Here is a 288,358-nt window from a genome sequence, read left to right on the forward strand (position 1 = left end):
TCAGCCATTAGATATTCCTCTGTTGAGAATTCTCTGTTTAATTCTGAGCCCCATTTCTCAATTGGGTTATTTGGTTTGGTGGCGTTTAATTTCTTGAGTTCTTTATAAAGTTTGGATATTAGACCTTTGTCAGATGCAGGGTTGGTGAAGATTATTTCCCAGTCTATAGTCTGTTGCTTTGTTCTTTTGACAGTGCCTCCCATTAAGGCATATTCTTAATTAAGCTTCCCTCTTCCCATCTATGTCTAGATTTGTGTCAAAGTTGACAAAAGTAACCAGCACAAAAAGGAAGGAGAAGAATGATGCTATTATATTTTAATTTAAAATAAAATTATTAGTAAATAATAATAGTAAATAAATAATAAAAAATAAACAAATAGAATTAAAAATAAATTGGAAACTGGTCTTCATCAATGAAGTGAGACTAGGGAAGAAATCTGAGGTAAAGAGAAGTCATTTTCCATGTGATACCTGGCCATCATAATGTCTAAATTTGTGACAGGAAGATATATAGAAAGTTCAGAACTAGGAGAGAAAGTCGGGGGCTGAGACATCTCTGTAGGAAAACATTTCTCTTCCAACAGCAAGTCTTTGCCACAGCACTCCTGAGGATTTCTTATGACGGTACTGACCGTCATCACATTTACCGTCGCTATAGATATATATGGCTCAGGCTGAAGAAAAAAGTTGTCGGTGGCTAGGCTCTCATGGGTTCTTAACAGATTTCAATAAACTGCCTCAAACTGTGATAGATGACAAACGACATATGATCCACCAGTACTTCATAGTCTCTACCATGGGATTCAAGGTAGAGAGGAAGCTCTCAAAACAGAATATGGAAAGACAACATGGGTCCTCGACAAGAGGGAAATCTGGGAAGCAGATATGAAGACCCCTGAGAGTTTCAGACCTTAGCTAATGACAGTTATACTTAAGAGTATAACTGAGTGTTAGCCATGCTGCTAATCCCATGCATCTAAAGGGGATGTTTAATTTGCCAAGGTTCATTAGGTATCTACTTACAACTTTGCAAATGATAATTTTCACTTCTTTTTGCTATGATATTTGAAAAACAAAACCATTAATCTGCTTCTCTTTGGGCAATTTCAAAGCATTTACCTCTTAGAATGCCCACAAAAGGCAGACAGACAGATGTACTAACAAAGGAAGAGGAAAATACCCCAGGGTCTCCTACAAAGAAGCCAGGTAAATGTGAGCCAACACCTGCAGCCTCCCCTTTCTCTACACCCCCCCCATGCCCCAGTCCTCTTTTGTCTGGCAAAACATAGCACAGAGAGATGGAGAACTGGCCTTTTCAGGACACTGGGTAAGATTTCTTCCCTTAGTTTTGGATGATGTTCTGCAGTTCTACTGAAAACATTTGCTAACTGAACTGTTTCAATCTGTTGTTGATCAGACTGTCTGTAGTTTGCACAGATTGTAGAACTCATCCTCAAAACACTTTCCCACGTAGAGATAGCTACTCAAGGGCAGACATGTTGTAGATAAGCTAGAGCTCATATTTATTGTGTGAATTCCCACTCCCTATCCTGAATTCCAGGTACAATAAGGGAAAAAAACCAACTGCAAACAGTCTTATTACTTGTCTTTGAAAAGAATCTCGTGAATATTTCAGCACATCAATGACATCAAGATTGTATTATACATATTTTATAGTGGCCATCATATAACATACCTCATTTAATTGACACCACTACAAAAATGTTTTAAATAAATAAGAAACTGTGAGTTATCTATTAGGCTGAATCTTGCAATGTGTTTTGTTTCAACTATTTCATTTGAAAATGTTTCAAAATACACTGACAAATTCTTTGCCTCTTAAACAGAGATCCCTGGTCACACATTTGTCTGTTTCTGTTGTTTGATATCTATGGCCAATGTTTTGGACATCTTATTTGTTACTTTGCAGAGTTATTATACAGAAATACTTTCTAACTGAGCAAGATCACTTGCCCATGCACAAAAGGACACAGGCCATTTGCTGTAATGTGTATTTGCTGCTCTTGAGTCTACATCCTGTATCATAAGATGACCATAAGCTGTGAGTTCTTATTGAACAAATGGGTTTGAAAACTTTTTTCTAATGTTTTTGTTGCCAAGGAACGTAGGGTCACTTTGATGCTTTGTTAGCTCTGTAGATAAAATAATTTAAAAACAGAAAGTGAAAGTGTGAATGTGATTATGTTGTAATCTAGAAAGAAGAAATAATTTAAAATAGTATAAGAAATTTAAAAAGAATAGAGTAAAAGAGCACTTAAAATAATCTTTAAAGAAAAAGGATCTCAAAGAAGCTAGTGAGCAGGAGATATCAGTAGCTACCAAAAGGAGAGATAAACAAGAGAGAACATTATGCTTTTTAAGGTATAGGCTGCATAGATAGGTTCAGCAAGAAGTCTGTGAAAAGCTGCATGGTGTGCATGATGGATGTGTGTGTGTGTGTGTGAGAGAGAGAGAGAGAGAGAGAGAGAGACAGAGACAGAGACAGAGACAGAGACAGAGACAGAGACAGAGACAGAGACAGACAGACAGACATAAAGACAGACAGACAGACAGAGACACATAGAGAGAGACAGAGAGACAGAGACAGACAGATAGAGATAGAGAAACATAGAGAGAGGCAGAGAGACTGACAGAGAGACAGACAGAGACAGAGACAGAGAGAGGCAGACAGGGAGATAGACCCACACACAGAGAGGCAGAGACACAGAGACAGAGAGGCACAGAGAAAGACACAAAAACAGAGACAGAGAGATAGACACAGAGAGGCAGAGCCCAATGTGTTAAGGAAATAATGCTTAGGATTTTAGCCAGCAACTTGAAAAGTGAAATATTAAGGAAGGGAGTTTTTTTTTCTGAATCAGAGCTCAGAAAGCAGATAACTTGGCAGTTAGGGGCTATAAGCAACTTCATCAGCTGAAAGGAAGGGTTTTTGAGGTACAGATCTCAGTTAGGGAATAATTCTATTTTCTTAGTGTGACTTCCAGTGAAGTTTCTGGAACCTATTGTCTTAACTTAAAAAATTGCAATAGAGTAAAATTAAAAGATTAAAGACAGTGGGTGAAGAGCGGGAACTGGGTGGAAGAGGGTATGGGGAGAGAAATGAGGGTGGGGATCAGATGTGGCAAGAGGAGGGGTGGAAGATGATAGAGCTGGGGAAGAGAAGGGAAACTGAGGAAGTGAGAAAATCTCTGAGACAAGCCAGAGATGTGTGAGAAAGCAGGCTCTGAGGAGGATACGGGGATGACTCTAGCTGAAACTCCTAGTAGCAGAGGATACAGAAACTGAAGGAGTCTCTTCTTAACCAGGTGGGACTTTCAGTAGAGGGAGAGTGACATCAATCCACCCACAAAACGTTCTAACCAAAATTTACCAGGCCTACAGGATGTGCAAGGATAAAGACAGGACAGAGAACAAGGGAATGGCCCAAACCAAGACCCACACCGTAGGAGAGAGCCAGCCCCTGATACTATTAATGATACTCTGATATACGTGCAGACAGGAACCTAGAGTGGCTGTCTTCTGAGAGCCTCCACCCAGCAGCAGATGGAAACAGACCTGATCCCCGTCCAGTAAATAAGCTGAGAAAGAAAATAGGGAAACAACACTCTTCATAATAGCCACAACTAACATAAAATATCTTGGTGTAACTATAACAACCACGTGAAAGAATTGTATGACAAGAAATTCAAGTCTTTAAAGAAGATATCAGAAGAGGGAAAACTCTCCCATGCTCATGGATCAGTAAAATTAACATAATAAAATTCGCCATATTACCAGAAGCACTCTACTGATTCCATGCAATTCTCATTAAAATTCCAACACAATTCTTTGTAGACCTTGAAAGAGCAATCCTCAACTTCATGTGGAAAACCCAAGAGACCCAGAATAGCAAAAACAATCCTGTACAATAAAAGGGCACTAATCTCAAGCTGTACTACATAGCAATAGTAATTTAAAGTGTGATGGTATTAGTATAGAGACAGACTGGTTGATCAATGACTGGAATTGAATCAAAGACCCAGAAGTAAACCCACTCACCTGTTGACACTTGATTTTTGGAAAAGGAACCAAAATCATACAATGGGGAATAAGAGCATCTTCAACAAATAGTGCTAGTCTAACTGCATGTTTGCATGTAGAAGAATGCAAATAAATCCATATCTATCACCTGCACAAAACTCAAGTCCAAGTGGATCAAAGATCTCAACATAAAAGCAGATACAGTAAATCTAGTAGAAGAAAAAGTGGGAATACTTTTGAATGCATTGGTACAGCAGACAACTTTTTGAAAAGAATACCAACAGCAAAAGTACTAAGATCAATAATTAATAAATGGGACCTCATGAAACTGAATAGATTCTGCAATGCAAAGGATACTATCAGTAGGTGCCAAGAGCCACCCTGTTAAGGGAGCTCACTAGGCATGTGGGCTGTCTAGGAGGTGATCTGGTGTTGGCAAGGTTTTATACCATGATGTACCCCAAAACTGCTTCCAGCCTCTGACATGCTTTCAGGAGCCATTGATTTGGGAAAGTCCAGTTGGCATAAGAGATCTCTGGAGGTGATCTGGTATTTGCAAGGTCTGTATCGTGATGTGCCCCAGAATTGCTTCCAACCTCTGACTATCTTGTCAATTGTGTACTGCTGCATCTCTCTGAAATCTGGCATTAGAGCCGGGCGTGGTGGTGCATGCCTTTAATCCCAGCACCCAGGGAGGCAAAGGCAGGTGAATCACTGTGAGTCTAAGGCCAGCTTGGTCTACAAAGTGAGTCCAGGACAGCCAGGACTATATTCATGGCCAGCCCAGTCTACAAAGCAAGTCCAGGATAGCCAAGATTACACAGAGAAACCCTGTCTTGAAAAATCAAAAGTAAATACATCTGGCATTGGTGTGAATTGTTATTTTCTGGGTACTGACCAGCTCTGGTTAAGGAAACTTCCTAGAGGATCTTATTGAAGATGTACTTTTTGTTATCCAGATGAATTAATCCTTGATTATGGAATTCTTGATTTGACTCAAATAGTTTTAAAAGTTAAAGTTAGCTTATGGCTGCAATAAATACCTTTGTGGACCTCCAGATGCCTCACTTAGGATAGCCTACCAGCAGATTTGTGGCTTCAGATAAGCCTCCACCACAGTAGGCACCACAAATCCTGGTATTTGACCATAAACATAGCCAAATTAGTTTAAACTCCATGTGAACCTATGTGGAATGAAGTTACCTAGAGATGTCTGAATTTACTCTGTTTCTTAGAATGAAAGACAGACAAAATTATTGTCCTGAGCGCATAATGAACTAAGAGATAGCTGGATAATGTATAGTCAGGTCCATCCTAACTGATAAGTTGTATACTCTTATAAGTATCAGACCCTATTAACCTTAGACTCTGCCAATCTTTGTCATTCTGAACTCACCATGAACTTATGTAGTGGATACATAGATAAGAAATGTTTAGATTTAAAACATGTAACCTGTTGTATTTTTAGAATTCATCTGTTTTGTGATTGTACTGTTTTGACTATGAGGTTATTCCCTTTTCTCAGAAATATAAGTATGGTCTACAATAAACATGAGCAGGAGAACAGAGGATAAAATGAAGGAGAACAGAGGAGAAAATGAAGGAGAACAAAGGAGAAACTTGAGGAGAGCAGAGGAAAAAAGATTGAGCAGCTTAATTTCAGTTGAAGTTAAAACGCCTGACTTTATCCACCTTTTCTCCTGATCCTCTTCTCTTGAACGTATGTGTGTAAGTGGTTTATGTTCTATCTATCTCTCTTACTTCTTATTTCTCTATAGATTCTCAAATAAGTTAGCAGACTCAGGGGCATCAGCCTTCTATGGCTAATAAGTCTAAGTTTATACCAACTTATTGGGGATCTCCGTAAAGAGGCCTATCTACAGATCAAAGAGCCTCCTTTTACAACCCCATGCAGTTTCTAGCCAGAAGCTGCTTTTACAGCCTCAGCCATAGGAAAAAAGGTGGTCAGTTTAAATTCTCCTCAGCTGCAGTATAGCCAGTCCCTAGAGAAGAAACCTTGGGCTCTTTTTCCCTTTCCTTTCTTTTTCTTCTTTCAATCCTGATCGGTTGCCTGAGCCATCAGCTCTGGCCACCCAAGAGATAAAGTGAACAAGAAGGGCATCTGCAATCCAACACCAGAGAAAAACTACCCTGGACCCTCTCCAGAGCACCAGCCAGGCATTAACAAGTAGGACAAAATGGCAGCCTACAGAGTGGCAAAAGGTCTTCACCAACCCTACATACAGCAGAGGGCTAATATACAAACTATATAAAGAACTCAAGAGTCCCAGTGGGATGTCCTCATATCTATGCCAATCTTCTGGTAAGTTAAGACTTTCATGGGACATGCCTTTTGGGTTAGTGCCCAATTATAAGTGAATATATACCATGTGAGTCTTTCTGCTTCTGGGTTAACTTACTCAGTATGATCATTTCTTGTTCCATCCATTTGTCCACAAATCTCTGGATTTCCTTGTTTTTTTATAAATGAGTAGTATTCCATGGAATAAATATATCAGAGTTTCTTTATCCACCCCACTGGGACGTTACACAAGACAAATATAGGAGATGGGGATAGAAGAACCCAGAGGGTCCTAGAAACCTATAAGAAGAACATCGTGATGGGTGGATCAGGACACAGAGGGGTCTGCTTAAACTTTTGCACTAACCAAGGACAACACAAGTAATAAACATCGAACCCCTACTCTGATCTAGCCAATGGACAGGACATTCTCCACAGTAATGTGGAGAGCAGGGACTGCCCCTGATATGAACTTTGGTGGCCTATATTTGACCACCTCCTCTTGGTGGGGAGGGCTGATGGCACTCAAGGAAATAATAAGCAGGCTACCAAGATGAGACTTGATAGCCTATGACCATATAGTGAGGGAGGAGGTCCCCCTCAGTCATAGAATGAGAGGAGGGGAATAGAGTGAAAGTAGGAAGGAGGAAGGAATAGGAGGATACAAGTGCTGTGGAAACAATTGAGTTGTAACCTGAATAAATTAATAAAATTAAAGAAAAGTAAAGAATTCAAGAAAGTAACATCAACAAACCAAATAATCCAATTTAAAAACAGGATACTGAGCTAAATAGAAAATTCTCAACAAAACAATCTCAAATGGTTGAGAAACACTTAAGTAAATGTTCAACATCCTTTGTCATCAGAGAAATGCAAGTCAAAACTACTCTGAGATTCCATCTTACACTTGCCAGCCAAATTTGATAAGATCAAAAACTCAAGTGACAGCACATGTTGTTCAAGATGAGGAGCAAGAGGAACACTCCTCCATTGTTGGTGGGAGTACAAACTTGTACAACCACTTTGGAAGTCATCTGGAGGTTTCTCATAAAACTGGGAATAGATCTACCTCAAGATCCAGCTATACCACTCCTGAGCATATTCCCAAAAGATGTTTCACCATACAACAAGAACACTTGCTCAACTATGTTCGTAGAAGCCTTGTCTGTAATAGCTAGAAACTGAAAACAACCTAGATGTCCCTCAATGGAAGAATGTATGAAGAAAATGTGGCATATTTGCACAATGAGATGTTATTCAGCTATTAAAAACAGAGACATCATGCAATTTACAGGCAAGTGGATGCAACTAGAAAAGATCATCCTGAGTGAGGTAACATGGACTCAGAAAGACAGACACGGTATGTACTCATTTATAAGCAGACATTAACCATAAAGGACAGGATAACCATACTACAATTCACAGATCCATAGAAGCCAAGGAAGGCCCGAGGAAGGATGCTTGAATCTCACAGAGAAGAGGAAAGAAAAAAGACATCTGAAGTACATTGTGGGAGAGAACTGGATGGGAGAGGATCACCTTCTTCCTTTTTATATGGCACTTTAAACCAATACCAAAACGCTAAGAATGTAACATTTACATAATTCCTGATTATGTCATGGTTTGTCTTGCCATAGGTAATCTATTGTGTGTGTGTGTAATAATATAAATATATATGTATAAAATAAAATAATTTTGTAAAAATTTAAAAAAGAAAAAAACAAAACAAAACAAAACAAAACATCTGAGGTAGATTGAGGGAGGGAACTGAATGGGAGAGCATCACCTTCCTCCTTTTTATATGGCACTTTAAAACCAAAGAAAGGACAGTTATGGTAGGTTCTCCCTCCTTTCAGATAGATTTTTAAATTCTAAGGACAACAAGGATATTTCCATCTCTTAAAATTAGTATGTTGTCAGGGAAGAAGGAAGTAGTGACTAAAGCTGATCATGAGAGAGGATCTATCCTCAATACCACGTGGGAGATCACAGTCTGAAGTTCATAAAAAATTGTACTAAGCAAGAATATCCAAAGTAAAGATCAGAAGATGATAAGGTAAAGCTAACACATCCATTCTGTTGTCTCTGGGCTTTATAGAGTATTTCCATCTTACTGCTTCTAACTGAACTTCAGACACAGGGGACTCCTCATGCTGATGTATGTAGCGTGGCTTGGAATCATCCTTGCGCAAGGCATAGCTCCTGCAACACCAGAGTTCTTCAGCCAGATTGTGATTTTGAGAGTGAGATAGATCCAGGAAGGGGTTCTGCATTAGTAAAAGCCCCTATACATTATTAGCTTGTCAGTTGGGGGTTCTTATTTTTGAACACAAAACTATTGCATGATTAATTTGACCACTTTTATTTGCTGCATCCAAAGACCTTGGTTTAAAAACAGACAAACAACAACAACAACAAAATAAAACAAAACGAAAATGCCTTATTAATACCATGAACCTAACAGATGCCATACATGCCCAAAGGCTAAAATCATTTTAGCCATGTCAGAGTTTGGTCTTTGTGGTCTCCGTGGGATGCTATAATCTTTGGAAGCAGAACGAGGTGCAGGAGCCCTCAGTGTCTGAACAGAACTGTCACCACTGTCATTAGAAAGATAGAAACTCGCCTAGAAATAGATCAGAAGGAGATCATTTCAAAGGCATCACAATGGAGTTTTCTAACTTCCTGCTAAGTGGATGTCTCTAAAAACAGATCTCACATTTTCTGCCAAACATCTGACACCACAGGAAACTGGAAATTGGGACAGCTGAGTATAGTTAAAGGACTCTAGGGAACTTGACACAGAGGAAGAAGCATCTTGGATTAGTTTCCCCACTTGCCTTACTAAGTAGCTAAAATGTCCATATATAAACATATATTTGATAGTGTTTAATGTTCAATACTGGAAATGCCTCTAATCAACTAAAATTAAGTTAATTCTATCCATAATTTTGAGCAAATTATTAAAACACTAAGATATCGGTCTTACCATAAACCAACTTTCAGAAGTTTGAAGGAAAAGCTAAGCCACACTCAAGCTCTCATTTAACCAACAGACTGCCATCTCTTCTGCCCATCTAATTCTGTCACTGGACCTTGGCCTACTTCCATCTTTATTTATATAAATAAGAAACAGTTGGAGAAGACTATGACAGAGCAAAGGCAGCCAGTTTATTTTATAATCATGCCCTGGAGCAAGAGATATTCCTTTGATTCTATCTGTGGTCCATCCCAATCTCAATCCTCAAGTAAGTAAGTAAGGTAAGTAAATAAGTAAGTAAGTAAGTGAGTGAGTGAGTGAGTGAGTGAGTGAGTGAGTGAGAAGCAAGTAAATAAGTAAGCAAGCAAGCAAAAGATTTAAAAGAAATAAAATAAAGGCAGTGTATATTAGGTATTTTTCCTGTTACTTTGATAAAATACTTTGACAAAGGCAACTTAAGAGGGGGATTTTGTTGTTGTTGTGTTGTTGTTTTACTGGTTGGTTGGTTGGGTAGGTGGGTGGGCGATTTTAGCTAAGAGTTTGAGTTTCCCATGATGATGGGAAAGTATTTACACTCAGAAAAGAGGGAGTGAGAAATGTTTGTGCTCAGTTAGCAGTCTCCATTTTGTGCCATCCTGGACCCAGCCCATGTAATAATACCATTCACATTAGGGTGGGTCTTCCCACATCAGTTAAGGTAATCAAGGTAATCTTTTGTAGCATTTCTAACATCTTGTTTCCTTGGTGAGTCTAGATTGGTCAAGATGATGATCAAGAGTAACTACCACACAGTGTTTGCAAGCTATCTCTTCCAGAGCGAGGAGGAGAAGCACTTTTGTGGAATAACAATGATTTAGCCACCTACTCAATTAATCAATTGTTAAGGCAGTACTGACCACCTACTGCCCACAAAGAGCATGCAAGAATTTCTGACCATGATGAGGAACAAATCAAATTTATACTTTGTATTCAAGAAGAGTGCTAAAGATCAACAAACTATGCAAGTTAAGAATTTAAATGTCATTGCAAAAATTACTTTTAAAGAGTGTTAAAGAATTCTGTAACTGGGACCTCAAATCAAACTGGAGGTCAGCAAATGTTTTCCTTAGGTTGACACATTTACATGAGTCCTGAAGGTGAAGAGAGAACAACACAACAAACAAACAAACAAAACAAAACAAAACAAAACAAAACAAAACAAAAAAGCCCCTGCGAATCCATAGTCTTATAGTCCTAGGAGGAGCTATTCAGCCATATGTCTCCTGAACAGCCATGTAGGAAACCCACACTGATTAAAAAGCACTTGTGCTTCTGAGGCTGCAATGCCTTTCCCACCTTCAATCCCACCAAACCAGGTAACATTTTACCGCCATCACTGTTCAGACTCCCCACCACCCCACCTATAAAGCTTCCATCTTAGTCTTACCTTAAACTGGTTTTTCAAATGGCTATCTTCTTTATATCATGTGTTTGGACTGGCATAACAAATGACTGTAGATTGAGTGGATTACAGCAGAAATTTATTTCTCACATTTCTGAATGTGAGGAATTTCATGCATAGGGTATCAGTGGGTAGGCTTCATTCTGAGGTCTCTTCTGTTGGCTCTTGGTTATCCCATGTCACTAAATCCCCAAAAACTTTCTTCCTGAGACATGGTTTCTCTGTGTAACAGTGTTAGCTCTCCTGGGCTCACTTTGTAGACCAGGCTGGCCTCAAACTCACGTTATGTAACCTTGGCTGGGATTAAAGGTGTGTACCCCATGCCCAGCTTCCAAAAACTTTTTTAAACAAACATAAAATGACCAAATAAAACTGTATTTTTAAGCACTGACCACCTGTGAGCTTAAATGAACACTTTTTTTATAAAATTTGAGTCAGAGAGTAACTGTAAGGAACCTTGAAGTCTGCCCAAGACAACCACAAGACCAAGTTCTCAGCACAAAGGTGATTTATTTGCCCCAGAGGGACAGAAGGCAGGGATACAGGCCAAAGTCAGGGGATAGGGGAGGAGGAAGAAAGGGAAGGTAACAGAAGGAAGCAGACAAGGGAGGCAAGGAAAAGGGGTATTTGTTCCAGAGGATTATCTCTGGATAGAGAGGAGTCAGACATGGCACAAAGGAAAATAGCAGTTTATAAAGCTAGAGGAGGAACTCTATGTCAGAATGAAGTAATTAGCATGTTAATTAGGTGAGCCAAAGGGGGATTTTGATTGCTAGACTTCAGTACAATGATAGCTGGACCTTGGTGGCCAGCCTCAGGACTAGGAAGTGGCCAAATATGGGAATAGACCTTAGGGACTAGCTTCAGCAATGTAATCTAAGGGAATTGGGGAGAAAGGCAAAGCTGACAGAGCCATGCTTTCTGCACTGGGTAAAAGCTGGCCAGAATCTCTTCAGTCACTCTCTAGAGTCTCTTCCTGTCACAGTATGGATCTCATGAGAGCCCCATCCTCTAATCCTATTTAACTCTAACCATCCCCAATTTCTTCCTAATGGCCCCAGCTTCAAATGCCATCATACATAGCCCGTGGGTAGAGCTTTGGTGCATTAATTATGGAGAATACACACTAAGCATGTGTATACATATTTGTATATGTGTTTTATCTCTACTTACTACGCCACTGGCATGTTAGAAAAAGAATCAAGTAAAATTATTCTGCCATGCCCCCAAACCTCCAGAGTTTCTTATCCATACCAAGCTCCTAAATCAAACTGCATATTTTGCATTAATTGATTTCTAATCAAGTATTTCTAGTCATATTTAATTAACTAAATATGTAGAACCTAGTAAATACATTGAGTCTTGTTTAAGTGACTCATATGAGAATAACTACAAAGTGAAATGATATATCTGACTAGAAATAGGAACTTCTCTTTGGTTTCTTTAGATATTCTCTCTCTCTCTCTCCTCTCTCTCTTCTCTCTCTCTCTCTCTCTCTCTCTCTCTCTCTCTCTCTCTCTCTTTATCTGTGTGTGTGTGTGTGCACGTGCATGTGCGCGTGCACGCGCGCACCAACATGTGAATGCCTTGGCATGTGAGTAGAAATGAAAGGGGAGCTTTCAGAAGTAGCTTTTGCCTCCCACCATGCTGAGGCAGAACCTCTCTTATTGTTTCTGCCTTGTAGTGTACTCCAGGTATTTGGCCTATAAACTACATACTCAAGAGTAATGTGGCCCATGATATTCCAGGAAATTGTCCTATCTCTAACACCTACCCTTGCTGTAGTAGTACTGAGGTGCTGGCCTCACTAGGCGTGTGTAGTTAGCCTGTACAGTACCAGTTGTAGTCATAATAAAACTCAAATGTCAATTTCTGAAACCCCACCCATATTTGGATGTAATCTTTGTTCTGAGAATCTCCTGTCTCGATGTCATATAAACACTTCTTCCCAATTGTTTCCTAATAGGCCTGTTACTGAGCAGGAAGAGAATAGGATTGGACTTTCTGCCAGCCAGGGGAGGAAGAGTTAGAAGAGGAAGTAGGGCATTCTGCCACAAGTAGAGGTTGAGGAGAAAGGAGGAAGATTCAGCTGGAGCAGAGAAAGCCACAAAGTGCAAGTATTTCAGGGATTTACTCTGGAAGGAAGCCAGAATAGTTTATAGGATTAAGAATAGAGTTAAAACTGCTCAGGATTATGTCATGAAGCTTGTTAAACAAATAATATAACAGAGTCTAATTTTTTGTATGTTATATCCAGGTTAAGAGAGAAACTGAGAAGCAAATACAATTTTATAAAAATAACCTAATAACCAGTTTTTATTTCCCTTCTGTTAATCAGGACTTGAACCCAATTCAACAGCTGTTGGTTGCTGCCTAGACACAAATGCCACTATTATATCTTTAGAGATATCTTTCCATAATGGCCATTGTTGTGGGTCACAGGCATTGCAGCTAGGTAAGATTATTGATTGCATTATTCCCCTTAGGAGCTTGCATATCATTCTTCTAGAACTATTAATGCTAGTCCTTGGTGAGGAAGAAGCTTTAGGATCAGTTCCAACTCAAATCCTCCAAGTCCTACATTCAAAGTACATGGCAATTGTGACATTCCTTTAGTTTCTGAGAGCAACCAAAGGCAATACCAGTAGCCTATATACTTTCCTTTTTTTAAAAAAATTGCATTTTGTCATGCAGCCAGTAAGCCCATCTACCAGGAGTGGGTTCATCTCTAAATTGGTCTCTGCATAACAGCTACTTCACACCATGCTCGTACCCAAAACCAAAGGCCATCTGACTTTTGGTCATTTTTCTTCTTAGATCACATATGTCTGTGACTTGGGGTCATTCTAGTAAATTCTATTCTCTGGATCCAATTTTAAGGAAAAGATCAGGTTAGAGATAGTGTTTTCTCCTGTTTTTGCAGTCATCGCTATATTTCTGATCACCAAAAGGTGTGAGGTCTCCTTACCAGCAATGGGTCTTGGTGAGCACTAACCAATGTGCATAATCCATTTCAATTCTGAACTGTCTGTCCACTTGAGGATACAGTGAGGTCCACAGAGGAAGGGCTCTCTACTCCACAAGATGCCTCTACACCTTCAGACAAACATTAACAATAGTAACTTGTCAGCTATATTTCTGGGTAACTAGATTATAAATTGGTTTATATTACTCAATTCTTCATTTCAATTAAAATCCTAGGATAGCCTAAATAGCTCAAGGAAACATATTTCCAAGTTTATTATGAAAGATATTATCTATTCATTGTTTTTGCCTTCCTGATTGTGAACACAAGGTGACCAGCTGCCTCAAGCTCCTGCCTTCTTCACTCCTCAACGTAATGGATTGTACTGTAGCCAGGATCTATGAACCCTGATAAACATTCTTCCCTGAAAAAAAAGATATTATAAGCATCACAAACATCTAGCCAGATCAAGGGACAGATTGGACAATGTAAGGAAAGGTGCTCAAGAGTCACCATGTACTCATAATAAAGATCCTGACTTTCTGCAACTATGATGTTCTCATGTAATGCCCAGAATTCCCAAAGAGATTAAAATACCTTATATTAAAGGCTTATGTGTCTCAATTGAGTACAATTATGTGTCTTAATTGAATACAGCAGCTAATATCATATCTACATAATTTTTACTGTTCTTTGTTAGAATTCTGCATCCTTGTGCTCTGCTGGCTGTATTTGCCACCTGTAGCCTTCCTGTGGTTAAAAGGAATACTGGGTGCTCTTTTTGGTGATAAAATTTTACTGGTGTTTGTAACATGAGAGTGGTGGTATGCACGTCTATTATCAGCTGTTAGGGAGACTAGAGTGGGGGAATTGCTTAGCCATAGCCTAGGCAGCATAGCAAGACCTTACTTCAGAAGTTAAATAAATAAAATTATTGAGTCATCTGAGAAATCAATGTTCTATTCTTGTTAAAATCTACTTATTTCCAAATCTGCAACAAAGCTCATTCATTGTGCCCCTACTTTCCAATATTCCCTGTCAAATCACGACTTCAGAAACTCCTTTTTATTCCTAGTTAAATGCAATTATACTTAAAGCTCTTATAACAGACATATTTCATATTCTGTTTTAAGCACTGTGTAGATATTTGCTATTATAATTCTCACAGCCACTCTGTGAAGTGGCTGGAATATTCCACTTTTCTCAAGTTGCACAAGAGCAAATAAGGCAGTAAAATGGCAGCTTTGGATGTGAGCTTGACCAGGGGTTTGTCCTGCGCTCCTTGTAAGAACACCCAGTTGCCAGTGGTGCCACCCATCATGCACAGTTAATGACACTACCACAAAAATCACTGCAGGGCTCAGAAGCATCTTCAATGGCAAATACCCTGAACTTCCTGAAGAACTTTATCACCTAGAAAGGATGTGAGAGTGGTACTGAAACCAGAGATTTGACCGTAACCTTGGACAAATGAGAATAGATATTTGGTGACTATAATCAGGGGTTTGGAGAGCTTGAATTAGGTTCATATGTTAATATAAAAACAAAAACAACCAAACAAATAAAAATCGATGTCTAAAGACCAAAGAGGCAAGAAAGGTCATTATGTCTAGAGCAGAGTGTAAAAGAGGAGAGGCCAAAGGGCCTCACCCATAAAGATCCCTTCAGTACCTTAAACACCTACTATTATGTACCATCATCTCCACCTCCCTTCACTCTGGGGACTTTCATGATAATACCATTTCTTCTTCACATGGAAGTAGAGTACAAGTTGATCACAAAATCAAAAATAGTTTAGAAAAGATCAAAAAGATTTACGTATTCACATACTGCCTTTCAGGCAATGACCCAGATACTGAGAATAAAAGACTAAGCAAGAGAAAGACTTCTGTGGTTCCTTCCTTTAGCATATTACATTTGGGGAAGGAAGAAGGAGTGGAAGATATCCTTGGGAAGGAGAACAGAAAATAAACAACTCAATTTGAAAAATGATATCAAAGAAGATAAATGATATCAGTGATTCAAACTAGACCAGACTGAGAAGATAGATTCTGATTATTTTGGATGGCCTAGCATGAGATAGCCTACCTCCCTAGCGTGGTGACATTTAAGAAAAAGCCTGAATAGAAGGAAGATTAGGATGTAATAAAAAACCACATTTATGTTAAAGTATTTGCCTATAAAGAAAAACCTTATATGGATTGTTTCAGAAATGCCAGCTTTGCTCATTCACCAAGCTCTCTTCCAACTTGATAATTACATGTTATAAATAACTAAGGACCAGGCCACTAAGAAACCGACAAGCCCTCCAGGGAAGCAGATTCGAGCTCTGTCTTTCTCTGAATGGCTGTGAGACCTAGGCAGGATAAAGGGGCTGTCTGGGCTATCAATCAGCTCTGTCTAGACAGTGTTGAGTTATGCAATACAGGGATGCTGCAGGCACCAGCTCACTCCTACTCTCATAAAACCCTTCTCTCCTTCTCTCTAACTCAGTATTATACAGTTTTCTCCTGGTGAGCCTTCAGAACTGCAGCCTGGCTACAGCACTGTGACAGTCATTTTCTCAGCCAGGGCCTCCTTAAACCCTTGGGTTTCAAAAAAAATAAATAAATAAACCTAAGCAGACTGAAGAAAGGCATGACTCTGCTTCGAAGAGGGAGCCAGTCTTTGACATGCATCAATTCCTCTGCAAATGATTCTCCATCCAAAGAACCAGATCTAAAAATTAATTTGGAAATTTCCTCAGGGAAATGCATTTCTTGGTTGTTAGTTGTGAAAACACCTGGAGCTCTGTGGGAGCACAGGCCACTAAGTTAGTTGCTTCTTCCCATCAGGCCCCAGTGAAATTCTATTACAAGAAAATTTATTCCTATTTGGTGGACTGTGGAACCGAAGAAGGGAGTTTGATTTTCTAAATTATACACTTTTATGTTGGCTTTTTTGAAAGCTATTCTATTCCTAAATTATAGCTAATTTTGTACAAGTATCTTTCTTTATTCAGTTTGTTATAACATTAGCCTCACAGTGATGCCCGCCTTGAGCATAGCTGTCTGTCTGCCTAAGTAAACTAGAGTTTCGGGAGGTAGGGATTTTTGTCCCATTTCTCGAACAACACTATTCCTCTGCAAAGTGAAACACATTTATTCCACGTTTCCTATTTAGCATGGTAGATGTTTGGCATGATGTGACATGCTGTGCATTTCCTTATAGTGTATCAAGAGCATCTGAAAAAAAAAGTTTTATTTCAATTAGATACGTCAACCCACTGGACACAATGAAGTTCAAAAGGCCCTCTCTGGAAATTTCTGGACCATATGTCTTATCAAAAGATAACTGGAAAGCAGGCAGAGGCTCAGCTTTTCACAGAGGCGGGGGACTAGTCCTAATGAGATGCAAAAACTACGGAGTCACTTATAAAAACAGGAGGACTGATGAAGGTCATGGGAGGGAGAATGCAACAGATGCCCCTCTCAAATTAGGTTAGTTTGCAGTGGATTGCAACTCCCAGGTTGCCTTAATGCAAATGAGTCTTGACATGGTCCCTGGAACTTGGAAACTCAATCAGTTATGGAACAGTTGCCATTTCGTGGCATCTGCACATTTTGGACACAGACAATGTGTAGCTCCTGCAAGTTCCTCATTAAAAGTTGACATAAGAGTTGCCATGTGTATAAGCTTCAGCCCTCTCCAGATGTTTGGGGTGACAGTAAATTGGACTCTGATGGGAATCTGACATGTCAGTAATTGTTCTGGATTGTCTCTCCCCTTAGCACATTATCAAAAAAGTAGAAGAGTGAACACTAAATGTTTTATTTTATAAAATCAGTAGTGAAATATGAGTGATATTAATGTAGTTCAGGAAGAGAAAGGAGGCCTTTGTATTCTCAGAACAGGAAATCTATGAATCATACTTCATCATCATTAAATCTGACTTTTAAAAGTAGTCTGTGTTGAGTAGATCTGACCCAAGCTGTGGTTCATTCCCCCTTCATCCTGGCAGCTGTTTAGCTCAAAGGCAGGTTTTCTAAACTTTGATATGATTGATATGTTATTCCTGATACTTTTGGGAAGGAAAGAGCTGTTCTATGCATTACAGGGTGTTTAGAAGTAGCCCTGGCTGCCAGCTACTTGATACCAGCTGCACTTTCCTTAAAACGACATCAAAGATGTCTCCAGACATTCTCAGGCATCTTCTGGAATGGGAGGACAAAATGGCACCTGTTAAATAACTACTCATAAAGGTTTTGGAAAAGTGATTCCATAGGTTCCTATGGCAAGTCACATGATGAGTCTCAAACTTTTGTATCCCATTGACAACCATCCAGATCACTAAGAAACAGTACCCAGGTTTTATTCTTGTTGCTAATGAATCTGCTAACATGACACAGTTCTCATCCATGAACAATATGTGACTATAATGTCATGAAAAACCTTCTTATTAGCAACATGGTAGAGGTGACTGTGCCATGTGCATGAGCTGAATTAAACTATCTAAAGTAAGGAGACAGATCACAGTCCTTCCAACAAAGACAGGGCACACTGTGAGCACATGATATTCACTTTCCATAATCTAGTCAATCATAGCAAAAGCAAAGCACTTCACAGGCGAATGATAAGTGATAATACTTCAATTATAAACCCTACCTGGGGATCATGGAAACGGTGAGGTCCATGAAAGAACTGGTAGAAATGCTATAACACTCAAAAGAATACAGAGGTCAGAATGACCAAGTGCTTTTGTAAACTGACTCATGAAAAAAAAAAAGGATATTCTGTGGCCAAAAGGTACTATAGTTAGCTGAATATATCAGGAGTGAAGTTTGTTAACCTCTCTTCTGCTTTCTTCTGTATATACATACACATATAAACACATGAATGCCCAATAGTTACTTAGTGACATATTTTAACCAGAATTTGCATTCCAACTTGCCCTACAAAAATTATAACCTCAGGCCCTCCTCAATGGCGTCTCTTTTCTAGAAGCTACTAGTTTGCCATTTTTATGTATCAGGAAATCCCTTCTAAAATACCGTTTTAGATTCATGAAGTATAAAACCAACTTCTCTGGCAGAGGGGAGTTCCTTTCTTACATCCTGCTGTGGCCCAGATGTGGTCCACCTATCAGAGATCTGCTGCTCATCATTGCGGGGTGGAGATGCTAAGGCCTCAAAGTGGTAGGGCTTGGTGACAGGCTTTCTTTAGTAACTGTAGCCAGTGCCTTGGAAGGGAATTCTGATTTTCTGAAGTTGAGTTCCTTTGTGATAAGCATTGTTATAAAATCTTGAGCCTGACCATGAAATCTTTCCCTCTGGCTTCCTGTCTTTCTCCAACACACTCTTCCCATGACAACCCACCATAACATAATGCAAATAAAGGCCTCTGGATTGTCAGTACCCAGATTTTATAGTCATCCTCCCTTGAATGTAGTATCATAGCAATAAAGTCCTAACTAACATACAGAGGCCTCTTAAGAGTCCATGGTACATAACACTATCAGATAATTACAGCAAGCGCCTGCGTTTTTATAGGACTACTCTGTGTAGGACTTTCCAATGTATCATATCAAATGATTCTCACAGGTACAAATGTGCTCATAGAGCACCTGGAGACCAAAGCTGAATTTGTTTTCGGGGCCATCTGGGAGGAAGATGAAACATTTCTCCCTTGATTTCCATCAGAAAACATTTCAACAACCTATCTTTTTAGCAACACATTGGTTGCTAAAACTATCCGTGCTGCCAGGTTAGATATTTTGTCTGAATGATGGAAGATGAGAGTTTTAATGAAGAAATGAAATACTGTATGACATTTGGCACTGTTTTTTTTTAAAACTTAAAGTGTTTGATGAAAAATATGCTTTAAGACTAGTGGCGTGGACAAATGGATTGAACTAGAAATGATCATAATGAGTGAGCTAACCCAGAAGCAGAAAGACTCAAATGGTATATACTCACTTATAACTGGACACTAGCTCAAGGGGCAGATCCCATGAAAGTCTGCACCTACCAGGAAAGTGGGATAGAGGTGAGGACATCCTATTGAGACTCTAGGTAAGAAAAATATAGGGTATAGGGAAGTAGGTGGATCCAGAGGGTCCTAGAAACCTACAAGAGGAACATTATGATGGGTGGATCTGAGCCCAGGGGTTCTGCTTGATCTAAGGCACCAACCAAGGACAAAACATGCAGTCATCATCAAACCCCTACCCAGATCTAGCCAAGGGACAGAACATTCTTCACAGTTAAGTGGAGACTGGGGACTGACTTTCACAGGATCTCTGGTGCCCCATATTTGGCCATGTCCTCTTGTTGAGGAGGACCAATGGCACTCGGAGGAAGGATAGTGGACTACCAATAAGAGACTTGATACTCTAGCACCATATTCAGGGGAAGAAGGTCCCCCTCAGTCACAGTCATAGGGAAGGGGGATTGGGGTGAAAGTGGGAGGGAGGGAGGAATGGGAGGATGCATGGGATGGGATAGAAAATGAGATGTAATATGAATTATTTTACTTTTCAATAAAAATGTGTTAAAAAAAAGATTAGTGGCATGAAAAAAAAAGAATAATGGCATCAGTGGTCAGGTTCCATTGAAAAGATAAACAAGCACAAAGCATACAGTGTTTTTCTACCTGCTTCTCCCATACATTTACTATAGAAAATCAGCTTAACATAAGCACTCTAAGTATTAATGAGAAATCATAGGAAGGTTAGAAAGGGAATGCCATTTGGCTAGAGAACAAAGTGGTTTCCACAGTTAGCTTTAGTGATGGTAAGGAAGTTACAGGCACATTATACTATGGAATACCTTGTTATTGTCTAGAACCAGCTCATGGAATCACTTATTTTTCTCCTTCCTAAAAAACTTTTAAAAATTTTTTCTTTTTAGCAGCAAACCCTGTCCACTGTTTATGCTTATAACCCTAGCTTCTCCCAATTGCTGGAATAGGACATACACTCTTTCCTATGGAAGTGACAGTGGCAGTCTTTCTGGGCTGCCTTAGGCAAGAGTGAACAACCGAAGTTTTGGGTCACTCATCATGTTTACAACCCATGTGCCCCAAGATACATATTTAGTGCTCAGTGATACAGGATAATTGAGACTCACAGTGTAAGCCATCTTCTCTCAGGAAATGAGGATAGGTCATAACCAAACAGTTTTAACTCACCCAACATTCAGCATGTAGTCAAAAAGAAGACCTGAATGACACAGTGTAAACCTAAAACCAAACAGATTTAGGAATTAAAGCATGCACAACCTATCAGCTACTCTTCTGCAATAATATGGGGTCTGACCAAATAGAATTGTCCAAGCTTGTCATGCCTTTGTTGTTACTGTGCATATCATCTCCCTTATCTCTGATTATAATAACGAGTCCAGATTTTTCTACAGTCCTAACTCCTAAGGCTAAAGGGGGAACATGACCTCTTTTATCTCTTTTATGTTGTTAGGGTATCATTAAGGACACAGCAATAATAACACACTAAGTGGCTCCTGGTGCCAGGAGAAAATTAATCTACCTCTTTAAGTGTCTGGCACTAGACTAGACTAGTTCAGACTAGACAATGACAGAGCCTAATACTAATGATGCTACATAAAATGGTGACAAACATTATCCTGGTCCATGCAGTGAGTTACAGTGAAAAATAATCTTGATGCTCATGGGATGCAGCTAAGATTTTATTTCCACTGTGTGGTTTTTGCAGCACCTCATCAAGCTGGAGTATAGATTTGATCTGGTGTTTGTTTCTTTGTCTGTTAAGTTAAAAAAAAAAAAGCCTAGAACTTTAAAGAGTGAAACACTCTTTAAAGACATTGGGCTTTCAAAACACCAGTCAAAAGAAATAAAGGCACTGGAATTAGAGAGTGCAGAAGAAGCTCTCAGTAAAGGTGCGGGGAATGATTTTTTTTTTTTTGTTTTAGCAAAATGTTAAATAAAACAAGTGGGAAAACATACTTGCCTTCCATGGGACCACTTGTCTTTTCTATCCACACCAGATTATTTCTCTAAACCATGGGAATTCCGAGACCTACAATATCTACCCAAACCCAGATTATGTGGCACAACCCATTGTATCTAAAATGTTTCTCGTTATGTCAACCTTTTATTTTTTAGTTTTGATTTTATTTTTTAATTTGTTCACTTTACATCTTGATTGTAGCCACATTCTTCATAGCCACCTGGTCTCATTCTCTCTCCGTCCATCACCACTCTCCTTCATTTTCAGGGTGGTGTCCTCAGAAAAGGGAGCCCCCCCTTCCCTAACACCTGACCTTAGCCTATCAAGTCTCATCTGGACTGTCTGTATTCTCTTCCTCTGTGGTCTGGCAACTCTGTCCCACCATGGATTACTTCCCCCTAGTGTGCCTACCTCTTAAACATGGGTGACAGCATTCCATTCTGCCAAAAAAAAAAAAAATTTAAAGACTATTGGTATATATATATATATATATATATATATATAGCCAGCCCTATATCTATCCAGAATAAGAATGTGTTTTAATTTTCTCCAAGATTTGATACCAATATATCAGATAAACAACTGAGAGGTTTTTCAATTTAGTTTCTGACCACACTATTAAAACAGAGAATTGTATTTTTGCTTTTTAAAATAAATAAGAGAACATAAAGAATTTATTCAACCAAGAGCTGTATCCTCCTTACTTAGACCTGAACTTATTATTGCAGTAATCTAAATTTATATATCTTTTGAGACTATCTTATATTTCAAGATGAAATGCTCACCAATCACATGTAGACATGACAATCTCTAAGGCAACTTTAATTTTGTACTTTTAAAAGATGTTTTGTTTATATAAATGACAAGGCACAGAAGATAAAATTCATTTAAAATGTGCATTCCACTATTGATTTGGCCTCTCTAGAAATAAAGGAATGCTTAATGAATGTCTGTACTTCATTATCACACAGCTTTGTTCTATTCTTCTTCAGTTTTAATCACTGTACTCTTGATACACATGAAAACAGGAACCAGAAGAGAGGAGAACACATTAAAAAAAAAAAAAGGCCTAAAAGCCGAGTGAATCATCTGAATCATCAAGGATCTTGGATTCCATCTCTTTTATCTTAAGTTATTACAGCAACTGAAATGGTGCTCTGGGAAGCCTTACACGCCTGAAGCTGCTTCTTAACAGGTTTGAGGGGTCATGAGGTTATTTGAAGAACCTTTCACAGATTTTTATGGAGAAGAAAAGGCTCTGTGATATTTCTCACAAGACTTTGAATCTAGACATCCCTGTAACTGTTAAAACTTCTATTCCAAGGTGTGCTTATGTGGACACAATAATAAATGGTGCTTTCAAAGCATTTCCCCCATCCTCACTGCCACACATAACCCCTGCCTGTATCCTGAAGAGCCTCCTTCATCCAAGCTGCCAGGTACCACACATCCTCCCAATGCTCCTTGTTGCACTTGTTCCTGTCTTCATCAATTATCTGTGAAAATTCCCATAGCCTTCTACAGGAACCATGGCATGAAAGACTGGAATTCACAGACCCATTTAAAAAATCAGATCCTCTCCTGGACCTGCACAAGAAGGTTTCCTATACATGGTTTGGTGAAAGCTAGAACTACAAGCATATACAAAGAAAAAATTAAGAAAAGCACATTTTCCACAATGAGAATAAGTTGTATGTATGTACATGAAAATATGCATAGAGATAAAGGTTAAAAACATGCCTTTTGGGCTGTGCCTTCAGACCACATTCTTACCTGAGATAAAGAGCATATAGGTTTCCATAGCCACACCTGGAACCAAGACCGTTCGGCCCTAAGGTTTTTTTCTCATCTCCTTCTTATACCTTGGGATAGCGGAGGGGCGTCAGTTGGGGGGAGGTCAGAGGGGCCAGGAAACATAGGTCATAAAGCTTTTAGTATATGTCCCTGTTGACACAGAAAATGGAAACACAAATGTAGTCAGAAAAGGATGTAAGCAGTGGATATACAAGAAAGAGAAGAGGAGGAGAACGGAGAAGGGAGGAAGGAAGGAGGGAAGAAGGGATGGAGGGAGGGAGGGAGGGAGGGAGGAGGGAAGAAGAGATGGATGGAGGGAGGGAGGAAGGAAGGAGGGAAGAAGGGAGGGAGGAAGGGAAGAAGGGAGGGAGGGAGGAGGGAAGGAAGGAAGAGAGGAAAGAAAGAAGGAAGGAAGGAGGGAAGGAGGGAGGGAGGGAAGGAAGGAGGGAAGAAGGGAGGGAGGGAGGAAGGAGGGAAGAAGGGAGGAAGGGAGGGAAGGAAAGAAGGGAGGAAGGGAGGGAGGGAGAGAAGGGAGTAAGGAAGAGAGAAAAGAAGGAAGGGAGGGAGGAAGGAAAGAAAGAACTGCTCTATTAATCTTTTTCCTCAAACTTGATACTTTCAAAAATGTCTAGAATAATAAATCATTATATTCTACTAGTCCTAAATATTTTTCTTATCTTTTCTTTGTTATGGAAATTAATAAATTCTGGAGCTCTTCATGAATTACTGCAATTTTCACAACAGTTGTGCTTGGTTGAAAAAGGTTTTCAATGTGAAACAATTCATTCTTAAATATATATATCAATATATGATATTTCTTCTGCACAACAGCTGGAAATTCATAATTGTAAATAATAAAACTATTAATCAAATTTGAATTATGCTTTAAAATATGTTAAATTTCAGCTTTGCTTTAATTAATGTGCTTTTATGGTACTCATTAGTCATCATTTCTATTAGTCTTTTAAGATTAACTAACAAGTGTAGCCATGATTATTTAAATCTATGACATAAAAACAATAGTCTTCTGCAATTTTTTAAAAAAGTGTTGTCATGGAGATAGAAATAAAAGGCATGGGAAGAAAAGGAGTTTATAAACTGGCATGGTTTATGCATGCACAGAGTGTCAGGAGCAGGGCTGTTCTTTGTCTTTGAAAGAACTCTTAGTATTGTGTTCAACTCTCCACTCCAGGTGAGAAATCTCACCAGCCCTGCTCTACATATTACTACCTCATTGTTTCCTTGGATTCAAAGACAGAAATGAATAGGTGATTTCCTTCTCTTTACCTGAGCTTTCACAATCAAAAGCATAAGGAAGTAAGCACTGTGATTCTCACCAGTATGTTTGCAAAACCCTATTAAAATCTATACCAGGGTATGTATCAAAATAACAGCAACAAAAAATATTTCCTTCTCTTCTGTAAATGATTTTTAACCCAGCTGAAAACTATCAAAGTTATTCACATTGTAGTATGCAATACAGATTCCATAAGGTATGAAAGAATTACACCTCAGAATGTCATTTCCCCCAGCGGAAAAAAATAAGGAAGAACAGGAAAAATAAAGATTACTCACACGGACAAAAACAACTTGTTGGGCATTTCTGGAATATTGCATTGTTATTTATTATGTCTTTGAACATTTCAAAATTGTATTCTTATTGCATTCCCACCATCTCTTTCCCTCACCTCCTCCCAGACCAAGCCTCACCTCCACGCTGCCCTTAACTTTAAGCCTTTTGTTTTTAATCCAACCCTTTATCTGCCCCAATTTGTGTTGCCCATAAACTTCTGAGTTTGGGGCCACCATGTGAACATGGTCAACCTACAAAGAGCCACACCATTAAATGAAACTGCCTTTCCTTCCATCAGAAGCAAACAACTGTCCACCAATCCTCAGTTATGGGTGCGGACTTTTGAGCCCCTTCTGTTACCTGCTAGAACCCTGACTGGCTTTATATTGACTTTTCAATAGCCACGTTTTTATTTCTTTGCTTTTCTGGTTTAAATCCACAAAGCTAAAGAGACCTTTGAACATTGTTTTAAGACTCTCAGGTCCTAGCTAATGGAGAAGACTCATAAACTATGTTTTAAGTCTTCAAAGATAATATTATATACACTATATATGCAAGCTATTATATAGTTATAATATTGTCCACATGACACAATCTAGAATCTAAGAGTAGGGCCTCTCAAATTAGCTTAATTACTTGAACTGATGTAAGAAGACCCACCCATATGGCAACATAATTTCTTATGCCTGGAGTTCTATGCTAAATAGAAAGGAGAGAGCTAGCTGAACCTGTGTGCATAAGGTCATCGCTCTCCACTCTTGAAATGGATGCAGAATCTTCCATTTACTGCTGCCTTGATTTCCCCACAGTGTGAGAGTGGAACCTGGAATTGTGAGCCAAATAAATCTTTTCTCCCTGTGTTGCTTTTGTTAGGATATTTTTACCACTGCAACAAGAAAAGAAACTAAGATGGTTGCTATTAATAATAATTTGTCATGATTAAGGACAGTCTTTTGACTGTCAGGTTGTTTTCCTAATGAAAAGCTGTCAAGATAATTTTATTTCACTCTGAAGTGTCTCCATCAATTAACTTTAGCTGATTACTAGAACACTAACCTTGGTTGCCTTTCAAATCTGCAATTCCCAGAATGCAATGTACATACAAATATTATATATCTTACTGTTTAAAGTTAACCTAGTAGTTTTTTCCCTTTATGCCATTTAAATAAAAGTGAATCATGAAGAACATACTAAATATTTTGTGAGATCAAATAGATATGCCAGAAAATGATTAAATAAGTCTTAAATCTTATGAAATATATAGACATTTGAGTTTTGAATACCCATTGATTTACTAAATCATGTGAGGCTGTAAAATAATTTATCCAATAAAATGATAGACTTTTTTTGTTTGGTTTGGTTTTGACTTACTACATCATAGTGACAGAACCCACAGCCTTGTGATTGTTAACGTGTGTTCTACCATTGAACTACATTCCTACACACATCTATTGTTGTTAGTGCTAGGAAGAGCAGAAATGATACTTACAATATCTCCTTGATAATGTTGTCAAGCGCACACACATACCAATAATGATCAAAAAAAAGGAAGCTATAAACTTGAGAGTGGAAGGAAAGCGGGAGGAGTCCCAGGGAGGGTGGCTAGGAGAGGACGGAGAGAAGGGAAGAGATCCAATTCTATATCAAGTGAAATCATAGTAGTTTCTTTTTAGAGAAAAACATCTGTGTATAGAAATAGAAAGATTGTGAGAACTCTAAAATAAAGAATGTGGTGAGTCTTTCTAAACGCTTGGCAGAAAATGTCAGGTCTTATGTCAAGTTTCCACTGTTGTATCAGTGGCTATATTAAGGGGGCAGGGGGATATTTTCATGGTGTCTCACCCCCAGAACAAAAATTAAAACAAAAACCAAAACAAACAAATCAACAAATGAACAACAACAACAACAAAAGACCCTTAATGACTGCAGGGAGAGGGAGATGTAGCTTCTGCTAGGGGTTAACAACTGTTGCTTCTGGGTAGCTGCGTTTGGTGCTGGTGCAGAAGCATCTATGGGTTGACGATGAGATTTTGTTATTCATTCTCTCACTGCGTTTGGTGTGGCTGTTTACCAGCTTACCTCCTCTGCCTCACTTCTCTATTCTGCAGTGTTTGTAATTAAATATAAAATCCTTCAGATGTTTTCTATTTATTTGTTTGTCTGTATATGAGTTTTATTCTTTTTAATAGTGGAAGGGGAGTTAAGAAAGTAACTTGATAATCTCTAGGAAGATGGGACTTGCTAGGGAAGGATGTTCAGAACTCATCATCTAAGCAACTGAAACTGTTAGGTGGCTGATGATAGTCCTGGGTGTTTGCTTTAGAGTCACTTTTTAAAGTCTCTACTCAATGGTACATGCTTATAATCTCTACACTCGGGAAGCTAAGGCTGAAGAACTGTAGCAAATATGAAGCCAGCGTGTACTAAAGAGCCTTTCTCAAAAATAGAAGTTTAATGAAGTCAGTGTGTGCACTTTATACACTGCTTTGTGGTTTTCATAATGAATAAAATGGAAGAAAGAAAGGGATGAAAGAAGAAAGAATTAACGGTTGGTGGTGGCAGTTGCCTTTTTCACTGAGCTCTTACCGTGGGCTCTATGCCACTATTTTAGAAGATTGTTTGACCTATTATTTCTCCTATCTCCCTTCAAATTTCTCAGAGACATGTATTTCTTAAAACAAAGTAAAAGCTGTTATTTAAAATACAACACTCATTCCTGGAAACTCATCCAAATAACTTTTAAACATCATCTGTTCCTTTGAAAAACTTATCTTCAAAGTGTCCTCTGAAGCTATGGAAATTGTTTTCTTTCTGTTTCAAAGCCAGGTCCTCTGCATAGCACCATTTTTTACTTGAAATATCTGCTTGTGCAGTTGCTGGAAGCCTCCTGCCCATTGTGTCCATGGCATGACTGCAGCTGGGGATTAGCTATTTGAGGTGTTGGTTTTAATTATTATGTCTGCAATTAAAGCCTGGTCTTCTCTCTCATTTATAAACACGCTGTGGGATAAACACGAGTGTGGTCAAATTCTACTTGTCATTTCACCAGTTATACAACATTAAGAAAAACTATTCATTTATCTAAATCTCAGCTTCACCTTGTAGAGTTGGTGGGAAATAGAAAATAAAACTAGTATCTTTGCTTCTTTGCCTTGGCTGTGAAAAATGCTCTGCCAAAAGTCACTTAAGGCAGAAAAGGTTATTTTAGCTCACAGTACCAGGAGCTGTCATGGGAGAGAAGGAGAAGCAAGAGGAGACCGAAGCAGCTGGCCACCTGCTACCACGTTGCAGAGAAGGACGAATGAAGCATGTTAGTGCTTCCCTCACTTACTTCATTTCTTCCAGTCCCGTGCAAGGGGAATGAGTCTGCCCATTGTTTTAAAATGGGTTTTCCCATTTCAATAAATACAATCAAGACAATCTCTTACTGACATCCGTAGAAGCTAACCTTAATGTAGGCAAAACTGATTTTTTTAAAAGTCAAGTATGTAAATAGAAATTCAATTCCTGCTTGTGAAAACGAGCATAAAATTATTCCTGGGTAGTGTACAGTCCTCTCCATAAGGATTTTACATAGTTCTTTGATGGCTCATGTCCTAAGATGCAAAATTTTTCAAGTTATCTACCTCGCCCCTTCCTGAGAAAAGTAATGAAAGAGAAGCAACACATTTACAAAAACCAAAACCAAACAAACAAACAAAAACCCAACCCAACCATCTAACCAAACCAGACCCCAAATACTCCCTTTTCAGACAAGGAAGAACAGGAGGCAAAGGAATCTGAGTTCCATGTCACTGCTTGCATGCCCTGGGCTGCTGCATGAGGACTGCACCAGCAGTTGATCCGTGCCTTCACTCCCCCCTGACTCTGCCCTGCAGAACTATCCCAGGGCTCTCAGGAAGTGTTTCCTTTTTTCAGTGTACTTGCAGTTTTTCATAGTTTTCAAGTGTGAAGCTTTCTCTGAGGCTTGAACATTTGTTGACTTGTTTCTTTATCATAACTATTCTTACAAAACCTTATCAGATCTGGGGTCCACCAACTCCCAGCTGCATCTCTGTATCCATTGGCATACTCACTCGAAAGGCTTTCCTGGGCTGGGTTTGTTTTATTTCTTCAGATCTTCTACTTCATTGTTGTCCACAGGTGAATCCAGACACAAATACAAAGCGATGTTGGAGTCAGAAACTTCATCCAGCACTTTAAGGGTAGATTACGGAGAAACAACAGGCATGAGCTCAGATCTCAAGAAGAAAAGGGGTTACATTCATAAAAGTACTACCAGAAACTCAGAGCACCATGTCACTACTGCATGAGAGCTACAGAGCAAAAATGGCTACAGGCTTAGTGAGTTGAGAAAGACTGCTAACCTCATATAGAGACCAGAACTCAGACTGAGAAGGTTGGAAAACACTTATAGCCATTTTAAAAGCCATTAAAAATGTGAAGTATTCCTGCCATCCTTCCTTTGAGTACCAAGAAGAAACTTGATACCCTATGAGCATATAAAGGGGAAGGAGGTCCCCTCAGTCACAGTCATGGGGGGGGGTGTAAGGGGAAAATAGGAAGGAGAGAGGAATGGGAGGATACAAGGGATGGGATAACAATTGAGATGTAATATGAATAAATTAATAAAACTATATTTTTAAAATGTGAAGTATGATTTCAGGACTGACTGCTTACTTTACTCTGTAGGTTGCATTTATATGCATATATATTTGTGAGTGTGTATGTGGTGTGTGTATGTGTGTGCGTGTGTGTGTGTGTGTGTGTGTGTGTGTGAGAGAGAGAGAGAGAGAGAGAGAGAGAGAGAGAGATGGGGGGGGAGAGAGATTAGCATAATGCTCTTGTGGACTGTGTACACTTTGCCCTTGTTCATTCAAATGCTGATTTTCTACCCTACTATCTAGTTTCAATCCAGACATTGCATTGTGATGTTTATTCTAAGTATCTCCTATCTCAAGTTTGTGTAAACATGTCATCATTGGTTCTGTTTATTGCCAATATAAGTCAACTAGCTAATGCTGAACAATAACAGAGAACAGAGTGGGACATCCTGCTCTGGTGAGAGGAGGAGAAAGAGAAGGAGGGACAGGATTGAGCCATGGGGCAGAAGACCAGGAAATATCAGAAGAAATGAATTGGGCCTACAAGATGATTTAAAAGCAAGTATAATGCGGGAAATCTGAGGAGGAAGCTATACTAGCACGGAGGTTTAGGATGGAGTAATTATTGCTCAGTATTGTGCTCTAGGCTAACTTAAAAAGTCCTGGTTTCCCGGTGTGGTTATTTGGGTATAAAGCTGATTAAGAAATAACCACTGAATTAATTGAAGTTGTTATTAATATTAAATATTAATAATCATTCAAGAGAGAGAGAATAACAATTAAAGAAAAGAAAAGATGCTAGGAATTTGGGAGGGAGCTTGTGGGGTGAGAGGGCTGGAGGTGGGAAGAGTTGGAGGAAGGAAAGAGAATAGAGAAAGGATGCAATTATATTTTAACTTTAAAAGAAAACAAAGATACTTTAGTCACTTTGTAGAGGTTCTTCTTTGTAAGAAAATTAAGTTTATTTATCCATTTACAATTTTTAAAATGACAAGAAAACTGGGAGAAATCTTATCCCAAGCCTGGACATTTGTGCTGGGCACCCGTCATATGGTTTGCTATTTCACTTTGTGGTTAAACGTTCATGACACAGGAATGTAGTCTGATGGCCACCTGAACCTGAGCCATGTAACTGCCTTCCAACCAGGTTAAACGTTATCTAACTCTTTTTGGAATTCCCCTTTCTGACTTTAAAAGGATCCTGGGAGCTCTACTGGGGTGGGGAGGTGGTGGGGTTGCCAGTTTGTAAGGTGGTGACTTCTACAAGCTGGAATTTTCTGCAGAATAAACATTCTTTGTTCTTGCATACTACTTGAGTCTGGGGTCTCCCTTCACGGATTCTTGTGTAAGCTTTAGTAGATCCAATTTAAATAATTCATGCAAAGTGTTTAGTGTGGGAGTTTTATATGGTGTTAAGCAATAGCCCCATTAAAAATTACTTTTGCAGAGCTAGGGTGACAAGAGAAGGAACAATGGCTGTCAAGGGTAAGTGGGTGGGGGGGCTGGGCACAGAGAGAGAGAAAGAGAGAGAGAGAGAGAGAGAGAGAGAGAGAGAGAGAGAGATCTATAGAACACAGATCAGATGTTTTGGGGTAGAAAAACTATTCTGTATGTAAAAATAAAATCCATGAAAAACTAAAATGTGTTAAGATCACTTGTTGCTCTTGTAGAAAACTCAGGTTTCATTCCTAGCACCCACACGGTACTTCAAAATCATCTGTAACTTCAAGTCCAGAGGATCTGAAGCCCTCTTCTGACTTCTAAGGGCACCAGGCATACACATGGTACACATGTGCGCATGAACAAAACATTCATAAAAACAAAATAAGTAAAGATAAGGAACTAAATGTAGGTTTTTCTTATAGTTACTGTTACTGGTGTTTAGTTGCAGAGTTGACTGGCTTAGGTAAGAGGCCATCAAATCGTCACACAACATCCTCAGCAGAAATGACAACATATACATACTCACAAAGGAAGGGTGAATTTTAATTTCATTTTCAGGAATGACCTCACAATTGTCCCCAGTTTGCTTGTCAGCTGTACCATCACTATAGGGATGCTTCTCCTGACTTATTTTTGAAACAATCTAAAATTGACACAATTATTTTTGAATTTGATCACATCCTCCATTCAATTTCCTGCAAAAGAAGCCCCTGTGCAGATTTCAAAAAGTGGTTTTTCTCCTCACATCCTATCCATTCTCCTGTACCAAACTAGTATTTTTTCAATAGTAATGAGAAGTGATAGAGTGTGTTTCTTTCTCAATCTCATATGGACCTCATCTAAATTTTGTTTTTGTATTGATGTCACTTCCCTGGGACTCTGCTGGATCAGATTTCTATATGAACATAGACTAGTTTCAGATTATATCATTCTGGATGAAAAATGAGTAATACTTATTAACTTAAAGGGAAATATATATTCATGAAATATTAGAAAAATTTCGATGGTTAGTGAAATAAGGGATAAACACCTGTGAGTATGGGGCAGAGGGAAGTAAGTATAAAGCTCCACCTCACTGCAGAGTTGTCCTCCTGCTGTATCTTAGGGGCAGGCAGGATTTAGTGAATGGGAGCTCATTCCAGACAGAACGGACAGAGTGAGCAAAAGCTCTTACTTGAGAACGATAAAGATCACAAGAGTGAGAAATTAAGTTCCCTGCTATCTCATTATCTCCCCAACAAGCAGTAACATAATGCATTCCTTCAAGATTTACTTAAAATGCCCAAGTCAATACATTTGGAAATTTCATTAGTGAAAGTAACAAATGCTTTTTCTTCTTCAAAGAGCTTAAAAAACCAAACCAAACCAAAAGAAAACAAAACAAACCCAACTTTTTTTTGGTTTTGGAGATTTTGTTATTGTTGTTGTTATCATTTGATTTATTGCCTGTATTGCCTAGTGAAATACAACAGATCTAATTCTCTGTGCCAGGCATTTTGGATTATCTGAGCATTTCAGTGATTGAGTCCATAATTGGCTTAGTGGGGAGCACGGCTGCACACAGGCAGTGTAGTGAGAGTTCTATGTCTGGATCTTCAGGCAGCAGGATGAGAGACTCTGAGCTCAGAACGGGTATTTTGAAACCTCAAAGCCTTCCCGCAGTGACACCCTTTCTTTAACATGGCCACACCTCCTAATTCTGTCAAATAGTGCTACTGCTGGTGACCAACAATTCAAATCTACGAGCCTTTGAGAAGTCAGTCTGGCTCCCTGGGCACCATTAATGACTACATGTGTTGTTTGCATGAAGAAGAGCTGAGACTGGACGTGATCAGTTAGTGGTTATGAAATCAGTTTTATCGAGTGGGCTCTGAAAAGGGCATTTGATAATCTTGTTTCTGCATAACTCACAATCACCGGCTACCAAAATAATCTTGGTGGATTGATTCCATAAATATGTCACATTAAATTTTACCGTGTCTCCTTAACATACTTGTATACTTATTTTCTGTTCTGATTAAAACAACAACAACAAAAATATTGGAAAACGTAAAAAAAAAAAGCCATTCTCAGTGAAACCACCACACATAAAGAACTTAATACATTGTTGCCATTGTTATCTTGAAAAATCCGTTGTCCATTAGATTGATAAAGGATGTAAATATTTTTATTCCTTTTCTTATATTCTTCCATCCTTTTTTTTTTTCCTTTTTATTTTCTAGACTCAAGTTGATGGTTTATATTAGTCTCTCTCTTTTGAATGAAATTATCCTCAGGCGGGCTTGATAATACAGAGCAGTAATATCAGTTATTTGGGAGCCCCCATCCATCCTAGGCTGGTCTAGAAACACTTGGGGGAAACTCAAACTTCCCATACTTCTGGCCTTCCAATTCTGTGAAAATAGGTGTCGATTGCCAGAGCAGACAGCATCTAGTTTTAAAGGTGATTTCACAGGGCAGTTAGTGGGGTTGCGACTTTATGTTTACTTTCTTAGAATTTTGGTCTCAGAAATTTTGTAAATTGGCAGTGCCTCAAAGGAGAGGATGCTGTTGAACAGCAACCTCAGGAGGAACCACACTGTGCTACTTTTGTGATTCAGATTAAGATGAATTGTATGGTTCCTAAGTCTTTCATTTAGTAGGACCAGGGAGGAGACTGTACCCAAGTTTTCTGGTAACTTCCTGTGTCCAGTTTTATCTGTTTTTAATCTATACCACCATTACTAGAGGTAGCAAATCCATTGCTTGCTTTTCAAAAGAGTACATCTTCCCCTTTTACCTTTAAAAGACTTACAGTCTGCTTTATAAAAATAGATGGATCTGAGTATAAACATAATTACTGATGACAGGACATAGTTTTTAAAATAACATTTTATTAAAAAGCCAGAAAAAGCTTTTCCTGAGTACTGCTGCATTTTTAAACCGATAGGTCTTCTTGGTCATAAATGAAGACCAATAGGAGTCCACCATGAAAATTTGCATATAGATACACACACACACACACACACACACACACAGAGAGAGAGAGAGAGAGAGAGAGAGAGAGAGAGAGAGAGAGAGAGAGAGAGAGAGAGTTCAACTACAAAGGGAAATCTTTAAGTGGCTACTGTGTGCCCTGATTGTAAAATATATTTTTAGTTCTTACAGCCCTCTGAGTTAAGGTATCACATCCATTTACATATCAGAAAGCCTACCCAGGTGTTATAGAAATTCATTAGGAAATAAGAAATATCAGTTAGTGGGTAGTATTCTAGGTAGAACTATTTCTTATCATTCATAAGAAAATTGAAATATTTCCTATTTATTTAACAAGAAAAGCAAAGTAAAATAAAATAGAAAGAACAAAGGATAGCCATCAAGGTTTGGATCATCTCAAAAGACAAGGTTCAGGCCGTGGTTGTGGGTCTATATTAGAGTGTTAGCCCAACATGCTAAAGGCTGTGGGCTCCACCCTCAGGACTAGAAAAGGAAAGGAGTCCAGTCACTGCACATTAGGCTGCTTTTGAGCTTTACATTTGTTAGAAGCGCTTGAGAACATGCTCTATTCCCATGTAGCTGCAGATGGAACAGCCGAGATGCCTTGGGCCCCATCTGTTTTCCTTCAAGATGATCATCTTCAGAAACTATATTTCAATCTTACAACTATGCCAAAGGCAGTTCTCCACTTTGCTCCTACTTCTCCATCTCTCTCTCTCTCTCTCTCTCTCTCTCTTTCTCTGTCGCTCTGTCTCTATCTCTGTCTCTGTCTCTCTGTCTCTATCTCTGTCTCTGTCTGTGTCTGTCTCTGTCTCTCTTTCTCTGTCTCTCACTCTCTCTCTCTGTATGTGTGTATGTGTAGAGGTCTGTTCTTTCCTCAAGCACAGGCTCACATAACTGCCATCAAAGTTAAAACATCAGAGCAGTTGCAACACAAAGACTTCTTGTGTGACTGTCATAATCACACTCACCATTTCCTAACCTCTAAAAATCACAAATTTGTTTTCTACTCCTAAAATGTTATCTTTCTAAAAATGCCATAAATTAAATAATATATGTATATATAGCATTTGTTGTTGGTCTTTTTCACTCTGTAATTTCTTGAGGATTGATCCTGGTTGTTGCATATATTAGCGATGTTATTTTTTTTTTTTTTACTGTGAAGTAACATTGCATATATAGATGTACTATTTGGTTACACATTCACACACTAAAGGACATCTGGAATTCTTCTGGTTTGGGGCTAATGCTGACATTTACTTATAAGATTTTCATAAATGAAAGCTTTCATTTTTAAAATGAAATACTGCATTTGCAGAGCCATATACCAAGTTAAATGCTAAGTTTTAGAGGAAATTGCCAAAATGTTTTTGAGTTGTTATTCGTATACCAGCATATATGTGTCTGAACTCTTTCAACATGAGGTTGTGTCAGTTTCATTTTAGTCATTCTATTGAGTGTACCATGATATCTGGTTAAATTTTATATTATTTATTTATTTATTTATTTATTTATTTATTTATTCAATATGCTTGCTGCTGCTGCTACAGAGAGTCTGTATTGAGTTTCCAGTACCAACATTGTGGCTAACAACTTTCTAAGATCCTGTTGTGGGGGAATCTAGCACCTTCCTCTGACTTCTGGGGTCACTGAGGTGGTTCAGGCCAAACACTTATATACATAAAATAGAAGCAAATAAATCTTAAAAATGATTGCAGTTCTTGAAAAGTATGATATACTTGCAGGTAAACTCTTAGAACACTTTATTGGATACATTTTGGCCTAATTATTCTCCATATGAAATAGGCAAAGGAGTTTTATACACCTGGGTAATTTCATCCTTTGTAACATGGTCTTTATACCATGGAAACTTATTTCCTTATTATTTTATGGTCATATAAAATATACATGGGCTTTCTCTAAAGACAGTTAATTACTTTGCTATCTGGTTTTTCTCTTTCACCAACAGGAAGTTCTTTTCAATTTACGACTCAGTTTGCTTTCATGAATGTGTTCAGCTCTGCCACTGGCTCAGATGTCCTTGGAACGTCTTTACTTCTCTAGGACATTACAGATGACAATGCGGTCATTCTACAACTGCTTTGTTTCCGCAAAGCACAGCTGTCTCTGTTTGACTAGTGTCATGCTCATCACTGCATTTCCTGAGTCATCAGAATATTTCAATTGATCCCTTTGGAACAGATTGTATCTATGTGGTCTCCTTCAACAATAAAACGTCCCTAAACAAATGCCCACAACAGCCGCTGGCTGGTGTGCTGCCTTATACAGACAGGGCCGGGATCACTTCATTTCAAACGCTTCCAAGAGCCCTGGTGCTTCTCTGAAGCTCTAACACTCAAACCTGTGGATGATTGAGGTCTTTGTTCTCCAGCCACTTCTGCCATTGTGGCAGAGTTCCTTCTGTGGTTCTAAGTAAATCCTCAGTTACAAATTACTCCATCTCGTTATTGTTTGTAGAGTTTTGTCTACTGAGTCACTTTACCTTTTGCTTTGTAAATATGCCTCCAGTTTTGTTGAAAAAATTGTGATATATTTAAGGATGTGATGACATGCATTAAAATATAATTTCAAGGCTTCTCATACAATCTCTTATTGTGTTTATACTCTCCCTACATAAAACAGAAAAACTCAATTCTCACATGTCATTGACTGAGTTATTTTTCTCCACTAGAAGGTTAAGCTCTTAAAGGTGATACGATCTATGCCTTCTTAGTTCAGTGTATTACACAGTAATGGTAATAGAAGGCATGTGTGCCATTAGAAATTTGTAATTTTTAGATCCAAATCTTTCCTTCTCTTCTCTAAGAAATCTAAGATGAGTACAACAAAGAGTTTTCCATTTGTTTGTTTCTGGTTTTTGTTTTGTTTATTTTGTTTTAGCCGTGTGAGTTTTGTTTGCTTTTGCTGCTATGAGGTGCTGGAGAACTCTGGAGAGGAAACGATATCTCTCCTGCCAGCATCCTGTATCAGCATCAGCCTCTCCGCCTTCCAGTATCATGCCCACACCCAGAAAGCACAGGGTGATTGGCTTTTCCAGCTCCTGGCTCTTGCAGTGTGTGACAGACAAGGAGGTCCAGCACCAAGGGGTCTCCCCTAGGAGTCCCTCAACATCTACACAGTAGAACATCTTGCTGAGACACTTCTCTGTGAACAGCTTCTTTGGTCCCTCTTTAAGTGGTTTTGTGTTGACCACTGATGTGTGACTGTTCCTCCTACTCATTCATAACAGCTTCTGCCTCTACCTCCCAATCTTCCAAAAGGTCTTGAGAGGTTGCAAACAATTCTCTGTTCTCCAATGGATCCCAGCTGTGTGAGTTACTCAGGCTCTGAATCTTGGTGATCTACTTGTTGCAAGGACTATTTTTAATCCCATGTGCCTGTCTGCTTTGCTGTGTTCTGTGTGGATAAGAATTCTCTTTACTTCAAAAGTACTCAATCCTTTTGGATTGTATTCATTGATAATTCTTTATATTCAACTTTCCTTGTCCTACCTGGTATGTAATTTTTCTCCAAAGGAGACTTTGGCTGATGAAACAATCAAGAAATACATGTTCAAAGGAATAAAAACATGAGTGGAACAAAGAGAGGAAGGTAGGAAAAGAGGAGCAATCAAAGGGAGGCAAAGGGGCAAGGGAGAGGAAAAGAAGAAAGAAGAAGGAGTGTGTGTCAGGGATAGAGAGATTATTACTGACATAGTCCCTAACCAGGTATGCATTTATGGTTATTAACTAAAATTATATATAGGGTAGGGCCCTGTGAGATTTTCCTCATTCATGTTGTATGTCAACAGGTATCTTTATTGGTCAGGTCATAGTGTTGAGATTTCATGAGTGTATCTTTGCTGTGTGACACTATTCCTGTAGAGGTGTGAACAAATATCTACCCCAGACAGGACCTGATAGCAGACCAAAGTACAGAGACCACCTGAGTCCATTTTTTTGAACTGATGAGTTTTATTGGGATTACTTACAGGAGCAAAAATACAGCACCAAAGCCCATCATCCCAGCATGGGTTTCAGTCATGAAAGCTGGGAAGCTGCAAGGCCTGCAACAGATGAGCAGGTTTAGAGGGATCTTTCTCATGTTGCTTAGTTTGTCTGAGAGGCAGTTTGATTGATCTTTGTTGTTTTTTTTTTTCTAGAGCAGTGGTTCTCAACCTCTGGGGGGTGGGGGTCACATGTCAGATATCCTGCCTGCATGTCAGTTATTTACATTATGATTCATAACAGCATCAAGAAATAATTTTATGGTTGTGGGTCATCACAACACAGAACTGTGTTAAAGGGTCACAGTTTCAGTAAGGTTTCAAACCACTGTTCTAGGCTATTTGTTTCATTGTCTTCTCCCAGGCTGCTGGCTGGTCTCAGCCTCTTCTAGGAAGTTCAGCTGGTTTAGTAGTTTCTCTTAGCAATCCTTACTTCTTACACACACTTGGAGAAGGAGGGGCCTAGCAAAAGTGGTCAGTTTCAGGGACTTCCCAAAGCTATTTTGAATTGTGTGCTTTCCCACAGGATGGAGAGTTTCATCTCCCTTTCAAACACAAATCATGTTGTTTCACCTCCTTGTAAACAGCCATTCTTAAAAGAGCCATTTGTTTCAAGTCCACTTAAATGTACTATGTCTTAACAAGTTTCCTTTCAAGATGAGGCATTTTCACCCTGGGAAAAATGCTACACAAGCTTCCCTGTCACTCTAGAAGACAGTCTTACAGTACTTTCTGGTCCTCAGGAACTTACAGTTTTCCCACCTCCTCTTCCATGATGGTCCCCAAGGCTTTGGTGTTTGAGTTGTGCTGTGTTAACCAGGGCTGGGAATTCCCCAGTGAGTTGTTCCCTGAATTTTGATCCATGTGACTTTCTGTGATGGTCTTTACATACTGCCCAAAGAGAAAGATATGCTTATCTATAGGCACAAAGGTAATTATTTAAAATGCGATTAGGAATTATACTGATTTAGGAAAGTTGTGAAATGAGTTTTCCTTTAATATCTATGACATCACCAGCCATGAGTATTTGGTCAGGTTTACTCACTCACCTTCTCTTCTGAAAATTAAATGTTCCACCACAATTCCACTTTCTCTCTAATTTCTTTCGGATTCTTCATGTCTTGAAGTTTCTCCAATAGTGAGTCCATTTATCTGATAGCATCATTCAGTCCTTAGCAGTCATGTAGGGCCTTTGATACTACTGATACCATGGGAGTTTTGTGTGTGTGTGTGTGTGTGTGTGTGTGTGTGTGTGTGTGTGTGTGTATGTGTGTGTGCATGAGTGTGTCTGTGTGTGTGTGTGTGTGCAAGTGTGTCTGTGTGTGAGGCTGTGCTCATGCCATAGTGTGCCTATAGAAATCTGAGGACAACTTTTTATGAAGTAGGTTCTTTGTTTCCATCTTTATATGGATTCCAAAGGTCAAACAAATGCCCTCACCTTCTAAGGCACTGGATCTCAACCTGTGGATTGCCATCCTTTTGGAGGTTGCATGTCAGATATTTGCTACTAATAACAGTAGCAAAATTACAATTATGAAGTAGCAACAAAATAATTTGTGGTAAGAGGTCACCACAACATAACGAACTGTATTAAAGGGTTGAAGCACTAGGAAAGTTGAGAACCACTGCTCTAAGGGATCTTGCTAGGCCTCTCTTAAATATAACTGTTGTTGTTTGTGTCTGTCTCTGTGGTGTGTGTGTGTGTGTGTGTGTGTGTGTGTGATGTTGTGGGGTGTGTGATTGCAACAATGAATATGTAATGGAAGTCATGCAGAAGACAGACTAAGTCAATTCATTAATTGCTCACATTTAATGTATGTGAAAATAAGATGAATCATACAACTGATTGCACCCTACAGCTGAGGGCTCTCAGCTTCTTGTTGCCCTATAGCTCCACAGGAGAAACTGAGACAGGTATTTATACATACCAATATGACCATGTCCTTTTAACTACTGGTCATGAAGAAGCCCCTACGTGGAAAAAGAGCAGATTTTAAGATAGGCGTTTTCCTTGGGCCATTAAGTGCCTAGGATTCCTATCAGCCACACAAACCATTCATCACTGACCCTTTAACAACAGGAAGGAAACACTTGGTGAATCCACCTGGGATTGGCAAGAAATTAAAAAATTCTTACTATGTAGACAATACAATTTCTCCCTGATAAGACAGTAAACAAAAGCATGCTGTGTTTTATAATTGGCAGTGCCTTGCATTCCAGGAAATGTGGTAGTGATGCTTGAATCTCCTCACTTACGTGTGCATTGCTGAGCAGGCATCCTCCTGCATCCCAGCACCCAGCACCTTGGGTTCCTTTGCCCTAGCCCTCTCTCCATGTTACCTTTCCCTTTGTGGGAGGAATGGCTCTAGGCTTCAGCATCCCTATGTGACACAATCAGCCTTCTTTCAGGGAGCTCATCTGAGTCGGTCTGATGTACAACTCTAATTTCAGTCACAAGGACAGGATAGCACCCAGGAAGCAGAATTTCAGAATGATTTCCACCTGTCCCTCCTTTCTGCTAGTGTCATGTGAGCATTTCTACCCCTGGTTGCCTAAGAAAAGCCTTTCAAGGGAACATATCTGGATTAATTAGACATCTTCCACAGGAAAATTATCAGTTTTGCCTTAAGAACTACCCATTTTACTATAAACTAGGTTATGCACAGGAGTACTGTGGACAGAAGGTACAAAATTAGAATATTTGCCCCATTGAGTTTGAAGGGTGTGGACTTCATTTTACAGTTTAACCAGGAAGCAACAAATCTAGTTCTATTTGAGGAATTTAATTCACATCTCAGTAACTATCCTGGCAAAATCCAACAGTAGCTCAGAAAGGCTCATTTGATTAAAGAATGAGTGGACATTACTTCTCACAGGCTAATCAAGTTAATTTTGATGGCAATATTAATGTCTGCCTGGCAAGCTACAGCGAAAATCAAATAAACTACCTCACATATTCTGGGTGATTTGTAAATTATAAAGTGTTTAAATAAATATGGATATTTCAGGACTGTTTATTCCTTTGTGGCAGCCTCCAGGTTTCATTTGGGTTTTGTCCTCCCACGTATTCTTAAGAGATCTTATGTCATTATTTAACCAAGGCTACCCTCTAAGCCTAACTTACTATTAACCATGTTTCAATTGGTAGGAGGAGGCCTGCTCAGCAATGCACATGTACGTGAGGAGATTCAAGTATCACTACCACATTTCCTGGAATGCAAGGCACTGCCAATTATAAACATATTCTGAAAATTATCATAGGCCAGGGATGGACAATCATCAAGAGCACAGTGTACACACACACACACACACACACACACACACACACACACACACACACACTCAATCATATTTTGACACATATGCCTGAGAGCCAGCATAACCCTTGAACTCTTGTCTATATTGGATGCATACAAAGGCTTGGAGTTGGAGACAATATCTGAGAGGGTATAAAGGCATCTCAACTTCATTTAAAAAAAAAAAAGGAAAGGGCTACTTCCTCTTCCTAAATGAAAAAAAAGAGGTTCCAAGGGAAACAGAATACATATATGAGCTTCTGGACTCACTTCCCTCCTGAACAAAATACAGGGCAACAGATCAAATGCACCATTGCAAGGCAGTAAGCCTGTCACAAAATGGGCCGTCTTGGCACCAGGATCCCACAGTTCATCAGCTGAGATTCTGATGACTCAGCCATGCTACAAGGGAGCCAGGATACAGTTGTCTAAGATCCCTTCCAAGAAGGCACTCCACTAAAGATCACAGTGACCATGGTCAAGCCTATTTAGCTTCCACAATGATGCATGGTTGCAGAAAGGAGTCTTCAGTTCAGTTAGATGTCTAAGGATCTCAGGGATGCTGGGTGATTCACAAAGTATCTCTGGAAGATTTCATATATAGACATGTCTAACTTTTTAGATGGAAGGGACATCAAATGTGTCTCACAGATATACCTGCAGTTATTACCATTATTGTTATTTATGCTTAACATGCTACTTGATATTAATATGGCCTCCAATAGGCAGGCAGTATAGACACTGAAAATAGATAATCCAAATGTATGCTTAAGAAATACTAGATGATAGCCTATAAAAAGGGAATGTTAGTGTCAAAGAACCCTACTCACTGGCTAAATATCTGCTGAATTCCACTGGTATACAGCATGTCTTTACAGTGTATGACTGTAAGAGGAAGATCTTTCACCTTCAAACTACTACCCACTGGTAGCACCCTCTGGACTCAGTGTACAGGCTGTTTCTCTCACGTTATGTAAATTTGTACCAGGCCAGACCCCACACAAAATTCAAGAAGCCCCCAAAATAAGTTAATAAACATTGTGGTTGAAGGTGACAAACAACATGGAAGATTTGAAAGCTGGCTTATAGATAAGATGGAGGGAAACTGGCTTAGGTACAACCAGAGTCTTGTGCCCACATACAACCAGAATATTCCTTCCACACATGTTCCCTGTGTGCCAGCATCTTTCATTGTAAATATAGCATAGAAGTGCATTGCGTGTGTGCATACGTGTGTGTGTGTGTGTGTGAGTGCACGCATGCATGCATATATGTGTGTGTGCGCACGCGTTGGAGACAGGTTTGTATGTTATGTAGCAGTGTGTGTGTGTGTGTGTGTGTGTGTGTGTGTGTGTGTGTGTGTTTGAGGTAGGTTTTCATGTTGTGTAGCAGAGGACTGGGTGCCAATGCTAGATCATGTTCTTCCAGCTTCTTCATGGACAGAAGAGGAAGAACACTCTTTTTATCACTACATTTTAATATAGGAGAAACAGCCTGACTGGTGCATCCTATGTCATGTGACAACTCCTGTATATAGCTAGAATCGACAGAGGGGAGCCATCAAGAATGACATAGCTTAGAACCTGTCCCCAACCCCAGGATTCTGTCCAGGAAAAAAAGAGTGTTATTAGAGTGTCAGTGGGTACTGCAGAGACTACAAGAAGACATTTAAGACTGCAATAAGACTCAACATGCCATTGGAATATTGATTAATGAAAATACGCCATCAAGGAAATGCCATTTAAAATTAACAAATGGAGGCTTGATAGTCAATCTTCACAGATGACTGGCTTTGACAGGGTGCAAGGGACAGGAGAATTCATTCAGGCCTTTTTTATTTCTAGGAAAGAAATATATCTATTTGGCAAGGTAAAAAGAAAAGGTAATGGCAGGCATGGTGGCTCACACCTTTAATCCCAGCACTCAGGAAGCAGAGGCATCTTTATCTCTGTGAGTTCAAGGCCAGCCTGTCTACAATGTGAGTCCTAGGACAGCCAGAATTACATAGAGAGGTCCTTGTCTCAACACTCAACAAACCCGCAAAAAAGCAAGAGAAAGTAACAATTCGATTAGAAGTAAAAGCGCGATGACGTAAGGTTTGGCCATCCTAACAATCTTTGTTGTGTTTCTGCATGTGGAACCACATCGTTCCTGAGTGAGAAAAGAGGACAAACACGTTCTTCACTGTCAGGTTGCAAATTTTATTGTATCACTTAACACTTCTGAAAAAAATATCATGGCACTCTTTGAACCTTAAGTTGTCGATTCAGGCTGTGACAATGTTTACAACATTCTTAGAATCCCCTTGTCTCAATGTAACAGACTGGAATGATAAGCAAGTGCATCCGAAGACATATCAATATCAACAATAATAACATTGCTCAAATGTTTACTCTCACACAGACGTATGTACTCTCACGGACCCTGTTCCTTCTAAGAAGGGTTCTCCTCACTAATGCCAGGCAGAGTGTGCTTTCAAGCATGCAGCCAGCCAGAAAAGCAACTCTGCATAGGGAGTGTACTATGGAGAAAAAACTTGTCTTCCCTTCCCACATGCACGGATCAGCTGTGGCTATATATGAGAAGAAATGAGGTTCCATGACAACCACCACCCAAGACGTGCATCAGTTCCTATCGTTAGTACCAGAAGAATGACATGTTTCACTGTGCACACCCTAGCTTTCTGCCTGGCTTCAGGATGCCTAAGCTTTCTGACATCTGATACCAAGGTTTCTGAAGCGATGCCTCCTGGCCACTGTGTGTATTGAGGCTACTTCTAGGGAAGCATCCCTTGTAAGGGCAAGCCACTGTATTCACTCCCCAACACAAAGACTCTGCTAACTACTCAGATCTGAGACTTTCCCATATTTCCCCAACACAGATAAGGCTAAAGTAATAGCACTTTGTTAAGAGAACTTAACCTATACAGAAGAAATACTGCTTTTTTGTAGAAAAAGTCATTCAGTGTTTAGAACTTTTGATGATCAGAGTGGAGAGCCTACAAGGATGGTATCTTTGAATATCATTATTTTCCAAACACTGTTGCCATTGCGATTCAGGACTCATGATCAATAGCCCATAGTTCTTTTCGGCTTAGGAGATGTTGTATAGGTAAGCATGGGGACTCAGTACAGATGCAGAGTCTTCTGAATACAAATGTATAGCACACTGTCGTAAAACAGGAGAACTAGTAGGTCTCTAGTCCTATTTCTATACTCAGCCTCACCTTTTAGCACCCATCAGTTGATAGCTCGATATCTATAAAGGCAACATCTGGTGGGATGTCAGCACTGGCAGATCCTATGCCTTGTCCATTCTTCTGCTTCCTTTCCCCAGAGACATTCCTGTTTGCCTTCTTGGGGATCTACTTAACTTAAGAAGTGTGGTGGGAAGGAGGATGTTCAAAGAGGCAAGCATAGTCATCAAATCAGAGCACTCTCTCAAAAAAGAGGAAGGTAAAAGAAACATAGTCATCAAAAAAAGTATTCTCCCTAATCACAAATTCACATGAAAAATTTCTTTCAGGACTGCTCAGTCATGGTTTAGTATATATAGCATAAAAAGTGAACATACATCCAATGTGAGCACCAATGGCAAAGACAACCTTCTTAGCACTTATGCAAAAAAGATCACAACGAAATGTCTTCCTTTTGTTTTTCATGGAAACGTTGTACCACACCTTGACAGAACAAAGTCTATGGCTGCACAAATCCAGAAATACTAAAAGAAAACTAATCGAAACTTCTTGATAAATATGTAATTTTGATTACTGACATCCTTTCAATTAAATCCTATGTGTTCAAAATGAAATCTTAGCATCCTAGAACAAATGCTGAATCAACATTTCAAGTTTAAATCTGCTGCATTGGCATGAGGTTTGGCGAAACCTGGTGAAAGAAAGAGGAAAAAAATTAAAGTTTACTACAAGAAAGTTCAAATACTGCTTCAATTTATTTAATACTTTAATTTTTTAATTAAAGAATAAAAACCAAAGGAAATATCAAGCTTCAAAAGTGAACAAAAATATAGAGTGAGAGTGATGAAATTCTATTTTATATAACATAAGTGTTCATCAGAAAGGAAATAACTAAATAACCAATTTAACTAAATAGGTACTACAAAAGACATTTCAGAGACGATGGAATTTAAGTAGTAGAAAATCACTCAATGATCCCCAGTTTGGCCTACCAAGCCCACATGACTAATACAAGTATAGACAAAATTAAAAGCTATCAGTTTCTTTATCCATTCTTCTAGTGAGGGACACTTAGGCTGTTTCCATGTTCTGGCTATTATGAATAAGGCTGCTATGAACATGGTTGAGCAAATGTTCTTGTTGTGTGCTGGAGCATCTTCTGGGTATATTCAAAGGAGTGGAATAGTTGGGTCTTGAGGAAGTCTTATTCCCAGTTTTCTGATATAGCGCCAGATAGATTTCCAACATGGCTGTACTAGTTTGCATTCCCACCAGCAATGAAGGAGTGTTCATAGGGGAGGAGAGTAAGGGGAAAATGGGAAGGAGGAAGGAATGGGAGGATACAAGGGATGAGATAACAATTGAGGTGTAATATGAATAAATTAATAAAATATATTTTTAAAAAAGCTATCAGTGCAGGAAGTCAAGTCCAGCAACAGTCCCTCAGGGCTGGGAGAGGGACTCACGAAAATGCACATCTAGCTGAAAAATCACAGGCAATTGATAGTTGCTAGGGGAAGGGAAGTATTTTTCTTTGGGAGTGTGACTTTTGGTGAGGAGTCTATATTCTAGTAGGCCCCCCACCCATGTGCATGCAGGGCAGTACAAAGTTGAATCAGTAGGTTATGAAGAAGAAGAAGAAGAAGAAGAAGAAGAAGAAGAAGAAGAAGAAGAAGAGGAGGAGGAGGAGGAGGAGGAGGAGGAGGAGGAGGAGGAGGAGGAGGAGGAGAAGAAGAAGAAGAAGAAGAGGATCTGACCATAGGAGGGAGACTTGTTAAGGAAAACTGGGGCATGAGGAGAGAAGATGAAGGTAGATGTGATGAAGATACACTGGAATAAATGTATCAAATTGTCAAAGAATAAATAAAAAGTATTCTTTAGAGAGAATCTGAGATTCTCATTGGCAAGTCAAAGATTTAGTATAAGGAAATATACAGCACTTCATTTTTTGAAAATACATTATTATTTGATAAATCTTTGAGAAGAGCTTTCTTTCAAATTATGAGCACAAGAGGAGAAAAGTAAACAAGACTCCTTAATTGTGAAAATATTGTGTCACAGTGTCATAAAGGTAAGCCACATAGGATTGACTATCCAACTTATAAACTTCTGTATGTTAAAAAAAAAAAAACCCAAAAATCAAAAATCAAAACCAACCAACCAACCAAACAATCAACTAAGTCGTGTATCTAAAAAGGGGGTCAATGTCTGGAATATATAAGGTCAATTTATAAGTCAACAAAGAACAATAACTTGATTAAAGAGTAAGCAGTTGAACAGATAATTCTTCAATGAAGACACTTAGTTGGCCAATACATAAACGATCCTGTAAGCCTTCTGTAAGAGAAATGCAAATGAAGAGTCCTGAGAACTCATAGCTAGAATACAAGGAGGTACAGTCACTGTGCAAAATAGTATGGAAGTTCCTCAAAAACACTAAAAATAAGAGTTAACATATGGCCCAGCAATCCTACTTCTCGGGACATGTCCAGAACATTTTAGAACAGGATCTCAAAGACATACTGTATACTGGTGTCCATATCATCAGTATTCAAAGTAGTGAACAGGTAGAGGTAACCTGAAGGTGCAGGCAGAGATGAACACTACGGTGCCCTAAAGAAACTGAAGATGGTACCAAAAATTCGAAAGGCTATGTATCTCATGTCATGGGCTGGAAGAACAAATACGGTGAAAATGTACACACTATTCAATGTGACCTATAGATAAAATGCAATTCGTTACAAAAATATGCATGCGTGTTTTGCCTGCATGGACATGGACCATGTGTGTGTGTGTCTAATGACTTTGCAGGCCTAAAGAGTGGATGGATGCCTGGGACTGGAGTTACAGACAGCTGTTAGCCACCATTTACGTGTGTGCTAACTGCTGTCAGGGTCATCTTCAAGAGCAGCAAGTGTTCTCAAGCACGGAGCCATTTCTCTAGCTCCTGAGTTCTTATTCAAAATCCCAACCCCTTTCCTCAAAGAACCAGAAGAAGCAATGTTATAATTTCTATGGAACCACGAAACCCTTGAATAGTCAAGGCCATTTTGAGCCATGGGGGCAGAATAGGGATCATTACACTGTTGGAGTTTAAAATATACTGCAGACCTATGGCAACTGAAACAGCATGGCATTTTTATGAAAACAGATATAGACCAGTAGAAAGGAACAAAAGGCTCTAAAACCAAGTCCAACCATCTATGCTTTTGACAAAGGCACTAAAAATATTGAAACCCTTAAAGCATGAGGAAAGGCCAGGCTTCTCAATACATAGTATGGTAAGACCTGGATACTCATGTGCGAAACCAAACCAGATCCCTTGTCTGTTGTTCACTAATTACAAACTACATCCACCTTGGATAAAAGACATACAACCAAGACTGTTAAACTTTAAAACTGCCAGAAGAAAACAGGGCAAAAGCTTCAGGACTTTGAAATTGGCAAGGTTTGATTTTTTTTTTTTTTAAAGAAAAGACACTAAGCTTGCTATGGTGGCACATGCCTTTAGCACCAGCACTTGGGAGGAAGAAGCAAGCAGATCACTGAATTCAAGGCCAGCCTAGTCTACAGAGTGAGTTTCCGGACAGCCATGGCTACACATAGAAACTCTGTCACAAAACAGACAAACAGTGGACAGTATATCTAATTAGAAATGAAAGGGAGACACATAAAAGGCCAAAGGAGACATATAAAAGGTACAAAAGGGTACACCATCATTAAGCAGTAAAGAAATGAAAATCAGAGACCAACCCAATTAGATTAGCTATTCTAAGAGAAACAAAGACAACTGCTCTTGGTCTTTCTGCTATCACCAAGTATAAAATCACAAAGGAACAAGTGCTGGCAAGGATATAACAGGAACACTTAATAGGAACAGAATGGTAAAGCCACTGTGAACATCAGTGTGAGATTTCCTCAAAAATTAAGAATAGAATCACCATATGATCCAGCAATCTCACTACAAAAGAGATAGGATCATTGCACCATCAATACAACTGTATTCCCAATCCATAAGAACCAAGAAGCAGAAACAACCTGAATGCCTACCGTCTAATGAATGGATACAGAAAAAGGCACTCAGGCACAAATAATGCTACCGATTGATCTTTAAAAATGAATTCTTGCATTTCTGTGCCAACATCCGTGTAACTGGAAGTCATTATTTTAAATGAAATAAGAAAGTAAGCACATAATAACACGAGTGTGGCATGATCTCACTTCCATGTAGAGTAGGAGAAAGGTATGATGTCATAGAAAGTGCGAGTAGAATGGTGGTTCCCAGAGGGTGGGAGCAGTCAGGGCAGAGGGAGGAGCTAGATCCATCAGCGTGTACTGAATTGTTATTAGGAGGGAGAACATGTGGTGCTGCTGCACACTGATGGACTGCCTGTGTTTATAGTGGTGATGTGTTATATGTTACTTACGTCCTAATGTCAGTAGAGATTTTAAACATTTTGACCACAGAGAAATGCTTGAGTACATAGGAATGTTTACCCTGACTTGCATATGATGCATACACATGTTGAAACATCAAAGTATACCTCTTAAGTAAACCAATTTTCATATCAGTTTAATAATGGTAAAAGGAGGGGATGATACTGGGATACAGAAGGGCCAGGAAGACAGTTCCAAATCTAGGAAGACACGACACCTAGCAGGGCTTCCACACTCGCCCCTCCCGTCCCACGTGTGCATTAAAAAAAAAAAAGCAGAGATTTCTGAATTATCCACATGGATAACACGGATAGCTAGAAAATGAGGCTCTAATGTATTCTTTTGCAGTAGAAACTGAAATTTCTGTGAATCTCTGAAGTTGTTACCTGACAGAGGCCTCTGAGTCCACACAGAAAATATAACAAACAAACAAAAAACAAACAAACAAACAAAAACCCAGCTAAAACTATTTGCTTGTTTCACTGGAGTAAGAAATTCTAAATAGTTCAAATATAAGTAAATCTCACTTTTTTTTTCATCGAGGTTATGAGAACGCTAATTTAAAATGTGCTTTTCAAGCAAGGTATTGTTGGGAGATGGCTTTTTCTCCAAAGGGAAATTCAGAAAAGGTTAATAAACAAAAGACCTTGGTATAGTACCAGGATTGGTGACTGGGTACATAATGAATTATACAACAAAGTTGTTTCTAGGAAATGTGTTATGCATTTGTAGGCACAAGCCAGTCACTGTGCTCAGGAAGTTAAGCATGAAATCTACTGATGGTGTATCAAGTAATTTCTGTTGAATGAGGTTCTCTAATTTCTTCTCAATGTATTTCACTGTAATTAGTAAATGGGTATGCCCTTGTTTGTTTCAAAGACATATATTTTCCTTTTACCTTTGGTTAACCTTATGTTAATTGACATCTGTCAACTCTAACAGGGAGGTGAGTGATGATTTACAATAAGCACTTTTATATACACAATAAATAAATAAAACTTTCGAAGTATAAATAAATAAATAAAAGTATAAATAAATAAATAGAACCCCTCCCCTCCCTATATATTTACTGGGTTTCCAAGTCTGAGTTTTTCGCTTCAAGTAGGATGCAACTAGTTTGCTATTGTTACCTCTAACGGGTGGAATAAAGGACACAGAAGTGACTCAAGGACTGAATTAGTTCACAAAGAACAGAGAACTCTCAGGACGTCACACAAAGTAGATTAGCTTGTCCTCTGTCCCTTGTAGCTCCTTGGTGTGCCCTCTTGCTCCTGTCTCACTCCTGACAGCCCTAGCCTTCTTGTTCTTCTACCAGCTCTCCTAGGAGGCACCCTTTCCCACTCCTGCTCAGATCAGCTCCTTAAATGCTAACTGACTGGATGGAGGCTGACCATCCCTTGTCTCCTGTGTGTCCTCGCACCATTTATCCACCCAGCCTGCAGCCCAAGGCAAGAGGCTCGTCCTGCTCACAGAAACACTTACAGCAAAGTCACAGCCAGTGCTCTTCTTTATGTCATCAACAGTCAGGCCTTCCCAGAGCTCGATCAGTGTCAGCCCATTTTTCTTGTCCACGTCAAACACACCCTGCGGGAAGTCAAGAAAATGACAACAACCATTTCTATCATGAAAATTGTCACATAAAATAGATAGGGTTTCATGTTCCTAGAAGAAAGATAAAATATAGGACCAAAGAATGAAAAACCAGCAACAACAAAAAAAAAATGTTCCTTATAACTAGAACTAACTCCTTAACAGCCATTATTTGTTAACTAAAGTTGGCATCTTCTAGCACCATAATCAGGTTTTTGTTGTTGTTTTTTTACATGTCTTCCATTTTTTAAGTCTAACACACTGACACACTGGGTGAAAGGCCAGAGGTAACCAATGATTTGAGGAGAGAAATGGATGAACAAAGTGGGAACGAGGCAGGGTAGTTGGAAGAGAAAGGGTAGGGGTGATGGGGTGATGGGGAAAAGGCTGCAACCGAAGACACTCAATGGTAATTATGAACTAAAAGCTGCCGGGGCCTTGAAAGCCCAGCCAACTCATCTAAGTAGCTGTTAACATACTTCATGGTAAAGTGCTCCCACCTTTAAATTCCCATGAAAACACAAGGGTCCCAGGAGGGCAAGGGAGTTCACAGCCTTTGGTGAGCAAATCGAATGGCAGTGCTGGTGTCGAAGGCAGACAGGAATGTTAGGCCCAGGCTGACGACCTACCCAACATCATGGCCACAGTACCAACTTGCAATATTACCACCATAGTATCGCTTGACTTTAGTTATGGGGTATAGGGTCAATTATCTTGGGGCAGACTGTCTACTGGTAAGCCAACAACAACAACAACCCCTGTAACTGAGACCCAACTGTTTCTCTGGTGTTTCAAACCCTTGTTCTACAGGCGTCCGGTAGCAATATGGCTGCCTGTGTCAGTTTTCATAGGGAGGAGTTTCCTCTCTCAGACTTAAAAGTTACATCTCCTAGGTTTTCTAGCTCGGATTTAACTTAATTTTAACTATTATATCTAGCCTTCAATCTTTATTTCCAACTACTTTTAATGTCAAACCCTAAACTATCATGTTTAAATACACTGTTAGTGAGAAGCAACACACAGAGAAAAGAGCGCTGGCTTTTGAGCTGGCCTGCTGTCACACAGCTCTGCTGCAGAGCACCTGAGCAATTTGGAGAGCCCAGCAACCGCTCCCTGGGGCTGCAGTACAGGGCACATGTAGGGACGAGAATGCGCCTCTGGACCATGCCTGGGCCGAGTGTGATACAGGACACATGTAGGACGAGAATGCGCCTATGGACCATGCCTGGGCCGAGTGTGATACAGCACACATGTAGGATGAGAATGCGCCTCTGGACCATGCCTGGGCCGAGTGTGATACAGGACACATGTAGGATGAGAATGCGCCTATGGACCATGCCTGGGCCGAGTGTGATACAGCACACATGTAGGATGAGAATGCGCCTCTGGACCATACCTGTGCCGAGTGTGATACAGGACACATGTAGGATAAGAATGCGCCTATGGACCATGCCTGGGCCGAGTGTGATACAGCACACATGTAGGATGAAAATGCGCCTCTGGACCATACCTGTGCCGAGTGTGATACAGGACACATGTAGGACGAGAATGCGCCTATGGACCACGCCTGGGCCGTGTGTGACACAGGGCATATACAGGACGAGAATGCGCCTATGGACCATGCCTGGGCTGAGTGTGATACTATTTCTTAGCAAATGGACTAAGCCAAGTGAAAAGGTTGAAATAATTACTGCCTCCAGTTAGTTTATATTTTTCTCCCAGAAGGAACATCACAGGATAAGTGAGGGATGTTTCTTTCCCTCGTTTGATAGCCTAGTTGGTCCTACTGAAACAATGATTGGAATTTTAAGAGTAAATACTACAGCAAACTTCTCTTATTTGCACATTTTTATGTTTCTATAAACAAAAATTAAAACTTTTCATTTTTTTCCAAGCAGGAATTTGTGTTCCATGAGGGGAAAATGTTAATTTGGAACTGGTTATATAATCTATTACCTGACTTTACTCTGATATGAAAATTTTTAATGGGTATTTTTCTTTTGCAGAAAGACTGTCAAGAGCACCAAATTGATCTGCTTTTTCATCCACTATGAACAAGTATAAATTTCTAAAAATTGAGAAAATAAGCCCCAAATACCCTGGATTATGTTATTAAGAACACATGTAGATATGGTTTTAGAAAAAGATAGTTGCAGTGTCATTAATATGGGGCTTCGGGAATCAGGGAGGTAAGACTGCAAATTGGCTAAATAACTTTTAAAAAACAATCCTTTTATTAACATCATCATGAGGCTCCAGTTAACTCCCAGACTGTACAGAAGGCCAACCATCTATATAGATTTTTAAAAGATGGAAATTTGCTATTGAACTATTTAGAGTTTCATTTTGTAGTGTAAGAGTTAAAAAAAAAAAAGGATTGATAAAGAAAGAGAGAGTAAAACCTAAAAGCTAAGTTGTTACCTGCTAATCAGAAATGGTAGGAAAACTACCTTGTCTTACAGGTAAGTAACTAGTTACTTTATTACCACCATAAAGGCTCCATTATGGATCAGACGGTTAGTTGCAGCCAGGTGCTGATGGAAAAGCTATCTATAATAACCTGATCCATACAACAGGAAACAACTATAATCGTGTTCAAAGGGCAACCTAGTGGAATGCTCCTTGGAGCTGATTATAGAATTCTGCTTCCTTAATGACATTTCCCTTAATGGCATTGCATCCTTTCATTCAGCAGCATCTATGGGGCACCTGCTTTGCATGACTCATGGAGGTAAACATGCAACCCTTGACCTGGATGCTGAAAGCTGGCCGCCTTGCTTTCTTTTGCTTTCTCCTGGTGCCACTGACAGCTCATGCTGACTGTGGCCATGTGTTAAGGACTCTCCCAAGCTTATTTCAGTCCTGACTTCTCTTTTGAATCCTAGATCCAAATCTCCGATTCTTTTTCTCAAAATCTTGGGACTATAAAATTGAAGATGTCAAACTAAACCTCTCTTTTTTTTCTTGATATCTTATCTTCCTGCTACCCTGAGCTTTGCCAGGATACAGCAGGCCAGACATTCTCTCTTGCTAGAAAATGTAGGAATCATCTGTCTCACCAGCTGTGCCCTGTGCGTCAAATTAGGCTGAGTCTAATCTCCTAAATTTCTTTAAATTATCTCTCTGGCTTACGATTTGAGATCTTTTGTTTCTTGCCTACACTATTGATGGGCCCTTTCAATGAGATTTGCCTCTTCTGCTCCTTTGTCTATTAGGGAAAAAAGTTATAGCGCTTTCATTTATGCAAAATGGTTCCCTAACTAAACAAAGAATTGCTGAAGGACTCCCTATTTCCCTCCTAGTAAGAAACATATTCTTCAGAGCACATCCGCATCTTTCCTTGATGTGATCCCTCATTATATTTTCTGTTTTAGTCCAGAATGCAGCTGCATTTTTGCTCTAAGCTGCCCCACATGCAGGTTCTTGAACAGGCTGGACTTTCATTACTCCTCTGAGACTTTGCATGATTTCTTCCTTTTGCCTGTGATGTCTTCGTGGTTTTCTTTTCAATCATAAAACTCCCATTTATCTTTCAAGACTCACAGTTCAATCTATCCATTTTCTAAGCAGGATAAATATGGCACCTTTATTTCACCACATGAGTGAGTCCGAGTTAGGTACCACCATGTGGATTGTAGGAGCAGCGGGACACAGGCAGAGGCTAAGGGTTATTTCAGTACAGCTGTCAGTGCTAAAACAGGTTAAGATTCTAATATTTGGACTTTTAAGATGTCAAGATGGGCCAAGAGTACAGCACACTGTGACAACTACCCAGGATAAGAGTTCCACTGTGCCTGTGTGAGTCCAGGGAGCTGTACATGAACAATTCTACATTTATAAACACTAATTTTCCCATCCCCTCCTTCCACGGACTAAGGTAATCTTACAGCCATTGATGTAAAATAATTTCAGACAGTAGTTTTAAAAAGCCTCATATGGGTCTCTAAATAAAACAAGGAAGGTGGCAGTAGGTGTGGGTGGAGTCAAGAAGGAGAGAGTTTACCTTTTCTGTAATAATGCGGTTGACACACTGCTTCCCGGTCAGAGGTAATGTGCACTTCTCCATGATTTTATGTGCATTTCCCTGTTTTAATGAACAATGAGAAAACATCAACAATAGTATTTAGGGGAGCAATTCCTACAAAGAATTACTGTGACTGTAGGAAAACCAGAATCTATCAGAGCCATCAAGTTTGAAGAATAGGCTGTTTCCAAGCCTTTGTACACTCAAGCTCTCCTCTCTTCTTGGGCAGCTATTGTCCCTGGTACAACTTAGGGAGGACCCGTACAAGCAACCAAATGCTTAAGAGACTTACCAGGAAAACCCCATCCCACACGTGTGTACTCCCAACCCTCAATTCCTGAACCACCTGATATGCAGTTCTAATAATATCCTCCTCATTATTCTCTTCCAAAGAATGGCCCTCTTTAAAAAATCTGTAGTTATTTGCCCAGATCAGAGTGTATCCATGGAAAATAAACATGCAACCCAACCTTCTCCTCCTTTTTTTTTGTTAAAAAAAAACAAAACAACAAAGCAAAACAAAACAAAACAAAAAACAGATGCACAGAAAACAGCAATGCCTTGCTTCCCTTTTCAGCAGAAAAACACATCAGTTCTATGTTCGAACGCATTTTCTCCTACGTCTAAGGCATTGTAGTTATTTATTCCTTGCTGTCAAGTCTAGAGATTATCTACTGTTTTCTTGTTGCAGTACATAAGTGCTTAATTCTCTTAAGCTTCCGCTTGCAGCTCCAAAGTCCCCAGCATCATTTTCAGTCCTCCCAGTGAAGGCCTGTCACAATTTGTTGTCATTTTCAACCATCAGAATTGATTCTACTCTTACCTAATGACCACGCAAACCAGACCGCTGCTGGATCAGGTGACTCCGTATATTGTATTCACTTTCTCTTGTGACTATTTGTTTTTCCTTGAAATTGTCTAAGTTCTAGATTGCTCATTAATAAGATACATGACCTGGCTTAAATGAACATTTTCTTTCCAATGTTTCTTTTAGTCACAGTTCTTTTCTTCAAACATAAAGTGAAAGAGGGATCATGAGCAGAAACAAGGTTTTATGAACTCCCTTCCCCAGCCCCATCCTGACTCCAGCATAAAAGTGGCTTCCTAGATATTTCTGTGGAACCCAGCTGTGACATCAGTTCGGATCTCTTCCAGTTATGATTAAACTCCTTTTTAACTACAGAGAACTAGGAGCATAAATGAACACTTCCTTTGAGGCCAAAGCCTGGCCTAGCACATTGTGGGTCTTGTCTTAGAGACAGTAAAATGCTTCTGCTTTCTTTTGCATCTAAACACACCAAATACAACGGGTGTCGCCACCGCCTGTTCTCCTGCTAACACATCCATCTTTGAATTAATTTAGATTGCTCCCCAGACTGGTGTCAAAAGCAATGTATTTCAGATAACAGGATCTAATTATGATTTTACTCCTTATAGTTACTTGTCAACTTTGTAATATACCTATGGTTAAGAAGGCTTTGGTATGTGTAAGTCAGTGCAAGGCATGAACGGCATTCTGAAGTTTCTGAATGGAAGGATTGATAGATGTATAAAGGAATGAGAATAGAAATAAAAATGGAAGACTTATAAATCTTGGATGGGTTGTTTTTTAAAAGACAAACTCTACTTAGTCAGAACTAGTGCTCACTACGTACTACGCCTTCAAGACAAGCTGTTCCTAGATCTTACTATATGTAAAAGTTAGATACAGAATGAGAACCTCATCCTCACTTCTCTTCCGCTATCTCCTTCCTTGTGAGATTTGAAATTCTGTATGACACAGAAGCTATATGTAACAGATGAAATTAATGATGAGCATTGGACTTCTACAGTTGTCAGGTTTTCTTACATTTAACATAGCTCAAGTAAGACATGACAAATGAATTCCAAGTCTGACTTCAAACGAAGTAAATAGTTTGTAAGTCTCTGAAGATCACTTCCTGCAGGGAGCTCTCACTTTGTTCTCATGATTTGAAAATGAGCCGCTCTTGCTGTGAAGGCAGCTGTGTAGATTTTAATGAACAAGCAACCCTGTTTTAGGAGGAAAGATGAATTCAACTGACAATATTAATGGTACCCTATCAACAGAGATTGTTTATAAACCATTTTGCATAAATAAAAATAGATAAATAATAAAACAGATAGGAAAGGTGTCGACTTCTCACCAAAAAACATTTGTATAAAACCTGGCGCTTCTCACACTATCTGTGTGAGATCAGTATGTTCATACTTTCTTGCCTGCCTTACTTTATAGTATTATTAGATTTAAATTAAATGCAGCATCCGACACTTAGTAAGAATAAATGTTAACTACTGTTTTCTATACAACCTATAATTAAAATTCATACAACCTCTCAATAAATTCTTTACAAGCTAGTTAAGACCTTACATGAAGTCTGATATAGAAATATGCAAAAGGGGAGCTAACTTAATATCCTGAGACCCACAGAACTAATGAAAATAGATTACATATTTGGAGATAAGCCATAAGGCTCACATAGGAAAGCAGCTCATGGTGTTTTTGTGCAGTTAGAACAACATAGTTAGATGATTCCATTCCCATTTAGCTCCAAGACATAGCAGGGATCATAGAGAGAGTGAAAATAAGATGCACAAAGATGAAAAATGTCACTAGTGCAATGCAATCACAGGTTAGCTCTCAAGACAAAGCATGGCTGGTGCCCACTCTAGCACTCTGTCCTAAGCACGCTGAGCTGAGCATTGCAGGATGGTATGACAGCTGTATACATCAGTGGTCCACTGACGCCCACTTTAGCACTCTGTCCTAAGCATGCCAAGCTGAGCATTGCAGGATGGTGTGACCGCTGTATACAAGGCAGGAACAATGACTGATTTGGAAAGGCTGAAAACCAACTCTAATGAAGACTGTCTATAGTACGGCAGCGTGTCCGTTCTTATCATTGTGCTTCTCCTTCACCTTCTCCAAAAGACAAGTCAGAAAAGGCAGAAGGTGGATACAAAGTGTAGGAGTTACAACGCTTTGAGCTGAGTTAGTGGTGCACGCCTGCCGACCCAACACCTTGGAAACTGAATCAAGAGGACCATGCGAACAAGGTGCTCAGTGCTCGCCTGAGCAATCCATCGAGACTCAAAAAAAAAAAAGTCTTCACTAAGAGCTCTTGATATCATTACACTCCATCATAACTTTAATTCCTAAACTCCACTGCTTCCATCTATTTCTCTGATTTCTTTCTCCCCTTCGATACCTTAGGTAGTTCACAATTTGTTTGTCAACGACTTGTGGCCTCAGAATTTTCTAGTGTTTGCTTTCTTGAGATCTCTTTAATTTTTTAGATCTCTACATGAAATCCTAGAACACTATTTTGCATTAATGAACATCTCTGGTTAAATGATGACATCTCTTCCATCATAATGGAACATTTCAGGGCATCGGAGTGCGTTCAATCTCATGTGAGCAGCTCATTTTTTCTCACACAACAGAATGTTCTAGGAATTGGGTCATTCCCACGGCACCAGCTACTGGGAAAATGCACCAACTTACAAGCGTCACCTCAGATTCAAATGGCCATGCCCTTTCTAGTTTTTCAGAGCAGCCTCTCCAATATTCCTTACATTGTGTCCACTCTGGTGTCCCAAGGCCATCTCCAGTATGATGGCCCTCTTTGGTGCTCCGTGTTTCTTCCTTCCCTCCACTATCCATTACAAGGGAGAAATAGATGGGCAGAAACATGAAAACATGCCTACACTCTTAGTTTTATTTTTTGATGGTACTAAGACCTTGTGTGTGCCAGGTGTACATTTTACTTCAAAGCTATACCTCAATCCCATCAGAGTTTTGACTTTTTTTTTCAAGGTAGACTTTTTTCCTTTCAAACTATAGTCTAATTAACACTCAGTCTAGAAAAAAATGATAAGCTTCTCAGGATGGTAAAAAACACAAGCAGAAACTACCATTAATTATGAATTAATCCAAACAAATGTATACTTTATTTAATTGGGAGTACTTTTCAGTGTTGCCAAACTATCTCAAAAATCTTTCACATTTGTTGACTTTAGTAACACATTTGGTCTCACATAAAAGAGATTAATGAGTTTCAGTCCATTTTTATAATCTCTTAGAAAAAAAGTAAGGAGAAGATACAATAGTCATCAAAATATCTACATGAGAACTGTGCTACCAGATTAGAGTAAATCAGAAAAATAATTCCTAAAGATTCATTATCAAATTCATAACAATACAATTATGATTCTTCTTACTCTTTTCCAAATCTATCACTGTAAAAAAGAAAGAAAGAAAGAAAGCATAACCCTTCCTCAGAACAGAGCTCTCTTTTGTGTTCTAGGCCTTTGCTTGCTTACAGTAAATGCTAAGTGCAACCTGAGTGCTTTGCCTCCTGGTGCGGCCCTGAGGATAGATCTTAGCCTTTGGTGCTGAGAATGAAGCACTAGCCTCATGCTGTGAGCAGTGATGGTATTGTCAGAAAAGCTTCCCAAAAGCAAGGGAGGTTTGGAGCTTAGAATACACCTAGACTCTGGGCAGAAGTCGAACTTTCTGTTTATATTTGATTTTTACTGGGGTATTTAATTTCCGTGGAATCTGGTTTGTCTGTCTATGTTGGGGGAAATAATAAGATCTACAGCGATGAAACGGAAGCACTAAGCATCCACAACTGGGAAGGGTTAAAAGTGCTCTGTGTGCTCAAACACGGTCTGAAGAACCAATTCAACAAGAATGTGTGGAGCCTGACTGATATTTCTGCTTTCTAGCAGAATGCACCATGGTGCCCCATGCTTGAAACACACAAAGTCCACACTCTTATGGAGTTTCTCACATTCTAGGGAAGAGGTGTAGAAAAAAAGGGCTGTTGAGAAGGCAGGGAGAGAAAGTGTGCCTGGACCCTTGAGCCTGAGTGACGTGGGGGACTGAGGCATGCAGGTTATCTAGGGGGAAGCATCCGAAGCTTGGAGAATAGCAAGTGCAAAGGCCCTGAGGCAGGATTCTGCTTGAGATGTTCCAAACTTTCAGGAAGGGAGTACAGCAGAAGAAAAGTGAGAGAGAGAGTGTAGCAGTGGTAGTGGCATAGAGTCAAACCATGTACCATGGATACTTTAGAATCAACAGTAAGGAACTTAGGCTTGAATCTAAGTGAGATGGGAAGTGTGGGAGGGTTTCTAGACTGAGAAAGAGGTGTCATGACTGTGTGCTTGTGTGTTCATGTATGCATGTGTGTAAATAAGCATGTGTAAAATATTTAAAGTCTGCTCACACCTAACCCTTTCAATTTTGCCCTCTGACCAGGACATACCTAATCCCTCAGAAACCACTGTCCTAGTCTCATACTGCCCTAATGTACATTCCCTTGTCTACTACTGAAGTCCCTGTGAAGCTCAGCCCTAGCCATCAGCTATCCCTGAACAGGCTCCATGCATCCTATGAGAACTTTGTTGCCTTTCAAAATGAGCTGTCTACTCAGCTGCGCAACCTGTCGTACAGCCTTCTATCATAAATACATAAGCAGCCTGAGCCATCTGAAGGAAGAACTACACTCTTCATTTTTATTTCCTCGGTCATTATGGTGACTACCACATAGTAGTTCTTGATAAACATTTGATCCCTGCATAAACAGGTGACCCAACAAATCCACATAAGAATTACCTACCAAATTTCAAAGTAAAACATCAAAGATCATTCCTTTGGCTGCTCATAGAAGGTAGTAAGCACTCCACCTGTAGACCCATCAAGTGTTACCCCATTGGCCTATAACTCTGTACAGGTGGTAGTAAGCCAAAAGTAAGAGCAAAAGGATGAGATGGGGCGAGTAGGACGACCCAAGGACAGAAGCCATACCATGGAGCAGAACTGAAGTCCTGGAAACAAAGATGAGACAGGGGCGTGGGGCAGGGAACATGATCACAAAAGGCTAAGTTAACCAAAGGAGTGTTGACTGTATCAAGATTTTAAAGAGGAACTCCTTGGTTCATGTACTTGATTCCAAGGAAGGTATTAAACAATTGGAAGCCCTTTAGGACACTGCAACAGGGACCTAAATATGAGTGAGAGAAGGAAAAGTGGAGCAAGGAGAAAACTACAGAGCACTACAGATCCATGTTTATGGCAATGGGGTGCAAGCAGAATGGCACCACGGTGATGGCTTAGATAGGGGTGTGGACCATGATGATAGTTCAGGTAGGGGTGAAGCCCATGGTGACTGTTCAGATAGGAGTGGGGAGATCAGCATTGCTCTAGCTGGACCAGAAAGAGGATGAGAATATTGGGGTGAAAAGGAGATACTTTCATTTGGGAGCGTGTGGTAGTTGCGGTTTCTCTGGAACATCCAGGTAGAGTCCTTTAACAGGAATTAGAAATTGTAATTCTAGAGTTCACCAGGGACTTACAGTTAGAGACAACTGCTTTCGGGAACCACCAAGTGAAATAAAATGGTTGGTACAAAAACAATGTTATAAAATAGTGCCCTAAAATGGAGTAGAAGTTGTAAGGCCCCAAGGACCAGAGATGGAGAACTAGACATCTGTGGATCCAAATTGGCTGAGCAGCCAAGTAACTCAGCCCAGTTGTTAAGGCCTTTAGCAAACAGAATGAAGACAAGAAGAGTGTACTATAACTGGATTTATCTTTAAAATTATAACTCAAACATTCTAGGCATCACAAATGTTCAAGTGGCACTGATCCCACCCTAGTGGCTCAGAGGAGAGGTTCAAAAATGCCGTCTGCCATTGTTACTAAACATCCAGGGAAAACGATTGTAATAAAACCTGAGGAAATACAAATCAAGAGCGGGAACACATTCTCAGATTGTTTTCCCTCAAGCCTTTGTTGATGGCTTTCTCACCAAAGCTTCTGGAGCTATGGCTAGGGAAAAAGTATGCAAAGGACTTTCTCTGAAACTTAAGGTTTCTGAGAGAACACATCTGGGTAAGACAAGGGGCAGACACAGGTCTGTGTGCCTGTCACCTTCAAGGGTAAGGAAAACACAGGCTGGCACGGGTGGGATCAAACTCTTGAGTCCAGCCTCTTTCCTACAGGGGCTTGCCGGCATTCCGAACTTATTCAGATGGTCTCCAAGAAAGTGGCACTAAGTCTTTGCAATGTAAGGCATAGCTCTAGCTGGCAAGGACAGAAACTCTTTCTTATTTCCTTTCCAGTTCTAAGAAGGGTGCATGTAAGGAATTTGCCAATAGTTATTTAAAAAAAAAAAAACTATACTTTCAAAAAATGAAGAAAGATAGAAGGATAACAGGAAAGCACTATCTATACAATTCTGCCTTGGTTCTATTATGTCTCAACCTCAGTAAAAACAGCAGTCCATTCTGATGCTTGCACTTGCTCTTGGCCCTAGATGTGGCCAGAGAGTAAGGAGTCACTCAGGAGCAGCAACAACAGGCAGCCAGTTTTGCAAAGTTTCCTTTGTTCTTATTGAAATAATAAAAACAAATTTTGAAGGTCAGCCACGCACCTGTAACTTCTACAAGTGAATAAGGAAGCAAAAAGAAAGCCACACCTGAAAAACTGGTGGGTGGGTAGGTCCAGACCCTCGTGGAAACAAAAGCATCACTCAGGATTTCAAGATTACATTCCAACTTGAGTTTGAATCCCTTTGTGAGCTTTGTGCTCTGAGTTTACAAACCTGTGGGGGCTGCTTGTGTGTTTTAAGACATTAGCAGTTGCCAGGCTGACCTGAGGGGACATGTAGTTGACCAGAGAGGTTATCAGGAATGGAAAACTTTCCACTTGTCCTTTTTTCAGCCTTTTCAAAATAAACAACGCCGGGAGGAAGTGGCAAGGTTCACACAGTGCCATTAGCCACTGTCCAGAGTCCAGAGTCCAGAGTCCAGAGGAGCCCCACCCAAGTAGCATCACACACCCTAGGACCAGAGGTGAGGTGTGAGGACAAACACTCCATTGGTTAGTATTTGGCCGTTATCTAACTGCTATGTGTGAATACTCTTTTATGATTGTTTTAATCATAGCTATGAATGGTGGCTCATGCCTGTAGTCTCAGTACTCTGAGGCAGGAGGATCACCATGAGTTTGAGGCCAGCTTTGGCTACAAGGTGAGTTCCAGACAAGCCTGGACTATAGAATGAAACTATCTAACAAAACAACTCTTCCCTCTAAATTTTTTGGAGGACAATTAATCATAAGTAGATTTTCTGTTGTTTTGTTCAAATGAAAATATCTGTGGAAAACACTTCAATTCTGTTATGAAACAATCCAATTTCTCACTGAGAAGAGAAGAAAAGAGGAAGGTAAAACATGCGATCTTGCATCTGCGGCAAGCTTTAACAGGAATGCAGTCAGCTACAAGTTTCAAGTACCATTTATTTTCACCAGAAATTCCAGATGAGAAGAAAAGACTTCGGTGAGGAAAAAAGAGTAAATGTGCTAAATACAGGCCTAATGTTTTGAAAATCAATGTACAAAAATAATCCAAAATAAATCAGACTCCATCGCCTATGCGCCAACATTAAAGTCACAACCAAAGGGAAGTTGGACAGAGTTCCCTCCAAACAGACACTATGTTCCAGAGAAGACTTAGATTTGATTTGCAGCTTAGAGTTCTTCTGCCTCTGAAATGAGCATATTGGATGCTGCGCAAGGCATCTCGCAGAAGTCACCTGCGTTGGCTCCATTTCTATTATCCCACGTTCGTGCCCCACTGCTCACTTCCCACTGTTTACTAAACAACCTATGCTAATTCATACTTAGGGCACTTAGCACTAGGCACAGAACTCCCTCAGCTGGCAAGTGAAGTGTAAATCTAGTCCCACGCTCCTTCACAGCAGTGGTGCATCACTAAATAAAGCCAGGCAGGCACACCATCATTCCATTTGGCTTAGTGAGCCACATGAGATTAATAAAGGAGAAACTGAGGAAGTGAGGAACAGACCACCCAGTACTGACTTCACAAATCATCAGAAATCAATGGATCCTGACAGGAAAGACATTAAGAAGGAATCAGGTATAATAACAGCTCCATGTGTCAGAAGGGAGGAAGGGAGGAAGGTGGGGATGGGGAATGGAAGAAAAACCATTGCTAGAGGCCAGTGAGATGGCTCAGTGGGCAAAGATGCTTTCTTTGAAGGCTCACAGCCTGAGCTTCTGCAAGTTGTCCTCCGACCTCCACACACATGCTGTGGCAAGTGGATGCAGGTATGCATACCTATATGAACAGACACTCAAGGAAGTAAACAAATATATAAATAAATGCAGTAACAAATAAGAGAACTATTATCATCTTCATGGGCATGTACACAGAAACACAGAAATAACTGACATGCAGTAAAAGCCCCATAAATGTTAGCTATTTTTATTATAGGATGAAAGAAGGAAGAATGTTGAAAATGGCCAGGTGGTGATGGTGCACACCTGTAATCCCAGCACTCAAGATGGCAAAGGCAGGCGGGTCTCTTAAGTTCAAGGTCAGCCTGGTCTACAAAGCAAGTCTAGGACAGCCAAGGCTATACAGAGAAACTCTGTCTCGAAAAGCTGAGAGAGAGAGAGAGAGAGAGAGAGAGAGAGAGAGAGAGAGAGAGAGAGAGAGAGAAAGAAAGAAAGAGAGAGAAAAGAAGAAGAAGAAGGAGGAGGAGGAGGAGAAAGGAGAGGAGGGGGAGGGGAGGAGAGGAGAAGAGAGGGGAGGGAAGGGGAGGAGAGGGAGGAGAGGGGAGGGGAAGGGACGAGGGGAGAGGAGGGGAGAGGAGAGAGAAAGTGTAGAAATGAATGCCATTAGATCAATGATTTCTGCTTACACAAATCCTAGCTGAGGTCACCTAGCATCTGGGAGGCAGCCCATACCTATTTGACAACTTGGCAAAAATGTGCTTTTCAGAATGAGGATGTATGCCATCACCATCGCCATTGTTTTCTACTATGTTGTGCAAAGGACACCACAGGCTTGGGTTAGAGGCCATATTGTCCACCTGAACACAACTGCTGTTAAAAACCGATACTCTGTTGCGCTTTTCATTTGAACACAGTGAACATCGACTATAATCATCTTAAATCAGGCATCGATACATCCGCCCCAACATAGTTCCACCGACTTCAGAGACAGTGAGAGGCTGTTACTTTGGATGCGCACACAAGAAAACCATTTAAAGAACACCTGGTACCTGGCTTCCCTCAAAGGTGAACAAGCATCTGGCCAGGCAATAAACTACTACCTTTATGTATTTTTCCGTCTAAAACATAAGTGCCATCAACTTCAATAAGCCAGGGAAAAGTAAAAACCACAGTCTGTGACACAGTATAAAGAGACTCAATGGACTGTGAAGTTTTAAAATTGTGAGGGAGCGTAGCGTGTGCGCATGTGTGTTACCTTTGCAGAGTGCTCCATGGTGACCACCACTTTGGTTTTGGAACTGGACACTAAATCCATAGCTCCTCCCATTCCTTTCACCATCTTCCCCTGTAAAACAGAAGCAGAAGATGAGTCGTCACGTGTCATTTACTTCTGTCATAGAAGACGGTATACTGTTAACTTGCCACCACCTCAGGAAACGTTTATTGATCATCAGTTCTCAGTACTTGAAGCTCTGTAACCTAAAGTCTTGTTTTTCTGTTAGCCTATGCTTAAAGGAAAAAGTTCAGGATAAATTTTCAACATATTTAAAATTGTTATTATCATACTAGTATTGTGTATATTGTTAATGCCCGGCTGCAGCTGTGAAGAGGTCCAGAGTGGGGTCCCTGGGGCTGGATGCGGATGCCCTTCCAGTTTGGTTTATCTCTTGGGCCACCAGAGCTGATGGCTCAGGCCACTGATCAGGATCAAAAGAAGAAAGAGGAAAGGGAAGGGAGCCCAGGGTTTCTTTTCTGGGGACTGGCTGTAGGAAAACTAAAACAGACCACAATTTTCCTATGGCTGAGGCTTTAGCCAGAAACTGCATGGGAGTTGTAAAAGGAGGCTCTTTGATCTGGAGAGATGACTCTTTGTGGGCATCTACAGTAAGCTAATGCAAACTTAGGCTCCAGTAAAAAAGCCCTGAGTCTGCCAACTTATTTGCGAATCTACAGGGAAATAGGAAATAAGAGAGAAATAGAAAATAGACCACTCACACACACATACATTCAAGAGAAAAGGTGGATGAAGTTAAGCCTCTTAACTCCAACTGAAGTTAAGCTTCCCAATTTCAACACCATTTATTGTTGGTGACCATATTTATACTTCTGAGAAAGGGGATTTACCTCATAGTTTTAAAAAAAAAAAGGCAATCACAAAAACAGATAAGTTCTAAAATATAACAGGTTACATGTTTTAAATCTAAACATTTCTTATCTAAGTATCCATTACATAAGTTCACAGTGAATTCAGAGTGACAAAAGTTGACAAGGCCTAAAGGTTAACAGGGTCTAAAATTTAGAAGAATATCCAATTTATCAGTTAAGACTGACCTAACTATACATTATCTAGCTATCTCTTAGTTTATTATGAGTTCAGGACAATAATTTTATCTGTCTTTCATTCTAAGAAACAGTAAATTCAGGCATCTCTAGGTAGCCCCATTCCATCTTGGGTTCATGAGAAGTTTAAACCAACTCATCTATATTTATGGTGAAATACCAGGATTCATGGTACTGTCTGGAATGGAGGCTTATCTGAGGTCATAAATCTACTTCCAGGCTATCCTTAGTGAGGCATCTGGAGGCCCATAAAAGTGTTTATTGCAGCCATAAACTAACTTTAACCTTTAAAACTATTTGAATCAAATCAGGAATTCCATAGTAAGGGATTAATTCATCTGAATAACAAAAAGTACATCTTCAACAAGATCCTATAGGAAGTGTGATCAATCAAAGCTCGTCAATACCCAGAAAGTAACAGTTCAAACGAATGCCAGATGTTTTTCCTTTTTGGTTTTTCGAGACAGGGTTTCTTTGTGTAACCTTGGCTGTCCTGGACTTGCTTTGTAAACCAAGCTGGCCTTAGACTCACAGTGATCCACCTGCCTCTGCCTCCCTGGTTGCTGAGATTAAAGGCATGTGCCACCATGCCAGATTTTAGAGAGATTCAACAAAGCACAATTGGCAGGGCAGTCAGAGGTTGGAAGCAATTCTGGGGGTGCATCACAGTACAGATCTTGTAAATACCAGATCACCTCCTAGACAGACCACATGCCTAGTGAGCTCCCTTAACAGAGTGGCTCTTGGCAGTATACGACGTGATGACACAGTGTGTGTGTGATTTACAGGTCAACTCTGTAGATCTGGTTCCCTCCTTCTACCTTTCCATAGGTTCTCAGGATCAAACTCGGCTCATTAGGTTTGTGCTGTAGGCCCTTAACCTGCTAAGGCATGTCGTCAGCCCCCAGGATATATCTTGTTATCTTATTTTACTAGGCATCACTTTTGTTGACAACTAATTAGTAATAATACAATTGAAAAAAATCTACTATGAGAACTTTTGTAGAATTCTTACCAAAAAAAATCATCAGATTGAAATCTTGACACCCATGATGTCCATCTCCCACTTTTAAAGATGTAGTTATTATTACCAATTTGTCAGTTACACACCCTTTCCCACAGATTCACATCAGTAGGCTGAGGCACTAAAGGCATTCATTCTCCAGTAGAGACTAATAATGAGGGTGGTTCTGTCTGTCTATCTTTCTAGTTCTGAAAATCTTGCACTTGGAAAAGAGAGGGAGAGAATGAATGGCAAAACAAAACAAAAACAAAAACAAACAAACAAACACGGCCCAGTCAAGCAAAAACAGAAACCAGAAAGTGCATTCAGAACTGTCTTGCCATCGTTGACCAATTCCTACCCAACCCTTCATCTTCATTCATTATTCATTTATCAACCACCTTCTATGAGCCATGCACACACAAAGATGCCCACTGCCTGCTCTGCCTCCTGGATACAGAGTTTTGGAAAACACAGGTGTTTCCAAAGATGATGAAAGAAATCTTCCTACGGCACCATGAAAAAATATGACTTCTAATGTTGAGACTTCCTGATAGCACTTCGTTTATTTTTTAAGCTCAATCCTCTTGCTCATTTGGCAGTAAATTCTCTCTAATCATCTCAGAGATCTAAGGGGATTAAGAAGGGCACCTGGATTTAAAACAGGACCTCAAATCTATGATCTCAGAGACATCTAGGAGGTAAACAGCACATAGTCCCATGCAGGCTTCATTTAAATGAGCAACATGAAGGAAAGGAGGAAGTGGCTAGATGCCTTGTGGCCTTCCGCCTGCCACCCAGGAGAAGGGCAGCAGCTGGCAACAGTACAGGGGAGAGGTGTGTGGAGGATACAGGACCAGTTAAAATCAATGAGAAAATGTACAATTTTAACTTCTCCAATCAATGCTGTGACTCTTACAGATTGGTCATCGAGTCATCATATTTCTGAATAAAACATCAATATCTTTTATCTTTATGGCTCAGTAAGCATGGAAAGACATAGACAGTAACAGGAAACCAGAAATCAAGTTAATGTGCTATAAATTCCTTGGATTAGTGGGAAAAAAATCTTTGGTTGGAATACACCACACGCATATTTAGAAACACTATGATCACAAAGGTTTAAAAAAACGTATGACAGCCTCTAACAGGGAGCTAGCTCAATTTAACTAAATATGATGTACATATTCGAAATCACTTCAATTAGTTCAATGGTTAGTTAGAGAACCTCCTGGGTACAAAACCCTGAGCTAGCAGAAACACGGCACCTTCAACAATTGCAGGAAAGCCACCTGTTTGCTTCAGTTAATAAAGAATTCTTTCACTGTCCCATAGCTCAGTCAAGTGGGCTGATGCTCTCTAGTCCCCAAAGCACAGGCTACAAATGTCACAGCATTGTCTTAACAACGAAATGCCTGCTTCCAGAAGTGGAAACTGCGCAAGATTGAAACAGAATGCCTGCATCCCTTCTGTTTATTGGCTAAATGTCAAACACTCTGATTTTGAGTTAACCATTTATAAACCTAAAATAAGACTGTCCATCTTTGCCACAAAGCTGTGGTAAGCCCCGTGTAAGCCAATGTCTGGAAGCATGTGGTAAGTAAAATTTACAGAGATATTTGTGTACATCTTCAGCCAGCCAACACAACTTGTTGGGTCCCTACACTAGAAATCTTCAAACACAGCACCCTTTACTTTGAAATGTTCCCTGTTTAGACAATGGAGAGTAGCCATGAGTCATTTACTTAAAAAAAACAAAAAAACAAAAAAAAAAACACAAAACTTTAGACCAAGCAAGCTTTCTTGCTCTGAAAGTGGCATTCCTCACTTCTCCTTATCTCCAAGATACAGCTAAGTGGCTGACCTTTCCTTGTGTCCTTTCAGTATGTAATTCTATTAATATAGGGCTTCTCAGCATGGTCTTTCCCTCCCTTCTGGTCCTTTTCCCCTACACCATATTAACTGGATGAGGGAAGTAACTGGCAAAGGCATATGCAAGCGGCAGCAGAACACTGACTCTGCACATAACTGTGCCTGGAGACGGGATGGGAGGAAGGGGAGACAGTCTTTCCAAGAGAGGATTTTGGTAAACTCCTTCCCCAGCTGGGGAAAGTAACACTGAAAAACAGTACAGCAGTGCTCCTAAATCAATGTGTTTCTAGTAGTAACAGTGAAATCTGAAGGTATCTGCTTTTCTTACTCTTTTAGTATGCTCAAGGCACTGGAAAAAGAAAATAGAATGCTGCCTACCATCTGAACTCCCAAAAGCCTGCTGAAACAGAATCAATTATGGAAGGAAGAAGACAAGCGAGTCTATCTAGACTGGCAAGAAAGAAAGAAAAAGAAAAATGAACAGTTGTCTAAAGCACACTCCCTACAGTCCTTCACCTTGGTTTTTCAGCATTCATTTGCACTCGCACTCCCCAGCTCTGCTGCAGTTATGAGCAGCAATGACCCTGAATTCCAGTCAGTGGGAAAACGGGAGGTCACAGCTATGGCTTGTAGGGATTGGCCCATAACAACTCTTGGATGAGTCCTTTGTGGTCTTCCACCTTCTACTGTATGGATGTGGAAAAGCAAAGTGATGGAATGTGCATGCGTGTAACAGGGCCCACTTACTCAGAACCACATTCCACTGTTCGGCACCAATGGAAAGTAACTGTTTATGCTGCCAAATCACTGGGACTGGAAGATAGAGCAGTTAGTATAACCAATCCAATGAACAAATGTATTAATGGGTAGCAGAAATCTCATTGTAGAAACAAGCATATAATGGGACAAATAGAGGGAGTTTGCAAGGCTTTTCAAAGGTAAGAGGCAGATGACTGTTCCAGACACTGCTCTATCCTAATGTCCAGTACAGCACTTGACATGTACAAAGGCACAATATTCTTTCTCTATGAGTGAGTGTGTGAGCGAATTGAATGGCTTTGTTAAGGGAACGCCTGAAAAGGGATACAAATTCCACTTCCACACTCATCTTCCTCCACCAAACCTAATATCCCACTCAGTAAACAAAACAAAAAGATACAAAAAAAAAAAAAAAAGGGAGGGGGAATGGAGGTACTAAAATTATACCTTTAAATAAATCATGAGAGGAAGATGACCCTTGCAGAAAAATAAGCCTGTAATGAAGAAGAGGTTTTGCGCATGAGTGAGCACTGACTGGGCAGGGTGACACTAAGCATACCCTCTTTAAAATCCTCATCAGCAAACACATATTTCTTGAATGGTGTAACTTTAGATCTGTGCTGTTTCTCATCTAGCATAATGGGGAGATGATTGCCGGGTGCTCAGCTTATGGCCATCTCATCATTTTTCATTTAAGGGACTGACCCTGATATCAAGCACGAAAAGAATGCAATAAAATGAGCTAGATATGGTATTCTCTATTACCACAGGATCACACAACACTTCTAAACTGAAAACACTCCCACTATGAGTCCAATCCGTAACTATTAACTCAGGGTCTGTTATACATTTACCAAGACAGAAATCAGAATTAAAAGACCATTAGAATTTTCAATAAAAGTCTAGAAGATAGACTTTAATTAAAAAACAGTGTTTTTGATGCGTTTCATTTGCTTCATTTCTATTTGCTAATGCTAGAATTTTTAAAAAAGTAAAACTAGTGAGGTACTACCATTAAAAATGTCAATGTATCAAAGTACAAATATTAGATTATATGCCAAAAGAAATAGTAAATAAGGCTCTGAACATGATAATGTAATTCTTGATGATTTTACAAGGAGCTTGAATATTTGGGGGAGTACTGCAAAATATGCTTTAAATAAAATACAAAACATATTGAAAATTATTCATGATACCATCTCTTTTGCCATAAATAGCAATGATCATTTCTAGATTTGTTATTGCTTAGTACTCTAGTATAAAGTGAGAAACCATTTAATCACACAGGGAAACAGTTTTATAGCATTTTTAAGTGTTGGCACATACCACAGTAGGAGATGTGAACTCAGTGGAACTGACAGGAAGGACAGCTGTGGGGCGACTTATTAATAAACTGGCACTTGCTGCTCAGTATTAAATGCCAGAACATCAAGTACCCACCTCAACCCAAACAAAAGCCTCTTTATTTCTGTCTTGCCCATTAATAAGCAATGCTCAAGGGAAAAAAAGCTCTCCTTAGCAATGAAAGATGGTTACCTCATAACAATTGTTGAAACACAAAAAAATACAGGTTCTAACTGTTTCTCTTTAGGGACAGTGAAGACTTTCAACTTGCCTTAGTTTATAGCAAACTTGCAGCAGAATGTTTCCTTTTTGCATTATACTTAGTTTTCAAACCCTAAAAAGTCCAGCAACTTTCCTTTCATATGTTTAATTCTATTTCCCAAGACAGGTGAATTGATCATGTAAATGAACTCCTATGGGACTGAAAATATAATTGTATTCTGCATTGTTCGGTAGGTAAGATTGCTTATGCATCCTAAATATCAGTTATCCATCATGAAATGGCCTTTCCAAAAGCAAAATGCAATGCGCTTGACATTTCATTTAATAAGCATTTTTATTTGTGTTCTCATAAGGGCCTGGTTCATCCATTAGAACCCACCCTGGGCTCCTCTGGATTTGGTCCTCGGAGTTTGAACTTGGTTCCTTCCTTTGTAGTGAAATCGGTATTCAGTGAGCTCTCCGGCAGTTGTCTGATCCGGAGGCCCCTTTAGAATTTACACCACGAGGCATTTTACGGTGTTCCACTGCCTGCTTGAAACTACGCACTCTCAACTTTCCACAGCACAAGTCGGGCCTGATTCCTCAAGCCCCTTCAGGGGCTCTTAGGACCTTTCCCACCTTCCTTTCCCCCAAACCATCTTAGTAAGGTTGTCAAATTAAGAGTTCTGTCTTTGGCCTCAGCTCTTGACTCTAATTCTCCTCTGCTTTCCAAACACAAATCCCATTTGCCTCCTCTAGTATTTTCAGCTGAGCTCTTCCTCTGAGTTTCAGACTTCAGTGTCTAAAAGCTTCACCGGCCCTTTGTGCCAGCCTGATTTTCACCTCTAATTCCTTGGCCAGTGGAAAGTAAGTGAAAGTGATGTATGATATTCCAGGGATGAGCCATGAAACTTCCCGAGGACAAATGATCCATGTTGCTGCGCCTTCTACAAAGTACAAGTCTTAAATCTATATGTGTGAGCAATGTAGCATGATCTCTAGAGTGGGTTAATTAATATATGCCTCAGCCCAGTGTGTTCCTAAGATTTGCCAAGGCATATCTTATTTACTCATTACCTTCTTGGCTTAGTTCATTACCCACCAATCACCTACCCCATGATCCAAATCAAAAACCTTATCTCCTACCACTCCTTTATACCCCAATGAAATCAGTCATTCCATCACTAAAAACTCCAGTTTTCCCAATACTTCTTCAACTCGACCTTTTTTTCCCTGCAAATCAATGTTCTTCCTGTAAGCTTCCTGTAAGCTGTGTCCAGCCTTGTTCCTCCCAAACCTCTCTAGCCAACAATAACAGGAATGGTTCTAAGTAGCTGGTTATACTCTCTCTCTGCCTTAATCCTCTACATTGTAGCTTGGTATATCTGGGTAAAGTAAAGCAACTTAGCCTGGAATGCAAGCTGATGATACCCTGACCCCTGCCCTCTTCAATGGTGAATCCAAACATCGTATTTGGCTTAATGGGGACTTTCCTGACTCCCCCATCTCCGTGGCAGGGACCACAAAGTGAGCAGTCATTGTACATGGCTGGCTCTTCAGCATGCTTTCGGAGCCGATGCTCATTCAGTCAAGTGTGTCCAGCATGCCTTATATGATCAACCATAATTATTCCTCCAGGCCGTGTCCCTTCCCCCCCCTTCAATGTCACCTTATTAAGAAGAAGAGAAGAGGGGCTGACCACTCATTCTGCTCTCATAAAATCCACAAATATTGCTATATTAGACTTCATCATATTGTCTGCATTAATATGGGATTGGTGGTCCCTGGCAGGTCGTGGCAAGGCCATAGAGGCACTTACAATTTAACTCTTTCCTGTGAGAGGGGTGCTGTCTGGTCAGGAGCCATACTCCTACCCTCCAGCAACCTAAATGGGGAGCCTCCAAGTCCCCATTTAGCTGATACCATGTTTGAATTGATCGGTGTCAGGGCCCTAACACTTCTGAAGGAGACAGGTCTGTCTGCCTTACACTGTTAACTAGAACATAAGCCCTTCACCTGCTGTTCAGCTCCAGTCCAACAGGTGACTGATACATAATGGGTTTTCATGCTATGCAGTTAAGTAAAATTGAATTTGTTTTTTAAAGTAAGTACTGTTTGTAAAATATAGAACTTGAAAAAAAAAAAGCCAAAGTACAGCGACTTAAGAGAAAAGATCAGCAATGACGAAAAATAAAATCTCAAACCAGGCATGGTAGCTTAGGCCTGCAATCCCAGCACTGGGGAGATTGGGGCAGGCAGATTACTGTAGTTCAAGGCCAGTCTAAAAATATAGTCAGTTCTCCACCAACAAGGACTACAGAAGAGACCCTAGCTCAAAGAAATAAAACCGGCTAATAAAAAGTCCAAAGAATAAAAGAGATGACAGGAGGAGCTAGAGAAAAGACAGGAGAGGATGGGTACCTGAAAGGCAGAGCACAGAAGGCCAGCTCAATGCTACGGTCCTGGACGCTCCCTACTTCCTACTCAGAGCAAGGTTCTACAGCAAAGATGAAAGGGGAATGTGTGCTCAAGAACAACTGACAATAAGAACACCTCAGAATGTATGCTCCTTAATGTAGTACAAGGTGATTCAAATCACACTCTCTCACACACACACACACACACACACACACACACACACACACCAATCCATCTGATGACCTGAATTCACAGAACTGCTATCCATGCACAGCCACAGTAGCTGGAGCTGATGGTGTCATCCAGGGCATCTCTAATTGCTCTTTCAAGCCTGGAGAGTGATCCGTTACCACATTCAACCTAAGGGAAAGAACTGGACCCACAAGAGGTGACTAATGTAAGATATGAAATTAAAACCTCATTACGGGCACAAAGACTGTTCAACAATTTCTTCAGTGAAGACAGAGGCAGAGACCAAGGCAAAGAGACTGGCTCTCAAATTGACTTCTATAAGAAACCAATAACTCTTATATGATAATTCCTACATCCTCCTCAGGACTGAGTGCTAAGTAGGTGCTATTTCATAAACATCTGAAATAGACTGAATTTGTTGTTTATTTTTTCAAGGGAGGAAAATATTATTTACAAGTTAACCAAGAAAAAGGAGCTTAAGAAACTCAAGCTGTGGCCATGAATTAAGCCTATACTTTACACTTATCGGGCATTCTCTCCCATTTCTGGGCATACAGAATTCTTTGCTTGCACCTCCAGGGTTCCTGAATGCCCTTCTTTGTTCCTGGGATGGAATGAGATCAATAATGCAAATTCTAAAGCCTTAACCGTACCACTATTTCCTTTTAAATATTCACAAAGAATAAACTTTATTTCCTCTAGAAGTACAAGGAATAAATTCTATTATAATTGATAGAATTACATAGACAAGAACCATGTATCAACTTTAAAATATTCTTCATAGTTACACAGAATAATTTACAACCATGGATATTTTCTAGTTTCAGGCCAAATTTCTGAAAGTGAAAATTTAGTCTCTACAGAAAATGCTTATATCACCTGATAACATAAACCACAGCGTCAAAAACACATTTTTAAAGATGCTGTTTACTTCAAGTAAGCCTGAGAAAGAACAAAATTCCTTCTGTAAATAAAAGATGCTTTTTAAAACCATGACCAGGATCTTCATTCATTTATTATGAGGCAATCCATCACAACACAATACATTGGCTAGAACATGTCAAAGTTGTAATAGCCTTGATTCCTAAAGAAATCAATTAACTTCAAACATGAAAAGTGGCTTTTGTTCCTGCTATTAACCACAATGAATCTCTCATTTCATAAAAGTGTAAATACTACTCAAGAGCATTTCTATGGTGTTCTTAGGAAACATCACTCCCAATGAACCGAAGTCCCTATACATCTAACATTGGCTGCTGTTAACTATATCAAGGCCATTGAACACACCTGAGTATAGGAACTTAGTAGGTGAACTACAAAACAATGCGTTTTCTTTTTTCTAAGGTACAATGCATGTGTGACCAAGTTCCTTTTGCTGTTGCCATTACAAAGGAAGCACATTACGGAGGTTAACTTCTGTGTCACAACGTTACAGGTAGTCTGTCTGATCTATTTCCAGGACTAATAAAATGGGCAGTCAGAGGGAAAACTGTTATTTCTAGCTCTGCCTAAAGCTGTAGCTTCGGTTTTTGTTGAGTTTAGTCATAACACAGTGGAGATGAAAATAAACCTCACTTCAGCTGCCTTCTGTTCACCTTCTTTGCTTGGCCGCCTTCAAAGGCATCGGTGGGAGGAACACGAGCATGGGTTTCAGAACAGGTATATGGGGCGTTTCTGCTTGAAATGATTAGGCACCATGATAATGTAAATTAAGCTCTGGAGCCATTCATTACACAGAAGCAAAGCTAGGTGCCAGAACCATATTCAAAAGCGCAAAGATAGCAGCTTTCTTCCCATTGGGTCACCAAGGGGAACGTGCTAGAATCATTTGAAATCAGCCACATATGACCAGCTATGACCTACAAATACATAAATTCTGTGTGCTGGATTCCACTGTACATTCTAATTGCTTGAGGGTGTAGGAGGTAACAGACCTCATTCACCACCACAGAGCTGTTTTAAAGGCTTGTGTTACTTTTAGGAGGTTCCTGGGTGATCCTTACAAAACAACAGCTGAAACACAAACAACCATGCTTATAGGCATGCATGTATGAAAACGTATGGTATGGAATATTAGTTGTGACAATGTCTTTTGCAATATGAAATAGCCAGTCTCAGACATTTGCTTTTGTGATTCCTCAAAGAGGGTATGAAATCCTGAACTACGGCAGAGGCACACTTTCCTCCCCATCATCCCCTACCATCTGCAAAGCTCTGAAAAGCACATTACAGAATTATTGTAATTACACTGCCATTTCTGACAGCTGGATGGGACATTTACAGTGAGAGGCACGGGGACTGAAAGAACATTACCGAGGAATACATAGAAGCAGGCAAGGGCATTTTTTCCACAGCAGAAAAGGGGGGCGAGGGAAGGTAGAAGACAATTTTAAAGTTTTTTTAAAGCCCACTAAGAACAAGTATGAAAGAGCATGTTGTAGACACTATATGTGGGTTCTCTATTAAGCAAGTGAAGGCTTGGATGAAGGAGAACGAAATCATTGAGTCTATGTAAATTATAAGTACAATATGTCCATCCCTCAGCTGGGGCCTCATCTGAGGCCAGCGAAGAACCAGCTGGGAGTGGTTGGTTATGAACATTCATGGCAAACTGGTCTCACTTAGCCTACTGTTTTTTATTTCAGGCTCAAGTCTCTTTTTTAAAATTTTTTATTATGTTTCCTTTTAACATATACATTTATATTATTACACATGAGTAAAATAAACTACATACAGCAGGAAGAACCACAAGACAATCAGGAATTATACAAATGTTACACTCATAGTGTTTTGGCCATTTGTATTTGGCAAACTGGAAGTGAAGTAAACATCTTTCCTACCTTGTTGGGTCTAAATTTCTGAATGGAGATTAATATCTATCATATCTCATCTCTATCAACTTAAAACATCTATCTTGATCTAAAAACATCTTAACCCCTAACCTACTAAGCTTCACTGAAAGACCAAAATATCTAATCTTCAAACCCATCAGAGACTTGAGAAGGGATAAAACTTAAATAGCTGAGTGAACCTGGAGTGTGGGTTAGCAGCTTCCAAAATAAAAAAATGACTGATACAGTTTACTACCTGAAAAGTCACCCAACACTTTCTATAACGTTGGAGCATCTTCAGCCTTCTGGCCCAGTATATCTGACAGACATATTTGTGAGGCAGGAACTTTTGAGGACTTGCTTACTCTGTCTTGGCAGTTTGGCTGTCGACTCTGTCTGCATCTAAACTTGCCCATTTTTAGACAGAATTCTGTCTATGGAGAAATGAGGACATTTTGCCTAGTGGCTGGTTTGCCATATTTGAAGCCATCTCCATAAGGAGGTTCTTTGATGGTCATCTTCTTAGGGCAGGCTGGGTGTTGCCAGGAGTTAACATGTATTGTTGTCAATGAATCTTTGGCAGGCCTAACAACAGTGACTGAGAAAGACTTGTTTCTGGGACTCAGGGAACCACAGGCCCCCTGAGCACCACAGCGTATAGACTCATAGTGTGAGGTCTGAGTTCCCAGAGCTTCAGAGAAGGATCATGGCCATGAAAACCCAAGAATATGGAAGACTTGAATTGATGTAGCAAAGTCTAGGGGTCCTGACGTCACAGGCAATGGCCACTTTTAGAAATCAAAAGTCCTCTCTCTTGTCTGTAGACGTCGGAACCATGAGCGCTGCCATAAACTAAAAATGTCCCTTCTTCAAATTAGACAAAATGAGGTGCAAACAAAGATCTTTTCAAATACCAAGACTGGTTCAAAGGATTATTTTGGGAAATTTGAAAAGAAACAGATATTCAGAAAGAATCTGTTTTTGTTTTTGTTTTTTTCTGTTTTTCCCCTCAGTGACTAGGTTGAAAATGGAACACTGTTTTCCTTCTTCAAAACTCTTCACGTGAGTCAGTAGGGATCCATACAGACTGTGAACTGAAAAGCCTAGGAACAATGAAAGCCTTGAGCAGCAACACAGCTAGCAAGCACCCTTGCCTTGGTTCCTTAATACCTCTTTTTCAATAAGAGAAGAAACCAGACCACTTGAAGAAATGACTGTTCAATAAGACAAACATCTTTTGTAGTACCAGAATGTGAGGAAGCATTCAACGAAAAATGATAAAAATGGGAGTGTTCCAAAGAGACCTAAGCACAAACCAAACTGAAAGAGCCACCAGTGAGGAAAGCTTGAACAGGTAGAGCAAGAAAGAAAGTAAAGTACTGCATCACAAACCAGACTGTATCAGAACATACTGATACCGATCAATTAATCAAATGATGAATAAATAGAAAAGAACAAACATTTTCTGTATAACAATTTATATATTATATAAATATATATATGCTTATAGAGAGTGTACCTCCAGTTTATACTCAAATCTTCTGACAACAAATGTGTAAAATTTTCTTCACAGCAAAACCCCTCCGATTCTCCTAATACCTGCTGTGTGCTCACCAATTCAGTACACTTCTGACTTTAAACATCTGGTGTTAGTGTAAACCCACAGGGAAGGGATATAGCTCTACCAGAATGACCTTCTCATTCATCAAAAGACAATCATTGCATATAGTAACTTCCAACATTTCTGATGACCCAGCCAGGACATCAGCAGCTCCCACAACCCCTTCTGGGATTTAGTCATTGGCTAGAGTAGGCCACAGAATCCTAGAAAATGTCTGACCTACTGCTGCTTGTTATAAAGGGTTCACCCAAAGATTAGCAGACAGTAAGGCATCACAAATGGAGTGCAGAGCTTCTGTGCGCCACCTTCTTGTCTGTGTTTTACATCCCTAAACCTTAGACCCCATCATTTAGAGCTTTTGTGAAAAGTCTCACTAGGTAGGTGTGACTGATTAAATCACTAGCATCGGTAATTGAGCTGGATCTCCAGCCCCAGTTTTCACTCCAGACATAGTGACATCATTATTTTTTAAATATATTTTATTAATTTATTCATTTTACATCTCAATGGTTATCCCATCCCTTGTATCCTCCCATTCCTGCCTCCCTCCCACATTCCCCCTACTCCCCTATGACTGTGACTGAGGGGGACCTCCTCCCCTGTATATGCTCATAGGGTATCAAGTCTCTTCTCGGTAGCCTGCTATCCTTCCTTTGAATGCCGCCAGGCCTCCCCACCCAGGGGACGTGGTCAAATATGGGGTACTAGAGTTTGTGTGCAAGTCAGTCCCCACTCTCCACTCAACTGTGGAGAATGCCTGTCCATTGGCTAGATCTGGGTAGGGGTTCGAAGTTTACTGCATGTATTGTCCTCTGGGCCCAGATCCGCCCATTATAATGTTCTTCTTGTAGGCCTCTAGATCTCTGGATCCTTCTATTTCCCCATCCTTCCTTGCTTCTCTCACCTAGCGTCCCAGTAAGAAGTTCATTCCCCTCTGTCCCACTTTCCTGGTAAGTGAAGACTTTCATGGGGCATGTTTACCTGGTGTCCATCTAGTCATGACACAGTCTGTGGAAAGCCCGAGTTCTCTAACCTTAGGTATAGATAGAAGGGACTTGCAACCAACAAGTAATGTTCCTATCAGGAAGTTCCAAGCAAGTTAGAGAGTTGGATACTTTCTTCTTACGATTATACCTTCCCTTCGAAAGGCAGTATTTACTCTCCTTTGACCTCTGACAGGGGCTAGATACATGGAACTGTTTTCAGAGAACAAAGCAGGAAGAAAGAAAAACAACCTAGAAAACCAACCTAGAAAAGCAAGTGACAAAGAATACAGTGTACCATGTGATGCTGTTTACATTTTCCTATCTGGTATTGTCTCTTTTACTAGCTAAACTTATTTTTAACTGGGCAGTAATCCCAGAGGTTGGGAGACAGGTAGAGAACGGATGCGAGTTTGAGGTCAGCCTCAACTACAATGAATTCCACACAAGTGGGGGCTGTGCAGCAAGACCCTGCCACCAAACAAAACTAGACACAATAAAGTTAAACATATCAATGGAGAAACATGGTATTTAAAAACATGTACACATCCTATAGTGTCTAAGTCACTTTAAGCATATCTGTGTTCTCAAACACTTATCTTCTTTTAGGACAAAAACTTTCAAAATCCTCCCTAGCAACTATAGAGTAATATTGCTGTATACAGCCATGGTTCTGTGACTGGCCAAAGAACTTCTCACTCATGTCTAACTGTAATTTAGCACTCGTTAATCAAGCTTTCTATATTCCACCCCTTACTTTGGTAACTACTAATTCTGCTCTGAGACCAATTGTGAGAAAAATATCAGACAAACCCTTACTAGGGGACATTTTACAGGACACCTAGTCAGTACTTCTCAAGATAGGCAAAATTGTGAAAAATGAGGAATAACAGAAACAGAAACACTACAGGAAAATCAATGAATATTCTAGGACACTTATGTCTTATAATTAGTTTATCAAAATCATATATGAAGAAAATACAATATAATACACTGAACTGGATCTTGACCAGAAAGAGGACATTAATTGGGGGGAGGGGGCATGGCACCCACACATAGACGATGTTTATGTAACATAAATGTGTCAACATGTGCTTCTCAGTGCTGACAAATTCAAAACAAGACATGATAGAACAGAAGGAAATAATGGGAGGAAACCCCATACTGTCTCTGATGCTTTTCTACAAATCTAGAATTATTCTAATTTTTAAAAATTTCTTAAAAAAAATAAAATTCCATGTTCCTGTGGCTCTGTTTGTTATTCCCTCAAACTGAAAACAAAACAGAGATTTGATGCTCAACTTCCCCTTCTAGGGGAATTCTTCTGATGGTTTTAGATAATCTGGCTTGATGAATGAGTAAAAATCTGTAATAATTAAATCAATCTATGTTTCTATTATGATAAGATCTGTTCTGTGGCAATGGTTAGACTTTATTCCTTGGCAAAAGCCAGTACTTAAGAATAGAGTGGCTACTGGCATGTATGGGATAGTTCCTAAAGAAAAATAAACAGATAATTCTGAGAACTGCTCTGGGTATGGGTTTTTCTTTTTTCTTTTTTCTTTTTTCTGTAAAAATAAATGTTGCCGTCCAAATAACTGTCCTTTTGATCACTTTCCTCAATGCTAGACATCTTAATTTTCTGAAAAAGCTTTTGTTTAATCAAATAGTTATCAAGATCTTCTAAAACATACCACATTATTGTGGGTATTAATAAAAATATGTGAATGCATCTGGATCTTCGTTGTACAACAAGCAATGAGTGGTTTCTCTCTTGTTATCCTGATGTCTTTTTACGGTTATGATTAATCTTGTTCATATCGAACAGCATTCAATAAATTTCATTTTATGAAAGTAGTTCCATATCAGAGATGGAAATGTTATAATTGTAATCACGAAAAAATGAGTAGTACTTGGAGTACTAATATTCTTTTATTAAAAAAGAAAACATATGGGAAAGTTAACTAAGTTACCTATAAAGTTCTACAACAAGTCAGAGAAGAAAGAATGGGATGAAACCTCTTTTCCACTTCCCAGAGAGAAGTGACTGAATGCCCAGAGAAGATGCTTCCTATTTTAAAATACCCTTTATGTTGAGCTTATTATATTATTTTTCTTTCTTATTGTTTTTAACCTGTTGGTGTTAATTAATTTAGTTATGAGGCAGTCAGTAAGCCTGGAAACATCCTACACAGTTTCAGTTTGCACAATTTCTAAAAAATAAAGTTAGATTCCTCAGGGGACAAATTATAAGACTTTCCAGGGTCCTTCTAAACAAACCAAGCATCTCCCAGCAACCCAGAGGCTATGACTTAGGAAACTTAAGTCTCCTCTAAAGCAACACTCAGCAGCAGCCATTATGTTCACGGCAGGAACTATCTGTCAGCACCAGAGTCCACTCCTCATCACGTTTTGGCAAAAATAAAAATAATAAAATAAAAAATAAATAAAAAGGATGAATGTCTTTTGAAGGTAGCTACTTCTGTCTTATTTATGGACTAAGTTTTCAGTTTCTGATCATTTAGAAATGCACTACACTAAACTAGACACACAGTGAGAGCTAAAACATGTCAAAACTGATGGATGGAACCAAAGTTTATGCTCTATGCATGTACAACCTTAATAAAATTAGGAATTGGGTGTATCAACCAAAACTATATTTGGAAATTGGTGCTCACACACCTATATTTGGATAATCTAAATATGTATGCTCTTATTCATTAAAAGTTCTCTGTAGTACCAGTCATGGTAGTACACGACTTTAATCACAACTCTCAGGAGGTAGAGGCAGGCACATCTCTGTGAGTTCAAGGCCAGCCTGGTCTATGGAGCGAGTTCCGGGACAGCTAGGGCTACACAGAGAAACCCTGTCTCAAAAGCCAAAGTGGGGGCGGGGGCGGGGGAAGAAGGACTACCAAGTAATAATATAAACAATATTGAGCTTATTGGATATAACAATGTTTATAAATAAATAAATAAAACCTCAAAACCTCTGTATTCAGAAAATCTCTACCATATTGATTTAGGGAGACAAACAGAGAACGATACATAAAACCTGGCAGTTTTGCAGGATTGTAAAAGATCTGGAGAGAGCACAAATGGGAAGTGTTTTGACAACCCTGTCCACTCTCCTTGCCTTACTCACGTATAACAAAATCATCAAGAAAATGTGATGTGAGCATAGCATATGCTCAGAGGAACTAAATGACTCTCTCTGATCCTAAACAGCAGCTGTGAGCTGACCAGCACAGCTCCTGGGGGCCCTGCTGAGCCACACTGTAGTGTGTGTGTGTGTGTGTGTGTGTGTGTGTGCGCGCGCGCGTGTACATGTGTGCCTGTGTATGTTTGTGTGTATGTGAGTGTATGTGTGTGTGTATGTGTGCCTGTGTGTGTGCGTGTGTGTTGTGTATGTGTATGTGAGTGTATGTGTGTATGTGCCTGTGTGTGCGTGTGTGTTGTGTATATGTGTGTATATGAGTGTATATGTATGTACGTGTGTGTATGTGTGCATGTGTGTGCATTTGAGTGTGTATGTGCATGTGTGCGTGTGTGCACGTGTTTGTGTGTATGTGTGCCTGTGTGTGTGCATGTGTGTGTATGTGTGCATGTGTGTGCATTCGAGTGTGTATGTGCATGTGTGCGTGTGTGCACGTGTTTGTGTGTATGTGCGTGCATGTGTTTTATTTTGGAGGAAAGGTTGCAATGGTGAAGGGTAGATATGAAGGGACAGGGAGGTGAGCAGGACTAGGGTGCATGTTGTGAAAACCTCCCCCCAAAAAAACAATTAAAGTTTTTCTAAAAAATCTAAAATGTAAAAGATTCAGGCACACTAAATCTGATAGAAGAGAAAGTAGGGCTAAGTTTGAACTCACTGTTACAGGAAAGGACTTTCAGAACACGACACTAAGAGTGAAGGCATTAAGACTAATAATTAATAATACTTGAGTAGCTAAGAACCAGATTTGTAACATGGGTTCAGTCCCTTCATTTCTCCACATTAATTTTCTGTCCTTCTGTAGCTGAATATTAGAGAATTAATTCCTTAAAACCTTCCTGGCCGGTGGGATAGCAGGATTGTGATCTATAAAACAATCCTTATATTAAAACACAATCTGAATGGAATATTTCAGAGGCAGTGTGGAAATCCAAGAGCTTGATGTTTGCACATATAAATGTCACTGTATAAAAATGCAAAGTGTGGATCAAGATGATCTCCACACCAAAAGAACAAAGTGGGAAGCGGCAACTTCACTCAGTGGAAATGTAAAAATTCAGAGAGTTAAAATTTAGCATTCAAGAACCATTAGCTTTCCACTGCAGGCTCGCACTGCCATCGGCCCTGTGGTCTCATTCCTTACTAAGTCGGCAGCACCATTAGTTGTCATATTACTAATAATGGCATCCGGGGAGGTCTTGTCTATCATTTCTAATGTTCTTCTCCTTTTAAGTTGGCCATTTAATGAGAAGGGGCTGCTACAGTCATGGCAATGCATCATTAGCCAAACATATTACTGCGAACACCACATTCATCACTCAGTTCCTGTATGTAAAAATAACAGGGAGAGGGAGAAGGAGTGGGAGAGGCAAACGGAAGAAAGGAGAGGGGAGAGAACAGACTCCCCTGTATGCTAGGAAGTGTGCCTTCTAACACCAAAGAGACATAGAGCATTCGATCAAATTCTTAACAGTACTTCCAGAAAGGCTTTTTATTGAATTTAAGGAAGGAACTTTATTTTTTTAACATAATATTTTCCAGACACGTGCAAAGATGAAATTATTTTTGTATAAGCAAGCATAGTATCCAAGTAAAGAGCTGTAATAAATAACTTAGAGGGCTAGCAGGATGGCTTGGTGGATAAAGTGCTGCGCATACAGAAGGAAGGACCGGGTGTTCAGAACCTCAGCATCCACTTAAGGCCATGGAGTGTGGCAGCCTGTCTGTAATCCCAGTCCTGGGGTGACAGAGACAGGGGATACCCAGGGCATGCTAGCTAACTAGACAAGTGGGAATGCAGCTTCTGCTGCAGTGAGAGCCCATGCCTCAGAAAGTAAAGTATGATCAAGGAAGAAGCCCATCATCAGCCTTGGTCCGCTACACACACACACACACACACACACACACACACAGTGATGTGTGTGCTCTTGTTAATTACACAAGCATCAAGTGTCTAACTAGCACAGAAAGTACATATATACATACAACATAATTTAGACCCATGCTTCTCAGATGCAAAAAGACTGAATGAAAAACACAAGGGGAAGAGAAGTACCAAGATGCCTGTTTCTCCTCTGCCTTAAGAATGTTTATGTCACACATCTCTGCATGTACTACGAGGGCCTCTGTCTCTAGTACCACACATTATTACACAGCTCTGCTCTCTAGGCAGCTATTCTGTGCTTTCTGCAACCAGCTCTTCTAGATAATCATCCACATCTGCATCCCTTCATAAGTCAATAATCTACGCCAGCTGTGCTCCAAAAATAGGTGCCAGGAAGGCACCAGAGCAGACCCAATGCAGATTCTGAGAGCTGCATGGCTTTTCACGTTTTTCTTAGCTCATCTGGGATTTCACCACCATCATGCTGATGAGGGAATGGGAAGGAGCAAACGACCGCTGTGAAACTTTCCCTTTTTGGATACTCAGAGCAGAACTGTTAAAAATCTGCGCACATGAGAGCAATGCTGCATTGTAAGAAGATATTAAAGGATGAGGCAAATAGCATCCACACCATTTCCTTGTCTTAAAGTCTCAGTGTTTATGATATTCTGACACAGTAATGATCGATGCTAATGCCTTGGTGCTGAGGGCTCAAGACTTACACAGCCAATGAAAAATCATTACGCTTAAGAGAAAATATAAAAGTCAATGAAAAATGGTATCATAAAGCTCAACTTTCCAGCCTCTTGACTGTCAGGTTTTTTTCTAATAAAAATGTATTTAAGCTTTATAAATCAACCTAAATCCTTGAGACAAGCAGAAATAGATTGCTTACTATAACCACATAAAGAGGGTAGAGTGCATCCTGTCTAAAGCCAACAAAAGCAAGAAAGCATTTGAAGTTTGGCCATTGAATACGCACCTTGGATAAACAGGTTTTACTGGTTCCTGTGGCAATGTCTGGTTGAGTGGGTTCAGTTTTAGGCAGATAACATTTAATATTTTGTGGCTCAGCATTAAAGAAGATGGACATAAGAGCCTCACTCATGGAGAGCACTGCTGCTTTCTAAATTTCTATTTTTCCCATCACTCACTCCTAATGAAAGCTCATGCTCCAGACTGTATAGTTTGTAAGGGGTAGAACTGAGGTTCAAAGTGACCTCAGAAGTAGATCTTGTGGCCTTTACCACTATGTGTCACAGTGGATAACAATATGTACTGTGCATCACCTGCGACGAGGTCAAAAAGTGATTATCAGTCTCAAAAGAAAAAAATGTCAAACACAAATGATGCTGCCAACTTTCATTACCAAAAACGTGGGACCAGATCCAAGAACCCTTTCTCTACTTAGTTTCTCCACCAAATGTCATTTCACGATGACCCAGAGCTCTCCATCTCCATCCCAACAGGGCCATTCCTTTGGAACTTGTGAACTCCAAAATTATATGAATAAAATTATAAGGCAACACATACTGGTGTTATAATCATTCACAGAAACCTTAGGAAGATATAAAAATATGAAATAGTACATTGGAAATTTTTCCTTAAAATGGCTATGTATAGTTTACAGTGAAAACATCCAGTCTCGCTGCACGTTAAAGCACAGTGAAAACAAACCCCACGTGTCTGTTTTCAGATGCCCAAGTTCTCCAAAGAGAGGCTCCTGCTGCACATGCCCACCCAGGAGCACTGTGCAAGAAGGCTCACTGCTCCCCCTTCCTGGAGCTAACACTCTTATTCCTTCCCTGTCAGGACTCCAACTTCCCTACTGGAGTCATCTTCTTGACTTGCCATGTACTGTGAGCTGAGCTCTGTGACACTGATTCTGTATTTTATTGTTCCTTTACATAGGCCTTTAAAGCATTACATCGTTCCTACTTTATAGGAAAACAAAAGCATGCAATGGGTCAAGGTATACTGCCCAAACATGACAACAGATTTCAACTAGGATTTATGTTACCATGTTTTTTGTTTTAGTTTATTTATTTTTGATTTATTCACTTAGCATCCCAGTTGTAGCCCTCTCTCTAGTCTCCTCCTGGCCCCACCCTCCTCCACTTCCCTAGTCCTCAGAGATGGGGAGCCCTTCTCCCCTACTATCTGAACCCAGCCTATCAAGTCTCATCTGAACTGCCAGCATCCTTTTCAAGTTAGGAGACCCACACACTAATCTCAAACTCCCATTTTTTGTATCAAAACAAAAATGCTTTAAAAGCAAAAAAGTTTAAGTGGCATACCTAGAGTACTGATATTGTCAGTACACGAACCCAAGGCTTGCTTTTCTAAGTGCCTTCTCCTACCTCACATTGCCTTTTTAATAAAACTTTAAGGTAGAAATGCATTCTGACTCCCTGCACTAATACACACCTGCTGTTTGTCACTGTGACTTACTGAGTGATGCGTGGGTCACCCTCTGTGATTACTTCAGAGCCTCCGAAAGTTGCCACACTGTACCTACATCTGACTTAGAATAACTCCCTCTCACAACTCAAGTAGCAATATAACCCACATTCTTCTAAGAATTCTTTCTATATATATTTTAATGATAAATGAACAGTAAAAATTGTTTTTTAAGACTTATTTATTTATTATGCATACAATGCTCTCTGCCTGCATATACACCTGCATGCCAGAAGAGGGCATCAGATCACATAATAGATGGTTGTGAGCCACCATGTGGTTGTTAGTAATTGAACTCAGGACCTCTGGAAGAGCAGTCAGTGCTTAACTTAACCTCTGAGCCATCTTTCCAGCTCCAGTGTTAATTATTTAATGTGCTTTCTTCCTAACTTGGTCACCTGCTGGAATCATTCACTTTCTTAAAATATTACTTTTATTTTTATTTATATGCATGTCTGTGTGCATGCATGCCACATGTGTTCCTGTGCCAGAAGAAGGTACTGGATCCCCTGGAACTGGAATTACACATGTTTCTGATGTACCTGACCTGGGTGCTGGGAACCACACTGAGGTCCTCTGGAAGAGCAGCAAGTGCTCTTAACCATAGTGCTATCTCTCCAGCTCTGCCTCAATAGTTTTTAACCTTTGAGATGATTCCAATCGGCATTAAATTTGAGAACCAGAACTTTAATTATTATTAAACTTTACTACTTCAAGTAGTAGTAGACCAACAAGGCTAAAGTGACACAGTTTCTAACATAGCCATCAATGATGTAAATCCAACATGTTCAGAATTTTCTTTGAAATAAAGCTGAGATTTCAGATTAAACTGTCATAGAACAGCAATATTACTTAATTAACAGTAATAATTGAAGCCAGTTAAAAAGGCTCCTATTAGCTAGTGCTACAGATAAACACATTGAAATCCTTAACACACACACACACACACACACACACACACACACACACACACACACACACACACACCCCTGGGCCAGCAGCCACTGTGTGCTCTGCTGCTATAATAATGTCCTCTGTTGTTCCCCTTCATCTAATCCCGCAGTAACAGCTTCTTTATGCCCAAAAGAAAGGAAAGAAATCCTGTAAATCTTTTCCAAAGCTAATGCTGAGACTTCCTCCTTCCTTCGTTTGCATCTCTAAGTAAAAATGGCTGCCTTTTCCAAGCATATTTAAGCACCACAGGTTTTGAATTCTCTAACAGAAGACAATGCAGTTGATTAAGGAGTCATACAACCAATCAAGAAAGGATGTGTAATCACTGTAAGAAAAACAGAACTAACTTCCAATCAGTGAACTCTGAAAGAGAGGATCCTTGTTATTCCTAGGTTTAATTCTTGCTGGTAATAAATATCTATCGGTTCTTATATTCATGAGATTATAACCGACCCAGTTTTTCAATCTTCCAATTCTGTTTTTCTAAGGAAAAGCCTCTGGGACATTTTGGTCATTAGTCCCAAAGACACAGTAAACACTGAGCACTTTTCGGGAGTGCTAAATTATATTTGGGCTGTGGTCTCAGCATTTTGGAGGCTGAAAAACCATGCTATGACTTCAGCCTGGACTACAGATTAAGACCAGGCTCAACAAAATTGATTCCACCAAGAAGAGAATATGTTTGCTCATTTTTGATAATTATATCGCACTCTCCTAGCAACTTGAGGGGTTTCCTTAATCCTTTGAAAGTATTCTAACCCAACATAACTCAGAAGAAGGAAAAATGTCCACTTACAGGTATCATCCAGTTAGCCAGGTCACCATATTTAGAAACCTGCATCGCTCCCAACATTGTTAAGTTGACATGTCCCCTGGGAAAGAAGAAAGATATATAAAGCAAACTTCAACCAGCTTTATATCCCCTTTGCTCAAAAGCATCAACAATTACAATAATCTTAGGCCCCAAGATGCATCTGTTCTCCCACTCCCCACAATTGATTTCTAAATAGACCAGCTCTAAGCTAGTGCAAAGAAATAACCATATACATCCTATATTGTCTCCAAAACCAAACTAAACACCGGTGTGCACAGTGAAGTTTGTTGACTTCAGTGAGGGAGAATGTGGCTTGTTTCAAAGGCAAACAGTAGCTGGAAAGTGAGCCTTATAATGTTACTCCAAGCTAGCTGCCACAAAAGATGCAAACCCCAGGTAGGGGGTCTTTTCAAAGTAGCGTGGTAGATATTTCCCTGCCCAACCCTCAGCGGGAATAATTTCACAGCTTTCCGCAGCTGAATAAACCGTGGTCGTTTTAATGGGACTGTGCCTCGGAGTCTGGCTCACAGGATCGGGGCAATGACTCAGCCACTCCACGCTGTGTGAATACGAGGGGTTACGTTATTACATACCCTCTAATCATTGCAAATGATTCATCGCTGGAGAAGAAAGAGGCTCCTGGGAGAACAGTGACTGTTTCCTTTCCTAAATGCACACACAAAAGAAAGGGGGGGTGGGGTGGGGAACAACTATTAGATCTCTGAGATTATGGCAATGGACAGAATGGGAAGTCTGTCCTATCTGTGCTTCTGAAAGACTCTACGATACAACCAAAGCGCACTTGCACGTGAGGCAGCAACCGTCCACCCTCAGAAGAAGTTTTGTCACTGACATTGTTTAGCTTTGTCCACACAAAGCGATAACAACCAAACGCTTATGGGATGACTGCTTGGACATTCTCTATAGGCAAAGCACCCCTTCCTGTCTGTTTGATGCCCTTCGGTGTTGCAGCTTTAGACACAGAGAGCTTGCAGTTAAAGCATGCCGCGGAACTAACTGGCAACACAGGGGCTTCAGGCAAAGATACCATACTGATCATCTGAAATAGGGTTAGAAAGGCGGCTGCAAAGTGATGAATGGTCATTAACTTGATTATGTGATGATTTCACCACTATGTATACACGTATCAAATCAACACATTGGATGTTCTATGTCAACTTGGCACAAGAAGGAATCACAGGAGAGGAGGGGGCCTTAACTGAGAAGATGCCTCCATGATACCCAGCTATAGACCAGCCTGTGGCCATTTTCTTAAGTAGTGCTTAATACAGGAGGGCCCAGCCTGTTGTGGGTGGGGCCATCCCTGGGCTGGTGGTCCTGGTTCTATCAGAAAGCAGGCTGAGCATGACACAGGGAACAAGCCAGTAACTAGCACCCCTCTATAACCTGTGCATCAGCTCCTGCTTCTAGGGTCCTGGCCTGTTTGAGCTCCTGTCCTGGCTTCCTTTGATAATAAACAGTGATGCGGGAAGCACAAGCCAAACAAACCCTTTCCTCCCCAAGTCACTTTGGCCATGGTATTTCATCACAGTTATAATAATCTTGACTAAGACTCCAACGATACTTCAATAATTATGGGGAGAAAATCTAAAATAAAAACAAATGAACAACATAGAAAAGACCTACCTAATTCTTTATTATCGTTAAGCTTGACCCTCCCTCTTCCCATTCTAGTACATACATCCTTCTTTATTCTCTAGCTCTTATAAGCTATGAGCATCTGTCCAATTTCATACTTTCATGAAATCAGAGAACATTTCTGAACACATTTAATACTATAGATTCTCCTGGAGGGACTCCGAAAAATTACACATTGTTACATAAATTTGGAGCTGGGGGATAAGCTTCACATTTGGCTGGCTGTGGTCTATAATCCCAGTACTCTGGAAGCCAAGGCAGAGAGATCACCAAAGTCTGCATAGCAAATTCCAGGCTAGCAAGGATTACAGACTGGGACCCTGTTTCAGAGGTTAAAGATAACTATATGAATAAAATCTCCATGTTTATCCAGTTAGCACAGCAGCTAACACAACCAGTGCCTTGGTCAGACCCAAGATGCTCATCTTGTATGATCTACTTTCTCTCTATCCCAGAGATTCAGAGCATCATATGGTCTCCATGGGAAAAGTGCTTAAATGCTACCTGACCAAGGTGTGTCAGCTGTCTTAGACACTCCATCTTCTGCTGCAGTGCAGTAAGGTAGCTAAGAAGAGGAAGAAAGGCTATCATTGAGCGGTCATAACTTGGAAAAAGCTCTCAGATGCCTCAGGACCCGAAGAGGTCTGGCCATGGCCAGCTGTGCACTACAGCCACACCGCCTGCTTCTCAAGGACTGCTGAAAGCCAACTCTTTCATCAATATCTCCCATTTCAGCTCAAGTATGGAGGAAAAAGTCAGCGTATTTATATCATACTGAAATATTTATTGCCCAGGGGAGTTTGATTCTAAATAATGGAAACATTTTCTCATCTTCCAAAGTACCATAAAACTAAACACTTTGGGGCTTACTTTCTGGCATGGCTGGGGGTGGCTCTTAGACAGCACACAGAAGGCTAAGTGAGATAATGCATGTGAAGTCCTCATTCAGAGCCTGGCGCACACCAGCAGCTCCACAACTTCAGCTCTCATCATTATCACTATTACTGATCCCTCTAAACCACTTAGAAAAAGAGGCAGAGCTGCTCTCTCTCCAGAGAGAACTGCAGAGGACTTACTGGCTTATACAGTAAGGCTGCCAGCCAGCGCGCATGAGCCCTGTGCTTCAGAACATGCAGAATACAGCTGGACCTCATCCGAACAGAACGTCTCCATCTAGCACAATCAGATGCTAGCAAGTTCTGTGAGGTGGAGGGCCACAGAGGAAAATGGTAGAGGACATGAAAGAGAGGTAACTATACCAAGTCCTTGTTTTCTGAATATTAGATCACAATGAATTCCAAGGCATTCTCCACTGAGGATACATGGGAGGTGTTTACTCCTACTATTATTAGCACAGTTATTAGAATTTTGCAGGAGATCCTGAGATGAATGAGGAGCATTCTGGCTCTCTATAAGCCCAAGAACAACTCTCATGGGAAAGTGCCCAGGCCCCTTCTGAGGCAGTCTTTAATTACTCTTACTCTCCTCTGAAGCAAAGTTAACTACCCAAATCTTCATTTATTTATACAATTCATTTCTAATGTATGCATGTGTCTTCTAAGGCAGGGTTATATTCTTTTGAAGTGCCTACCTACCCACATTTTTATATGTGTGTGAGGTCGGAGTACAGTTCTCTGGACTCATTTCTCTTGTGCCACACTGTGGGATCCAAGGATTGAACCCAGGTCAGGCCTGTACCTAAGCACCTCTACCCATGGGCCATTTCACCACCCTGACTTTTATTCACTCATATTGCCGTAAGCATGCCTATCCAATCCAAAGGTCAGTCCTGAAAATATACACGTGTGCAGTATGATTGGAACTAAGCAGGTTCCATTTACATACTTAGGAATACACACACACACACACCCCAATTAAAGAGAACAAAGTGAAGGACATAGAAAAGTTTGGGTGAAGGAAAAAAAGGGGGAAAGTGATGCAGTTATATTTTAACCTCAAAATTAAAAATACTTTAAATCGTACATGGTTATGGGTTTGTATATACTGTGAGTTTTCAAATCAGGAGAAACATTTCTACATTTCCTCTAAAGCTGACCTTTAAAGCCATCCTTTCTCAAGGATGAACACATGAGACCCCCTTTTAGCTTTTTGAGACACACCCTACTGTGCAGTAGCACACCAGAACTCCCACCATCTAAGCATAGCTTACTGCTCACCAGTTAGCCTTCCCTCGACCCCGCCTTCTGCAGGTTCTGGTAACCACCATTCTACTCTCACCTTCCATGACACTGATGTTTTTGTTGTTCCACACATGACTAATATGTGGACTTGTCTTTCTGTGCTTGACTCTATTTTGCTTAGCATTGTCCAAGTTGTCTCAAATGACAGAATACCATTTCTTAACCATTTAATAGTATTCTACTCTGTGTTTTATTTACCCATTGATTAGCTGATAAATACTCAGCCTGTATCCATTTTATTGGCTGTGGTGAACAGTACTGTAACAAACGGTATAGACAGATGTCTCTTTGGTTTGCAAATTTTATTTCTTTTGACAATACACCAAAAAACAGAAGAGAATTGCCAGATTATAAGATATGATATATCATATATATATATATATATATATATATATATATATATATATATATATATCCTTTTAGGTAACATAATTTTTAAACATAGAATATCTAAATGAAAAACCAATATCTAAACATATACTATGTTAAATCCATAATGTTCTAATGCAACATCCAGATTTGATCAGCAGCTATAACAATAAATCAAAATAAATATATAATAACCTCGCCTCTAATCCAAAACCCTGTCCAGACATCCCTCCCACATGACAGCCTGCACCAGGTAAGAGACCCACCTTCCTGCTTCAGTTGTGCTGCTGCATTCGGGGCCCCTCCAAGCACCCACCAACACAACAGGAAGAACCCAACAAATGCTACTCTAAGGTTCTCTCTGACGAATGGCAGTATATACAGAGACGCATAGTTAAACAAGGTGCTAAGAATTAGTGGCAGCTGACTGCTGGTCCCTAAACAAGCCATTTCTAACATCCGTTCTAAGGCTCTGGAAACACTGTGGAAGAGGGGGCAGAAAGAATGTAAGAAGCTGGAAGATAGGAAGACGGGCTGTGAATAGATACATATAGGACAGGGGAGAAATCTGACGAACACACAGGAAGTGCAGAGGCTACAGGGATAGAGGATGGACCTAAGCAGAGAGCCAAATAGACATTCCGGGCAGAGCTGTCTGTCCTTCCATGTGCAGGCCAGCCATTCTCCAGGAGTGGCAGAGCCCTCAAAAGCAGGATGACCTTGGCAGAGGCTGTTCTAGTTGTTACAGGGTGTTTGGCAGAGTCTCTGGACTCCACCTACTAGATGCCAGTAGTGCTCGCTCCCAGAAATAACAGTCAAACATGTTTTCAGACTCTGTCAAATGTCCTCAAGAAAATGGCCAGTATAGAAGTTAAATGGTGGGGCTTTTCATAGGCCACAAAGTGTACAAGGTGACTTTTTTCTAAAGCAATTTCCACAAATGTTAAGTCATTTAAAAAGCATAACTTGAAAAAAAAAAGGCATAACTTGTACATTAAAAGAAGAAAAACAGGGCTGGAGAGATGGCTCAGAGGTTAAGAGCGCTGACTGCTCTTCCGAAGGTTCTGAGTTCAATTCCCAGCAACCACATGGTGGCTCACAACCATCTGTAATGAGCTCTGGTGCCCTCTGTTGGACTGCAGGGGTACATGAGGCAGAGCACTGCACACATAATAAATAAATAAATATTTTTTAAAAAATAAAGCCTCTTCATTTAAAAAAGAAGAAGAAGAAGAAAAACAGCACTGGCAGGGAAGCATGCAGAGCTCATGTTTAATGAGGAAGCAGAAGCATGGAAGGTGTTAGGAATGTCACAGGTTATGTAGGTTTGCATCAGATTTTCTCTGCACCTCCATGCCATCATCTGTACCTCTCTAAAATGGGCTTTCCAGCAGGTGTAACTCAGTGTATGACAGAAAGCCATGGAGCAGGAATGAGATGGTGGGAGCTCGGATGCTAATGATCGTATCTTGGGCCCTTTAAGATTACAGCAGGGGAGCAGGGCGTGGTGACTCACGCCTTTAATCCCAGCACTGGGGAGGCAGAGGAAGGTGGAACACCATGAGTTCGAGGCCAGCCTGGTCTACAAAGTGAGTTCAGGACAGCCAAGGCTAGACAGAGAGACCCTGTCTCGAAAAAACAAACAAAAAACAACAACAAAAAAGATTCGGCAGTGTTTCAGAACTAGAAAACTAGTCAGCCCATTGAGACTGAGCTACTTAGGTGTGCTGGTGGCACACATCTTTAATCCCAGCACTTGGGAGGCAGAGGCAGACGGATCTCTGTGAGTTCGAGGCCAGCCTGGTCTACAAAGTGAATCTAGGACAGCCAGGCTACACAGAGAAACCCTGTCTCAAAAAAACAAAACAAAACAAAACAAAACAAAAAGAAAGGGAGAGACTGAGCTACTTGAAGCTCAACAGAGTAGGAAACTCCTCCTGTCCAACTACGTGACTGAAGAGATCTGCTACTCTTCCACAAAAAAAAAAAAAAAAAAAAAAAAAAAAAGGGGGTTTTACACAGGCAAAGCCTGACCCTGGAGAAATGGGGTTATTCAGTGTTGCAAATAACTAACTAGCATAGTAAATTAATTAAAGCAAGCAGTGAATATTTTCACAGATCAGTGAGCTACCACAAAGGGGGTACAGTACAATTCACATACAGCCTTGGTTAAATGTCATTATTGCATGATCACACTGGCCTTCTCAGAGTGAAGCTGTGGTAGCGAATTCAAATACTCAACCTGAACGCGTATAATTTCCCAAAATCCCAAGTGTCAGACATCAATTCTACTTGACAGCCGGCCTTTATGCTTAGCTCGCATTACTTCTGAGAGTTACACATGCTATTTTTGAATGCCAAGTAAGAACAATACTTGTGTGGGGGCAGAATGAATAAAGAAGACACTGAAAATCCTCCTAGGACATAAATTAATTTCTTAAGAGGAGCCCCCACTGCAAGGACGAGAGGAAGGCCAACAGAAAAGCAATGTCACCCACAAGCATCCTGACAGTTGCCAAAAGGCCCAACCTGTTCATTCTCTAGGTTGCTAACACGCTACATGTCCCTGTCACATAGCAGGCTGATAATAAAAGGCAAAGAACGTGACCACAGCGGCAGAGGAGAATCCAATGCTGGGATCTCCAACTCAAAGAAACTCTCTGCTTGCGTTCAGGTCACATCCTGGATATGAACCCAGGGGCCTGGTGAAGACTTAAGTAATGCCACCCTTAGAGGATGCCCTTTCATGCTAAGGAGACCTACAGTACAAAATACTAAGCATTGCCTACAATCAAAACTCCATTGCACCAGCCTGACACTATGCACTCACTCCCACTTTCGCTAGCCACAGAAGCCCAACATAGTTCCACTTGGAGTTGGCCAATAGAAGGCCCAAGCAGGAGACCCCAGAAGATAACATTAGGCCACCAAGGTCACTGGAATTTCGCGTTAGTTTTTAATCCAAATGGCACACTTCCTGTTGGGTGGCTCTCTCCTGGCACAACCCTTTTAAGGGTAAAGTAGGAAAATTCTCTGTAGGGTTTCCTCATCACTTCTGAGATCCCTTCATGGTGTCCAAACCCTGATAAATTGCTGACCTTTGAACTCTTCTCGGTAACACCATGCAAGGGTGTGTTCTCAATTTACAGGCAGGACCTTGTGTAACCCATTAATGTTCTGGGATGAGTGGCAGTAGAGAAGGACCCTGAGGGGACAGAAGCTCCCCAAGAAGACCAAGAGGACTGACTGACACCCCAAAGGAGGACCTAGGCCCCCCACTCAGATGTAGCTGATAGGCAGCTCAGTCTCCATAGGGGTCTGCTAGTAAGGAGAGCAGGGGCTGTCTCTGCCATGGACTCTGTTGCCTGCTCTTTGATCACCTCCTCCTGGCAGGGTGTCTTACCATGCCACAGAGGAGGAGGACACAGGCAGTCTTGATGAGACTTGATAGGCTGGGGTCAGTTGGAAGGGAGGAAAGCTCTCCCTCTCTGAGGACTAGGGGAGGGACATTGCGGGGAGTCGGGAAGGGGGTGGGACTGGGAAGAAACAGGGGAGGGGGGCTACAATTTGGATGTAAAGTGAACAAATTTTTAAAAATAAATTCAAATTAAAAAATAATAAAATAGGTTGAGGTCTTTAATCCACTTGGACTTGAGTTTTGTGCATGGTGACAAATAGGGGTCTAATTGCATTTTTCTATATGTAGACATCCAGTTAGACCAGCACCATTTGTTGAAGATGCTGTCGTTTTTCCATTGAATGGATTTGGCTTCTTTGTCGAAAATCAAGTGAGCAAATGTGTGTGGATTCATCTCTGGGTCTTCAGTTCGATTTCATTGATCCACTAGCCTATTGCTGTGCCAGTACCATGCTGTTTTAATTACTATTGCTCTATAGTACAACTTGAGATCAGGTATGGAGATTCCTCCAGAGGATCTTTTATTGTATAGGATTGTTTTTGCTATTCTGGGCTTTTTGTTTCTCCATATGAAGTTGAGAATGGATGGGACATTCTCCACTGTTGAGTGGAGAAGGAGATCTAACTTTCACACAAACTCTGGTGCCCCGTATTTGAACATGTCCCTTGGATGGAGATGCCTGGTGGCACTCAGAGGAAAGATAATAGGTCACCAAGGAGAGACTTGATACCCTATGAGCATATACAGGGGGAGGAGGTCCCCCTCAGACACAGACTTAGGGGAGGGGAGAGGAGTAGGGGAGAAGTGGGAGGAAGGGAGGAATGGGAGGATACATGGGATGGGCTAACAACTGAGATGTAATATGAATAAATTAATTTTAAAAAATAAAAATTTTTTAAAAAAAGAAAGAAACACACACAAAAAAATAATAATAATAAAATAAATTTATGTAAAAAATGCCACTTGCATTTCCTCCTTTATCTCAGCTGAGAGTGAATGAGAGTGATCTCAAACACTTGAAGGTTCATTTTTCCCCCTTTATCATAAATATAGTGAATTCTCTCCAAGAAATGATAGAATTGGGATCATGTCGTTGCCAATATTTGACCCAGAACTAAACAATAGCAAAAGTAAATGCTGAAAGCTTATGTAGTGAATGTACCTGCATTGATGAGATCAGCATCCGCTTCATCTTTTAGTGGGTATGGGCCCTGTCAAGCACAACAGAACACACATTCAGTGAAGAACAGAACCACGGTTCCCCAATCACATACCGAAACCATTTCAATACCTTCCCAGAAGACAAAGACTGGAGGAAAACTTTTCAAAAACAAGTCCTGAGTTTTCATAACTCTTTCTCATATTGATTATGACTGGGCAAATAAGAAATAGCTCATAAAAATTACCAGTCTATTTTAAGAAGAGTAACTCTTCAGTGCCTGCTATGTAGGTAACAAACATGATCAGGCTTCTGACATTGTACTTTAACAATATTGTCAAAAAAAAAAAACAAAAACAAAAAACAAAAAACAAATAAAAACAAAAAAACAATATTGTCTATGAACTTCACAGAAGAAGCACACAATCAAGTTGTGTGTGTGTGTGTGTGTGTGTGTGTGTGTGTGTGTGTGTGTGCTTGTGTGTGTATGCCTGTTTGTCTCGTACTTCTCCTTGGTTGTTCATTCCATTTTATTCCTACTTCGTTGGGATATTTTATTCCATGTTTGTTTTTTAGAGAAAAATGAGACAGGCAGCGTGGCGTTGGAAGGGTAGGGAGGTGGGGAGGTGGGGAGGACCTGGAAGGAGCGATCTCAAGTTAACCACTCACAAAGGAAAAATTAGGGTTTTGTTTGCTTGGTCTTTGTTTTGTTTTTGAGACAGGACTTCTCTGTAAGACAGCCCTTGCTGTCCTAAAACTCTAGACCAGGCAGGTCTCAAACTCACAGAAATCTGGCTGCCTCTGCCTCCCGAGTGCTAGGATGAAAGTGGTGCACCCCCACCCCCACCACAGAAAAACTAGTTTTCTCCAACAGAGTCTAACTGGGTAGCATTTATGACCTCATTCCCAGCAGTAGATGGTCAATAGAAAATTAACTCAATGGTATTTTTGGAGAGCTTTGTTTGTTTGTTTGTTTGTCTCATCATGCTTAGTCTTTTGTTTTGTTTTAACCTTACAGATCTTTTGTGTTTTTATGATTTCTCTCTCTATCTCTCCCCCCCCCCCCGTGTGTGTGTGTGTGTGTGTGTGTGTGTGTGTGTGTGTGTGTGTGTACATATCTGTATGTGTTTCTTGTGCTCTTTCTTTGGCTCTTTTTTGTTTGTTTGTATATTTTGTCCTATTCTGGTTTGGGTTTGTTTGCTTTATTTTTTAGTTACCTGTTTGTCTTCTAATGAGGAAAGAAGAGGATATAGATTTGGGTGGGGAGGTAGGGAGGATCTAGAAAGACTTGAAGGAGAAGAAATTGTGATCTGAATATACTGCATAAAAACCTATTTTTAATAAAAATTGAAATTATTCTAAACAGTATACATTGTATGAAGAAATTTTTCATTAATAAAAAGAAGAAACAGTAACAAAATAATCTCATGTTTTAAGTTGTGACCTTTGTTGGGTTGCATGAATGCTTATCTTGGCCCACACAGAGACTGTGGGCCACAGGTCAAACCTACCTGAAACCCTTTCCAGTAGGATAGTGAATGCTACCTACACATGTATTGTTTGGTGACAAAGACTTGGAACAGTAGCCCTTTTGTTTCAGTATATAACACTTTGGAAGTCTGAATCTGGAATTATAATTTTAGTCTTCTCTATATCTATATATGGGCATCCATATCCCTTTGCTCTGTTCTTGTCAGTAGAATATTTTAAAAATATGGCTGTGTATGCATGTGTGTGTATGCATGCATGACACGTACACATGCATGTATATATGCATATGTTTTGGTGGAGTTCAAAACAAGGACTTCACATGTTATGCACATGTTTTCTGCTACCCTTGAGGTATGAGGTAGATCCTCGAACTAATCTCATAGTCCTTTTTATAAGGTAACTCTAGTGACTTGAATAGAGCTAAACACTTCTATATCAGGACATATGCTAAGAGAAAGGGGGAAAGGAAAAGATGTAAGAGTTAAGAATGAGTAAAAACTGCCTATAAATATCTAATATACTCCCAGAAGACTAAAAACTTTTTAAAATTTATTTTAAAAAATTATTTATAGGACTAAAAACTATCCTATAAATAAATTAAATTGACAATGTTTTAGGCCTCTACATATTTCTCTTTCAATATTCTATGTGGCTAGTTGATAAAAAAAAAAAAAAAACCTTAGTTTCTCTGTCGTCCAAATAAAGAAGCTGACCATTCTGGACAACCTCAGAGGTTCCTCAAAGGTACAAGTCTATGCACAACATCAATTGGAATCTGCTTCTATCCAGACATACAGACATCATTTTGTGTCTCTGAAAATGACCTGAAATGGCTAAACCAAGTAGTATCTACTATGTGCCTGTGGTCATTGTATATCCTGACCATACAGGATATGCATTCTTCCAAATATATAACGTTATCACAATAACAGCAAACATGTACTGAGAGATAATAAAACACTACAAATATCATTTGCCATAGCTCATAAAAGAAAAGTTTAATTGTCAACTTACCAAGCCCAAGACTCCATTTTCACTTTGAAGGTGAACAGTCATATTTGGATTGATGAAGTTGCTGGCCAAAAGAGGTATCCCTATACCCAAGTTAGCTGGAAGAAAGATGTCAAGGCACAACACAGCAGGAGCAGACACTGAGCTGTAAGGCTTTGCACATATAAATCAGAACAAGAGTCTTCCTTAGAGGGAATTGTTATGAATATTATAACTAAATGAATTCTCCAAACACTCTCTGCACACTTGCTGGCAATTCTTAAAAAAGAAAATCTCTATTTAGTCCCCATTTCCCCACTAACATTAATGTGCTTTGTCACAAAAATCAAAGGAGTGGCTTCAAAAGATAACCAAGGTCATTTTAACAGCAGTGTAAGTCAGACTTTATTCTCACTAATGTGTTTAGCTTCTAAGCAGGTCAAGGCTAGTGTGTCCTCTGTAGTGTGAGGCTAATGCTCTTCTCAACAGGGTCAGCAGAAACACCTCAGAGATCTGTTCTCCATCATTTCTCAGAGAATCCCTCAGCAGAGCTGACTTAAGGGGAAAAATGGTACCCTGAAGAAATTCTACTGAAAGTAAAATCTTTATGAGTCATGGCCAGACACATGAGAGAGATGGGCAGGGGTGGGGGAGGGGGACAGAGAGAAAGAGAGGGGGGGGTTTATATATTATATCAATTTACTAACTACCAAGGCAAAAAAATATATAAGCAATGGCCGGGTCATTTCTCGTGGACACAGAAGTCTGAGAAACTACACTATTTGGCTCACAGTCTAAACAACCACAATCAAACATCAGTATAATTTGTGCCTAATCTCTCAGTCATGAAAGAGCATGGTACATACTAATTCTGTTATGGAAAACTATTTTGAGGAAATCACAAGCCATGGACCTAAGCTCTTTACATACACAATTATGGAATTACTTTTAAATACTTAAGTAAGAAGCTGCATATGGTGGTGCACTCCTTCAATCCCAACACTCAGGAGACAGAGGCAGGTAGATCTCTGTGAGTTTGAGGCTAGCCTGGTCTACATAGTGACTTCTAGGACAGCCAGTGCTATTTAGAAGAACTCCGTCTCATTAAAAAAAAAAAGAGTAAATAAATAACAATACATATACCAGGAAACAAATGGCTGTGCACAATAAGTGTTGACTAAAGTAGGTAATAAAGACCTTTAATTTAAGATGGCAATACAATAACAGTGAATAAAGCGCACCGCCAGGGGTCACTATCACATGGAAGGAGTACTGCAGTCCTTGCTTATGCAAGCCGGGTAAGGCAGGCAGCAGAGAAAGGCTGGAGGCTGAGAATCAGTGCAGCCTGACCCCTCCCCTGCATATGCATATGATGGATGGTGGCTAATATGACACCCTCTTGCTCCATGTGAATTCTTACCACCACACAGGTGCAAACAGAAAACTCACAAAGTAGAGAGGCTGAGAGGTGAAAATAGAGGAGGAACAGAAAATTATCCCTGTCAAGACGGCAGAAGAAATGGCTGCAACTCACAGGAAAAGGAAGCTCACAGATGGACAGTTTCTAGTTCCGTCTGCCCTAGGTCTATAAGAACAGCTTCACCAGAGCCAGCAGACCACAGATAGTCATCTTATCGCACACCATGTGAATTGCTTACTCTATAGCTCAATATCTAGCATACTGAAAATGAGCATAGTGATAGAACAGCCTCACTGTTGCTTAAGTGTGTTCACACTTCAGGCACTAGTTGTGCTAAATCATGTCCACTCTGGTAACTTTTTCCAAAGATAAGAAGTGTGAGGTACAAAATTTCATTCATTCAGTGAGTACCTCTATGAGTCAAAGTACCAGACAAGAGAGTGCATTCATAGGGTCTTTATCAAAGGCAGCAGAGGTTTGGTAAGAACTTGGATTTTATGGCTCACTGACTAATCAATGTTAAAATACCAAGAAAATAAATAACATCAATTATGGCCATGATTCTACGATTTGAAGCAATCATCTTGAGTAATGGCACCTCCCTAAAACTTACTAGCTCCATGCCAGACTGCAGAGATGCGATGTACACTCCTTCTCATCGAGAAGGCAAGTAGATATTAAACGCCAACCTCAAAAATCTTGCTACTTCTGGATCACATATTCCATTTTGGAAAGTTTGACTACTTGTAAAGTTAATGTGAAACTATATGACAATCATTAGTCAGAGGCCAGATAGCCCATTGAACATGGAAAAATCAAGGACTGTATATTTGGCGGACTTTAGACTGGCAAAGGATACCGTACATGCCATCTTCAAACTCAAGAGCGGCTCTCTTGATGATCCGTTCCCTAACGTCGTCTCCAGGTTTACCAGATTTGGCTTTCCCATCTCCTTCCTTTCGGAGTGACAAACGCTTTAAAGTAAGCACAAACAAAGTGTCCATGCTTAAGATCTGCTTTCATGAAACTTTGTTATTTGCAATATAAAAATTTGTAGGAAAAACAAATTGCACTCATTACCAGTAGGAGGCAAGTCTACAATATAATGGAGTGTTTTTAAAAAATAATTCATGAGTGATATAGAAATAATTATTTAGGAAGTAAATAGAGCAGGTCAGATTTGTTTGAAGAGGAAAACAGACCTGCCTGTACTGCAAAGCAAGCAACTCCATCTTGTCATTGCCACTGTGATGACTGCACTGTTCTGATTAAGACTTGACAGCTGAATTCTCCTTAGGTGTTCAGAAACTGAGCCTGAATAAAGGAAAAGACATAGGCCCTGGCCATCTGCCTCCTGGAGCTATCAGGATGTGTTTACCAGGTGTAGCTGCTGCCAATTGCCTATTTCCACCTGCAGAGTCTACACTGGCTTTGCTACGTATACATTAAAGGAGCCATGGAAACAGCCCGGGAACTGTGTCCTTTACTGAATGTCCTTAAAATAGACTGGTCTGTTTGTAAATATCCTACCCTCACTCTCAAGGCTCCTGATAGCAGTCCCGGATTGCGTATTGTCTCTCACTCTGATTCCTAATGTTCCGTGCTCTGTATCTACTCTGGTGCTAGTCCCTAGAAGCTTTGGAATCTTGACACCAACTGAGACCTGGTAAGGTCAGTCATTGTGGAAAAGCCCCAGTTCTCCTGGTATTCAATTCTAGACACCTTCATACTGATCATCTTGTCATAGCTCAAAGCTAGTTAAAAATTATATTCTTTCTGTATTCCATAAAAATACAAAACTTTTCAAGATGGTTAGATACTTAAGAACAAGCATTAAGACTCCAGAGGGGTAAAGCCGCCCAAGATCTGATTATTCACCTCTGCCCTGTACGACAGTTATCCAAAATCAGGGCTCATACACTGCAGCCATTACAGAATCCTGGCAGATATATGACAGCCCATAAAACCACAAGATGTGGAGTCACCGTTAGGCTGGGCAGATGCACACTCAGTTCCTTCCCAGTGGACACCCCGGAAGCTCCTTCTTAAGACTGCTCTGCTCCAAACTTCTGTCACCAGGGATGGCTTGAGAGACTGTCTGGTAACCAGATCCGTATAGACTGTCAATAAAGCTCTGCAAATTACCTCAATTCTCTTCTCATATTTCTCTCCCTTTATAAGGCGGTGTACATAGATTTTTGGAATGTGGATATCTTCTGGGGCAAATGAGCCAATGTCTACAATTTCTTCAACCTAGAGCAAAACAAAAAAACACTAAGTGAAACAGTGAAAGCCTAAAACGAGCATGTTTAAGTTTTTAAAAAGTAAAACATAAATTCATGCCCAGCTTGTGAATACGTAATGTATGTGTGTATGTATAAATAATACACACATGTATCTATACAGGCACCTGCAATGCGTACCACACTCTTTAAACTCACAACTGAAAAAGAACCTGAAATCCATATATCTGAATGTTTGCATCCAGGGCATAAAGTACTAACAGAACTTAGCACTTCTCCAGAACAACTTTGGTTACAAAGTCATCAAATTAACCAGGGAAGCTGCTGGCACTTTCATAGATGGTAGCTCAACCAGGCAAAGCTCAAAACACACTCCTTAAAATTAATGAGGAATTTATCATATCAAAGGCAAAAATCTGTAACAACATCTGTGTGGTCAATTGAAGAGGTTTTTAAAATATAGATGCAAATGACATTCACAGCCATTTTTAATCACTCCTGTTGTTCCCTTCCCAGGATCATGACAGAACTGTAATCATTGAAATAATTTTACTCAAAGATGGATAATTGATTTTAATATGGAAATTTCATGAAGGAATTAGTAGGTAATAACTAGAAACGTTCAAATTAATTCCAATCAGAATCATTCACAGACGTTTTGCAATAATAGAAAAATGTCCCCATGTTAGTCTGCTATGTTAGGATTCATTTTTTTTTTAAAGTTTTCTTTTCTGATTTTTGTTTTTTGCTTTTTTAAAAAACAGCAATATAAATTAGCTAAGAATGACAAGGAGTCAAGAAAAACTAATCCCAACATTAAATTCTGGTTAAAGCTAATTTTGGTTAAAGAATTAGCTCTTTCGTGACAAATGCGTATAATGGCTGTCATATTGCTATGGCTTGACTCCTGATGCTATATACTCACAGTCTATATATAAAGAGTTGGGACACTCTCAGGTCAATGAGCAGGGGCTAACCTTTATGGACAATATCCCCTTTGTGTGTGCACTTTGCTCTCCAGCCACAGTTGAGGTGAACAGGTTGTCCTATCACACATCCCCAACTACTGCTATCCAGTGCCCCACCGGAGGCCCAATGGCAGTGGGACTGCCTGAGCATGAAAGAACAATTCAAAGCCATGGCCCAAAGTAATCCTGTTCTCTTCATGAGGTAATTAACAAATATTTTATCATAATGACAGAAATCTAATACAATACCCAAAGCAAATAACTGTTTGCTTAAATGAGCCAACTTATTTAAACAAGGAGAGTTATTTTGAACTTGAGTTCTAAATTATTAAAGAAACTACCCAGAAGTCTTTGGAGGTAGCCCTCTGCTCTTTCACCAGGCTCCTCCCTCAGAGAAGGAACATGGATGACAGATGACATTTATAGCACGCTAACCCCAAGCAGCTGTAGAGTACCGTTTAGGACACTGGGTGAGAACTATCTTTCTAATAAGAAAGACCTGGGTAAAAGTTAAAATGCCAAGGGGGAATCGTGGCATCCAAGTAGAGTTAGTGTGGAGCGATGGGCTTGGGAACAATCAAGAGGGACAGGGAACGTGGGGCCCTGCGTGCTGCTCCTATAGGGGATGACAAGAAGACTTCTTGTCCTATACTCTTGTGTCTCCATCTGAACCTTTCTGGTACCATAGCATACTCCTATTATTCTATTCTCTCTCTCTCTCTCTCTCTCTCTCTCTCTCTCTCTCTCTCTCTCTCTCTCTCTCTCCCCCCCCCCTTTCTTTCCTCCCTCCTCCTTTCCTCCTTCTCTCTCTTCCCCCTTCCCACTTTCTCTCTGTGTATGTTGTATATGCACATGTTTGTGAGGGTGTGTGCATGTTTGTGTGCAGGTGAACATGCACATATGTGCATGCATGTGTGGAGGCCTCAAATTGACAATAGCGTCTTTCTCAATCTTCCCCACCTCTTATTTTTTCAGCTTGGTGAGGCCAACTGGCTGATGAGCTTTAGGGACCTAGGGATTAAAGGTGTCTGCTGCCACCATTGACTGTTTTTATGTGGTTACTGGGGTTCCAAACTCAGTCCTGCACTTTCTACTGCAGGCATTTACTGACTTAGCCATTTCCCCATCCTGTCCTGGTTTTCTTTCTACATAGCAGAGATAAGATTAAAAGGAGCTGGAGGTAGTTCTGTGCTGTCAACTATTGCTGCTGTGTCTGAACCTGGTTCTTCTTTGAGCCTTCACAGTTCATTCACAAGTTCACCTTGTTTTCAACTTAAGCCTTCAATGAAGTTCTTGACTTTAAAATTGTTTCTATTATACTGAGGATATATATTAAGGCTTATTATTTAAGCAAATATTGACCTCTCATTCATTATAAAATTAGAAACATCAATGGTCAACCACAGGGAATTGATAGAAATAAATATTGGGTGTCCTAACAGAACAAACCAATTACCATGCTTTTGTAAAACTGGCCAGCATCTTACAATTTAATGTTCCATAAAAATATAAGATTTTTCAAAATCAAATATTTATACATACATGCTTCAACACACTACATCATTTTCCTTTTTTAATTTCATGGTGAGCTTATTAATTGCAAAAATGGTAGATATGTGGATACTTGCATATTGCATTGATCAAGTCAGAGTAATTAGCATGACCTTTCAGAACAGTCATGTGCTAACCTATGAGAAACAGAAGCAAAATTCCAATAATCGCTCTCTCTGGGTAACTGTACAAGTTATTTCTGTGGAGGGGGCAGAAGCCAGAGGACAGCCTCAGGTTGTTAGTTCACAAGCAGATCCACTAGCATGCCTCTAGGTTGCTTAGCAACCTCTGACATCATCACCTACCACCAGGTGTGTGTCAGATGCCCTTTAGCTGTACAGCAGATATAAAAAGGCCAACCTACCACTTTATATCTCTCTTGCTCTTGCTCTCTCTCTGCCTCAGTTTCTCTCCCCTTCCCTATTACTAGGGCATCCCTCCCTATCTATCTATCTGTCTATCTGTCTATCTATCTATCTATCATCTATCTATCTATCTTATCTCTATCTCTCTCCTACTGTCTCTCTCTTCCCTTGTGGTCCTTTCAGGCCCTATCTCCCCTCCCGTTTCCTTCCCACGAAATAAATCTCTCCATATCAGATCTGCTGTGTCTGATCTTATATCTCTAATTCAGTACAATTTACTTCTGTTTCCCCTTCAAGGGGTAAACCCTAAAACACATTTGGATATTAGCGAGGGTGCCCGAGTCTTCACAAATGCTAAGCACACACTCTGCCACTGTACTCCATCCCTAGACCCTCATAAATGCTATGCATTCAAAAGACGCAACAGATACCAAATAAATGGTTTCCCAAACTAGGAGATACAAAACCCGAAGCATGTGAGAGATTTCACAATTAGATCTGCCCCTAACTAACAAGGCACAGTAAGAAGCAAACGGAAAGGCTGTGAAAACCAATTGCTGCATTAGGAAGTAAAGCACAATAACCTTTTCCTTATTATCCTGATGACAATAATGTGAATTCTTTTCCATGCCTAATGCTGCTCCAGTCAGTCTGGCCTTCAGATCTCCTGCTGGAATTACAAAGGCATATTCTTAATGTGCCTGCCTGAGTAACTCTTTAGCAAGATTAAGGGGAAAAAGGGCTGGGGTAGGGGGAGGCTTCCTCACTGAAACTGGAAATCTCAAGAGTAAACATCACTATTGATTTTTCTGGTTCCACAAATTAGTTTCCCCAAAACTTATGAAATCAAGACAAAGTTTCATTACTAATGGCAATTATAACATAACTTTCAAAACAAATAGACTAAACATGCCCTAGTTTAAATTTTTAAGAAGCAAAAATTTGGTTAAACATAATCAGTTCCACACTTTGTAGTGCTAATTTCTGCATTGTAGAAGTTGCTTGTGCAGCATTTGTTAAAACAATACCAACACTTGGCTGTGCTGAACACATCTATAGAAACAAGGCTTTCTTGGTGTTGGCTAGCAGAATCGGTAGCAAATATGTAAAGTAAAACCAAGAGGAGAAAATTTGTTTTCAGACCATCTAAGAAGGGGTTGACAACAACAAAACAGAAAGGGCAGAAATATCTTCATGGTGTCTGTCCACGGGGCCTGAAGATGTTGCTGGTTCTGTAGATCTTGGGACAAACTCAGAAAAAGCCAACAGGATGATTTAAAAGTCCAGTGAGATCGATCAAGTTACAATACAGGCAAGAAAGAAAACCTGGCAGCAATGAATGGAATAAACTTCTTGCAGAGACCTTTGGTAAAAAATGACAGAAGGCACCCCTGACATTACTAGAAAAAAAAAAAAAATCAAAGGACCAGAGGGGAAAGCGGGGCAAATGTAAACAACCTGAGATAAGCTGATGACGGAAGAAGTAAGACTGGCCCAGCCTTCTCCCTGCCAATGAGAACAGCTCTCACAGGGCAGCATCTGGTACCTGGGAAGCCAGACACTTGACGCTGCTCTCTCTAGTCAGTGTTCGTCTTGCTCCAGTCAGTAACAAGAAAACAGGAGCTAGGAAATGCTAATTGTTATCAATTTGATCTTTGTTTATTGCATTTTTTGTTTGGTTGGTTGGTTTGGGTTTTTGGTTTTTGAAGACAGAGCTTCTCTGTATAGCCTTGGCTGTCCTGGACTTACTTTGTAGACCAGGCTGGCTTTGAACTCACAGAGGTCCATTTGCCTCTGCCTCCTGAGTACTGGGTTTAACACATGCCTGGCTCCTGAACTTTGTTTTTAAAGGCTTACTTTCTCTGCCTTGTACCTTCCTGCTTTACAGGTCTGCAAAGTTTTATGTGAAAGCCCAGAGAAAATATTCATCCCTGGTGACAATGTTTTTGTTTGTGCTTAGGAAATGTCTCAGGTAGAACAGGGAAACTATAAGGGAGCCTTCCCCCCCCCCACCCCCCTTTTTTTTTAGTGACAACCTCAGTTTGTTACATCGACAACCATGGTCAGGTTTAGTTACTTCACTAACTAAAGCTGTTAGTGAAAGTGGCTGCACCCCTGCAAAAGTCTGCAGTGGTGTAAAGATAGGATCTTGCACGGCACAAGGAAAAGGCTTTCACCCACACTCGCTTCTGGAGTCACTTCAACTGTCACAGAACACTCTTCTTCTGAGAAAAAGAAAAATGGTCCTGTCTCAGGCTGAAAATGAAGGGCTTTGGATTATTCTGGTTTCACCCTGAGAAAAAGAGAAAGAGGAACTATGGAGAAATATTTATCATTCAGAAAAATGCAAAGGAGCAAAAGAAATTAACAGAGGATTCTTGCCTACATAAGGCCTGTGCTAAGCAAGAATATGGCCAGTTAAAGCAAATGAGAAAATAACATAGAGCCTCAAAGACCAGCAACAAAGATGAATGTGGACATCGTCACAGAAATGCACAACAGAAGAGCAAAGAGCCACCAACTTTTATTAATTATAGTCCTTTCCTCAGACATGATCCTCTGATCAGCATTGCAAACAGTAGAGAATATGATTGCAAAGGTGTCACTGAAACCTAGCAGATGAGATCTGATGCCAAAGGACACTCTGTGTTCTTTAATGAAAACAGGCTTTGATTCAAAACAAAACAAAACAAAACCCAACAACAAACAAACAAACAAAATGTCACTAAGAAGATGTACACATCCCTGGACTTATGTATGAAATATGATAAAAATATTTAAAGTGAGGTTAAAAGGAAAAAAAGCTATCATATTGTTGGCCATAAAACCAAACCCTTTACCCAAAGCAAAGACAAAGACAAGGATGGTGAGGTTTTTTTTTTTATTTTATTTTATTAATTGACTCATATTACATCTCAATCGTTATCCCATACCTTATATCCTCCCATTCCTCCCTCCCTCCCATTTTTCCCTTATTCCCCTCCCCTATGACTATGACCTCCTCCCCCTGTATATGCTCATAGGGTATCAAGTCTCTTCTTGGTAGCCTGCTATCCTTCCTCTGAGTGCCATCAGGCCTTCCCATCCAGGAGACATGGTCAAATATGAGGCATCAGAGTACATGTGAAAGTCAGACCCCACTCTCCACTCAACTGTGGAGAATGAAGGGTGGTGAGTTTTAATGGAAGTGTCAAAGCTGCCTCAGAAGTCAGCAGAGATACAAGTGCTTGGAAAACCATCTGCTGACGAACTTTGTATGCCTTTCTACAAGCTCTACCTTTCACAGTATAGCTGTGGCAGGAACAGGGATTCTGTTCCCTGAACCAATAAGGATCCACTGCTTGGCCAAGGAGAAACAATGGGAATCCTGAATGAAAATGGGACTGTAAAATTGGAATTTGTAATGAACCAGAAATATACCTGGTCTTTGAGGAAGTCAATCTCCAGACTTCAGAGTGTTTAGAGAAAAGAGAAATCAGATCCAGTATTGCAAGCTGCAAATGAGAAATGGGCCCCACTTGCCATGTGGACAAGGACAGGGGCAGGAGGACCTACTCTGACATTCACTTTGACGAGTTTGTAAATACACCATAGGCAGCCATAGCAGCTCACATTCTAAAATGACCCACAATACAGACATGTATGACGTAGGACACATGGAAGATGTTGTCAGATGCCCGTATTCCCAGCACTTGGGCAGAGGTAGGTGGATCACTGTGAGTTTGAGGACAGGCTGGTCTACAAAGCGAGTCAAGGACAGCCAAGGCTACACAGGGAAGGAGGAGGAGGAGGAGGATGTGGTGGTGGTGGTGGTGGGGGTGGTGGTGGTGGTGGTGGTTAAAGGGGTGGAGGAGGAATGACCTGGTCTTGTCCAAAGTGCTGAAGGCGATGCAAGAATATGTCTATTCCTGCTGTTGCTGCATTAGCAATGACAATCTTCACTGCTTAGGCAGAAGGCAGAAGAAACCGACCGAGCAGCTCGATTCCTTTCTGCCTCTATTTTTACCATACGAAGAAAAGACAGAACTAGCACGTTTGGGGACAAGCCAAATTCTAAGTAGAAATATTGATTTTTCGGAGCTACTTCTAGACTCAAGGTTTTATTTCCCAGTACTCTTTTAAAAAATACAGTCACTAAATTGCCACCGAAAGAAAAATGATGGCGATGCCAGCAGATGATGAGAGGGAACAGGATGTGGGTCAGTCTACAGTAGCATGCACCCGTGGCTTATGGTACTTGGGATGTGTGGCTACAAAGAACAGATGTAACTAGATAGCAGTACAACCTTCCTCCAGTTCCCATCACGTAAAATAAAACTTTGCTGGTCTGTGACAACCAGCGCACAGGAAAGCCAGGAGAGAATCCACTCTGTGGTTTCACACAGCACCAGATCAAGCCACTCAAGTAGGAGTTTTATATAGATTTAATGGGGAAATGTACATTGGGCTCATTCACTTTAAACCAACAGGTACAAACTAAGCACAGGTAAGACTCAGCAAGGAAGGAGACAGTCCAGAAGCTTATCCTGACGTGAAAAGAGATGGCAAACAAACAAACAAAAACAGAAGTGCTGGATAGATGGTTCAGCAGTTAACAGGACTGGAGGCTCTTTCAGAGGCCAAGTCCCATTCCTATGTGGCAACTCATAACTGTCTATAACTCTGGTCCTAGATAATCTGATGCCTCTTCTGGCCTTCACACACACACACACACACACACACACACACACACACACACACACACGTGGTGCACAGACATAATATACAGGAAAAGTGTCCATATACATAAAAATAAATCATTTTTAAACATTTAAAATTAAAAGTGGGTGTGGCCATGGTACCTGCCTTTATTCTAAGCACTTGGAACACAGAGGCAGGTGGATCTCTGTGAGTTCAAGACGAACCTGGTCTACATGGCCTGTTCTATACCTCAAAGGCTACATAGTAAAACCCTGTCTCAGGGAAGGGAGAGGAGATGGGGAAAGCAAAGGAAAGAAACAACAAAAATATTTGAAGGCCTTATAGAGCCTAATAATAGCTGTGCTATGGGTTTTGTTTGGTTTAACTTTGGGCAGGGGGGCGGGGTGTGCTTCTTTAGGAATCAAATGAACACTGCAGTAGGTACACACACACACACACGCACACACACACACACACACACACACACACACACACACACACTGCTAGTCTTTAACCTCTTCCCGTGGACGAGAAACCTCTGTTTGAAAGGCTCCTAGTCTTTGGTTCTGTCCTATAACCATTTTGAAGTAGAGAAGTTAGGGAGGTCAGTGTTGCTGTGAAAGAGCAATCAAGGACCAGGGTACAACCAACAATTGCAAGCAGACAGACTCCTGCCTCTATTAGAGAAAACAATCTCAGGTTTATGCCTCCAAATGGTCTCCAAAAGTCTGAGCAAGAAAAACCAAACTTAGGGATCCTAAGGGAACCACTATGCTAAATGGTCAAGAATAGTATGTCACTGGAGTAAGCCCGCATCTTAATACCATAGTTGTAGAGTCAGGTTTACCTTCTTACAACTAAGATCTTTTTCAGTGCAATGAAAATAGGTGCCTTGGCTTGGAACTGTCTGTTGGAACCGGGGGGGGGGGGGGGGGGGGGATGGCCAGTAGGGAACAACTAAAGGCAGTGACTCCTCACCCTGCATTTATTGATAGTAAATAGTTCAGTAGTGAGGACAGGGGCCACCCGAGCATTTCTGTCACCTATCTGGCTGAAGCCAAGTCCATTGTTGCGCAGACTCAGTACAAGCATCCAGGGCTGTTGTGAGCGTATGCTTGCTAACACGGAGGGCCCCAGTTAAACTAAATGGGTCACTAAACAAAATAAAAGGTCATGAATCTGGGAAAGGGACTGGCAGGGGTGGGAGTGGGGTTGATGGAGATGAGAGTAAGATAAGACACAAGAGATAAGAGACAAGAATGAGAGAAGGGGAAGAAAATAGAATATATTATAGGCAAATATAAAATTATCAGGAAACAAAATCTGTCATGAAAAGCAAACATGAGAGATGATGGCTTTTGGGGTCCATTCCTGTATATGTCCCTGCAGTCTGACCTTGTGCCAGTCCCTTCACCTCTGTTCCTTGGTGTCCTCATTTCAATCTGGACTTCTTAAAGAGGGGTACAATGTATAATCATGTGATTTCTGGGAAGCCTTTGCCATCACTGAAGGGGCCACTGCATGACAATGGCTTACTGAATTTAGGGTATTGCCCGGGGACTTTGGGGCTTTTTCGAAAACTTAAGGTGGAAAGGGGCTGCCTAGGAAAATTCCACCTGGATTTAGTAGCAATAATAGTCGTCCTTTGCTTAATCTTTGCATTTTCTTTTATATCCTAGGCACTAATAGCTATAATGGGAAGTGCTTGAATTTGTATTTAATGTCACACTTGTTCTTACTGAATCATTCTCTATCCGTGCCCTTCCTCCACTGTACACTCTTCCTTCTTAGAGCCATACCATGAACTAGTGCTATCTAGACCATTTTCTAGGTATTAAATGATGTTTTACTTTATATCTGGAACAAAATAAGTGAAAATTAAAGTATGCTTATCAAGTAGGAGAATGATACAAAGCCAGAAAGCACAGCTAAGAAAAACAGTGTCTCCTCGTTTAGAAAGTAAGGTAGGCTGATAATTATAAGAATAAGTTGAGCAGCAATCAAGGCTAATACCATAAAATGATACCTGACTTCTTATTCTTAAAATAATATCAGTGTTTGCTGAAAACATAAATAAAAGATTTTTGGTGAACCACGGGCGGGCATAAGGAACGCAAAGACATACCCATCCAAAAGTGCAGGCTTGCTCTGTCCACTGGCTAGCCATCCTCAGAGTCTGGGTGGCCACCTTCAGCCTAATGTTTCTCACTATACATATGAGTTGTTTAAGAATGCGGGCTATGAATGAAAACGAGTGGAGCAGTGGAGCTCTTTTTGAGTTCTGCTTACAATAATTCAATCTGTTACAATCATGGCTGACAGCATAAGCAGTAGGACATACTGACCCCAAAAGGAGGGATATTAGCGTGAAACATCCCAGCAGCTTTTTAGTAATTTAGAATCAATTTGTAATGCAAAAACAGGTTATAAACATTATTTACATTATACCTAACAGCAAGCCCAAACACCCTATGCACTGTTCTGGTATTCTGCTCATAACTTATCTGACAAAAAATGCCAGCCTTTGCTAAATGTGTAATTTCATAATGTATGCTTTCATAACATGCAAACGACATCCTCGTCCAGCTTTTACTTGCCGTTTCTTTCTCTAAATGAAAACTACATTAAGTCTCTAATAAATCCAGAGAAATAATTAAATGGAGCACATTTAACCGGAAGAATAAAATACTTCTAACATCTTCATTTAAAAACACAGGTTGATAATAGTAAAAGAAATTATACCATTATCACATACTCCAGGAACATCAGAGAGACATGATGGAACTAACAGAGTGAATATAAGGGCAGAGCTCAGTGAGGACAGTTACAGAAAGCTGGATGATTAAAGAAAGCCTGTGGTGCTTTCCAGCCACAGACTCATGGTGCTGCCAAGTGAAACTTTAATGGTTAAAACCAAAACTTCACAAGGTTATTCTCTAAGACATTCCCTTCCATTCTGGGCTATTAATCATCCTTGAAGCTTTTTATAACCTAAGAACACAAAGCAACGCATACCCTACACAGCAGAATTGGGTTAAACGCTAACATTTCCAGAACGCAGTTAATGTTGCTAAATCTAACAGAGTGTGACTCGAATCCAGCTTGGGAGTGACTCAGTCGTCCCTGAACATAACATCCCTCAGTGCTCTTGGTAAAGCAGAGCTTCCATCATCCTTCTGCTCGTTAGCTTCTGTGGAGCAGCAAGGGAAGTGCAGTCCTGTTTGTTTCAGTAAAAAATTAAAACGTTATGTTTGGTTTTCCTGATTCAGTGTGAGAACACCATGAAACCCAAAAGTCAACAGTCCTCAGAATAAAATGCCATTTTTCCTCCCTGTAGGTTGAGTTCTAAAACAACATCCTTGATTCCCAGAGAAATCTATACACATCCATCACACTCCCCACTTGAGCATTAGGATCAAACTGCCTGTCCCTTAATATAAGCAGGAGAGCCGTACAATGAGCTTTTCCAGTGATCATCGTTTGGCTCCAGATTTTTACAGTAAGCAACGGCAACATCTTAGCACCACTAGAGAAAGCAAGGCCATCTTAACTCAGAATCTACATGACATCTGCAGATAATCCCTGAAACTCAGTGGGGTATTTAAGTTAAAGCTTTATATCTTTTTTTTAACTTTTTAGATGATAATATCCAATCACAACTTCCCCCTTTCCTTTTCTCCCTCCAACTTACCCACTAAAGAAAAGTAGGTTTGGCTGGTTGATACACATAAGCCAGGTATAGCGGCACCTACACATAATCCCAGCACTTGAGAAGGTGAAATTGAAGGACTGACAGAAGTGGGCCATCGTGAGCTACATGGTGTATCCCAGGCTAGCCTGAAAGCCAACCAGCTAAAAACAACACCAACTAAATGGTGTCAAGACGTTGTAAGAGAAACTTTTGTTCTCATGATCCTTATGCTAAGCATTCTATGATTTTAAAAAAAGACAACAAACAGTGCTACGAAGAGAATACTAAATATGGAGTAATTTGTTAAATTCTTGCCTTGAGACATTTAAATTTGTATTTTTTATGAACTTTCTAAAGATTTATTTATTATGCATACAGTATTCTGCCTGCATGTACACCTGCACGGCAGAAGAGGGCAGCAGATTGCATAATAGATGGTTATGAGCCACCATGTGGTTGCTAGGAATTGAACTCAGGACCTCTGGAAGAATAGCCTGTGCTCTTCACCTCTGAGAGATCTCTCCAACCTTTATTATGAATTTTTAAATTTTATTTATTCATTTTACATCCTGGGCATAGGCCTCTCCCTCCTCTCCTTCCTCCCCTTTCCTCTATCCACTCACCCCAACTTGTAAATGCATCAGGACTGAATTCGCCCTCTTCCCCTGTGGCCAGGCAAGGCAGCCGCACCAGACGGAAGTGATCAAAAAGCAAGCAACAGAGCCCATATCAGAGACAGCCTCCACTCTACTTACCTTGCCTCCTAGATATGCAGAGATAAAGATAGAACAGATAGAGCAGAGATTGAGGATAGGCCCAACCAATGCCTGGCCCAAAACAAGACCTACCCCGTGGAAGAGAGCCAACCCCTGACACTATTAATGATACTCTGTTATGCTTACAGATAGGAGCCTATCAGAGTTGTTCTCTGAGAAGCTCCACCCAACAATGGTTTGAGCTTAGACTCACAGCCAAACATTGGGCTAAGCATCGGGAGTCTAGCAGAAAAGTGGGAGAAGGATAAAGATCTAGGGGTGACAGGAGCCCCACAAGAAGACCAACAGAGCCAACTACACAGGGCCCAGAGGGACCTGTGGAATCTGAAGCACCAACCAAGGACCATGCATAGACTGGACCTAGGTCCTCTACATAGATGTAGCCAATGGGCAGCTCAGGATTCATGTGAGTCCACTAGGAAGACTGTATTCTTATGTAAACCATGGAAGGTCAGTCTCTAAAATGTGAAAGTGAAGGTGTAAATGGTGCTTAATAATAATCCTAAACTTCCCAGGTTGTAAGTTGGCTTTATATCCTGAATATTCTGTAAACAAGTCCATACAGGATACACACTATTAGACAGTGTATTTTTAGTTATTCCAGGTCAATGACACACCAGATCAATCTCTTTCCTATTACTGGACACACGCTGCTAAATGCAACACATGATTTTAGTTCTGTGTCACACAGTCTATCTCCCTCCCACTCTTGGTACTTGGTACACCAATTTTCTCCTGACTAACAACGCAGTTGGATTCACAAGGACAGCTTATGTACCACCAATCTATAGCCTTTACATACCTCATTAACTAACATTAGGGATTGCTCTACCTTAGCCGAATACTAAGTCTCCTAAGCAAGATACACTATCTCTTCCAGCAAGCATTAAACCTGAAGATAAAACGACATCAGGGAAGTCAGTCGAAGCTGGTCACAGTTAGAATGAAGGGAATTACGAACAGCTGGGAGCACACGTTGCATCTCAACCCCGGACCTGACAGCAGCCTCAAATACAAAGCCGCCAGAAAGGGCCAATGAGAAAAGCACATTTTTACTTCCTTACACCAAGGCATGTTAATGATGTCAATCGAGCAGAATGGGCAGAGCATTTCTAAGCTTGGGAAGTGGTGCTCATATTGTAAAATGTCTGGCTCAGAAAATGAAACATCCCTTAATGAGCATCTATTATGGGCGACGCACTATGCCACATGCTGGCGATACAGAGGTGAGTTATGATGGGGGTGGTGGGAAGTACTCGAGACTTTTATGGAGCAGCAAGGAACGCTGTGATGGGGACAGCTCCATGGAGAGAACAGAAAGGGCAGCGTGAAGAGGGCAGAGACGACATTCTAGGCAGCAGGGCTGTCAGGACCAAGGCATGGAGGACAAAAAGGTTGGAAGCTTTTCGTGGTATGTGGGAAGATGTTACTTGGGAAAGATTTCGGGATGCATAGGAATGGGAGGGGTCAGAAAAAAAGGTTGAAATGTTTAATTATATGTAACAATGAACATAATTTTGGAAAGAGTATCAAGAGTGGCAACTGCTCACCTGAATAACAACAAAAGTGTGATTTTCTTCATTCTTGAAAAAAATTCACAAGTCCACCTTAGCTAATGTCACTAGGAGAGCTTCTTTTGATTACTATTCCTTTTCTCCATGAAGAGAAACTTTAAATTGTGGCAGTTGACTTCTCTTACTCTTATCAACGACTGTGCACCTGGACTGCTCTAGAGGACTAGCCACAGGCCATTGGCATATTTGAATACATTCTAATTTTAGTAGGCTGCCCTGTGCGGCATGCTTAAACTACAAGTGATGTATGCAGATGACTTATAAGAAACACAGCCACTGGCACTGAAGAGATCAATGAGACATGTTTGTTGTTTTTCCTCTCACATACTTTATGGTAAAAATCATTTATAAAAGCCATGACTGTAAAATGCTTTCTTCATTCAGAGATATTTATGAACAATAGCAACACACCCCGAATATTAACTCCTTAAAAATAAAACACACAGTTAATTAAAAATATGAAACAATCTTACATAAGCCCTAATTATCCCCTCAGTACTTGTAAAGTTGATCTATATTTGAAGTGGAGAAGAATAGCATTTTTGACAAGGTCCCTGAAAGGAGTGAGGAAAGCCAGTATTATTTTTAGTGGGAATGATTTTAAAAGACCAAGCTAAATTCTTTCTTTTTTTTTTTTCAAGCTAAATTCTTAACACAAGCATGGGATAAATTGATAAGTGGGCCAGAAGTTGTTTGTTAACTAAAAGAGGAAATGGAATTCTTGTCCCCTTTGCAGCAAGATGGTTTTCTAAGAGCCTCCTTGGTTTATATCAGCCACAGTATTTACTTAATAAGCATATCAGGAGATATTATAGGTAAAGATTACAAAACCATCATGTCGTGTTAAAAATAATACCCTCTGGCCATCTTTTCTTTGTCTGAACGGAATCTATTCTCCTCTGCAACCAGATGACTGCTGGAGAAACTGTGAGTGAGAGCTGACTTCAAATACAGAAGCAGCAGAGCATTGGACTGGCATTGTATTTAGGGAACAGGCTCCATAGGAACAGCTGTTGGCCATGGCCACTGCTCTCCATGTTTACTTCTAACTTTTTTTTTTTTTTTTCATTTTTGGTGGTCAAGCAAACAGACAGGAAGATTCTCCAGAATGCTAAATTCAAACTCCAAGTGTCATGGACATGTGCACCAACCATACTCCTGAACCCTATCACTCTCCCTCTGAAACAATTTCTCATCTAAATGGGAGATTCAAGACCAGTTGGCCCCACCTAGAGAGCATTCATAGTGCTGTAAAGTAACATGGAGGCTCCTAGGGAAGAGAAGACATGAATAGTCTTACCCAGGCTGGATCCTGAGTATTACAGTACTGACTTGCCAAGGGGCAGTAGTAGTGTGACTGTTGTAGATGGAGTGGGGTGTCTGGAAGGGTTGGGTACATAACCAACTGGTTTCTCACTGAGCCACGTGCTACAGGATGGAATTCGTGGTACTGAGTAAACCTGGTCAGAAGCCCGTGCCTGGACAGGTCATGGAATATAGAGGAGGAACTTACTGCCAAATGGCCGAATTGTCAAACTTCCTTCTAAACCTTTATACTTATACAGTTCATTGTGCAGCTCTCAATGTTGGTCAGAGAGGCTTTTTCTAGCAGGCAGCTGTTAATGCAGAAACTCTTAATTAGACAATGTACTGAGGATAAGCATGGTGAGTGCTTGGTGGTAGATGGGACACTTATATCAGCCTCTTTGCCCATGAAGGTTCAGGGTACATCACTGAAAAAAAAAAAAAGCAGAGGTAGAACAAGAGGCTGAGAAGATGTGCTGTGGAATACTGTCCTCCAGATGTGACAGTGACATGGCAGGGGCTGCTGCACCAAAGCAAGCCAGATAATAGTTCTCTACACATAAGCTCACAGAAGTCATTTTTTAAAAAAAGCAAACAAGCACAGGATAGCTAATAAAAATCCAATAATCGCTTTCACTTGTCATGAAAGGCACAAAGTTAAAACCATAAGACAGTATTTCTCCCTATCAAATTATCACAAATGTGTTTAAAATATCATACTCATGTTGTCAAAAGCTCAAAATTATACTTTTATATGTCACTGTGGGCATTACTTTTGGAGATGAGAATGTAGCAACATATATTTGCCAGAACTTTTAAAAATGTGTGTGCGCATGTGGGAGCGCATGGTGGAGTGATCAAAGAAATATATCTCATAAAGCATCAGGAAAAATAGTGAAGATGAAAAACAATATGAAGATAAAGCAATAGATTTGTTTGTTAATATAAATTTTACTATAACAATATATTTTTCTTTAGGGAAATTTTTGGAGGCTCTGCAAAACACACTTAATATTTTATTTGCTTAAAAATATATAAAACAGTCTTAATTTTATGAATGGAGTTCAAACTATAATAATGTAGGGTCTCTTCTAAGAATGGGCCACTAACAGCCCACCCATTGTGTTTAGGTTCTCCTAACCCAAGGACAGCTTCCAAGAAGGCTTCTGTTCAGGACTCTGTGGTTCTGTTTGTTCCCTCATTTGAGGGCAGTAGTTTGTCCCTCTGAAGAATTAAAGATGATTATTGATGATGTTGATTTATTCTTTTTTCAATTGATTCTTTTAGTGGCTATGGGAAATGTTCACTTCCAAGCTCTTTGGATGCTGAACCCGACAGTGGAAGAAGAGCTTGTCTTTAAACAGCAACCTTAACCAAAAGCTGCTAGGCAGATGCTGTGGTCTGAGAGGCTACCCTTTCTCCAGTAAGCGCCCCTGCACCCATGCACATACAGACGGCACTAAGTGTGTGACGGTGGGAGGGAAAAGCAAAGGGAAGATACGGAAGGAATTGGAGTAGAGGAATTGATCAAAAGAGGAATTGATCTTTTGATCAAAAGATATACTATGCATGTATAAAATTCTAAACAAAAAATATTTTTTAAAAACCCTATCCATGGGTTAGAAAGATGGCTTAGCAGTTAAAAATGCTGTTCTTCCAGAGGATCCAGGTTAAATTCCCCAACACCCACATGGCAACTCACAAACATCTCTCATTCTAGTTTCTGGGGATCCAATGCACTCTTCCAGCCTCTGTAGGCACTGAATGCATATGATGCACAGACATGCACAAAGATAAAACTGCATTACAAAATATTAAAAATAAAGGTTAAAAATGTAAAAACTCTGGCTAGGCATGCTGACATCACCAAGTTAGTAAGAACAACAGTCCTAAGAAGGATCAAGGTTGGGAGGGGTGCTATATGAATTCCCAACACTGAGTGGGACCCAGCTCCAGTTAAACAGCTGTTGGTTTCCCCAAAAATAAAATCGTCACTATTGCAACATTAGGGTCCCCTTGCCAAGCCAGTCATTTGGGGGAGGTTTGTTGTAGGACAAGTAATTGCTTTTCTCCCTTGGCAGCTCACATAGCACCTCAAGATTTGGTGAGAGCCAGCCCTCAGGAAGGGAGCATCCAGGTCTGTTCTAGCTTACTTCCTTGAGGTCCTGAGTCAGAAGTAAGTGCTGGTGTCTTCAGTTAGGGGATTGTCTTAGTTAAGGTTTCTATTCTATGACAAAATGCCATGACTGAAAAGCAAGTTGGGGAGGAAAGGGTTTATTGGGCTTACACTTCCATATTGCTGTTCATTATCAAAGGAAGTCAGGACAAAACTCAAACCCAGCAGGATCCTGGAGGCAGGATCTCATGCAGAGGTCTCCAAGGAGTGCTGCTTACTGGTTTACTTCCCCTGGCTTGCCAGCCTGCTTTCTTATACAACTCAGGACGACCAGCCCAGGGATGGCACCACCTAAAACGCGCTGGGCTCTCCCCCATTGATAACTAATTGAGGAAATGCCTTATAGCCGGATCTCATGGAGGCATTTCCTTAACTTGGGCTCCTTCCTCTCTGACATATAAATCATCCTCTCCTGAGGGGTACCCCAAAACAAGCCTACAAATCCTGCAGCTAATCTCTACAGCTATAAATACAGCGACTGTATCATGAGCCATCAATCATTATTTTGTGTCAATTCTACCTATGTTTATTGGCTTTGAAAGGCATAATACTGACTGATGGTTAATATATTCAGATTTTTTTAAAAACCTGGAAATTAAGGTATAATTAAGAGTCTTCAAACCTTTTTATGCCAACATTTACTGTTTCCTGTAATCCCCTGTGAGCAATACACTATCATGTCCATGTAGTTTTCTTTATCTTTCTCAAAAAAAAAAAAAAAACTCTAAAACTGAAGGAACATTTTTAGCTCTTAGGTAGTACAAAAATAGGCCACAGGTTGTATAAGTTTTGTTTTAAATCATAATAATTATACCATATAGAAAACAGTACAGAGAAAAATATAGCTAAATACAATATGATTCAGCCATTCTTTTAAAACAAATCACAGCTTGACAAGTTTTGTTCTTCTGATCTATTGAAGTAGTTACTAAAATAGGAACACTGTATACCAAAGAAAGGTAAGGGCTACGTCCTGACCATTGTTCATAAGATAAAGAATCCTGCCCTCCTTCTCCATGTGGTCAAAGAAAAAAGATGCTTGTTAATAACCACTAAAACAGCATATTTACACTAATAACATTTAAATACCTAGATTTATATGTGCAAGGCATTAAAACAGAAATTTGTAAAGCCTAGAAAAGTTATAAATAGTTACAAAGTGAAAAGCTGAAAAGAGCTAGAACAAACTCACCAATCCATCAAAAAATTATATATTATTAAAATAACTTTGTCTTTCAAGATCTCTGAAGTAACAACGAGGAGAAACTGAACCAAACTTTTGTGAGGATAATGGCCCACAAATCACATGCCATAATGGGTGTTTCTACCCCACAATGCAACCGCATCCATTGTCCCTGAGATAATGGGGCTCTCTCACAAAAGTTGGTGCACTGTTACCAAGCAACAAGAAGTAAAATGTCAAGATTAGCATTTTGTTTAATTTATCTTTATCATCAATGAGCCTCATTTCTATTCTGCTATTCTCCATACTAATGGTCATCAGGCTAAGAAGACTTATATTTAGTAATCTACAAGAGTAACTAAGAAAGAAAAGAAGTAAATAGCAGGCATTCACAAAGTCTATATTTTATATTTATTAATGCTATAGTAATTTTACTATTGAGGTTATTTTATAAAATAGATGACTACAATGTCTTCATTAAATACATCTCCATTAGAATCCAAATTTTAAAAAACCAACTAGTCATGAAAATTTAAGGAAATGAACAATCTTCAAATATTTCAATACCCTAAAACAAACACCTCATGTAGTGTAGCTTTGTTGGGTTTAATAAATAAAAATGAAAATAAAGCATAAATAACTGAAAACTTATGAAGAAAATAAATGCACATTGAAGATGATGCATAAGTTAATGCATCTAAAAGCAAAGTAACCCATATGTATGGTCTCCATCACTATCACATCTATGCCAAGAGAAACGAGGCTGTCAACAGCATTCTGCCATCAGAGCAAAGGTTCTCAAGGTACACATAGACTGTCTGGTGATGAAAAAGGACTCTTTCCTGGCTTGTCAGAGCAAACTGTTCTTTCCACTTTCCTCTTTGTGCTCCACACAGCTGGCAAAAATGAAAAAAGCAGATTCAAGAGGATCAGAATATGCTATTTCATTTCTTCTCCTTCTGCCCCCCAACTCTTGTTTTTGAAACAGGGTCTTACTGTGTCGTTCAGGCTGGCCCTGAACTCATTTGTGTAGTCCAAGCTACTGTCAAATTCGCAATCCTCCTACTTCCTCCTGAGTGCTAGGATTCCAAGTCTGTGCCACCATGTCTGGCAATGTAAACTGTTTCTTTATTGTTCTCGGTCTTCTTGCTGGCTAACTTACTCAAAGAGCTCCACGGGGTTAATAGTAAAGTGCTCTGAAGGGCATCCACATACTGAAAATGTCAAGTTTGATATTTCAGCCAAGTTCTCATAAACACTGACTGTGTCTCCACATGCCAGCCAGAGATGTTTGTGTGAATGAATTCTGCACAGGTTTGACCAACTGTTGCCTGTGTGTAGTGTAAACATTTGAAACTGGAGCTGTCTAGAAATATTCTTCAACATGGTATTTGTCCTATGGGGGCAAAAATTTATTTTTGTTGTTGTCATTCTGTTTATACCATTTTTGTCCTTTACGGTCCATTGAAGACAGTCAGAATTCACATAAAATAAAAATAACGGTTAAAAAAATTTTAAATCATGGCTGAGCATGGTGACATGTGCCTTTAATCCCTGAGCTTGGGAGAAGAGACAGGTGGATCTCTGTGAGTTCAAGATCATCCTGGTCTACGAATAGAGTTCCAGGATAGTCAGGGTTGTTACACAGAGAAAGTCTGTCTCATAAAACAAGAAAAAGAGGTCATCACAACAAGGCTTTTCCCTGAACACTTTGTTAATGAATTGTTTCTTTCCTTGGCATTTCATACTCCTTTTCTCATTACTCTTTAACAACATTATTATAGGCTATCCATTTTCCTACTTATTCTTCCTGATCTATCTGGACCATCAGAATGGAAGTTCCCTGTGGGTAGAGACCTCTCTCCCCCCTGTGTCCACTGATGAATCTGCAGCACCGGGAGAAGTACTAGCCATGCTAGAATTTCTGAGCACCAGTGAACTTGTCTTAAACAGCACTGAGAAATGGTATCTGCTATTGGTCTCAAGATAAAATGGGTAAGGAAGAGATGGAGATGCAGATGGAGCAGGAAGGATGATGGACACTGCAGTGGAGTTGGGCTCAGGAGGGACCATCGTGCCCTCTGCTTACAGTAACATTGACAGGCCTTGTGGGGAATATGCATTTGAAGCATAACTTTGCGATATCATTTATATCATAATCTTCGTTTTTCCATACTCTCTACCCAGACATAGCATGTGTCAGCTTAGAGGATGGCAGATGTCCCCCTAATCTTTCTCTCAAGTTCTCAAGTCACCCTCCTAAAAAAGAGATGGGGTTGTCTGTCAGTGGTATAGAACATGAAGTCACAGTTTTCAAAGCTTTGCTCTTACAGACATAACAGAAAGAACCCTTATGAAATCTTTTTGGAAAACAATTTTTATATCTTCTTATGACACAGAGTTTTAAAAAGAGGGAGACTGAAAACACATAACTATCCTGATAGTGGTTGCCTCTGGGAGGAAGGCAGGTTCTTCTCTTCAAATAGATAATTCATAGGTCTTCAATCTTTGTAAGCTAAGCAGGTGGCATGTTGACATTTGTATGTATCTATTATCTTGCAAATAAAACAATTCTTTCGATAGGCAATTACATCAATATGTCTAAATATAAATAGCACATACTAGAAATGAGTTTGTGAATATTACTATATTTATTGCAACTAAAAGTCAAAAAATAGCTGAAAGGGCATTGTGTAAATCTTTGTTGGATAACACCAACTTAAACACAGGCTGACGGCACTGACACACACACACACACACACACACACACACACACACACACACACACACAACTTAAAAAAAACAGCCAGGTTATTTCAGTCCCAGGCAGCATTGGCATCCTTTGGTGGCTGAGTCAGGCGACCTTTGCTGGCAGTATGCACTGCAGGCTGCACTATCAACAATCTCCTAAGTGAAGACCTCTCAACCCTCCTCTAGGCTTTCTTTGTTAAGCCTGAAAAAATAAAAAAAAGAAAACAATAGAGAAAAGAGCAGGATTGAGAGTGCTATGCACTCCAAAGACTGGTGCAGGTGTCCCAAGGAGGTTGATAAGAGTCTCAAACGAGACAGCCTAGCAGACTAGTCAGCCCTTGCTGCTCTTCGTTACACACATGCAGTGAACACCCAGGAGTCACTCTGGGCTGGTTTTACTCATCGGCTTGTGAAGTTCATCAGAAGGGACATCACCCACTCAGGCAGAGGGAGGTCCAGAAATAACAGCCTGGGCTGAAAAGAGAAACATCTTTCAGGGCTTGTGTGCCAACATGTGCACCCCCTTTTACTGTTTCTCTCAAATAATCACCCAGCTCCTTCGCAGGGGCAGACAGACACAACCAGAAGTGAGTAGGCTGCAGCTTCCTGGTGAAGCACTCAAGTGGTTGTGCTTTTCAGAAAGATGCATGTGACGGCATTCACACATCACCTTCGCCTCTTTGTTTCCATATGTCATAAGTTTGCATAGAATGCATCAGAAACAGAAAACACATCCCCTAATGCAAAACTGATATGTACATAACGTAAAAACAATTAATATCAAGGGCAACTTGATTTTTTTGGTTTCATAAACATGCTGGTTTGTTTCTTTGCATAAAACACCTATCATAAGTGAACTGTTATACAACTGAACATTGTGTAGGTGCATGATTTACAGAATTCAAATACTTGCTAGATGAAGGCATGACGATCATGTGCCCTAGGATGGCTTGGGCTATAAAGAGTTAAGACAATTATATTTGTCTTTGCTATCTGAAATATAGGATCTACCATGGCAATAGCTCCCACTGTGGAAGACACTGTTCACAGAATTAGAGTGACATCCAGTCACCGGATATAGGGGAAAACATAAACAAAACAAAACACCACCAACAACAACAAAAAAAAACTCAATAGATGAGCAGAATCCAAGAGAAACACTGTGTGAATTCAAAGGGTTACTGCTCACAGAATGGCTTCTGAGTCATCTTCAAGGTAGATGGTACAGGTGGCAAAGAAAGCTTCCAACAGACTCCACAACAACAACAACAAAACCAACCCTATACACCTCCTTGGTTCCGACGGCACTAAAATGATCTACATTCCTGGAGGTTCAATGTCATCCAAGAGTTTGAAACTTGATCCATTTATGGTGACTTGAAGTATTTATATAGCATAATAGAAAAGAGCAAATGCTGCCATTCTATTGTGACTCCACTTAGCGACGCACACGGAAATAACCATGCACAAAAAGAGAGTACAGTGACGGGAATGCAACACTTTTAATTAGCATCATGGTCAACATTTCACATCCAGATGTGAAATGTAGTGATCTTTCAAGTCTCATTTAAACACCACACTTTTGATGAATTCACAAGTACCCTTTCCCATTCACAAAACACAGTTACATGGCCTAGAAGAGAAGGAGCCCAGCAATCCAAAGGGCAAGAAAGATAGTGGACCTAACAGAACACAGAAGAGAATGAGAAAGCACAGTTCTGGGGTTCTCACTAGACTTGGAGTAATGCAAACATCAGAAAGTTACAATAAAATTTCACATCTGAAATGTGAAGATTTCAAAGTTAAAATTTTCAATTCCAAAATATTCTCTATGTTTGAGAACAGAGTTGTACGTTAATCTATGTGTGTGGACCCTTTATAGAAAGCACACATCGGAGGTAAGCTTAAAATACTCCTATTGTCTCAGGCTGTTCTGCTTAAATTACTCAGACAGAATGGTATATGAATTGAATCTCAATTCTTTTTAGTTAATTAATTAATTAATTAAGGACATGGGGGTTTTGTCTGCATATATACACACCAGAAGAAGGCATCAGATCCCATAGGACTTCAGTTATAGACTCTTGTGAGCTGCCACGTGGGTGCTTAGAACTTCAAACCTCTAGAAGGGCAGCTAATGTTCTTAGCCCCTGAGCCATCTCTCCAGCACCACATCTGGATTCAGCTTTTAGTCCAGCATTGTTGGACTATGGAGAAACCATTCCATGATGTAGGTAAACACAGGAGTTACCAGCCACAAGAAACTAGTGAGTCTTTGAATGGTGACTAGCACTGTCTAAAAACTGAATTTATACTTCTTGGGGTTTTAATTAACGCAAACATAAAAGCCACACAGGGCTAGTGGTCAGCCTACTACCAGGTGCTATCAGAGAATGGCTGACCCACAGCACCAGTATCAACAGGATCCTACTGTGGTTCTGAGTCAGCAAGGATAGAGTGACGCGATAAAGTGGAGATTTCTGTTCTGGAACAGGGAGGGACAGCCTGCCTGCAGACTCAGTTTAATAACTTTCTCTCCTTATAAGCACAGACCCTCCCTTGCTGTCTACAATGTCTTTTGGACACTAGAAAGTTTGTTTTCCATTCCTATAAGAAAAGTGTTGCTAAAAAGAATAGGATTATAGTAGGACAAAATTTAAAGGGGAACTACACCTAGGATAATGCCAGCTTCTGGTAGATTTGTAGAAGTGTGCAAACGCAGTGTTAAACTTTCCATTATGTTAAGCTATATGGTAGGCCTTTGAGCTAATTGGGTTTTGTCAATTTGACACAAACCTAGACATATCTAGGAAGAGAAAATATTTTTATGTAGTAGTAGTAGTAGTACATGGGTGGCCATACCTATATGTATATTGTGTACCATATATGTGCTCAGTGCCTGCAGGTATCCTGGAACTGGATTACAGACCATTGTGGGTCCTCATGTGGATCCTGGGAATCCAACCGTGGTCCTCTGGAAGAATAGCCAGTGTTCTTAACTCCAGCACCTGAAGAGGGACTCTTAGGCAAGTCTGTGGGGTATTATCTTCATTAATGACTGATGGAGGCCCTGTCTTGGACAAGTGGTCCTGAGTTGTATAATAAAGCTAGCTGAGCAAACCATGGGGAGCAAGCCAATAAACACTACTCCTCCATGCCCTCTGCTTGAGTACCTGCCTTTAGGTTCCTGCCTTGAGTTCCTGTCCTGACTTCCCTGGATGATGGACTACAAGCTATAAGATGAAATAAACACTCTTTCCCCCTGAAGTTGCTTTTGGTTGCGGTGTTTTGTCAGTACTAGAAACCCTAACCAAGACATTCTTTCTTCGGTAATGCTACAGATGTGTGCCACAGTCCTGTCCTTAAGATTATTCAATAACTATGAAACAAGATACACAGACAAAGTAAGTCACATTATCCATTTTTTTTGATGCATACAATGCAAAAAAAAACCACTGCAAAATAAAAATGGATGGGAAATGCCACATCCCCCATCACTAAGGACACAGTGTGTGCTTCATGTTCTCTGAGAAAGTATTATACCTGAAGTGTCTCCATGACGTAACACCCTAGCCAACTGTAGGTGAACCCAAGTGTGACACAAAAGATGTCACACAACATGACCATGGGGTGAAAAAACTAGGAGCATATATTCATGTTTTCATATCCCAAAGTGGGTTCCTACAAAGTGCTCCCAAAGGAAGGGTGTGTCAAACTCCCATTAACACCTGGTTCCAACGTGATCCTCAAAGCCAAACTGAGAATCATTTTGAGGTCTCCTTCATACATACATAACCCAAAAGGCAGGCAGTTGGTATAAGCACCTATCTCTTTCCCAGATCCTTAAATCTAAAAGGTCTCTGGAACTGCCCAAACCTTTTTCAAATGCTAAGATGCCCAAAGATGTCAGTCAATGCCTGTACTCAACTGCTCTGCATAAACACATTACAGTAGTTCTTTGTACAACAACCCCTGTTAAAGAATTCCCAGCATCAGCCTTATAGAGTAGTGAACCACATATAACGACAAATGAGATGACAGTCGTCCCTTAAGATCATACAAGTAAGTGATAGTGTCCCTACCTCAGCTGGCATGAATCATTCCACATCTGTCCAGCAGCAAAATTATTTCTCTACATATTCTCAGATGATTTCTTGTCATTAAGTGGTACATGCCTGTCTATCAGCTTGTCTTAGGATTTTCATCTTAATTTATCCAAAACCCAAATGACTTTTAAAAGCTCAGTAGATTTCCTAAGACAGCACAGCGTTCTAGTGAGCTCATAATTGACCAGAAAGCTGCTAACTATTACATTAAATTATATATTAGATAGAGTCTCTCCATATGTGAAATAAAAGAAAATAACTGTCCTTGTTTGTCCTCCAGAAGACTAATGCAAAATAATTAACAACACAAATTCAGAAGCCTCTTTTCTCACCTCCACCACTGTAGTTCCTGCAGCTTTGCACATTGGCAAGTTGAAGTTTCTTGCACTTTTCCTGTATCAGACAAGGAGGAGAAAAGAGGGCGAAAGATCAAGACCCAATGCCTCTTTCAACTTGAAAATGCAGACTAAAAAGACTTTCTACCAAGAGTCTGTGAATCTAAGAGTGGAGCTCTCACGGCCATTTCATTCAGTCTATATGATTCTTATAGTAGGTGGAAGGAAAGACTATTTTTCATGTTCACTCAATAGGTTTTACACAGAAAAATAGAACGAGTATTCATAAATATTTGAAAATACGTTCCCCTAATATTTTAACCAAGATTAAACTTTGCTCCCATAGTTAGTCTATAGAGAAACTTTTAAAAAGTAGAAATAGTTAGGAATGCAGCTTGGTGGTTCAACAGGCCCTGGGCTCAAACCAGCAGCACAAAGGAAAAGAGAAAAGGGAAAGTACCAAGTGCCTCACAGGAGAAGGCACAGAGAAAAGCTTCCGCTAGCTGACTGGGCTGTGTGAGTCCTTCTAACAGTTATGGGGAGAACAGTTTTGTGCGGTCTGGACCAGCTGTCACAGTGACTGTGAATGAGATTTGAATCCTAGGAATCTAGACCGCTGGACACCTAGGCTGAGAGCTGTCCCTTCACAACAAAGCTCGGTGGCCATCAGCACCTACATATGGTCCCAGTGGCCGGAGCCAGGCATCGGAGCCCAGGATGAACTTCTACAAATATTTTAAGTAATTACTGCCATTGCTATATAATTGCATATATATATGCACGAAGCATCAGAACTCTACAAACATCATACCAATGGTCAAAGAAAGCCAGCAGGATGTTAAATGCCTAGAATTTACACAAATAGTTGTATGTTAAGAGCCTACAATTCAAGAAATCAGACCACTAATATCACATTAAGTCCTTCAGAAATAAACAAAAGCAATGCAAGTGCTGCTGAGAATTTGACTGTGATTAAGAATTAAAAACATTCATTAAAAGCAACAAATCCAAGACATTAAATACTTATAATTACTTAGAGTTTAGTATGCAAAGGTGAATCAAACAACAGGAAAATCATGTAGGCCTCCGGCTACCCAGATAATGAAAACAAGAGCTAAGCACTTATAAAGATAATTAGTGTTTCCTGAGAGACATCAGCTGCACAAGAAAAGAATTCACCTAAACTATTATTGGCAGTTTTCCCCAAAATATCAGAGCAATTTTGATATTTTAAGACACTGTATAAAAATAACAGTACTAAAATAAAAGATATGTACTGGCTGCTGTTATGTTTGCTAAGAAAATAACTACCCTTGATAACTAAAATACAGATGGAAAAAAAACAACTGTATGTAGCTGTGTATACAAGAATACACCATTTTTCTTTCTTTTCTTTTTTCTTTCTTCTTTTTTCTTTCTTCTTTTTGTTTGTTTGTTTGTTTTTCTCTGTGTGGCCCTGGCTGACCTGGACTCACTTTATAGTCCAGGCTGGCCTCAAAGTCACAGAGACCTGCCTGCCTCTGCCACCGAGGACTGGGATTACAGGCATGAGCCAGCATGCCCAGCTAAATCCATTTCTTTTTAAACAGGGTCTCATGTATCCCAGGCTAGCCTCAAACTCACTACACAGCGAGAATGACCTTGACCTTCTGATCCTGTCTTCATCCTCACCCCCAATGGCTGGGAATACAATACCACACCCAGTACGGGAACTCAAACCCAAGGCTTGAGGCTTGCTAGGCAAGCACTCTACCAACTTACCTACACCAAAATTCTGGATCCAATTACTTGGCAAGCCATTGGCCAATGGGCACAGCATCAGCAGGACCACCTGGCACACGTGTATGTGTGTATATGACTAAGACATTTTAAAATGGTCAGACAGCAACTCACTGTGCTATCCATTTCTGCTGTCATAATTTAGAAAACACGGAGCTATTGACATACATCATATTATTTTGTTTTAATTCCTTCTTCTTCTTCTTTTTTTTAAGTGCTAAGGATGGAACACAGGGCCATAAGCAAGCAATGCCCCTCTCATTACCTTTTAACCCAAGGCAGGAGGTGAGGGTGGGGGCACAACACGCAGGGCACAGACTGGACTGACTACAGTACAGTACCTGAAAATCACGTTTCCTGCCCGGTCGGCTTTCCAGGCTTTCACCAAAGCAAAATCTCCCGTGATTGCTTCCTCCAAAATAAAGTGCTGACCGTTAAACTCCCTCACCTGCAGGAGAAGAAGGAATTGCTGTCAGGTATTTGTGCAGGATGCGTATGGCTGTAATCTGTACTGTGTTCTGAAGAGGCACACACTAGGAACAGAGCCTAGCAAGGGAGACTCTCTCAGGGACAGGAATCTCAACAGGCTTCTTCAGTAGCATAAGGCTTTCTCAAAACAGTCCAGGGAGGCTTCAGGAAGAGAATGTGTAGAGGTCCCACAATAAGTGCAAGTCTGGTACATTTAGGAAGTAAAACCTCTACAAGGTTAAGTGGTAAACTCCGTGTACCTTGGCTACCCATGGACATGGAATATAGCCTCTCTTTCCTTCTACCCGCCCCCTGCTGAATTAAAATGTGTAAGTTACATGAAATGGTTTATTTATTGTTTCTCATTAATATGTGATCTCTATATAATTAGTGTCAAGATAATTGATGATCGCAAAAAAGTAAATTAGTTGAAAAGGAACTGGCATATCTCCCTACCATAGGCATGATGCAAGCCTCCTTTTATTAACATTTATCTTCATTTACTAACATCTTTGATAGACTCCTGTTTCTTAAATCTCTGAGTTTTGAACTTACTGAGGAAATGCTTGATTTGTTTGCTACTATGAATGTTAGTTTTTAATTTATAGCACATATTCAGCCGTTCCTGATATAACACGGTGCTATTGATTTTTTTTTAAACATTTACTGATTCTTGAGAGAAAACATAAAACAGAACTTTCCTTTGCCATTATGTTCTTCCTGTCTCTTCTCCCTTGGAGATTTGCTTCTGGGAATTAAACAGAAAACTGAAACAACTCTAGGGAGGGCTGGATCTTTTGTGCACAAAAGCAGCCCTGTGAAGGCAGAACTTCAATAGCATTCACACTGCGCCCTCTAGTGGATAACAGACTGAATGTGTTTTCTAGAAGTTTCCAGCACAATCTTGGGGGTACAGGTAATTTCTGCTTTGCTTTATTGGGGGGAGGGGGGTTGGCAATTGAACCTATGATCTCAAGAGAAACCTGGCATACAGAACTTTAAAAATCTCCAGAACAAAACTTTCACAAAAGGAAGCAAACAAAAATTCTACCAGTGATGATGACTGAGTCGTAGGAAACACAAGTATGTTCTAAATATGTTACCTACCGTTGCTTGTTCTTAATGCCAAAGAGGGAAGCAATTAGCTTTACCAAGATTACTCCCGTGCTCGCTTAAATTTGGCCTCTGCTTCATGTTTAGGTTCTTCTTGAATATATTCCAATCAGATTTTGCCAGTGACCTCTGCACACCACTGCTCAATTCTAGTCCTCCTTCTTTCTTTGACCCAGCTGCTCTGTCGTTTAGTTCCCATGGATTTCCTCTGGGCCTCCCCTTCCATTTTCCACCTTCGCTTTTCTTCTTCTTCCTGGCCAGTAACTGTCAAAGGGGGGCTCTCGATCCACACACTGGCCCAGGACACGCGCTACCCCAAATGGTCTGAACACCTACCCACATACCTCCTGTTCTGTAAATTTTCTGACCAGAGTCACCAAGCACTTCCTCTTGAGTCTCTTGAACTTCCCAAGTGTACCTTTTCCCCAACAGACAGAGTTCTTTGGTTGTCCCATGCCTTGCCCATCTCAATAATCAGCCATCTTGATTCCTGTCCTCTGTGTCACATGTTGTGGCTCCATTGACATGTGACCTGATTCTAAGCATTTTGCAGAAACCACTTCACCATGTTATCCCAGCCACTTCCATTCCCACCAGGATCAACACATGGCCTCCTACCCTTTCTAGCTTGGCCCCCCATAAAACGTACCACCCAGTAGCCAGAGTAATTGTTACAAGACAGAACTTAACCCTCACTCAAATTGTCCATAAGCTTCTTACCACGGTGAGTGAACGCTAAGCTATGTAAGCAGACAATAGTCAGAATAAAGATGGAGATCAGAGACTGAGGAAAGCAGAGATGGAGCAAAAGAGACAAACAGATACAGAGATTGATTTTTACATAAAATTACAAAGGTATTAAATTCACACACCAGGCTCTAGGCATGAATGAAGTCAGAAAAGATTCTAGCCTTCCACAGTCTCCTGGGGAGTGTTAATGCTATAGTTTCCAATGAGTTATCAAAATGTTAGCCCAATTTTTCAGGGTGCTTTTATCATGTGCTCCTAAGTTTTATTTTCATTGGGTTCCTAGTTTGTTGGTTTGTTTTTTTGTTTGTTTTTTTTTTTTTTGAATCAAGAAACTTTTTAACCAAATTTAGCACTGACAAAGCAAGAGTAAATATAAAAATAATCAAAAGCTTGAGTCAATAGAGGTCACTCCCAGCAAAGGGACAAAACTCCATACAGAAGACAGAGCTGGAGACAAATGTCAGACGGTCAGGGGCATGATCAAGGACCTCGTCTCTGCAGATCAGTACAGCCCGCAGCACTCCGTTCCCAGGACCAGCGAACATTGCTTCACACACCATTCCACCGTCCTTGAGGTGGAGCCCAGCACTAGAGGCCTACTGTTGTCTAATAAGACTAAAGTCACTTGCTCTAAAGTGCCCCATCCTACTCTACCCTTTAAATTAGCCCAGACTAGTCAATGAAAAGCCGAGCCTGGGGCTAAGATGCAAAATATGAAGAGATCACTTGAGTTATCTATTCTATTATATATTTACCACTGCCCCTTGTTTTGCAAGATTTCAGATAAAATTAAGACTTCCTTTGTTACTTTATTTTCTTACAGTCATGTTAGGATGTCTGAGCATTAGACATTATTACCCAGTAAACAACTTCTGTGGCTTTTTGTTTAAATGGAGGCATAATAATCAATGGTAAATGATCTCACTTTTGTTAAAGACTTTCAGAAAGTCAGTTAACTAACTCTAACTAGTATATTATATATAGAGTACAGCTTCCTTCAGAAATTCAGTTAATTAGCCTTAATTATAGTATAATGTATAAATAATTCTCATATTCTATTTTATTCTAGTTTCCCCTCTGTGATTTTTTTAAGTATGAGCAGATGCCCAGGCTTAGCTATAAGTCTTACCATTTTGAAAATGAATGACAGTTTATCTCACTGAGGTCACTATCAAATGAGTCCACACAGAATATCATGGGGAAAGGGGTGTCATAGCATCACGTGTGTATAGGGGGGATTCTTACCTCTCGTGGTTTGCTGGCAATGGCAACGCTCCCATCTTTGTTATATTTGATGGGTGATCCTCCTTCTTGTACCAGGGTCCCATACCCTGTGCTGGTGTAGAAGGCAGGGACCCCAGCCCCGCCTGCACGGATCCTCTCCGCAAGTGTGCCCTATGAATGAACAACCAATGTCTGTGAGAAATGCACAAAGTACACTTCAGACGGGAGCATGGACACTGTCAGACGCGGGTTCCATTTTCTAGAGGCTCATCGTCCTGCAAAGTGTGTAGCAATGTGTGTGCTCCTGAATGCCCAAGCTGAGGCATCAATTAAAAGACAACAACCATCCCATAGTCAGTCCACACTCAGACATAGCTGTTCATTTGTTCAGTCCTGATTTCAGTCTCCACACTCCAACCCGCACTATTCTCTTGACATCATATTTTACTAATGTCTGCATTCATGTTCTGAAATTTTACATCTAATTATGTGAATATATTACATATTTGGAAATGCTAGATTTTGTTTTTCCCTGTATTCATGTATAAATGTAAACTAAATATTTTTCATCATTAATAGCAATAGGTATGCCAGGAGGCAGGATGGAAATATGTGTAATTTTAACACCTGGCAGGCTGTGGCAGGAAGACTGCCATAAATTTGAGGCCAGCATGGGTTACATAAAAAGTACTAGGCCAACCAGGGCTATTTAACAGGGCCCTACATCAAACAAAAAAGTTCAAATGTACTTTAAAATGTATTTTAAAACACTTTCACAAATGTTTTATTTATGAGGTTATCTAATAAAGAAAAATCCAAAGCCAGGCTAAAACTGGTATATGGGAAAACTGGATTATAAGCTGGGAGTGGAACAGTAAGATAGCTGATCAGTCAAATGTGTTTGCCACATGGGGTGGTTTGGATGGAAATGGCTCCCATAAGCTCTATCTATGGTGGTCTGAATAGTTGCAGCCCCATAGATGCATGTGTTGAAATAATTGACCCATCGGCATAGCACTATTTGAAGATGTGGTCTTGTTGGAGTAAGTGTGGCATTGTTGGAGAAAGTGTGTCACTTTGGGGCTCTGAGGTCTTCTATGTTCAAGCTATGCCCAGTGTGACACACAGCCATCTGCTGCTAGTGCACCATGCTCACCACACAGCCAATTAGCTACTCAGAAGTCAGAATTGATATCGTTATCAGTGTCACTGTTTACACAAGTCCAACTTGAGAACTCTGAATGAAGTGGCACTTTTAAATGTTTAACAGAAAGAGGGACTAGTGGTCAGGATCACAGCTACTGTGCCATCTAAGTATGTAGGATACTCTGAAGAAAAAGGAACATGGAACACATAAGTGAAATTTTTCACCTAACTGGTCTCTCTTCTGCCAAATAGACAACTGACTCTACTTTCTCCTGTATTTTAAGCCAATAACATAAAAAAAATAAAATCATTAAAACAGTCATAATAACACCTCTTCATTTAAAAAATGTTCTTTCTGTTTGCTCTTCACAAACATGCTCCTCCATCTCTTTGCCCTCTACCCAAAAACCTGAAAAGGAATGTTTCTGAAAACAAAACCTTCCCTAATCAAAGGGAGTGCCAGGCCCTACTACTTCATCAGTGTTCCTCCAATCCCAGCTAGGAAGCTGCAAAGGAAGACAAAAGAGGGCCATGATGCATCACTTGCTTGAGGAAAAAAAATTAACCACCAGGTGTGGCAGCGTACCCCTTTAATCCCAGCACTCAGGAGACAGAGGCCGGTGGATCTCTGTGAGATCAAGGCCAAACAGGTCTATAAAGTGAGTTCAGGACAGCCAGGACAACAAGAGAAACCCTGTCTAGAAAAACCAAAAAACAAACAAACAAAAACAAAACTCTTTTAGCTTAAAGAAAACATTCCCTCAATCTCTGCTTTATCTTTATCCCTGCACATCTTGTAGGTGGGGTTAATTCTGGGTTGAAGTTTTTGTGGGTGAGAAGGCCTGTCTAGTTAAAGGGTGGCCTCCTCAGTCTCCATGTCTCCTCCCTCTTCTCCCAGGAGTCTCAGCTAGCCACCCCATATCCTCCCAGAAACCTTACCTGTGTTGAGTCTCCAGCTTGTCACAGACATACCCCACCCCTCTGCCCACAATTTCTCTTCTCTCTGCAGGCCGTCTGTCCTCCCACCCCCACTCTGCCCAGGTCTGATCTCCACCCTCATTTCTCTCTGCTTTCCCTCTCCTATCTTGTTTTTTGTGTGCAATCGCTACTGCTTTTTACAACCTGAGACCCACCCCATGGGAGAGAGCCAACCCCTAATACTATTAACAAGACTCTGCTATGCTCGCAGGTAGAAACCTAGCATACATGTCCTCCCAGGGGATCCACCCAGAAGTGGATTGAAACAACTGCTGAGACTCACAGCCAAACATTGGGCAAAGTGCAGGGAGTCTTGAGGAAAAGTAGGGGGAAGCACAGAAGGACCTACAGGTGACAGGAGGTCCACAAGAAGACCAACAGAGTGAACTAACATGGGCTCAGGGTAGTACACGGAGACTGAAGGACCCAGCGAAGGACCATGCATAGATTGAACTTAGAGCATTGAACATTATTATTCCCTAATAATGAAAATAGGAGCTGTCTCTCACATGGACTTTGTTTCCTCCATTTTGATTACCTCCTCCCTGGCAGGGCTGCCTCACCAGGCCATAGTGAAAAAGGATGCACTCAGTCCTATGTGACTTGATGAGCTGGTATGAGTTGATGGGGAAAGCTCCCCTTTTCTGAGGAATAGGGGTTGGGGGAGGGAGAAAGAGAGAGGGAGGGTGAGACTGGGAGGAGAAAGAGGAGGGGCCCATGATCTGGATATAATGTGAAATAATTATTTTTTTAAATAGTAAGTATTAAGTAAGTTCCTCTCCCATACATGTGGCCTCTGACAAAATAGAGGTAATGCAAAAGAGTAAAGGCTCATCTTCAATAACTATACAACCTAGATGGCATGGTACCTTAACCTACAAAGTGAAAGCTCAATGGGATGGTCTAAACTGTGTATCCCTTAAATACTGAAGTTGGAACTCTAACCTTCAACATGACAGGGGTACAAGGAGATATTTAAGATGGAAACAACCCATAAATATAGGCCCTGCTCTAATAAGATTATTAAGGCACCAGAGAGATCAAATTTCCTCATCTCTGGGCTCCAAGAGAGCAAAGCAAGACATCAGTCACCAGAAACCAGGAAATGACTCCCCAGGAACTGGACTGGCTGGCCCCTGGCCTTGTGTGGAGAGCCATGCCAAATTCTGCCATGTTAGAAATCCTGTGCTTAGGCTGCATGCTGTGACCTTCGAGTTGCTGACCTTTGCCAGAGGAGGTCTTGTGTTCTAGGCTACCGTTAGACTATTTACCTTTGAAAGAAGTAGGGAAGTCCTGACTGGGAACCACCCAGAGGATCAAGGAAGTTCTTATAGGGAGCTACTCAGAGAAATAGTTAGTTCTTACAGGGAGTGATGCAGGTATTCTTGCCTGGGGGCTAGGGAGAGTGGCATTAGAATAGATCCTATTGACCTTGCTATATAAAGTCTTACTCATTGGCATTAAAGAGAGTCTTGATCAGAAATTTAGAGACTTGACACATTATTTCTTGCGTCTCTGTACCCTACTTTCAATCCCCACTCCCTCTTTCAGGTGAACCACGGTTCGGTTTGTCCCATGGGCCAGGACACATCATTTGGCGCCCAACAAAGGGCCTGCAAACAAGGGATTAAATGACAGACATTGCATGGAGGGGGCCCCATGGAAAGACAAGTGGACCATTTCCCCTAACATCGCCCGCTTCGCAGGGGAATGGCAAGGTGAGCAATGCAAAACATGGGACAGAGCAATAGTAAAGATTTATTTAGAGAGGCATTGGAAAATAAACTTCAAACGTGAGAAATAGGGCAAATAAAGAACAGCTGGATGAGTTTTTAGATTTTGTCAATGAAGTATGTCCATAGTTTCTTGAGGAAGAAATAGTTAATTTAAAAATGTGGGATAAAGTTGTAAAAGATTACAGGAACACTATATTATGCTTTTAGACCTATAAAGGTATATATATATTGTTTGTTGGTTGGTTTTAGTTAAAGATAGTTTAGAACCTAGAATGCCATTTATTGTCAAGGTTTTGAAATTTGTTTCTTTTTATCTTGCCTATCTGACTGTTTGTTTGCTATATGATCATTATGTCAAATTTTATGTCTATGTCTCTAAATTTGTTTGATTGTTTAAATATTGTTTCACTTTTCTATATTTTGAGAGAGGGCCAAGCTTTATTCGCTGCCCCATTTTCTAAGCAAATAGTGAGGCCCAATGTGGTATGCATAGCCCATGAGGTAGTAAGAGTACTGCCTCCGCTGTGCTGGCCAGCACCAGGCCTGCCCTTCGCAGGGCCGGGACCCAGGACTGGAGCATCCATGGGCCAAAACGTTTTACAGACACTGCTCCTGGATGCCTGTGGGTCTGAACTCTTAAAGAACAGGCATGGCTGTGAACATGTAGCTGGTTGGAGAAGTACGGTCGAAAGGATAGAGTTTATTGTCTTAAACTTAGAACTTTTGTGTTTAATTTTTGCCTTTAAGAGACTAGCAGTTTTCCAAACTGGTCTAGGGAATGGGATTAATTCCAAACTCCTTAACTACAAGGTGTTTATAATTTTTTTTGTTTCTTTGCCTAATTTTTACTTGAGAGATACTTCTGCAAATTTTTAGAATCTCAAAAAAGAGAGATAGACTAGCTTTGTCCTTAAAACAAAACACTCACAGCTGGGAGTTTCCAGCTTAGTTATCTGTGGGCTCGACTCTTACAGAGCAGAGATGGCTACAGAGGCGGAACTACGAGGCTGATAGTTTTCGGAATGTAGTTAACTGCCTAGAAATTAGAATTTTCTTGTTTCCTTGATTAATTTTTGTTTAAGATGTTCAAAGATTTTTTTTTTTACTAGAATTGAGATGAAATAATTAAACAGGGCATGGTGGCACATGCCTTTAATCCCAGCACTCAGGAGGCAGAGGCAGGCAGATCACTGTGACAGGGCATGGTGGTGCACACCTTTAATCCCAGCACTTAGGGATTAACACAGGTGAACTCTTGAGTTCCAACCTGGTCTCCACAGCACATGATTATCTGCTGATAAGCTAAATTACTTACAGGGATGCAAGTTTTTTTAACTTACATGAGACTATGCAACTTATGGGAGCATTGCAGCCAGGATTGCCCTCTACTGTAGCTGTTCCCAAGAATACTTTCAAAATTGTCATAGACCTTAAAGATTGTTTTTTCACTTTTTCCTTGCATCCAAAAGATTGCCATCACTTTGCTTTCAGTGTGCTTTCTGTGAATTTTAAAGAGCCAAATCTGTGAATTTTAAAGAAGCGATATCATTGCGAATTTTGCCTCAGGGAATGGCTAACAGTCCTATCCTGTGTCAGAAATTTGTAGGTACAACTTTACAAGAGGTTAGAGAAAAACATACTGGTTTATATATCATTCATTACGTGGATGATGTACTTATTGCTGGAAAGGATGGACAAGTGCTTCTGTGTTATGCTTTTATGGAAACCTAATTATCTCAGTCTGGTCTGCAAATAGCTCCTTAAAAAAGTTCAAAAGGTTGATCCATATTCATATTTAGGATTCCAGCTTTTTCCTTCTCAGATAAAATACCAAAGTATCACATTGAGAGTGGATCATTTAAAGACTTTAAATGATTTCCAAAAGTTGCCTGCTGGTATAAATTGGCTTGGACCTTATTTAAAATTAACAACCGGAGATTTGCAGCCTTTATTCAAAATCTTACAAGGAAGATTCCTCTCAGATTCCTGTTGTTTGAGCTTCCCCAGTCAATGGAGAGATTTTTTGTTTTGTTTTGTTTCTATAGGAACCCAAGGAGAATAGAAATGTGTGCATTTGTTCCTTCACGACACTTTAAATGAAAACCGAGTAAAAGTGAACATATCTCAGCACTGTAACAGGTAGGGGTGACAGAGTTGTAGGTAACTAGGTGTGACTATGATACTGTGAAGCCTCGGAAAGAACCGTCCCCTGCACGCGCCTTCTCTAGACTAGTCTGATCATCTCCCTTTACAAAACTCTGCTGCATGCCATCCTCACCAACTTGGCAAAATCCTAAAGTAAGGTTCCCTTGAGGAGGAATGGTTCGCTTGTCGATTACAAAGGCAGAGTGTGTCAGAGTGGAGCACAATGAGCATGCCCAGCCTTGCTTTACCCACAGGGCTTCCACAAGGTGCCTTCAGTGGGTCAGGAGAAGTGGGGAAACAAGTTCAGACTTTCTGTGTGAATGGCACCAATGGCCAGCTCGGTCACATTCGGTCCCCTAGGGCCCTGGGCTCTGAGCCCAGCACTCCCTCTAAGAAGCAGTTTCACCCACTAACAGGCTTCACTCTTCTGATGTGAGTCAGCAGGATTTGGCCATTCAGAAATTTCCAACACTGACATTCATAAAAATTGACTTTTAGGACAATCTCAGACAATTCAGCAAGTTCTTCTGTTTGCATCTGGCACAATGGACACTGCAGTATCACACTTAAACTTTTATCGAGCAGCTTGAACATTTTCTCCTTAGAAATACCTAATCTTCCACAGTCACAGGAAACATTAATCCTCAAGAATGAACAGAAATGACCTAAACACAAAATCCCTTGGTTTGACAAAATAGCATCTCCCTGTCTCAAACAACAAAAATTTAAGAAAGAAAAAAAGGACGTTTTCTACAAACTGGCCCTGTGAAACAAAAGCTACAGGGTTTTCTCACCTGAGGTGTCAGCTCTACTTCTAATTCACCGGATAAGAACTGTCGCTCAAATTCTGCATTTTCTCCCACATATGACGAGATCATGCGTTTTATCTGCTTGGATCGCAGCAAGAGGCCCAGGCCAAAGTTGTCAACCCTAAAAGGAAAGGAAGGGAGTTGATAACCATGAGGCCATCTGACAGAACACTGTTAGGAAGCTTTTTTATGTGAAATTTTAATAGCTTAGATGAAAAGAAACCACCTAAAGAATTCTATCCAAATTTTCCTTCTACTCTTCACCACTCTCAGGACTTCACGAGGTGGCTCACCTTTCCTTATTTTACGGATGGGGAAAGCACAGCTGGAAAGGCTGACAGATCCCAGGACCTGTGTGGCACTGGTAGGTGGAGCTCTGGGTTTGAGGTGAGTTCCAGGTCAGTAAGGGCTATACAGTATAATCCTACCTCAAACACCCAAGATCTCAGAGACTGAGGGAGGGAGCTGATGCTTTCCAGCCCTCACTCATCCTATAGTTCCAGCTCACACATTGTTTTTCTACTAGTGCAAAGTGATCTTGGGATGGATGCTAAGCAAAGACGGCCTGGTTCCTGCCCTCTGCGTTGAAAGCATTCAAAAACACTCAGATCTGTGTTCAAATAGAAAGGATGGTCCTATATTAAGATAAAGACATGCACACTCACTGATATGGGACCCAAATTATACATATGTCTAAAAATATTTTTATCACAGACATTTTACTTAACAATGCTTACATACTTGAATTACTTAATTCCCTTAAATGAAAAGACTGCTCGTAGCAAAATGAATCCTATATTTTACAATACATTTATTTTGGTTTAATGTTTTAAAGCAAGAACTCGGTATATTCTTAGATATGGGGCAAGTACTAGTATTGACTTTTTTAGTTAAGAAGCTCCAGGTAGATACATTCCTTCTCTATTTCTATCATATTTTCAAAGAAAAGAATGCACCCACGTTTTAAAGCAAATTCGCATGATAAGATAGATTAATTACAGAATGAAAGCTTGTCCCTTTCCAAGTCAGCTTGCCCCTCCCTCCTCAAAGGTGCTGGAAGTTCTTTAACCAACTAGAGAGAAAAAAAAATCAAACTTTGTAAGTTGCTTTGTGTGTCTGGGACAGTCTTACTATGTAATCTAAGTCAGCCTGGATCTCACAATCCTCCTGCCTCTGCCTTCAAGTGCTGGTATACAGGTCTGAGTCTAGAAAACTATTTTTAAGGATAAAATCTTTTTAGTAGTGAAGATAATACTGAGTCAACAAGATAAACACAAAAGAATGATTACATAAACAGTTGGCAAGGGCAAGAAACACCAGAATGTTCCTGTGCACTAAAATAAATGACAGTCATCATAGGGGGTGGGGGGAAAAAGCTGTTATCACAACCTCCTAACATTGAAATAATAATAATAATAATAATAATAATAATAATAATAATAATAATAATAATAATAATAATAATAATAAATTTTATTATAAATAAATTTTTATTATAAATAAAAATTATTATTATTATTATTATTATTATTATTATTATTATTATTATTATTATTTAGGTGCTGCTGAGTCAGCAGTTCCACTCTTGGCTCTTTACCAAATAAGAATTCATACTTAATGTTTATTAAAAGACATATATAATATGTTCTTCAATAACACTATTACAGGCAAAATGAGAGCCTCTCAGATGCCCATCCACAGAATAGATGAGTTATACTTTATCCTGACAACACTGTGAACCATGGGAAAATCCAGACAAAGTGTTGAGTGAAAGAAGCAATACACAAAACCTCTTTTACACGACATTCATACTGGTCCAAGATGTCCATAATGTCGACTGGGACAGGATGAGAGCAGGAAACAGAGGCATTATAAATGGTATTTTCTGGGAAACTGGTACTGCCTTGTGTCTTTGCAAGGGTGTTGGCTCCATGGTTGTGCAGCTTGTAAAATCTCATTGGTAACATCTGTGTAGGGTCAGTTTTCTATATCACTTTATATTATGTATCCATGCTTTTTTAAAGATAAATTGGGATGAACAAGACCCTGAAATCCTCTTAGAAACAGTAGCCTGTATTTCCTCCCCACTGATGACCACTCTCAAGTTCTGATGGCTCCACCCACATGTAGCTTGTGTTGTCTACATGACTCACTCATCCAGCAATCCCATACTGAGTACTTATTCTACCCTAGGGAAGGGATGTCAGGGATGGGGCTATAACCATGAAAAGGCCTGTTGCTGTCCCTGTGTAGTTCTGAAGAGTTCAAAGAAAATAAACATTCAGTCTGTAATTACACCAGAGGGAGGGATGTGCTAAGTGATGTCTTTATAATATGTGACAGAAAGACAAAAGACGAAGGACCCAACTGTTGTTGGAGAAAGAGGGCAAAAAAAGGTCTAGACGAGGGGAAAAGATGTTACAGAGGCAGAAAAATAGACGGAAGCAAAAGAAAAACAGTTTGACAAACACAATGGAGATCCTAAAGCAAAAGGCATCTTCCTCAGTGTTCCACATGAATCAGAAGTGGACTGGAGGCAGGAGAGGGAAGAGGGCCTGGATGTAGGGCTTCAACCTGAAGGACTGGAGATGCTTCCACTGAAAGGAGACAGGCTATCCATGCAATGAATTCTGGGAAATCACACAGAAGGCAGGGAGGCCAGTTAAAAGGCTTGACTTCACCCAAACCATGGTGAGCGTCTGGACTAAGGTGGGAGCCACAGGAATGGAGAAGGGGGGTAAAGCAAGAGACAAAGAGGCGATGATTCATCCATAAGACGTGTTGCCCTGGCATTGATATGGACCCTGTGCAGAATTCTGGCTCTGGCAAAGGAACCTGACGGGAAGGGTAAGCTGGGAGAAATTAATCTAGTGGCCACTAGAGACATCCCACATGTTTGAGACGCAAAGGTGTTACGGATGGCAGTCTGTGTGACAAACTACTAGCATTTCTTCCAACAACCACTTGCCTCCACTCTCTGGTACCACACTTAAAAGTGCCAGTTCCAACTCATAGGAATTCCATCCTAATTCAAAGGCTCTTACTTCCCCTTCCCCACAGGATCCTGCCCACCATATCCCCCAAGGTGTATAGATAACAAGGAACTTCATCATTCAGTAATCTCTGATTCCTACTCGGCAGAGGCGTAAAAATACCCATGTAATCTATACTTAGTCTCTTTCTTCCAAAAGAAAATTAAAGGCTAAATATTATGTACTTTTCCTGCCTGAAGCACAGTTTCCCTTCATGGGCTCCAGTGAAGTCTGTGAATCACGTCACACACAAGATCCACTTCGCCTAGCCTAAGACAAAGAAGGTCTCCAGCTAAGTATGGCGCACAGTAAGTAAGCCATGACCCAGATGCACCCTACTTAGGAACTGCTTTAAAGTTAAGGGGGGGAGGGGCGGGGAGGGCGGAGATGGCCTTATGGGCTAATAATATACTTATCCACTAGAGGGCTCCAGATACTGTCCTTCTAGAGAAATGCTTTCTATTCTTTTTCCCTTTTTTTGGTCCTCCTCGTCCTCCTCCTCCTCTTCTTCCTCCTCCTCCTCCTCCTCTTCCTTCTCCTCCTCCTCTTTGTTCAACATTCCTCATTTTTTTGTTTCCAACCTGCTCCTAAAGCCCAGGCCCTACTTCTTTTTGCCTCCACACTCAGCTTCTCTGAGCAGTCTAGCCCAGCACCTCTGAGAGCAGCTCCCTCTTGGAGATGGGCAAGACAAAAGTAAAAGTCATCTTTAACTCTCCTCCCACAAACCTGTCTCCACAATCTGTTCAAGAATCAAACCATTTCTCGCTCCCTCCTCTGCCTGTTGCCATATTTACCTGGTTACCAAGGTAACCTCGTCTGCTTCTGTCCCTACAATCCACTTTGAACATGGCAGTCAAGTGACACCACCATATAAAACATAGAAGTGCAAGAGGCCACCGCTCTGCTCAAAGCCCTGCAAAGGTATTATTTATTCAGAATAAAGCAAAGAGCTCTGGAGCTGTTGGCAATGCCCACTAATTGCCTGCCTTTCATGCCTCTGAGCTTATTCCTTCTGGGCTCTTCTTTGCTCGCTTCTCTGTCCGTCTCTTGTCCTCCTGGCTCCTGCAGCCATGCCAGGAATGCTTTCTTAGGGCCTCTGTACTGGCCTTTGCACGTCTCTGAAACTATTCTCTTCATGGCTCCTCTCCCACGTCCTTCAAGTCCTTCCAGTGTGCGCTCAGGTGTTATCTTTAGCGGTAATGTCGGGATCTTTAGCCCTCAGGCTGTCTTCCCCACCTCCCATGTATAAAACTTCTAAATACTGGTCCTCTTGCAGCCCCTCAAGTGAGGGCCAGTGGCAGCAGTGCCCCTCTGTTATCATCTCCAGGGTTATTTATCGGTCGTGTTGTTTTCCTTCAGCTATAATCAGTCCTTTTAAAGGAGTCCCTTCGGTAACCTCCCCACTTACCAACGATGATATCCAGAGCCATGACTAATAAAATTAGTCATAAAACAGCCCATGAAAGGTGGCTACAGCCCATTTGTTTTCTGTAGTTTTAAATATCTGAAGCTTTCTCCATGCCTGTAGAGTCCATTCCAAAAACCAGAACACAGTTGGTCATTCATTGACTTGGAAATTTTTGTGACCACTCCTTCATAGCTCTCTTTGTTTATTTTTTGCAACACATTACACATTTTAATTTGGCTCTATTTAAAGACGACCTTCTGGATTTGTTGATCTTGGCTCTGGGGCTGACTATGTATTTGGCTTTTGTTTTGTTTTAGACTAGTCTACTGGCATAGCAACCGGCAATGCCTAAGATTCTCACCAACTGATCTAGATAAAGAGCTAGTGCTTAGGCCTTGCAAAATCTATTAAATAGAGAGCTTACAACGAGAGTGTATCTTTCTTTCTTTTTTTTTTTCATTTTTTTCTCCTTTATTAATTTATTCTTGTTACATCTCAATGGTTATCCCATCCCTTGTATCCTCCCATTCTTCCCTCCCTCCCATTTTCCCCTTATTCCCCTCCCCTATGACTGTTCCTGAGGGGGATTACCTCCCCCTGTATATGTTCATAGGGTATCAAGTCTCTTCTTGGTAACCTGCTGTCCTTCCTCTGAGTGCCACCAGGTCTCCCCCTCCAGGGGGCATGGTCAAAGGTGAGGCACCAGAGTATGTGAGAAAGTAATATCCCACTCTCCACTCTCCACAGAACAATGGAGAGTGTTCTGTCCATTGTCTAGATCTGGGTAGGGGTTTAAGGTTTACCGCCTGTATTGTCCTTGGCTGGTGCCTTAGTTTGAGCAGGACCCCTGTGCCCAAATGAGAGTGTATCTTTCTACAGTGTCTCTAACTCAGAAGGTCATCAAAGACATTTGTCTGATATAACAGTATCATTGCTGATGAAAAATGAGTTAACTACATCCCTGAGATATAAGAGCTCCTGATACAAAGACTGAAAGCATGAGCATCTGGGGAAATGGGGAGCATGTTGCTCTTAACAGGGAGCCAAGTATGAGAAAGCCCCTGATGCTGATGAAATGTGCTCCTAGATACTGAAGGTGATACTGATGGATTTGCCAACAGATTGTACTGCTTACCTTCAGAAGCCAGCGTTTCTCTAGAATACCCAAAGAAAGAAAACTCTGGATTTCATATACATTTTAGCTCTAAAGCCAAAAATCTATAGAGATGAATTAATGTAAACTAAAATGGGTACTACATGAAAGGCATCATCTTCTGAAAATGTTTAATTTATGATTCTGAAATTTATGCTAGGGGTGGTGGTGCACACCTTTAATCCCAGCACTCTGGAGCCAGAGGCAGACAGATCTGAGTTCAACACCAGACTAGTCTACAGGGCAAGTTCTAGGACAGCCAGGGCTACATGGAGAAATGCTGTCTCAAAAAATAAAACAAAAACAAACAAACAAACAAAGAACTCTTGAATATCTACTTTCTAAAACTTCACTTACTGAAAATAATTATTTTTAAAACATAAGTTTTGGTTTCTTTTGCTTTCATTTAGGAACATGTTTTATCTTCAAGCATATAATCAATAGTTCCCTTGGCAATATCAGAAATATAAAGATAAAAGAAAATGCTATATTTGGGTGTAAGGTTTAGTCATCCCATGGTACAAATAAAATCTTTCATGAGCTAAGCACATAAATGAAAGTACACATCGCAGGGCATCTTAAGCCCTTCCCTAACCAGAAACAAACAAACAAGCAAACAAACAAAAAACTAGAACCCTAAAGAATGCTTGTAGTCAAGGCAACCCAGTATCTCTGCTCAATGAGGTCACCAGAGCTGCAACTGTAGAAACAGAAACGGAGCTGGGCACAGCACAGTGTCTGCCTGATTTAACTCCATGTTTGAAGATCCTGGCATACAACTAGTTTTTATCTTGAGTAAGTGATTCCTTGCTGAACTCTCAAATTTTTCCCTACACCTGATTAATACAATATATAAGAAATCAGAAGTACACATACTTACATAGTAGATTAGCCAAATCAACATCCCACATGTAAGCAGGAGCAATCTATAGCTCACTCTTTTACATCTTTTACATCTATAACACAAAATAATTTTGACAGGAAGGAAGTAGCACGTATTACCATAACAATCCCATGTTTCCTTTGGCTCTGTCCTTAAATGATCGACATAGAGTTTACTGTGAAACTTTCAGTTCACACTGGGTTATAATTCAAAGTTCATCAAAATTCAATGAAGTCTCAGCTTTTTCAACCTTTAAATAAATATATCAATATATTCTTTTAGAAGTGTGATCCTAGTCAGGTATAGTGCCACATGCATGTAATCCCAGCACTCTGGGAAGCAGACGCAGGCAGATCTCGTGAGTTCGAGGCCAGCCTGATGACAAAGTGAGTCCAGGACAGCCAAGGCTACACAGAGAAACCCTGTCTCAAAAACAAAATAAAAATGTGATCCTAAGGCAGCATTTATCTCATCAAGGCTAATGGTTAATACAAAAGTGTTATTTAGCAATTGTTTCTGAGCTGAAACATTCCATACTAGAAGGGAGTTCATTAAAATGCAGGAAGTTTTAAAGAGAGACTGTTAAGACTTGGAAACTCACAAGTCTTGGGGAGTTCCTGAAACTTTCCAGATTCACAAGACCCCTCCCACCCCAAGGTTATATAAGTCCTACAGACTGCTGAGAAGACTCTCCAATCTATCAGGCTCCCTGCAAGTCAGAGAAAGAGCTCTAGGTTAGAGCTTTTATGAGTCCATTACCAGTAATGGGGTTAGCTTTTGGTGCTACAGCTGCCTTTGAATGGTCTAGGCTCTGTCAAGTAACCACTACCCACATTCCTGAAAGTAACTTCAATACACTCTCCGGTTCATCAAGCTAGATGTTGGTGGTATCACTGCTTTGATCTACCATCGGTTCCCTATCTAACCTGAGGAGATATTAGTTCACATTTCCCCATGAAAAGTGTCACACAAAACAAGGCAAGTGTCCTGAGCTTGGAAAGACTTTTACAGATCCTTCCATAAAATGAGCTCTTTCCAAATGAGCTGTCTATCACTCACTTCCAAGGTAATCTGCACTGTTTATTCTCCAAGTCTTTACAATAATAAGCCATATTTCTAATTCAGTTCTGTTTTTAAATATCTTAAGATTGTTAAAGTCTTTCATCCATTTATTTTAAAGGGGCAGATGACTTACTGTTTTGCATATGAATAGCTTTTTCTGACATCATTAACTGTACCAACATGTGCATGCCTTTTTGAAACAATGCTTTATTATGACCATTTTGATTTACAGTCATACTGCTAAGTTGACAGCATGTCCTTTATATCCCATCAAGACCAAAAACATTTTTATCATCAATGTATTTCTTTATATAGTATCTGGAGTAATGATATAACTAGAAGAAAAAACTTGAATCAGTTTTCAAATGATGACCACCTATCTTTATATGTAATGATGACCACCTATCTTTATACATGATGATGACCATCTATCTTTATACATGATGACCGCCTAGCTTTATACGTAATGATGACCGCCTATCTTTATACATGATGACCACCTACCTTTATACATAATGGCGTATAATAACAAAGAACATGAAGGACCATCTTTAATTTTTTTAAAATTCTGACTTACAATATATTTTATACTTTTTAAACAATAAATGTTACCAAGAAGAGACTTGATACCCTATGAGCATATACAGGGGGAGGTAATCCCCCTCAGGAACAGTCATATAGGAGGGGAATAAGAGGAAAATGGGAGGGAGGGAAGAATGGGAGGATACAAGGGATGGGATAACCATTGAGATGTAACAAGAATAAATTAATAAAAAAAATGTTTATAGATAAAGATATAACTCATTAATTTACATATTAATATAAGGTAAAGCAAAGCTTCACTTATGATTATGAAATGTGGCATCCAAAATACAGGAATATAAGTATAACTTTGTTAGGCCTGATGGTACAGGCCTGTAACTCAACCTACTTCAGAGCCTAAGTCAGGAAACTCATTCATTCAAGAGAAAGCCCAGCTCTAGCCTGAGAATTTTAGTAAGCCCTTATATCAAAATCAGAAGTTTAAAAAAAGGAGTTGGGGATATATTCCAGAGGTAAACCACTTGTCCAGCATGCCCAAGGACCTAAGTTCAATCACAGCGCTACAGATTAAGAAACAAAAACAAAATTAAAAAAAAAAAAAAGAATTGTACTTTTGACCTTACTATCTACTTTTTTGTTTTCTGAGATGGAATAGCACTGATTGTGGTGGAAATCATGCTGGCATTGAGTTTATTTTCTTCCCCAGGCTCCTCACTGATGGTATTGCCACCATATCCAGCTAGCTGCTGTCTTTTGAAGATGGAACATATTACTCTTGTACGTCAGGGCAGATTTAATCTCACTGATAGAATTTTTATATTTTTTAATAATTTCACATATGAGTACGCTATTTACCTTATTTCTACCTCCCCCCATCCAGCTTCTCCCTTTCACTCCCACAACTCCCTCTTTGATTAATGACTTCTGTAACTGTTACAGATAGATGATAGATAGATAGATAGATAGATAGATAGATAGATAAATACATACATACATATATGATACATGGATACATGATAGATAGATAGATAGATAGATAGATAGATAGATAGATAGATAGATCGATCCTACCAAGTTTCTTGGGTGTTTCTTGGGTATTCTTGTGCTTAGGGATGACCACTTGAGACTGAATAACATATTAAGGGTCTCATCCCTGATTGCTTATAAACTTTTCAGGTTTCATTTTAAAGCTGGCATTTCTTTCTAGCTAATTGTTTCAGCAATCCACTCACCCCGCATTGTTGCTGACTGCGGTTAGATCTTTTACTCCAGTCTTCAGCAAAGCTCCTATGAGATTCTCTGGAATTCCACACAGCCCAAAACCTACAAAGCCCAAAAGAGAAACAATGTGTGAGGGCAAATGTTCTTCCAAGAAGTGTACAGTATCCTTAATAGAAGAGAAAAGGCACAAAGCATTTTGTTAGATGTAATAAGCAAAACACACAACTATATCTTGTCAACTCAATCAACGGCCGTCAGCCATGTAATCAGAACTCGGTGTTCCAAACCATTATATAGCACCAGACACCAATGTCAAGACTTTGACTAAATTAAAGCCAAAAGTAATCAGCTGATATATGACATGTGTAGTATTATCCCCTTCATAATCCAAACCACGTCCAGCTGTTCATTTAAAGATGCATTTTTATACATCTGAGTTAGTATATTTCATAGAACTAGACTACTAAGCCAATAATTTTCATTTTTCACATCTTAAAAATTCTTCCAAAAGTGCTGGATTTAAGATGAAAATTCAGTAAAAAAAAGCAGCCCTAAAATGAGACCTGATTCCATATATCAGAATCGGGAAGTTAAGTGTCACTAAATCTGAGGCAGTGGCTACAAAAGACACCCCAAAGAAGCAGCAGAAACAGAATACAGGAGGCTCAACAGCTAAAACGTAATAGAGAGTGGCTAGGGTGTCTGACAAGATGAGGCCCATGTGTGTGTCACATTCACCAGAATTCCCAAGGATTTAAGGATCCATAGTAGTTCCTGATAAACAGCAGCACTTCACACCTTCAGCTTTTCAGTTATAATCAGGAAAAGAGGAAAGGAAAATTACAGTGGTACTTTCAGGTAGAGACTGAATTCAGTGTCGTGGTGGGACATAAGTAAGACAGTAAGTGAGGAAGAGCTAAACGAAAGAATAAATGACACTTTGAATCTACATAGCTTTATGTCACGATTTTCCTAAAAATCTAAGAACATTACCATCCAAAGGAAAATAGCCCCCGTACTTACCACCAACCAGCAAGGTTGCACCGTTAGGAATATCCTTTACAGCTTCCACTGGGTCTGTGTAAAATTTGGTGTGGTGACGAGCACTGACAGAAAAGTAGCAGGCACACCCCTGAAACATTGAAAGCATTTCCAATGAACAATCATGTGCAGCTTCGCTTTACACATATAGCAAGTGATTCCAGATAGATAGATTGATCCACAGATAGATAGATAGACATGTGTAGCTATATATGTAGTTGTACATGTGTATATGTGTGTGTATATATATATATACATATATATAAGTTCATTATTTCTTTTAGAATTTTGCATTTTAATTGACAAAACTTTATGTTTACAGTATATAAGATCACATTCTGCTACATGTATACATCACAAAATGACTAATTGGAGCTCACTAACATAGCATTACCTCATACATCATTCTTCTGTGGTAAGAGTATTTCATAACTACAGATTTTCTCAGGTATACTGTTACTGATCATCATCCTGACATATAGTAGACTTCCTACGCTTATTTCCTGTCTGACTGAACTACTGTGTCCTTTGGCCAATGTCTTCCCAACTCCTTCATCTTCTAACCTGTCAGATTATATTACTCTGCTGTCTGTAAGGAATTGGGTCTTAAATGGCTTATCTGTGTGCAGGTTCTCACCAGGGTCCCTTGTGTTCCACATCTTCTATCACAAAGGGGAAGTCCAGCTGTGTCACTTGGGACCACCCCCCAAAATAAGAAAAGTAGATAACTCACATGACATTCTGTGACGCAAATTCACAGTATTAGGGACATCAGTCACCCATTTCTGGTATTAACCCAGCTTCCCATTCGGTCTGCCAACACTGAGAACCTGTCTGTCCAAGTTCTATGCCATTTATCTAATCTATATTATGTACGATGATAGCTCTTTGGGGAATTAAGTATAGTGTGGTCAGTTCCAGGTGCTAGGAGAACTCTAAACACACAAGTAAAGAACAGCACACTTCCTTATGCTGCTGTCACAGAAGCTGAAGAAAAAGCAACACACTCCACTTGCTCCTCTGTTCCTCTGCCATATCATGGAGCAACAAAATGCAATCACCAAATCATGGACTTCTAGTCTCCACTTACCTGTGAGCTAAATAAACTTCTTTTGTCTGGAGAGATGGCTCAGTGGTTAAGAGCACTGGCTGCTCTTACAGAGGACCTAGGTTCAACTCCCAGAACCTACATGGCAGCCCATAAACATCCATTACTGCAGACAAGAAATTTGATGCTTTCTTCTAAGCACCATGGGCACCAGGCATGCATGTGGTATACATACATTCAGGCAAATTACTCATACACATAAAATAAATATATCTAAATAAACTTCTTTTATATGTCCAGTCTGAGGTGTTTGTTGTGGCAAGTGAAATGGCCTCAGATGAGTCATCCAGTGAGCATTCATAAAACCACTTTTAAGTTACTGCCTTATATACTGATTGTATCCAAAACACGGGCAAGAGAAGGGAGGAAATGGATTCTATGGTAATTAATGACCCATGTTAATAATACTTCACGTTATTCCCATTATATATTTAACCCGCAGAGCTGGAGTGGAGAGAGCAACAGCTGCGTTCTGGTATACAAGCCCCACCCCCTGGACTACCCAACAGAATTTCAGATAGCTACATCCTGAGGTGGTCAAGGACTATCGCTCCTTCTTTCCTCTAAAAATTATTTTCTTTTTTTCTTTTAAAGTATCTATCAATTAGCACAAAAGACCATTTAAGGGATCTATACTGAGAGAAGGCCAAAGAGTGATTTAAAAAAAAAGTTGAGGTTACACACATGACCACATGACTTTTGTCCCTTTAAGTTTCTATTTTGGTCAAGGTTAGGTCACGAGTTTGCACACTGCCCAAAGCCTGGGACACAAGTAGAGGGAGAAACAATGACTTTGAAAGGACTTAACCTTCTCTTCCTGTCCTCAACTAGTAAGGGTTTATTTGCTTCTGTTTTAAACACACACACACACACACACACACACACACACACACACACACACAAAGAGGGATAGTTAGCAGTTAATTTGTTACTTCGTTATTTACTTACTTAATTAGTTTTGGTCTCAGAAATAAAAAATAAGATGGACTGAATATAGACATGAATGGTCCATGCCTGTCATTCCAGCAACAGAGGGGTTGAGGCAAAATGATCAAAACTGTAACAAAGAGCAGAGTGATTGACTTCCTGTCACACAGTCCTTCCACCACAAGGTGCTCTTAAATGTTTTCTGAAAGTTCTCTATTGTTCTACCTTGTCATTTACACACAGAAAATCTTTATGAGAGTCCTGTTCTGTAATGTGTAACTCTGCACTCATCATCTATCCCAGGAAGAAGAATCCGGCCTCAGCAGGATAAGGAAGAGAATGAGAGAATTCATCTGCACCCAAGCAATCTGGAACGTGAGGTCACCTTGAACTGTTTCTCTGTGGAAGCCCATAGAGAGTTCTGGAAGAAGACTCAGTTCCTGCATGTATCCAGACAGCCTGCAAAGATTCAGAAGCAGAAGCACACAGCCACACACTTAGCAAGAATTTCACCCCTTTGGAGCAACTGATAACTAGTGTTGTCACAGCACTAAGTGGCAGCTGGCACTAATTATCCACCAGCTGGTCCCACTCTGAACTTCCTTCTTACAAAGTATAAAACAAAATAAAGGAAAGGCAAGGAAATAAGAAAGGAAGAGATCTCCACTGTTGAGGGGAGAGTGAGATCTGATTCTCACGTGAACTCTGGTGCCCCTTTTCTGACCATGTCCCCTGGATGGGGAGGCCTGGTGGCACTCAGAAGAAGGATAGCAAGTTACCAAGAAGAGACTCAATAATCTTAGAGCATACATAGGGGGAAGAAGTCTCCCTCAATCACAGACATAGGGGAGGGGAGAAGGGGGGAAGTGGGAGGGAGGGAGGAATGGGAGGAAACAGGGGAAGGGCTAACAATCAAGATGTAATATGAATAAATTAATTTAAAATAAATAAATAAATAAATAAATAAATAAATAAAAAAAAAAAAAAAAAAAAAAAAAAAAAAAAAAAAGAAAGGAAGAGAACAGAAAAGAGACCTGTTAGAAATATTTCACAAAAAGTGGAAGTTGTACTAGAAATGGACTTCAGTATCAGAATGCTTGCCTATCAGGGCTTGAACAGATGTGGGAGATAAATGTACCCATACAACTAAAAATCAAAGTCAGTGAGGTAGGCTGGAGAGAGGGCTCAGAATTAAAAACACTCGCCACCCTTGTAGGTAGTAAGTTCAGTTCCCAGAATCCACATCAAATCATCTGGTGGCCCACACAACTGTCTGTAACTGCAGGTCCAGGGGACCCAATGTCTGAAACTGCAGTTCTAAGGAATACAGTGATGTCTAGTCTCAACAGGCACATACATACCTGTGGTGCATAAGAACTCATAAGGTCTTATACACAAAGACACAAATAAAAGTAAAATCTTTAAAAAAACAAACAAACAAACATACCAAACCTAGCTGGGCAGTGGCATCACATACTTACACACTCCTCATGTCAAATTCCAGTTCAGTCAGTAAGGAATGAAGAGATGTGTCAAAATTATGTAACCACTGAGCATGTATTTGTTGAGAAGTGCTGCTATTTTTGGTTAAAGTCAGGTGAGGAGCTTGCACAAGGCCTAAAGATAACAACTGTCAATTGTCTCCCAAAGACAAAATTAGACTGAATATACAAAGAAGCTATATGCCTCACTACAGGAAATACCTAAGGGATGTCATCGTCCTTTGGAAAATGACACCTTTTATCAATTCCTTTCTTTTTTTTAATTTTTAATTTTATTTTGTTTATTTATTCTTATTACATCTCAATGGTTATCCCATCCCTTGTATCCTCCCATTCCTCCCTCCCTCCCATTTTCCCTTCTAAGACAGTAAAACAGAGCTGTCAACTATTGGGGCTCAATTTTTTACTTCACCACTCCCTGCCTGCCCTCCTCATCAATGATTTCACAAGGAAAATTTGTAACATGACCATCTCCATTGCAAATTAATGCATGTAATATTTGTTGAAGATTTTCAAAACATAGGTCTTAGCTTTATGGTTACTTTTTCCCTCCTTCATTTGTTCATTCTTCTCATTTTTTTCTTCCCCTTGGCAATATCTCACTATGTGGGTATGGCTAGCCTCAAAGGCTTTCCTGGGCTTACGCAATCCTCCTGTCTCAAACCCAAGTAGCTGGGACTAGAAAGTCACACCACTATCCGGAAATATGTTTGTCTCATTTGCCATCCAGTTTGCCAGTCTTCATGTTCAGAGATTTCTTAGTAGGGCAGAGGGACAATGAGGCTAGCCAACGTCCATGGCTAACTGCAACACAGAGGATCTTCCAAACCAGCCCAGGCAGCACCTCAGGGTCTGTGAAACAGGCCACTAAAGGAAGCTTCCGCCTTTTCTCTCAACCAGTTTCCTCCCCACTCCTCTCCTCACCCTGTGTCTCTGAGAGTCAAGAAATATCCACATCACTGGCAGTAATTCCAAGGATTAGGCAAGTGGGGAAAAGTGTACCTCACAACATCTACCTTTCTTCCTTACATAGGCAAAGCCAAAGAGGCTCTGGAAACTACATCTGATTAACCTTCCTTCCAATATATTTTATATACTACATGGTGTTTCAGAAAACCAAATGTGCTAGTGGAGGGTTTCCTTATGTGAACAGAGCCCTGGGCTTGAGTTCCAGCAGGACACCTGAAATGCCAGCACTAGAAGCAAGAAGATCATAAATTGAAGGTCAGCCTCGGCTACACTGAATGTTTGAAGCTAGCCTGGGCTTCATGAGTTCCTATGTGGAAAAAAAGGTCACGTACCAGCTACATAAGGCACCTGCAAGCTTCTCTCATTCACATGTTAAATGAGTGTTCTTTGCAGAGCAATATGCAGTGCTGAGGGAGACAAAGAACTGCCATATAACACAGTCCCAGTTAAACAAGTACACAGTGTAACACCTCAACCGAGGCAGGGGTCTTAAGTGAGACCAGACATGAACTGGGAGAATACTCTGGGAAGTAGGCGCGGGAGCGTCTTCTATCATACCTGAGAAGCCTAACTTCTGAACTCTGCCGTGAACTTTTAATAAGAAACAGCAAGACCCATAATTATAGTTCATGCATCTGGAGATTTGCTGGCTAGGGAAAGGGTTTAATCATTATACTGAAAGTGGGGTATACTAGAGGTGAAGAAATTATAATTAGACAAACACGCACTGACAAAAGACTGTTTTTGACCTTGCCCCAAGGACAATCCTTCATCCTGGGTTTTGCATCTGCCCCATCACTGGCAGAGGCTCTCTGGTGGTCAAGTTCTCTCTTGATAATGTTTTATATAATCCAAATCTATATGAAATTACCCAAATGCCTCCTATGGGGAATTTAACAATGCAATAATTCAGTTCTGAAGCATCTCCTAGCACATGTGAGAGTAGCTTAATGGCTTTAGATTCTCAACACTCAGAGATGGAAGGGAGTGAGCAACAGGGAAAGTAGTTCAGAGTACACACACTGAGCACACTCCCTGTGCAGTGCATTCTTTAAGTTCACAACTACAATTTGAAACCTCTCCAAAGAAAATACTTCACTTTCAGATTCAAGGAAGAGGTTCCTGAACAAACTGAACCCACCACCATGAAGGCACCCTCCTGGAGTTGAATTCCTCTCCTGCACTCAGTTTCTCCAACCCACATTGAAATCCAACCCGAATGTGTGCTTACAGGCGAGACACTGTACAATGTACAAGCCAAAACACGCACCACCTGCTGATCCGCTAGGAGGGCGATTGGTATCTAGATACCATTCCGTGGAGCTAAGGGATTGTGGTGGATCAAGGTATTTTTTAAGGTCTTTGAAAATTTCAAGTCTCTAATCCAGATCTGAGAGGGGACTCAAAAGTTAGGGATGGCGGCGTTTGCAGACTGCAGCGGGGCACTGCCAGCCCTCCATCCGCTTCCAACCGCTGGGCAGGCTAGATGCCCGGTGATAAACGCTCCAGGCCGGGTTCCCCTTTCGACCGCCATATAGGGAAGGGGAGGACGGAGAGCGGCAGTACGCCCACTTGGCGGTGAACTTGAGCCAGCAGCGGTTAACCCGGCCCGGCGTTCTGGGCCTCTGCAGGCGCAGACGCCAGCCGCTCCCTCAGGTGGGGCGCAAGCCTGAGAGCGCCGCCCTAACCCCTCTCCGCTCCTTCAACCCGCCCTTAGCAAGGGCGGCGGCTACCCGGACCCCTTCCCAAGGGCGTCGGCGGGGAGGCGGGAAGGAGGTAGTGAGCGCGGCGGGGAGAGGGGGGTGATGAGGACGCGAGCCCCAGGGCGCCGGCCGTCCCTAAGGCATTGCTCCGCTGCCCAGAGCCCGGTCCGCTTCACCAACGCTGCAAGCACAGCTGGCCTTCTCGCCCCATCAGGAAAGCGGATGGAGAAGCAAAGGCAGACCGACAGATAGACAGGGTTGGCCTGACACCGGACCGTCTCCGAGCCCGGTGCACGGCGTTGCAGATGCCAGTTCCCCGGCTGGAGGAGGTGGGGATGGGCAGCGTAGAGGACCCGCGCGCCGCTCGCGGTTCGTGCGCGCTTTTCCCGCGCGTGGCCTTCCTCGTTTCCCTCTTCGATTTACCTTGTGCAAGGCGCCCCGTGAGCTGCGGGCGGTGGCGCAGAGCCGAAACCCGGAGGACAGGAGTTTGAGAGCCGCCATCTTCGGACCCGGGTGCGGGAGGAGGTGTCGAGGTGGAGCGCGCAGGAGTTTGGGCCAGTGCGGGTTGCCTGGGCCGCGGCGGCGTCGCCGGCAAAGGAAGGAAGAGAAGACAAGCCGGGGAGGCGGGCTGGAGGCTCGACCGCGCGTCAGTGACGTCCTCGGGACCTCAGGGCGGCGCCGCCCCTGGCAGCCTGCAAGCTTGTCAAGAAGCTAGACGGGGAGGGGCCCACTGCTCCGAAAGGAAGCCTTGCACAGCGGGCGCGAGTCCTGTGGCTAGTCCCCAAGTAGGACGTGCTGGTGCTGTCGCTCCACCTTGGGTTGGAGCAGGCGCTAGTGCCTGCCTTTCCCCTAGCGCAAGGTTTAGCCTTAATCCGGGTTTCAGGCTCTATAGGGGCTGGAGAGTCTTGCTGAATTTGTTACTTTTCCAAGTCGGCCTCTGGATTGAACCGCAGCACAAAGAGTCACTGATAAAAATTTCATCCCAGGTCTAGACAGTTTACATTTCTATCATTTCTCAACCACTGTCACCCAATCGCATTCTCTTCAAGTCTGGTTTTGCCCTTAATTTCCTCAGAAAACCAGCTGTACTCTGACTGACCCTCATGAGATGTGACCTGCTTAAATTAACTGACAGAGGGACTCTATTTAGAACTGGGTTCTTGTTCCCTCGTCATCCTAGTATGTGTTCCAAGATTTTCCTGGCGCTGGAGCCCAAAAATTCCAGAGATTGCACAGCAGGTACAAACACAGAAGTGTCTGTCTCCTTGTCCTTAGCCACGTTGCATAACTCAGCTCACCTTGTCGTGTTCTTTATGTCATAATTTCGTAGGAAAAAAACCAGGCAAGGGTTCTGGACTATAACGAATACTCAAATACTAGGCGCTAAATTTAATTAAAATTTGGTGGTGGATTAACTTTATCTTTTTGAAGTCTTGTTTGCTTGGTGTTTTCGTTTTGTTCTGTTTGAGAAAGCATCTTTCTATATTGCTTAGCGCCTCCCACTCCCCACCGCCCCCTGAAATTCAATATACCTGCCTCATGGCTCCATCCTCCCTCTGCTGCTGCTGCAGCCTAAGTGTGTGTGCAATCAGACCTTGCTCAAATTTTATCTTTTGACTGGCACCCAGAAGAGCTGAACAAATCTGATTTCTTCAGAAACATCTATGCATGTAGCCAAGTTTAAAAGACCACGTGGAAGCCCAGGAAAACCTTTTATTGGATTGAAAACTGACCAAGTCCTGGAAGAATAATTTAATTTTGAGGACTTTAATGCAAAGTCCATGAGAAAAATTAAGTGACACTTTAACTTCTCAAAAAAGTTCACTAAGAAATAAAGGATAAACAACCCAGTTTAATTAAAAACTCTTGGCCGGGTGTGGTAGCATGTGCCTTTAATCCCAGCACTCAGAAGTCAGAGGCAGGTGGATCAATGTGAGTTGGAGGCCAGCCTGGTCTACAAAGTGAGGCTAAGACAACAAAGACTACACAGAGAAACCCTGTCTCAAAACAAACAAACAAAAAACAAAATCTCTCTATTGGTGAGATGTTAAGGACACTTGCCTCCATCCAAGCTTAGTGACCATAGTTTGATCCCCAAGACCCACATGGTGGCTGAGGACAACCAATTCGTCATCTGAACACAGGTGTATTGTGGCATGTGAGTGCATTTATATACACACAAAAAATGTGAATAAGCACTTTTAAAATCTGTCCACATGAGCAACTACCTCTGTCCTCTGTGAATATTATGGTTATAACATGCCTTTAGCCCCAGCACTTGGGCAGCAGAGGCAGGTAGATCTCTGTGAGTTTGAGGCCAGCCTGGTCTACAAAGCCAGTCCAGGACAGCCAGGGCTACACAGAGAAACACTGCCTTGAAAACAAACAAACAAACAAACAAATCAAGGTAAACTATCTGGTTGCATAGGAGAAGTTAACAGAGTAATCCTGGATATTTTCTGGCACATTTTAATGAGCTTTCTGCTGTGAAGAGTTCTAATGTTAAAACTGAAGTTCCAGGACTAGCTAGCCCTAACACAATAACTGGCAGTTGTTGTGCTGCAGTTTATAGAAGGAACAAGAGCTGACACTGCAGTTGTGTTTCCATTTTTTCCCTTCCACAGACATGTAAAAAGGAAGGGGAAAAAAAAGCCTTGTCAACTTTGTATGTAGTCATCTGAGTCATTCTTCTAGACTGCTCTTATTTTGTTCCTAGATTTAAAAAAAAAAAAAGCTATTTTAAATCTTGTACTCTGTGGAACTAAGGCTCCCGGAAGGAGAAAACAACAACAAAAACAAAACATAAGAAAAAAGCCTCCCTAATACACCATCAGAAGACAGGGGTCTGTGTTTGTGATGACTCCACGGCTTCCTTTTACACCTGCTCTACAATGTGCAGGTCATCCATTAACCTGAGGGAGTATTTTGTACAAATCTTTTTCCCGATTCTACAAGAGCCATTTTACTTTTTTTTTTTTTTTTTTTTTTTTTGGATTGAAAGTTTTTTTTTAATTAATTTATTCATATTACATCTCAGTTGTTAGCCCATCCCATGTATCCTCCCATTCCTCCCTTGGCACTCAGAGGAAAGATAATAGGTCACCAAAAAGAGAATTGATACCCTATGAGCCATTTTACTTTTAGCTTACATATAAAAATCCCAATTCTTTTACATTTCTGATTAGCAGAAGCATTCATCTCTCCCATTTGTGGTGTTGGTGGATGCTGGGTAGCACTTGACTGCTGCCGAGCATCCCCTGCTCTGTCTTCACGTTGCCCAGATGAGCCTTAAATGCACTCTGTAGTCCAGGCTGAATTTTAACTTCTAGCCCTTCTGCCTCAGCCTCCCAAGTAGCAAGGATTATAGGCCTGAGTTAGCAGGACCAGCTTCTTCAACTCTGAAAGGTAGTTTGTAACTATTCCACATTTGTGAGATGTTTTCCCTTGGGAAATCTTATACCACTTAACTTGTGCACCCTTACAAGCTTGAGAAAACTAAATTCAGACTTTAAAAAAGTCTGAAGGGGGGCTGGAGAGATGGCTCAGTGGTTAAGAGCGACCTCCTGCTCTTCCAGAGGTCCTGAGTTCAATTCTCAGCAACCACATGGTGGCTCACAACCATCTATAATGTAATCTGATACCCTCTTCTGCAGATAAAGCACTCATATGCAATAAATAAAATAAATAAATCTTTTTAAAAAAAAAAAGTCTGAAGGTAATAAGGAAAGGTTTGTGTTCTTGGGTTGTGGGTTGTCCTTCAGCAGGTAAATGCAGTCTGCCGGTTTGTGAGTTGGATCATAGTCACCTTGTTTCTGCTTGAAAGATTTCATTTCAATTCTCCTTTTGAAAGATAAGACACCTTTCCCTTGGAGTCAACAGCATGTTCCTTCAGGATGAAAATCAGGGCATCTGAAGACTTGTTTTCCAATGTTGTCTAACTGGCTTTACTAGTCGTGGCAGTTTTATCTCTGTGGGGTGAAGCAGTTTCAAAAACGCATAAATGCCTCATTTCATACAGTGATCCTTTAAGCAGCAGGGGGAAATTCTTTCAAACACTTGTCCTCCAGTAAGAAAACAAACAAGCAGAGTCAAATGGCCAATACCTGTAATCCTAGCAGTTGGGGAGGTAGGGACAAGCAGATCTCTGAATTCGAGGCCAGCCTGGTTTACAAAGGGAGTCCAGGATGGCCAAGGCTACACATAGGAACTCTGTCTCAGAAAAAAAGAAAAACAAAAAACTAAACTAAACTAAAAACCAAAAAACCAAAACAAAACAAAAAGACAAACAAAATTATTTGAAGTTTCATATAAATTTGCAAACCTGAGTATTGTTTTACTGTGTAAATCATTATGGCTTGATTTGCCTATTTTGTTAACAATATTTTCAAGTTCCTTTTTAAGTATAATGTTTACTTGATTTTGTTTAATTAATGCATTAAAATGAATCAGATTTTTCCCTATTATATTTTTCATAGGAGAAAATGAAAATATATGAGTTATACAGTCAGAGAAATTTCACCATCAGAATTGAGAATGAGAGGCATGTTAAGGTGATGAGTAAATGTCAGGAGTAAGGCTTGCAACCGAGTGCACACAACCTCATCACAGGATTTCTGCTTTGGACTCTCAGCCTCTCCAATGTGAGAGTGAGATGGCCATCAATGACTTTTAGCCCTCTGGAACTGTAAACCAAAATAAGTTCTTCCTGCAATATGTAGCTTTTTGTCATTGTGTTTTATCACAGCAGTAGTTAAGTAAGGAATACAGAAGTTGGTACCAGGGAGTAGGTTGTTGTATGAAGCACTTGCCCATGCTGTTTTGAGGAGGAATGTGGAAGACTATGGAAATGTGGGCTAGAAAAACAGTTGAAAACTTTAAGCAGAGCTTAAAAGGTAATCCTGAAAGACAACTGTACTGGCCGGTGGCGCACGCCTTTAATCCCAGCACTCGGGAGGCAGAGGCAGGCAGATCACTGTGAGTTCGAGGCCAGCCTAGTCTACAAAGTGAGTCCAGGATGGCCAAGGCTACACAGAGAAACCTTGTCTCGAAAAACCAAAAAAAAAAAAAAAAAAAAAAAAAAGACAGCTGTACTGAGAGCAATGGGCACTATGGAAGCCCAACTCAAGAGGTTTCAGAAGGGAACAATATTAGCCATTTGGCTAGAAGCCATTCTTGTGGTGTTTGGGCAAAGAATCTAACTCACCTCTACTTTGATCCTAAGAACCTGCCTGGTGCTGAATTTAAAAGTGATAAAATAATTTTATGAATTATGTTTCAAAACTATATAATGTTGAGTCTGTGGCATGATTATGATGGATAATGTTTCTTTAGATCTATAATGAAAAATAGTAGCAAGTGGGACAGAAAGCAATACAACATGTACAGTTTGGTGAGAAAAAGATCATTTGGAAAGCTACAGCCAAAGTGTGCACTGAAAGAGAGGCTGTAATTGTTAAGGAGCTACACGCCGTTAGTGGCCTGCTGTGAGACCCCACCTAGCTAAGCTTCCAGATTCTGAAAGGAGAAGGACTAAGAGGTTTCTTTGCTCCTATAAGGCAGCAGCAAACAAAAGCAGCTGCTAGTGTGGTTCAGTGGGGCAGGAGTCATCCCAAGTTAATAGCCAAACTTAGCATGTTTCTCAATATGGTGCTATCCTAGATACATGAAAGGGGCAAGACTGAACCGCAGATTCTTCTTCCACCGCTTCAGAGAGCTGCTGGGGCCAGGAAATGTGTGGGAGATGAGTCCCTGCGTGAAGGCTCCGAGAAGGCGAGAGCCTCTGAGAGGGCAGTGCACGGAGCTGTGAACGTGAAGTATGAGTTGCAGTAAAGAATCCAAATTTTTGGGATTCTACAGCCACAGGATTCTGACTGTGAGAACCAACATTATGTTTTCAGTTTTAATGACTGTGCCTAAGAGCTCCATGAAACAAAATTGTCAATAACCCGTAAGCAACTTGCCCTAGCACAGATAGTTGCCGAAATGCTGGAGGTTGTGGAAGGTAACGAGCCACGAGTAGTCACTGTCCTAAACAAGTTTGTTCGACACAACTGCACGTGATGTGCTTGATCACATGTAGGCAGGAGGTACGGAGGCAGAAAATATGCCAGAATGTACGCTTGCCTTGACTGGGTGGGTGTAAGCAGGTACACAGACAGAAAGCGTCATGGCATATACTTACCCTTAATTGGACCTGATAAGAAATATGATGTCATGGGCTGGAGATATGGCTCAGCAGTTAAGAGCACTGACTGCTCTTCCAGAGGTCCTGAGTTCAATTCCCAGCAACCATATGGTGGCTCACAACCATCTATAATGTAATCTGGTGCCCTCTTCTGGCCTGCAGGGGTACAAGCAGGTAGAGTACTATATACATAATAAATAAATAAATCTTTAAAAAAAAAAAAAAGAAATATGATGTCCTTGTGGAATTGCCTTTCTAAGCCTCTGCAAGATGTGACTTATGTCCATTTTCTGGGAACCAGAATGGACCTGTCCAGGGTCTATCCTCATGGCCACTACATGATTAATACTTGCTTCAAATTTGGCTCAATGATTATGGTAGTGGTCTTATTCTCTACAACTGGATTAACACTGTGAAGGAGAACTGCGTAAAGGGGAAGAACTAGTCTAGGAGAGAGATGTGTGTTGCAGGCAGCAGAACTGGAGGGTTAGAGGCATCTAAGCCCCTTGACATTAGATGTGCAAGTACAGGATTTGGTGTTTACCCTGTTGAGTTCTGATCTTCCTCATGGTATTCTCATTTGGAAGGGTAGCGCATATTCTAGGGTATTATACATTGAACATAAGTAACTTGTGTTTGACTTTACAGGGATTACAATTAAGAGATTTCCTTGAGTCTCGGGAGACACTTTGAACTTCTGAGTTTTAAATAGTATTGAGGCTGTGGAAGACAACAAAGAGTTTTGAAATTAAAACTAAATACATTTTGCATTAAAATGTGGCCATTAGCTTATGGTGGCCCTGGAGTTGGATGCGGTGGTTTGAATGAGAAATATCCCCCATTAACTTAGGAATTAGAAGACATGGTTCCCCAGGTGGTGGCATTGTTTGGGGAGGCTTAGGGGGTACGGTTTTGTTGGAGGATGTGCATCACTAGGCACAAGAGTTGAGAATATATAGCCCACCCTACTTTCAGTATGCTCTCTACTTCCTAATTGTGGTTGAGACATGATAGCTCAGCTTCCTGTTCCTGCTGCCATGCCTGCTACTTGCTGTCATGCCTCCTCAGCATGATGGACTTGTATAGTCCCGGAACAGTAGGGCAAGATAAACATTTCCTTCTGTGAGTAGCCTTGGTCATGGTATTTTATTACAGCAATAAAATGTAGTGCTTATGGTTAGTGTTTATGGCCTCTCCCATACATTTGAGGCCCAAAACTCCATACTTCTTAGTGGCATACAGAAGAATCATCTTTCCTAACCTTCCTCTTCTACATACATTTTTATTCCAAATCATATGTGCCTTTAGAGGATTTGTTCACTTGTTCTTGTTTTCAGAGGTTTGGGGTTCTTTTGGGGGAGGGGTGTTTTGTTTGGGCTTGGATTTTGGGTGGGTTTGTGTTGTTTCAAGACTGGTCTTCTCTGTGTAGCCCTGGATGTCCTAGAAGTTGCTAAGTAGACCAGGCTGGCCTTAAACTCTGTCTTGAGATTCACCTGCCTCTGCTTCCCAAGTTCTGGGATTAAAGGTGTGTACTACTATTGCCTGGTGTGCCTTTGGGATTTTATATGATGAATTCACACAGTTTCAGAGCCAAGTGTTGACAGCAAACAAACAAAACCACATATGAATTCAGAGTAGGTTGACTGAGTGCAAAGCAATCTCAAACCTGAAGTTCCCGAAACTTATAGTGCCTCTGTGTAAGAGTAAATAGTGTCTTTGCAAATTGCTGAGATGTGTGAGAATATGTCACCTAGTAGCTATTTATACTGCAGGAGTGTTAAAAATTAAACCTAGTGAATTTATTTATATCTTAAGTGCTGTCTGTCCATTCTTGTTGCTGCAACAATGTACCTTATGCTAGGTCACAAAGATAGAAATTTATCTCACACAGTCTGGGATACTAGAGAGCCTAAGTGACAATTGACTCTGATTTGCATTCATATTCAACAAACTGCAACCTAATCTAAGAATATATCCTTATAGAAAATGACAGAATGGCAGCTGATCTTAGGCCGACCAGGCCATTTTCCTATGATGCAAATAACTCATGATACCATGTCCCCAAAAGGCAAATGCTGAGCTGTGATTAATCATGGGCTCTCTTTCAGTCTTTCTACAGTTACCATCTGCCCGCCTTAGTGAGTACAGCTCTCTGAACTACTGGATGCTGCTTCATAAATTAATCTTTGTTCCAATAAGCTGCTGGGTTTCATTTGTCTATTTTTTTTTCTTATAACAAGTTTCTCATGCGGGCTTGTTTACCCTCTTTATGTCCTTATGGCAGAGAGTTATGTTATGTCTTTTATATGGGCAATACTCCCATTGATAGGAACTCCACCTTAATGACCTAATTACTTTCTAAAAGCCCCCACCACATATTACATTTATGATTAGGATTTGGCTTATAAGGTGAGGAAGGGCAGGGGATGTATATTTAGACCTTAGCTGATATTTTATCTTTTCTAATACACGGGGAAACATCAGGCGGTGTCAAACTATCCATTTAGATTAATCTTCATTACCCTTCTACCGCCCACTTCTTGAGACACCTTTGAATTTGACCCCAGTTCTCCAGTTTGATTAAATCGGCACTATTTCTGGGATTCCATTTCAATTTCATTCATATAGATTATGTCATCCACGTAGAGAAACACTTAAGCATTCTTATTTTTTTTATTTATTCAGATTACAACTAACTTGTTATCCCATCACTTGCATCCTCCCATTCCTCCCTACCTCCTACCCCCACCCTACGCCCTTCCCCTAGGTCCATGACCAAGGGGGATCTCCTCCCCTACTTTATGGCTACACACTGTCAAGTCTCATCTTGGTAGCCTGCTTATTCTTTCTTTGAGTGCCATCAGGCCTTCCCACCAAGGGGAAATGGTCAAATATGGGGCACCAGAGTTCATGTCAGAGTCAGTCCCTGCCCTCCGCATAACTGTGGAGAATGCCCTGTCCATTGGCTAGATAAGAGTAGGGGTTCGATGTTTACTACTTATATTGTCCTTGGTTAGTGCAATAGTTTGAGCAGACCCCCCTGGGCCCTGATCCACCCATCAAGATGTTCTTCTTGTAGGTTTCTAGGACCCTCTGGATCCTTCTATTTCCCCATCTCCTATATTTCTCTTACCTAGAGTCTTAATAGGATGTTCTCACATCTCTCCCAATCTCCTGGTAAGTGAAGACTTTTGTAGGGCATGCCTTTTGGGCTAGTGCCCCAGTATAAGTGAGTATATAGCATGTGAGTCTTTCTGCTTCTGGGTTAACTCACTCGGTATGATTGTTTCTAGTTCCATCCATTTGTCCATAAATTTGGGGATTTCCTTGTTTTTAATAGCTGAGTCGTATTCCATAGTGTAAATGTACCACAGTTTCTTTATCTATTCTTCAACTGAGGGACATTTAGGCTATTTCCAAATTCTGCCTATTATGAATAAGGCTGCTATGAACATGGTTGAGCATATGTCCCTGTTGTGTGGTGGAGCTTTTTCTGGGTATATTTCAAGGAATGGAATAGCTGGGTCTTGAGGAAGCCTTATTCTCAGTTTTCTGCGAAAGCACCAGATAGATTTCCAAAGTGGTTGTATCAGTTTGCATTCCCACCAGCAATGAAGGAGTGTTCCTCTTCCTCCACATCCTTGCTAGCATGTGGTGTCACTTGAGTTTTTGATCTTAGCCATTCTAATGGGTGTAAGATGGAGTCTAAGCATCATTTTGATTTGCATTGAGTGTTTCTTTTAGTGTTTCTCAGCCATTCGATATTCCTCTGTTGAGAATTCTCTGTTTAGTTCTGAGCCCCATTTCTTAATTGGGTTATTTGGCTTGGTGGTGTTTAATTTCTTGAGTTCTTTATATATTTTGGGTATTAGACCTTTGTCAGATGTAGGGTTCATGAAGATCTTTTCCAAGTCTGTAGGCTGTCTCTTTGTTCTGTTGACAGTGTCTCCTGCCTTACAGAAGCTTCTCAGCCTCATGAGGTCCATTTGTTAATTGTTGATCCTAAGGCCTGGGCTGTTCAAATGCATACTCAACATTTTCACAACATTTCCTACATGTTTCAAGAAATCTTCACAGATACAGTGATGGATACAAGAGGCAGATTAAAAAAATGTATGAATAAGATGGCGATTTAATGTCTCAAAGAAACTTGGGATGAACTGGCTGCTGACCTTTATCTTAGATGATGATATTTCCTGGAAAATACTAACTATAGTTGCTGAAAAGATGGTTCAGCAGTTAAGAGAACATACTACTCTTGCAGCGGACCTATATTTTGGTTCTCATCACCCACAAGGTAGCTTATATTTGTCTATATCTCATTTCCTGAGAATCTTGTACCCTCTTTTGGCTTCGACAAGCACCAAGAATTAAACTCTCAGCAGCTGGCAAAGATCACACTCCTGCTAGTGCATGAGATAGTCATGGCTAATGGCTGTGGACAAACTGAAGCAGCCCCATATTCCACACCTGGGATTAAAACAAAAATATATTCACATAACATAACTGGATTTAAAAAAAAAAGAAACCAAAACTCTCACTACACAATGACTTTGGCTAAATCAGTGTTTCTGATTCTTATCCATATCAGAGACCTTATGAAATGGAATCTTTGCTAATTACTTTTCCCTTTGTCAATTGAGCAAGCTCCTGCCCATCTTTTAGGACCAATATTAAATGTTACTCCTCCATGAACCTTGACTACTCACACCAAAGTCCACTTCCTAAAGAATCATTTTTCCTTTACTCCATGCCATCAGAGCCTTTTGTCACCTGTACTGTGACCTTTTCTAGAATGTCATTCTTGATTTTTATATTCATTTGGTCATAAAGTTAATGCTAAGTCTGGAGTAAATGCTCAACATATTTTGCTTTGTTGATTGGAATTGCCCTTTTCCCTATCCTAGCACAAGCCATGAGCTTTAATCTGTGCCTGTCAGCTCACCTCCTCAGATGGAGTGTCTCTTCCCTAATCATGTGAAAGTAGTAATTATTCCCACATGTGTTCTCTGTCTTCTGCTGACCACTGTGTGCTTGGCCTTCCCTTTCTAGGATGTGGTTCAAGTCTGGCAATCACTTCCCATTGGTTATATTCCAAGACAACTATTCAGGCTTACAGCAATGCATTTCTAAGACAGCTGCCAAGAGATTGTATTTATTTATTTCTATATCATGTTTCGTCTATATTACCATAGCTGCACAGTATAATACAGGTCAGAGTCACTTATAAATAACTAACCTTTAAAGAAATGATTCATTTCATTATAGTATATCATCCTAAGACCTTAATTTGCCACCTGTAAAAGTAAAAATATTAAATTGTGTGTAGAAATGTTTAGGATAAGCATAACAGGCAGAATCCAAATTCTATTACATAATGATAACCATCATGTGTTGTATATTGTTATCTAAGGAAGATTGAGTACTTTCTCAAATGCTTAAACATAACTTTTAGACATATAGCTTTGATGTAAGAGTTACAAATATACTCTTCTTTCAAAAAGAGGTATTTGCGGGTAAAGGAAATGCGTCTGTGTATAAAGGCACTTGCCACCAAGACTTGAGTCAACTCCCCAGAAAGCACATGTTGAAATAAACTACCACACATTACCTGTAGTCTACACACAAACACACACACACACACACACACACACACACACACACACACACACATTTTCAAACAGTCCTAAAGAGATATTTGCACTCTCATGTTTTCTTATAGTATTATCTACAGTAGTTCAGGTACACTAACACTCTAAATATCCATCTCTGTGTGGGTGAATAAATAAATTGTGGTATGCATATGTAGTTGGACACTTTTCAGCCTTAAAAAGACATCCTGACATATGTGACATGGTGAATGAAACTATAGGCTATGCTGAATGATATAGGACAGCTATAGAAGGGTTAGAAACAAGGGTCAATCTCTGTGTCACACAACAGAATACATGAAAAAGGGAAAGTTAGCTTAGCAAGGAAAACTCTTTTGCCAAAAAAGTAAGAAACTTCTAAAACCAGGTCAACGAGTACTGGGGCAGGAAGCTCTTGGTTCCTCCAAAAAAGACGCTGCCTGATTTTTTTTTCTCGTAGGGTGGAATCCAACTTCACAATCTTTTGTGATTTGTTAGTTTAAAAACAATTGGTGCAAAGAAAATGAAGAAAGTGAGGAGAGGGTCAGCAGCTGAAGGCCAGCAGGTCCAGGAGCCGGGGTGGAGCTTCATGGAAACAAAAGTTTTACAAGGTGTGAGAGATTAAAGATTGGGGAGTTTTATAAATATTGGCCCTTGGTGGGTTAGCTACTATTGCTAGAAAAAAATATTTTTCAAAGAAGGACAAATACTGTATGATTCTGTTTCTATTAGGTTCTAAAATTATCAAATTTGGAGAAACATAGCAAATACTGCTTTCCATGAGTGTGATGGGAGGAAAATGAGGAACTGTAACAGGGCCCCAGGCTTTAGTAGGCTGACTCTATGACTGAAGTACAATCCATGTCATAAAACTCAGCATGTAGACAGTGTCTATTGCCAAAATGAAAACCAAGGTCTAATCCATCAAAGTCCATCCATCTGAGAAAGTCTCTAAGTGTACTAACCTTACTTTTTGGCTTCTATAGTTCCATTTCTGGCTAGCTATTCTTGGTAACTGAAGTATGTTAACCCAGAATGTAGTTTTTTGTTTGTTTGTTTAAAAGCTCACACTGAGAAAGGCTCAGGACTACACTGGCACCCTGAACACCCAGTACAATTGCTGAAAGTCTAATAACGACTTTTCACTGATTTAAACCCATGTTTGAGAAGTCTTCTCTGGTGAGTATCCCACAACAGAACTGCTATTCAAAGGGTAATATATTTTATTTACACAAGAATAAGTACTAGAGATTTGGTTGGTTTGGAATACCACCCCCTGTTGTTTTGTTGTGGTTTCTTTAAAAGCTTAGTTATGTTATATAGACATCCTTTTGTTTTAATCTCAAGTGTGGGATATGGGGGCTGCTCCAGTTTGTCTACAGCAGGAAACAGACTTCAGACTGCTGAGAGGACATGCAATCTTTGTCAACAGGAGACTGCCTCATGTAGGGGCATATCTTTTTTGCTAGCTGGTAAACATCTTCTGAGGATGCTGAGAAGGAGGGATATGAGAAGAGCACTTGGAGGAGATGGCCAGATTTGCTGTTGCTGGCTGAGCATCTTGAGAATGAAGATTCATATTTCCCCAAGGAACCAATGACCCTAAACAGCAGAAAATAGCCAAAGAGAACTATTCCCCTTCTCCCTACTAAGCTTCTTTCTCTCCTACCTGGTATTGAAGTGTTGGAAGGGATTAGGGTGGAGGAGGAAGAAATGGTATAAGAAACAAAAATAAAAATAGATTTTAAAAGTACACCTACACCTTCCATGTTTCCTATGTAACACAAAAAGCTAAACACAGCAAAATCCCTCCTTAGAATTTAAAAATACCACATGAAAAGATGGAGATATTGAGGCTTTATGGAAGGCCATTAAGAGAAACTGCTTTGGCAATGGAGTTAAGAACACTGGCTGCTTTTCCAGAGGTTCTGCATTCAACTCCCAGCAACAACATGGTAGCTTACAGCAATCTATAATGGAGTCTGGTGTGCAGGCATACGTGCAGGCAGAACATTGTATACATAATAAATAAATAAGGGGGGGGGGAGAGAGAGACAGAGACAGAGACAGAGATAAAGAGAGAGAGACAGAGACAGAGAGAGGGAGAGAGAGAGAGAGGGAGAGAGAGAGAGAGAATGGATTCTATTCTGGCCCTGTCTGGAGGTAGGTCATTCTGATCTGCTCCAAAAGTTAAACCATTACATACTGTCGTCGCCTTCTTCTTCTTCTTCTTCTTCTTCTTCTTCTTCTTCTTCTTCTTCTTCTTCTTCTTCTTCTTCTTCTTCTTCTTCCTCAAGAGTTAATTTAGCGAGGCTTGTAAACTGCATGGCCAGAAGATTGGAGAAGTAATCACCCCTTAATGAGATAATGTGCTTACTCCTCCCAGAAGTTCCTAGGCTGCAGCTGCTTACAAAGCGTCACCCTGTACCACTGAAAAGCATGCCTGCTTTTCTTAGTTCCAAAAAAAAAAGAAAGAAAGAAAGAAAGAAAGAAAGAAAGAAGAAAGAAAGAAAAGAAAAAAGAAAAAAGAAAAAAGAGAAGAAAACAACTTTTACTCATTCTTCTATATTTTTCCTTCAGATACCACCTGAAGCCTAAGCATGATGTCCTTTGCACTCAGGCTTTTCTGGTGTTTTCTCTGGAGCCTCTCTGCCTTTCTCTCTATTGTACAGCTGCTCACTGACTCCCAAAGCTCAACAGGATGGTTTATTTTTAACTCAAAAGGCATGGCTTCCTTTTCTTAATTTCCATCCCCCTACCAGCTGCTAAGCTTGCCTGTTACATTGCTTTTCTTTCAAAGTCTGATAAAAAGATTCTTCTGGTCCTTTTTAAAATCATTTTATCTATGAGATTAATCTAAAAGGGAACTCTGGTTTGGGGGTAAGAGGGGTATTTCAAGACAGGGTTCCTTTGAGTAACAGAGCCCTGGCTGTCCTGGTCTCACTTTATAGACAGAAAACTGCCTGCTTCTGCCTCGAGAGTGCTAGGATTAAAGGTCAGCACCACCATATCTAGCTATCTGACTTTTTTATTTAAAAAGTAGATATTATGTTTGAGTACTGGCCACAGTAATATACATATTACTTGGCTATCAACTTGCACTTGCTTTAGTCTTAAGAGATGAGCTATGCTCATATTACACATTAATATTTCCTATCAATGCAGGGGAAAGAACAATGGGATAATCATTGTTGTACTTTGGATCTTAAATATCCCTCAAGGGCTGGGAGTACCCACCCAACATATGTGTAATCCTTTATTACTCTTCTCTGGTCATGTAATGGTTCAAATACGATGAGTCATGCAGAACAAATATCACGTATTAACAGGTTTGTCCTCAGTTCCTGATGCTATTTTGATAAGTTCTGGAAATATTAGGAGATGGGTATAGGCGGGAGAAGCAGGTCATCTTACTGGGATTTAAATCATGTCTCAGTTTTCTCCCTGTCTTTCTCTCTGCCTCTTGTCTTCCATGATGTGAGCAGGCCTCACACCTACATGAAGAGGTACTGGTGGTTAGTGGCTCATGAGAGAGAGGGAGTCAAGTTCTTGCAGCGACGAGCTCCCTCACAGGTAATCCAATCTCAAATGGTAATCCCCGAACACACGTGTATACAAGCAACATTAGACAGATTCCCTAAGTTGAATGTTCATGTGTTCACATAAATGTGTGTATACGTGTGTGTGTGTGTGTGTGTGTGTATGTTTGTGTGTGTAAAACAATAATATTAAAGAGACAATCATGAACTTTGGAGGGAGATGTCAGACATGGAAGGAGGTGGAGAAGAAGGAGTAGCAAGAGAGATCAGGATGTAGTGCTGATTATGAGTAACGTTTACTTTTAAAAAAATATTACTTAACAACAATCCAAAAATTAAGTGAAAACCACCAATCACAAAGTCATATATATTACTGATTTTTGATAATTTATAAATTCGGCCATTTTTATTACCACATAAACTGTATTAGCCAATGCTAGTCTGTCTAGCGGGAAAAGAAAGGCCACAACCCCTTTCGGGGAATAGAACAATCCTTTCACAGGGGTTGCCTAAGACCACCAGAAAACAAATTTTTGCATAGAAGTAGCAAAGTTTACACTTATGAAGGAGCAATGAACATAATTGTTATGGTGGTGGTCACTACAGCATGAGGAACTGTATTAAAGAGTGGCAGCATTAGGAAGGATGAGAACCACTGCTCTGGACATTAGTAGTTGCAATCCTTTTAAGAACTAGCAGAAGGAATTAGAAGTTGGATTGTTAGGTGAGGATCTAACACTGGAGCATTTGGAGGAGGGTTACTGAGTATTGAATCCAGGACCCATGTGTACTAGCCAAATACTCTATGACTAAACTATGTCCCCATCCCTAAGTAAGAATCTAGGATGCAAGTCTTCATACATACAGACCTTCAGAGAATAGGTCAGTATAGTTAAAAAATAAACTGAGGAAAGAATTTATTAATTTTTCATTGTGGAGATGAGCAGCTGCTTACAACAACTTATTTTCTTGTGATTCTATCAGTTAGAAATCCAGTGAGGGTTTACTTAGCTGAAATAGAAATTCTGAGGCTTTTCACTGAGCAAACATCAGATGACCCCAACTCCAGGGAAGTGGATGACGCTCAAGCATCTAGGGAAGGAAGACAGGGTTTTCTAGAGTGAAAGATCAGCTGGGAACAGACAGTACTGATTCAAATGGATGGTCATGTGCTTCAGGATGCATAAAGGACAAAACCCGGAAGGGAACTAAAGGCATAATGGTCAGTAATTATAACAGAAATGTAATGCATAAGTGGAATAAAGTCAGACATCCTCTTTTGGAGTTTAAGACATTTTCTGTTGTACCATGATGTCGTGTTATGTTACACTGGTGGCAGAATTTAGAATGAAATTAGTTAAAGGAGAAACAGATCATCAATGTCTTTACTTAGTATGAGGTAGGATCCAGAGATTAGTAGGAGGGGCGGGAGAGACAGCAAGGAAGCCTGACCACAAGACAAACCCCAGAATAAAGGTCATCTTTGTTAGTGAAATGAGAAAGTTGAGGAAATCAAGGTACTGATGAGCACTAGAGCAAGAGTCCCAGGAATACAGTGAAAGGCTGAAAATGGTGTTAAGAAAGCCTTGGGAAAGAAGCTGAGATAATACCAGACATGGTGACACACGCCTATAAGCTCAGCACTTGGGAGGCAGAGGCATGAGGATCTTTGTGAGTTTGAGGCCAGCCTGGTCTACAAAGTCAGTCCAAGACAGCCAGGGCAATACAGAGAAACCCTGTCTCAAAACAACAACAACAACAATAATGAAGCTGAGATAGAACATGGGAGCAAATTTTAGATCATAGTGATTCCCTTCCTAAGGGCCAGGGAGTATGGCTGGAAATGATAGGCTTCAGATGACTTAAGAGAGCCTAAGTTGTTTTAAATCAGGGAAAGTAAATTGCATCTGTCAGAGTTGATTATGTTATTGTCAGTAATAAAAGCAAAGAAGGGTAGTTTCTGGATTAAGTATAAAAAAGGAAAGTGTATTTATTCAGGCTGCTCTAACTCTATATTTTATGATTTATTCATTTTCTTATGACATTGATGAGAAAAATAGGAAATTCCAAGACCTGTGCCTGGCCCAAGTATAATGAAATAATTTCTAATTTCCAAAATTAACATAAAAACTAAACAATGGGGAAGTTTAATAGATTGTGATAGATTTTTCTCATGGGCAAAATGCTTTTTGGTGTTAGCTTTGTGCCACATTGGTGACCAATTCTTGCTTATTTCCCCCTTTAAATGATACTTAACTGATCATGGCTACCTTTCTTTTCCACATAACTTTAGGGGTATATTAGTGGCATACACACAATAGCTTTCTAATTGGACATAAGACCTGCTCAGCATGGGGGGAACCTAGCCAACCACCCAGGGAGAGTGAAGCCATGGACCGTGAAGGAGAACCTGCAACTGCCACTTTATTAAATCAGCATAGTCCTTAATGATATTCTAAATATGTGAACTGTACCCACAGATAAGTGTAGTCATCACCTTTTGTCAAGAAAACTTCTCATTGCAACAAACAGACACCATTACAGAAAACCACAATTAATCACAATGCAGAGTTATGGACCTCAGTTCCAACAGATGTATCTACAACACAAGTCTTGTACCTGAGGCTGAGGGGTCATTGTGAAATACAGGGTGGAAAGATTGTAAGAGCCAGAGACAAGGAGTTTGCTATGAGATTGTAACTCCTAGGAATATCAGAAATTACACCTATAAAGTCTCAACAAGATGACTGATTAAACATGAGCTGAATAGGATGACACCAAAAGACATGATAGTGTGGATATGGGAAAGTTCGTGAGGCCTCACCCTACACAAAGAACTACAGGCAACTCAAGAACTCTACGAGCGACAGAAACAGTCTTCCCTAGGAAGAACACACCAATTTGGTTATTCAATGTCAAGTTGTCAGGTCTGAAAACATATACATGCAAGTAAGTGAGCAGACTAAGCAGGTCAAGTTTATGCATAAACACCACACACACACACACACACATACACACACACACACACACACACACACACACACTACTACCAACAACAACAATAACAATTACAGAAGATGGAGGTTGTAAATTTGGAAGAGAGCAAAGAGGGATACATGAGAGGTTTCAGAGGGAGGAAATGGAAAGGGGAAATGATGTATGTAGAAGAAGGTCTGTGCGATCCATCTGGAATGCAGACACACCTGTAGCACATACCTTTAATCCCAAACAATGAAGATGAAGTTAGTTTGTAGAAGGAAGCACCCACGTTTAAAAGTGATAACTAGTTGAGAGCAGACAAAGTGACAAATCAGAGAAAGATTTGACAGGATAGGATTTGCCCAACAGAGAGGAAGGAGAAGTGACTTAAGAGAGCAGCATAGAGAAAGAAAGGAGGAGGAGGCTGTTTTACTGGGAAACTTTTACAGAGATAGATTGAAAAGAGAACAAGCTAGATACAGGTGAATGAGCCAGAGAGTGAGAAGGAGACAAACTAGAACATATTCCCAAAGTTAGTATGAGGCCAAGCAGAGTAATTCAGTCAGAAGTTGAGAGAAGCCAGTTTGAATCAGTTAGCTTGGAGAGGAATTTTGACCCCGAAGAGCTGAGTTAAACCAGCCACCCAGAATTCAAAAGGAACTAGAAAGGAGTGAGTTATTTAGCATTTAAATCTCAGAGGCTGAAAACATTCTAAGCCTAGATTAGATTATATGGAAGGTAGAAACTCCCAGGACTAGGCCTAGGTTAGCAGATGGAGGCAGTAAGCCTCAGAGATGACAATTGAACCTGGAAAATAAAAATTACTTTTACAGATATAATTATAATCTCAAAAAGAGAAGTAATTAAAATAATGAAAAATAGCTAGACAGTGGTGGCACATGCCTTTAATCCCTGCACTTGAGAGACAGAGGCAGGTGAATCACTAAGTTCAAGGCCAACTTGGTCTACAGACAGCCATGGCTACACAAAGAAACTATCTAAAAAAAACAACAACAAACAAACCAAAATAAAAGAAAAATAAGTATCAGAGTGTTTTGCCAACATATGTTGTGTGCACCGTATGCATGCCTGATGTCTTAATTTCATTGCTGTGAAGAGACATCATCACCATGACAACTCTTATAAAAAAAAACATTTAGGCCAGGCATGGTGGTACATGCCTTTAATCCCAGCACTCGGGAGGCAGAGACAGGCAGATCTCTGTGAGTTTGAGGCCAGCCTGGTCTACAAAGTGAGACTAGGACAGCCAGGGCTACACAAAGAAATCCTGTGTCCAAAAAACCAAAAGAACATTAAATTGGGTCTGGCTTACTATGTCAGACGTTTAGTTCATTGTCATCATGGTGGGAAGTATGGCAGTGTACGGGCAGACATGGTGCTGGAAGAGCCAAGAGTTCTACATCTAGATCCATAGACAGCAGAAAAGGACTGTGTGCTACACTGGGCATAGCTTTGAGCATCCTCAAAGCATGCCTCCACAATGACACACTTAATCCAACAAGGCTACTCCAATAAGGCCATAAATTCTAATGGTGCCACTCCCCATGGGCCAAACATTCAAACACATGAGTCTATTGGTGCCATTCCTTTTCAAACCATCACACATGCTGCTTGTTGATGCCTAAGGAAGACACTGGCTCTCCTGGGACTGGAAGAACAGAAGGTTGTGAAGGAGCTGGGAACTGAATGCCAGTTCTTGTGCTCTTAACGGTATATATATATATATATATATATATATATATATATATGAAGAAGCCATCACTGTCTGCTTTTTCTAGTCTATATTCTTTCCTCATTTTACTTCATAGTACTTCCCTGGAATTTTAATCTAGCAACATGGTTGCTCTGGCAAGAGATCACATCTGAAGACTTTCTAGGTCTATGTGTTCGGTCTGGAATACAGGCATGCCCTTAGTACACAGCTTTAATCCCAAACAATGAAAGTAAGACTCATATATAGAAGGAAGCATACAGGTCTGAAAGCGAGGTCTAATTGGGGGACAGAGTGATAAATTAAAGAAAGATCTGACAGAATGAGTCAGATATAGGGCATGCCCAACTCTCATGAGAACAGTACAGGAAAGAGAGGCTACTTGAGAGCAGTGCAAGTCGAGAAGTAGAGTGGTGTAGTGGGGGTAGTGTGTGTGATAGTTTTACCAGGACAATTTTACAAAGAGAGAATGAGAAGGAGCCAGAAGACTAGAACATATTGCCAGAGCTAGTTTGAGGCCAAGCGGAGCAATTCAGTCCAATTCTGGCAGAGAAGCAGATGCAATCAATCAACTTGGGGAGGAGTTTGGGCCAGAACAGCCGAGTTGAACCAGCCAGCCAGATTTCAGAAGGAACTAGAAAGGGTGAGCTTATTAAGCAGTAAGCCAGATGCTGAGACATTCAAGGCTCAGGTTAGCAGATAGAGGCTGAAGCCTTCAAGTTTGGGTTACAGAAGATTAGGTTGTACAGAGGCTAGATGCTTCCATGCCTAGGCCTAGGGATAGAACAGAGGAAGAAACTCTCGGGGCTCAACACAAGCTATGCATTTGCACAACTTGGGTTACAGTTTTCATCTCATTCCCTCATTCGAGGAAATTAAAAACAACATTTACACTTCCTTATTTGTTTTCTAGGTTTCCACTAAACCCAGTCACAGATTTTTCCCTTAAATACAGTCTTTACTTCCCTGTGTTGTTTTGATGACTTAAGTACCTCCAACAAGAACGTTCCTCTTAATGTTCCGCTTCTATCTTTAGCTGTCAAAACCTATTTCACATGATTAACACCAGGAGAGTGTTAATGTTTTGTTGTTTTCTATATGTTATTTTTAGTACCTGTAGACTGATGTGTGTTTGGAAGAAATAGTAGAAAAATCTCACTGCACTCTTTCCCATGAAAAGAAGAATCTTGAAAAACTATATTATTATATGTCAACAAGGAAATTGGCACTGATATAATCCAGGAACATTTGGCAGATTTTTACCAATGTTGTGTGAGTACCAGTTTGCATGTGTATTTAGTTCTATGAAACTTGATCAAATAGTCTTGTTTTTCTGTTACCACTAAAAAACCTAGGACAATCACAGCACCTACTTTTCTCTCTTTACCATATTCACATGCTGCCCTTTCCCAACACTTCTTATCCCTAAGTCTGAAGACCATCAATATGTTCTTTTTTTTAATAGAAACTTGTCTCTTTGAGGATGATAAGTAGACTCATATAGATTACAGTTTTCACGCTTTGTATTTTTTCTTTTGCATTCTTTCAGGATTCATTCAAGTTATTGCAAATATCAAGTTACTTCTTTTTGTTGCAAATTCCATGGCACGGAGGTGAGTGATTAAATTTCTAGATGTGTTTGTGGGTACAAGAAGAACTGATTATGGATCTAAAGAAGCATTACTGATTCCAGTGAAAGTAAAGGTCTTAACGTACACAGAGTCTATCTCAGTTGTATTCTTTTTAAGAACAGAATTTGTCAGCTATGGAATATGACAAGAGAAGATATACCCCAATCAATTATGTCTGAGATTGATTGGGATAAATTACCATTTACTCATTTCTTACATAGTGTCACTATATATTGGTAAATACAGTGACACCTTACATAAATCAGCAACTTTAACCATCATAACAACTCAATAAGTAGTTAGCTTGACCTTCATTCTATAAATGAAGAACTTGTGGCCCAGAGATTTTAATTCACTTCCTGGTTACCATCTAGTAAGAGAGTGTAAATAGCATTTGGACTCAAGTTCATAGAAACTGATGGCCCCTGTTGGTCCACTACGATGTTACAAAAGGTCACACAAATTAAGATTAAGATCCAGTAGATAATTGACAGACACAGCCAAACACACATATTTTGGGGTCCATCCTTGTAGTTAAGAGGGAGGCATCTGTTCTAAATGTAATATGTAATATGAAGGCTTCAACTTTCAGTGAGATTTCCTCCATCTCAGCTTTTTCCTGGCTTTGTTTCATTCTTCTGAGGTGCCAAGCTCTTTCCCAACCCCAGACCTCTTGCATGTGTCATCTCCTGCACCTCGTATGTTTTTCCATTCCATTCCACTCACAGATTTCTTGCCTCTCGGCTCCAGCTTAGCTTTTGACCTACTTGTGCAAGCTTATCTGGGTCCTTCAGATTTTTACTTTTGTCAGCAGATATGATATTAAACTTTGATTATAGAGAGAATTAGGGAGGCTTTGCAGGAGGCAAAGGGGCTGAATCGAGTGTGCTTTCTTGGCATTCTCCTGAAGCATGGGCAGCTTGCTGTTACCAGGCTCCTACCACAGATAATGCAAGTTCTCTGGGCTATGAATTGTTATAAAGGACAGCAGCCAGCTTGTTCTAATAGGTGTCCAGGAAGTTTTTGTTTTTGTTTTGTTGTTGTTGTTGTTACTTTACTCAGGATACTTTTTAAAAATTATAATTTATTTACATTACATCTCAATTGTAATTTCCTCATTCTCATCTTCCTATTCCTTTCCCCTAGAACCCTGAGTGGTAGGGTCCCTCACCTTTGACCACAGCCTATCAGGTCTCATCTGGATAGCCTGCTTTCTCTTTCCTCTGTGTTCCCACAGGGCCTCTTTGCCAAGGGGCAGCAATCAAATCCCTGGCACCAGAGTTCATGTCAGATAGCCCAGGAAACTTTATACTAGCAAGCCTGCTGCAAACTCCAGGACCAGGTTTTCCTAAATCCTTGGAGTGGTGGTTCTCAACCTGTGGATTATGAACCCTTGGGGCCAAATGACCCTTTCACAGGAATCACATATTTATATTATGATCCAAATAACACTTATGAAGTAGCAACAAAATAACTTTATGGTTGGGTGTCACCACAATATGAAGAAGTGTATTAAAGGGTTGCAGCATTAAAAAGGTTGAGAGCCACTGCCTTCGAGAATTTATGTTTTTCTTTAAAGAAGGCTTCAAAATGCAGAGTTATAGGACATTGTGCTGAAGTTAACCAGTGACTTACCCAGTGAACGATGGACAGGAGCTCTCCAGAAAGATCTGAATCTTTGTCCCACTAGTAATTTCTTCTACCTGCACCTCTTTTATCCTTTGGAGCTTTCTTCTTACTAAAGATACACTGTCATTCCATTACTTCATAAGTCCTTATGTTGAATTTTCCATGTTTGGATTACCATGTGGCTTTGCCTTCCTCACTATACCTTTTTCTTAGCAGGACTTTGTTATTCTACTTAAGATTCTCGCTTATCAGGACCTTGCATGGACTGGACCTAGGTTCCCTACACAGATGTAACAGATGGACAGCTCCATCCTTATATGGGTCCCCTAGTAAGGCGAGTGGAGGATGACTCTGATATGGACACTGTTGCTTGCTTTGGATCACTTTCCCCTGGCAGGGCTACCTCACCAGGTCACAGGGGGAGAGGTTGGGCTCAGTCCTGATGCAACTTCATATACTGGGGTCAGTTGATAGGGGGAGGCTCCCTATCTCTGAGGAGTAAGGGAGGGGAGATGATAGGGGAAACAAGAAGGGAGGGTGGGACCAGGAGGAGGGGATGGAGGGGGCCTATGGCCGGGATATAAAGTGGGAAAAAAAAGATTCTAGCTCATCACTTGCCTCAGTCTGAGACTAAGGTGTATGTCAGTATGCCGCACATCATGTGTTTTCTCTCTTTTGATTTGCTTCTGCCTGAACAATTATTGTTTTTTGTTGCCGATTTTATCATCATTTAGGTGCTAATATCATTTCCTGAGGACTGCTTTCTTCAGTATCTCACATCAAATCCTTTACTTTTCCTTCTTAGGACCTTCCACAATCCTCAAATTGTGTGCTGTTATTCTCTCTATGTTCCTTTACTAGATAATAAATTGTAAGAGAGCAGGGATTATGCCAGAGGTATATGCTGTTGTAATTGCAGTGCCAATCGTACTTCATAACCCAATAAATATGTAACAGGTTCTATTATATAGAAGTCACCCATGGCAAGTAATAGCACTTATACATACACATCACTGTTAGTCATTTGGTACAATTATATAAGGAAACAAGTCCCCCCTCCACATACACACACAAAAAACAAAGTTGTTAGAGAAGTTTTCAAAAGCATGTTACACACCATTGGTATTAGTAACATTAGACCTGGTAGTTCAGAGACAAGCAAGATCTCTATTTTAAAATATTTAAATTTTAAAACTTTAAATCCTTCATAAATACCTACAGAAATTTATGTCTTCTTTGCTGTAATTTTAGCTGGATTTTAATTGTATGTTAGTGAAAAGGGAGATGGTTTGAATGCGATCAGTTTGTTTCTTTATATTTTTGGTACATTGTGATTAATCTAAGATTTAAAAACAGATCTTTTATGTGTTCTCTTCATGTGGCTTTCCTAAAACAAAGAGAACTAACTATAAGTTGGAGGGGGAAGTGCTTCTGTTCTAGTACAACAGTTCTCTGTGTTTAAATACTTTACTGTAAATTGATAAGGTCTGACTGTTGCCTGTGTCTCTGTGTGAAACCCGCTATCTATGGGAGCTTACTTTATTATGATCTTGGATAAACCACAGAATCATGTGTTCTATAGTGTGGAGGGTCAACAGTCTCATCCTTTCCATTCTCCTTATTTGCAAACAAAGGATTAGACTATTAGGCTCAGATCCTTTCCAACTCTAACTCTCTCTCTCTCTCTCTCTCTCTCTCTCTCTCTCTCTCTCTCTCTCTCTCTCTCTCTCCTCTCTCTCTCTCTCCTCTCTCTCTCTCTCTCTCTCTCTCTCTCTCTCTCTCTCTCTCTCTCTCCCCTCTCTCTCTTTCCTCTCTCTCTCTCTCTCTCCTCTCTCTCTCCTCCCTCTCCTCTCTCTCTCTCTCTCCTCTCTCTCCTCTCTCTCCTCTCTCTCCTCTCTCTCTCTCTTCTCTCTCTCTCTCCTCCCTCTCCTCTCTCTCTCTCTCTCTCTCTCTCTTTCTCTGAAAACTAACACACCAAAATATCAGTTGAACAATAATGCCTAGTGTTAAGACTTTCCATCTAGAATACTGTGGTTTGGTGAATCACCATGATTGCAATTGTTTTTTTTTCTTTACTTTTATTTTGTCTGGATGGATATTTTGCCTGTATATGTCTGTATATAATACCCACAGAGGCCAAAAGAGGGCATCAGATGCCCTGGGGCTGGAGGTCTAGATAGTTGTGAGTGGCCTTGTGATTGCTGTGAACTAAACCCAGTGTTTTGTTTTGTTTTGTTTTGTTTTGTTTTGTTTTAACCATTTTATTGGTTCTATCTACATCATCATGCATCCCAATCCCACTCATCCTCACCCCCTTGCACTCACCTGCCCTCCATGCTTGCAACCTCCCTCACAACAGAGAAAAACATGTCATTATAGAAGCTGTACTGTGTGTCCTTTTGTCCACACTTCTCTGCTTGCAAATGTTCATTTCAGTGATTCGTTGGTCTGGTATGAGGCTTCTGGCTTCTGCTACTTTATCAATACAGGAACCTCACTAGGACTCCTTTCAGATATCCTGTTGTTGTCCTGTGTCACGGAGATCCTGTAGTTTTGGATCTGTAGGACTGGGTCCCTTCATGCACTTAGGAGTTGATCGATGGAGTAGATGTTTGGATGGGCCAATTCAAATCCCTGGATCTGGGCCTTAGGGGTATCTGGGCTGGCCAACCCACTAGCTCTCCACTCTCATGCCAAAGCCAGGACCAGCACTTCCCTTTTTCCCAGGTGAGGTGCAGAGCCTGTTCTCCTGTGGTTGCAGCTGATAAGGAAAGTGGCCAGTTTTCCCCCAGTGCCACCTCTCCCTCCTACGATAGACGGCAAAGGGTGAAGGTGGGTGAGAGCATCTCTCCCTTGCCTACACAGCTTCATGACAAATTATGGGGCCAGTTCCCCCATTCTTACACTGTCTAGGCCTGTTCATCTGGGCCCCAGCCATCAGGGTCAGCTCTATGCTGCTGTCCAAGGGAGGTGCAGAGCTTGCTCTCCTGGGTATTGCAGCTGGCTAGGGGCAGGGTCAGCTTTCTTATTCTCATGCTTCCCGGGCCAGATCTCCCTGCATGCCCAGGTGAGGGGTGGGGCCAGTTCTGTGCAACCCTCAGTCATCATAATGTCCTTGAGCAGTAACCCAGACAGACCAGGGATGTCCACTTGGCTTTTGGTGGTAACAGACCCCTGCTGCTGCAGGGCCAGAGACCCAGATATGGCACCATGTGGCAACAGAGACCAAGACCCCACTCTGGTGCCAGGTGGCATCACCAGCTACTCACATCAGTTTGTTCCTCACTATGATGAGTCTCCAGTTCTGCCTTTCTTCATTGTGCCCTATCAAAGTCCAGCTTCAACACCGACTGGAGAAAACTGAGGTGGGGCGTGAATCCTGTGGCTGGCTGGCTGGTGACCCTGTAGACTTTCTCTGAGGGCAACCTTCCAAGCTGGAACCGATAGTTACTGGCAATAGCTTCCACTGATGGTGGCAAGCTGGGGCTAGAGCTGATGGCTCCTAGCGGAGGCTAGAGCTGATGGCTCCTAGAGGTGGCTTCTACTGATGGTGGGAAGCATCTAAAAAAGAAAAGAAAAGGAGAGAAAGGAGCCATACACACACACACACACACACACACACACACACACACACACACACTTACACTAAATGATGAAGTAAGACAGACTCCAGGTGGTAGGTTTCAACAAACTGTTTTCTTTTTATTATTACCTTCTTATTTTTATCCTCATCCCTATTCTTATCTGTTTTCTTCTTCCTCCTCCTCCTCTTCTTCTTGTGTTTCTCTCTCTATTCCTTATCCTTTTCCTTTCACAGTTTATATACCCCAACAAAGTCTTTCAAGCAGTACAAAAATCACAATGTGTTTACATTTTATTTCTCTATAAATAAATTATTACAGTGGGTATACGTAAGAAAATCATGTTCCACAATACTTTCACATGACCAAGTGTTTTACATATTATGGGTAAGGAGCAAACATGAACAACAAGTTATTTCTGAGAACCCACATACATTTGTACATATGCAACTTGTCACATATTAACAGAGTATAAACAAGCAAGGGAAGTTCTCAGCCAGCTCTTCTTTGCTGACAGGCTGCAATTTGTGGTTACAAAGAAGGAATCAATTATCTGAAGAAGTAATCTTATGAAGATCTTAAAGGAATCACAAATCTAAACTCCTATATAAAAATAATCAATCATATCTATTTAAAGTCCTAAAGGTGCTCATCTACTCATTAATATGTTTTATTAAATAATATCAGGAAGCTGAGGGCAGAAAAACAGAATAACGGAATCAATCATCATCTCAGTCACCAGCCCAGCTTGAAAGAGTCACGTCAGCCAGTGTTGCTATGGGTCATTGTTCTTGCTTTGTTAACCTCAAAAAGTCCCCAGCTTTACTAATAAGAGTGTGCTTTCTCTTAACTTCAATTGTCTCCTAAGATTTCCTGCATCCGGGCCAACAGCAAAAATATCTTTACCTTACTTTGCTAAACAATCTTTTCTTTCCTAAGACTATCTACATCAGAGCCACTAGCAAAAACATCTTTATCTAACCTTGCTGAACAATCTATTTTTCCAAATTCTTTCTAAGGGTAGTAATCATTGCTAGCAATCTACATATGTAGGTTGTTTTCAGAGATGGTGGTTGAATCATTAGTCTGCTCCAGCAACAATGCCTGAAAGAAATCAAGCATTGTTATTGCGTATGCCAATGATACTGCCCAGTGAGGGGCCAGGAGTCCCCTTTATAGTACTCACACAATTCACATATTAAAGGGATTATAAGGACTGCAAAAGTAACAAGCAGAGCTATGCTCCATAACAGCGTGAAGTCCTCAGGACATGTAGTTCTCCAGGTTATGCCTCACCGAGACACACCCAGCGTAGTTTTGCTAACCGGTGGGCTGCATTCCATGAGTTCTAGAGCTGTTTTGCTGTTCCTCTTGCATGGACCCCAACAGTGCCCACAGCCTTCTGTGTGTCTTTCTCTTCCACTTGCTCCTCTTAGTAGCCTACTGGGGTCTCTAAGTGTCTGGGGTCATATCAGGGTGGTCTCAGGTGTGCTATGCCCTCCATGCTTGTGCTCTCTGGCATAGTCTGAACCTCCTCCAACCCCCCAGCCAGTGCCGGGCAACTCAGTGGTGTCATTTCAGCCTAGTTCCCTGTCTGGGCCCCATGACGCTGGTCTTATGGTTGTCCTGGCCTCCTAGCCTGCCGGAGTTCTGCCTTGCAAGGGTCATCTGTCTTGGACTCAATTCTTCTTGGGGGCTTGTCGCAGGTCCCAGGCTGGGTTCTTCTAGTCTCTGGTTTGCTCCCCATCTAGCCCCCCTGGCCAGCTTTTGTTTCAGGGAGTGTTAGGCTACTGATCTTTCAGATGTTCATAGGTCAGAACACTGGGCACAGCCCACCTACTGATGCACACGTGATGCAGCAGCCACACCTGCAATGTCTCTAGGGGCAGGTGAACTCGGTGATCTTAACAGATCAGCTCTCCAATTTGTGACTGTAAGTTTTATTTAGTGTAGTTTTGCATTTCTGTGGGTTGTTTGTAAACAGGGTCTCTTATGTACAGGCTGCTCTAGAACTGGCAGCATTCTTCCAGCTTCAGCCTCTCAGGGGTTGGGATTACAGGAGTGTGCATTCTTCAGTTCACCTTGACTATTTATAATGCAACTTTTCTCACCTTCAGATTCTTGATTAGAAAGTAACTGGAGAATTTGTTGTTTATTGTTTTCTATAAATAACCATTTTCCGAGAGTATGTAGGTACTCAGTGCTAGGCACTATACAAGCACAGAGGACATGGAACGCCTGATTTTTGTTCTGTGCATTTAGAGTAAAATAACATGAGAAACAAACAAACCTGAAGTCACAAAGGCTAGTTGGAGAAAAGTCACAGTGGTTAATCACTCTTAAAAGATCACATTACTGCTTTCATACTTTCAGTATTTTCTACTAGGTAACAACAAAAACCTTAAAAATAAGATGGGAAGGGTAGAGCTACTAAAAATATATCGTGTCAAAGCGAAAAAGCCCACAAACGGCATTAGATTTCTGTGGCTGTAGGCAAGAATTAGCATTCATGGAACGCAAAGAGGTCAAACTGACCTCTTGAATTTTGATTAAAACCCTTAAGAACATTTAACAATTTTAGGGAAACTAAAACAGACAGGGCGGTAGCTACCACATTTAGGGCATAAGGCATTTAAAGTACTCTAAATGTGAGCTAGCCAAGATAAATCCGAGCTAAAACAAGCTCCAGGGTTAAAATTCGGAAAAGCATCATTCCAGCGACCAGGACACAGACAGACTAGGTGTCAGGCGGCTCCGCCTCCGGCCCGCACCCTTGGGAGAATCTCAGTAGTCCGCAGGCTTCCGTTTCTGACCACGGGATTGCAATAGTTTTCTTTTAATCTGCTACACTACCTCGCCAACCGCTGCAATCCTCTTTCCAGACCTTCCAAGATGCACTCCCCCCCCACCCCCCCCGCGCCGTCCCCCGCGCCCGCGGAGACAGCCGACGTCCTATTGGCTCAGCCCGGGGCATGGTCAGCTTCCGATTGGTTAAAAGAAGGAGGCGGGAGAGAGGTGTGCCCTTACGTCACACCGGCCCCTTGCCGCACGGTATTGTGGGAGGGTAGGGGCGACTCGGGGGAAACTAAAGACCCGGAACGACCTTTGCGAGCTGGGGCGGACACAGCCCGGAGCCTATGTCTCCGCCCACAAGCAGGGCGGGCTCCGCCCCCACTCCGCCCGCCAGGTCATCAGGTGATCGCAGGCGGCGGTGGTCACGTGGACCGGGCGGGCGCGCCCGAGCTGGCCATGGCGGCCACGGTGACCGGTGTGGTGAGGCGGGTGGAAGAGCTCGGGGACCTGGCTCAGGCACATATACAGCATCTTAGCGAAGCCGCGGGGGAAGACGGTGAGGGAGCGCCGCAGAGGGAGGCGGGCGGACGTTGGCCAGGCCCTTGGTGCCGCCGCACGCTGTGGCCAGAAGGCGCGGCCTGCGGTCCGAGATGGGGGTCCCCTTGGTCCTCCTGGCTCACTGAGTGCTGGCGCTTCTGAGCTGGTCCCTATTGGGCAATTATTTACCCTTTCCTCAGAAGTCAAGTTGCCAGTGCAGCGTTTTTTACATTTACTTGAAAAAAATTTTTTTTGTTTATATCCAACCAGATATGTAGTGTCGAATCTGCGAAAAGGGTAGAGTTTTGAATAAAAGTACACATGGACATTTTCCTGAATGCTTATACTGTCCACAAAGAAACGCTGATTTTTTTTTTCTTTTTGCATCCAGTAAATACAGAGAGACATGCATGGCAGTTTACTTTCTCAGTATTGCCTTGTAATTTTCCAGTTTTGTTCAATTCAAAATTCAACTGTTAATAGTATTTGGCACAATTATGGTGTAATTTAAATGTGCTCCCCTCAACACACACAAGCTTAGTTCTTGCAAAGCCATGTATATACTGAGAAATGTCTGAGCTATTTCCTTGGGGTGGGGGGAGGGCGAATTGTTAGGAAATACGTCGTTCTTACGACGTCAGAATCAGTTTGTTTTTAAAATTTCTCAGTTGCCAATTGGTTCGACAGTACTTTTTTTGAATCTTGAGTCAATCTTTACATGAGCTATACCATTCTTGTGATTAAACTCAGGAAAACCATAGTGAAACATTTTCCAAAGTGGTTAAATAGTTGGTACATTTACAGAATTAAGTGACCTTCTTTAAATGAAACACATGACACCACACCCAGGCCATGTCTTTTGGTTTTGTGGCAAGGCTGTTATCTCCTTGTATCCAGGTGTCAGCCCAGAGATCTTGACTAGTTTCACTCACTTATTACTGAACCTAATAGTGATTCACAGTTTCTTCTGAAAGAAGATGTCTGGAAATTTACTAAAATTACAGCCAAAGCTATGGACACTTTGTGAACACTAGTCAGCATTGAAATTAGTCTTACTAGAGAATTACTAACAGGGTTTACTTAAGTTTAATTAAAATGGGCTGGAGAGATGGCTCAGTGGCTAAGTATGTCTGCTCTTCCAAAGAACCCGGCTTCAATTCCCAGCACCCACATGGCAGCTCGCAGCTAATAACAGTTCCAAAGGATCTGATACCCTCACACTAATGCACATAAAATAAAATTAAATAAGTTACTAAAAGACGTTTAATTAAAACAGGATTATATGTATTTGAATTTACTTGGCCCTTTTTCATAAAACAAAACCATTACATGTTGGAAATTTGTTCTTTAGTTTAGCAGTTATATATTTTTATTACATTATCATTATTGATAGTTTCTGTTTACTCAAACTAAGTTACTAATACTAATCTTCATTCTGGGGAAAACTAAAGATCATTATGTGATGACCAACTGACATACCTGATGGTATTTTTATTCCAACATTGAACAGCTTATCTCCTTATGTAACTTGAGAGCCTGGATCAGATGAGGCCACACCAGCTTGTACGTTACCTGCCCATTGTTGGGCAGTTAGGAGAGGTTCTGTACTTTAGAGAAGAGGCTTGGAGACTTTCGGGTCTTGTGCTGTAGTGTGCATGTGTACTGCATGAAGTGAACAAGAACCGTGGACAGTGTCATCTGGGCCTTCAGAATCTGAAATCAGAAGTAAATAAAATACTAGTGAACTGGTGGTGAGGGTAAGATGGTAAAGGCTGGAAAGTTGGATAAATTGTGATAAGGAAGCTTACAGGAAGTATTATGGTCTTTTGTTTTTTTGGTTTTTTTTTCAGTAGATTGTGAAAGGATGAGGTGGTTTGTTCCATTTTGAAGTTTTGTTTGTTTGTTTAGTTTTTCGAGACAGGGTTTCTCTGTAGCTTTGGCTGTCCTGGACCACTTTTGTAGACCAGGCTGGCCTCAAACTCACACTATCCACTGCCTCATTTTGAAGTTTTAATGGAATATGATAACCCTTTAAACTGTATTTGTAGTTATACAAGCTAGAAATACAAGTATGACAAACATAGAGTTGTTTACAGCTTGAGAGTTTATGAATATTTGATCTGGTCAATACTTGTCGGAAACATTTGGAATTATATTTATAAAACTGCATGCATTCAGTGGAAACTCTTTCTGCAAACTTGTAGATTTTGTATTATTCCAGTAAAAAGTATAAGTGTATTAAGTATTTTGAGTATATCAACATTGTAAGAGAAATATTGTAAGATTGGACTAAGAGCTACATCGATGGCTTAGTAGGTCAGGTACTTGCTGTGCAAGCATGATGAACTGTCGTAAATGCCAAGTGGCCATATGGTCCACATGTAATCCCAGTGTTCTTCCCAGATCAAGGTGACTAGCTGGACTAACAGAATCACACGCTCTGTGTGCAAGTGCGTTTCCTTGCCACAGTATAGAAGGTGAGGAAGACACCTTGATGCCAGTCTTTGCCCTCCACATGCACACCCACACGTGTGTCCACATGTGCATGACATATACACACCCAAGAAATAAGTAAATTATATACTTAATTCCTTAATAAAGCTTCTTTTAAAAGGATGTATACTGAATTTAAGAAATAGCAACAACGAATCTAAAATGCTTGTACTCCTTTGCTTTTGAGAATAGATTGACTTAATTGTGATTGTGTTTTATGTATGAAATACTTAATGTCATTTTTAAGTAAGATATTACTATATTGCTATAATATAATTTTGTTACATCATTTCTGTTACATAGCTTTTTTTATTTAAATGTTTGAATTTATGTAAAATAATCATGGCTTATTTGTTTTTTTAAAATAACAGATCACTTTTTAATTCGAGCCTCTGCAGCTCTAGAAAAATTAAAGCTTTTATGTGGAGAAGAGAAGGAATGTTCAAATCCATCAAATCTTTTGGAACTATATACACAGGTACTAAAACAAAAGTGAAGTCTGGCTTTATTGGGGATATGCGTGTGTACATGTAAATTCATTTAGATGTGCGTGCTTGTACACTTCTGTATATTTATGAGGGCAGAGGGTGATCGTGGGTGTTTTTTTTCTGTCATTCTCCATCTTGATTTTGTATCACTAATTGTGCTTGTAGTGTTTCATGTGTTTTACATATACTGTATCTTACTCTCAAAGGAAGGAACTTTGGAAGGCATTGGCTTGTCCTTGGTTAGTTTGGTGACTGGTAGAAAAACTGCCACTACAGCCCAATTTTCTTAGTATTAATCCAGTAGATCAAATAAGTGAAAGAACTAAGGGCTTTTCAGGTCTGATGGGCTGCTGGAGACTCAATTTTGGAATTACATATATTGATGACATGCTTCATATAAGCGGAGGCTGTATATTTGGGGAAACAAATTCCTCCAAGATCCAATATTGTAAACTAGAAGTAGACCATAATACTTCAGGCATTTGTTAAAAATTTCAGGGCTTATATAAATATAAATAGCAAATAATAACTGATTACATTTTATAATTATAACATGTTATTTGAAACATGAATCTTTATTTACTTGAAGCATCATTATCACTAATCCTACTTATACCTGAACAGTTTGTTTCTCTTCAATTTTAGATACTGTCCTGACATGGTTGCCTGTCTAGTGAATCTAAACTCTTCTTCTGTAAAGTCTATCCCTTACAGATGCTTTCTCTTCTTTGTCTTAAGGCCATATTGGACATGACATATTTTGAGGAAAATAAGCTCGTAGATGAAGATTTTCCTGAAGACTCTTCTCCCCAGAAAGTAAAAGAACTGCTCACTTTTCTTTCAGAACCAGAAATTTTAGTTAAAGAAAACAACATGCATCCCAAAGTAAGTTCCACACTCGTGGGAGATGATAGAACATTGTCACATTATCTTGTTGTTGTCCTCTTCTTTAGACTGTATTTTTGTTGGTTGTGAGTGTATTTTTGTTTTAAGATTAAAAGAAAAGGTTTGCCAGGTGTGATGTCACATGCTTTAATACTGTCACTTGGGAGGCAGAGGCAGGGGGATCTCTGTGACTTTGAGGCCAGTCTGGTCTACATAGTGAGTTTTAGACCAGCCAACACTACTTAGAAAGATTCTGCCTGAAAAAGAGAGGGAGGGAGTAGAACTTAATACTCCAGGCCATGATCAGAAAAGTATATTTTATTAACTACTTTTAGAATATTTATATAATGAAAACATTTTTTTAAAAGATTTATTTATTTATTATTACTATACAGTATTCTGCCTCCATGTACACTTGCACACTAGAAGAGGATATCAGATCACATTATAGATGGTTGTGAGCCACCATGTGGTTGCTGGGAATTGAACTCAGGACCTTTGGAAGAGCAGCCAGTGCCCTTAACCTCTGAGCCATCTCTCCAGCCCTATAATGAAAATTTAATTGCATTGCAGTACAGAATCCTTTTCTAACACAGATGCTCCCTTGTCCCCTTTACTTCTGCAGGCCTATTTCTTGACAGTCGTATAATATAATTGCTACATTTGGTTTTATTGCCTTTATATTTTAAGAGAAGATCTTACTGTGTAGTGCTGGCTGGCCTTGAACTCTGTAGAGCAGGTTGGCCTCAGACTCACAGAAATTTACCTGCCCCTACCTCCTAAATTAAAACCATGATTAAAATCATGTCCTACCACACCAAGTCCTTATTATCTGTTTGAAATCCTGCTCCTGTTGAACATTTGCTATCTTTCTTAATAGCACTGATCATCTTAAGAAGCATTCTCTTGTTCTTTGTCAGAAACCTTTTTTTCATTTTAGAAACAGATATTGTCCAGGGATGTCTCCATCCTTTGATAGTCTCTGTTATGTGTTTAATTTCCTGTTCACTCGATATTTAACTGCCTTCTCTAATTGGGCTTATGTATGTAGTCATAGATATTCTTTCAGTTTTTTAAAACATTTATTTGTGGGTGCATATGTGTGTGTGCACATACATGTGCCTCAGTACACATATGGAGGACAGAGAACAGCTTGCAGGGATCAATTTGCCTCTTCCACCATATCAGTGCTGGAATTGAATTCAAGTCATAAGGTTTGCTGACCCTGCTGAATATTATTTCAAGTATTTAAGTGCCTGTTGAATGTCTACCTGAATACCTTCTTGGCTCTATGTATTTATTAGGACAGGATAGCAGGAGGAGTAAAATACTCCCAAGTTTTTTGTTTTTTGTTTTTGTTTTTTGAGACAGGGTTTTTCTGTGTAGCCTTGGCTGTCTTAGATTTGATTTGTAGACTAGGCTGTCCTTGAACTCACAGGGATCCATCCACCTGCCTTTGACTCCCTGAGTGCTGGAATTAAAGGTGTGCACCACAATGCCCAGCAAATTACCCCAAGATTTAAAGGCTATACCACTACAAACATTTTGATTTATTTTTGTATATAGCTTTTTATTATTCTCCCAACTTAATTCTTATTATAGTTGTTAGTTTCTATTTCTTTCTAGAAAAAAAAAATGTATGATCAATGTGTTTCTAAAGGCCATCTTTTAATGGATAATTAATTTTGCCATTTCCAAATTATAGTAGAGAAATTTGCTACTATAACCCAAGCTATTTCATAAAACTACATATAAATTGCAGTTATTTTGCTATATATGTTGTACTAACAGATTAAAGCGTTTCTTCTTAATTCAAGCATAAGTAAGTATTCCTCTGTAACCTAACTCCAGACACATTCTGTAAAATGAGTGCTTTTAATTGTTCAGTTTTCTTTTAGAAGTTTGATTTTTGTAGATGTATGGCTTTTCATAGTGGCTGTGCCTTTTATGTTTCCTTTTAGCTGTGCAATTTACTTGGGGATGAGCTCCTGGAATGCCTCTCTTGGCGACGAGGGGCCCTGTTATATATGTATTGTCATTCTCTGACTAAGAGAAGGGAGTGGCTACTGAGAAAATCTAATTTACTTCAAAAGGTAAAAAGACGTTTCATTTATGATTTTGATTGTTGACATTTACAGGATTTACAACATGTTGTAGCACCAGTGAGGTCAGAGATTCTAGGCTAGTAGACTAAAGTTTAGGTTCATAGGCTGTGCTCTTGGAGTTGCTGTGAAGACTAAAGTTACACATGCAAAAATCTCATCATTTGGAGAATACTACATGTTTCTTAAGTTTTTGGCTTTTATTTTTGTTTGAATATAAAAGAAAGCTATTAATTTCTAAAAAAAATTTTTTTTTTTGGTTGAAGTAGTTTTGAGTCTCTTTGAAGGCAAGGTATTCCTAAGGAGACTGTGTGACCCTGTGCTTTGTCTCTGTTCTAACAATTATTATTCCAAAGACATCAATCTTAGTGTTGCGTCACTAAGAATTCCAGCCCAGTATAAATGAACCCATAATTTACATGGGCTTGGAAACTGGAGGCCATACTTTCAGGTAGAAATATAGTTAAAATATATATGAATCATAGAAAGGGCTGAAAATATAGCTCCATGTTAGAGCACTGGCTAGCATGCGGGATGCCCCAGGTTGAGTTCCCAGTGTTGCAAAACAAGTGAGATTCCATTTATATTTTTAAAGTTTTTTTTAGTTCATCTTTACAATATTTATCAATTGATAACCTTTTTGAACAAATGCATTCCTGCAGCATGTGCTTGTGGTTGACATTTTTTTCCTTGTTCCATGATCTAACTTTATAGGGGGTTTGCTTATATTAGGACAGTCTTACAGTGGTGAGTCCTGATACCCTTTGAATGTAATAGTAATTATATGTACCTATGTATCAGTCCATTTAATCTTGAGTTAAGAGTGAGAAAGAAGTACTTGTCTTTCAAGTTCTTTGTGTACTATTTTAATTTATTTGCCTTCTTTACTTAGTACCTTGTTGATGGGATCAATTACTTGCTGCAGATGCTAAATTACCGTTGCCCTATACAGTTAAATGAAGGTGTTTCTTTCCAAGACCTAGACACAGCTAAATTGCTGAGTACAGGTAATGTGGTTTTCTTCCTTCCTTCCTTCCTTCCTTCCTTCCTTCCTTCCTTCCTTCTTTTCTTCTTTCCTTCCTCCTTCCCTCCCTCCCTCCCTCCCTCCCTCCCTCTCCTTTCTTCCTCCCTCCCTCTCCTTCCTCCCTTCTCCCCCTCCCTCTTTCCTCCTTTCCTTCCTTCCTTCCTTCTTTTCCTTCCTTCCTTCCTTCCTTCCTTCCTTTCTTTTCCTTCCTTCCTTCCGTAGTCGTTCTGGACTCACTGTGTAGACCAGGCTGTCCAGAAACTCAAAGAGATCCATCTGTCTCTACCTCCTGAGTGTTGGCACTAAAAGTGTGCACTACCGCGCCTGGCAGATAATGTGGTTTCTTGTCAAAGTTTTCTAAGTGATTGAAGTTTTAAAAAATGTTTTAGAAAGCTTGCTAACTTTGTTGTCATTTAAATTTCATTCTAGATTTTAAATGAATTCAAGTATTAAACTTATAATGTAGAAGACCACTTTTAAAAAATACTTAGTTTTGGCTGGGTGTCGTGGCACACATTTTTAATCCCAGTCCTAAGAGGCATGTGGATCTGTGAGTTTGAGATCAGCTTGGTCATATATATATACACACTCTTATTCATGTGACTGTGTATGGGTGGATGGATGTGCATATATATTGGTAACATGGAGATCAGAAGACGATGCCAGAGCTGGAGATAATTTGGGAGAGTTAAAATATGTTACTTTTTCTTATTTTTGTTTTGACCAGAACTAGATTTGGCTATTAATGTCATACTGGAAATAAGTTTTAAAGAAGATAGACATTTAGGTCTTTTTATGTGCTAATTGTACTTGCTAAGTAGAGATTGTTTTATACATAGAAAATATAATATAGTGTGCTATCTCATTTCTGTGAATGCAAATCACAGACTCTGCTCTTCAGCAATTACTTTCATTATATAGTGCTCCAGTGAGTCAGCCATTCTGCTAAACCTCTTACTTTACCTCCCAGTATTTTAAGGAAGAATTTGAAGGTGACAGCATATAAGGACAAATTTGGGCACTTGGCTACCTTTGAAATAGCAGAACTTCATTCTGTTACCATCATAGTTGTAGTTCTATTGAACTGCTTTAGATTAGCATCTTAGTTACTGTTCTGTTGCTGTGAAAAGACACCATACCCAAGGCAGCTCTTGTGAAAGAAAGCATTTAATTGGAGGCTTGTAGTTTCAGAGGTTACATCCATAATCATGGTGGGAGCATGGTGGTAACAGGCAGATGTGGTGCTGGAGAAGTAGCTAAGAGCTACATCTTGATCCACAGGGAGCAGGCAGAGAAGAGAGACAGAGATGCTTACTGGGCCTGGCAGAGAGTGAGACTCTGGGCTTCACTTGGGTTTTTGAACCCTCAAAGTCCACCCCCTGGTACCACAGGTCCTACAGCTATGCTTTCGATCCTTTTAAATAATGCAACTCCTTGGCAACTAAGCATTTAAATATATGAGTCTGTGGGGGCCATTCTTATTTAAACCAGCATGGTAAAGTTATAATCATTTATTTGAGGTAAATTTTCTTATCACACAAGTACATATACATTAGAATAAATCGTTTAGTTGTGTGACCATAAGAAATTGAATGGTCATATATTTTAGTACCACTTTTGTTTTACTTAATTTTTAATCTTCTGGGTTTTTGAAATAAGGTTTTATTGTAGCCTGTGTTAGTCTGGAACGCCTATGTAGTACAGGAAGCTGGTCTGCAAAGGTAATCCTGCCCACCTCCAAGGTTATTGTAATTACAGAGCTTCCTACTACTCCTAGCCTACCTAGGTCTCTTATTCTAAGTCTAATTCATCTCTCTAACAAATTAACATGCTTTGATCATAAATATTTAATTATACAATTGCTGAGGATTATGTTAAAGGAATATTCACCTTCTGATGGAAATTATCCTGGATATTTTTTTCCTAGTGATATAAAGCATTTTGTATATCATTATCATTTATGGTAATTTAGAATTATGTGGCCTGGGCTGAAAAGATGGCTCAGAAGTTCAAGAGCACTGGCTACTCTTCCAAAAGTCCTGAGTTCAGTTCCCAGCAACCACGTAGTAGCTTATAACCATCTATAATGAGATCTGGTGCATTCTTCTGGCTGACAGGCACACATGCAGTTAGAATATTGTATAAGCAATAAATAAATCTTAAAAAAATTTTTTGTCACCTATCAAACACATGATGATACATGAGATTACTAATAGACTCTTATATAGAACATGCCATAGCAATATAGTTATATCAATAATCCTAGAGCATCCTTCAAAATAAACTTTGTATTCCATGGGTGTGATCCAAGGAATTTATGAGAGTTCTGAAGTTGTATACAAAATTTAAGGTATAATCAAGAAGAGATCCACCAGTGATGTTAATTCACAAAAAAGGTCCTGACAAGGACTCCTAGAAAGTTAAGCACAACTACATGGTTAAGAACCGAACCAAACCAAACCAAACCAAACCAAACCATCTCTGCTTTGTCTTGGGGCTGAACTTCTTCTCTAGTAAAAGACAGAGTGCTAAGTTGGGATTGTGCTAGTGATAGTGGGCTTTTCTAAGCATTGGTAAGTAGTGTGGAAAAGGGTTATTGGCAAAGATTTTATTAGTTTTCCAATAACAAGTTTTTTAAAAATAAGTTTAATTCTAATTTCAACATAAATGACCTTCCCAGGAATATTTAGTGATATCCATGTGCTGGCTATGATGTACAGTGGAGAAATGTGCTACTGGGGATTGAAGCACTGTACAGATCAACAGTCAGAGCATCATGCAGTTGACACTGATGTATTTGGAGCAAGCTGCACCACCCACAATGAACCCTTGGATTTCCGAGAAGTAGGAGAAAAAATTTTGAAGAAGTACGTGTCGGTGTGTGAAGGACCCTTGAAGGAGCAGGAGTGGAACACAACAAATGCAAAGCAGATCTTAAGCTTCTTCCAGCAGCGCTGTAGCTAGGTGTTCACCCAGTCCTCACAACTCAAAAGAAGATGCTGAGATGGAAAGGAGGGCTTCAGAAAAGGAGATGAACTACACTGATCTCGAGAATATCATACTATGTAAAGATGCCCGAGGTGGCTACTCTTCTCTAATGTTGTCACCTTTCATTGCATAGTCTTAAACCTGTGAAGAAAGTATTCTTTAATTTCTAAAATGCATTTATGTTATTCTAACTGAACTTGAACTACATATAATCCTGCCACTGGTAAGGAGGAACACAATGTAGAGTGACAATTGTTTTCTAATATTTTAGGTTATATTTTCATTGTAAAATATATGCAACAAAAAATCTCCTTATTTTGAAGGGTGCATACTTCAGAGATGAAAATCAGTTATTCTCCTTGTTTCAGATATGTACTATGGATATAAATATAGGCAACTGAAAGATTATGACTAATATTTAAATTTCATTTTCAGTAAGCTAAACATCAAAAGATCTTAAAAAATGAATCATTTATTTTGCCACAAATTACTAATAATACTTAAATTATTTACTTACCCATTCCATAAATTATTTTTTTATTTTGTTTAAAACAAAAACTGCTTGGTTTCTCCAAAAATGAAGTTAAAAATCAGTGTACATGAGTCTATCATTTGTTCAGGTGCTTTTAGGGCACATCTTTGCATATAATGAACGTTACATATGTTTTGCCTTTAGCAGGATTGAAATGCTGAAGGTCAATGGGCCTAATTTGCTGTCTTGCTCACTGTTTTCTGCCTACCTCAAATCTTGTCATGTTGTAATGGTTTGTATGTCTTCTGATTCACCAGACTTGTGTCCCGGTGACATTTTCACACTCCAGTACTTCCTGTGACTGCGCCTAAACATCAGCCATGATCAGCTTCTCTTTCTGAATTGTAAATTTCAGTAACTGATGACAATCCTCACCTTCCTAGCATTTACATATTCCTTGTTTTTATTGCTTTTTCTTTATTTTCATTTTACAGCTTCCAGCCTTTTTACAGACTTTTCTTGACTGTTGTCTCAACTCTTGAACAGCGAGGTTCTTTTATGCTTTCTTTGTCCCGAAGTTCATGGGGCATCATATGAATTACTGTCCCCCATTGTTTGCTCTTCCATCTTATCTGTTAGCATTACTCTCATCAGGTTCATCTTGCCAGCCATTCCTTCTCAGGAGGCTAAGTTCTATGGATGGCATGCAGTCCTTCAAAGCGTATTGCTATACTTGTGTGACTTCACATGGAAGAACCCTGACTGCAAGGTACTACGTGCCTCTCCTCTCCCACTGTGCTAGAGTCAAATTTCATTAGTCACCTCTACCCCTGTTCTTTCACAGAAATTCTAGACTATAAAGGAGGAAACTCATATTTACTCATTTTTCCCTTTTAAAGGAAAAGAGGTTGCCTACTTTCTGTTGAAGACCAATCTGTGTTATTTCCTTTGTTTCTCTTATAGTTTCTCCTTTTCTGTGTGTCCTCAAGAAAGTTCTGTTCTCTTCCTTTTCCTTCTTTTCTTCTTTTTACTCACAATAAGCAATATTTTTTACAGCCATAGTGGCTTGTATCACCTATAGTATCAGCCATATTTCCATGCCAGGAACTGGAAACCCAGTCTCCTTGCTCTCTGTACTTTATTTTTAACTGCCCATTCAATGTCTTCACTTTGACAAATACTGACTGGATAGTCATTTTAATTTCACTCTGCTTCACCCCTCCCCCCACCTTATGTATATTTTTCCAAGCAGGGAAACAGAAGTCCTATCTTCCCATCCTCATTTCTATACTCCCTGATTTGTGTTCTAGACCAATGTTTTTTCAAACATCAAAATCCCAGGCTCCTTTTTGATAAAAATGATTCTCAGTAAGCAGTGGAAGCCAGGGAGATTTGTCATTTCTGCTTCAACCCCTGCCTATCTTTATACAACCAGGATTTTTATGTATCCTAGCATTTTAGCAAGTTATATTATGAAAATACCTTAGCTTTCTAAAATTAAATAACCTTTAATGTGAATTTTAGAAGCACAGATTTCTTTAGTGTATCTTAATTAGTCAAGTGCTTCCAGTACCTCTCCTAGATGCATTAAGGTTGTACAACCTTAATACCTTGTAGATTCATTATTACTGGGCCCTTCTTTGTAGCCAGATTAATACTTTACTTATATGATGTACCTTTAGTAATACTTTGTCCAAAGGCTTTTTTCAGCCCTTTCCAGTAGAAATTAGATGTTCCTTTATTTTCTTTATCTTGCTTTCCCATGTGACCATACTACAGTGTGTTCAAATTATTTTCCTTACTACTGAATGAACTCCACATTTTAAGATTTTATCTTTGCACATCCTGCTCATTGCGTAGTAGGTAGTAATGTTCTTGAATTAATGAGGCATGATTTAAAATGCCAAATTTTGCACAAAAGGGTTGCTGCTATTGCATTCCAAACTGCCGTGCCCTCTACACCAGTGGTTGATACAGAAAAGGGCATTTATACAGAGGAGTAATAAGACTCTGTCTTCAGAAGCTGAGAGCTTCCATTTTTGCCTTTATGACCTTTGTGCACTCACTGGTTGGTACAATTATGAGGGTATTCCTGGGTGCTTTTTGTACAATTTACTCTCCCTTCCCCAAACAGTTGGAGAACAGTTTGTAGACCATAATAGTTGCAGTACTTTCTACTGTGGTATTATAAAAGAACAATGCATTTTTTGTATTCATTTAATCTTGATGAGTAAATTGTTTTTATTTAAAGTAATCTCAAAATACCAAATACTCCACGTAAAGACAGCGATATAATAGAGTCTTTCAACAGCTATTGTGTGCCTACTACATGCCATATTTTGTCCTAGGCACTGAGGATATAGCTTTGTAAACACCCTCCTGTTAGGGCCTTTTAGTGGAGGAATAATACAGTATGCCAGTACACTATGAAGTGTTAAGCAGGTGTCAGGGACTACGGTGACTTGGAGATGGGTGCTGTTTTATTCGAGTGGGTAGAAAGGCCCCTCTAAGCACCTGTCTTTTATTTCCATCCTGTTGTTTAGATGCCGTGTATACTCAGTGCACTCAGAAGTTTTCTTACAGAAGTTGCCACTTCAGACTTTCTCATTCTTATTGTGATTAATGGATTTCTCATCAGTGGTGTTTCTGATGCATACTGTCTAAAGGCCTTGGGCTTTTTTATTCATTTCAGGTGGTTTTCTTTCCACCTTCCAGTTCCCTTTCCAATAAGGTTAATATATCTGCCCACAGAAGCCAAAACTCTGTAATTTCTTTAGTATTATTTCCCTATATATTTTAAACACAATATGAGGTAACATAGTATGGAAATATTGCATTAAGAGGTACTTAATATAGACACAATTAATGTATACATTATATATTCATGCTGGTGTTAAGTTTTTGATTTCCTAATTCTAATAAAAATCAATTTATCTTCAGTTTAAATTCTCTGCTGTTTATTAAATACAAAATGTTACAGGAGTTTCCACAAACTTTAAATGTTTATCATTATTTACTCAGTATGAATTTTCTGATGTAGAGCAGGCTTTAAGACCTGATTTAAGAGCCTTTCTCTGCTGTGTTCATAGGCTTTCTACCTACTGTGCATTCTTTGATGTTAAGGCACATATCATGGCATTCCTTTATCCTTTGCTTATAGTGAAGTGAGAGTCATGACTGAAAGGCCACCATAAATTACATTCCTAGCTTTATAGTCTTGTACTCAGTATTCTGATGATCAATAAAGTGTGAGCTGTGTCTGAAGGCATTCTCAGAGTTACCTTCATGACATTTTCAAAACCCACCTCTACTAACTTTAGATAGCTTGTCTCCTTGGTCTGTCTTTCCAGGGCTCTTTTTGTAATCCCATGACGATACTTCATTTGCTTCAGAATCCAGGATTCCATAGTTCTCTAGAATTACTTACTCTGAGTTCTTTTAATATAAAATGAAATATATTATGGAAGTATTATATCAACATAAGCTTAATGTAGACAGAATTAAAAGTATTCATGTGCTTATGCTGGTGTTTAGTAGTTTTGTTTTTGCAACTTTTAGTGACATTTTTCAACTACAGTGTTTTGGAACATATGGTTAATAAAATAAAATCACATTCCCTTACTTGTTTCTTGTTTTCTTTTATATTTCACGCATATCAGAATAAAAACCTTTTTCCTCTTAGACTGCTGGCCTAATTTCTGAATACCTTCTGGTCCTAATAAGGTTCAGTCAGACAGGGTAGCATAACTATTTAGCTTGTGAGTTCTGGAACTAGAAAGTATGAGTTAAATTACAACCTTGCCGTTTCCTAACCCTGTGTAAATTGCTCGGTCTTTCTGCCTTTTAATGTTCTATTTTTATTATTTTTAAGTATATGTAAATTGTGTCTGTGCGTGTAGCCTAAGGATGCTAGAGTCTTCAAGCCCCTGGAACTGGAGTTACAGATGGTTGTAAGTCATTTGATGTGGGTGTGGGGACTCCAACTCCATCCCTTACAAGAACAGCCATACCTTATTTTAAACAAATATTTCTGTAATGAAGCTAAATTCTTCCTTGTTTTATAGATAATTCACATTTCTTTGTAATATAAAAGCAATGGCATTTTTCATTTCTTCATACTTTAACTGACTTAGGCTGATTTTGTTTCCTCAACATAAAATACAACTTAGGGAGAAGAAAGGCCATATAAGTAATTCTTAAGTCTTTCCCTGATAACCTGAGCCTATGATTGGCCTATTTGCTACTAGCAGTGGCATATGGAATAGTAATTATTTTTTAAATTTCGGTTCTCACGGAGCCTCAGTTGCCCAGGATGAAGCTTTATTGAATTTCTGTTGCTTGTCATTTAGATCCTATTTAAAAGCAGTTAGGGTTCACTACTGAGCATTAAGCACTTTGCATGGTGGCATATATGGCTAGGTATCTATTACTTTAATATTTATATACTAGTTACTATTTCCTATAGCCTGGTGTGTTTTATAAAGATGTGGACTTTGCCTCCTACTTTGAAGACTGTGAAATGGAATTAATTTTTAAAGATCCTATGGACTAGATGTAGAAGGACATTTTGACAGTTGATATTAACCAATTGTATGTAGATGATTATAACATTTAGCTGTTTTCACGACAAGAACACAGCTGCATGTCTTGGAACGGTAAGCAGTTGCAGGTGACAGTGACTGTGAGCTAGATCATGTGGGATCCACTTATGCTGCTTCTCAAGGACAGGATTTTACTCTCTTATTTTTATTGTGATGTATTTGTCTCACTGAGGTGTAATAGGATGTTTTGGTCCTTACTAAATAAAAGGTTGTTTAGATAATTTAACATGAGAATATTAAATCCGAAGTATTCTCTGTGGTGGAAATGGATTTGGGGATTAGACTGAGGTAAACTAGAAAAAGACTGAAACCTGCTGCAAAACTGGTATTTGTGTCTTTTCCTAAAGAAACCATAGCCAGAGCTATATAATATTTTTTTGTTATATAATCTACCTCTGATTTATTTTAAATTAAGATTAAAGTGAGCAGTTTAAACATCACCTTTGAAAGTTTAAAAATTCACTAGTGGCTTTAAAGAGCACCATATTTTGTTTTCCTACCAAATTTTTTTTTTCCATCCTGGCCTTTTAGGATAGATCATTGAACAATTTTTTAGTGTACTTAGATTTTTATAGTAGGCCTAAATCCGACATTTTTGGTATAAAGTACCAATGATTGGGTATAATGATTGGGCTTTTTGAGGCAAATAACATCTCTTAAGGAAGTAAGTGTAAACAAAATACGAGTGACCATGGCAAGAGGAGGTTGGATTCAGGATACCTTGAATAGCACACCGAGTTATGTGAACAGCCACAAAACAAAGACCATATATCAAACTTTACACATACACTGATGGGGGCATTATGTAGACAGCTTAGATAAAATTAGGTAAATTTTGTCTGAATTTCTAATTTTATAACATTTACTTTAAAATAGGTAAAGGGGTATGGATGTGGAGGTGGCTGGAGGGATGGCTCACAGGCAGTTAGAGCATGTACAGTTCTTGCAGAGGACCTGAGTAGGTGGCTCACAACTGCCAGTGATTCCAGCTCCAGGGGATGTGATGCCAGGGGCCTCTGCAGGAGCTTGCGCCCTCATGCACATACGCACATCTTAAACATTAGCAAAGGCTAGGTGTTTGCTAAGTTTACTAACTACAAGTTCCACTTAATATTCCCGAGGAGGTTAGACCAAACACAAGAGACTGAATTATTAAAAGGGCAATGTTCCTGAGGATGTTAGACCAAACACAAGAGACTGAATTATTAAAAGGACCATGCCTGAGGCATCTCTTCCCCTAGCCTCCCTATCTCCACCCCCAGTAGGAAGTTCTAATCAGCTTTCTTTCCATAGGCTCCTGATAGTCTCCATGGCAGTTTGTGCTAAGGTCCAAGAAAACGATAAATGATTGGTTCCGAAACAGACGGAGTGGACCTCTAGTCTTAGGCTAACCAGCGCGACTCGGTACGGGCTGCGGCAGCCTGCAGTGAGTGGCAGAGCGCTGGCTGGCGCGGACCGCGGGGGCCAACCTGGGGCCGTCCCAGCGCGGCGGGCGGAGGCGAGCCCAGCGGCCCGGAAGCGCAAGCGCCCTACGGTGTCGCGTGGCGCCGGCGGCCATGGCTGGAAGCGAGCCCCGCGGAGCCGGCTCCCCGCCGCCCGCCAGCGACTGGGGCCGCTTGGAGGCCGCCATCCTGAGCGGCTGGAGGACCTTCTGGCAGTCGGTGGGCAAGGAGCGGGCGGCGCGGACGGCCTCCCGGGAGGAGGTGGAGGAGGAGGCCAGCGCGCTGACGCGGCTGCCGGTGAGACCGCAGGCCGCGCAGACAGGCAGGGCAGCCACTTCCGGGTCGCCTTGACGTTGACTCTTGGTAAACCCGCAGCCAACCAAGGTCGCCCCACAACTCACAGGAGTGACCAGAGAGATCACCCACAGTGTCAGTCGTCCATATATAGGATCTGGAAGTCTGGTTAAGGAAATAGGTTAGCTTGGAAAGCATTCCTGTGTGTTTGTTCTGTACGTGTTAATTTTCAGTCCCAGGTTTAATGTATTCAGGTTAGGAGGTCGCTCTAAGCAAGTAGCTCCGATATTTCCTAAGCAGCAAAACTGCAGCATAATTGAAAATAAATGAAGTTACAAGGACCCCAAAGTTAGGACACGCCACAAAGAGAATGCGCATTATTTAAAGTTTCAGAGAACGATAAGAAAATTGACTATACATTGTTGATTACTACAATCCCTGTATCTTATTTGGATTATTAGTACATCCTACTGACATTCATTCCAAATGAAAACCACAGGTTTAGGTTGTATCCAAGCTTCTCCTTGTGTCCTTTGAAACTGATTACTACACATAGAGAAATTAAAATGACAGCCAGACACTTTCGTTTGATCTAGTGATGAAATCAGAAAAATCTCCACGAGATGCACGTTTATTTTGAAGAATAAATTATTTATTAACTGGTATATCAAAAGACCCATGGGAAGACATCAAAAGAACTGGTTATTTTTCTTGAAAAACAGAAAGGCAGAGCTTGAGTTAACGACAACATTTCAAGTGTGTTAGGAATTAAAATGTTTTTGATTCTTCTCTGGATGGAGGGATAATAAGATAGACTTAAGTATGAAGAACGATTCGTTTGCGTGACCTATAGTATAGCAAGTCTTTGTTGATTAAGTTACCACCAAACTGTTGTCCAAGACAAGTCATTCCTTTTTATTGTGTGTTGCTTGCCTCTGTTTCAGGTTGATGTTCAGCTATATATTTTGTCATTTCTTTCCCCCCATGATCTGTGCCAGTTGGGGAGTACAGATCATTACTGGAATGAAACTGTAAGAGACCCAATTCTCTGGAGATATTTTCTGTTGCGGGATCTCCCTTCTTGGTCTTCTGTTGATTGGAAGTCACTTCCAGATCTAGAGATCTTAAAAAAGCCCATATCTGAGGTCACTGACAGCACATGTTTTGATTACATGGAGGTGTAAGTATCTAATTCTGTGAATTAACAAGAGATACTAAATTTTATTCTAAATAGTCCACATTAGTTCTGACCTTCCTACTAGTTTGTTGTATGGAATTTGTTTGAATGTCCCTTTTTAAAATTAGGGGTTGATCTAATTGACTTTTTTCATAGGACCCTTACAGCCTTAATCTCTTCTAATTTCCCTGTGGCGACTAACCAGTATTTGATTAATTATACGAGGTATAGTTGGCAAGAAAGAAAACATTTCTTAAAATTCTCCTAACTTTTATAACATTTCCCCACTCTCTAACATTTTGTGTTTTTCCTTGTCATGGCTCTCTGCATGGTATAATGGCATCTATCCAGTTCTCTCTGGGCGGGTTGAAATAATAGTCTTTATATTACTGTGTCTTGCAAGGACTCAATAAATGATACATTCTCAAATGAACAACAAGTTAAACATTTTCTATTTTCTTTTCTAATTGTGACAATTTTATGCAGTTATAAAATGTGCTGTCCATATACGAGAAGAGCCTTGAAAGCCAGCCGTCCTATGTATGGAGCTGTTACCTCTTTTTTACACTCATTGATCATTCAGAATGAACCCCGATTTGCTATGTTTGGACCAGGTCTAGAAGAACTGAACACATCTTTGGTGTTGAGTTTGATGTCTTCTGAGGACCTTTGCCCAACTGCTGGTTTGCCTCATAGACAGATTGATGGTAAATTTCACATTAATATACAATACATAGTAATCTGAACACTTGGAGCCTGATATTAGTGTTAAAGAGATAGATGTTTTAAAATTAAATCTTGTAATGAAATATAGAAATTGGTGAATGGATACCCAGGTCCACTGAATGGGAAAAATTAGTATAAAGACGTTATGTTTTTTTCCCCTTAATTCTCAAATATTTATAATTTAATAATATGTTAAAATAAATTATTATATTTCAGCAGTCTGTAGCATGTTTGCCTTACAAGAAATTTACCCAGAAAACCATTGAGCATCAATTTTTAAATCTTTGTGTATATATTGGGATTAAAAAAAAAAAAAAGAAGAACTATATTGTCACTTCCTCTCCAGAGGGGGGGAAAATCCACAAAACAGCATGTGACCTTTTGGTAAAGTAGGAAAGTATCATGAACACAAATAGTGGTACAATGTAAGATATGCTTTACTCACTCAAGATACAGAGATTCAGAACAAACCTTGGTCTTCCACAAAAACCAATGGATCTAAGTGAGGACATAGAGCACATTTAGGTAATTAGAATATGATCCGTTAACTTCTGAATAGAAAGATAAGAATCAAAGAAGGCTACACATTGAAGATGATACCTCCCAAGACTTGTCAGAATTAGTAGATGTATACCCTTAAGACAAGAAAAAACAAAACAAAACAAAAAAAGACAAAGTTCTGAATGTTTAGGACTCAGTTGATTATCTCTAAATCGAGAAAGAGTGGAGCTCTCCATGTGGAATGCCTGGAAATGTCATTAGAGAGTTGTGATAATCAAGATTTCATTTTAGAAAGTTCATTCTGGCTCCTGAATGAAAAATCGATTAGAAGGAGCTAAAGAAGCTGCTGTAATATATGGTAAAAAAAAAAAAAATTTGAAAGTGGTCATTGGGTGAGAGAGAATACATATTGATGATGAAACCGATGCAATTAATAAGGGTTATATAATAAGGATAGCTGCAGGTTTCTGCCTTGGGGTTTATGTTGGGTAGAAAGTCACTAGGGTAAGGAGTCACTACAGGTGAAATAACTGTGGTTGGTGGTGGTGGCAGGAACTAGAAATTTGCTGACTCTCATAACTGTGAGGTTTATAGACAACGATGAGTATTGTAAGCAATCCAACTACCTTAGGTTACGTGAGGGCAGGATCTTGTCCGTTTTACTTCTGCTTGTATCTATAATACCAGATATGTCATAGGGTCTGCACTGTGGTGCTCTGAATGAGAATGGTCTTCTTAAGGCCGTACATTCAAACACTTGGCCACAGCTTGGGGACCTGTTGGTGAGTAGTAAGAGGTGTGGCCTTGTCAGAGCAGATGCATCCCTGAAGGCATGGCTTTGAGGTTTCAGAGCTTCACACACCAGCCTCAGTTAGTTCTCTGTCTGCCTTGTGCTTGTAACTCAGATATATGTGCTCAACATATACTACAGACTGCCTGCCTATGGCTAGCTGTGTTCATTGCCATGATGGTCAGGAACTCCAAATCTCTGGGATCGCAAGCCCTAAATTAAATGCTTTCTTTTATAAGTTGCCTTGGTTATGGTGCTTTGTTACAGCAATAGAAAAGTAACTGTAACACCCACACACTTGTGGACGCACATGTGCATGTACACACACACAGGCACACACATACACACAGGCACACTACCCACACATGCACACACACATGCACACACACATTTGGCAAATGAATGACTTAGAGATTATGTGCTTAGCTCAAAGACCAAGATCTGGAGAATTTAACCTTTGAAAGTCATAAGCAAGCAGCTCACATGGACTTGCATGTTTAGGAGGCTGGAGAGAAGGATCATGAGCTTCACGCTGGACTCCACAGTGAGAAGACAGATGATTATGAGTGACAAAGTTGTGCATGGTGAGACTGCTCTCCAACTGAATGGTGTGTTTTTCAGATGGACCTCTTCCAGATAATTCTTGAGTAATGGTTTAGATAAGTCATTGAGAGTAGAGAGCATTGGCACACTTCTTCTCTGTAGGGTATGAGGAAATAAGCAATTTGATGACTGAGAGTCTTTGGCAAGAAAAGTAGTACTTAAGGCAGGCCAGCTTCAGGGTTCACAGTAAGGTAATACTTCAGGCGAAGCCAGAGACATGAAGAAATTTGATAATTATGAAATGGCTGTTCCACTCCCCTTACAGAGAACGAAGTGATTGCTTGAAAATGCTAGTCTACAAGTTCAGAGAAGAATATGGGTTGCCCAATAAGTTAGATGATGTTAGATGTGTTGAAAGGACACTTTCTGGAAATTAGTGATAAAAAACAAAGAGCAAAACATTTGATTCTATTTCCATGTGCTGTTTGTGAAATATGAATGGAGAGACGTGGTTACAGTTTTATAACCCACAAGTCCAAGTCTATACATGTGTTGTTATAATGGCGGCCTAAGATGATATGACATAGCTTATTTAAATAGACTTCAAGAATAAGGGGATGAAAGGCTGGAGTTGGGCAGATTATGTTGGGTTTTGTTTGTGTGCCTGCAGATCAGTGGCATAGAGAAGAGTAATACTCAGATATGTATCGTTAAGCAATGTATGTGCTATTGCAAGAAAGGCTAGAGAAACAAGAGGGTTTAGAGGGCCGTTTAGAAGAGATTGCAGAAGTCAGGTTGTTAATTTGTACTAAAAGGAGAATGGCAGTTTAGGGAAGTGGACAGATCAGAGGATACTTACATAGCAAGAACTAAAGCTATGGAATAGAGATGGATTTTTCTAGAAGGCCAACACACACACACAAAACATCATTAATAAAACAACAAACAAACAAACAACAAGAGCCCATAAGTGGTTAAGAAAGGAACAGCAGCATTGTTGAGTGACTCAGACACAAGAGTACGAAGCTGTTATTTAGCAATCTGGGAATATCACATATTAGATCTCAAGGAACCCTCACAGTCACCCCTAACAAGTGTGTGTGTGTGTGTGTGTGTGTGTGTGTGTGTGTGTGAAAACAGTCTCACAAGTAAGTGGATATCATGGCACAGTTAGCAGTTTTGCCTCAGTTTCTCACGCACTTCTTTAAACAGTTTTTCTTAGGGGAAGAAAGGGCTCTCACTGAATGTATACATGTGTTATAAGGCCAGTGGAAGGTTAAAACATAGAAATGAGTCAGCATTGAGGATAAACAGAAGTAGTTGTCATGCCCCAGGGGCTAATGGGATGTTTGTGATGATGGCTGAAGATGGTGTGGAGCCAAACAGTACTTAGTTCTCTGTCCTTGTTCTTACTGCCTTGTCAATCAAAATTGCACATAACTTTTTTTTTTCATCACAAACATTGCATTTATTCCAAAGTTGTATATAACTTGCTGGGTTTTTTTCCATTTGCTGTGTTTGATTTTACTGGATAATTTTTCATTGGAATTTTTTTTTTTACTGTTTTTATTATTGGCTTGTTTGTATAACTGAATTTATCTGTAGGTATTGGATCTGGAGTCAATTTCCAGTTGAGCAATCAACATAAATTCAACATCCTGATATTATATTCAACTACCAGGTAAGGCTACCTGCTCAGTGGGCTGCCTGAAACATCAGCAGTGAAATATTTTAGTAGGATAGAACCTGTTTAATGGTTTTATTACATACATTTACATTTTTTTGCAGAAAGGAAAGAGACATAGCAAGGGAAGCGCACACAAGTACAGTCAACAAGATGTTCAATTTACAAAGTGAAGGAGATGAGCAACAAGGAAGCCGTTACAGTGTGATTCCACAAATTCAGAAGGTGTGTGAAGTTGTAGATGGTTTCATCTATGTGGCAAATGCTGAAGCTCATAAAAGTAAGCATTCTTTAATTTCTTCCTCACGGTGCTACTACTTGGCCAGAAAAACAAAACAAACAAACAATAATAACAACAAACCCTCAAACAAAAACCAAACCAAAACAAAAACAAATTCAAAACATGTTGTTATAGCATTAAAAAAAAAAAAAAAGGAGGCAGAGGCAGGCAGATCTCTGTGAGTTTGAGGCCAGCCTGGTCTACAAAGCAAGTCCAGGACAGCCAAGGATCCACAAAGAAATCCTGTCTCAAGAAACCATACACGCATACACGCACGCACAAAGCAGTTTAGATTTTTACCTCTGTGATTTTCTGGCCATTACCTTCACTAGTGTTCTCAAACCTTGTTGAGTATTAGGTTCACATGGGAAGTCCTAGAATGGTACATTATAATCCATAGATTTGGCCTGTATCTTGGAAATGGGGTTTTTATAAGCACCATAGAGTTCTGATACATGCCAAAGCTTGATTAGCCATATTTTTTGCTTACTTCTACATTTTTAAATTACTGATGTTTTCTCTGCCTCTGATGTATTCAAGTAATTTATGAAGATAGCTAAGAAATTGTTGGCTTATTCATTTTTTTAGATTTATTTACTTATTATGTATACAATATTCTCCCTGTATATATGCTTACATGACAGAGAGGGCACCAGATCTCATTATAGATGGTTGGGAGCCACCATGTAGTTTCTGGGAATTCAACAAAGGGCCTTTGGAAGGGCAGCTCTTAACCTCTGAACTATCATCTCTCTAGCCCTGTTGTCTTATTCTTACCCACATTGTAGAGAGATATGGGAATAGGATATTATTTGAGTAGACTAAAATTAATTAAATCAGTGGGTGGGTAATATTTTCCATATACTCTGAATAATTGTCACTGATGATGATGTTTTGGTATGACATTTGTATGTTATTGGACCATGAGCCAGTATTATAATTCCCTCCCAATCCTTTGTGTGCAAGTTAGAATATAAATATACAATAAGTTATTTAGTTTATATTGCTCATATATAAGATACATAATAATAATTATTTAATGTGTTGAATTTAATTTACAGTGACTTTATTTCTCTACCAATCTGTTAAGACCTTTTATATATAAGGCAATTATATTTAGAAGTCTTGGATAAATTACTCATAAGAAAGTAATAAACTAGCCAGGCGGTAGTGACACCTTTAATCCCAGCACTTGGGAGGCAGAGGCAGGTAGATCTTTGAAAGTTTGAGGACAGATTGATCTACAAAGTGAGTCCATAACAGCCTTGGCTACAAAGAGAAACCCTGTTTCAAAAAAACAAAAAAAAAATTTTTTTTGCTACTATAGGACTATAAAATTAGAAGCAAAATAAAAGGTAGATTTATTTGTTCAGGAGAACATTGCTGAGTTACCAGTAGTTGTAGACGTCAGACATTCTGTGTGCTGATGGAGATATGATTGAAATCAAAAGCTGACAAGGAATTCACTTGTATCTAGTCTTCCATATTGCTCTTAATAGCCTATTGTAAAAGAGGCAGAAAAAGCAGGGTATTAGCCTAGTTCATAACTGGCCTCAGGTTCAATCTCAAGTGTGATGGAGGAGGAAAATATGATCTGTACTTACTTATTGAGCCTTTTCCATAAAGTTCTGATAGGGTTTTCATTAAAGATGTAGTGACAGGTCAGGAGATCTGTGAGTCCCTTTGTGAACGAGGCACGTGTTGAACAGCTGCCATGCAAGAGAGCAGAGCCCTTGTTTTCTGTGTCATTTTCTCAGCTGAAGCCCTAGCTTCCTGTCAACAGTGAGAGGGTAGAATCAGAACTCCCTTGCCTCTTATGCAGGCAGAGACGAACTGCTCTGAGAGTCTGAGAGAAAAGTAAAAGCAAAAGCTCTTTCTTTGCCTGGGCACAGAGGAAGGGATCCAGTCTGTAACAGCCATGCTGTACAGAAATAAATTTTTGTTTTCTCATTCCCTGGAGAGGAAATATTCACAGAAGACCTAAAGCTGATATGTAAAAACAGTGCCTGCCTTTACTATCTAGCCTGGGTGGCTTTGAACTTACGGCTTTTATTCTACCTCAACATCCTGATTGCTGATATTAGAAGTGTGATCCACCACACCTGACTGTGGAGAGATTTTGAATTCTCTGTGTTGACATTCAATGACAATATAGGCCAAATCCACCAATGATTGACGAGTTTGACTCCAATCAAGGTGTTAGTGGCAGAGCATTTGCAGGAACGTGCTGGCTTCTAAGAGTCAGATCTCTTTACCCTAATCCCTAACTGCTTTTCTATATCAAACACCTAGCATTCAAGCTGAAAGGTCTGAGACAGAAAAAGAAACAGTGGCTTGTCCCTGTGGTCCTCTCAGGATGCTGATAGGGGAAATGGCTTGGGAATTTTGTTTACCACAGATGTCAGTGATCTGAATCCCACAGTAAAAGGCAAAGATAAAAGATTTGGATGAAAAAAAAACACACCCAATTTTATGCTCAGATGTTGGAAGTAAAAACGTTGAAAGAAGGGTTCACCAGACAGTTGCAGAATGTGAAAAAGAAAATTATCGTGTCACAGACAGTTATTTTAAATGATTGGTGCACCCGAATGTTATTATGACTGTATTTCTTATGGTGTCCTCTAAATTTCTATATTTGAAAAACTATTTAGTAGAATTTTGGGACAAAACAGTAAAGGCAGTTCGTTGTGTTTAAATCTTGCTAAAATGTTTTATTCCTTTGTGTACTATTTTTAAATATAATTATTTAGAGCCATTGTAAATAATGAAAATTACATATTTTAACATAAATTCCTTAGGACATGAATGGCAAGATGAAATTTCTCGTATTATGGCCATGACAGATCCAGCTTTTGGATCCTCCGGAAGACCAATGCTGGTTTTATCTTGTATTTCTCAAGCAGATGTAAAAAGAATGCCCTGTTTTTATTTAGCTCATGAGCTGCATCTGAATCTTCTAAACCACCCATGGATGGTAAGGTCCAACTATTCTAGTGACTAAAAACGTACTTTAGTGTACTTTCTATTGTATGTATTTATTTATATATGTGCATGTGTATATGTTTGTGTGTATGTGTGTTGTAAGCTTTCTTTTATAGTAACAAAATACCTAAGACAATAACTTAAAAAGAAAAATAGGCATATTTCTCTCGGTTTTTAGTGTTTTCGTTCACGATCAGTTGACCCTTTTGATTTTGAGCCTGTGCCAAGGTAGGCCATCATAGTATAAGCCAATGGCAAGGGAAACCTCTGTCTTGGAACAAAAATGGAAGAGAAAGAAGAAAGGACTGAGATTCTAGTAAGAATTTCAGGGAACATCCCAAATGATCTCCCACTAGTCAACACCTCTTGAAGGTCTCACCACTTCCTAACAGCACCTCGGGGTGGGAACTGAGCCTCAGACATACAGAACATTAGGGAACACCAATTGGAATGAAAATATTCATTTCAAAGTGAACTACCATTCTAAAGTAAAATTTAAGTGCTTGATAGATGGATGCTAATAAACTTGGATTGGTCATCTGGTCCCCACTCACCTCTCCTGTTGTAGGAATAGTAAGAGAGCAGCTGGAGGTCGTGTTAGGGATGCTATTCTCAAGGTTTTCTTAACATCAATGTACTGTGCTTTAAGAATCATAAAAATGCACGTTGTTGGGACTGAGACTGTAGCTCAGTGATAAAGTACCTACCAAATATGCAGGATCCTCAGAGTTTGGTCCCCAACACTACTGCCAATGTACATCTCATAGACTAGTGCTTTAAGTTTTATTGGAATAATTTTTTTTTTCAAATGAAACTTCATAAACTTCTTATAATAGTTTCTAATGGTCTACTATCTTTTTACTTGCATCTTTCATCATCATTATTATTTAGTTGTTTGCTTGTTGTTTTTTGAGATAGGGTCTCACCATACAGCCTTGGCTACCCTGGTACTTGTTATGTAGACCAAGCTGGCCTCACACTCACAGAGTTCCATCTGCTTCTGCCACCCAAGTACCAGGATTAAAGATCTTTCTTTTTTTCCCTAACCCAGCTAAATGTATGTTGATTTTGTTCAAAATCCAGAAAACCAACTGTTTATCTTTTGTAGTTTTCAGATCACTGTTTTGGTTATTTCTACTGTTGTCTTGGTTATTTCTTTCCATCTCATAATTTGGTGTTTGTTTTGCTCTGACTTCCCAAAACACCTGAGCTACATCATTAACATGTTTATATGAAATACTATTTATTTACTCTGTGTGTGTGTGTGTTAATGAAGGCGCTTTTGCTCTACCTTGCCCTTTTGTGCTGTGTTTGCTGTATCCCTGTGTTTAGAACCATACATTGTCCTCCCTCTTTTTGTCCTGCTGGTTGTTAGCTTAATAGCATGTTAAGTCTACCATATTTGTCCATTTCTAACTTTCTGTTATTGTTATTTCCAGTTTTATTCTGCCATAGCCATTAAAATGCATATGATTTTTTAACTTCATTTTTTTTTAAATGCTGTCTACCATTATGCCACTCATCAGAAGATTCTGGTTTGAACTGATGGCATACTCTTTACTTGCTCATAGGTCCAGGATATGGAGGCTGAAACTCTGACTGGTTTTTTGAATGGCATTGAATGGATTCTTGAAGAAGTAGAATCTAAGCGTGCAAAATGATGTTCCTTTTGGACCTTGGGAAGCCACAGTTCACGCCTTGCGCTTCCTGTCTATCCTGCCCCTGCCTCTATAGGAGGTCTTTACACTGGACAGCTATGACAGCTGTGGTTCTGGCACTTCACCATGAATCAGCTGCAAGTTCCAGTCCTACTTTCCCCCAAAATGTACTCTCAAGATTTTTGATAACTTTTATATTTTATGTCTTTTTGAAAATATTAAATTCTGTAAAAGAAAAACTTGTGGTCCTCTCATTCCTTGCTGTTTCTCTTTTTGCTATCAAAGTTGTTCTAATAGGAAGTAGTAAGCCTGCTTAGCATTCCATAGGATCCTTTCAGGGACTCACTAACTGAATATCAGAAAATGGTTCTAATCTATTCTCAACAGAGACACTACTTATGGAAATTTCACTAGAACTGCATTAATATTATGACCACAACCTCCGTTCTTTTTTTTTTTTTTTTGAGAGAGCACAGAAAGGATATTATGTTTGTTATATCTGATATTCCTTGTATGAAAATTAGTTTTTCTTGGAAGTTATTATGTTCACATCATTTTGAACATGGGAGTGCTAAACTCTAGTCCACAGTCATGAAGAAAATGACCCAGAGATTTGCATGCATTAAGCTACCTCTCCACAACTGTGGAGAATATCTTGTTCATTGGCTAGATCAGAGTAGGGGTTCGATGTTTACATGTATTGTCTTTGGTTAGTGCAGTAGTTTGAGCAGACCTCCCTGGGTCCGGATCTGTTGGTCATGATGTTCTTCTTGTAGGTTTCTGGGACCCTCTGAATCCTTCTATTTCCCCATTCTCCCATACTTCTCTCTCCTAGAATCCCAATAGAGTGTCCTCATATCTATCCCAATCTCTTGGTAAGTGAAGACTTTCATGGCATATGCCTTTTGGGCTGGTGTCCAATTATTAGTGAGCATATAGCATTTGAGTCTCTCTGCTTCTGGGTTAACTCATTCAGTATGATCATTTCTACTTCAATGCATTTGTCCTTAAATTTCAGGATTTTCTTGTTTTTAATAGCTAAGTAGTATTCCATAGTGCAAATGTACCACAGTTTCTTTATCCATTTTTCAACTGAGGGGCATTTAGGTTGTTACCAGGTTCTGGCTATTATGAATAAAGCTGCTATGAACACTTTGCCTTCTTTTTAATGGCCTTTATCTCTTTAACAGTCACACCCTCCTTCTTGGACAAAGAATTCTTATTTTTTTAAAAACCAATTCTCAGGTGATTTGGAACTCCTTATGCAGCTGAGGATAACCTGACATTTTGATCCTCCTGCCTTTACTTCCTGAGTGCTAGGATTAAAGGTATGGACCACAGTATCCTATATTCAGTTTACAAAGTATTTGGCATGGAACCAGGTTCTCACACACACTAAACAAGCTCTCTTCTTGCCAAGTTACATCTATAGCCCTTAAATCTCACATTTAAAAGTCTATCTGGGATCCTATTTGGTGGCTTGTTAGGGAGAAGCAGTCATTACAAAGTATGGTGACTTGAGTTTCATTCTGAGGATTTACTTGATAGAAGGACTTCCACATGTACACACACACACACACACACACACACACACAGAGAGAGAGAGAGAGAGAGAGAGACAGACAGACAGACAGACAGACAGAGAAGTAGAGAGAGACAGAGAGTGGTGGGGAGGAGGGAGACAGAGAGAGAGAGAGAGAGAGAGAGAGAGAGAGAGAGACAGAGAGAGACAGAGAGAGACAGAGAGAGACAGAGAGAGACAGAGAGAGACAGAGAGACAGAGAGACAGAGACAGAGAGACTATACTTACCTTCCTAAGCATTCCTCAATCCAATAAAACGAATAATCAAAATTAATCATATGTTGCTAAATTCCATCATAGCAAACATTAATTCCCACACTTCGATGTGCAGCACTGAGGCCATTAGGTGTGATGTGACTTCCAGAGCACTTGGACAACCTTGCCAATTGCATCCCACAGCAACTTTATGTTGGGCTGGTTCTGCTCACCACCTGCAGCTTTCTTCCTAAAACCTTCCATGTTCTTGGTTGTCTTCAACTTCTTTGGCTCTATTTTGAAGTTAAGGCTATGCCCTCAGAGCTTTAGACATCAACTTCAGGGACAGCCTGGAGTGACAGAAATCCTGCCTTACATAACTGGACCTCCCTTCTGAAATCTGGAGAAGCCTCCACATCCCTGGTTTTGCATAATGCCATGGTCTGTTACCAGCTTTTGCTGCAGCAGCCTCCTCATACCCTCAGGTCACAGCTACACTGGCCTCTGTTTGCCTGGATTGCCGAGGATGGCAAAGAAAGTCCTGACAAACTAACTTCTTACTAGTCATATCTGTGGAAGCAGAGCTCTCAGTGCTGTTTTCCTCTTTAGGGAAGGGCTTTCAAATAAATTAATTTTTTCATATATTTGAACCTTTGATCAGTGTGGTCCAGTCAGTCCCTGAGACGTTCCAAGGCAAACATCTTTCTTTCTTTCTTTCTTCCTTCCTTTCTTTCTTTCTTTCTTTCCTTTTCTTTTCAATATTTATTTACTTATTATTTGCACAGTATGCATTCTGCCCGTACGTATGCCTGCATGCCAGAAGAGGGCACCAGATCTCATTATAGATGGTTGTGAGCCACCATGTGGTTGCTGGGAATTGAACTCAGGACCTTTGAAAGAACACACAGTGTACTTAAACTCTAATCCATCTCTCCAACCCACAGGCATCTTTCTTATTCTCCTGATGAAAATACCTTGTCTTCTTTTTTTTGACAGGTGATATCTTTATTTGGCTTTTTAATATACACACAGGGGCCCATGCGTCTACATACTCATAGACATGAATGGCATGCTTACATGCATATACCCCACATACATACCACATATATACATGAAAGCATTGTTGATTAATGTCAGATCAATCAACAAATAAACAAAACAAAGATACATGAAATATAGAGTGGATCCTCCAAGTTAAGTCTAGGCCATATAGGAATACCAATGCTATGCTTGATTTGTAAATCAGTATTTATATTTTTCCTGATGGAGCCCTACACCAATTATTTATTTTTTAACTATTCAGTGAAGAAAACAAATTTACAAGTATTTTATTGCTCAAAGCATAAAGAAACACAAAGGCTTTGTCTAAATTATGTTTCTGAAGCATTATAAGAATGCAGCATAAAAACCACAAATAATTATTAAGTAATGAGATTTCACATTACATGTCACCCTATTGAAAATATTGATTTCACCCTTTCTTTTCAGATTACTAGTGACCACATATCAAATTGCTGACCTATAGCAGTTTTTGTTGCTATAACAAAATACCTAACATACTTGTCATAAAATGGAAAAAATCTTTTCAATTTCATACAAAGAAAATAAATGAATAAGATGAAATCTAAGGAAACAATTATTTCTCTTCTCCTTTTATTTTCATTTTAGTCTAAAGTATAGCATAAAACATTAAGGTTTTACTTTGGTCCCCACAATATTGTTGATTTTGAAATTTTTCCAGTTTCAAATGGTGAAGAGCATATTTATGTCCATAAATTTTATCTTAAACATCTTGAACTTTGGTTTCTTCTCAACTATGACTCAGATTTTGAGTCATATTATATTAGAGCATGCATATTAACTGCTCCCCTCCAATGATTATGCTTTAAAATTTTAATTATGAGTCTGGTCCTATTAGGAAGTGGTGAATGTATAAGAGACAGGGAGTGTTTACAGGAACATTTTCAGATGCTAGAGACCATTCACTGTGAGAATGGAACACTGTGTTTTCTTTCCCTCTCTCTTCTCATCTACCCCCCAGTATGCATTGCTTCTTACATTAATTCATTGCTTTACTATAGACCCAAAACCAATAAAGACAACTTTTTGTAAATCAAAGCTTCTTAAAGTGGTGTCAAAATTTTTTTCTTTTATATCAAGTGTGGTATTTTGTTGCAATAACAGAATTCTGCTTAGCATTTCAAGAAGTCAGCAACCTTGCCTTCTTTTTAATGGCCTTCATCTCTTTAACAGTCACACCCTCCTTCTTGGACAAAGAATGCCATTTTAAAGACAAAATTTCAGGTTTGCCTGGAACTCCTAATGCAGCTGAGGATAACCTGACATTTTGATCCTCTTGCCTTCACCTCCTGAGTGCTAGGATTAAAAGTATGTACCACAGTATCCCATATTCAGTTCACAAACTGCTGGGCATTGAACCAGGGCCTCACACACACTAAACAAGCTCTCTTCTAGCTAAGTTACATCTACAGCCCTCAAACCTCACATTTGAAAGTCTATCTGAGATCTGATTTGATAGCTCATTAGGGAGAGGCACTCACTACAAAGTATGGTGGCTTGAGTTCCATTCTGAGGATTTACTTGATAGAAGGACTTCCATATGTACACACACACACACACACACACACAGAGAGAGAGAGAGAGAGAGAGAGAGGCAGAGACAGAGACACAAAGACAGAGACACAGAGACACAGAGACACAGAGACAGAGACAGACAGACAGACAGACAGATAGACAGAGAAAGAGAGAGAGGGAGAGAGGAAAAGAGAGAGGTGGGGAGGAAGGAGAGACAGAGACAGATAGAGACAAGAGAGAGAGATTGACAGAGAGAGACAGAGAGAGAGGGGGAGAAGAAAAGAGAGGTGGGGAGGAGGGAAAGACAGAGACAGATAGAGACAAAAGAAGAAGAAGAGAGAGAGAGAGAGAGAGAGAGAGAGAGAGAGAGAGAGAGAGAGAGAGAGACTAACATTCCTAAGCACTTCTCAATCCAGTAAGACTAATAATCAAAATTAACCAAATGTTGCTAAATTCCTTCCCCTGGGGAGATGTAAATTACATCTACTGCCTTCTCCTACAGTCCCAAGGACAACCAAAGTGAGTTCTACCAAACTTCACTCTGGGAAATGAATGAGTTTATTAAGCTTACCTACAGGGCAATAGCTGAGGGGTTCTGCATGAGTTTACAGCACCCATACAGAAAAGAGTGCACCCAGATTTTGAGATGAGCCTTCAATGCCTGTGTAGATGGAACCCTCTTCTTTTATCTTTTTCTACTTATAACTCATAGCCCTTCCAAGAGAAGCCTAGCCAATGTGCAACTTGGGCAGAATTTTATACAGCTGCTTGAGATCGGTGTCTGGTTACTCAGACAAGAGCCCTATGACCTTTCCTGGACCCATCTTTCTAGTGGGGAGGCCCACAGTCAACACTCCCAGCTGTGATGATCTTTGGCAAACAGGCCCACATGAACTCCTAAAGATGAAAGCAGTTTGTCTTAGAGGAAAACCCTGTATAACACTAATACACTGGGGTGAAGAGATGGTTCTGTAGTTAAGAGCACTTACTGCTTTGCAGAGAACCCAAGTTGGGTTCCCAGAACCTGCGTTGGGTAGCTCACAACTGCCTTTAGTTCTAGCTTCATAGGCCCAGATACTTTCTTCTGATTTCTATGTAAACATGCATACAAGTGGCCAAAGCCACACAGAGATTTGTTTTTGTTTAGAAATAAAATAAGTCTTTAAAATTGGCCAACATACATCTTTCATGGAGTCTACATTTGTATATCTCCTCTGAACCACCTTGGAGTTAAGTTTTCAACTTAATTCTTCCTTTGGCTTCCCACATATACTGCTGGATCTATTAGCCAAGGCTTCTCTAGTTAAATCTTGTAGAAGCATTAGCATTTGAGCTGCTATCTCAGAAGTTGCATTCCTACAACTCCCTCTAATTTTAGCTAATTTTGCATTTCTTCTTTCTGTCGTGTGCACGTTCTCACCAGATATTCCAACTCCTTTTTTGGTTTTCATACTCCATTACTTCTGATTTTCTTCTCAGTTGACCATTTTACAGGCCACAGTTTGCTTTTCTTCTCCTGGTAACGGGAACTGGAGAGTTGGATTTAGATGATTCAAGAATAGTTTTCACATGAGTACAAGTCTTTCTTTTGATAGGCTTTCAAGCTGCTGAATGCATTTCTAACACAGAAAGATTCCACAGCTGGTATGACAAAGAGGGCTTTAGTGAATCAGAGTGATGTGAACTCCATGCATACTGTTGAAATTCTCCCAAGTGCCATAACCATTGGAACCTATATTTCTCAGGCAGATGCACATAGGACAATGACTAACTGTTTCATTTTCATTCCTCCATAAAGCCCAACCAAGTTTCCATTGGATTGAGGCTAAGAGGCTAACCCATCATAAGACTGATATAATCACTCCCTCACTAATGATCACCTTAAAGCAGCAGATGCCTGACAGAGCTTAAGCCAGCTCTGATGTACCCTGCTGCTCTCAGGCTGGATGTGCATGAATAACACAGACTGGATGAAAAGTTGACAGACTCAGCCTAGACTTTAGCAGTGGGTAGGCAGGCATGCCTTCTTTAAATACAATACTCTTTCTGCTGGGGTACCTCAAATGCATTTTAGAGTACGCCAGATAGAGAAGTTAAAATGCAAATTATGTATATTTTCTACAGCAAGTGGTGCTATTATTTCTTATAAGATTTTAGGCACATTATCTTTTTCCTTTTTGTTGAAATGGAACTCATTGGTTCAACAATTATCAATCTGAAAGCAGGACTTGGCAATTTTCTATCTGCTACCACTTGAAAGTCACCTCAGACTCAGAGACTCTCTGATTACTATGGTCATTTTTTAAAGCTGAATTTATGTTTGTGCATATGTCTGTGCTTAGTTGTGATTATGTTCATCACATGTATTCAGGAGCTGCTGAGTCCAAAAAAGGATATCAAGTGACCTTGAACTGGAGTTAAAGGGAGCTGTAAGCTTCCATATGGATAATAGGAAGTGAACCCCAGTGCTTCACAAAAACTCTAGGAACTTTAAACCTCTGGGTCATCTCTCCAGCCCCAACTTTGAACTTCTACTCTCCATGGGCTGGACTCTTATTGTTAATACCTATTTTCTAAACCTTTAGTTTTCTTTTTTATTTATTATTATAATTTATTCATTTTACATTCCAATTGTAATCCCCTCACTCTTATCTTCCTGTTCCCATCTTCCCTTCTTTTTTCCATTTTCCTCCCCTCCCTTTGACCTCTGACAGGTGGGGTCTTCTTCCCCAACTGTTTGACCCCAGCCTATCAAGTCTCTTTTGGATAGTCTGTGTTCTTACAGTGCCTCTCCCCTAAGGGTCAGTGATCAAATTGAGTTCACCAGAGGGTAAGCCTTTATAATGAGCTATCCATTGGCTACATCTGCACAGAGAGTCTAGGTCCTCTGCTTACAGTGTTTTAGGTTGGTGCATGAGTTTGTTCAGGCCCCCCTTTGTCCAGATTCACCAGCTTTGGTAGTCTCCTTGTGGAACTCTGATAAATCCCCCCTCCCTCACACCCATCTTTCCATTCCCCAACTCTTCCATACAATTTGCAGCTCTTCACCCAGTCTGTCTGCTTGTCCCAGTATCTGTCCCTATCCCCCTCTGGATTGAATCTCTCAGAGGGCATATATGATGAGCTAATAACTGCTTATGAATGAGTGCATACCATGTCTGATTTCTGGGTCTGGGTTACCACACTCAGGATGATCATTTCTATTTCTATCCACGTGCCTGCAAATTTCAAGATTTCCTTCTTTTTTATAGATGAAAGTACCAGTTTCTTCATACATTCTTCGGTTGAAGGACATCTATGTTGATTCCAGATTCTGGATATTACAAAAAATCTGCTATAAACATAGTTGAGAAAATGTCCTTTTTGTATGGTGGACCATCTTTTGAGTAAATGACCAGGAGTGGAAGGCTGAGTCTTTAGGTAGCCTTATTTCCAATTTTCTGAGAAAGTGCCAGATTGACTTCCAAAGTGGTTGTACAAGTTTGCACTCTCACCAGAAATGGAGGAGTGTTTCCCTTTCTCCGCATTCTTGCCAGTATGTGCTGTCATTTTAGTTTTTGATCTTAGCAGTTCTGATGGCTGTAAGACAGACTATCAGAGTCATTTTGATTTGCATTTCCCTCATAACTATGGGTGTTGAGCACTTCTATGAAGTATTTCTCAGACATTTGATATTCTTCTGTTGAGAACTCTCTGTTTAGCTCTGTTCCTGATTTTTAAATTTGATTTATTTGGTTTGGTGGGTTTAATTTCTTGTGTTCTTTATATATTTTGTATATTAGGCTTTAGTTGGATTTAGGGTTGGTGAAGATCTTTTCTCAGTCTGTTGGCTGCCATTTTGTTATGTTGACAGTGTGCTTTGCTTTATAGAAACTTTTCAGTTTCTGAGATCCCATTTGTTTTTTCCTAATATTTTTATTTTTTAATTAATTTATTCATATTACATCTCAATTATTTTCCCCTCACTTGCATCCACCCTTTCCTCCCTCCCACCCACTTTCACCCTATTCCCCTCCCCTAGGTCTGTGACCGAGGAGGACCTCCACCCCCAATCTAGGGTCATAAGCTGTCTATCAAATCTCATATTTCTACCCTGCTTATCCTTTCTCTGAGTGCCACCAGGCCTCACCACCATGGGGAAGTGGTCAAATATGGAGCACTAGAGTTCATGTTAGAGTCAGTCCCTGCTCTCCACACAACTGTGGAGAATATCCTGTTCATTGGCCAGATCAGAGTAGGGGTTCAATGTTTACATGTATTGTCCTTGGTTAGTGAAGTAGCTTGAGCAGACTCCCCTGGGTCCAGATCTGTTGATCATGATGTTCTTCTTGTAGGTTTCTAGGACCCTCTGAATCCTTCTATTTCACTATTCTCCCATACTTGTCCCTCCTAAAGTCCCAATAGGATGTCCTCACACCTATCCCAATCTCCTGGTCCATGAAGACTTTCATGGGACATCACTTTTGGGCTGGTGTCCAATTATAAGTGAGTATATACCATGTGAGTCTTTCTGCTTCTGAGTTTATTTGCTCATTATGATCATTTCTAGTTCACTGCATTTGTCCTCAAATTTCAGGATTTCATTGTTTTTAATAGCTGAATAGAATTCCATAGTGTAAATGTACCACAGTTTCTTTATCCATTCTTCAACTGTGAGACATTTAGGTTGTTTCCAGGTTCTGACTATTATGAAATAAGGCTGCTATGAACGTGGTTGGACATATGTCCTTGTTGTATCCTGAAGCATCTTCTGGGTATACTCCAAGGAGTGGAATAGCTGGGTCTTGAGGAAGCCCTATTCCCAGTTTTCTGAGAAAGCACCAGATAAATTTCCAAAGTGGATGTACAAGTTTGCGTTCTCATCAACAATTAAGTAATATTTGCCTTTCACCATATCCTTGCCAGCATGTGCTGTTACTGATCTTAGCCATTCTGATTGGTACAGGATGGAATCTAAGAGTTGTTTTGATTTGCATTTCTCTGATGACTAAGGACATTGAGCATTTCTTTAAGTGTTTCTCAGTCATTTCATATTCCTTTGTTCAGACTTCTCTGTTTAATTATGTGCCCCATTTCTTAATTGAGATATTTGATTTGGTGGTGTTTAATTTCTTGAGTTCTTTATATATTTTGGATATTAAACCTTTGTCAGATATAGGGTTAGTGAAGATCTTTTTCCAGATTTTAGGCTGTCACTTTGTTCTGTTGATGATGTCTTCTGCCTTACAGAAGCTTCTCAGCCTCATGAGGTCCCATTTATTAATTGTTGAACTTAAGACCTGGGCTATTGGTGTTCTGTTCAGGAAGTTGTCTTTTGTGCCAATGTATTCCAGGCTCTTCCCACTTTTTCTTCTAACCAATTTAGTGTCTCTGGTTTTATGTTGAAGTCTTTAATCCACTTGGACCTGAGTTTTGTGCATGGTGAGAAATATGGGTCTAGTTGCATTTTTCTACATTTAGACATCCAGTTAAACCAGCATCATTTGTTGAAGATGCTATCCTTTTTCCATTGAAAACATTTGGCTTCATTGTCAAAAATCAATATCCATATGTGTGTGGATTTATGTCTGGGTCTTCAATTCTATTCTATTGGTTAATCAGCCTATTGCTGTGCCATTACTATGCTGTTTTAATGACTGTAGCTCTATAGTACAGTTTGAGATCAGGTATGGGGGTTCTTCCAGAGGATATTTCATTGTACAGGATTGTTTTAGCTATTCTGGGTTTTTGCTTTTCCATATCAAGTTGAGAATTGATCTTTAAATATCTTTAAAAAATTGTGTAGGTATTATAATGAGGATTGCATTGAATCTGTAAATTTCTTTTGGAAGATGCCCAGTTTTACTATGTTATTTCTACCAATCCACAAACAAGGAAGATCTTTCCATTTTCTGATGTCATCTTCAATCTTCTTCAGAGATTTGAAGCGTTTTTAAAAGAAGTCCTTCACTTGCTTTGCTATAGTTACTCCTAGATATTTTATATTGCTTGTGGCTATTGTGATGGGTGTAGCTTCCATAATTTCTTCCTGTACATGATTATCATTTATATATAAGAAGGCTACTGACTTTTTTAGTTAATTTTGTATTCAGCCATTTTACTGAAGGTGTTTATCAGCTGTAGGAGTTCTATGGTGCAATTTTAGGGGTCACTTATGTACACTATCGTATCATCTGCAAATAGGTATAATTTGACTTCCTCTTTTCCCACTTGTATTCCCTTTCTCTCTCTCTCTCTCTCTCTCTCTCTCTCTCTCTCTCTCTCTCTCTCTCTCTCCTTATTGCTCTGGCTAGAACTTCAAGAACTATACTGATGAGATATGGAGAAAGTGGGCAGCCTTGCCTGGTCCCTGATTTTAATGGAATTTCCTTGAGAGAGAGGGAAAGACTGGAGTGAGAGAGGGAGAAAGACAGACAGAGAGAGAAAGAGGGAGAGAGAGAGAGAGAGAGAGAGAGAGAGAGGAGAGAGAAAGAGCAAGAGATAGGGAGTAGGGAGAGGGAAAGGAAAGAGAGTGAGAGTGAGAGAGAGGGATAGAGAGGAGGTGAAATAGAGAGGAGATAGATAAGGAGAGAGGAGAGGGAGAGAAGGAGAGAGATAGGGAGAGATAGATGGAGTAAATTGTGAGTGAGAGAGGGTGATAGAGAGAGAAACAGGAGAGAGAGTGAGAGATGTAGAGAGAAAGGGAGAGAAATGTAAAGAGAGGAGAGAGAGAAGGGGAGAGAGAGACAGAGAAGAGAGAGAAAAAGGGGAAAGAGAGGGAGAGAGACATGGGGTGAGAGAGGAGAGAAAATGGGAGAGGAAGAGAGAGAGACAGAGGGAGAGGAGAGAGAGGGAGAGAGGTGAGAGGGTGAGGGAGCAAGAGAGTAGGGAAAGAGATTGAGAAAGTTGAGAGAGAAAGAAGAAGAGAGGAGAGAGGGAGGAGAGAGAGAAAGAGAGAGAGGAGAGGGAGAGGAAGAGGGAAACAGAGAGGGAGAGAGAGGGAATGAGAGAGGGCATGCAAGAGGGAAAAGGAGAGAGAGATGGAGAGAAAGGGAGAGGGATAGAGAGGAGAAAGAAAGAGAGGAAGAAGAGTTAGGAAGAAAGAAAATGAGGAATGAGAGAGTTGTGAATGAGGGAGGCAGAGAGAGATACAGGAGCAAGAGAGGAGAAAGAGGGGGATAGAGAGAGGCAGATGGAGAGGGAGGGACCGACAGAGGGAGAGAGATAGGGAGAGAGAGAGAGAAGAGAATGAAGCTAGAGGGAGAGAGAGGTAAAAGAGACATGTGTGAGAGGGAGTGAGAGAGAGATGAAAAGGAGCGGGAAAGGGAGAGAGAGAGAGAGAAAGTGAGAGAGAGACAGAGGAGGTAGAGAGTGAGAGAGAGGAGAGAAAGAGGGAGAGGGAGAGAGACAGGGAGAGAAAGAAACAGAGGGAGAAAAAAGAGAGACGGGGAGCTAGAAAGATGGAGAGAGAAGTAGAGAGAAAGGAGAGAGAGAGGAGGGGGAGAGAGAGATGGAAAGAGAGACATAGGGAGATAGAGGGAGAGATGGAGGGTGAGAGAGAGGAGAGAGAGAAGGAGAAGTTGAGATGGATAGAGGGAGAGAGGAGAGAGGGAGGGACAGAGAGGGAAAGACAGAGAGGGAGAAAGATGGAGAGAAAGAGAGAGGGAGAGAGACAGAGAGTGAGAGAAAGAGATGAAGAAAGAGAGGAGAGTGAGCGGAGAGGGAAAGAGAAAGAAAGAGGATGGAGATAGATGAGAGAGAAGGAGAGAGAGTGAGAGAGACAGAGAGAGACAGAGAGAGAAGAGCAGAGGAGAGAAGGAGAGAGAGTGTGTGAGAGAGAAGTAGAGGAAGAGAAAGGGAGCAAGAGAGGGAGAGAGAGAGGAGAGGAAGAAATAGAGGAAAGAGATGGAGACAGAGAGGGAGAGAGAGGAGAGAGATAGAGAAAGAGAGGGGGAGGAGAGAGATAAAGAGAGAGTAGAGAAAGACAGAGATGAAAGGAGAGAAAGAGTTGAGAGGGATAGAGAGTGAGACAGAAGAGAGAAGGGGAGAGAGAAAGAGAGAGGAAGAGAGATAGAGGAAGGAGAGACATAGAGAGAGGAGAGACAGAGAGACAGAGAGGGAGAGGGAGAAAGAGGAGATAGAAAGAGGGCAAGCAAAAGAGAAAGTAAGAGAGAGAGTGAAAGGGAGAGAGGTAGAGAGAGATGGAGAGAGAGGAAAGAGAGAGGGAAAGGGAAAGTGAGAGAGTAAGAGAGAGGAAGGAGAGAGTGAGGGAGATATAATAGAGAGAGGGAGAATGGGAGAGGTAGAGAAAGCATGAGAGAGAGAGGGAGCAGAAGAGGGGGAGAAAGAGAAGAGAGGAAGAGGTAGAGGAGTGAGAGGTAGAGAGAGAAGAAGGAGAGATAAGGAGAGAGAGGTAAAGAGAGGTACAGAAAGATGAGGAGACAGAGAGGGAGAGAAGAGAGAGGAGTGGGAGGGAAAAGGGAGAAGGGGAGAGACAAAGAAGAGAGAGGAAGTGAGTAGAAATAGGGAGAAGTTTCTGGGCCTTGGAGTCTGATATAGGATAAAGAAACTGTGGTACATATACACTATGGAATACTATTCAGCTATTAAAAACAGGGAATTCCCAAAATTTGTGGATAAATGGATTGAGCTAGAAATGATCATAATGAATGAGTTAACCCAGAAGCAGAAAGACTCAAATGGTATATACTCACTTATATCTGCATATTAGCCCAAGGGGCATGTCCTATGAAAGCCTTCACTTACCAGGAAACTGGAACAGAGGGGAGGACATCCTATTGGGACTCTAGATGAGAGAAGCATGGGAGAATGGCAAAGTAGAAGGATCCAGAGGGTCCTGGAAACCTACAAGTAGAACATTATGATAGACAGATTTGGGCCCAAGGGTCTCCCTCAAACTAAGGCACCAGCCAAGGACAATACAGGCAGTAAACTTTAAACCCCTACGCAGATCTAGCCAATGGTCAGAACATTCTTCACAGTAGAGTAGAGAGTGGAATATGACTTTCTCATGTACTCTTGTGCCTCATATTTGACCATGTCCCCTGGAGGGAGAGACTTGGTGACACTCAGAGGAAGGACAGCAGGTTACCAAGAAGAGACTTGATACCCTATGAGCATATACAGGGGGAGGTAATCTCCCTCAAGAACAGTCATAGGAGAGGGGAATAAGGGGGAAATGGGAGGGAGGGAAGAATGGGAGGATACAAGGGATGGGATAACCATTGAGATGTAACAAAAATAAATTAATAAAAAAATTAGGGAGAAGATGAGACAGAGGGAGATAAGAGAAGAGAAAGGAATAAAGAGGGAGAGAAAGAGGAGAGAGAGGGGGAGAGACAGGAAAGGGAGAGAGAGTTTGTTAAAGAGAGCATGATAGAGTTAAGGAGGGAAAGAGAGACGGAGGAAGAGAGGGAGAGAGAGATGAGAGAGAGCAAGAGAGAGGTCGGAGGATAGATATGAAGAAAGAGAATAGGGAGAGAAAGAGTAGAGAGGGAGAAAGAGGTATAGGAGAGAGAGGGATGGAGAGAGAATGGTAAAAAGAGTGAGAGAGAGAGGAAAAGAGGAGGTGGGATAGATAGGGAGTAAGAGAAGGAAAGAGGGAGGGAAAGAGAGAGAGGAGGGAGAGAGAGAGAGGAGAGAAAGTAGGAGAAAGCAGAGAGGGCGAGAGATAGGATAAGAGAGATGTATATAGAGAGAAGGAGGTAGAGAGAGGGAGAGGGAGTGAGAGAGGAAGACAGACAGGGAGATATAGTATAAAGAAAGGGAGAGAGAGGGCAGAAGAGAGATACAAGACAGGACAGCAGCATGAGGACATCAGTGTGAGCAGGGCAAGACAGAAGTTTGAGTAGGACAGCACTGTAAGCAGGAAAGGACAGCACTATGAGCAAGAGAAGAGTGCCGTGTGAGCAGAACGACAGTGTGAACAGCATAGGACAGCAGTGTGAACAGGATAACACTGTGAACAGAAGAGCACAGTGAGAAGGATGAGACAGAAGTGTGAGCAGTTTGCAGGACAGGACAGCAGTGTGAGCAGTACAGCAATGTGAGCAGGATAGGACAGCCGTGTGAGAAGGAGAGAAATGTGAGCAGGATGACAGTTTGATCACAAGAGCAGCATGAGCAGGACAGTTGTGTGAGCAGGACAGTTGTGTGAGCAGGACAAGATGGCAGTGTGAGCAGGACAGCAGTGTCAACATGATAGGGCAACAGTGTCAACAGGACTGCAGTGTGAGAAGTACAAAAATGTGAACAGGACAGCAATGTAAGCAGCAGAGCAGTGTGAGCAGGACAGCTGTGTGAACAGGACAGGACTGTAGCATGAACAGGAAAGCAGTGTGATCAGGACAGGACAGCAACGTGATCAGGACAGCACTATGAGCAGGACAGGACACCAGTGTGAGCAGGGCAGCAGAGTGAAGAGGACAGGACAGCAATATGAACAGAACAGCAGTATGAGGAGGATAGCAGTTTAAACAAGACAGAAGTATGAGCTGGACAGAAAAGCAGTGTGAGCAGGACAGTACTGTGAAGAGGACAGCAGTGTGTGCAGAACAACACTATGAACAAGACAGCAGTATGAGCAGGACTGGACAACAATGTGAGGAAGACAGCAGTGTGAGCAGAAAGGACAGCAGTGTGAGCAGCAAAGCTCTGATAGCAGGACAGCAGTGGAAGCATGACAAGAGAGCAGTATAAGCAGGACAAGACAGCAGTGTGAGCAGGACAACAATATGAGAAGGACAGGACAATAGCATGAACAGGACAGGATAGTAGTGTGAGAAGGACAGCAGTGTGAAAAGGACAAGACAGCAGTAAGAGCACGACAGTACAGCAGCATGAGCAGGACAGGACAGCACTGTGAAAAGGACAGTGCTGTAAGCAACATAGGACAGCAGTGTGAGCAGAATAGGACAGCAATGTGAGTAGGACACAATAGCAGCATGAGCATGACAAAACAACAGTGTGAGCAGGACAGCAGTTTAAGCAGGACAGGACTGCAGCATGATCAAGACAGGACAGCACTGTGAACAGGACAGCAGTGTGAGCTGGACAGCAGTGTGAACAGGAAAGAAGAGGAGTGTGAGAAGAACAGCAATGTGAGTAGGACAGGATAGCAGCATGAGCATGACAAAACAACAGTGTGAGCAGGACAGTAGTTTGATCAGGAGGGGACTGCAGCATGATCAAGACAGGACAGCACTGTGAACAGGCCAGCAGTGTGATCAGGACTGCAGTGTGGGCAGGACAGCAGTGTGAGCAGGACCAGATAGGAGTATGAGGAAGACAGACGTGGTAGCAGGACATTATAGCAGTGTGAACAGTATAAAAGTGTGAGCAGGACAGGACATCAGTATGAGCAGGACAGTAGTATGATCAGGATAGGAGGTCAGCATGAACAGGACAGCAGTGTGAACAGGACAGGACTGCAAAGTGAATGGACACCAGTGTAAGCAGGACAACACAGCAGTGTGAGCACAACAGCAATGCCAGCAAGACTGTACTATGAGTACTGCAGGACACCAATATGAGCAGAATAGCACTATGAACAGGACAGCAGTATGAGCAAGACAGAACAGCAGTATGAACAGGACAGAACAGAAGTGTGAGCAGGACAGCAGAGTGAACAGGACAGGACTGCAGTGTGAGCAGGACAGCAGTGTGCACAGGACAGGACAGCACCATGAGCAGGATAGCAATGTGAATAGTACACCAGGGTGAGGAGGACAGAGCAACAGTGTGAACAGGAAAGCAGTATGAGAAAGACAGGTTTTAAGCATGAGTAGTAAAGGATAGCAGTGTGAACAAGTCGGCAGTGTGAACAAGACAGGACAGCAGCATGAGCCAGACAGCAGTGTTTGCAGGACAGTACAGCAGTGTGAGCAGGACAGGACAGTGAGCAGGACAGGACAGGAGTGTGAGCTAGACCACACAGTGAATATGACAGCAGCCTGAGCAGGACAGTGTGCACAGGATAGTACAGTAGTGTTAGCAGGACAGCAGTGTGAGCCATAGAGGACAGCAGTGTGAGCAGGACAGCCATCTGAACAGGACAGTACAGCAGCGTAAGCAGGACAGCTCTGTGAGCAGGAGAGAACAGCAGTGTGAGCAGAACAAGACAGCAGTGTAAGCAAGACACAGGACAGTACATTGGTGTGTGCAGTACAGGAGACCAGTGTGAGGAGGACAGCAGTGTGAGCAGAATTGCAATGTGAACAAGACTGCGGGGTGAGTAGGACATCAGCATGTGCACTACAAGACAACAGCATGAACAGGACAGCATTGTGAGGAGGAAGACAGCAGTATGAACAGGACAGGACAGCAGTGTGAGAAAGAGAGCAGTGTGAAGAGGACAAGATAGAAGTGTGACCAGGACAGCAGTGTGAGTGGGATGGCACTGTTACCAGGACAGGACCGCAGTGTGAGCTAGACAGCAGTGTGCCCAGGACAGGACAGCAGCATGAATAGGATAGGACAGCAGTGTGAGTAAGACAGCAGTGTGAGCAGGACAGGGCAGCAGCCTAAGCAGGACAACTGTACAAGCAGTACACCAGTATGAGCAGGAAAGGACAGAAGTGTAAGACAGCAGTTTGAACAGGACAGGACAGCAGCATGAACCAGTCAGCAGTGTGGGAAGGACAGCACTGTGAGCAGTTCAGGAGGGTAGTGTGAGCAGAACAGCAGTGTGAGTAGCATAGGACAGCAGTGTGACCAGGATAGCAGAATGAAAAGGACAGCACTGTGAGCTGGACAGTTTGTGCAGGACCGGGCAACAGTGTGAGCAGGACAGTAGTGTGAACAGGACAAGACAGTAGTGTGAGCAGGATTGCAGCATGAGCAAGAAAGCATTTTGAGCAGGACAGGACAGCAATGTGAATAGAACAGGAGACCAGTGTGATGAGGACAGCAGTGTGAGCAGGATTCCAATGAGAGCAGGATTGGAGTGTGAGTAGGCCACCAGCATGAGCAGAATAGGACAGCATTGTGAGCAGGATAGCAGTATAAGCAGGACAACAGTATGAGCAGGAAAGGACAGCAGTGTGAAAAGTACAGCAGTATGAAGAGGACAGGATGGCACTGTGAGCTAGATAGCAGTGTGAACAAGACAGGAGAGAAGTATGAGCAGTGCAGCAGTGTGAGCAGGACAGGACAGCACCATTAGCAGGACAGGACAGCAGTGTGAGCAGGACAGCACTTTGAAGAGGACAGCAATATGTGCAGGAGAGCACTATGAACAGGACGGCAGTATGAGAAGGACAGGACAGCAGTGTGAGCAGGACAGCAGTGAGAATAGGTCAGCAGAGCAGTGTGTTGTTGTGTCCGGGCCCATGGGGAAAATCGAATCAGGGTCCACCTGAAAGAGGGAGTGGGAATTGAAAGTAGGATGCAAAGAAGTGAGAAATAACGAATCAAGTCAGGAAATTTCTGATCAAGATTCCCTTTACTCGTCCCCCTGGGCCTCTCATAGTGTCCCATGCTAGAGCAAACTGTGGCTCCTAAACTTTCCCCGCCTCTGTGTCTGTAGGCTGCTGGCACTGAAGTGGGTCACACAGTGGGGGAAAAAAAGATTCCCTTTAATGTGGATGAGTAAGACTTTATATAGTAAGGTCAATAGGATCTATTCTGATCCCTCTCCCGCTAGCTCCCAGGGCAAGAAGAACACAATAGCCTGAATAACTAACTCTCTATAAGAGCTTCCTATTACTGAGTAGCTCTCTGAAAGGGTTTCTTAAACCCTGCAGGTGTCTCTCAGTAGGGACTTCCCTACTTTTTTGAAAGATAAATATTCCAAGGATGGCCTGGAACACAAAGACCTCCTCCGGCAGAGCTCAGCAGCTAGGAGGTCACAGCGTGCAGCCTAAGCATAGGATTTCTGACATGGCAGAATTTAGCACATTTCCCCAGAGTGTGTGCAGGACTGGATATCAGTGTGAGCATGACAGGACAGCAGGCTGACTAAGGCAGCAGTGGGAGTAGAAAAAGACAGCAATGTGAGCAGGAAAAAATGTGAACAAGACATGACAACAGTGTTGCTTTCAGAAACATGCATTACAGTCTGTTTCTTCCTGAAAGAAACACATGTGTAGAAGTACTGTGCTTTAAAAAAGAAAACAAACAAACAAACAAAAAAAACGACTGTTTTTGCCATCGACCAGCTCAGTCCAGCAAAGGTCCCCGGAAATGGGAGTTCTTGGAGCATCGGTATACACGATATAAAGCAATGGCAAACAGGTAACTCAAGTTTGAGTTTCCATTTGAGTGTATTTTTCAAATAAGCAATCTAGGGTTATATACACTTTTTTCTTCTGAAATGGGGAGGGGGGTTGTTGTGGTTACAGTTTCCATGGTGTAGGTTCAAAAGAATCAGTGAGCAATCAAGTATACATGGTACAGGTACAGATAATGTTGTCATAATTTGAATTATAACTTTAAATGCACAATAAATGACATCATCATTCTTAAGTAAGTGGCTCAGTATCAGTACACAGATGCTTTCTTGGTAAAGGTCAATATTCTTTTGCTAAATTTTTGCCCAGCACCTGGTGGTGAGGTTAAAGGAATTAAGGTAGTTTTTTTTTTAATTTGTTTTTTGGTAATTGTCACCAAATGGCTAATTCTTAGTTATGTTTCTGTGATAAGTGAAGAAGACTAGTGGAGCTTGGCAATGAACTTTAAGCTTGAACGGTCCCTGGCTGCAGTGCCATGTCAGCAAGGTCTCATAGCAATGTGCGTACCTGGAAAAGTTCCTGAACTGGGAGTGAAAGACAGAGAATTGTCAGCACAATGAGAGAAGAGAAAACACTGCAATCAGATTTCTCTGGTCAGAAACATTAACCCCAATCCAGGAGACTCTCACCTTTTGGGGGTGGGGGGTCTTAGACTCAGACCTGTGTAGTACCTGTCCACAGACTCTACTGGAGGGGGGGTGACATGTTTTCACAAGTTTTCAAACCAAAGAAGCAACTTACTAACATGAGCGATGCATGTGTTCAATTTCATTAGAAATGTTTTTCCCCCTAAGGAGCGATGCTTTAACATCACAAACTTTGCCTATCAATGCAGTTGTACTGGTTCTGAGTAAGTGATTGTGCTTAGGGAAATCACCACCTCTTTCACGTTTCTGTGAGTAGGGAGCTTAGTTTTAGTGAGAGAAGCTCACACATGTGTTTGTTTAGTATTTTCAGTTTTCTATGGACATAGTGACTTTGCTTTCAGAAACATGCGTTTCAGTGTGTTTCTTCCTGAAACAAACACATGTGTAGAAGTACTGTATTTTCAAAAATGACTGTTTTAAAATGTTTTCTAAGCAAAGAAGCAACTTATTAAAGTGAACAACACATGTGTTCACTTTTGTTAGAAATGGGAATTTTGCCTAAGGAGTAATGCCATAGAATACACGTTTACCTATCAAAGCCAGATGTATATGCTTGGATTAAGTACCTGTGCTTAGTGAAATCAATGTCCCTATCCTTTTCTGTGAGTCTGAAGCTAAATTTTAGTGAGAGAAGCACACACATGTGTATGTTCAGTCTATTCAGTTTTCCATAGAAACAGTGACTTTACTTTCAGAAATATGTGTTGCAGTGTGTTTCTCTCTGAAAGAAACACATGTGTAGAAGTACTGTGCTTTCAGAAAAAAAAATATAACTTCTTTTCACATGTTTTCTAACCAATGAATCAACTTACTAAAATGAGTGATGCATTTGTTCACTTTGCTTAGAAATTTTTTTTTTTTTTTTTTTTGCCTAAGAAGTGATACCTTAAGGTACACAAAGTGTGCCTATCAACACAGTTGTACGAGTTCTGAGTAAGTGACAGTGCTTAGCAAAATCACCGACTCTCTCACTTTTCTGTAAGTAGGGAGGTTATTCTTTTGAGAGAAGCTCACACGTGTGCTTTTTTAGTGTATTCAATTTTCCGTAGAAAATTTAACTTTGCTCTCGAAACATGCATTACAGTGTGATTCTTCCTGAGACAAACACATTTGTAGAAGTACTGTGCTTTCAAAAATGTCTGTTTTCACACATTTTCTAACCAAAGAAGCAACTTACTAAAGTGAGTGATGCATGTGTTCACTACCACTAGAAAAGGGTTTTTTTTTTTTGCCTAAGGAATGATGTTTTAGAGTACCCAATGTTTGCCTATAAATGCAATTCCAATGATCCTGAGTAAGTGACTGTGCTTAGCGAAATCACCATCTCTCTCACTTTTCTGTGAGTAGGGAGCTGAGTTTTAGTTGGAGAAACTCACACATGTTTGTTTAGTGTATTTACTTTTCCATAGAAACAGTGGCTTTGCTTCCAGACAGATGCATTACAGTATGTTTCTTCTTTAGACAAATGCATGGGTAGAAGTACTGTGCTTTTAAAAAGTGACTGTTTTCACGCATATGGTAATCAAACACACAACTTACTGATGTGAACGATATTTGTATTCATTTTTGTTAGAGAAGGGGTTTTTGCCTAAGGAGTAATACCTTAAAATACACAACGTTTGCTTAAAACACAGTTCTACTGATTCTGAGTAAGTGACTGTTCTTAGCAAAATCACTGTCCATCTCACTTTTCTTTGAGTAGGGAATTTAGTTTTATTGAGAGAAGCTCACACATATTTAGAAGTACTGTGCTTTCAAAAATGACAGTTTTCATATGTCTTCTAACCAAAGATGCAACTTTATAAGGTGAGCAATGCATGTGTTCAATTTCATTAGTTTTTTTTGTTTTTGTTTTTGTTTGTTTGTTTTTTGTTTTTTGTTTTTTGTTTTTTTGGCCTGAGGAGTGATACCTTGAATTCCACAACTTTTGCCTAACAACACATTTGTACAGGTTCTGAGTATGTGTCTGTGCTTAGTGAAATCACAATCTCTCTCATTATTCTTTGAGTAGAAAGCTTAGGTTTAGTGAGAGAAGCTCAAATGTGTTTGTTTATTGTATTCAGTTTTTCACAGAAACAGCAACTTTTCTTCCAGAAATATGTGTTACAGTGTGTTTCTGCTGAAACAAACACATATGTAGAAGTACTGTGCTTTCAAAAATGACTGTTTCACACATGTTATAACCAAGGAAGCAACTTACTAACTTGAGCGCTGCATGTATTTATGTTCAATATCTTTAGAAAAGAGTTTTTTGCTTACTGAGTTATGCCTTTTGTGTATCAGTGCACTTGTATGGGTTTTGAGTAAGTGACAGTGCTTAGTGAAATCACCGTCTCTCTCACATTTCTGTGACTATGGTACTTAGTTTTATTGAGAGAAGATCACATATGTGATTTTTTTAGTGAATTCAGTTTTCCATATAATCAGTGACTTTGCTTTCAGAAACATTTGTTAAAGTGTGTTACATCTTGAAAGAAACACATGTGTAGAAGTACTGTGCTTTCAAAATTGACTGTTTTAACATGTTTTCTAACCAAAGAAGCAACTTACTAACATGAGCAATGTATGAATTCAATTTCTTTAGAAACAGGTTTTTTCTAAGGTGTGATGCCTTGGAGTATCCCGCTTTTGCCTATCAACTCAGTTGTACAGGCTCTGAGTAAGTGACCATGTTAAGAGAAATCACCGACTCTTTCACTTTTCTGTGACTAGGGAGCTTAGTTTTAGTAAGAGAATCTAACACATGTGTTTTTTTAGTGTATTCACTTTTCCATAGAAACAGTAGCTTTGCTTTCAGATTCATGCACTGCAGTGTGTTTCTTCCTGAAAAAACACATATGTAGAAGTACTGTGCTTTCAAAAATTACTTTTTTCACCATTTTCTAACTTTGCTTTCAGAGACATGAATTACAGTGTGCTTCTTCCTGAAACAAACCCATGTGTAGAAATACTGTGATTTCAAAAATGAGTATTTTTCACATGTTTTCTGACCAAAGAAGCAACTTACTTCTTGAGTGATGAGTGTGTTTGTGTTTAATTTCATTAGAAATGGGTTATTTTCCTTAAGCAGTGATGCCTTAGGATGCATAACTTCTGCCTATCAACAATTTGTACAGGTTCGGAGTAAGTGACAGTGCTTTGTGAAATCACTGTCTCTCTAACTTTTCTGTGACTAGGGAGCTTAGCTTTAGTGAGAGAAACTTACACATGTGTTTGCTTTGTGTAGCTCCTCACATGTGGGTAAGATTTTCTATCCAACTCCACTTCTCATGCTGAGATTATGTGTAGAATTTTGAGCTTTTATAAGTGATGAACTTCACTGACTCTAAGTGATCTCAATAATAAACAAACTAGTACTATCAAGCAATATCTATATTCTAGATCCAGTATTTATGGTGGGTATGTATTTGTTAGGGTTGCTTTCAACCTGTTTTTCTGGTTTAAATATCTCTGTCTTTGTCTCTCTGTCTCTCTGTCTTTCTCTGTGTCTCTCTCTGTGTCTCTCATTGTCTCTGTCTCTCTGTCTCTGTCTCTGTCTCTCTCTCTCTCTCTCTCTCTCTCTCTCTCTCTCTCTCTCTCACACACACACATTCCTCTTGGGTCAGGGGTTTGTCAGATTACATAATGTAATATTCATGTTCTGTATTAGCTTAGGTTGTAAAAGTTGATTACATGGGAAGTTCAGGACAAATAAGGTTGGTTGTTACAATGATCTTTGCAAGACAGATTAAACAGGTTGACCATACAGTAGACTATTGGTCCTAAATCTTAAGTGATCCAAATGTATATTTTGAACTTGCATGTGAAGTCCAGCAAAAGTTCTATTCTATTAGCGTATAGGAGATATTTTTATAATGTATCCTCACAAGGAAGAAAGTAAGTGTGGAGGCATCAACTACAATTCAGAATCTCGACCTTTTCTCCAGCTCTAGCTGCACTCTTTCTTGTGTAATGATATAATGAGAACTGTGGTTCTCAAGAAGGCTCACACTGGTGCTCTGCAAGTGCAGATCTGCATTGACAGGTGCTTAGCTTTTCCCCATATAGGATATGCTCTCTGTTATCAGTGATAAAGGCCACCACCCAAAATGGATATTCTGAATGTCAGCCAATGCAACGTCATGCCAGGCCCTAAAAGAGGAGACTGACTTGGGAGAAGAACTAAACATGTGCAGTGTTGTGGCATATGCCTTAAGGATAGGAAAGTTGTAGTATCATGAGTCATTTCCTTTACTATGAATTCTTAGATGCTTGTTGGGAGTCTGATAAAATACCATCAACAAGGCAACTTTAAAGACAGTTTATTATGGTTCAAAGTTCCATGGGATAATAGTCCCTCAGAGCAAGGGCAAATGGATGAGAAGACCATTAAGATGCTGGGGGAATTGGATCTTCAACTGTGGACACAAAGCAGAGCAAGGCACTGCAAGTCAAGCATGTCTATGACATCTCCAAGCATGCCTTCAATGCCATCCTTCTTTCAACGAAGGCTGAACCACCTCAGCTGGACACCAAGTATATAGAGATGAAACACATCTGAACATCTGAAGGATTGATCACAAACCATCAATTTATATACTATTTTGAGCTTAAATGCTGTATATATTAGGTCTTATTTGTTGCAATGTCACCCTACCCTCTTAATATCATCCTTGAAAAGTCCAGGCATAATAATATCAAAATTATTAATAAAATACTCTTTAAAACACAAATGTGTCCTGCAGAACACTTTCCAAACCAAGAATCCTGTACTTGAGTTAAATACTGTCTTTCTCATGCAGGCATAATTCAAAACTTTTAGAAAATAATCATAGAAAAAAAATAAAATAAAATAGCAAGTAAAAAAAGAAAATAATTATAAAAAGTTGACATGACAAACAATTTAGTTTATAATCACTCAAAATCTACTAGTGAGGATGCTAAGATTTCAGTTTACTTCATGATCATTCCTATGACCACCTTCCAACTGCTTTACTTTTATTTATTTATTTATTTATTTATTTTGTTTTTTCAAGACAGGGTTTCTCTGTGTAGCCTTGGCTTTCCTCGACTCGCTTTGTAGACCAGGCTGGCCTCAAACTCACAGTGATCCACCTGCCTCTGCCTCCCGAGTGCTGGGACTAAAGGCGTGTGCAGCCACCTGGCTCGCTTTACTTTTAAAATTGACATACCTGGGCCTCCTGGGTCCCCCACCCCATTACTATCTTTGGAGTCCTTTGTTGGCATTTGTCACACTGAACACATAGAACATAATCATGTTACATAGAAAGTAGATTTTGGTCTCTAAAGCACTTCTTATATGTCTAATTTCTGTCCTGTGCCAAGTAGCTAAACTGCATTTGGGAGTCTCAGTAAGCAAAAAAAAAAAAATTTGAAAAAGCTGTTTTTAAAATATAAAGTAAAAAGCACAGATTTCCTGTGTAGTTATAGAAGGGAAAATAGAGCAGAGGAAGAATTAATCCATATTGATGGATGGTAATTGCTCCAAAGTATGTGACAATATGGTGATGATTACAAAGAGGTCTCCGAAATTAAGAACCTCTGTGACACACTGGCCACATTACATACAGCAAAAGTTCAGGAACGGCCATGTGACCCTATGTTATGTTTTAAAAGAACTTAGGTGCTGCTCTCTGTGAGGAGTCATTCAGTGATTACATAGCAAAGGCTCAGCTGCCCATCATCATATTTCTGGACAAGGACTTTGTAAGACCATGTTGAATACTAAAGAATGAGCCTGACCCACAACTGCATTTGCTCTCAACAGCAACTGTGCTTGCCATGGAGCAGTTTACTAAATATCTCACAAGCAAGTTCCCTTGGTGTACTTTTCATGGGTCAAGTTTGCAGCTGATTTTCTGCCTTGATGAACTATTGAGCCCGTGACACACAAATCCACATTGGAGACCTTTGCTCTGGTAGGATTTAATCTCAGTTATGGGTGAAAGTTACAGCAGAAGCAGTAGCTATATTGGTTTCTGTCTCCAAACACTGAAAGACTCCATGGGAAAAAAATAGAACAACCCCGGATTTCAAGAATGATATTGTATCCTCAGAGTATGATAAGCAGAAAAGAGGAATGCAATTATCCATTTTTCCATTAAAAACCATGGTTAGTATCAAAATTATTAGGAAGAGTGAACATTACTGAATTATAATTATGATAATTAACTAGAAACAATTTTTACATTAATTAGTATTAATCAGTTTGAGGAACTTTGCAGAGATCAGTAGAAACAGGATAAATGTTTGGAAGCTTTAAATAAAAGGGCCAATTTCTTCAGGCAGTAAACTAAGCTTTAGATTAACAACTTTGTCTCATTTTCTTTTTCTGTGTGGCCCTGGATGGCTTCTAACCTGAGTTGTTCCTACAGCTGCCTTCCATGTTTACTTTTGGGTATACAGATACATGTCTACCTTTCACAAATTGCACTAGGTGCAGTTTGGTGAATTTAAGATTTGATCATCAACTTTACATTCCCTAGCTACCATTTAAGAAGCCAGCATTTTTTATACCTGATATTCACTGGTCTAATTTTTACATAGGCCTATTTTTTGTTGTATGATGTGTGTTGAGCTGGGAAACATGTTTACTTGCTGGTATTTGGCTCTAATTTAACAGTCTATGTCTTAAACATTTAAGGAGCTGAATTTTACACAAAGGAGAGAAGCATGGCATTCCTGTGAGCATTTCCTCATGAAGAACACAGACAGAGCAGTAGAGTCCAGTCCTCACTCAACGTATGCTCAAGGGAGCATGGGTCCATGCATTTAAATCACTTGAGTTAGCACCATTCTTGCTAAGAATTAAATTTATAACTAAAAAGATAAGAATTAATTTCTGTACTCCTTTTTAAAATAAAATAAAGTCAGAGGACATGGCGTCGGGCTCAGTTTGTCCTGTTTTGCTCCAATATCTTCTAGAGTATGTTTATCCCGGAAAGAAATTCATCTTCGTTCCTGACACTCTCTAGAGTCTGCTCTTAGCTTCCTAGTCCTAGTGTAGTAAATCCAAACTTCCCTTCTCTCTGTGCCAGTCAGTAGAGTTCAGGCAGACACATGGGGAAGAGATGTGAAGGATTAGGGCCTAAGGTGAATTATTCACTTGAATATTTCTCTGATTCTGCAATCTATATTTTCTGTGCATATAATACTTTTCAATTGAAATTTGCGTAAGTACTTCCTTTGTAACATCCAAGGAGGCGTACTCTCATCAAACCTCTATGAGAAATGTTTATCATTCACTGTCTAGAATGGAGATGAGATGCAGGACATGAAATCTGAGATCTTTATTCCTTTTATCTTCAGATTCCTGACATTTCTTTACTTCACGTTCTCTAATTGCTTGTGAAAATCTTTAGATCTATGTCAATAAAATTTGAGATGAGTCTAGTGTCTGAGACGATGTTGGATATCTGTACTAAAATAACATATTTTTCATTCAATATGAATGAATATGAAACAACTTTTAGACTCAAGACCATTAAATGCCGCAGTGGTCTGAAGAAGGGACAACTGCAGCAGGTGTCTGAGCCCCATCTGGGTCAGCCTGCTTAACTAGCTGCCCCATAGTTCTGTTTGCTCATTACAGACATGGAACCCTGTAAATATACGTTAACTTTTCCTTCATTTATTGTTATAATATTCTTTTGACAACACTTTTTATGATGCTGGGAGGATTTGTTAGAACTTGGTTTAAATCCTGACTGTACAGAAACAAGTTAATTCCTTTAAAAAAAAGACTCAAAACACCAAACCTGAACTAAGCAAAATATCTGAGTTGATGCTTCAAGCTTTTTGTAACTAATTAAAGAAATTCTATCTGCAAAATATCTCCTGACACTCAGGTTGGTTTCTCTCTTTCTATTTTATACTATTTATACAATTTATAATTTATTGTATAGTTATACTATATATATTTATATATATACTAAAATTTACACTATTTATATTATTTATATAAAATACTATTTTATAGTATTTGAATTCTATTCAATATATTGTATAGATTAAAGGTATTTGCTAATGTTGTAATGTGCATATTCTTTATTGTAATGATAAATATTCATAATTTGATGCCTAGATATTCATGTTTTGCTCATGACTCTCAGTTCTTTGCACATTGCAATATTCAAGAAAAATATTATAACACTAAAATGTCTGTTTAAAGAAGCTCATTTTGTTTCTACATTGTTGTCTAAATTCACTTTGGTCTTCTCCTTAAACAATGGACATAATCGATGACTTCTCCCTAAGACAGGGCTGTTTATGTAATATCATATCCCAGAGGAAAGGAGTCAGCCTTTTCTAAGCATATTTTATAAAAGCTTCAGCTATGTAACTCATTGTCATCTAAAATTGAGATTTTAATCAAAATTCTTAAAGTACCTATCAAGTAGCTTTCATACATAATCTGTAAGAGTTAGAATAGAATAATTTTTAAGTGTCTGTAACTGATCTGATAGCACTAATAAATTCTATTCTTTTATATTTGTGCATTTGAGTATTAAACAACATGAACAAATTCAAATCACAGAAAAGTCTCTGCAGCTTCATGTTTGTCTTTATAGGTTCCTACTGATCAAAAACAACATGTGGATTACAAACTTTATTCTGCCTTAGAGTTACAATCCAGCATGAAGAGAAGTTAAGGCAGGGACACAAAGACATATGAAAACCTCTGCTCTCTCTCTCTCTCTCTCACACACACACACACACACTCACACATGAAAGGAAGACATAAGACATGTGGAACACCATAAAAAATACAATGGCATAGATGAGGGAGACACATACAAAGTCAATAACATGGATAGTATCTTCAACACAATTGTTGAAAACACTCCCCCACTAAGGAAAGGCACAGTTATACAAAAACAAAATGCACACAGCACACCAAATAGACAAGACCAGAAAAGAAAACCCTCAGGGCATATTAAAACACCAAGAATACACAACAAAGAAAGTTAATGAAAGGTGTAAGAAAAAATGCAAGTCACAGATGAAGGAAAATCTATAAGACTAACAGCTTATTTTTTTCAGTGAAAACTGAAATCCTGCATGCACAGCCTGCAGCAATGCACACAAATCTGAAAGACTATAACAACAAACCTAAAATAATGCACCCAGCAAAACTATGGTGATCCAAGGAGAATAAAAAACATTCTATGACATAAACAGCCTAAACAAATTATAATCAACAAACTAAACTCTATAAAGAAAATAAAGGAAACATTTCACCCTGAAAAGAGTATTGAGCATTGCAGAGAAAGACTTTAGAAATACCAAGTCTTAATTATTAAAACAAAATACAGGGAGAAGAAAAACAACAAAAGTCAACAGGATTACTTACTACTAACACACATTTCAATAATTTTAAATATCAATGGCCTCAATTCTAAAATCAAAGGACATAGACAGAATGAGAGGCCTAAGAAGAAAAGAGCCAGGGAAGGAGGGTGGTGGCACTTGTGTATAAATCTCAGTGATCAGGTAGGACCACCACAAGTTGCAGTCAGCCTACAGCATTGCCTCAAAAGAAAGAGAGAAACCAGCCTGGGTGTCAGGAGATGAGAGGGGGTGAGAGATGGCTGGAGGTAGCTGAGCAGAGAAAGGCCACTGTTAACCTGGCCATGTAGGAAGCAAACAAGGAGCCAAATTCCTGTGCCTCACAATTCCTGCATCACCTTCTGGGCTGCCTAAAGCTTTCCTGATTCCTTGAGGCAGAATTGGTTTCCTTGACAGCCACTATGAGGTCAGTTGAATGTGAACAAAGATGACTTTCTGAGGAAGACATTTCAGAGAAAACTGGGCAGGTGCTTGGAGTATGAAGAAGCAGATGAACAACGAAAGGCTCACTGGTCCTTTAAACTTTACTCCATGAATGTCCCTTAGAATCCAGACTCAGCTCCTCTTGAGAACCACAAAGAAACCAATTCTGGTACCTGGAGAAGGGATGGAATTGTGGGACCTGGACATGGGCTGGCTTCTCTTAGCAGAAGCCTCCACCCTCGCCCCCACCCCCACCCTTTGCTTAACCAGCTTAAAGTCAATTTCCCTGCGGGGGGCTCATTTCCCTAAGATCCAAACAAAAGCTCTCCTTATCAGATTAGGGCCAGTTTACCTTTCATCCCCTTACCCAACTGTGTGGGAGACCTGCAGCATAACAGCTACAGCAGATAAAAACTTTGAGTCCCCCTGAAGACTCGCTTCCCCTATACTCCTTACCCAATTACATAATGCCAAGGCAGGGAAAGTCCCACTTGCGGTTTTTGCCTGTATTCTAAGGAGTCAAGGCCGCCCACCTTCCTCAGCCTCTGGGGAACAGACTGTCCTTGCACCAGAGCATGATAAATAAAAGACCCTGTGAACATTGCATCTGACTGGTTGCTGGTAGTCTGTGGAGATTTCGTGACTTGGGGTTTTCAGAATATTGTAAAGTAAATGACATGCATGTTAATTTTTTCTCATGAATGCATCTCCCCCAGAAGGGGAAATAAAATTCACCCTGGAAGAGGATGGAGAGAGAGAGAAGCAGGTGGAAGAGAGGATGGGAAGAGAGACCATGGTGGGCACCAGGCAGGGGTGGGGAACCAGGGGTGGGAGGTGAGAGGATTGGAAAGAAGGAAAACCAAGGGGAGGCGAGGACGTCACAGGGACAAGATGGCGCTTGGTCTGAGCCACGTTTTCTAATGCTAATACAGTTAGCGCTATAATCTAGTCCCTGCTGTGATGGGCACAGTATCAAGTACTCCTGTCCTTGTTGTGTGAACTCTGCTCCACCTAATTTAAAGCTGGTTGTGATTTGGCAGAAGGAGAAGGGGTGGAGTTTTGAGGTTGAGAGGCCAGAAGTCAGAGAGGAAGAAGAAGGTGCAGGAGAGGAGGGGATGGACGATTCCAGAGAAGAGCTTGGAGGAGAGGATAAAATGATGGTAGGATAATAGAGTCATTATTATGTTCCCCTTTGTGCTTAATTTTGAATGGATCATAGTCTCAGTGTGTGGTTATTTGGCGGAAATAATGATTAATAAATAAAATAAGGGTTTGCTAAATGTACGACAATATTAATTTTTAATATTCATCAACGAATGGCGCCCAATGAATTTAATGTTGTCCACGCCTTTAATATTCAGATCTAAACATTAAAAATTCCGAACGGCTTCTCACACCTAAAGTTTCAATAGGATGTCCTCCCCTCTTACCCACTATTCTGGTAGGTACAGTTTTTCATGGGGACGTACACCTTGGACTAGTGTCTCAATATAAGTGAGTATATACCATTTAGCTCTTTTTGCTTCTGTGTGAACTCACTCATTATGACAATTTCTAGTTCAATCCATTTGTCCACAAATTTTGGAAATTCCTTGTTTTTAATAGCTGAGGTCCTGGAAAACTACAGGCGAGTCTGGGCCCTGGGGCCCTCCGCAAACTGTGGCAACAGCCAAGGAAAAAATAGGCAGTAAAAACCTTGAACCCCTACCCGGACTAGCCGATGGACATTCTCCACTGTTGAGTGGAGATCTAACTTTCACACAAACTCTGGTGCCCCATATTTGAACATGTCCCTTGGACGGAGATGCCTGGTGGCACTCAGAGGAAAGATAATAGGTCACCAAGGAGAGACTTGATACCGTATGAGCATATTCAGGGGGAGGAGGTCCCCCTCAGACACAGACTTAGGGGAGGGGAGGGGAGTAGGGGGGAAGTGGGAGGAAGGGAGGAATGGGAGGATACATGGGATGGGCTAACAACTGAGATGTAATATGTATAAATTAATAAAAATGTATTAAAAAAAATTCCGAACGGAAACTTCTAACACTCTCCGGGACCAAAATCAATATAGGAAAGGGTGGAGAGGGAGGTTCAACTACAGCCGAGGTCTAATCTAATCCTCTGGGGCTTGAAAGGACAGCTGTGGTCCAGAGCCCTTAGCTCTGAAAACCTTGCCACAAGCAAGTAAGGCAGGGCACTACCGGAGACCCAGGAGAAAACAGGCCAGAGGAACAGAGTTTAAAGCTAATTGACAGAGAATCTGGCATTTTGTTCTTGCCTGCCCAGGAAATTTTCAAAGGGGGAGTCAAACTCTAACTGCTAGGAAAACTCCTGCTGTGTTTCTTAGCAATTTACATTCTCAGAGCGCAGTAGTTCTGGACTTGTAAACAAGCCTCCCCCACTCTAACAAGGCTAAAAGGAACACTGGGAGGCTGGTTAAACAAAAGCTTACCTAAGGGAAAAAGCCAGATTGGGGGAATGTAGTTGGAATGTGGTAAAATAATTTTAAATTACAGGTGGGAGGCTAAACCGCGACTCTTCTCGTGAGCCTAAAAACTAGAAGCTTGGTCAGACATGGCACAGATCGGGCCATTTGGTTTTTTGTTTGTTTGTTTTTGTTTTGTTTTTTGCACAAACATTTACTGGGGGAGGGGGCGTCACTCCTTCTTGGCTGCTGCCTTCCTCCTGGCCACCTGCACGTTGCTAAACTCCTCCCGCTTCCTCTTGGCTGTGATGTGCGTGTCCACCCTCTTGATGAACGCGAGCCTGCGCTTGTCCCTGGACACCTTGAGTAGCTCCATGCGCAAAGCCGCACATCACGACCCACACGAACTTGGTGAGGCGCCCACAGCTGTGTCTTTCCTGCCTGAGTGTAGGGGGTGCTGCTGGCAGGGTGTGGGGGGAGGCACCGGGGGGGGGGGAATCTGCAGGCAGACCCCAGCCACAGCAGTCCACTCCCGCCACAATGGCCTCTGCCTGGGGTGGAAGTCCTGCACCACGAGGACTCTAAGTTGAGGAACATGAACTAGCTCCGAGCCAAGGAGCGGTTCTGCGAAGTAACCATCTTCGCCTCAAATTGCATGGACACAAAGTCACCCTGGCCGCCTGCTCGCCTTTCCTCTGGGACCAGTTCTTGCTGAATCCCAGCTCTGAGCTGCAGACCTCGCTGATACACAATGCGCATTGTGGCAGACCGGCTCCTCTCTTGCTGCGCAGGCGCCCTGGAGCAGTCAGGGACATCGTGAACTACTTTCCACCGCCTCTTACCTGCCAATGGAGCACTGGTGGAGAAATGCAGGAATGCCTTCATCCAGTTCGTTGAGCCCAAAATAGGCTTCAGAGAGGATGGGGTCAGGGAGGCCAGCCTGGTGAGCAGTGTCAGTGTCACCAAGTCCCTCCTCCCTCCCCAGGACCCCAAAGCCCCCACCTCTTCTACCCCCTCCACTCCAGCGGCTGGTGAAGCTGGAGTTTCCGCTGGATGAGGACCTAGAGCTGAAGCAGAGGATGAGGATGTTTCTGACATCTGCATCGTCAAGGTGGAGTCTAAAGTGGCACACTGCCTCAAATGCCTTGGAGGCCTAGCAGGGGGTCTGGGTTTCGGGGCCTCTGTGCACAGCCACCTGGGGGAGCTAACCCAGAGCAGTGTGCTCCTCAACACTGTAGCCCTGCCGCAAGGCGTGGTGAAGGCCTGCTACAGCATGTAAGAGGCTGCAAAGGCAAAGGCCTGTTGCTTATCCCAGGAGGCAGGGCCAGTGTGGAGGCCACCTCGGGACTTGTGGAAGCAGCAGCGGGTGGCTGCCTGGGGTGGAGGGGTGCAGGGGGCTCCTGGGGACCCCTGCAAGGGGCTTCTCAAGTGGGAACCCCTTAAAGAACATCATGTGCACCAAATGCCCGGAAGTGTATCAGGGTGTGGAGAAGCTGGTCTTCCACATGCGAACGCAAAGTTTCGTCTTTATGTGCCCGCGTTAAAGCAAACAGTTCAACCACAGCAGCAGCAACCTCAACCGCCACGTGAACGTCCAGCGCGGCCTCAAGTCGCACTCAGGTGGCATCTGTGGCAAGTGTTTCTCTCAGAAGTCCACGCTGCACGATCACCTCAACCTCCACTCAGAGTGCAGCCCTGTGGATGTTCCTACCGTGATGTGCACCTCGGCCACAAGCCAGGTGCCACCTCAAGGAGCAGCATGGCGAAACCACAGCTGAGAACGTGCTGGAGGCTGGCATGGGGGAGATCCTCATCCGCTGAAGGGCAGGAGGCTGTGCGAGGGAGGAGGGGAGTTCTGGGCCCAGGAGAAGTAGAGGGCTGGTTCTGGGTCAGGCGTACATTGTAAGCAGGAGGATTGAAGAGAAGACCTTGTCTCAAAGAGTAGAAGAAAAAGATGGAGCCTGAGACAGGGTTGACGAGGCTGAGGGAATATGGGGTCCCAAAGAAAGATTTCTTTTTGTAGAGGTGCACGAACAATGTGGAGGGAGGGAAAAATGCAAAGTCTGGAAGAACTTTGTAGACCAGTTGTTCCTGGCTAAAGCTGCCTCTGAGAAGGCGAGCTTCCGTGGAAACTGGGGGATTGGCAAGATGCAGCTTACTTGCTCCAGTTCAGTATCAATATTGCTTCCTGGCCCATTCACTGTGATAACATTTTGTCACACAGACTCCACTGGAGGGGTTGTGACACACACCCACACTCAACACAACCTTCCTCAATTGCTGTGTCTACTATCTGAGCCTATCAAATACATTTCTCATTGCTGAGACAAATACTTAACAAAACCAACTTATAGATAGATGGTTTTCTTATTCTGCCAACATGTGTGCCTGCCCACCACAAGCAGGTACCAGATCTCTTTACAGGTGGTTGTAAACTGCCATGTGGTTTCCGGGAATTGAACTTTGGAAGAGCAGATGGTGTTCTTAACCTCTGAGCCATCTCTCCAGCCTGAGATGTTCTTCTTAAAGTGTGGGAATGATGAGCTCATCTAGAGCCAAAGATTGGATTCCCTGGAGCTAGAGTTGCAAGTAGTTGTAATCTGTCTGATGTGTGTGCTAGGAACTGGACTTGGGTCCTCTGCAAGAGCTGCAAGCATTTTAACTAATGAACTGAATCTCCAGTCCAAGGAAGGGTTTATTTTGCCTCATGGTTTAAGGAGGGGCATTGTCCAAGTTGTGTGACAAACATTTTGAGGGATATGTGTCTACTTACCCCACATAGGGAGCCCACCAACAGATCAAAATATGGGTACCATCAAAGTCAAATGTGGTGAGCTAGTGAGTTTTATTAGAGTCATTTCTTACAGCAGTAGAAATGACACATAGACAGCAAAGTCCATGGGTTCACGGTGACAGCTCACAAGAGCTAGGAACTTGGAGCATATCACACAGCCTGCAGGCAACTCAGCTCAATGGGTTAGAGAGTGTCCTTTCCAAGTGACTCAGTTGGTCTATCCATGTTCCAGGCAGCTTGACTAGTGTCTGCTTCTACCAGGCAGCTGGTGTGGCCTCAGCGTACTTTGCCACTTGACTTGTTTCACAGAGGCTTCTTTTTTACTTCTCAGGCAGACAGGGGCCTAGAGAAATTGGTCAGTTTCAGGGACTTCCTTAAGCCATATTGAGTCCTTCACCTCCATGATTCCTTAGGGACGGAATGTTTCAATCTCAAAGGAAACTGTTACACAACAGTCTGTCTTGCTTAGGAGGGAGTCATGGCAGCAGGAGTGTAAATCACATTGCATCCACAGTCAGGAAGCAGAGAACAGACAGCTTCTAGAACTGTTCAGTCTAGCAATACAGATCACAGGGAGGGACCAGCCAAGTTCAGGGTGGGTCATCCCTCCTCAGTTAAACCTCTCAGGAGGGATACTCACAGACATGTCCAGAGAGGTGCATGTTTCCTGGGTGATTCTAAATGCAGTCAGGCTCAAAAAGATTAACCACCACACTGGTAAGGTGCGTTTGCTCACAAGTTCATCTGCCCCACTCCTGTGCCCACTGTGTACAAAATCTGGGTGCTGTAAGGCTGATCTAAACTCCAAATGCTTTCTCTTGCTTATTTGCATTTCTAGCCCACAATCTAGGTGGTCAGTAAATGAGTCCAAGACAGAAGACAAAGGAGGATGCAAGAGAAAGGAGAGGAAAGCAGCTGCAGCTTCTCTAATGTTTCAAGAGTATAAGATCTAGTAGATGTCACTCTCTGTATTCCATTTTTGCTTCTAGAAGTCCACTAACTATGCCCTACAAATAAATGCCAGTCCACCGTGACTGTGTAGGATCTCTTTAGTGACTGGCCATCACCGTCAGAGCTTGCCCTCCCTCACACCCTCTCCTGACAGCAGACTTGTGCTTGCTTCTCAGCCTGGCCCCTTTCTTCACTGCCCTCTGAGCCACACTGGCAGTTCACGGTCTCCATCAGGTAAGTGGATGCTACTACAGCAGAGTGCTCTTTCCTTTACCTGTACACCATCCCTGTGGGAGTAAGGAGCTGTCAAGCATGTTCCTGGGGGAGGTGAACTTAACAGAAAAGAGACATGTAATCCCTGCCTTCCCTGAGCTAGAGTCACCTTCCTGTGGGATGTGATATAGTAGAAAAATACAGGTATGGAACTCAGGAAACAGTGTTTGCCTAACATGCATAAGGCCCTAGAAGTGATACTCAATATCACAAAAAATACAGGCAAAAAGTATTCAGAAAACCAACAATGCATCAGATGTAATCACCTCTCCGTTCTACATCCATGACCCAAATAACTATTGCTCAGTGGTCAGAGTGCTTGTTGCACAGACATGAGGACCCAAGTTCAGATTCCAGCAGTGTGGCCCTGTGTGATGGTCACTGCAGCACTATGAGATTCCAGCAGTGTGGTTTTGTGTGCCGGTCACCCCAGCACTATGAGACTCCAGCAGTGTGGCCCTGTGTGCCGGTCACCCCAGCACTATGAGACTCCAGCAGTGTGGCCCTGTGTGCCGGTCACCCCAGCACTATGAGACTCCAGCAGTGTGGCCCTGTGTGCCGGTCACCCCAGCACTATGAGACTCCAGCAGTGTGGCCCAGTGTGCCGGTCACCCCAGCACTATGAGACTCCAGCAGTGTGGCCCTGTGTGCCGGTCACCCCAGCACTATGAGACTCCAGCAGTGTGGCCCTGTGTGCCGGTCACCCCAGCACTATGAGACTCCAGCAGTGTGGCCCTGTGTGCCGGTCACCCCAGCACTATGAGACTCCAGCAGTGTGGCCCTGTGTGCCGGTCACCCCAGCACTATGAGACTCCAGCAGTGTGGCCCTGTGTGCCGGTCACCCCAGCACTATGAGATTCCAGCAGTGTGGCCCTGTGTGCCGGTCACCCCAGCACTATGAGACTCCAGCAGTGTGGCCCTGTGTGCCGGTCACCCCAGCACTGAGATTCCAGCAGTGTGGCCCTGTGTGCATGTAACCTCAGCACTAGGGTGAGACAGAGAAACAAAAACTGATGAGGTTTCCTGGCTGGCAGCCAGCCAAACAGTAGTGAGGTGCGAGTTGAGAGACTAGGAGGACAAGGCCAAGAGTGATAGGGCAGGACCCTTAACATCTTCCTCTGGTCCTCCTCACGTGTGCAGATGGACACCTACTGGCAAGAGCAAGAGTCAGGGCTTTTGGGAAACAATCACTTCTACTAGAAACTGAAAAGTATCCGACTGTCTGAGAAAGGAAATATGAGTGTCTGATTGTTCTAGAGAGCAAGCCACACAATCAGTTGCAGATCAGAGCCTCTCACCCACATGCAGCCCCAGGGAAGTGTGTAGAGGCCCAGAAATGACCCAGAGACAGTTCATCACCAAAACCCAACCTAACATGAGTGACAGCTCACAACGCTGGAAACTGGAACACACTGTAAACAAGGTTGGAGAGTGTCCTCTCCAAAACAACTCGGTTGGTCTAAATCTTTTCTGGGCAGTTGTCTCAGCTTTCTTTGAGGCAGTTGGTCTGGTTTTAGAGTCTTTGCAGCTAGGCTAGTCTGAGAGAGCCTTTTTTGCAGCAGTTCCCCAGGTCTAAGGGGACTTTCAGATTTTCCTGCTTACTCTGACTGGGAGGTAAATCTGGTCAGTTTCATGGACCTCCTGAAGCTATTTTAAGTTGTTTACTTCCCTGCTTCAGGAGCTTCCCTGCCAGACCTCTGGGAAAACTGTTACTTAACAGAGGGCAGGGCTGGAGTGGGGTTGGCAATGCCCGGCAGGGTTTAGAGTGATGAAACAGAACAGAGAAATAATGTGATTATAATCTCAAAAATATTGTAAAGATATGAGCAATTACTCATCAGTAAGAAAGAACCAACCATTGAAACATACTACAGCTGATAAATTTCCAGAGAATTATGCTGAACAAAGAGCCACTTGTCTCAAACACACATATTTAAGTTCATTTGTTGCTTCTTAAAAGATTACCGTTTAGAAATGAGGAACAAGTTATTTATTGGCAGAGGCTAGGAGATGTGGAACCACCCCTCATTGACATAGCCATTTACTAGCACCTTTTTATTCCCCTGGCCCCCTTGGTATTCAGGGATGTGCTGGAGAAACAACCATCTCATCTCAACTAAAATGGAAAAAAATGCTGAGCGTTGTGGGAGAAAACAACAATGCCAGCCGTGTTGAGGAAGCTGAGGCAGGATGAGCAAAAGTTTGAGGCTAGCCTAGGTTATGTACAGTGAGACTCTATCAAGAACAGATTAGAAAGAAGGAAGTGAGGAGGAAAGGAGGAAGAAGAGAAGCAAAAGAAAATAAGTTACCACATCTTTCTTGTCGTGCCAAAGCAAAATGAAGAAGAGAGCCTGGGGTTACTCTCCAATGATCCCACTGCGTCATGGAGGAGAACTGGCCTCAGTAACAAAGCAGCAGCAGCAGCAGCAGGCCTTTTCCGTAGGTGGAAGTGCTGTCTGCTCTTAACTCTACCATGATCTTCATCCACCTTCCTTGGAGCCATTGAACTGTCCAGGGATTTCAAACAGGGCTCAGACTCTCCCCTCTCCTCGTCTATGGCTGTAACTCAAGACCCTCTGCCAATCAACACAAACTTCTCTATGATGCCACACTACTAAATTTCATGAGGGGGTCCTTCATGTAAACAGAGTGGCCACATCAGATGCTCTGCAATGAAATACTTCAGAAAACAGCTGGGAACTCCACCACATGTGGCCAGTGCAACTTATTTTCTCTCTTGCCTCCTTATCTATGACTTTGTTTATGTATTTGGTAGTACTGACACCAAAGCCATATAGCATGTATGCCAGGCAAGGCTCTGGCACCAGGCTGCATCCTTCCATTCTCTCCAGTAATGCAATTTATTTATCACGCTGAAGCTGGAACCCGGGAGTTCGTGTCTGTCAGGCAAGTGCTTTCCCTCTGAGCCACACCCTCACGCTCTCACTAGCATAATCTAGATAGTACTTTGCTAGTGAGGAGACGTTTAGCCAATCTCAACCTGAGAGGTTACGTCAGGCCTTTGATGACACCTGGACAAGAGTTCTACTGAGAAACAATTATAAGGACCAAACCACTCAAGGTGTGATTTGACTTCTCTAAATCTTCACCTGTTCCTGTTCAGTACCCTTGAGAACACAGAGTTCAGAAAGGGATGCAGCCCGCTGAGGACTTTATAAACCAGAGACTCATTACTCTTTGCACCTGCCCGTGTGGTACTCTGATGTTGTCCAGGAAGAAAAAGCCTCATGGGCATAGATACTGATTCATGCAAAACCACACACAACAAATAAAGTTTGATTCCCTTTTCCAACGATTCTTAATCCAGATTCCATTCTGTCTTCAGCATGGCCTCTCCACTGGGGCTATGACCATTGGCACCATTAGATCCAGGTGCTCAATATTAACTTCCCTTCTCATAGGAAACCCAACAATGCACCTAGCCTTTTGTGCAGATGTTTACTGGACTTCCTCTCACGCTGTATTTCTCTCAGGTTCATAATTGGGAGCCCAAGGATTTGAGATTCCTCATGAGTCTATTCTAGTAAGTGTAGATGATGCTTTGCTACTTAAAAAACGAGTAAAGATTTAAGACTGATTTTGCATTATTTATTAAGACCTAAGCTCAGGAGAAACAGAAAATCTTCAAAGAGGAATTAAAATATGCTGCAACAACAGCAAAGCTGCCTTGCTTCTGGCATGCTGTACCATAGGAAGGCAAATGTCATTATGTAAAAAGGACAAACATGCAGAATTTCCCAAGATTGACAAAATGACCTTGAGCATTCCTGGGGGCAGCTGTATGTCACAGGCATTAAACTTTCTCACATCAGACCCTCTTTCCATAAATTATGTTCTTAGTTCCTGGACCTTTACCCTAGGAAAATAAACTGGCACCTAAATACAGCTCTGCCATGGCACCCAAACAGGAACACCTCATTAACAAAACCCATTCAATCCCTTTTGTTCACAATCTAAATTCCGGGAGTATTCATCAATTACATGAGACTCATCTGCTGCCCATTTGCTTTCCTTTTAGTCTGTTTTTAATTGGCACAATTATAGCTATTTATGGCATACAGAATGCTAGTTGCATATATGTATACAGTGTGAAATGATCAAGACTAAGTGACGTATGCAGCACCTCAAATAGTTTTCATTTCTGTTTTAAGTTTGTTTTTTAAAAATGTTTGTTTTATATTCAGCTACATGTAGGTGGTGTTTTAAAGGAAAATCTTCTGTCAGGGGCTGGAGAGAATGCTCAGCAGTTCAGAGCGTTTACTGATCTTGCAGAGCACTGGAGCTCTCACTTCCCAGCACCCCTGCTGGTGGCTCCCAACTGCCTATAACCCAGCTGCAGGGATCCAACTACTCCTTTTGACCTCCTTGAGCACCTGTACTAGCATGTGAACAAACCTCACACACAAATACACACATGCACACACCACCAAAATATAGTAAAAATACATCTTATTTTTAACTGGAGAGAACAACATAAAAGTGGAAGATTAGGCCAGTAAGATGGCTTAGCAGGTAAAGGCAACTTTCCACCAACCCACCAACTCAGTTCAGTCTCCAGGACCCACATGGTAGAAGGAGAGAACCAATTCCTAAACATGTCCTCTGACCTCTGCACACTCATCATGGCACCTGCACATGGCCCCACCTCTCTTCACTTTCTCTTCTCCCTCTCCTCTCTTTCTCTTCCTCTCCAACTACACACACACACACACACACACACACACACACACACACAATTTTTAAATGTTTTAAAAGAACATTGAAATGCAAAAACCCTCAAGCTAAGGCACCAGCCAAGGAAAATACAGGTGGTAAATTTTAAACCCATACCCAGATCTAGCCAGTGGACAGAACATTCTCCACAGTTGAGTGGAGAGTGGGGTATGACTTTCACACGTACTCTGGTGCCTCATATTTGACCATGTCCCCTGGAGGGGGAGACCTGGTGGCACTCAGAGGAATGACAGCAGGTTACCAAGATGAGACTTGATACCCTATGAGCATATACAGGGGGAGGAGGTCCCCCTCAGGAACAGTCATAGGGGACGGGAATAAGGGGAAAATGGGAGAGAGGGAAGAATGGGAGGATACAAGGGATGGGATAACCATTGAGATGTAACAAGAATAAATTAATAAAAATATTTAAAAAAAGAAATGCAAAAAACCCTGAACCCCAGGAAACACTTCAGCTGACCTCTATGTCAAAAAAGGGCCACATTAACCAAGACAAGTGTCCCTATAATAACACAGGAAAAAGAACTCAAAGAAGGCATTGTTAACTGTAAGAGACAAACTCCTGATTTGAAATAAAATAAAAACCAAATAGGAAAACTTAAGGCATTCATTGTAGATAAATATTTGGCTCTTTTGGAGGTAATTGACTGGTAGTGCAAAAAAAATTAAATATGGAATTTAGCAAAAATGCTTCTCTTGGCATTAAACATAATAGCAGGACTCCATCGGTAATACTATTAAATCAACATAAGCAGGTGAATTTTAGAGGATTTGCTAAGGGTGCTTCCAACACGGTCCATACCTGCCTGTGACACAATCCTGGCAAAACCATTTAGGCCAGACACGCATGACCATCAAATGTCAAGGACCCTCTGAACACTATAGGTGGATCTGACATGAGTGTTCCTTCACTGGGTTAGAAATGCACTCTGGTTACTGTCCATTTATTATCAGAGTAGATTGAAGCCCCTCTTTGCCAGAGAACTCCCAGTCTAACCATGGCAAAAAATGAAAATAGATAAGTCCTTCTGTGTGTGTGGTGCATGTGCACACGTGTGTGTGGGTAGCTTATGTCTCTGTATGAGGGAGGCCAGAGCAGGACATCAGCTCACTATGTATCACACTCTCAGCCTTTGTCCCTTAAGACACAGTCTCTTGCTGAGCCTGAAGCTAGACTGGGACTCAGCCAGCATGTCCAGGGATCATCCTGTCCTTTTCTCCCCCAGTGCTGGGGTTATAGGCATGTGTACAGCTGTGCCTGGTGCTGGGGTTATAGGTGTGTGCATAGCTGTGCCTGGCTCTGGGGTTATAGAAGTGTGCACAGTTGTACCTAGCTCTGGGGTTATAGGTGTGTACACAGCTGTGTCTGGCTCTGGGGTTATAGGCATGTGCACAGCTGTGCCTCGCTCTGGGGTTATAGGCGTGTGCACAGCTATCCCTAGCTCTATGTGGCTTCCAGGGATGCGGATGCAGGGGCCCAGGCTTGAACAGTTAGTACTCTAACCACTGAGCTAGCTCCCCAGAGTCTTTTGTCTTTTCAGCTTTGGAAATCTCAAACTGAAAGGGACATTCATTGTACTACTAATTTTAACAAGAACTTAATTAAAACTTTGTCTTTTACTCAGAAATGCCTCATGTAGCATTCTCAGGGGAGAACAGGAGATTCTACAGAACACTAAGATGCAGTCCTCAAAGCTGTCACAAACCTTATCTTCTACACCCTGAAGTATTACCAGCAGTTCTAATGGTTGTGAGTGCCCCAAATCGCCTCAGAGTATTCCTTTATTAATTAGTAACAGATTGCTCCATGTTTGAAATTTGCTGCTAATCTTATATCCTACCTATTCCAAGTTGAATTCTTTCCCCTAAGACGATAGAATCAAGCCCAAACCTGTCAGTGTGGCCTCAGTAGAAATGGGAGTTCTCCAGATGCAATCAAGTTAATATCACAACCCAGCCACACCAGGTTGTACTTGGCCCAAAAACTCCCCCACAGGCATCCTGATGCATTTGCACACCAAGGCACACATAGGAAGGAAGGAGGCTGTGGGACAGGAAAAGGCCCAGGATCATCGGTGCCTCCCAGGAACCACTGGGAGTTAGGCAGAGGCCAGGGCAGATCCTTCTGTAGAGCCCCCAGACACCGCATGGCTCTGTGCAGTGTGGCTTCAGCCTCCAGGATAAGAAATATCCTGTTGTTTTAAGTCACCCAGTCTGTGACATTGTGTTGTGATAACCCTAAGAAGTCAATAACTACCTTCTTTCAAGCAGATATAATTAATAACTGTGAGGAACTCACATATGAAAGTGTTGCATGGTAATTTCACTAGAGAACACACAGACACTCTTAAAGCCAGAGAGAAAGCCTGTATTGTCAGCTGGCCATTGTATGGAGAATTTACCCAGATCATACAGCCCCAAGTTTCACAGTTCTTTTTCTTTTGTGAATAAAAATCACATCCTAATTGACTCTTTGGTCAGTAAGAACAGTTAGCTATTGAAAATCCAAAGACAAGATTATTAGATTTAGGGCTTTCCTTTATACTGGAACTGTGAACTAGGTTTTGAAAGTTTAGGTCTATGTTCCCATTTTTGCTGGTGTTGGAGGCTATGTCCTGGGTTCTAAGTCAGTATGGTGCCTGTAACATGGTGTCACACTACTGTCTTGGGGCCTGTTACAAAAGCTCAGATTTTATATCCATAGACAGAAGCTGCTCTTTCTAAATGGCCTCTGCATATCACAGAGAGTTAGACTTCTGGGAAAGGAAGCAGAGAAAAATCGTCCTTGCACCTCAGGAAGAATCTGAGCAGACGTAGTTAATGAACATCACAGTGGGTCCTCACACTCCTACTCCCCTTCTCAAAAGCTAGAGGCCACCTCCTCCTGACGACCAAGCTTCTATTCCATCTAAGGCCTGACACTAGGGCTTTTCAGGAGTCTGCCGCAAATTTCTAACTTCAGAGGTGGACAGCAACTTCCCAAGTTGGTGGATCAAAGAGGGTAGACTGGTGATGAAGCAAGCTACATTTTCAAATTCTTTAACCATTTTCAGATTTCCTTTTCATACACCATTGCAGCGCATGCGCTGCAATTACTCCAACATATCGAGCAAGGGACTGCAGGTTGAAGAACACTCGAGACAGCAAGTCATCCGTTCTAAGAGAATGCCATTTAATGAGGAGGGGCCAGTACAGAGGTAGGTGGAAAAATACAAGATGATGTAGATGGGAAGTCCCCAGGACAAGAGGTAACCAAGGTAACCAGGGTGCAATACAGGATCTTGCCGTCAGCCCAGCGAGGCACAATGTTCACAACAGGAAGCTGCCAGGACAGAATAACAATTGCATACTGGCCAGGGCATAGCCCCAGAGGGCCGAAGCCTAACAGTTCCTAACAGGTTCCCCCTTTATATAAATTAAATGAGATCCTGGCTTAGGTTGTCAGGACATTAGTCTTACCATCCTTGGTACGGCTGTCTCAGAACACAGTCACCCTATCTTAGGTTGGCAGGGGCCTCCATGGTCTTACCCATCACTGGACACTCATTTATCAAGGCTAAACCAAATTTTGGGCAGTGGGATTATCCAATGCCAGGGATGCAAGGACCTGTTTGGTGTGGAACTGTTGAATGGCCTGTTGTTTTTTCATGTAGAAGCATTGGTCACCTTAGGTGGCGTAATGCAAGCATGATAATACATAGGATAACAAGTAAGCATATGAACATCCCACAAAATATCAATTTGCTCTTGCAACAAGGCTGTCTGCTGACTACGATTCTGAACAGCCAATTGAATCATGAAGTTCAATGAATTTTGAGTAGATAGGGTACTGGCCACCACCTCAAAAAGTTTGTCCAAAGTCTAAATTCTGGGAGATGGCAGTTCTAGTAGCTGTTGTAGTGGTGGCAGCTAACGCGATGGCTCCGATAATGGCGGCAGTGAAGTCAACGTCTCTCTTCTCTCGGAAGAGGATAAAACTGCTCTCTCCTGTGTGCTCCACTGGAAATGGAACTACTCCAGGCACTCATACTCGTGATCCTCCTGCCTCTGCCTCCCTCAGCAAATCCTACCGGCGTCTGCCACTACAACTGGCGTCAAGTCAGGGGATTCTTCACTAGTGCCCATACTGTCTCCTGAAGGCTGGTGGGCAGATGGGTGAGAGACAGGACGCACACAACACCCAGGAACCAAACAGGGTACCTCATTGTCCTGTGGGAAAACACAAGCAGAGCCTCGGGCCCACACCAAAAGAGGATCCGGACCCTTCCATAAAACAGTGGACAGATCCTTCCACTTCACTATTCCTTTATGTCTTGTAGGAGGTCTCCAATGCCTATCTGCAGCACAAGCTCCAGAAACATCAATAATTAAAACATTTTAAATATATAATATATAGGCTAATTGTGAATATGGGGTAGTTTTTCCACTATATTACCCCTTCTTAATCTTATATAAATACACTTTATGTGTGTGGTATGCCATTCTATAATAGTTTGGCCCTGCAGATTATGGGGAATGCCAGTCTTATGCAAAATATCGTAGGAAGAGAGAAAGGATGCAAGCCCTGCTCTAGTGTAGGATGGTCCATTATCAGTTTTTAATTGTTTGAGAGTTCCTATGTATGAGAAGGCCAGCAATAAATGGGCCTTGATATCCTTAAATTTTTCTCCTGAATGGGCAGGTGTGAAAAGGAGTCCAGAATATGTATCAATGGAAACATGTACAAACTGTAATTTACCAAAACTAGGAACATGAGTAACATCCATTTGCCAAATGTGATTAGGCATGAGTCCCTTAGGATTGACTCCAGGATGTAAAATAGGAAAAAATTCAGCACATGATGGACAATCCTTTACTATTTGGATGGCTTGATTTCTAGATATTGCAGGATGGTGTCACAAGGATTGAGCATTAAGATGAAAATTGGCGTGAAGTTGGCGAGCTCAATCCATACCGGTCGTTTGAAAACAAAGCATGGGTGTTTGAGTTAACTGGTCTGCCTTCTGATTTCCTTCAGCTAAGGGACCAGGTAATGAAGAGTGGGCTCCCAAATGCCCAATGAAGATGGGTGAGATTCAACACCAAATAAGCCCTTGTAATTCCAACAGCAAGGATTGTACATTAGAGACATGTGAAATATATGAACAAGTCTCTAGAGGGGCTAAAATCTGAGTTACATACTTACTATCAGAAAAAAGATTAAGCGGCTAATCAGGAAAAAGTTGTAAAGTTAATATAACTGCCTGTAATTCAGCTAATTGCACAAACCGTGTGGTTGCAGTTATGGACTTGTTTCCAGACTCTGATACTATGGCGACAATACCTTTAGAGGTTCCATCAGTATACACCACTCTGGCTTTAGGAATAGGTTGTTGATTAATTAATTTAGGAGAAAAACACAGGATGTAACTTTAAGAAGTCACTTAACTTATTAGGAGGATAGTGATTATCAAAACGACTAGAAACAGGGGACAAAAATATGGTCCAAACATCATTATTGTTTTGTAACTGTAATAATTGTGCTGCAGAAAGGGGTGTAATAATATGATCTGGGTTTGTTTTTTTTTTTAAAGATTTATTTATTTATTATTATGTATACAGTGCTCTGCATGTATGTATTCCTGAAAGCCAGAAGAGGGCGCCATATTACATTACAGATGGTTGTGAGCCACCATGTGGGTGATGGGAACTGAACTCAGGACCTTTGGAAGAGCAGGCGGCGCTCTTAACCACTGAGCCATCTCTCCAGCCCCCTGATCTGGGTTTTTACTGAAGTTTTGCATACTTATTTTACAAGCTTTGAAAAGAAGCAACACCGTAGCCTGTGGATATGACATAAACATTTTTGCAGGCAACGCTTGTGAATGAACCCATAAGATGGGCCCAGTTTGCCAAAACATCCCTGTCGGGGCATGTGTTCTACAAAGGATTAGTAACTTTAATGGTTGGTTGTAATCTACATAATTAGCATGTGTTTTGGTCAATGCCTCTTGCACTATCTGGATACATGCACGTCCCTCAGGTGTTAATATTTGGGCCAAGGAGGCATCTGGATTACCCTGCAAGATATCAAAAAGAGGCTTCAAATGACCAGAGGAGATTCCTAGGCTAGGTCAGATCCAATTGATGTTTCCTAAAAGCTTTTGAAAATCATTTAAGGTTCTCAAAGAATCTAAAATCATGGCAATCTTTTGTGCCTTCTTTTAAAAAGCCATTTTGAAGACTTTTTTTTAAATGCCATTTTGAAGAAGTTGATGGCCTAAATATTGATAAGGATGTTGTTGTTGAATTTTCTCTGGGGCTATTTGTAATTTGGCTTGTTTTAATACTCTGTGCAAGGTTGGTAAGGCATCCAAGGCTTCAGATTCCTGTTGGGCTGCTATCAAGATATCTATGTAATGAATGAGATATATTTTGGGATACAGCTTTCTAACTGGTTCGATGGCAGTAGGAACATACAGTTGACACATAGTGGGATTATTGGCTATACTCTGGGGTAAGACTACCCATTGGTACCTCTTATAAGGCTCCTTAAAGTTTACAGATGGGACACGAAAAGCAAACCTATAAGAATCCTTAGGATGCAACGGGATGGTAAAAAAGCAATCCTTGAGGTCAATCACTATCATATGCCAGTCCTTTGGAATGGCATCTGGAAGAGGCCATCCGGGTTGAGTAGCCCCCATTACTATCATGAAGAGATTGACTGAATGGAGGGCTTGCATGTTCTTTTTAATAACAAAAATAGGAGTATTCCAAGGTGACATAGAAAGTATAATATGGCCAGCAGCTAGTTGTTCTTGAACTGAAGCATTAGCAGCCTCCACCTTTTCTTTAGAAAGGGGCCATTGTTCTACCCAAACAGGGTCATCATTTCTCCATGTGATAGGAATAGGAAGAATAGGAGGCTGCGTTACAATGGCCCCTGTAGAAATTTTCCTAACCCCGTTCTATCATAGGGACAACGAGTCTCTTGGGCTAAATATGTTTTGGGTTGAGCATTACCCTGAAGGTGCTTTCCCAGGCCTTGGCCAGGGCAGTATCCCTGTTGTAACATCTTTTGTACCGGGGGTGTAGTTAAAACAGCTCCCATTCCCTCCAGAATATCTCTTCCCCATAAATTAACCAGAATATGATGTAAAACATAGGGCTGAAAAACTCCTGTATACCCTTCAAGATCTCTCCAAGTTAAGAGCTGTACGCTCTGAAGGGGACCAGTAGCCATCCCAATACACTGCAGATGAGTATCACTTTGTTGCAATGGCTAAGCCTTAAACCAAAAATTATGTAAAATTACAGAGGTATCAGCTCCAGTATCCAAAAGTCCTTTAAACTCTTTTCTGTTGATTGTGAGTGTCATCACGGGGTGACTATTCATGGCAGCCACCCAAAAGGCTGCAGGTCCTGTGGAACCAAACCCTTGTCCTTCTCATGTGTCTTTTAAGAAGCTGTTGGAAGTTTTAAATTAAGGCAACAGGACAAGTTGAGCCACTTGGGCACTCTGAGGTATAACAAGGATACCCTTAGTGGTTTCCATCATTATTTTTATTTTTCCCATAGTATCAGGATCAATGACTCCTGGTATGACCTTGAGGCCTCTCATGAGAGCATTACTGTTACCCAGCAGTAAGCCAATTGTCCCTGTGGGTAGGGGGCCATTGACCCCTGTACTTGGCTTGGGGACCCAACTGTGGAGTCAGTATGACTCTGGAGGAGGTACAGAGGTCCAGTCCTGAACTCCTTCTTGTGCCTCTGATGAGGCCTCTAATAGAAAGGGGTTTCTTTGTGGGATAAATGTGCGTGTGTGTGTGTGCAGATGTCTGCAAGGCTTCATACACCTGTTGTGCTGGGGCCCAGAGCAGACCCTGAGACCCGTTTCCCTGTAAAAGTCTACCTTGCTTGTCAATTTTAGAGTGGCACTCATTTGCCCAATGACGTCCATGATTACTTCGAGGGTATAACCCGGGTTTGCCTGGCCCTATGGGAGGCACTCTAGTGCCTTGACTGCCTCGGGTACATTCCTGCTTGAAGTGCCCTTCTTGTCTGCATTGGAAACAGGTCTTAAGCCTAGCTCCACCCGAATATGGTTTCCTTTGTACAGCGGAAGCAAAGACTTGTCCCATGATATGTGTAGAGTCGATGTCCTGGCAAATTTTTAAATAATCATTAACACTCTTGCTTTTATATGGTCACAAGGCATCTTGACAGTATTTGTTGGCATTTTCAAAGGCCAATTGCTAGATCATAGGCATGGCTCCTTGTATATCCCCCAAATTTCCGATGAGCTAACTGTATAAGGCAATCTATAAATTCCTGAAATGGTTCAGAGGGCCGTTGAATTACCTTGGACAATTGTTCTCCTGCCCCCTTGTTAAGTAAAGATTTCCGTGCCCACTGGGAACAAGTAGCAATTTGAGCATACACAGCTGGGTCATAATGAATTTGAGCATTCAAAGCATTGTTCCTGATAATCGCTGTGCCAAAGCAAGTAGTCGCCGCTGGCAAGGATGGCCCAACACATTTGTTGCCAAGCACTGGTTGTCAGGTACTGAGTATTAAAAGATTCAAAAATTGCTACAGTAAAAGGGACTGTAAGCCATAACCCCCTCTTTCAATTGTTTTATGTCCTTAAATTGAAGAGCCTCATGTTGTCCTTGAGCCTGTTGTCTTTGAGCCTGTCCTGGATTATTGGGGTTAGGCACTTCTATCACAGGAAAATTAACTCCTTTCGGAAATGCAGAGGCCTCAGCCAAAGAGACTTGACTCTGATAATCAGGATTATAGGGCGGGGGTTGATCCTTGTCTCTTTTACTGTCTGTCCCACCCTCTATAGTCATTTTGTGCAAATGCTGTTTCAAAGTCTTAATATCTGCTCTTAGTAAACTTTCCTCATCCTCGCACTCCGAGGAGAAAGTGTCCATTGTATCTGAAGCCAGGGAATTCAGAAATTCCTGTTCTTGTACCTCATTTCAAGTTTCATTCAAGGCCCCTAACTGTTTTTTTATTTTTTCATTGATACTACGCAGGGCATCTTGAATGAGGCGCCATAAAGAAAAGGTAGCTATAAGGACCCTTCCTGGGCCCTCTCTCTGTAACCTCTGTTCTAAATCACTTTTTACCTGGTCCCAGACATGTAAGTTTAATCCCCCCAATACCAGAAACCAGGGACTGCTCTGTTCTATATTTTTAATAAATTCATTAGCTGCCTTATGTTTAATCCCAGTGCCCTGTTCCTTTAATAACTTGGTCAATTGGTCCACTATGATGGCAGCAGAAATAGTGGCACCCATTTTCCAATACACCTGTATCTTACCTTCCTTAGACACTGGCCAGCTTCCGTGGTGACCCACCAGTATCCTCCCTTCTTTCTCGATCTCGATCGAACCTCCATTTGCAGTGCGTGCACTTCAATTACCCCGATGTGTTGAGCGAGGGACTGCGGGTTGAAGAACACTCAAGACAGAGGGTCACCCATTCTAAGAGAATGCCGTTTAATAAGGAGAGGCCAAGGCCTTTTATATAGTACAGAGGCAGGTGGAAAAATACAAGACGATGTAGATGGAAGGTCCCCAGGACAAGAGGAACCATGTAACCAAGCTAATCAGGGTGCAAAACAGGAATTTGTGGTCAGCTCAGGGAGGCACAATGTTCAGAACAGGAATCTGCCAGGACAGAATAACAATTGCATACCAGCCAGGGCATGGCCCCCGAGGCCCAAGCCTTACAGTTCCCAACACACCATGTTGTCAATGGTTCTCCATTGATACTGAAACATCCCTATGCAAGTCTGTCTTATCTTCATCCTTTTATTTCAGAGACCCCTGCTCTCCTGTCCCTACAGCAAAACAAAACTTTCTTTGGTGTTTTGCCCAGCTGGCAGCTGCTGTTCCCATACCAGTGGATCTGTGAATCTACAATCCCTTAATTGATGCAGGGAAGAATGACAAAACAACTAAGCATGCTCCTTTAAATACTTCCAAAGGAAAATTCTCTTTGGGGTCCCCTATCTGGCACTGTTTACTTCAAATCATTAATCACAGCTACTAATTTCATAGGCAGTGACATCAGCACAATCTATTTGATCAGGAATAAGGCCTGGGGCAAGGACACCTGACCATGACAGTGCGTTGTTTTCACAGACACCCCAGCCTGCTTTGATGGACCTGTGTGATTCTACTTGTGGCATTTGTCTATCTGTCCATCTGTAGGACACTGGCTCTTTCCTCTTCTCTGTCATACACTTGTGGGTACTGTGTATTTGGATTTTGCTAAGGAAGGGCAATCTGATGCCGTAGTGACTCATCTCAGAATTCTTTCTTTCCTCTCCTTTCTTTTCAGTTGTCTTTCCTAAGTCCACTTCTTGCTGTCAGGAGACTTTCTGAGCTGAGTTTCTCCACCCTAGAATTACCGATGAAGTCACCTTCCTCCTTCTTCCTGGATCTTGGATTGGCTCTGATCTTTCTAGATTCTGGCTCAGTCTTTGAAAATAGTTTCCCATGTAGTAAAGCACAAGTAATCCTTGCTTTCCCCTCTCCTTGCCCCAAATCATCATGTGCAAAATAACCCCTTCCATAACTATAGCAGTGACATCTGGAAGCACGTGGAGTTTGGGATAATGCAATTAACTCATATATAAAAATGAGGACAACAAAGATTCTAGACTGTCCCATGAACATTCCCACAGCTTTCTTTCTGCCCATTTTTCTACTGTCTGTCTGCATTGTTTTATCTTCTGTTGGTTCCTTTGTTATTGTTTGTTTCGTTTTTTCCTCATCATGATAAATGTGCTTCATCTATTTTGAAATGTTTCCTTACATTGTATTTTTCTCCTTTTCCTGTACCTTCTTGTATTATAATTTCTTCTGCAAGTTTTATCTTCATTGCTGCTTATGTCTTGAAAGCTTTTTAGACAAGAACATCTGGGCTTGGCACCTTGCTTAGCTGCCAGTTGGCAATCATTTCTACCAGTGTACTCCTGTACATCCAGTGCTTCCCACACAAGCATGTGGGCCTGTGCCACCATCTCCCTTTTTGAGGGATGAGTCTGCTTTTTCCAAACCTTCCTAGCTCTACGTCCTTTGTTCTCTGAACCCTTTTTCCTCCTATGTGATGTATGTAATATTTTGTGCGTATGCCTGAAAAGCTTATGATTCTGGATGCTGCCTTCAATACTGAGTCTCTTGACTTTTAAAAAAATCTTCCCCTAATTAAAGTACTAATGATTAATTCTGCTTGTCTTTTTTTTTTTTTTTTTTTTTTTTTTTTGGTTTTTTTGAGACAGGGTTTCTCTATGTAGCTTTGGCTGTCCTGGACTCACTTTGTAGACCAGGCTGGACTGGAACTCACAGCGATCCGCCTGCCTCTGCCTCCCAAGTGCTGGGATTAAAGGCGTGCGCCACCACTCCCAGCTCTGCTTGTCTTTTTATAATTCTGTTATCTTTATTCTTGCTAGGTTCCTTGGTTTTTCATTTTAATTTTATTAATTTATTCAGATTACAATTAAATTACTATCCCATCATTTGTATACTCCCATTCTTCCCTCCTTCCTGCTTTCACCCTATTCCTCTCTCTGAGGTCTAAGACCAAGGGGGACCTCTTCCCCTACTATATAGTCATAGGCTATCAAGTCTCATCTTGGTAGCCTGTTTATTCTTTCTTTGAGTGCCCTCAGGCCTCCACACTAAGGGCAGAAGGTCCAATATGGAGCACTAGAGTTCATGTCACAGTCAGTCCCCACTCTCTACATAACTGTAAAGAATGTCCTGTCCATTGGGTAGATCAGAGTAGGGGTTCAATGTTTACTACTTGTATAGTCTTTGGTTAGTGCAATCATTTGATCAGACCCCCCTGGGCCCCGATCTACCCATCACAATGTTCTTCTTGTAGGTTTCTAGGACCCTCTGGGTCCTTCTATTTCCCTATCTCCTATATTTCTCTTACCTAGAAGGTTTTTTTAAGGCCAGAAACAAAACTCCCTCTATTGTTCTATCTATATTTAATTAAATATATTTTCTGTGTCCACTTTGGCTTTATAAAAATGCATTAAATATATTATTTGGGCAATTTCATTACTTCATAATATAACTATCATTTTGATTCATTTAATTCACTTTTAAAAGCGCTCATAGAATTTTGCAACCAGGGGAGACATTGTTTCTAACAATGCTTTCACTTTACAGAGCAGGACCTGAGATACAGAGAAGCCAACCAAAGTATTTGTCTAAAACCAAGCAGCTTATTAGAAGCAGAGTCAGAACTGGAAGCCTGGTTGCTTACTTCCTGTCTGATGCTCTTCCTACAGCAGAACTGTACTTCCATTTAAAGTGTTATTTGTATTTGTTGGCCATCTGTATGCCATTTTCATATGATGTGCATTCTCCCCTTCCTCCTTTAGTATTTGATCTTGAAATACCTACAAAAGAAAAATTTTCAATAAAAACCAAAACCAGACTGTAAAGGCCCCTGGAGTTATTATTGACACCATGGGTAGTAAGTCCCTGGTTTTATTTCCAGTTCTTCCTTTGTATGGTGTATAAATTCAGGAATATTTGCCCCTTGGGCTTTTCTTCTGTGGAGCATTACAGCTACAGAAAGACTCTAAGGAAGACCCCACATGTCTAGAAGCAGGTATTCAGCATCATTAGGACATCCAATATGGGAGATCCACTTATATTTAATGCACACATTTGATCCTTATGCCTCTCATGTTAGTTGGTGGCAGCTTTCTATGCCTCGTCAATAACCTCAGGACTTTGAAAACTTTAGCTTTTCTTTCCTTTCACCATTTTCCTCTTCTATCCTCCTCCCTTCCTATAGTTTTGATGAAGAAAGGAAAAGAAAATACTGCTAACCTAGGCCTCTGGCCTCATGTGGCTTTTCTCTGTGAGGTAGGACAGCCAGACTCTGAGATCAGGTCAGTGGTCCAGGGCCATGAGGATGTACTTGCTCCAGGAAAAGCTGAGGAGAGAGCTGTTAGCCTTAACCTTAGGCCCATGTCAGTAGAGAACAGGGGAAAGCTGAGGTGAGAGCTGTTAGTCTTCACCTTAGGCTGATGTCAGCAGAGAACAGGGGAAAGATGAGGTGAGAGCTCTTAGTCTTAACCTTTGACCCATGTCAGCAGAGAACAGCGGATGGCATCAACTCTCCACATGAAGGTTGTCTAGCTTCCTGATCAATGATACACACGTCTTTGATCTTTTTAAAAAATATTTTATTTAATTTTAAATGTGCCTTGGTGTAGGGGTGTCAGATCTTGGAGTTACAGACAGTTGTGAGCTGCCATGTGAGTGCTGGGAATTGAACCCCAGTCCTTTGGAAGAGCAGGCAGTGCTCTTAACAACTGAGCCATCTCTCCAGCCCCCATATCTTTGATCTTAATCTGTTTTTACTGTAAGTAGTTGAAACCAACACAAGTCAGTCAGTTCAGGCAGGTGGTGTGTCTGTAGGGACACACTCCAAGTATGCAGGACTGGTTTGCAGAGCTCAGCACAGGTACAAATCTGACTTAAGATAAGTGGCCAGGGCCCACGAAAACTCCTGGGAGGAAGTCAACAGAGATTTGCCCCCATTTAGCTGCTTTGTTTTAAAAAATTCCAAAAGTAGGTTTCTTAGGTTGGCCACACTGGGCCCCCACCCCGACCCCTTCATGCAGAGGTCCCAATGTTACATGCCACAGAGAGATGTCTGTGTCTGTTTTTGGTTTCAAATTCCCTGGAAAGAGATTGCTAAGTGATTTAGGTACCCATCCAACTGAGAGTTAAGATATATAGAGTAGAACACTGACAAATGTACATAGGGGTGTGTGTGTGTGTGCGTGTGTGCGTGTGTGTGTGTGTGTGTGTGTGTGTGTGTGTTTGTGTGTGTGTGTGACTCTATTCTCATTAAAAAAAAACACTATAAAGGCATTGGCTCAAATTCCAACATGCCCACTGTGGTGGTTTGAATTGGAGTGGAGTCCCCACATTCATGGGTTTGAATGCTTGGCCCATAGGGAGTGGCAACTATTAGGAGGTATGGCCTTACTGGAGAATGTGTGGCCTTGTTGGAGGAAGTGTGTCACTGTGGAGGTAGGCTTTGGGGTCTTATATATACTCAAACTACACTCCGTGTGGACACAGTCTCTTCCTGCTGCCTGCTGATCAAGATGCAGAACTTGGGGTGGGGGTGGGGGCTTCCTGGGTGTGAGCCCTCTCTGGGGGGGGGGGTCTTCCCTGCAAGGAGCTCTTTGCTTACAGGAGGTAAGAAATGGGTAAGGGGAGGGAGGGAGTCAGGTGATGGGGTGAATGCAGCAGCTCTGCTGGCTCCCAATCAGGCTGCTTCCATGGCTCTGACTCACTAGCAACCAGGTGCTCCTTTATTTATACAAGTTTCACAGAACAAAGACAGGGCAATGATTATCCAAGTGGTACAGAGTATATGCTTGAATTTTCATTACATGTCCAGGGTTAGAAGTTCAGTTACAATTAGAAAATATAAACAGAGTAGATTTTATTTTTATTATTAGCCCTATAACTCCAATGTAAAGAATCTAAAGACTGTCTCCTCCAAAGCAAACACACTTTATATATGACAGCCTGCTTTTAGGTTGGCAATGTTTGTAGTTTGAGAGCACTCCAGATAGAAAGTATCTGAACCGGTCTTTTTTTATGAATAACAAATACTCATACCTAATTCCTTTTACTGTGTTTCATCATCCATGCTATACAGTAGGAAAACTTTATTTTATTCTATGTATCTTACTTACTGAATTTTATTCCTCCAGGGATGTACCCTGTATAACCTCCTATGTTTATACTACATTTTCAGAGAGCTCTAAGCCTATAATAAAAAGAGACCTTTGAATCTGGAACCTATTCCCCTGGCCAGTCAGAGTTTGTCAACTGTCTCTGTTTACCCTACAGCAATTACAATGTATAATTTAGCTCAGGGCCAGATATTCCAAGAAGTTTCCTGGTCTAGCTATGTGATCTCCAGGGCATAAGGAAGATTTCCAAATCATGGCTAGATAAAGTTAACTTTAGGTTTCTCTAAAAAGACTCAGACATAATTTTTCTCAGAAGAAGACATAAATTGAACCATAATGCAGAAAGTCCCCAATAATGCAACACCAAGAAACCAAAACTCAAAAGTCACAGATAGAACGACAGTGATTGTAGCAATCGGCTGAGCTTTGCTGGAACTGTGTCAAACAGCTGTGGTGGCTTCATGACTCTGACTATTTCCAGTGAATATGCCTATGTCATTTCCCCCTTTGTGGTTTAATAACTTAAATGTTTGTAGATTTTTGTTGTGTGGAATGTAGAACTTTCTTTTAGTCTTCAGAAGATGACTGGAAGAACAGGAGTTAAAACTGGAACAATTCCCAGAATTATTCCTGAATTAGTAATAACAGACGACCAAAGTCCCTTCCCGAGACAATGGATGTCAGAGTCTGTCTAAATGTATTTGCAACTTCTGCAGCTGAGATAGGTCCTGATTGATCTGAGCTTACAGCTGCAATTTGTTGAAGCAAGTGTTGTATATTTAGTGCCAAATCACAATTATCCCTAGGCCATGCAAATGGGTCCTAACTGGTCCCCAATATACTTTAGATGAATTATATGGAACTGGGGTAACACATATCCATTTAAACTGTGAGTGACAAGAAACAGTCAATCTAACCTTAATATTTTGAATCTTATTGCATATAAACAAAACTGCTTCTTCTAATGCATTTACTCTGTCCTCTAAATTTTTACCAATAATCTCCTGTATAGTAAGTGATAAGGAAACATTCTTAGAAAGCAGGTCAATATGTTCTGTATTATGCATTTGTTGAGCCAATGGAGTAGCAGAGGCTGTGCCAGATCTTAACAGTCATTCCTAACATGAGAGCAGCAACAAATCTCTTAGGCGAGTAAGAGAATTAGTAATAATATCTAAAGCATGGGTTCCTGGGCCATCAGACCAAGACTGGTTCAGAATTACAGGTAATAGCTCACCGAGAAATGGGGACACAAGCTCTGAGACTGTAGGTCCTGGGCTGGAATGGAAAGGGTTAATATCCAACACACACACACACACACACACACACACACACACACACACACACACACACAGTTTAGGTATTGGCTCTGCTGCCCAGATGGCTGAAAGTCATGAGGTCAGATCAAGATAATCTGCATCCTGTGAGAAGACTTACACTGGGGCCTTTCCATTGACAATGACTGATCACAAAAAGAGCATGCTGGAGAATATGATGTGGAAAACTATTTAAATTCTTCTTGTAATTTAGTAATGCATTCCTCTAAAGTTTGATGAGCTCTTTCCACAATAGTTTGTCCTTGTGGGCTTTATGGAATACCTGTAAGGCTCAGAGAGACGACTATGGAGGGATATGAGGCAACAATTTTTGAAGGAATCCATTCAAGTGGCCCATTTTGCCACAGGCGTGCAGCGGGAGTATGAGGAGTGGATATAATAACAAAATTCCAAAGTTGTGTGTAATCAATTTACTCTAGTTTTTGGTTTGTAATTTTTTAAACTTATTTTTTATTTATATATATACATTTATATTACTATACATATATAAATTACCTACAGCAAGAAGAACCACGAAAAAGGAATTATATAAATGTTACATTCATAGTGTTTTGGCTATTTGTATTTGGCAACCTTGAAGAAAACATCTTTGCTGTCTTGGTGAGTATAAATCTATAGCTATCATATTTCATCTTTACCAACTTAAAACATCTATCTAGAACTACAAACATCTTAACCCCAACTAAGCTTAATTGTAAGACTAAACTATCTGGTCTTCAAATCTATCAGAGACTTGAGAAGGAAGAAAATTAATTACCTGAATAGACAGGAAGTGCAGGTTAGCAGCTTTCAAAATGAAAAAATGACAGAGATAGTTTGCTGTCTGAACAGTCACCCAAAGCTCTCTATGATTTGTCATTTTTTTCTTGTACCAATGTCAGGGCTTGTTTAGTGGGTGCAAAAGGAGCACGTGCTAGTAGGTGCGCCCTTGCAGCATGTGCTGCTGCACATCAGTTGCAGGTGCGGTGCTGTCAGGTCCTGCCCCACTGGAAAAATCGAATCAGGGTTCACCTGAAAGAGGGAGTGGGGATTGAAAGTAGGATATAGAGACGCGAGAAATAACGAATCAAGTCAGGAAATTTCTGATCAAGATTCCCTTTAATGCAGACAAGTAAGACTTTACATAGTAAGGTCAATAGGATCTATTCTGATGCCTCTCTCCCTAGCTCCCAAGGCAAGAAGAACACAATAGCCTGTTCTGTAAGAACTTCCTATTACTGAGCAGCTCCCTGAAAGGATTTCCTTAACCCTCCAGGTGTTTTCTCAGTATGGACTTCCTTACTTCTTTCAAAGGTAAAAATCCAAGGATGGCCCGGAACACAAAGACCTCCTCCGGCGGAGCTCAGCAACTAGAAGGTCACAGCATGCAGCCTAAGCATGGGATTTCTCACTTGGCAGGATTTAGCTCAGCTCCCCACACGGTTCCCTGTGGGTTTTCGTGCCTCAGCCTACCCTGAGGGGTCGTAAACCTGTTATCCAGGCACGAGCGTGTCACTACAGCAGGATGAGCCGCTGCTCTCCCTATATCCAGCCAGCAACACAGTCCCGTCCAGCCAAGGCGCTGCCCAGTGGGTGCCGTCGAGAGGGGACAGCGTGGCTCGTGCAAGCCCATGGTTCCTGGCCAGCAGGGCGCAGCAGAGATGGGCTGGGGAGCCGGGGAGCAACACGGGTAGGATGGACGGGGAGCCCGGCGACCTGGAGGGACAGAGGGGGAGCTAGGGCAACTGGAGGAGCAGGAGGCGGTGGGAAGGCGCTGAACCAGTGCAGGGAGTGAGGGAGCATGCGGCTGGGCCCCTGCGTGGTGGCTTGGGGCGGCGCGGAAGGTGAGTGCTAGGTTCCTCTGGCCTCCTGCGCAGGTGTCCTTCACCTGCCTCTGGTGCCTGGTGCACTCTCTGGCCTCTTTGCTGCCCTCCTGGTGCTGGACACATGGAAGCTCACCTGAAGCTCTCAATCCAGTGCCACTCGGGCACTGCTTAGCTAGTTATTTGTAATTTTTCTTTAATTACTGTTTTCTTGTTTGTGTTTTGTACGTCGTGTATCTTGTCATGAAATTTTACTTCATTTTATGGTAAACAATGCCTATTCATCTTTAAAAATATGGGAATCACTGTTAAGATGAATTTCTGTGTCTTCTCAGGAAGAAACATACAAAATTTCAGAGTTAATGTGCATTAAATATGTAACTCTGTAGACTTAACTCCAACTAAAAACTAAGATTCTGAATAGGAAAAACAACCCCCCAAACTGTTCTCAACAACAAGTTAAGTTCCAGTGACTGCCTGTACTTCTATTTAGTAGTCTAGCACGGCCTTTAATGGCTTCTGAAGCGGAAGGATCAAGGCATTTAGATGTGGGTTTGAATTGTGTCTCTGCTAGTAGTGAGACCTTGGACATGCTTTTCTTCCACAGCTTGAAGACACCATTTTCCAGCTTGGGTACCCAACTGATGAACTGGTTCTTAAGTGAAAGGTGTTTGACGAGACTCAGTGAATGTTCTCTGTGGTGAACTCCTGCAGCAGTGTACTGAACAGGGCCTGGCTTGCTGGAGATGAAGCAGGAGAAGAAAACTCATCACAGGAGACCTTGGGTACCTGTGGTCTGCAGTGAGCAGGTACTGAGCTTAGTATGATTTGTGCCTCAATAGAATGTAAGGGATTGTAAGCCTCAGTATTAACCTGGCTTGCTGATGCACACCTTTGATCCCAGCACTAGGTAGGCAGAGGTAGACAGATGTCTGCTCATTAGAAGCCAACCTCATTTACATAGTGGGGTCCAGACCAGGTAGGGCCTGCATAATTAGACCCCATCTCAAAGCAGAATAAATCACAGGGTAAGTTAAGCAAACATTGAAAAACAACAAAAAAGGCCTCCTTTGTACTTCTTGTAAAAACAGCAGCAACTGAAACATTAATGTGGATGTTAATGGGTATTTAAAAAAAATAAATTGCTTTGGACGCAACTTGAAAGTACGGGAAGAGTGATCATTCCAGGCTTTTCAGAGACACGTTGCAGGTTCTTTTAGTATCTACTTGTGAGCCATGCACACGTCCAAGTCTTAAGTTCTGTGTTATCTTCCTTACATGGTTGCATTGGAGCCTTCACTGGTGTCCTTATCTCACTTGCTGTTCCTCACATAACATTAGAATGAGCTTTTGAGAAAGAACTTGGATTGACCTTTTCTTGCTTCAAATCCTCCAAAAGCTCCGGGATACATACAGAATTGCATCTAAGCTTCTTCTCTCTGCCTTCAGGGCGACTGCGGCTTAACCTTAGCCTTACCTCATGCTTCTTCACGGTTTAGCTTCTGGGTACTCCCCAGACTGTTACACTGGACACCTCTTCTGGGCGGTGGCAGTTGTTCTGGTCTTCTCATGGTTCCTAAAATAGAAGCAAGGCTCCCTCTTCCTGTTGTGTGACTATTTGTTTGCTCTTAAATTGTGGTGAACTGCAGCTGTGCTGGTACTGACCATTACTTGTTTTTGTCTGCAGTTGAAACATTACTTGTTTTTCTCTGCAGTTGAAACATTGTGCTCTGCTGCTTGCCTTCATTTTCCTTGTTTTGAGTCTCATTATTTAGCGATTGGTTTGCTCCCTCTTGGGGACTTTCCACAGTACTGTTCAGCTGCTGGTTCCTCCCCTATGCAAGCAGTTCTGTTACTCCCAATAAATGGCATTCTCTTAGCACGAATGACCCATTGTTGTGTCGCCGTAGCCTAGACAAGCAGTAAGTGGAGGTCGCACCGATATATACGGAAAGCAGGGAAAGTCTGATGGATCGCCCAGGGAAGCTGGCCAGCGCCTCTTGGAGGTAAGACATGGGTATATTGGGATGGGTGCCGCTAGCTCTTCCACTGCTCTGGTGGGGCAACTAGTGAAACTGCTTAGGGAACATGCCACCGGGCTTAAGTATAAGATGACAAGAGATTTTATCCAAACTATAGAACAGAGCAGCCCAGGGATTTTAGTCTCTGGGGGCCTAAATCTTTCTGATTGGGACCAGGTAAAGTCAGATTTCCAAAAGGCCTTACATAAGGAAGGCCCAGAGACTATTCCTATAGCTACCTTTTTTCTCTGGAGGTTAGTGAGAGATGCTTTACCTAGCGAAGATAAGAAAGTGAAAGAAAATCTTGGGAAGGCTGAAGCTGTTTTAAATGAAGTCCACGAAAATCAGGGAAACGGGAACTGGGGCCACTCGGGCCCTGCAGAGGCAGGTGTACGGAGCCTTGCAGACACCTGCCCAAGAGAATGTTCGAACAGTCACCCTTTCTATCCAATTTGTCTCGCAAAGAAATCCCTTTCTATCCAGGACCTTGTCTGAGGCACCCCAGGGAGTGCAGGATTGGACCTCTGTGCCTCCTCCTGAGTCATACTAACTCCTCAAATGGGACCCCAGGCTATAGGTACAGGAGTCCTGGGGGACCCTACCTTCAGGAACCTTCGGACTGTTACTTGGAGGAAGCAGTGCTGTCATGAAAGGGGTGCAGGTGATTCCTGGGATAATTGATGAAGATAGCATGGGGCAGATTAAAATTATGCTTGAAGCAACTGAAGGGGTTACAGTCATTTCTCAGGGTGCCCGTATTGCTCAGCTTGTGCTTATCCCTAAAATTAAGACCAACAATCCCTTTTTAAAATCATCCAGGTCAGATGAAGGATTTGGATCCACTGGACCTCTTGCTTGCTGGGTTTCCACCTTAGGTGATTGACCCATGTTAACTCTTGCTGTAAGTAGTAGGAAGTTCCAGTGTTTGCACGATACTGGAGTGGATTCCTCCATTATTGCCCAGACTCGCTGGCCAAAAGCTTGGCCTTTGCAAGCTACCAGCACTCAACTTCAAGGTGTGGGTACAGCAAGAGCCCCTATGAGGAGTTTTAAGATTTTAACATGGAGGGATGACGAAGGCCACTCCAGGACTTTTCAACCATATGTGCTGCCTAGTATTCCTGTAAGTCTATGGGGAAGGGATATTCTGGTGGGTATGGGGCCTGTGTTGACTACGCAGCCTGTGCAAAGAATGCTTGCAGACCAGGGATTCTGTCCAGGGCAGGTCTGGAAAAGCACTTGCAGCGACGCAACTTTCCAATATCTGATGACCTTGGCTTAGCTCAGCAGTCATTGGATAAATGGGGTTTGGGAAATTTTCCCTAGGGGCCATTGTAAGGCAGCCTCCTATAGCACCAACTGCTATTTCCTGGAAGAGTGATGATCCTGTGTGGATTGAGCAATGGCCCCTTTCTAAAGAAAAATTGGAGGCTGCCAAGATGCTTGTCAATGAGCAACTGACTGCAGGTCATATACAGCCATCTACTTCCCCATGGAACACTCCTATTTTTGTAATATAAAAGAAATCTGGTAAATGGAGACTTTTGCAGGACCTAAAGGTGGTTAATAAAACCATGGTAGTTATGGGAGCCACTCAACCCGGATTGCTCATCCCTATGGCTATTCCTAAGAATCGGCATATGTTGGTTATTGAGTTAGAAGATTTTTTTTCCATTCCTTTGCATCCTAACAATTGCTCTTGCTTTGCATTTAGCGTGCCATCCACAAATTTAAGGAGGCCCTATCAGAAGTATCAGTGGATTGTTCTGCACCAGGGTATGGCTAACAGCCCCACGATTTGCCAGGCCTATGTGGCAGCTGCTATTGATCCTATCCATAGAAAGTACCCTGACTTATATATCATCCATTATATGGATGACATACTTTTGGCAGCCCCCCAAGAGAATGAGTTATTACAGGTTTTTGGAGATCTTCAGGATGTCCTAGGAGCAGCTGGACTTTAGATAGCACCTGAGAAAGTTCAGAAACAATTTCCTTAGCAATACTTAGGCCACCATTTACTTCATAATGGTACTAAACCATAAAAAATTACTCTTCACCTTGACAGCCTGTGGACATTCAATGACTTTCAGAAACTGTTGGGATATATTATCTGGATATGGCCCACTTTAGGATTAACAACAGGGCAGTTAAAACCCCGTTTTGACATTCTGACCTCTCCTAGGCACCTTACCCCGCAGGGGCGAGAATACTTACAATTGCCCCAAAAGGCCTTGTCCACTGCACATGTCACTTATGTGGATTATAATAGAAATTTGTTGCGTCTTAGTTTCTGTACTTCCCACAGTTCCATAGGGGTTTTTTTTTTTTTTGCAAACTGCACCTATTTTATGGGTTCACACTCAAGCCTCACTGGCTAAAGTGGTACTCTCTTACCCTCAGGCTTTTATTTCACTCTTGCTTAAGGCCTTAAAGATTAGCCTCCAAACTTTTGGCAAGGAACCCAAATTTGATTATCTCACCCCTGACTGCTTCACAATTGACATGGCTGCAAAATTCTAACGTTGATTGGGCCATATTTTTATCCTCTATGACCCTGCAGTTTTGATACTCATTATCCTCCTAATATAGTTGGTTGATTTTTAAAAATTTCATCTTACTATTTTTCCTTGGGTTGTGCGCCATTCCCCCATTCCTGGGGCTCAGATGTTTTTTTCTGATGGCACCTCTAAAGGTCTTGCTGTGGTTGTGTCCAGGTCCATAGTTAAGCGAGTACAGGTTCCCTCTTGCTCTGCCCAAGTTTCAGAACTAATTGCTGTAATTACTGGTCTTCAACTTTTTCCTTCTCTGCCTTTAAATATTTCTTCAGATAGTCAGTATGTTACCCAAATAGTTTCTCCTTTGGAAACTGCAGACTATATAGCCCCCCTATCCACAGTACATGATAGCTTGTTAAACCTTCAGGGGCTCAATTGGTCACACACTGAGCCTTTGTTTCTTGGCCACCTCAAGGCCCATACTAATCTTCCTGGAACCTGTGTGCTGGAAATAACCTGGCTGATGCATATACATGAGTGACCATAAGTCTTGCTGCAGAACATTCTTTAGAAAATAATTTTCATAGGGCATGTACCTTACATTCTCGCTTCCATTTAAATGCTGATTCCTTAAAATTTCATACTTCTATTACCAGAGACCAAGCCATTCAATTTGTTAAAAATTGCCACTCTTGTGCAGAGTTTCTACCCTCTCTTCCAACAGGAGTTAATCCAAACTAATCCAAAAGATCCAAAAGATTGGGTCTTATGCCCAATCTCATTTGGCAAATGGACGTTACCCATATTCCTAGTTTCGGGAAGCTTCAATATGTACATACTTCTGTTAATACCTTTTCCCACTTTATCTATGCTTCTGCCTATTTGGGCGAAAAGTTGAAGAATATTAAGGCTCATTGTCTACAAGCATTTGCCTACATGGGTGTTCCAAAACAGTATAAAACAGATAATGGACCTACATATACCAGTTCAGGATTCCAAGCCTTTTGTAATAATTATGACATTATTTTTAAAACTGGAATTCCCTATAATCCACAAGGCCAGGCACTTGTGGAAAGAGCTCATCGTACTCTTAAGGCCTATCTAGTTAAAATAAAGAGAAGGGAGCACCTTTCCTCCCCGCATTCTTATTTAGCCCATAATCTATATATCTTGAATTTTTTGACTGTCAATCCCTCAGGTCATTCTGCTGCTGATAGGCATTGGAGGGCCCCTGTACAACACAAAGGCATGGCCCGATGGAAGGATCTAGTCACTGGAAAATGGAATGACCCAGACCCTATGTTGGTCTGGGCCTGAGGGTCTGTTTGCACATTTCCACAGGACCATGAATCACCTATTTGGGTTCCTGAGCGTTGTGTGCGTCCTGTGGCTGCTTCCTTTTTTCAGCCGACAGGAAAATGTATGGGCATTGGTGAAAAACCCACCCTTATTCATGCCAGTGGGAATCCACAGCACAGTATGGCTGCAAAAGATGAGTACCAACCTCAGCAAGGGGAAGACAGCGATACCAGAGGATTTGCAGAGAAGTAATTGTCCCCCACAGACATGCCATCTCTGCAGCTGTTGGACTAATGAAGAAACAGTTGTTATTGTTCAGGTCCCTGGGATTGTGCCTTTACCTTGAAACGAGACTTTGGTATCACCACAGCTATTGTCCTTGCCATTTCTCAATCAGTAACCGTTGTCAACACTGTGGATAAGTTGTCAAGGGAAGCTTCCAAAGCTTTGGCTAATCAGAATCATTTGAATTCTATGTTACAGTATGGCATTTTAAATTTGAATCAATAAACTGCATTGTTGCAGGAGCAGTTTGACGTCCTGTGGGACACGCACATGGCTACTTGCTCCCCTGTGTACCCCCATACTCCTGTCACCCCTGTTCCAGCCACTCACGCTTCCCATCACCTTTGCACACTCAATCAATATTTGGACGGACCTTGGAATGTAAATTGTACAAATTATACAGGGCAATTGGCTTCCCCAATTGTTAAAATTAACAAGACTCAAATTCTCCCTATCACGGGAGGGCACATTTAGCAAGGATTGCAGACTTCTGGCAACCTTATGAGGGAGTGGGATGGAACTTTGGCCATTGGTACTATGGCTTGTGGCATAGGGGGTTTCTTCCCTTATGCTTCTATGTCGAGTCCACAAACACACTGCTCAACAATTCAGGCTAAAGCAAGCAGTCTTGTCCCTAGCTATGGACAATCCCACTTCCCAAATCTGGATAAATGAGTCTTCAATGACGAGTAACATCCGGAAGGTGTATGATCAAAATAAGACAAGAAGTTCATGACATACATGGACTCTCCCATGATAGGTAAGACATACATTGACATCCCAGATGTCCTAAGGCAGGAGCTCATTTTATATACAGAAGGGGGACCTGTAGGGAACTACAGCTGTGCTGGTACTGACCATTACTTGTTTTTGTCTGCAGTTGAAACTTTACTTGTTTTTGTCTGCAGTTGAAACATTGTGCTCAGTTGATTGCCTTCCTTTTTCTTGTTTTGAGTCTCATTATTTGGCCCTTGGTTTGCTCCCTCTTGAGGATGTTCCACAGTGCTGTTCAATTGCTGGTTCCTCCCCTATATAAGCAGCTCTGTTACTCCCAATAAACGACATTCTCTTAGCACAAATGACCAATTTTCAATCCGCAGACCCTTGACTTAGCTAGACAAGCAGCGCGGGCACTGCATTAAATTAATTTTAACTCTTTTATTTTGTTCTTTTTTTCCTTCACATATATTATCAGATACACTTTACATGTGTTCTCTCTTCCTAGCTATAGGGTAGAGATCTTATTAGAGTTATTCCTAAATTTATGCCTAGCTGTGCCTGGTACCTAATAGACTCTTAGTAAAAATTGTTAACTAAATGAATGCTGTAGTTGATTTGAATATTTGACAACTTCAGTCAAGATCCTGTCTGCTGCCATTTACAAAGTCCAGGACCTTGTACAGGTTAACGACTTTTGTTGCCTCATTTTATTCAGCTGTACATGGTGATTACAGTATTATCTAGCTTACAACATTATAGTGAGCAATAGAATACATGTTAAAGTGCATAGGTGTGAGTTTTCTATACTTTGTTGGAGGCCAGAGGTCTATGTCTGACATCTTCCAGTTGCTCTCTACCTTAGCTTTTGACTCACAATCCCACTGAACATGGAGGCTGCCATTGTGACTAAGCTGGCTGGCTCTTATCACACTAAAGCGCTGGAGGTGGAAAGAAGTGTTCCGTGCTTCACTGATGTTATGTGGCTCAAGGTCTGAATTCAGGTCCTCCTGCTTGCAAAGTGGGCACATCATGTACTGAGCCTTCTCCCCAGCCCTAAAATTCATTGAACTTCATGATTCAATTGTCTGTTCAGAATCTTATTCAGCAGACAGCCTTGTTTCAAGAGCAAATTGATATTTTGGGGGGATGTTCATATGCTTACTTATTATCCTATGTATCATCATGCTTGCATTATGCCAGCTAAGGGGACCAATGCTTCTATATGAGAAAACAACAGGCAATTCAACAGTTCTACACCAAACAGGTCCTTGCGTCCCTGGCATTGAATAATCCCACTGCCCAAAATTTGGTATAGCCTTGATAAATGAATGTCCAGTGATGGGTAAGGCCATGGAGGCCCCTGCCAACCTAAGACAGAGTAATTGTGTTTTGAGACAGCCGTACCAAGGATGGGTAAGACAGAAGGCTAATGTCTTGGCAAGCTAAGCCAGGAGCTCCTTTAATTTATATAAATGTGGAACCTGTTGGGAACTGTTAGGCTTGGGTCCCCTGGGGCCATGCCCTGACCTGTATGCAATTTTTATTCTGCCTTGGCAGCTTCCTGTTGTGAACATTGTGCCTCGCTGAGCTGACCACAAGTTCCTGTTTTGCACCCTGGTTACCTTGGTTACATGGTTCCTCTTGTCCTGGGGACTTCCCATCTACATCGTCTTGTATTTTTCCACCTGCCTCTGTAATGTATAAAAGGCCTTGGCTGCTCCTCATTAAACAGCATTCTCTTAGAATGGATGACCCGCTGTCTTGAGTATTCTTCAACCCATAGTTCCTCGCTCGATACGTTGGGGTAATTGTAGTGTGTGCACTGCAGCTGTGCTCTTATCTAGTTCCTGTGTAGGATCCTCTGATGAAGAAGGCAGTCCTTGCAACTCTGGAAAGGTGGTCATCATGCGCACTTCAGTTTCTTTCCTATTCATCTGTGGCCTTTCAGAGAGTAGCTGAGCTGCTCCAAATCCTAGCCTCTTTTTTCTGTCACTATTAAGCCATCAAGTGTGGACTTAAACAAAATTTCCTCCTCTGCTAATATAATCAGATTGTAATCTGCTTAACCTGTAGCGGCAAAATGGGTAACAGTGTGGTATAATGATCTGGGACTGTAGCTCTGTGGTAGAGTGTGTCTAAAGTAGATAAGGCCCTTGGTAATCTCCCCAGCTCTCTCTGTCTCTCTCTCTCTCTGTCTCTCTCTCTCTCTCTCTCTCTCTCTCTCTTTCTCTCTCATAAACAATGCTTTTCAGAGATTATTAAAATATTTCACTAGCTTTAAGAAAAATTCTTATTTTCTTGTTTTTGTGTCTTTCTAACCAGTATGAAACACAGTAGGCTATCAAACAAATGAAAGCTTGTTTTTAGATTTTTGTGAAGGGGCTGGAGAGGAGGCTCAGCAGTTGAGAGCATTGGCTTCTCTTACAGAGGACCAGTGTTTGGCCTCAGCTCACAGCTGTGATAACTTTAAAGAATCTGACAACTTCATACAGAATTACATGTAGGGAAAACACCAGTTCACATGAAACAAAAACAAATAAATCAGTTCTTGAAAAAAAAGAATCCTCATAGCCAAGACACAGGCCTGGGAGCAGAATGATAACACGTGTATGACTGATTGCCTCTGGGGTGGAGCACTTTTAATTTGGTGTCTCTAAAATGAGGCAAATTCCCTGTAGAGATGTTATGGTATCGGGAAGTCTGTGGTTCCCTAGACATGAGTGTTAGAGACAAGGTGTGCTGGCCATGTTATTTCCCTCTGCCTGGGTAATAAAGTTCCTACAGTCAAAATTCCACTGCATGGAAGAAGCTGAAAGATATATTGGGCCAGAAGGCTGAAGATGATCCTCCATCATTATAGAGCGCTTTGGATGACTGTTCTGACAACAAACTTTCTCTGTTGTTTTGTTTCAGTTTGGAAGCTGCGAAGCTGCACTTCCTACTCTAGTAGTTAATTTTATTCCTTCTCAAGTTTCTGATGGGGTTGAATACCAAATAGGTTAGTTTCACAGTTAAGCTTAGTTGTTTAGGGGTTAAGATGATTTTAGATGTAGATAGATGTTAAAAGTTGATAGAGATGAGATATGATAGATTCTGATTTACATTCAGAATTTTACACACACCAAGATAGGAAATAGGAAATGTTTTCTTCAAGGTTGCCAAAAACAAATAGCCAAAACACTATGAATGTGACTTTAATATAATTCCTGATTATTTCATGGTTCTTCTTGCTCTATGTAGTTTATTTTATGTATGTATAATAATATAAATATATATGTAAAAAATTAATAAAAATTATCTGTCTTCATAGTGGACCCCAGACAGTTTGCTGTTCTACCTTCTGAGTGGAATGTTACATAGTTAAAAAGTATTTGAATAGGCCTGTGATACTACTAATGATTTTTAAAGTGTTAGAATTCTTTAATATCAAACAATGATAAAGTTTTGTCATCTATATTATCTTCTAGTTTGCCCAGGGATGGCATGCTCATACAAAGCCAGAAATTAGTTGTCCAGAGGTCCTAAGGCAGTCCTAAGGCACTGCAGCTAAGAGGAATACCTAAAGTAGATATGGGCAGGGCAGCCAGCTGGGTATTGACACAGATAGGTATGTTCCACGTCTGTGGCCTTCTCCACTGTGCGAAGATAGACACTGTAAGAATTGTCTTAAAGAAGTTCTTGGTTAATGATCTTCGAACTGATTTCTACCTCTCAGTTAATCATTTTCAGGCTGATTTGTGCTCCATGGTAGTGTGCCCAGCCAACATACACAAGTCCTTGGATTTTGTTCGCAATATTAGAAATAATTTCTTTTTTTAGAAATAAATTCTTTATTTATCATTACTCCTTCCTTAAACACATTCATCTATAATGAGCATATTAATATATGCCTGTTTGTTATTTATTCATGTAGAATATGATACCCTGGTATGTTTCATACCATTTTGAAATGGGAATATATTTTATTTGTTTATAAACAAAAAAGCAAAGCTAACTGGCAAACTGAAGCTCCTGATCTACACAGAGAGAAGAGACTCTCCTAAAGGAAGAACAGCATCCATGGGCAACTGACACAGGTTCCCTCTGCATTTCCCTCACTTACCTAAGAGACCCCAAGTTTAGAAGATCAAGACAAATCTCTCCAATTCCTGGAACTCTCTCTGTAGACAAGGATGGCCTTGAACTTACAGAAATCTGCTTGGCTCAGCCTCCCAAGTGCCAGGAATAAAGGCATATGTCACTCTACCTGCCTCTCTTAACAGCTGAGCCATCTCTCCAGTCCCAGCAGCTTATTCTCAATGACTCAATCCACAGGACCATTCAGATAGACTAGGAGAAAAAGTGTTGTAAGAGCAGAACCACACCTGGGCATAGTGGTGCATGCCTGTAATCCAAGCACTCAGGAGGCAGAGGCAGGCAGATCGCTGTGAGTTTGGGGTCAGCCTGGTCTACAAAGTGAGTCCAGGACAGCCAAGGCTACACAGAGAAACCCTGTCTCAAAAAACAAACAAACAAACAAACAACAACCACAAAAGAGCAGAACCACAAACCAAACAAGACAGACATACAGATGGACTCAATAAATGCCACCTAACGGAGCACCACAGAAGAACTAAAACAACGTCCCCCACAAAATAGAGACTAATTTCTATGATGAAAGCCATAGCTATCCCAATACCTGTTCTCCAATTATGCTACAGAGTCAGATGAACAAAACTTGCATGGTAGTGATATAAAAAACAGATGCATAGACCAGTGCAACAGGATATAAATCCAAGAAATAAATCCACATCGCCACAGCCACCTGATTTCTTACAGTGCCCAAAAATTTTCAAGAGAAGACAAGCTCTTCAACACATGTTGCTGAGAAAGCTGCATGGACACAAAGAAGGACATGCCTAGGTCTGTAACTCTCACCAAAGACAAATAAATGTTAAGTAAACCAGAGGCCATAGTGTAAGACCTGAAATGTTTAAATTGCTAGAGAACAGCATAGAAAAGCATCTCAAGATAAAGGCATAGATGATGACTGACCAAAAACAAAGCCAAAACCAAAAAATTCTTTCTCTAAAAGCTGTATATGTCAAGAATTGACAAATGTAGGGCTAATTAGAGGTTAGAGAGCGACTTACACGTACACAGCCCTGCATTCAATCTGCAACACCAAAACCAAAGGCCACTCATATCAAGTGGTGACATAAAGGGCTGCTTGCTCAAGGACACCGTAAGACCTTTGCAGAGATGCTACCACTTCCTCCCCTGCTTCAGTCACGAACAAGAAGACAAAATACAAAGAGTCAACGACGACACAGTCCAAGGGCTAGAAAGAAGTTGTATTATTGCTTCTCATTTCATCCTGTATCGAGAATAGAATGTTAAGCCTGGAGAAGTTTATCAGTGGGAGAACACATGCTTAGCCAAGTGAAGTCTGTACTTCAGTTTGTACAGTTTGTACAGTTTTGCTCAGCACCAACACAAACACACAGAAAAAAGGCAATATTAGCTCAAGGGTTTACTGAATAACTGCTAAAGAATGTATGAAATGAAAGGAGAGCAGTGACCACTGCACAGACAGCTGATCATTTTACAGTCACGGTGAGTCAGCCAGACCAGGCTGTTGAGCCAGCATGTTGCTGAGCCTTTGCTGAGCTGCTGGGAACAGACAAGGTCTCAGCATGGGCTGCTAGCAGGAGCCTTGTTTCCCAGATCCTTGGCTTAAAATGATACATCAGGTCCACACACATGAGGGGGTCGTGTTGTGTCCTATGACGACTCAGTTTTTCTCCCTGGGGAGACAAGGGTAATCTGTCTGTCAAAATGATTTGCAGGGCAAATTGAGAATGTATATCTCTGTCTGGAAAAGTGACTTTCCTCATGTGGGAAATCTGGTAGTCTCAGGATGGGGTCCAAACACCATTCCTTCAGTGATGGGTTGGGAGAGGGTCGTGCTCTACTGTTTGTGTGTTTAAAAAGTGATGGTAAGTAATTATTTTTAAAAATATACTACCTTTTGGGGCCTGGGAGACAGTGTAGCTGGTAAGACACTTGCTGGACAAGGGTGCACTCCATGAAGCATATGTGCTCCCCAAACATGCACTGACTAAATTGATAAATAACCTTTAAAAATGAAACAAATGAAATATTGGCAGAGAGAAGACCCACCAGGATGTGATGCTGTTGGGATGTTCAGATTGGGATCTAGCACTTGTCCTGTAGTCATGGAGGAGGAGCCCCTGATGGACTCTGGCAACCCTCCTCCCTCCTTTCCTGCATTTCAGCTTTGATGTGGTGGCTTACCACAAGCTCAGAAACAACAAGGTGCTTGAGACCTCTAAAACTGCGAGCCCAAAGAAACCTTTATATATAGATGTGTGTGTGTGTGTGTGTGTGTGTGTGTGTGTGTGTGTGTGTGTGTGTGTGTTTATCTCAGCTATTCGCTACAGTTAGGGGAATACAGTAACATGCCCTGTTTCTCTCTGGCTAGGCGCCACTGCTGTGTGACTAATGTGGTGCTGCCATGACTGCATTATTTAGTTCACGTCCCTGCAAATGGGTATTTTCATGTCTCCTCAGCTGAAGAAAGTGCAGATCCCAGAGACCCGAGTTCTTGGGTGGTGTGAAGTCCAGCATGTTGAAAATGGCCCTACACTCTCATCACCTAACACCAGCTCATTTTCTAGCAGCACATGATAAACCCAACCAGTGTAAGGAGACTTAGAGCACATACAGTCTTTTAAAACATTTTAAGGACTTATTGGGGCTGGAGAGATGGCTCAGTGGTTAAGAGTGCTACCTGCTCTTCCAAAGGTCCTGAGTTCAACTCCCAGCAACCACATGGTGGCTCACAACCATCTATAATGTGATCTGTTACCCTCTTCTAGCATAAGAACATGAGAACATGTACCTGGTGTGTGCTTCCCTCCCTCTGTCTCGCCCCCTGTAGCCCCCCCCCCCCGTGTGTGTGTGTGTGTGTGTGTGTGTGTGTGTGTGTGTCTGCATAGTCAAAGGAAAGCTCTGTGGAGTCTATTTTCAACCCCCAACTTTTAAAAAATGTATATGTTATGAAGGTTTTGCCTGCATGTATTTCTATGTACCACAGGCATTCCTGGTGTCTGAGGAGTCCAGAAGATGACATTGGATTCCTTGGAACTGGAGGTACAGATGGGTGTGAGTTGCCATGTGGGTGCTGGGAATTACATGGATCCTCAGGAAGAGCAGGTAGAGTTCTTCACTGCTGAGCCATCTCTCTAGCACCTGTTGTCACTTTTATGTGAGTTCTGGATTCAACTCGAGCCATGAGGCTTGCTAGGCAAGTGCCTTTGGGAAAGAAGCCATCTCCCTGGTCCCAATAAAATAGGTCCTTCACAGTGGCAACTATGGCACAGCATGCTTTGGAAAGCCCATATTATAATCTAGAAGGGAGCAGGGCCCTGGTTGTATGTACCACATCTACACTTCTACCACAGAGTGTGTCTGCCACTGGTTGGGACAGCCAGCCAAAGAATTGCTGATCAGAGTATGATAACATAATTTTTTTTCTTTCTTTTCTCGAGACAGGGTTTTCTGTTTTAGCCCTGGCTGTCCTGGACTCACTTAGTAGACCAGGCTGGATGATATATGCTTTTTACTGGTCCATGGCTGCCTTCTACTCTGTGGTACTCTCTTCTTGAAAGGCCTTAGGTCTCCCGCTCGAGGCTGCCTGACAGGAAGAGCATCCGAGGGACACTTCCAGGATAGCTTTGCTTTAGGCTCCTGGCGCCAGCATCCATACTCAGGGTTCTTAGAGCAGAGCCCCCCACTCCGCAGGTGAGTAGGGCCTGGGAGAAGAGCTGAGGAGACAGGAGCCCATTGTGGCCAAGCTGGGCCAGACATGACCCAGGATGGCAAGGGGGGTCGCGGAGTTGTACACAGTAGAGCGGCCGCCTGGGACGCAGACTCGTGCTCGGAAAACCACAGTCCCAGTTCAATGCAGGAGCAGGAGCGTGGTCCGCACTGAACTTAGCGCGCTGGTGGGGTACAGCCGTGGTCCCAAACTTTGACCAACTCCGAGCAACCAGGGCCACCAAGCTACCTCCTTTGTCCTCTTTTGGGGAGGGGAGGCCAGAGGCGACACCAGCTTTGTCTGTGCTCACCAGTCCCCCTGGAAAACTCGGGGAGCATGCTTGATTGGGAGCACCTGTTGGCGTTTATGGCGCATCGGTCTCTGCTGTGCTTTGTGAAGAAGTGCTTTCGATCTCTGGGTGTATTATCAGTTTGCACTTCATTGTTCAAAACTGGTACACCTCTCTCTAGGGCAGAGAAGTCTTTTGCATCTGTGTGAGAGTCGTCTCTGTTCCCTGGCTCTGTTACTTTGTTGGGCACTTCTGAGGCTGGCCCA

At 40.9% G+C, this 288,358-nt stretch overlaps 3 protein-coding genes and 1 pseudogene across 5 annotated transcripts; 3 read left to right on the top strand and 1 right to left on the bottom strand.

Moving 5' to 3' along the window:
• Positions 1 to 43,558: 43,558 nt before the first annotated feature.
• OXCT1 (3-oxoacid CoA-transferase 1) lies at positions 43,559 to 158,738 on the bottom strand. The gene is made up of 17 exons (XM_084783726.1): positions 158,119 to 158,738; positions 151,469 to 151,577; positions 150,457 to 150,547; positions 141,129 to 141,264; positions 134,351 to 134,500; positions 131,116 to 131,222; positions 128,993 to 129,053; positions 103,437 to 103,544; positions 102,151 to 102,265; positions 99,896 to 99,990; positions 97,394 to 97,442; positions 89,177 to 89,249; positions 88,566 to 88,641; positions 64,948 to 65,037; positions 54,608 to 54,688; positions 50,497 to 50,598; positions 43,559 to 45,268 (listed from the first exon to the last, which is right to left on the bottom strand). Exons 1-17 carry the CDS (start codon positions 158,194 to 158,196, stop codon positions 45,233 to 45,235), a joined length of 1,557 nt encoding a protein of 518 aa, XP_084639852.1. The 5' UTR covers positions 158,197 to 158,738; the 3' UTR covers positions 43,559 to 45,232.
• A 28,953-nt stretch (positions 158,739 to 187,691) lies between these two features.
• Positions 187,692 to 202,003, top strand: RIMOC1 (RAB7A interacting MON1-CCZ1 complex subunit 1). The gene is made up of 6 exons (XM_084782906.1): positions 187,692 to 187,949; positions 190,795 to 190,901; positions 191,650 to 191,796; positions 193,758 to 193,889; positions 194,791 to 194,905; positions 197,603 to 202,003. Exons 1-6 carry the CDS (start codon positions 187,850 to 187,852, stop codon positions 197,884 to 197,886), a joined length of 885 nt encoding a protein of 294 aa, XP_084639032.1. The 5' UTR covers positions 187,692 to 187,849; the 3' UTR covers positions 197,887 to 202,003.
• Positions 202,004 to 204,230: 2,227 nt separating this feature from the next.
• FBXO4 (F-box protein 4) lies at positions 204,231 to 215,299 on the top strand. Of its 2 annotated transcripts, none has more exons than XM_084783079.1 (7): positions 204,231 to 204,722; positions 205,718 to 205,899; positions 206,383 to 206,603; positions 210,062 to 210,137; positions 210,245 to 210,420; positions 213,219 to 213,394; positions 214,974 to 215,299. In XM_084783079.1, the coding sequence occupies exons 1-7, from the start codon at positions 204,540 to 204,542 to the stop codon at positions 215,061 to 215,063; spliced, it is 1,104 nt and encodes a 367-aa protein (XP_084639205.1). In that variant the 5' UTR covers positions 204,231 to 204,539; the 3' UTR covers positions 215,064 to 215,299. The 2 variants fall into 2 exon arrangements, with proteins under 2 accessions (XP_084639205.1, XP_084639204.1); XM_084783078.1 differs by having other exon boundaries at positions 204,232 to 204,722; positions 205,664 to 205,899.
• Positions 215,300 to 246,877: 31,578 nt separating this feature from the next.
• On the top strand, positions 246,878 to 248,546 carry LOC311598373 (zinc finger and BTB domain-containing protein 12-like; annotated as a pseudogene). Its single transcript has 2 exons — positions 246,878 to 246,950; positions 247,067 to 248,546. The product of its transcript is annotated as a zinc finger and BTB domain-containing protein 12-like (transcript).
• Positions 248,547 to 288,358: the final 39,812 nt, after the last annotated feature.

Source organism: Acomys minous (genome assembly GCF_964271855.1).
Source record: "Acomys minous genome assembly, chromosome: 5".
Classification (NCBI taxonomy): domain Eukaryota; kingdom Metazoa; phylum Chordata; class Mammalia; order Rodentia; family Muridae; genus Acomys; species Acomys minous.

What these genes read in the sequence shown, in the direction of transcription:
- RIMOC1 (XM_084782906.1), top strand. Translation starts at nt 187,850, where the DNA reads ATGGCGGCCACGGTGACCGGTGTGGTGAGGCGGGTGGAAGAGCTCGGG. An exon ending in AAAACAACATGCATCCCAAA is followed by an intron (nt 191,797 to 193,757) that starts GTAAGTTCCACA and finishes GTTTCCTTTTAG; the next exon opens with CTGTGCAATTTACTTGGGGA. An exon ending in AATCTAATTTACTTCAAAAG is followed by an intron (nt 193,890 to 194,790) that starts GTAAAAAGACGT and finishes TTCTTTACTTAG; the next exon opens with TACCTTGTTGATGGGATCAA.
- OXCT1 (XM_084783726.1), bottom strand. Translation starts at nt 158,196, where the DNA reads ATGGCGGCTCTCAAACTCCTGTCCTCCGGGTTTCGGCTCTGCGCCACC. An exon ending in CAGGAACTACAGTGGTGGAG is followed by an intron (nt 103,545 to 128,992) that starts GTGAGAAAAGAG and finishes GTTTTGCTCTAG; the next exon opens with GTTGAAGAAATTGTAGACAT. An exon ending in TGGCTAACTGGATGATACCT is followed by an intron (nt 65,038 to 88,565) that starts GTAAGTGGACAT and finishes TCTGTTTTACAG; the next exon opens with GGGAAGATGGTGAAAGGAAT.
- FBXO4 (XM_084783078.1), top strand. Translation starts at nt 204,540, where the DNA reads ATGGCTGGAAGCGAGCCCCGCGGAGCCGGCTCCCCGCCGCCCGCCAGC. An exon ending in GCCTCATAGACAGATTGATG is followed by an intron (nt 206,604 to 210,061) that starts GTAAATTTCACA and finishes ATTTATCTGTAG; the next exon opens with GTATTGGATCTGGAGTCAAT. An exon ending in ATATTATATTCAACTACCAG is followed by an intron (nt 210,138 to 210,244) that starts GTAAGGCTACCT and finishes ATTTTTTTGCAG; the next exon opens with AAAGGAAAGAGACATAGCAA.